At 41.8% G+C, this 288,358-nt stretch overlaps 2 protein-coding genes across 10 annotated transcripts; one reads left to right on the top strand and one right to left on the bottom strand.

The window, feature by feature from the left end:
- Positions 1–70,289: 70,289 nt before the first annotated feature.
- KLF7 (KLF transcription factor 7) lies at positions 70,290–220,664 on the top strand. 7 transcript variants are annotated; one of them, XR_007478253.1, is made up of 6 exons: positions 96,923–97,021; positions 107,176–107,415; positions 147,643–148,273; positions 200,762–200,885; positions 214,412–214,867; positions 215,966–220,664. XR_007478253.1 is itself a non-coding variant. In XM_033429117.2 (5 exons), exons 3-5 carry the CDS (start codon positions 107,314–107,316, stop codon positions 171,387–171,389), a joined length of 744 nt encoding a protein of 247 aa, XP_033285008.1. In that variant the 5' UTR covers positions 70,290–70,407; positions 96,923–97,021; positions 107,176–107,313; the 3' UTR covers positions 171,390–171,640. The 7 variants fall into 7 exon arrangements, 4 of the variants coding, with proteins under 4 accessions (XP_033285008.1, XP_049567886.1, XP_049567887.1 ...); XR_007478252.1 differs by having other exon boundaries at positions 214,412–214,877; XR_007478251.1 differs by having other exon boundaries at positions 214,412–215,610.
- On the bottom strand, positions 102,698–106,779 carry LOC125964935 (uncharacterized protein C11orf96-like). Of its 3 annotated transcripts, none has more exons than XM_049711931.1 (2): positions 105,892–106,779; positions 102,698–105,449 (listed from the first exon to the last, which is right to left on the bottom strand). In XM_049711931.1, exons 1-2 carry the CDS (start codon positions 106,641–106,643, stop codon positions 105,431–105,433), a joined length of 771 nt encoding a protein of 256 aa, XP_049567888.1. In that variant the 5' UTR covers positions 106,644–106,779; the 3' UTR covers positions 102,698–105,430. The 3 variants fall into 3 exon arrangements, with proteins under 3 accessions (XP_049567888.1, XP_049567890.1, XP_049567889.1); XM_049711933.1 differs by having other exon boundaries at positions 102,698–106,033; positions 106,283–106,779; XM_049711932.1 differs by having other exon boundaries at positions 102,698–106,033; positions 106,432–106,779.
- Positions 220,665–288,358: the final 67,694 nt, after the last annotated feature.

Below are 288,358 nucleotides of genomic sequence, written 5' to 3'. Positions count from 1 at the left end.
GTAAACCCAAGGCTGGTCCCAACGCTGGAAAAGAGGCTTCGTTCCTGGTTATTTATTCCATTAATTGCTAGGTTGTTTTTGTCTATCTCACTGACTTCATTTCTCTTTCTCGCTCCATATTCTACTTGATATTAAATAACTGTAGACTTTTCACACAATAAGGCTCTTAAAATGGGTGTGTGAGTGTTCCTCTAAACATATTTTAATTTCTCACTCTGTCTTAGTCTGCTTAGATTGCCATAACAATAATATCATTGGCTGGGTGGCTTGAACACGGGAATACATTTTCTCACAGTTCTGGAGGCTAGAATCTGGGATCAGGGTGCCAGCCTGGTTGGGTTCTGGTGAGGCTTCTCTCCCTGGCTTGCAGATGGCCGTCTTCTTGCTGTGTCCTCATGTGGCCTTTCCTCAGCGCATGCAGTTGGGAAGAAAGATCTTTCTCCCTTCCTCTTCCTATAAGACTACCAGTCCTATTGGATTACGACCCCTCTTATGACCTCATTTCACCTTAATTACCACCATAAAGGTTCTTTTTCTAAATATATCATTGCATTGTGAGTTAGGATTTCAACATAGGAACTTGAAGTGAGGGACACAATTCAGTCCGTAGCACGGCCCTTCTTCAGATACACAATGTCAAGTATCAATGGGGTTAAATTTGTTGTAACTTTAATTTGATCATAACTTCAAGCTGTGTTTATGCCCAGTTTTTATATTTTCTTCCTCACTTAGCATGCATTTCTGTTCACCACTTAAATCAACTTCAGGGAATGTGATTTATAGATTAGTCTTGCTTTGCTCCCATTGTCAAGTTTTTACTTTACTCTGAATCTGGTTCCTTTTATTTTTGTTAAAAAGACAGGTCAGTATGGAATCCTCCGTCCCCATTAAACACTTGGTACTCGTTGTCCCATCTAGCCCTCATCTCCTCTATCTTATCTGTAGTTGCACAGACATAAACACACACACACACACACACACACACACACACACACACACTCTTCTCATGGTTGCTTTCTTCTTTTTTTTTCCCCTCCTTGGTACTAGTATCTTTTATTTTTGTGAATAAAGCCATAATGTTAGAAGATTTATCAGTGAAATTTTCCTTTGTCTATCTTTTTTTTAATATTTTAATTTTATCAGAGTATAGTTGATGTACAATGTTGTGTTAGTTTCAGGTGTACAGCAAAGTGATTCAGTTATACATATACATGTATTCATTCTTTTTTAGGTTCTTTTCTCATGTAGGTTATCACGGAATACTGAGTAGAGTTCCCTGTGCTATACAGTATGTCTCCATTAGTCATCATTCTTGTTTATAATAGTGTGTGTATGTTCATCCAAAGCTCCTGATTTATCCCTCCCCACTACGTTTCCCCTTTCGTAACTGCAAGTTTGTTTTCAATGTCTGTAAGTCTGTTTCTGTTTTGTAAATAACTTCATTTGTATCATTTTTAATATTAGATTCCACATATGAGTGATATATGATATTTGTCTTTCTCTGTCTGACTTACTTCACTTAGTGTGACAATCTCTAGATCCATCCATGTTGCTGCAGATGGCATTATTTCATTCTTTCTTATGGCTGAGTAATATTCCATTGTATATATGTGCCATATCTTCTTTATCCTTTCATCTGTTGATGGACACTTAGGTTGCTTCCATGTCCTGGCTATTGTAAATAGAGCTGCAATGAACATTGTGGTACATGACTCTTTTTGAATTATGGTTTTCCCAGGGTAAATGCCCAGTAGTGGGATTGCTGGGTCATATGGTAGTTCTGTTTTTAGTTTTTTAATGAACCTCCATACTGTTCTCCACAGTGGCTGTATCAATTTACATTCCCACCAACAGTGCAAGAGGGTTCCCTTTTCTCCACACCCTCTCCAGCATTTATCGTTTATAGACTTTTTGTTGATGGCCATTCTGACTGGTGTGAGGTGATACCTCATTGTAGTTTTGATTTTCATTTCTCTGATAGTTAGTGATGTTGAGCATCTTTTCATGTTCTTTGGGCCATCTGTATTGTGTCTTCTTTGGAGAACATGGCTGCTCCCTTCTAATTATTCGAGTTTCTGTTAAAAAACTTCACTGAGATCTTGCCCAACTATCATATCTACAGAAGTTAGTCCCATCACATCACCTATTTTCTTTTCTCTCTAACACCTAAGACTACCGTCATTTTGTGGATGGGTAAAATGAGGCTAGAGAACATAAGGGATTTGTCCACAGTTGCTCAGTTTCTGAGCAGCAGAGAGAAGGCCTGAGAAGCAGAGGGTGGTGCTCAAAGGGGTCTGGAGGTAAACCTAAACTATTACAAAACTTATCTCCTAGCAGTCCCAGGCCTTCCCTCATAAAAAGCAAGACAGCAGTCATTGGCTCTAATTGCTTCAAAGTCTTTTCATAGTGGCCCTTGCTTCTTTCCTTTTTCTGTTGCCTTGATAAAACTGTCTGGCAGAGTGGAGGGACAAGCATGGAAGGACACATTTGCCACATATAGGGTTGACAGATTTAGCAAATAAAAATGTAGAAGCACAGCTGTCTTTGAATTTCAGATAAACAATGAATATTTTTTGAGAATAAGTATGTCCCATGCAATGTTTGGGACATACTTAGGCTAAAACATTATTTGTGTTTCATCTGCAGTTCAGTTTAACTGGACATCCTGTATTTTATCTGGCACCCCTAACCAGATGGCTGCTCTACAACTACATGCGTCCTATGGGTAATGGTTGTAAGCCTCAGGTGAGTGTGCTGGGGAAAGAAAACAAGCAATAAAGTCCCTTTGAGCTCTGTTGTTTTATTTACTTAGGTGAAACTCTGATGTTCTTTGACAATAGAAACAACACCACAAATATTCCGAAAAGAATATATATTTTACTTTGGAAGCTTTGACTTATATCTTTATCAGCTCAGTTGCTTTGGTTTTCTGTGAATTCACAGCATTTAATATCTAAGCACCAAAGGAACTAGAAAACTGCATGAGTTCATCACCGCTGGACTCGTGTTTGGGTAAACTTGGACAAGCTGATTTACCTCTCTTCATTTGCAAAATGAAGATAATAATAGCCTGTGTCTTATAAGATTGTGAGGGGTAAAGGAGAAATTGTATATGAAAGTGGCTAGTCCAGTGCTTGCCATATAGTAGACACTCAATACATAACAGCTTCGCTTTTCTTGCCTCACCACTCCATTTCTGAGAGTGAACAACATCACATTCCCAGACCATGGCAAAATATTAGGCTGAAGAAATTACTGTTATGTCTCAAAGAAATTATTACCCTTACTTACCAATAACCAGATAACCAGCAGAGCCAAACCAATCGATTTGTTCATTCAGGCATTTATTCAGCAAGTATTTATCGAAGACCTAACATGTGCCAGGGGCAGTGTTCTAGGAGCTGGGGACACACGGTAAACGGAGCGAAGTTGCTATTTTCCCATGAGAATTGTTTATATTACAGTGTGTGTGTGTGGCGTGGGGATGCAGATGATGACTGGATAAGCAGGAAAACGTATTATATCACATTTTACATGGAGCAACCAATTAGGGCAAATGTTGTGAAACGGAGTCCTTGAATTTGGTTGTGTGGAGATCACTGGTAGCCTTGATAACAACAATTGTTCCCTGAGGTTGTTTAAGGGAACGAGGGGAGCAGCAGGAAGTAGAGAAAGGAACTTTGCTAAAAAGCAAGGAGAAAAAAAAATGGGTGGCAATTCAAAGGGGATATGGGGTTAAAAGACTGGATTTTTTAATGGGAGTCATGATAGCATGTTTAAGCCGAAAGGAATGACCAATAGAGAGGAACGGATAATGCAGAAGGCAAAGGACAACTCTGGGAGTGAGTGCTTGACAAGGCGATAAGGCAAGAGACTCCAATGGACAAGAAGATTTGTGCTTAGAGCGCTACCGGGACCTTTTACTCGCTGCAGAAAGATGGGAGGTCGAATATATGAGGTTGAGGGTACAGGGGCTTAGTCAACTCTGCAATGGCAACATGTGGAAGTTCTATTCTACCTCCTCAGAGAAGTAAGACATAAAATATTTTCACTTCTCTTATCAATAATTATCAATTATTAAGTTGAAAATAATTACTGATGTTAGAAATGACAGCTTCCTCTTGCCAAGCACCCACTCATATTTGGGATATGTATCCTTGTCCCCCCACCCCTCCTGTGCACAGCGGATTGATACTTACTTTATTCGCAGTCAGCTCTTTTCAGCCCCCTGTGCTGTTCCCAGGCGGAGGTGCTGGTATTTCGATGCTTTTCAGCCATCACATGTTTCTCTCCACTGAGATAAACTTCTTCCAGAAGAAGCTGCCCATCTTGACAAGTCTGTTTTGCGTCTGTGCTCCACTGCACAGCCAGACCTGAAGGTGACAGGAACTGACAAACTCTCTGAACTTGTCCCATTGGATTTGTCTAATGGGCCTTTCCCTGACATAGATGAAAAAGTCATTGACAGAAACAGACCATTTACCAGGAACCTGAGCAGAGGTATAAACAGCGACAGATGAAATAGGTCTCGAAATAAAGCTGGGAAATGCAGGACATATGTGATGGGCTCAAGGAGATCTCTGCTTTCAAATGTCAAGATGAAATGGACGGTGTTGGGTTTTGCAGCCTCGAGTCATTCAGCTGGTTAGTAAGAAAGCCAGTCCCCCACTCCCCATCTCTCTATCTACACCAGAGACAGAAACAGCTAAGTGGTGACGTGAGGGTCAGGGGTGGCTTTCAACAGGACACTCCAGACCCGAAGGGTGAGTTCTCTTTCCAAGGGCAGAGAGACCAAAAAGGAAAAAAAACAAAAACAAACAAAAGAAAAAAAACAAACAACAACAAAACCCCACCATTTAAAACTTTGCAGCCATTTAGAAATTCTAGTTGGAAGGCAGAATTCCTTCTTTCTTTCTTTCTTTCTCTCTTTCTGCGTTGGGTCTTTGTTGCTGCATGTGGGCTTTTTCACTAGTTGTGGCGAGCGGGGGCTACTCTTCATTTTGGTGCGCGGGCTTCTCACTGTGGTGGCTTCTTTTGTTGCGGAGCACGGGCTCTAGGCACACAGGCTTCAGGAGTTGTGGCATGTGGGCTCAGTAGTTGTGGCTCGTGGGCTCTAGAGTGCAGGCTCAGTAGTTGTGGTGCACGGGCTTAGCTGCTCCACGGCATGTGGGATCCTCCCGGACCGGGGCACGAACCCGCGTCCCCTGCATCGGCAGGCGGACCCTCAACCACTGCACCACCAGGGAAGCCCGGCAGGCGGATTCTTAACCACTGTGCCACCAGGGAAGTCCCTGAAGGCAGAATTCTCGTTGAAGGAAGCTTTCCAAACAGAAGAGTCACATCTTAGGAGTGATATTTTTAGGTTCTGTAATCAACACCTAACGTGAACATCATATAAACTTAGTATTATCTTTGAAAAGCCCTTATATCACCCATAGAACATACAACCTTGTGTTCTAATTTCTATCCACACTGAAATTTGAAAATTATTGCAGTTGATTAAAGGAGAAAACAGAAGGGAAATCCGTGTGTAGATGTCTGGTCTTCAGACCATTCTGCCTCTAAGGCAGCTATCCAACCCCTAGCTTTGAATGAGCATTGGGTGGAGAATGCCATGCGCTCTTTTTGGGCCATAGGTTTTACTTTATTTCCTTTTAATATTAAACCTTGACAGCCTTTATAAGTGGTATAGCATGTTTGGCATTGTGAGGGTTAAATGGAATAGTGACAGTGCATCAACTCCAGGTTGGGGTGAATGTCTGAGTGTTGATTCATGCTGAAGTAATACCACCTCACTCTGTTTTCTTTAAGAAAAATCTTCAGATAGTCCAGTGGATATGTAAAGTCTGAGTCTCCTTTAAAAGGAGTACGTTGGCTCAATGAAGAGTTAAAATTGCTTTATTAAGGCAATTTAATTTATTAAAGTATTAAGGCAATTTCTTAAATGAAAAACTTAAAAAAAAAATAAAACATGCAACCCAGGTAAGAGTGTCCTCTACCAAAAGATGGTTGGTTGGTTTTCAAAAGGAAAGAGAAGGACATCTCGGTAGCAGCCCAACATTGGAGTCTGGAGAGAGAGGAGAGAGTGTGAGGAGAGAGAGGGAGATGGCGGGGCAGGAAAGGCGCCGAGGAGGAATAGAGCCTGAGCAGCATGGGCGAGCAGAGAGGCCCAGCAAGTGCTGACGTGCTCAGGGAATAGAGACATCAGGCCTCCACTTTCAGTTTTCTATTCTGGCTTTTGAAATGCCCTGTGATCTTCTCAGTGCTTCAGTAGGGTCAGTGACCTGCTGCAGCTAATGTGGCTGGGAATTGTGCAGTGGGTTAGAGTCCAAGCTGGGATGGGAGAACGGGGAGTGCTACCTAACCTTCCCAGGACCACCCTTACCCCAAGGGTGGAAGCGTCACTATTAAAGACAGATGGTTTTTGCAGGTCCGGGGGGAGGTGAACGGCAGCAAGAGCATCAGAGAAGTCCAAGGTGGAACAGAGATACTCAGGAGCTAGGCAGTGGACAGGACACAGCTGCAGGACCCCACACAGGAGTGGACTGAGACAAAAGCCCCTTCTCCCGAATATGCTAGCATTGGCGTTGCTGACTCAGATGCCTGTGGGACCAGCCAGCAGCACACAGAGGACGGAAGGTGCTTAGTGTAAACTTAGTGCTGAGCTCCTTCTACTGCAATTAAGCTTCACATCTGCTAAGTTACCTTGGTTTTTAAAACATTGTGGGGATGAGTCAGACAGTGAAACAAAACACTTTCTTGGGTTTCCTACTGCTGCAGGCTTCCGGACTGTGGCTCCCGTCCTGGGGAAGGTAACCCTCTGAGGGGGAAGTGCCCTTCTCTACGATGTGGGCGGGACCCACACCTGTTTGTGTTTTCAACAAAGAGTCCTGAGAAGTAGCACTGCCTGTTCACCCTCTCAAGAGAGAATTTACGAACGAGGGCCCGCGGATCATACCCAAAGTAGCATCTCTGCCTGCCCCACGGGACGCAGCTCAGCCTTCCGTTGTTACAGAGATGAGCAGAAATCTGTGCTATTTGTTTAGCGTTCGGGGGCTTTAAAGGAAACATGCACTCGTGTTTCTGCCCGCATTTCTTAGTCTGCCACCACAAGGCTGACTCATCCATCTTGGTCTGGGTTCTCCTGAAAGTAGAGTCTCAAAGACTGAGTGTAGATAATTATTTGGGATCCAGTCCCAGAAAACGGGAGGGAGGTCGTGGGGAGACTGAGGCAGGGTATCACCATAGTGCATCATTGAGGTATCCACTGTCTGTATACAGAAAGGGGCTGGGGCACTGATCCACGGACTCTTGTCTCTCAGTAGTTGCAGGTTGGGGGAAGGGAGCATTAACTCTTCTGTCTGAGCTTTCCTTGTGCGAAGCTCCTACGGCTTCAGAAAAGGCCCTAAGGCTGAAAAGCAGAGAGAGCTGGCTGAAGGAGAGAGCTTGAGGTAGGCATGAATTTAGGCGAGGGGGTGTGATGCAGGGCATGCAAAGTGTCTGCTGCCACCTCTAATATGCAAGAGATTGGGACCCGTCATTCTCGGGCTGTGCCGAGGTCTGGGTGCTGCTGAGCTGACCAGGACTTGGCTTGACAACCCCTCTTTTGCCCCCTCCCCACTGCTCCATTACATAAGCCCAGGATGCCTCTCCTAGACTGTGCTTTTCCTCCTTGCTTCTATAATACTCAGTCTCAAGGTTTTCCATGCATCGGAATATGTGAAGAACCCAGCGTGTAGCAGCAACTCAGGGGAACTTTGTTCCCTTTTCTGCTTCCTCCTTTACCTTCTACTGACTTTTCCTTTTCCTCTTTCTTTTCCTCAAAAAATATGGTTGCCTGTCAGGTTTAAGTCCTGCAGACTCTTATCTCTTTTCTCTCCACTGTCCCCAGTTATTTGGTCCCAGGTTCAGCTCTCCCCTCTATGTCACTACCTCCACTGGAATATCTCCTGGTAGGGTCTCTCTTTCCAGGTCTGTCCCTGTTTAAACCCTCAGCCAGCTCAGAATCTCCTGGCTATTTTTATGCTCAAGTTTAGGAACCTCGCCTCTAGCGTGGACTCTCCTATAGTTAGTTGAATGCTCCTTTTTGGCAGTCTCCCACTCACCCCAGTTCCATATGCCGAAAAGTGACCTGGCTTTCTACTCCCACCCCATGTCCCCCTCACTCTTCCCAGTATCCTCCCTGTCCCCACAGAAAAAGAAAACACAGACTCTCGATTTCGGTTCATGCTACTGTCGATTCATATCTACATGTTTTCAACACCCTGGAACCACCTTTGACCCCTTAGCCTCTCTGGAAGAGGCAGTCTGCCTGGTGCTCATAGACCACAGTGTGGGGTCAAACAGAGGCAGTGGCAAGACTGTCTGGGAGGACAGATCAGGAGGTGAACAGCCGAGTTTGCTAGGGCTTCAGCAACACACTGGGGGCTGTAGAATCTGAACGTCAAAGCCAGAAGAATTGTTAGAGAGTAGCTTGTACAACCCCTCATGCTACTGATGAAGAAACTGAAACCCAGAGAGATGAAGGACATTGAAAAAGGTCACGTGGCCAATTCAGTCAAGAGGGACGGAGCCCTTCCTTCCCAGAGCCCTTTCTGCAATGACACCATTCAACAAGGAGCCTGTGTCAGGGACGTTTTAAGAGCAAGGAGCAGAATACAGAGCTCAAACAATAAAGTTATTTCATATAAAGGAAATTTTAGTTTAGAGGTGTCTGACTTCAGGGGACATTCGAACCAGGAGCTTAAGTATTCCGACAAGGACAGGTGGATGGAGGGCCCTGATGAGCTGAATCCAGACCCTGTGACCCCCGGGATCATGTGTGAGACTCACATAGAAATAAGGGCTGTTGGAGACAGGGAAAGAAGACACTAGATGCTTACAGAGCCAACAAAAAGTCACTACAAAATCAAAAAAAGGACAGAGGTATGTGATCTGACGTCTGAATGGTCTAAGGTCATAGCCAGACTATGTTCATTTCAGGACAATCCGGGTGGAGGACTGGGTTTGGGGTTGAAGCCAGAGGGAGCTCTGGGACTTCTTGTTTGACAACAGACCTTACGTAATTAATCCCTGTGCCCTGAACATTCTTCCTGTCTGTTCAGAGGACAAGGCTACATTCTTGGGATGACCTAAGACTCCCACTGGAGAGCCTGGTGAGGTGGATGGTTTTGCTGTTTCTAGCGGATGGGGAAAGGGAGGGAGTCTGGGAGAGCTGCCTGGCCAGGACCTAGACCTTCTCTCTGGACAGTTGTCTTCCTTGGTGAGCTGGTCAGGGGTCAGGACCCTGTACCCTGTCTCTCATAGTCAGTAGGACTCGAGGCTCTACTTCTTCTTCACAGACATCAATCTCTTCCTCTTCTCCCCACTGCCAACCCTCAGCTCAGGTGTGAGTCTCCTGGTGTCTGGGCCACCGCTACAGTTTGCAAGCTGGTCGTCCAGCCTTGCTTCTTACCTGTTCCAGCGCATCACATGCCCTGTGCCAGGGTACTCTCCTCCAATACCAATTTTGTCATATTTCATTCTCCTGCTCGAAAGCCTTCAGTGAGCCCATACTCACTAAAAGCAGGAGCAGGTCCAGGCTGCTAACCTGGGTTCAAATATCACCTCCTCTGAGACCCCTTCATGGGGTGATCATTCTTGCTTCCAAACCCTAATAGCACTGAGTATCTGTCACACTTAGTTGGAACTGACCATTTTTCCTGCTTTCCATTGTGAATTTTGGTTTTATATTTCGTTGTCTCCTTACTCTGATTCCATGATCGTGGAAGACAGTGGTGTACATATCTAACTATCACTCAGTATACAGCTCTGTGCCCTGTACGCAGTGGATAAACAAATAGTATTAATTCACTGGGGTTAGACTCTTGGGCTTGGAATCTTGGTCACTTAAGACTTTCTTCTTACCATATTTTTAAATCTCTAGAAATATAGGTTCAAATTATGAGATAGGAAGAAGATAAATGGGAGACATTTTCCTCCCCCTTTCTTACAATTAATTTTCCTTGTCTGTTTGAGTACATATCGGCATCAATATCTAGCTCTGACTTAATTTACTACAAGATGACTTTAAAACCTAACCAGTGTGCATTCCTAGAACTCAAATGGGCGTATGGATTGAAATACCAAATTTGTCATGTCTCCAGCATGCAGGCTCAGAGGAGGATCTCAAAAAACAAAACACACACACAAAACATGGGTTTAAGGCCCAAACAACTTTAAATGGCAGTTTTTGAAGCATTAAAAAATTTCACAGGAGTGTCCTTTGTTGACTCTCATCCATTTAACTATTCTGTAGTTAATGAGGCCAAAATTCACTGTTTGAAAGGTCTCAGCATCCTTGTCTTGAAATGGGCTGGGTGCATGTTTGGGGCTTCCCTAGCAGGGATAGATTTCAAATGGTACAGACTTCGGCCTTGGACAGTAGGAAATGAGGCTCCTTCAGTGACTTTTGGCTCGGTAATGTGACACGGCCACTTGATGGGAATTGGAGGTACCCTGGTGGAGGAAAAACACAAAATGGAGAGAGTCAGGTATAAACCTGCCACTTGGAGTTTTCCTGTAACAGGTTGGTCAAATGCTGAATCCCAGTTTATGTTCAAAACAAATGGAACCTCATTCTGTGACCAAAATAGATTGCTTGTTTTTCTTGTTGATAAAGAGGCAGCCAGGCAGAAGCTGCCTTCACTCAAAGGGACCAAAATGAGGGAGTCCCTTGGCAGGAGTGGAGAAATAAAAGGCAAAGCACTGATAGGCCCCCTCCCCCCCGCATCCCACCGTAATTATTCTTGCTGTCCTTCCTCCTTCTGCAGTGGAACAATTGACTAAAAGATTAATACATAAAGAACCCCTTCCTGGGCTTCCCTGGTGGCGCAGTGGTTGAGAATCTGCCTGCTAATGCAGGGGACACGGGTTCGAGCCCTGGTCCGGGAAGATCCCACATGCCGCGGAGCAACTGGGCCCGTGAGCCACAATTACTGAGCCTGCGCGTCTGGAGCCTGTGCTCCGCAACAAGAGAGGCCACGATGGTGAGAGGCCCATGCACCGCGATGAAGAGTGGCCCCTGCTTGCCACAGCTGGAGAAAGCCCTCGCACAGAAACAAAGATGCAACACAGCCAAATTAAGCCACATTAGAGAATGGCTGAAAACACTTAAAAAAAAAAAAAAAGAACCCCTTCCTTTCTGTTATTACAGAGAGGCTGTGGAATTATTTTGTCTTCACCTGGGTGGGTGGGTGGGCTGGAAGGAGTGGTGGTGACTGCGGGGAAGTGGACACAGCAGGGGCAGAGCCTGAGTCTTCCTGTGTCAAAGGCAGAACATGTGTTTACTGAAACGTTTATGCACACAGAGACTCACATATTTGGTCCTGTGACACAAAAAAATCCTAATTGTTTTTATGGGCTGAATGGTGTCCTCCCCAAATTCACATGTTGAAGCTCTAACCCTCAGGACCTCGGCATGTTACAGCGTTTGGAAATAGGGCCTTTAAAAGAGTAAATAATGTACAATGATAAGAGTAAATAAGGGTCATATGGGTGAGCCCTAATCCACTGTGACTGGTGTCTGTATAGAAAGAGGAGATTAGGACACAGACACGCACTGAGGAAAGACCACGTGAACACCTTCATCTAGGACTTTCGGCCTCCAGAACTGTGAGAAAATAAGTTTCTGTTTAGGCTTCCCAGTGTTCGGTACTTCGTTATGGCCACACGAGCAGGCTGATACAACTGTCAAGAAAGAGCAGAGGGAGAGAGAGAAACAGACTTAAAATGGAAAAGCACAGCTTCGGGGCAGCCCTGAGTTTTATTATGAATGAATAAAAGAAGTAATCCGTTCATCCATTCAGTATACACTTTTATTTCAGACCCTTAGAGGGTGGCACGTAGCAGCTGGAAGAAGCCCTCCCTTTCCTCATTCCCAGTAGAGAAAATGAAGCATACCAGGGAGGTTTAATAACCTGTGCCCTGTCTCTGGGAGGCAAGGATGAATCTGGGGATCCACCGATCACTGCACATATAACCATGACCACTGGAATTAAATAACTATTATCTTTTCATATTTTCACTGAACCTAATCTCGCAGAACCAGTGTTATCCCCGAACTTTATGTCCTCACTTGGTATATAGCCCTGGCTTGAATTGTGAGTGTTCAAAATAGATAAAATATTTAATATCTTTTTATTGCCCCTCTCAGCGACGCGCAAGGGCCTGGCTGGCCTCGCGCATGCAGTATGGACGTGCGGCTCGCTCACTTAGCTGCTCTTACCAGCTGCTTTGCAAATGGCTCTAGCAGGTGGTGCAATGTGGGGGTGGGGGAGGACTTGCAGTCTGTCCCTGGAGACTTGGCGAGCGTCTCTGGGTAAATGGGTAAAGTACCATCTTGTCGGCTGGAGAAGCTGAAGCTCCCCACGCCCCCCTTCTTGAGCTTATTTCTCCCTTCTGACTCATGTCTGCTGCCTCATTTGAGTTACTGTGCAAACGTTTAGCCAAGAAGCCATACCAGGCCTTGCGCTTATTTACGACCCCCCCAGGGAGTCACAGGGAGGCACTGAGGAGGATTCCATGCCGAGCTTTCTGGTCAAATAAGGACAAAGTGAACCACGCCTTCCATTCTTAGCCAGTGAAGTGTGTGCTTCAGCGTGCCGTGTGCTGGGCGCAGAAGCCTCCCCCAGTGCAGGTTGATCCTTTCCTGGCTCCCCAGTGACCCCAAAGTCGTAGAGCCGTGAATTAGAAGAGAGAAGGGCGGAATATTGTGCCGGGACAGACAGTGCTGGGGGAGAAGAGGGCCCCCTGTTTGCTCCCCTTTCTGAGTTTCCTACAGGAAGTTGATTGTTCATTCTAAGGCAAAAGTGCTTTTGCCATTGTATATGTCCTATTTGGCAGCAGGAAGCCATTTAGAAAAAAACCCTCAAAGAGGGGCATGAAACAATGCAGTCAGTCTAAGACATATATGTGTGTACGTGCACACACATGCACGTACATCCAAAACAGAGCCCAAAGGAGTGGAGCTGCCAAACTGGAGGAAGGACCACAGGAGAAATCAACCTCAGTGGGGCGATTTGAAAATCAGGGTGGCCCTGGCAGGGTTCCGCACTTGAAAAGCCTTCAGGTGTGCTTGCCACCAGCCAGAAAATTTGCATTTGCTCTCTGTGACTCAGGCCTGCTTCTTCACCTTGTGAGGGACACAAAAACTCCACACACCTGGCCAGGAGGACTTTAGGAGCCAGTGAGGTGGATGGGTACTAATTAAACAAAAAACAGCTCTTCTGTAGTTCAAGACCAAAAGCACAAATGGTCAACACTGGGGGTGGGGTTTGATGACCAGGGGAGCAGACCCTTCCAGAAGTTCTGATGCTGTGCTATTATCCCATTTGCTTAGTAAACGATAAGCCTAACATCTAAGCAGTAAGACCTACTGTGTGCAAACCCCCAGGTAGCAGGCTGTCTAGTGGAAATAGTGTCAGCTAGGACTGTTCCACCTATCAGCCCTTGCATGGAGACTTGCCTGTCTGTAGAAGGGACCTAATGCTACCAGCTGTGTACTTTTCAGGGTGGTCAGGAGGAGAAAGCAGACAAAATAGTGCATGCTGGTGCTTGGAACACTGTAAGCGCTTTACGAGGCATCTGAAGACAAGAGGGTAAGTGAGCTTCCATTTCCTCCTTATATATTGGTGCGCAGCACATACTTGGATAATCATGATGGGGAGGGTTTTAAAGGAATCCCTCTGGGGTAGAGACGGAGAATGCTTCTTTATAAGCTTTTATAAACATTTATAGCTAAAATAAAAGAGCAAAAGGAAAAGGAAATAGACCCTAGGCTTCCCATAAATATTTTCCCATCTCTTGGTCCTTTTTTTTAGAAGCATCTCTTTCTGTCCCATCCTCTCCAGCCCCAGCCCCTTTACCTGCTGCTCCTGGCTTGTCTCCAGGGAAATTCCTCCCCTCCACCCTCCATTACAGCTGTCCGCAGGGGAAGGATTCCCCACTCTGCTGGCTTGGAGAGGTAAAAAGGGCCCACTGATGGGAGCTGTTTCTCCATCTCTTTAATCAGCTTCCATCCCCGTGCATGGTTTTATCAAGGAGCCTCTCTGACACACATGCTTTCACAGCTTGGATAACGAGGGCTGGCTCTGCCTCACTCCCCTTCCCACCCTTCTTCTCAGTCCCCCCCCCCCCCCACCGCCTTCCCTTCCCCTGCCACATGCTTTATCTAGAGAACAGCCTTCAGGAGCACTGGGGACATCCCCATCCCCGTCATCAGGGTCAGGTGGCTGTGCAACTTGCAGGGAGCGCAGACCCTTGCAGGCAGCGTGGCTGAGATGTGAATTCCCTGCATGTACATCACGGATACACTGTGAAGAATCCTCTTTGGGGGAGGGGGGAGGGATAGGAGGAAACAAAGGAGGACAAAAGAAGAAAGGTGGGCAGCTCAGGACTGCACCTCTTTATTGTTCATTTCCAAATGAGATGGCAAACCTCCGTGAAGTCCATAGGGGATGTGTCTGGCATGAGTCAGCAACCAGTACAATTTACTGCCAGTTGATTAAATTAGCATTTGTTATAAGCCAGAAAGGAAAGGAGGAGGGTGTTGTGTGCAGGGATAGATGTAGAATGAAGAAAATCTTCTTCATGCCTTTTGAATTATTTATGGCCTGGAACATTACATGCTAAAACCTAACCAGACTTGATAGAGAGAGCCTGAGAAGGATTCTCTCTTCCCTTAAAGCCACAGAGCACAAGCTTTTGGTCCCTTGGAGGACTAGGAGAGTGCTAACAATGACAGGCTAACAGTGAGAAAGTGGAATTCCTAATTTTATTGTGACCTTGAAAACAGAAATGCTGCATAGAAATGCTGCTTCCACCAGGCACAGGAAGACTTAGGTTTCTCAGTAACCTTGTGAGCTATGGACATGAATGTGTGACTGCATTTCACTTTGATTTTGCGGACTGGGAACTGGGATGACTGTCAGATCAGTGGACAAAGGATAGGTCTCTTCGATCTTTGCCTCTGGCTTCCAGCCAGATGGGAGAGAAACAAAGACTCTGGAGCCTCTGCCTTCGCCCCCGACTCCTCTGCCCGCTCCCTCCTTTTCTCTCCTCTCAGAGCCGATCATTTGGATAGAGTCTGCTGACTGCTCTTACATTTTGGGAAATCTTGTCTAATTGTTTAGGGTGTAAAATGAAGTGATACAGTCTCAGAGAGGGGCCCTCCTTTTGGACGATGTGTAACGCAGAAGAGAGAACTCCATGCTGGGTGTGGGTGCAGGGAGCTGGGCAGGGGGGCGGTGAGTGTGTGCTCAGGGGAGAAGCATGTGTCAGACACCCAGCGGCTCCAGCTGGGTACCGAGGTGGCCTGGTGAGCATCTTTTGTTCTTGGCTCTCTGACTGCTGGAAGCAGCAGGACAGCCCACTGTTCGTCCTTAAGGTCTGAAGCTTTTGTCTACGAGCCCCAGTAAAAAGACGAACTGTTGGGATCCCCCTGTAGATTCATGGCCTGCCCCCAGAATAGCTTGCAGGATAGGACTCCTTCTTTTCACCTGAACTGTTGCCCATGAACCACACCGTAATCAAAGGTTTTCACTGAAGTAAAGCATCCAGGGGCATGTGACTCTTCCCGAGAGATACTAGAAGACAGGAGTAAGGGAAGAGTGGCTGAATGAGGGAAAGACAAAAGCAGCGTGGCAGATAACAGGGACTAGAGTCAGACAAAGAAGACATGTGCTTTGGCAAAAAAACCCACAAAAACAAAAAAAAACAGGGAATGCAGTCATTTCCATGCTTTATCACTGCTAGCTCAATTTACCCATCAGATAAATACATTAAAAAATAAATTGAGTCCAAGGCTGACCCTTTAGTAAGAACTAAATCATTTCTTCCAATTCTTAGTCTAAGTCCTATATTTTCACCTGCATACAAATGAAACAAAGCAGGTGGTGTCTATTGCAGTCTGAGTAAATGAGGAACACCCACATTTTTCTCATGGAAAACAGAAAGAATCATAGTGTTGAATGGGAGCGTGGGGTTTTCCCTCCATCCCCATTTCAGCACCGAAGGGGATCCATGTACCCCTGGCCACAGCTGAAGGGCTTGGACCCTATGGCATACATACCATGCAGGGCCCACCTCTCCCATAGCTACACCAAGAAGTAAATCGAGGTCATTTTCATAACTGAGGCAAAACCTCCCTTTCCACTAGAATTACTGAGATATTTTAGGCAAATGCAGTTTTCCAAAAAATTAAATGGCAGAATTTGCGTTTGGGAACTCATTAAAAAGCAGCGAGACTTCCTGTATTGCATCAATTATAAATAATTTGGAGGAAAGAGGGTTTGCTTTTTTCTTTTAAAGAAATTATCTGGAAAATTACCCAGGTCTTCGCTTCCTCTTTTCAGATGAGATCTGGACAGATCTGTGTTAAATTCTATAACCTAATTAAGGATGGGTCTAGATGATTAAAGCAGGGGAAGAAACCAAGAAGCCCAAAGTCTGCCCTCAGGGTTGTCTCCAACCAGCCTTACCTCTGATAAGTCAGTTCATCTCTCCAGGCACTAGTGTCTTTTTTTCTCCCCCCACTGAAATGAAGCCAACCCCTTTTGCCACTTGTCTACTTTATAGGAATGCTCTAAAAATTAATATTCACTGTGAAACCAGGAGAGCCTCCGAGGAACGATCCTATCTCAGTACGAAGCATTATCAGTTTTGTTTTGCCTGCCACTCTGAGTTGGCAATGATATATTGTTCAGAATCTTTCTAAAAATCTCCCTTCTTTTTCTGAACCCCATGACCAATAATGATGGGAAACAGTGTACTGGAATAAATCCAAGAAAGAAATAATTTTGCCTGTTTATCAACTCAGCCAATAGGTTTTTTGTTTTTTTTTTTGCGGGACGCGGGCCTCTCACTGTTGTGGCCTCTCCCGTCGCGGAGCACAGGCTCCGGACACGCAGGCTCAGCGGCCATGGCTCACAGGCCCAGCCGCTCCGCGGCATGTGGGATCTTCCCAGACCGGGGCACGAACCCGCGTTTCCTACATCGGCAGGCGGACTCTCAACCACTGCGCCACCAGGGAAGCCCCAACCAGTAGGTTTTAAAGCGACTACGATCATTTTAAGTGGTTCAGTGATGGTATAAGCTATGTACTATTGAAGGAGCTTCAGTTGCTGACAATCTTATCCTTCCTTGCCCAGGTTTTTCTTAGTGTTAAAATTGGTATAGAGAGGAGAATGAAGATTTGAGTCTCAGGGATTTGGGGAGGCGACTCATGCTGAGGAGCTATGTGATTTTGGTTACTAAATGTTTGTAGAATCTGTCCTCACCCTTTCCATCCCTAACACCCCATTTTGATTCAGGATCTTATTGTTTCTTGCCTGGATGTCTGGAGCAGCCTTGGAAGTTGTCCTCTTGACTCTAGTGTTATCTGTTAAGCAATTCTCTATACTGCTGCTGAGAGTAATTCCAGAAAGAAGGCTTTGGCTTCTTGGAGCCTCCACTGCCCAGTAGATACAGTCCAGGTCCTCCCGGGGAGGGACTTCCATGCTGTGTTCACACCGTAGCCGCCTGTATCTCCAGCTTCAGCTCCCATCATTCCCTGCCTTACAAATTCTTGTTCAGCAAAAGCAAACTGCATGTCCTTTCCCGCCATGGACAGTGCTGCTATTTACCTTTGAACTTTTACCCTTGCTGCCCTCTCTGCCAGGACTATCTCAAAGCAAGCAGACAAAAACAGACACACAGACAAGGAGCGCCCATAACTCCTTATTCACCCTTCAGAACTCAGATTGTGTGGCACACACCCTGTCCCCCTTTTCCCCCTGCCCCTCTTTCTCCTCTGGGGTGTGCCTGTCTTCTGGATTCTTCCCCTCTGAGAATCTGGGCAAGGCTATAGCATTAAGTTGACATGTAATGTTATATGGATCTTGATATATGCTTGTCTACGCCCTGAATAGTGAGCTCTCTGAGGAGAAGGAACTTGTCTTTTTCATATCTGTGTCCTAAGCAATACCTGCTTCAAGAAGGGATCCAGTACATAGCTAAGCACACACTTCTTAAGTAGCTCCTATGTGTAAGGCACTATGCTAGGTGTTTGGAGAAAGTTTCTAATACTAGGCTGTTCAAAGAGAAAAACTGTTTGATAAGTATATCAATGCATACTTGTAAAGTCTTTATTTTCCTGAATGAAAGATCCAGAGTTATGCAAATAATTAGCAGTTGGGGGAACTCTGTGTCAACCGCGGGCCATCTGGCCGTGTGAAGTCATAGCAAGTTGCTTCTCTTTGCTGCCACCACTCTGGGGCCCAGGGTTTTCTTGTAGCTGTGGCCTTGGGTATAGAGACCTCCCCCTTCTCTGAAGTTCTCTGCCTTGTATTCTGTTGCCATGGCAACAACCCACTTTCATTCTGGAACTTCACGCATGGGAGAGGGGAACCCTTTACTAACATGACATACACGATGAAGGTTATTTAAAAAATAAGTTGACAAGGTTAGTCATCCACGTATCATGCTAGTTCCACAAATTCCGATTTAGTGGTAGGATTGTTTGTTAGGTATTTCTGAAAATATTGAAAAATGGATTAGTGTCAGCATATGAGATTTGGTGTATCCTTTGTTTAAATATCGGTCTATGTGTCTGTTGTGATTCTTTTTTTTTTTTTTTTTTTTTTTTTTTTTTTGCGGTACGCGGGCCTCTCACTGTCGTGTCCTCTCCCGTTGCGGAGCACAGGCTCCGGATGCGCAGGCTCAGCGGCCATGGCTCACGGGCCCAGCCGCTCCGCGGCATGTGGGATCTTCCCGGACCGGGGCACGAAACTGCGTTCCCTGCATCAGCAGGCGGACTCTCAACCACTGCGCCCCAGGGAAGCCCGTGATTCTATTTTTAATGCAAAATATATTTTTATTCTCTAAGTATATGGAAAACCTGTTTTCAGTCAATCTACTGTATCAAAGAAGAGAGCAACATTTCTAGAAGGAAGGCTGAGTGATCTTGAAAGGCTGGGAACACTAGGATACTAACACTTGTCCAGCACTGTAACAAATCTGCTGTTAAAAGATATGTGGAAACATAGTAACGTATCATTTAAAGTACTTTTCTGGAATAGAGTCAGAAAAAAAAATTGCTAGCAGACTTGCTTTTTAAACTCCTTTATATATTCAGGTGAGCAAGTGCAGATAAATATTGCAGAGCCTATTTCATTGTTCAGTGACTGCACAAGCCTGATAGATTCCACGTGCTCTAATGACTCTAAGATGTCTTAGTCTGGTTCCGTGAGCCCAGCCTCCTTGTAGCTCAGCATCTCTTCTCTTTTCTCCCAGAGAAATCAGGATTCTCTTCCTAGTTCAAATAGGGGCTTACCCCTGGCTTAGACTGAGTTCCTTTTGTCTCTTTACCCAGCCAGCTTCTCTCTTCTAGTTTCCAGCTTTTACCCCCAACACAGACGGAGAACTCTGGTTTATTGAAGAGGCTGGTCTCTGCTGAGTTTCCGCATGAAATGATATGGTTCACTGTCTCTTGCCTCCAGATGCCTGGGTTCCCCCTTTGATCACATATGCCTTGCAACTCCAGCCCATTTGTCTTCTCTTGGAGGAGCCAGACAAGGTTCTCATTTATTCCCTGGCAATCAGCTATTGCCGTCACACAGAGACACACAGCGCATGGGCATTATTACACCAGGGACATCAGTGCTCAGGCACGGGCCAGGGCGGGGTAGAGGTCGGACTGGCAGGCTTATCTGTGACAGAATTCATCAGTAGGCGGTTTTTCTGACAAAAACAAAGGTGACAGTCTTCTTAGCAGGCATCATTCTCAGTGGCTGCCCTGGGCCTGGCCCTACGTGGCCGCCATGATTAGTTCCTTATGACTCAACACATAGTTGCAGCCGATGAGATTGGGGGGCGCCTAACGGAGTGACCCAATTGGATTTTGTCCACTGAGATTCTGAACTCAAGAAATCTCAGTGATAGAGTGAGCAGCGGGAGGTTGGTATAGCCACAATGGGCCATGTCCAGGCTGAAGGTGTACGGAAGCAGAAACTAGGAGTAAGTAGAATCTATTGGGTAGAGAAAGGAGACACAGAGCATACAGTAAAAGTACGATAGTCAGGGGCCAAAAGAGAATGGAGTAGACACACGGAGGGGGAACAGAAATGCTGAAACAGAGAGAGGTGGAGGGAGAAGAGTGGAAAGAGAAGGGTGAGGAAGAGCAGGACCGGGAGAAGGAGAATACAAGAAAGGTGGAGAGAAGGACGACAAGAGGGAGAATCCCTAATCTACTTCAGTTCCACTCAGGTTCCCATGGGATAGCATAGACTAGTCCTCAAAGGAGCCAGCTCATCTTGGTTCAAATCCTGGCTCATCACTTACTAGCTTCGTAACTTTGGGCAAGGTACTTAATCTCCTTGTACCTTAGTTTCTTCATCTGTAAAGTGGGTATAAGTGCAGTATCTACCTGATAGGGCTATAGTGAGAAACAAATAAGTTAACACATGTAAAGTACTTATCAGGGTGCCTGGAACACTATGTAAGTGTGATCTATTTTTACTATCAAAGTTCTTGGTTTCTACTGAAGGTCTCTCGTACTGCCTCACGTGGGTCCTGACAGCAGTCACCATCCCCCCAGACTCCATCTGAGTTGAACACATTTGTGAATATCTGCTCCTTATGATCAAAAACAGCTTAACTGTAACACCTTAAGGGTACTTTCCAAATTTTAAATGTAAAAACGAGTCACGTTTTCTTTTGAACTTTATAAATTTAGGATAAAAATAGAAACCAAGTGTGTGCCTTGTGGGAACAGAAATAGGCAGAGTGAAAGAGGAGCTTTTCAAAGAGTGTACATTGTCAAAACAAGCCATCTCTAATTTGGGCAAATGGGGAGGAGAGCAGCCTGCACCTTCCCTCCCTTAGGATTACTTCTGGGTCTGAATGCCACATGGGCCATGCTTTCCTTTATGGAAAGCTCTCCTTACTACTTTATATTGAATAAACATGCTTGTTTTTTGTTTCATTCCATCATATTATTTCATTTATTCCCTGAATATTGCAGCCTTCTCTCCTTTACTTCTTGGCAAAAGTGGGATTCCTGTACCATCAACCCACTATCTGACAGCGCTCACCGTGGGTGATTTTGTTCCAAGAGTTTTTACAAGTGTTGGCAGCAAAGTTTCATTTTCAAACACTGAGAACAAAGGCCATGGATGTGTCCCACAGTAGCTAACACTGTCCCAAAGTCTATTTTGTTCTTTGCATATGGGGAAAGGAGACCTCAGCTACGAGAGTATTGCAGACCTATGGTTGCCCTTCTGGCATAATGACAGTATTAGTTTGCTAGGGCCATCTAACGAAAGTACCACAAACTGGGTGGCTTAACAGAAATTTATTGTCCCAGAGTTCTGGAGACTAAAAGTCTGAAGTCAAGATGTTGGTTCCTTCTGAAGGCTGTGAAGGAGAATCTGTCCATGCCTCTCTCCTAGCTTCTGGTGCTTTGCTGGCCAGCTTTGGTGTTCCTTGGATTCTGCTCCATCACCCCAATCTCTGTCTTCATTTTCACATGGCATCCTCCCTGTGTGTGGTGTGTGTGTGTGTGTGTGTGTGTGTGTGTCTGTACTCTCTTTTTGTAAGGACACTGGTCATATTAGGATCCACCTTAACGGCCTCATTTTCACTCTGTTATCTCAGTAAAGATCCTATATCGAAATTAGGTCACATTCTGAGATGCTGGGGGTTAAGGCTGCAACATAACTTACTGTGTTGACACAATTCAACCCATAACACTGAGATATTTGAGAAGTGAACACTGAAATGGCTCTTGGGGTTGACGGGGTGGTGACTGGGCTTAATGTCGTTTGCTGTTAATGGAGTATTTGTAAAGCAAGCCCAGTGGCTATAAAAATTGTGAATCATACCCTCATTGCTTAATACTTTCTTGGCTTTTGTAATTTTATACTCTCTTGTTTTTTCTATACTGGCCTTTCCCCCTTAAAATCCTCTGCTTGTTTGCACTTTCACCCCTTTTCTTCCCCATCTACACCCTCTCTTCTGGGAATCTCATCCAGTTCTGTGGTTTTAAGTAGCATTATTAGGCTGATGTCTCTCAAATTTATCTCTCTGTATCTTCAGCCCTGATCCCGCCCCTGAAATCCATGCTCATATATTTAATTATATGTTGTCTTCTTGTCATATTCACTTAGATGTTTAATGGGCATCTCAAACTTTTACTCTCTAGAACTGAAATCCTGATTTTCTCCCAGAAGTATGCTCCTTCCTTTGTTTTTTCTCAGGAAATGACACCTCTGTGGTTCAAGTCAAATCCTTGTAGTCCTCCCTGAAATCACTTGCTTTTCCTCACTTCCCACCTTTTGTCAATACAGCTGCAAGTCCTGTTGACTCTTCTTTTTTTTTATTGAAGTATAGTTGACTTACAATATTAGTTTCAGGTGTACAACCAAGTGATTTTTTTTTTTATAGTGAGTTATATAGATTATACTTCATATAAAGTTGTTATAAAATATTGGCTGTATTCCCTGTGTTGTACATTACCTCCTTGTCACTTATTTATTTTATACCTAGTAGTTTGTACCTCCTTCACCTATCTTGCCAAGTTGACTCTTCCTCTAAGATCTCTCCAGCATCTGTTTAGTTCTCACCAACCTGTGGCCCCCATGGCAGTCCAGGCCATCAGCATCTCTCACCTGGATTACTATAATAGCCTTCTAAATGATCTCTCTCCCTCTACTCTTTCTGTCACAACTATCCTTCCTGTTGGTGTTCAGAGTCAGCTAAGTCAGATCTTGCTCCCCCCCTTTGCTTTAAATTCTCCACAGCTCCACGTGGCACTGAAGAAAAAAAAAAGCTCTTTATTCTGACCAAATGGCCTACAATGGATGGGCGTCTGCCCACCATGCTCCCGCTCCTTGTATAAAGCCCTCTAACTCCGTTCCTGCTTTAGGGCTCTCCTAGCTATTCCCTCTTTCTAGAAAGCTCTTCTTTCAGATGTTCAGTTGGCTTAACTCCTTCTTGTCATTTAGGTCTCAGCTCAGATTTTACTTCCCCAGAGAGGCCCTCTGACTACTCAAAATAAATTATTATTGTTTATATATTTTTATATATTATAATTATTTTCTATCGATCCTATCCTTATCCAGTTACGTCCTATTATATTTTTCTGATTGATTTTAATCCTAGCACTTATCACTGCCTGCTCTCTTTTTATCTATTCACTGTCTGTCTACATAGAATAGAACCTGCATACCACCAGGTACATTGTCCTGCTTATTCAGTTTGTATCCTTAGGGCCTGAAGCAGTGCCTTGCCCAATTTAAGCATCAGTGTGTATCTGTCAAGTGAACGAACAAAGACTTTCTGAGCGTGAAAAGTGAGAGGAACCCGCAGTTAGAATGTGTCAGGCGAGGTTCAAGCCTTTACCACCAGTATTCATTTTGATCCTCATAAAATTCTTTAAGTTAGGTATTGTCCCCATTTGACAGGTGGGGAGACTGAGGCTCTGAGAGACTAAATAAGGAGACCAATCCAACAGCTCATGAATTACAGAGCTGAAGTTCTAACTGGTTTCCACATACTTTCTACTGTGACACAAACTGGAGATGATATGTACGTAATATAGCCAATATTTTAGAAATAAGGGTGCAAGCAAGCTATTGAAAAGTATTAAGAACAATGTTTAGTTCTGGGTCAACTAAGGAAGATACCCTTTTTGACCTAATCTTTCTATAGCCGGAAAAATTAATAGAAGGAGTAAAGATTTCCACAATAGAAGGTATGCTCAGAGCAGATGACTTAAAATAGAAGTTTTAAATTTTAATGAAAGGAACGTTTTTAAAAGGGAAAAAAACAGTGGAATATTTTTACTATCCTGTTTTGAGATTCAATACCAAAAGGAATAATGTAAGTCATGATTGGTGGTGGTGGAGGGGACACAAATGGTTTTCCAAGATGCTCTTTGCCTAGTACAGTCCTACCCAGGTATAGCACCATAGTAGGTGTTCAAAAATATTTGTTGAATGACTGAATGAGAGAATTAGAGTATGCAAGTCTATGTAGGACTCTTTCCCTCTCCCATGTGCCCTTTACTATGAGCAGAGGTGAGAACAGGGAGACTTCACGTGGCTAGGTGGCTGGAAATCAGTCAGCAGACTTCCCCAGGATGCATAGGTCAGCCCCAGTGCTACAAGTGTGTGAACATTCTCCTCCTGCTTCTGGGTCCCCATCCTATCACCTCCATGCACATTTATCCCTCTTACGCCTGTAAGGGAGTGAAGACTTGATGGGTTACTTTACAAAGATTACCAACTCTCTCTCCTGTTATATCTTAATAACCCAGCATCCATCTTTTGCTATTGTAGTTATGTGTTGGGAGAGCACGATTTAATCCATGATATATTGCATTCTTGGTGATAACAAGCTATAAAGAATGGGGTCCCATTGTAACTTATTTCAATAAATTTCAAATTACTATATAGAAGTGCTAGGAATAATCTCATGAATAAAAGAAATAAAGGGGGAATTTATGACATCTTTACATTCTCTAAGGAAATAATTCACGTACCAAAATAAGAAACTAAATGTAGGTAATCAAAACTCAAGGTGTTTAAAGACGAGCTATTATTTTACAAGATCTGAAATAACCACTTGGAATGCAATGAAAAGCGGGAAGGGTGCCAGCTTACAGACAACCAGTGTCGTGAACCAATGCAACCATTTATGGATAAAATTATCCAGGTCAAAACAAACGATGTGATTCAATTTACAAAGGACATAAAAGACAATAGGAAAAGATCCTTTGTATACCCAACAGAAAAGCAGAGGGGAAGCTCTATCTCTTGATTAGATGTGGAGATGCCAGGATAGATAATGCCAAAGACGCGTTTTAATGGAAAGTTGTGCTAACATTGGAATTGTGTGTCAGGTTACCCAGGCAATAGGCTCTGTAGCGCATATTTGTATACAGGTGATTTCGGGGGGGAGTGGTCTGGGAAACAACCCCTGTGGAGGTGTGAAGGAAGCAGGATGGGGTGTAGAAGAAATTGAATTGTGATGCAGCTGCAACAGAGGCCTAGAGCTGGGATGGCCCTTCAGAGATATCCTAAATTGACGCAAGGGGATGGGGCCTTTGTACCCCCATATTGACCAATTAGAGAGATGTGTTCTGCCCCAGGGAAGGGGTGCATCTTTGAGCAAGGCAGCTCCCTTCAGCAATCCCTGGGGAGGCATTCAGCTGTGAACCACCTACAGCTACCACTTTTGGCAGCTGGGGGACTGAGTGGCTCAGTTCTAAAGGGGTGGGGAGTCTCCACAGAGCACCACAGTGTCTAATCTACTGGAGGCAATAGCAGGGGCTTGAAAAGAGAGAAGATGATAGAATGTTGCTTAACATAAAATATTTTCTAAATGTGATGCTCTGTTGACCATCTGCTTTTCCTGGGCCCCTATAATAAATAGCCTTAGTATAGTTCACTTCCACAGCTGGCCCCCTTCAGACTCAAGGTGGAACAATCTGGAAACATAAATCCAGTCGTATTATACTTCTGCTTAATACCCTTCAATGATTTCATATCTTACATATTATAAAGTCCCAACTCTTTGACATGCCTTTAGGTAGGGTGACCATAGAATTTATTGTGCAAACCAGGACACTTTGGAGAGGCAAAGGAGGCCTTATAAATAATAACACAGGGGCAAAGGTCTAAACCAGGACTGTTCTTGGCAAACTGGGATGTATGTTTGCCCTACCTGTAAGGCTCCTGATGCTGTCACAGCCCCTCTCCCTCCTGTCACCCTCTTCCCAAAGTTCACTCCCCTTTGCCCTCCATTAGGTCCTGGACCAAATGATACTCTCACCCTGGGACCTTTGCGTTCATCACTTCCTTCCACCTACTTTTTAAGGCTACCCTTTCCCATTTTATTTAAATCTCAGCTTAAATTTTTCCTATTCAGTGGCCTTCCCATTTATTCTCCATCGTAGTACCTGTTTATTTTATCCACAGTCTTAACTATGATATGAAATTACAATCACTCGATTTTAAGCTCCATGAGGACATGAATCTACACTGTCTTGCATCCCAGTGTATCCCTAGCCATTAATTAGCCCAATGCTATTCCATACATGTTCAGTACTCAATAGCTACAAAGAAGGGAATAAATGAAGAGCTTGGGAAACTGTTCTGAAACAAAACTTTGTGTGTGTGTGTGTGTGTGTGTGTGTATTCAGTGAAATGCCCAAAGACCAGCCAAGGACAAACACATCACCTACACTGGGAATCGCAGATGTGGCTGCTGACCCTGGAAATGTGGACATAGAGGAATGCAAACCATTAAACAATCAATTTGCAAACACCCAGAGGATCACAGGCTGCTGGATAATAACCGACAGTTTAGTGATGGGGAGATAGTGTCAGAACAATCTAATTTCCTTTTAAGACAGAAGGACCTTCATCAAAAGCATTTATTAAGTGTCTGCCCAACAGGAGAAGCCTGTTGGAGGTAGAGGGGCTTGTATTCAGCTGTGAAGCATCAGATTTAATATGTGTCTTGACTTCAGCTAAAATCTGATTTTGCTTCTCTGGTAATTTCCTCTCACGGGGCCAAAGAAATATGAGCTCCTTACAGTAGAAGGTGGTAGTAGAAGAGTTACAGGGTTAAGCCCCAAATAATTACTAAAGCCTTTGAACATTGAAAAAACCCCTCATGATTAAAGGTGAAATTATTTTAAAGGTGAAAAGGATGACCTTTTGCTCAGGTCACAGGAGGTTAACTTTTTAGTGCTCTGCCTCCTAACACCTGACCGTCCCAGAAACCAGAATTGCACTGGAATTAGCAGGTAAGTTGTTCTAGGTTCGGTTGGAATGTTTACTGAATGCTCTCCTTTGAGAGAGGGTCCAAACGAACTACTGGAAGTGTAAACTTTGATACTAATTCACACACAAGCATCCAGGTCAGAGTTGGAGGCAAAAAGTAATGCACTTTCAGGGGTCAAGAGGTCATGTGGATGTTCCCAGATATCAGTGCCAGGTATTTTAACCTTGACTTTTAGACAACATTTTGGGTCAAGCTGACACAGACTCATCTTAGCATCCAGCCCTACAGACCTTGCATGTGTGTGAATTGACTACAAAGCAGCTGAAAAATTACACAACAAAAAAACAGTTAACAAATCTTAAAGGCAAGGTCCTGGGGAGATGAGACCCTTAAACATATTGATAGTTAAGGGTATGACTTGTCCCAGCTATGGGGATGGGCAGGCCACCAGGAAAGTCCCACCAGCCAATGAGAAGTCCACATCAGAGAAGTCAGCAATGGTACTGGGGACCTGGCCTCAGCTGCAACATCCTACCCTATAAAGACCGAAAAGCAAGATAGGATCCCAGACTTTAGAAACCTCTTTGGGGAATGTTGAAAAAAAGCCTTATATCTGTCCACAGGGGGATATGGTAGGGACAGCATGGTTACCAGAAGAAGCCAAGTGCAGCAGCAGTGATGGTAGGAGACCAAATGGCATTTGACATTCCTTCATGTACTCAACGTTTGAATTTATTTGTGGATGGGTACAGTACTAGGCTGGGATATAGTGTGAACAAGACAGATGCCAACTTTGTTCGCATGAAGCTTAGAGTTTCCAGAGAATCTATATGAACTAACCTGCTGGGCCATTATATTTCCAGGCCTATGGAGAGTGGTGGAGTTTGGGGAATAACTGAATGTAGGAGCACAGGGGTTAGGAAAAATGGGGGTAATTGGTTTTAAGTAATCTCAGTTATCCAGTAGCAGAAGCCTGCAGAGACAGAGAGCCCAGAAAATAATTTTACAATCCATTTTATGTTCTGGGATGTGTTATTGTCCTGAAAGGGGGAAAAGGTATTTGAATGTTTGCCACATTCAAGGTTGCAGGAAGGTGTCTGCTCTCTGCATCAGTCAGGAGCATTCAACACTATTGACCACAATCTCTTCTTGCCCATACTACCCTCTTGGTTTTGGTGATACTATATGTACCTTCTCATCTGCCCCTGCCTTTGCTGGTTGTTCCTTCTCATCTTCCTTTGTTGGCTTCTTCTCAATTGCTCAACCCGTAAATGTTGGCCTGTCCCAGGTCTCTGTCCTGGGCTCCTATCTCTTCTAATCACTGTCCTCAGGTGAACTCATGCAACCCAAGGCTTATATCATCTTCATGCTAGTGACCCTCAACCTACTTCTCCAGTGCTGACCCCTCCCCAGGACTCCAGGCCCACGTGGCCCTCACATGCTTGGTCTCTCTCCTGTCCTAGTAGACGTCTCAGACTCGAGTTGCCTGACCCTCAAGCCTGCCCTCCCCTAGCCTCTTGCATTTCAGCTCATTTAATTACCGAACAAAGATCTAGACGTTGCCCTTGATTCCTCTCTCTCCTTTATCTCCCACATCCAGTTCATCCCAAGTCCTGTCACTTCTTCCCCTAAAACATACTTCTCTTAATCTCCATTACTATAACTCTGGCTCAGGCTAAATTACTGCAGGAACTTCTTAACCGATTCCCTTCTTCCACTTCTGCTCCTTAATAACCACTCTATGCCCATCAGCCAGAGGGATTCATTTAAACATTAATCAAATTGTGTTGCTCTCTCTTGATTTAAAAAACGATGATGGCTTGCTTCGTGCATTTAGCATAAAATCCAAATTCTTTTTCCTGGCTTAAAAGCCCTACATGCTCTGTTCTTTGCCCCCACCCACCCGCCTTCCCTTTCCCATTGTGCTCTAGATACACAGTCTTCTCGCTGTTCTCGAGACACCCCATATTCCAGCCTCAGGGCTTTTGCACTTGCTCTTCCCTCTGCTTAGAGTGCTGTTCCCCCCATCTTCACATGGCTCACTCCATACTGGTGTTCAGATCTCAATCTAAATGTTTCTGCAATGAGACTTCCCTGGCCATAAACCTAAGGTAACCACATAGTTACTCTTTATCATATACCCTTTCAAATAGTCTGTATGTTGCTTACTACTGGCTGATATTTTTATTTATTTGCTCATTTATTTATTTATTTGTAGTTGGTCTTCACCCATTGGAATGCAGACTCTAAGAGAGCAGGGACATTGTGTCCCCAGAACTTGGAATGGTACCTGATTTCTGTAGGAGTTTAACCAATATCTGTAGAATAAATGACTATGTGAATGCATGAAGGGTAGAGTTGAACCACCCTGTCATGCACATGCCCTCTCCCTTAGATGAATAAGTACATCAGCTGACTATTGCTGTATAACAAGTCACCCCAAAACTTAGTGACTTAAAACTACAAGCATTTATTATTGCTCACAAGTCTACAGGTCAGCTGGGCAGTTCTGCTGACTAGGGCCAAGTTTGGCTGATCTTGGTTTGGCTCACTCATGCATCTGCGGTCAGCCAGCAGGTTGGCCGAGGGCCGCTTGGTCTAGGAAGGCCTCACTTTCTCACAAGTCTGGCAGTTGTTTGTCTGTCAGCAAGGGTGACCGTGGGACTGGGCTGTGCGTCTCTTTCATTCAGCAGTCCCAGCTTGTTCATGTAGTCATAGAGTTCAGGAGAGTGTGCAAGTGCTCAATGCCTCTCCACGCTGAGGCTTAGAACTGGCACATCATCACTTACCACATTCTGTTGGTCAAAGTGAGTCATAGAGCCAGCCCAGGTTGAAAGGGTGGGGAAATTAACTTCACTTATCAACAGGAGGAAATGCAAATTCACGTTGCAAGGGTGTGGCCACAGGGAGAGGGCAAGGACTGGGGGCATTTTTGTAGTCCCTCTACCGCATTAAGGATGACAACAGAAGTGGTCACTGCTCGTGAGCCCCTTTCCAGAGGAGATCATAAAGAGCCTGTATGAGTCCTTTCCATCTGTCTACAAACATAGAGTTGGTCACAAGATCCAACGTGTCCTCGGTTGCACAGTGTCAGTGACTGAGGGGTGGCAGAAATTGGCCCCTGGGTACACTGCTGTCCACACAGCTGTGCAGACTCATCTGTGGCCAGTGGATCTCCAACCCTTCACTCTCCCTGGGATAGCACCTACTTCCATGTTGCACTCAGGGCAGGGCCTAATGAGGTGGTAACACCTCTGTGAACCCACCTCAGAAGGTGGCAAGCATCAGGAGTACTTTTAGCACCAGACAGCTCCCAACTTGCAGGCATCTGGTGAAAAACAATGTTAAATCAAAGGGCTCTTTTTTGTTTTTGGAATAGAACTCAAATGACTCAGAATGAAAAGGGCTTGACACAGGTGTCTTAAGGGAACGCCTTAAAAAGTGAGGAAAACAGCATGCTCGGCCTTGTCCATTCCTTCTGTGCAGAGTAGTACGTCTGCATCCTGAGAAATTCAAGGTTAAGCAAAAAGAGAAAGCATTTGTTCTAACAGACACGTTCTTACATTTTTCCCAAAAATGCATACACTGTCATCAGTATTTAACCGTTTTTCATGATGTCTCGATGAACCAAAGCTTGCCATTGGATCACAGAATTTAAAAGCTAACTCTAGGGGGATTAACAACTTGTTTTAGGTGTCTCACTGAGGGGAAAAAGCTTCCCTGTCCTGCCTCTCTGTCCGATTCTTCTCTCCCTTCCCAGCTGCCAGTTCAGGTTTCACTTCTTTCTCCACACTCAGATGCAGACGACTGTGTTTGACTTGAACATATCGATTTCAAGCAGGTGAGAGTGGATGTAGTGAGTCAGCTTGACAAATATTTAGATCACTTAAATGTCCTTTGCTATCACTTGAACTGAATGTTTCTTTTCCCCAACCATTTCACTCAACCATCTATCCCTCCAGCATAAAATACTCAAATTCTTTCTAAATTTCATGTATTAAAAAAATACTTCTAGGGCTTCCCTGGTGGCACAGTGGTTGAGAGTTCGCCTGCCGATGCAGGGGACACGGGTTCGTGCTCCGGTCTGGGAGGATCCCACATGCCGCGGAGCGGCTGGGCCTGTGAGCCGTGGCCGCTGAGCCTGCGCGTCAGGAGCCTGTGCTCCACAACAGTGAGAGGCCCGTGTACCACCAAAAAAAAAAAAAAAGAGTACTTCTAGACCTTGTCTACATGATAGCTCCACTGGGAGCCTTGTTCCTTTCCATATCCTGAGCAAACCAGATCTAAAACAGATTAAAATGGCTCAGCAGTTGGACTCAGGTCTCTCTCTGTGCCTACTTAATTGGGGAGTCAACCAGCCTTTGGGACTCTCTTGCAGTCCGGCACAGAAAGAAAAAAACGTCAATGACTCTGTTCCACTGTATTTGAAACTTCTCTTGCTTCCCACAGACATATTCCTGAAGGCACCAGTTGTGGATGAAGAACACTGGGGGGTAGGGCGGTCAGAGTTGTATCCCACTGGGCTGTTTGGGACTTACGGGCGAAGCAGCAGAGACTCATGACTCACGGCTCTCCACACCAGGCCGCGGGATTTACCCAACTTCACCACAGAAGGAAACAGATCGTAAGCTTGGAGGGCCAGGGAGGAAAACCAGAGGCATGGCTGGGATGATTAGAAACATGAAAAGCTCCCCATGGTAGGCTGTGCTTGTCATCCTCTCTGGCTGGAGGAGGGCAGAGTACAGTAAAGACAGCATTTGAATGCGGATGCCAAGGCTCACACTGGATATACAAATAGAGTAAAGGCTTCCTGTCATCTTTGCTAGAGCAAGGGATGGCTTTGGATAGCAGACATGGCTCTCATGATGGGGTGAAGGACCTGAGCGGACATGGTGGTTATGAACTGCTTCCTATGCCTCTGCACAGGGAGAGCCCACTTCTCTGTAACCATGGAGGCTCCGAAGCTTGATGGTACCACATTTCTGGCCTCTGATCGCTGGGCCAGAGAAAGGGTAGCAGGACTGGTTCTGGCAGATCAGATATCTCCTGACAGCCTTAAAAGGAAACTAGGATATTTGGTGCTGTTGTAAACGATAGATTCCCACGCTTTACTAGCTGGTGAGTAAGAATAAAGTCCCATTCCCTCTGATACTCACCTCCCCACCAACTCCATAAAAGTTTGTTTGCAAAGTTTTCCTCCATCCCCTCCCCCTTTCAATGAAATACATTCCAGAGCTGAGATGGGAGCATTCAGATATCTGCCACCAGCTTCAGCCAGAACCATGACTTCCCTTGGATTTCAGGGCCTGATGCTGGGTCCGGTTCACACTCCAGGCTCTTTCCCTCATGGTGAGGACTTTCTCAGGTGGCCTGCCTTCCCTCCATGCAAACTGACTCAGGTTGCCTCCCCTTCTCCCTTCCCTTTCCATTAGATGTGTTCATGTGTCTGAACCCCAGTGGTGCCCAGGAATTGTGCATTCTCTCAGGGTCCCCACAAGCCCCAAGTAAATGAGTTGAAGTAGATAACAGCAGAGGGGGGAGTTTGGCCTACCTTTATCAGCCAGCCTAATTCAGACCTCATTACGGCCCAAATGCGACTTTGATAAGTGATGCCATTTCTGTTAGGTGGCTTGTACATGGCTCCCAGTGTCTGAGTCCCTGAACTCACAGGGCCACTAGGGTTGGCTCATTCAGGATACCAGCCCCATGGCATGTCCCACGGGACAAGGGCTGTGTTGCCCAGGGAAAGCCGGGGGGTGGGGGGAGCAAACTGAGTATCCGGGATCAGTGAGACCTTGTCAAAACAGGCGGCTAAAGAGGTTGCCCTAAAAAGGGATGTAGATGCAGTGTTCTGGAGGTGGTGCCTAGGTAGGATCAAGATCCAGGCGTGCTGAGATCAAGCAAATGGTGTTTGAGGGCGATTGTCCTAAACAACTGTAATTGTTTATAATTCACCTGCACAGGCCAGATTGTGTTTGTTCTGCCAGTGGGCCGGGCTGGCTTACAGGACCCAGGGCAGGCTCTCACGCCCCAGATAAGTGGTGTGCAGTGGTTAAACCCCCTCCTTGGGCTTAGAGGACTACTTATAAACATAAAGATACCCAACGACTAGAACTCCTTTGTAGTGTTGGAATTAACATCTCAACAATATTCTAACTGGATTAGAAATTGGGAATTTTCTATGGAAATTGCCTTCTTTTGAATTTCAGCTACATGCACAGTAGATTCCCACTCCCCTCAATAAGTGGAGATATATGGCAATCTGGGCGGTTTTTTTTTTTAATTAATTAATTACTAATTTATTTTTAGCTGTGTTGGGTCTTCGTTTCTGTGCGAGGGCTTTGTCTAGTTGCGGCGAGCGGGGGCCACTCTTCATCGCGGTGCGCGGGCCTCTCACTATTGTGGCCTCTCGTTGCAGAGCACAGGCTCCAGACGCGCAGGCTCAGTAGTTGTGGCTCACGGGCCTAGTTGCTCCGCGGCATGTGGGATCTTCCTGGACCAGGGCCCGAACCCATGTCCCCTGCATTGGCAGGAAGATTCTCAACCACTGCGCCACCAGGGAAGCCCCTGGGCGTTCTTTTATTGAGGCAAAGATAGTAGTTTTTCAGTTTTCTCAAGTTTCATTCTCTTTCCACAAAGAGAGTTGCTTTATATCCCACTTGTCTTTTTCCGTTGCCGCCCACTGGGGCCTCTGACCCCTCCTTAATATCACCCTCAGCTCTCTTCTCACAACACCTGTTGTGTGTGACAATGTGGTTGCTTAGGGGACACGTGATAGTGGCAACTCTTTGTACTTCAGGGGGTGAGGTGTGATTTGGGCAGCCTATGAAATATGAGCTGAAGGTCATTATCTCTCTTTCTAGCTCTACAGCTGAGCAGCAACATCATAACTAACCAACCAATCGCTTATTCATTTAGTCACTTAATTGGAACCTACTGTGTGTCCATCACTTTCCTTGGCCTTGTGGACTATTAAACATGGTGCCTGTCCTCAAACTGCTCACACGCCAGTTGGAGATGCAGAAGTATCACGACACAATTAGGAAGTGCTCAACAGCTCAACAAACCTGAACAGAGAAGAGTTAGGCCGAGTCCTGGAACAAGAGAGCAGCTTCAGGAAGGAGGTGGGACAAGAGGTAGAAAGAACTGGAGTCCCAGCAGTTCTTCTGCCCCTACCTCCAGGAGGGGTAAACTAAAGATGGTATTGCATGTGTACAGGCCAGTGTTAGGTACCAGTGGCACTGATGTGGCTACTAAAGGGCTCTGGGAGCCGGTGCTGGGATTGGGGAGGGAAAGCAAGAGGTCTAGGCACTTGCAAGACTCTGAGAGTGACCTCCTTCAACTTAGTGCTCTAGGTGCCTCTGTGACCTCAACCTAGTCCCATTACCCAGACACACCTGTGTTCTCTCTATTTCATTCTCTGGCTCCATCTTCTCTCTCTTTCTCTTTTTATTAGTATTATTTTACTCCCTCCTGGCTGTTTCTATTTTTTCTCTCCTTTTATTTTCTTTTCCCTTTTTAACCAGTCTGTCTCTAATCTCCTTCCCCTCAGGGATGGGTTCCAGGCATTGCTAGATTCTAATGTAGGCTGGTGTCCAGGGGTCATGGGGTGGGTGCAAGCAGTGACAGTGATCTATTTTAGCATTATTATTATATTTTTATCTTTTTTTATGCGGTATGCGGGCCTGTCACTATTGTGGCCTCTCCCGTTGCGGAGCACAGGCTCCGGACGCGCAGGCTCAGCGGCCATGGCTCACAGGCCCAGCCGCTCTGCGGCATGTGGGATTCTCCCGGACCGGGGCACAAACCCGTGTCCCCTGCATCGGCAGGCGGACTCTCAACCACTGCGCCACCAGGGAAGCCCTAGCATTATTATTTTTAATACTGTGATAACAATAATACTGATACATATTAGAACTCATGAGTCTGGATTTGGTTTCTAAGAAAGCCTTAATTATTTTTATATAAGAACTCCTATGTAAAGAAATAAGATAATTTAAGTTCCATGGAAAAATTAACTTCAGGCTTCCCTGGTGGCGCAGTGGTTGAGAGTCCGCCTGCCGATGCAGGGGACACGGGTTCGTGGCCCGGTCTGGGAAGATCTCACATGCTGCGGAGCTGCTGGGCCCGTGAGCCATGGCCGCTGAGCCTGCGCGTCCAGAGCCTGTGCTTCGCAACGGGAGAGGCCACAACAGTGAGAGGCCTGCGTATGGCAAAAAAAAGAAGAAAGAAAAATTAACTTCAATGAAAGGATATTAATAAATTTGATATTCTTGGCCAACTAATGTTACCAAACATCTTCCTTTTGGAACATACATTCCTGGTTTATCTGCCTTGTTCTCCACTGACCCTTCTCCACTTTATCTCCAGCACCTAGAATAGGGCTGGGTGCACATTAAGTGCTCAGTACATCTTTGTGAAATAAATCAATGTAGAGTTTTAGGAGTTGAAGGGGTCTTTTAAAATGAGGGAGAGGCTGAGGCATAAATAATCTCAGAAATGAGGCAAAATTATGTAATGAATTGGAGGTGAAGTTTGAAATAGAAGCTGCGATATAGCTTAGTGTCCTCAGCAGATAATCGGCATGTAAACTTGGTCTTATCATGTAACCACGGCAGGCCTCAGTGACTTTGTCTGTAAAGTGAATGGGAAACAATCTGGAAGATCTTTCTGCTTTAAAAATAACCCTCCATTCTTTTCCAGTGTGAGGTAAGGGTGGTCCCATTGCAATGGCTCCATTGGCTTTGATTTTGAATTTGTTGCCTCTCCTCCCACTTCCATCTCCATTTGGTGCCCGGATGGCCCTTTGATCACAGCCTCAGAGAACTGAGCAGTGTACGGCATCAGTCAAACAAGGCCTTGCTTAGAAGTAAATTTCTCAACCAGGTTTTCAGTTTCACTTTATGTTTTCTTCATTTTATTCTGTATTATTATTAGTTACAAACATTTAATGTATGGATTCTTCCTTCGGTTCCTGCATTCCTGCTTTCAAGAGCATGATGACTTGTAAAATAACAAAAATCAGCTGGGCAGCTAAGATTACGTGGCCTGAGAATCAGAGTCTGCATGGCCCACAGGAAAAATTATGGTCCCATCCCCACCCTACTTTCTTCTGGTTCCTTCTAGGAAAGGTAGCTGGAATTTGCTTGGCACCGTCCAGGTATTCAACAGATGTCCATGCCTTCCTTTTCTTCAAGAAGGAGAAAGTGATTTTAGATGCTGAGGTCTGATTCTATATAAAGAGCTGGGGTATTACATCTATCTGAACAGTCTTGGAGGTCTTCACTGTGCCTTTCACTTTTTCTGCTTAATGTTATTCAACATTCTTCTTTTTCCACTTGGTCAATTTCTCCCCCTCCATCTTGGCGGTTGCACTGACTTATTTTAATTAGCTAGAAATGGTGATAGGAATGGTGGCAGCAACGACACAGAAAGGGGTACGTGGGAGGTTGTTCTCTGACGTGGAATACAACATAAACCTAATTGTGAGACCACCAATTCAGTTGTGAGTGGGCGCAATAGCAGCAGCAGGGAATTGCCTGAGATAATCTGGGAAGGTCTTCATCTTTCACAATGGGGGTTGCACATTCGCAGCCTGGGAGTCAAATTCAGCCATAAACACAATATTTTAGACAGCAAATTGTTTGAAAATGCTCCTGCTAGGTAAAGCGTAAGAGAGGTCCATGGTGCTCATCACTCCCTATTGTCTTGTCCTGGACATGTGTCGCACTTATACAAATTGCCTGTCCCCTTTTTGGAGTTTACTTGAACAATCCATACATTCTCTGATGTCACCTGAAATTCCTGTATGGAGGTTCTCCCACCAGAAGAAGACCTACACCAACTCATCACCAGCTCCCTTACCCTTCATCTTGGCTTTGCCCAGAGTAATTTAGACCATCATCATGAAGTTTGATGACCATGTCTGCCGACAGTAACTGCAAAAATTACCATCCTGATTGACTACTAGAAATCGGCTGACTGCATGTTTCAGAGGCTCTCCTTCTACTTTTCCCTGCCATGCTAGATATGTGACAGTCCAAGCTTTCTTTGTGTCAGTCTTCTCCATACTGAGCTCTGTTGGAAGCCTCTGGGAGCTCAGTGTGCAAAGGAGATAAACCAGGAACATGTTGCTTGTTTTAACGGTTCTCTCTGTAGTGTCCTTGTATTCTTAACTCCTTTTCACTTGCCCATTTCCTTGGCCTTTTATCATAAATTCTCTGTGTTGTCTCTATACCACTCTTGGCAGGATGGCCCACTATATTCCTTTATTAGCTTGACTCTGCAAGGAAAATGATGCCATACCATCCGGTGGTTTTTTCCTGCTAGCTCTTGGACACTAATATTTACTGGACTATCACATTTTAATACATTTCCATACCATCCTTTTGTCCTTCCAAGAAGCTGTACTCTTTTTCTGACCCACGATTCATCACCTTACCGAGTTCCATGGCTACCCTGATGTCAGAGATTGGCCTCCCTGATGTGGCACCACCACCTCCTCTTAACTCCTGTGTGAGTTAATGTGGAACCCCAAACATTGAGAAGTTTCAACAAAAGCCCACTTGATTCTCTCTTAAGGATATCACTGAGGGGATTTCTAAAGTGACTGGGTAGGAGGTTGGATTTCAAGACCCCTTCAGTCTATTACCTTTCTAAAAAAACCTTAATGCAATAAGTTGATCGGGGGAGTACTCTCAGGATAATATTGTTGAGGGAGTGAATAAAACAGGATTGAGCAGAGGGAAATGTTGAACTGCAGTGCAATTACAGTATTTTTCTACCATTTTTTAATAGGGCACTCTGGAGCTGGAATAGATTTTCCAGAGATGTCTCAAATCAAAGCAAGGGGGCCAGGTTTTTATACTCCACATCAACCAGTAAAGTGATGCAGAGTGCCCTCGGGAATGTGGCATGACCTTGGTCATATTCCAGCCTTTAGATTCAGAAGATGTGTTAAAGGATGCATTTGGCCACTTATGCAGAGGGGTCTGCATATATAGCCACAGGTGCACACACAAAACCCTCAGGATCTGATACCTCACTAAGATTTTCTATGATTATTGCCTTGAAAATACTGTCTGGAAATCTGGGAGAGACCTTCAAGATGGCGGAAGAGTAAGACGCGGAGATCACCTTCCTCCCCACAAAAACATCAGAAATACATTTACAGGTGGAACAACTCCTACAGAACACCTACTGAACGCAGGCAGAAGACCTCAGACCTCCCAAAAGGCAAGAAACTCCCCACGTACCTGGGTAGGGCAAAAGAAAAAAGAATAAACAGAGACAAAAGAATAGGGACGGGACCTGTACCAGTAGGAGGGAGCTGTGAAGGAGGAAAGGTTTCCACACACTAGGAAGGCCCTTCGCGGGCAGAGACTGCGGGTGGCGGAGTGGGGGAGCTTCGGAGCTGCGGAGGAGAGCGCAGCAACCGGGGTGTGGAGGGCAAAGTGGAGAGATTCCCGCACAGAGGATCGGTCCGACCAGCACTCACCAGCCCGAGAGGCTTGTCTGCTCACCCGCCGGGTCGGGCGCGGGCTGGGAGCTGAGGCTCGGGCTTTGGTCGGAGTGCAGGGAGACGACTGGGGTTGGTGGCGTGAACACAGCCTGAAGGGGGCTAGTGCACGACGGCTAGCCGGGAGGGAGTCCGGGAAAAGGTCTGGACCTGCCGAAGAGGCAAGAGACTTTTTCTTGCCTCTTTGTTTCCTGGTGCGCGAGGAGAGGGGATTAAGAGCGATGCTTAAAGGAGCTCCAGAGACAGGCGCGAGCCGCGGCTAAAAGCGCGGACACCAGAGACGGGCATGAGACGCTAAGGCTGCTTCTGCCGCCACCAAGAAGCCTGTGTGTGAGCACAGGTCACTGTCCACACCCCCCTCCCGGGAGCCTGTGCAGCCTGTCACTGCCAGGGTCCAGTGATTCAGGGACAACTTCCCCGGGAGAATGCACGGCGCGCCGCAGGCTGCTGCAACGTCACTCTGGCCTCTGCCGCCGCAGACCCGCGCTGCACTCCGTGCCCCACCCCCCACGCCTGAGTGAGCCAGAGCCCCCGAGTCAGCTGCTCCTTTAACCCTGTCCTGTCTGAGCGAAGAACAGATGCCCTCCGGCGACCTACACACAGAGACGAGGCCAAATCCAAAGCTGAACCCCGGGAGCTGTGCGAACAAAGAAGAAAAAGGGAGAATTCTCCCAGCAGCCTCAGGAGCAGTAGATTAAATCTCCACAATCAACGTGATGTACCCAGCATCTCTGGAATATCAGAAGAGACAATGAATCATCCCAAAATTGAGGCAGTAGACTTTGGGAGCAACTGTAGACTTGGGGTTAACTTTCTGCAAATAATTTGTTTCTGGTTTATGTTTATCTTACTTTAGTATTTAGAGTTTCTTATCATTGGTAGATTCATTTATTGATTTGGTTGATCTCTTCCCTTTTTTTTAATATATAGATATATATATATATATTTTCCTTTTTCTCTTTTTGTGAATGTGTATGTGTATGCTTCTTTGCGTGATTTTGTCTGTACAGCTTTGCTTTTACCATTTGTCCTAGAGTTCTGTCAGTCCAGTTTTTTTTACTTTTTAATAATTTAAAAATTTTTTATTTTAATAATGTTATTTTATTTATTTATTTATTTCATTTTTTTCTCCCTTTTCTTCTGAGCTGTGTGGCTAACAGGATCTTGTTGCTCTGGCTTGTTGTCAGGCCTCTGCCTCTGAGGTGGGAGAGCCGAGTTCAGGACATTGGTCCACCAGAGACCTCTCGGCTCCACACATAATATCAAACAGCGAAAGGTCTCCCAGAGATCTCCATCTCAATGCTAAGACCCAGTTCCACTCAATGACCAGCAAGTTACAGTGCTGGACACCCTATGCCAAACAACTAGCAAGACAGGAACACAACTCCACCCATTAGCAGAGAGGCTGCCTAAAATCATAATAAGGTCACAGACACCCCAAAACGACCACCGTATGTGGTCCTCCCCACCAGAAAGACAAGATCCAGCCTCAACCACCAGAACACAGGCAACAGTCCCCTCCACCAGGAAGTCTACACAACCCACTAAACCAACCTTATCCACTGGGGGCGGACACCAAAAACAACGGGAACTATGAACCTGTAGCCAGGAAAAAGGAGACCCCAAACACAGTAAGTTAAGCAAAATGAGAAGACAGAGAAACACAGAGCAGATGAAGCAGCAAGGTAAAAACCCACCAGACCAAACAAATGAAGAGGAAATAGGCAGTCTACCTGAAAAAGAATTCACAGTAATGATAGTAAAGATAATCCAAAATCTTGGAAATAGAATGGAGAAAATAAAAGAAACGTTTAACAAGGACCCAGAAGTACTAAAGAGCAAACAAACAATGATGAACAACACAATAAATGAAATTAAAAATTCTCTAGAAGGAATCAATAGCAGAATAACTGAGGCAGAAGAACGGGTAAGTGACATGGAAGATAAAATAGTGGAAATAACTACCGCAGAGCAGAATAAAGAAAAAAGAATGAAAAGAATTGAGGACAGTTTCAGAGACCTCTGGGACAATATTAAATGCACCAACTTTTGAATTATAGGGGTCCCAGAAGAAGAAGAGGAAAAGAAAGGGACTGGGAAAATATTTGAAGAGATTATACTTGAAAACGTCTCTAATATGGGAAAGGAAATAGTCAATCAAGTCCAGGAAGCACAGAGGGTCCTATACAGGATAAATCCAAGGAGAAACATGCCAAAACACATATTAATCAAACTATCAAAAATTAAATGCAAAGAAAAAAATATTAAAAGCAGCAAGGGAAAAACAACAAATAACATCTAAGGGAATACCCATAAAGTTAACAGCTGATCTTTCAGAGAAACTCTGCAAGCCAGAAGGGAGTGGCAGGACATATTTAAAGTGATGAAAGGGAAAAACCTACAACCAACATTACTCTACCCAGCAAGGAACTCATTCAGATTAGACAGAGAAATTAAAACCTTTACAGACAAGCAAAAGCTAAGAGAACTCAGAACTACCAAACTAGCTTTACAACAAATGCTAAAGGAACTTCTCTAGGCAGGAAACACAAGAGAAGAAAAAGACCTAAAATAAAAAACCCCAAACAATTAAGAAAATTGGAATAGGAACATACATATCGATAATTACCTTAAATGTAAATGGATTAAATGCTCCAACCAAAAGACATAGACTGGCTGAATGGATACAAAAACAAGACCCGTACATATGCTGTCTACAAGAGACCCACTTCAGACCTAGGGACACATACAGACTGAAAGTGAGTGGATGGAAAAAGATATTCCATGCAAATGGAAATCAAAAGAAAGCTGGAGTAGCAATTCTCATATCAGACAAAATAGACTTTACAATAAAGACTATTGCAAGAGACAAAGAAGGGCACTACTTAATGATCAAGGGACTGTTCCAAGAAGTAGATATAACAATTGTAAATATTTATGCACCCAACATAGGAGCACCTCAGTACATAAGGCAAATGCTAACAGCCTTAAAAGGGGAAGTCGACAGTAATACAATAATAGTAGGGGACTTTAACACCCCACTTTCACCAATGGACAGATCATCCAAAATGAAAATAAATAAGGAAACACAAGCTTTAAATGATACATTAAACAAGATGGACTTAATTGACATTTATAGGACATTCCATGCAAAAACAACAGAATACACTGTCTTCTCAAGTGCTCATGGAACATTCTCCAGGATAGATCATATCTTGGGTCACAAATCAAGCCTTGGTAAATTTAAGAAAATTGAAATTGTATCAAGTTTCTTTTCCAACCACAGCACTATAAGACTATATATCAATTACAAGAAAAAAACTGTAAAAAATACAAACACATGGAGGCTAAAGAATACACTACTAAATAAACAAGAGATCACTGAAGACATCAAAGAGGAAATCAAAAAATACCTAGAAACAATGAAAACACGAAAACTCAAAACCTATGGGATGCAGCAAAAGCAGTTCTAAGAGGGACGTTTATAGCAATACAATCCTACCTCGAGGAACAAGAAACATCTCAAATAAACAACCTAACCTTACACGTAAAGCCATTAGAGAAAGAAGAACAAAAACCTCCTAAAGTTAGCAGAGGAAAGAAATCATAAAGATCAGACCAGAAATAAATAAAAAATAAATGAAGGAAACAGTAGCAAAGATCAATAAAACTAAAAGCTGGTTCTTTGAGAAGATAAACATAATTGGTAAACCATTAGCCAGACTCATCAAGAAAAAAAGGGAGAAGACTCAATTCAGTAGAATTAGAAATGAAAAAGGAGAAGTAACAACTGACACTGTAGAAGTACGGAGGATCATGAGAGATTACTACAAGCAACTATATGCTAATAAAATGGACAACCTGGAATAAATGGACAAATTCTTATAAAAGCACAACCTTCCGAGACTGAACCAGGAAGAAATAGAAAATATAAACATACCAATCATAAGCACTGAAATTGAGACTGTGATTAAAAATCTACCAACAATCAAAGCCCAGGACCAGATGGCTTCACAGGTGAAGTCTATCAAACATTTCGAGAAGAGCTAACAAACACCTATCCTTCTCAAACTCTTCCAAAATATAGCAGAGGGAGGAATACTCCAAAACTCATTCTACGAGGCCACCATCACCCTGATACCAAAACCAGACAGAGATGTCACAAAGAAAGAAAACTACAGGCCAATATCACTGATGAACATAGATGCAAAAATCCTCAACAAAATACTAGCAAAATGCAAGGATTCTTCAATATACTCAAACCAATCAATGCGATAAACTATATTAACAAATTGAAGGAGAAAAACCATATGATCATCTCAATAGATGCAGAGAAAGCTTTCGACAAAATTCAACACCCATTTATGATAAAAAACCTCCAGTAGGCATAGAGGGAACTTACCTCAACATATAAAGGCCATATATGACAAACCCAGAACCAACATCATTCTGAATAGTGAACAACTGAAACCATTTCCTCTAAGATCAGGAAAAAGACAAGGTTGTCCACTCTCACCACTATCATTCAACATAGTTTTGGAAGTTTTAGCCACAGCAATCAGAGAAGAAAAAGAAATAAAAGAATCCAAATCAGAAAAGAAATAAAGCTGTCACTTTTTGCAGATGATATGATACTATATATAGAGAATCCTAAAGATGCTACCCCAAAACTACTAGAGCTAATCAATGAATTTGGTAAAGTAGTAGGATACAAAATTAATGTACAGAAATCTCTGGCATTCTTATACACTAATGATGAAAAATCTGAAAGAGAAATTAAGGAAACACTCTCATTTACCATTGCAACAACAGCAAGAAAATACCTAGGAATAAACCTACCTAAAGAGACAAAAGACCTGTATGCAGAAAACTATAAGACACTGATGAAAGAAATTAAAGATGATGCAAACAGATGGAGAGATATACCATGTTCTTGGATTGGAAGAATCAACATTGTGAAAATGACTATACTACCCAAAACAATCTACACATTCAATGCAATCCCTATCAAACTACCAATAGCATTTTTCACAGAACTAGAACAAAAAATTTAACAATTTGTATGGAAATACAAAAGACCCCAAATAGCCAAAGCAACCTTGAGAAAGAAGAACGGAGATGGAGGAATCAGGCTCCCAGACTTCAGACTATACTGCAAAGCTACAGCAATCAAGACAGTATGGTACTGGCACAAAAACAGAAATATAGATCAATGGAACAGGATAGAAAGCCCAGAGATAAACCCATGCACATATGGTCACCTTATTTTTGATAAAGGAGGCAAGAATATACAATGGAGAAAAGACAGCCTCTTCAATAAATGGTGCTGGGAAAACTGGACAACTACATGTAAAAGAATGAAATTAGAACACTCATTAACACCATACACAAAAAAACCTCAAATTGGATTAAAGACCTAAATGTAAGGCCAGATGCTAAAAACTCTTAGAGGAAAACACAGGCAGAATTCTCTATGACATACATCACAGCAAGGTCCTTTTTGACCCACCTCCTAGAGAAATGGAAATAAAAACAAAAATAAACAAATGGGACTTAATGAAAGTTTAAAACTTTTGCATAGCAAGGAAATAGTAAACAAGACGAAAAGACAACCCTCAGAATGGGAGAAAATATTTGCAAATGAAGCAACTGACAAAGGATTAATCTCCAAAATTTACAAGCAGCTCATGTAGCTCCATATCAAAAAAACAAGCAACCCAATCCAAAACTGGGCTGAAGACCTAAATAGACATTTCTCCAAAGAAGATATACAGACTGCCAACAAACACATGAAAGAATGCTCAACATCACTAATCATTAGAGAAATGCAAATCAAAACTACAATGAGATATCATCTCACACCAGTCAGAATGGCCATCATCAAAAAATCTAGAAACAATAAATTCTGGAGACGGTGTGGAGAAAAGGGAACTGTCTTGCACTGTTGGTGGGAATGTAAATTGATACAGCCACTATGGAGAACAGTATGGAGGTTCCTTAAAAAACTAAAAAGAGATTGTAAAGCAATTATACCCCAATAAAGATGTTAAAAAAAAAAAAAAACTAAAAAGAGAACTACCATATGACCCAGCAATCGCACTACTGAGCATCTCCCCTGAGAAAACAATAATTCAAAAAGAGTCACGTACCACAGTGTTCATTGAAGCTCTATTTACAATAGCCAGGACATGGAAGCAACCTAAGTGTCCATCAACAGATGAATGGATAAAGAAGATGTGGCACATATATACAATGGAATATTACTTAGCCATAAAAAGAAACAAAATTGAGTTATTTGTAGTGATGTGGATGGACTGAGAGTCTGTCATCCAGAGTGAAGTAAGTCAGAAAGAGAAAAACAAATACAGTATGCTAACACATATATATGGAATCTAAAAAAAAAGAAAAAAAGGTTGAAGAACCCCAGGGGTAGGACAGGAATAAAGACGCAGAGGTAGAGAATGGACTTGAGGACACAGGGAGGGGGAAGGGTAAGCTGGGACGAAGTGAGAGAGTGGCATGGATATATACACTACGAAATGTAAAATAGATAGCTAGTGGGAAGCAGCCGCATAGCACAGGGAGGCCAGCTTGGTGCTTTGTGACCACCTAGAGGTGTGGGAGAGGGAGGGTGAGAGGGAGATGCAAGAGTGGGGAGATATGGGGATATATGTATATGTATAGCTGATTCGCTTTGTTATAAAGCAGAAACTAACACACCATTGTAAAGCAATTATACTCCAAGAAAGATGTTAAAAAAGAAAAAATAAAATATTGCCTGTTGACGACACTGGTGACCCCACTTACTAGTAATAGGGCATTTTTCTCAGCTAGAAGTGAGGGAATAAAGAAAACACAGCATGCCAGCTGGTAAGACTGGACTCCAGAGAGGATGACAGGGGCTGGGGGTGGGGTAGGAAGGAGACCTCACCTCACAATATACCTCCCAGAATAGAACCTGCTCAATTTTTAATTTTCTGCCTTGGGCATGAAACATGCCTCATTTTATCTTTAGCTTCTGCTGTGGGAGTCTGAGTATTTTTTCAGCTTACCTTTTCCAATCTTTCAGGCTCTTCACTCTGGGGTGCCTTCCTTGTGGTTTTAACCTTTTATCTTTCTTTGTGATGGTTGTTTTGAGTTTACAACTAATCAAATATTCCACAGGCACCCTGAGGCTTGACTGGTCAGTGAGGAGCCAGAGACAATGCAAAGCTGATTTCCCACTTTCCAGACTCACTGAGTGACTTAAGGAAAGGAGGGAACTGCTAACACAGTGAATTGTGTGCATAAGCAACTTGAAACCCAGGCAACCTTCAACTCAGGGTTTCCTGGTAATCAGCTGGGCTTTCTGGCATAGCAATGAGCAAGTGGCATTAATGAGGTAGGCAAAGATGATGCCACGGGGGCTTGGACAGTAAGAAGGAGGCAGGCATAGCAATGGAAGCAATAGATGAGGGGTTTATTTTATCCCCTCCTCACTTTTTTTTACAGTAGCAACTTTTTGGCTGATTAAAGTACTTTTCGGTGTTCCAGGAGGGAAGTGTCTTTTGTACTACACACTAGAATGTCAGTTCTCATTATGAAGCCCTGGCTGTTCAAATGGTATCTGAATCTCCCCAAGGCCTCCTTGGGGAGGCTGTAGGCAGAAATTTCAAGGAGCTTATGCCAATTATTTTCTTTCTATCTACATATTGATGGCTGACCCACGGTAATCATGTGAGTCAGGTGCGTTGAACAGTTTCCTTGATTTCACTCATGGCTTTTAAGACAGATAAGATTTTTTTAAGACTCTTTTATCCTTAGCCTCTGGAATTGCTGCTTTTGTTCTCTACTTGACAATGACATGGCAGACCAGAGAGATAGTGACCCAGGGTTTTTGTTTTCCAATTATTTGGGCCTTTTTCACACGGATTACCAGAGTTGGAAGAGGACATATAACAGAAACACATTCGGAGGCCTCAGTGATGGCAGCACGTGTAGAGCTCTGGGCTTCATTGTTTAAAAAGTCTATAATTTAGGGTCCCTTTATTGTAAGCTACACATATTAACCTGGCAACTCACAAGGGAAAAAAGCAATTAATTGAAGGATATGTAGTAGTCATTTAGTAAAAGCCAAAGCTGAAGACCAAGTAAGAATATACTAGAACCAGAGAATTTAGGTAGCACGAAGTAATGGACAGTCTCTCTGGGGAAGTACCAGTGTTCTGAGTCGTCTTCAATTTACGTCCTTGTTCTGTTCAAGATTAAAATTCCCAAGAGAATCTGCTTGATCCCGGCTTGGGCCTCGTGTCAACCTCGTGGTTAGATAAGGGTGAGGAGACTTAACTGATAGTCCTTCTAAGCTGTTCACGACAAGGGAAGAGCGCAAAGTGTAGCAGAAGAAGGGCGACTAAGCTCTGGACAGGCTAAATCAGCAGATGCCCATCAAAAGCTGAAAGGTTCCAGATTGCTCTAGAAAGGGATGTCCAATGTCCTAACCTTATACTGATTCTTGTCATCATTACAAAGTGGCAGGAGAGCCCGGTATGGACTGCATGTTCATGCTCTTCCCAAATTCGTACGTAGAAGCCCTAATCCCCAATGTGATGGTTTTTGGAGGTGAGGCCTCTGGGAAGTAATTAGGGTTAGATTATGTCATGAGAGTAGGGCCCTCATGATGGGATTAATGCCCTTATAAAACGAGGATCTGAAATGAGATCTCTCTTTCTCCCCATGTGTACACATCAAAGAAAGGCCATGTGAGGACATAATGAGAAGATGGCCATCTGAAAACCAGGAAGAGGGGTCACAACAGACACCAAATCTGCCAGCACCTTTATCTTGGACTCCCCAGCCTCCTTGGAAGAGTCTTTGGACTCTCCCAAAACTGTGAGAAATAAATGTTAGTTGTTTAAGCCACCCAGGTTTTGGTATTTTGTTATAGCCTCTGGGACTCACTGCGGCAGAGGTTCTTTCACCTTTTCTCAAAGCAGCCACATGGACTCCATGTTGCCACCTCGGAGGGAAGGAATGAACCACACTTATCCTTTTGCAGAGAAAACTGATCACCAGGAAGAATCAGATTTAGCAGATTCCATCCCAGCTGAGGACAGACTAGGGTACAGGGTTGGCAAAAACTCTGTCTTCCCAGGCTTCGAAGACTTTTCTTGAGTGGGCTAGAAATGCCAGAGAGGAAGGTGATGACTCTCTAACAACCCCTGTTTCTCAGGCCCTCTGATCACAGTCATTCCCTTCAGCTGATCGTACAGGCTTCTATCAAGTCTTAGCAGGCCTCATGTGTATTATTTATTTGATTAAAAAAATTGTGTCATTTGCTTTTAAGGAGCCTCTGGGAATGAGCATAATTAAGCATAGATTAAAATGTCTAAAAGGCTGAAAACCACCATAATGATATAGTGAAATGAACACAAGAAACTTAAAAACATCCTCACATTGTCATTCCATCAAAGCACCCCAACTTGCAATGAGAGCGTAAAAACTGAGCCTCACTGGAAATGATCAAATTGAGATTTCAGCTGTTGAACACGGGCAGTGATTCTAAAAATCTGAGAAGATTAACTTGGAAGAGAGTTCATCTGTCTCATCAAAGGAGGCATAAATGGCATCAGTCAGATTTGACCAAGGAGAAGGAAGAGAAGCAGATAAAAAATGAAACAGGAAAAGGAAGAAGAGAAGGAGGAGAAGAAGAGGAGGACGGAGGAACAGGAGGCGGAGGACAAAGAGGAGAAGGACCCACTGCGACACCTTAGCAAACACACAGCAGAATTAGCTGGGGATTGCACACCAATGTCTGAACACTTGCTATGAGCCAGGAGATGTTCTAGGTAAGACAGACAAACTGTCAAGTGCAGAGAGATTTTAAACAAACAATTACATAGCATGAGATGTTTCATGAAGGAAACACACAGTGTATAGGACAGAGAGTTGGGTGAAGAGAAAAACGCAGCCCTGTGAAGATCTGGGGAGAGGTTTTCCCTGCAGAAGGAGTAGTGAGGGCCAAAGCCAGGAAGTGAGGCAGGATGATGGCCAGGTTATCTTTCCCGGAGTGTCCTGGGGAGGGGAACAGATGTGTGAGTCTGGGTGGGGCACACAGTGACCAGCACTGAGAACAGAAAGTCATTCACACCCTTTCTAGAGGGCTGCTTCTAGGTACCTCTATTAGTTAGGTGCTTTGGGCTGCAAGTAACAGAATACCTAACTAGTGGTAGATTAATAATATGAACTTTAAAGTTTTTTTTAAATCAAACCATATATCAGAAAGCTGTCAGTTCCCGGGTTGGTACAGTAGTTCAATGGTATTATCAAGTTCCTAGCACTTTTCTTCCCTCGTTTTTATCCTCAGTATATTAGAGGTGAACTCCCTCATGGCTGCAAGAAAAGATGCCACAGCTCTGAGCTCTGTGTCCTCACGTAGCAGCAGACCCAGCAGGAAAGGGGATGCAACCAAGAGCATTTTCCTTGTGGAGCGCTCTCTCTCTTTTTCTCTGAGAGGAAATCCTTCCTCCAGAATCCACCGGGAGATTTCCGCGCACACTTCCCTGAACAGGACTGACTAGGTGTGCAGCCTAGACTCGGAGGGTGAGGAGGGACTAGAGGGCTGCTGGGGTGCTAGAGAGGACACTGCAGACCAAGTTGTCCTGAGTGTAAGATGAGGGGGGCGGGTAGGAGCTAGATGGGAGGATGGTGTTAGCTGGGCAGAGTCCAGGCTGGATGGAACAGGCGCAGACCCCGTGGGTGCATATCCTAGCCTGACCGCTGACTAGCCATGCACCACCCTCTACCTCACCATCTGTAAAGTGGGGGTGATAATAGTACCTGCCTTATAGGATCTTGGGACAAACAGACACTTAGTACACTTAGTAACAATCCCGCACACAGCATGCAGTCCCTAAGGATGGCTGTGATTTTATTGTTACTCTCTACCTCTCACCTCTTCCTGTGTCAGATTATCCTGCGTTCGTCGCAGATCTTCGCATTTCCTTTACACATCACAAAGAATCTTCACTTGTGCTGCCTCCCTGGCTGCTGGGTCACACCGCTCTCTTTATAGCCCCTCGTGGCCGGAAGCCTGAGAAAACTTCGCGTGGTGCTTGCCCCATAGACAGTACTGGAGGGCTTTGTGAGAGGAGCCCTGGGCTCCTTGCAGGAACGGCTCACAGAGGGCGTGCTGTGCAAGTGCTGCTGAGAGCCGTCTTGGTTGGAGCCTCAGTCAGAGCCAGCAAATGCAGCAGCCGCCTCTTTGATACTCACGGGGTCAGGAGTGTTCTTGGCATTGCCTCAGTTGCTTCTCACTGCGCCTGGGAGCTTGGGGTGAAGGGGAGAGGGGTGAATGGAGAAGCCTGACCTTTTGCTTTCTTTCCTTACCAACAAGAGCATTTACTCCCGCTGGAATTGGGGTATCTGTGGGAGAGCCGAACTCTGTTTTGTAGTGAGGATTTTTTTTTTCCTTCTCTTTTTTTTTTTTTTTTTCTTTTCCCATCAACACTTGTCAGGGATTCAAGGCAAAAAGCCTGGCAAAGGCCCGGGCTTCTGCACCAGCTCAGGCAAAAGATGGGTCTAAACAGGGAACAGAGCAAGGCATTGTTCCAACACTGCAGAGTGGGAAAAGTAGGTCAGGGAAGAAAATGCAGGTTTGACAGAACTGGGAATTGAACTTGTCACCTCAGAGCCTATTGGTGCAGAAAGTGAACAGCCAGCAAGGGACCGGAGAGTAACTGAAGCCCACTGCCCTGCTGGGGGTAGGCACACCGTGTGAGAAATCGCTTGCACAGGGGTCACTGGCTTCTTCCAAGGCGAATCACCGCCATCCCCTTCCCCTGACATACTCACCCCCTACCCTGGGAAACTAAACCAAGTGATGATTCTAGGCGGCAAGAGCAGCTGAGACTCTCTCTGGAGAGAATGCCAGGCGGCAGCTTCCCAGCCACCAGCTGCATTTGCAGGACTGGGAATTGAGACAACTCCCCCTCTCAGAGAGGAGGCTCTAATCACAACCAACATCACCTTCTAGGAAACTTCTTGGGTGAATGGCTACCAGCAGAGAAGAGCTTTTTGCTCACCACCCTCCTGGTTAGTACTGTAGCCAGGGATTCCAGCTGTAGCCCGGGAAGAGAAAAAACACCTCTTTCAACAGGACTTGCCCAAACCTTGGTAATTCTCCTACTTTCTCCCGCAGTCAAGGCACTGATTTCTTTTGGATGGAGGGTGCTTTCTCCCTGACTCTTAGGACCTTTTATTTTGGACATATTCCAAATTTCTTGATCTGGTTTTGCCTAATACACACCTCCTCTTCCTTGCAGTTCTCAAAAATCTTTCAGTAGCAATAAGAGCGACTTTGGTCATTTCAGACCACACCATTGGCACCAAGAAGTGCAAGTTCATTGTACGCTCCTTCATTGAATACTTTCAATGTGTACTTGGATCTGAATGAAACTTGTAGCTAAAGACCACAAATCTCCATGCCTACCAGTCATAGAGCAATTACTTGGACTTTCTTCTGTAATTAATGACTTTTTCCCCCTCTCTGTGAAATGGGAATAGCATTGAGAATAACACCACTTATTTATAATGGAACCAGTACTGGACTGGATCCAAAGACTCAAATTCCAGTTCTGCAAGCTATTTGTCTTGTGATTGGAGCCATTTACCGAAATTCATCACCTTTAGATTCCTCAGCTGTGAAATGGGGATAGTTATCATTCAGAACAGAGTTGTAAAGTTTCAACCAAACATATATGAGGTTCATGTGTGAAAGCACCTTTCCCAGGTCTGGGCCTGGAGGAGCCTGATCCAGAGTTTGCTTCCTTCCTTCCTCATTTCTGATAATACTGAAAGAATTTCTGAAAGAAGTGTTTGGAGTTAGATATACTTAAGGCTGGCTAAACAACAACAACAAAAAATGGAACAGAGAATAGGATATGTCTTGACATCTAGTCCTGCACTGTCCAATACAGTAGCCACTAGCCACACGTGGCTATTTAATTAAAATAAAATTTAAAAATGCAGTTCCTCATGGTGTTAATATTCTGTTGCTTGACCTGGTTACTAGTTATATGGGTGTGTTTTCTTTGAAAACTCATGGAGCTGCACACTTAGGATCTGCACACTTTTCTGTATGCATGTTATACCTTAATTTTTTTAAAGCTTATTTAAAAAATGAAATACTATCCACTCAAAAAAAAAAAAGAAAATTGGGATGATATTTGAAAAAAAATACCATATTCACATATTTAAAAAAAAAATGCAGTTCCTCAGTCACAATTCAAGTATTCAATGGCCCCGCGTGGCTGGTGACCGTCATACTGCACAACACAGATAAAGAACATTTCCATCATCGCAGAAAGTTCTACTGGACAATGTTGAAAGAATTCTTATGGAACTTACCATAATGACAAGAACAAGTTTCTTAAGGTAAAACTCAGATCTCCTTTTGCCTTGGAGCATGCCATCTTCTCTCAATAGCATTACATTTAAGACACACAGTATTTATTTTTTTACATCTTTATTGGAGTATAATTGCTTTACAATGGTGTGTTAGTTTCTGCTTTATAACAAAGTGAATCAGTTATACATATACATATGTTCCCATATCTCTTCCCTCTTGAGTCTCCCTCCCTCCCACCCTCCCTATCCCACCCCTCCAGGCGGTCACAAAGCACCGAGCTGATCTCCCTGTGCTATGCAGCTGCTTCCCACTAGCTATCTACCTTACGTTTGGTAGTGTATATATGTCCATGCCTGTCTCTCGCTTTGTCACAGCTTACCCTTCCCGCTCCCCATATCCTCAATAAGACACACAGTATTTATTTCAAACCATAACCAAGAAAGCACACTCTATGCACAGGCGTGCTCACATCTTCCTCTTAGCCCTGCACATGTGAACATGTGTCTCTTAACCAGCTTCCACTCTTCCTGCCAAGCTTATCAGGGAAAAAGGCCTGCAAGTACAATTTAGGTGAAAATTGAGCTTTCATAGACCTTGCTGCCCTGTATGGCTTTGTGGCTGGAAAACGATGGGAAGATAATGCCACACTCTGTAATGGACTGGGGGATGGGAGAGGTGACATTAAAGCAGGTAGGAGTGCCTGCTTCTGCCTGCTTTCCAGAGCTGAGTGAGAAAAGAGGATTTTAATTGTTTTGGGTGGAGTGAAGGAGGTCGTTGCTCCTGTTGTTGGTAATGTGAGTGAGGAAGTTGCGGGAAAAAACAATCTTTGAAGAAAAGTGAGCGTTGTGAAATTAGAAAGAGGGACATTTTCTAAACCCCAAGTTGCTTTAGCCTCTGGTTATCAGTATTAGTGGAAGGACATTTGGTGGTCATTTTCCACGGGTGTGGTGGACGCCCCAAGGGCCCCGTCTCTCTCTGCAAGCTTCCACATGACACCCCTTCTCGCAGGGCGAGAAGCGTATCCAACTGCTCTCACTTCCTGTGATCCAAATAGAGCAGAAGAAGTTTCCTAGAGGGATTAAATTGCACACCTGAATGACTCCAGCCAACTCCAGCCTGGAAGGAAGCAGAAGTCAGGGGATGGGGGTGGGGAAGCATGAAATAAGGTTAATTCAGCATGTGAGGAAAGTTTGAATTATTCATTTTCTGACCCTGTACCAGGTACTTTTTACTGCAGTCTGTTACAGTCTCTTCTGGGGCATTACAGTCACATGCATTTTTCAGCCATCTTTTTAAAACATGCTTGTCCTCTAGTTTTAAGCAAAGGGATTGCTGACATAGACTCTTGTGTCAACAGCAGTCTGCAAGATGCCTTTTAGAAGCACCAAAACGTGTCCCAGCTGAGAGGAGGGAGGGGGCAGCCACTTAGCACTTCATTCCCACTGGGGCTAAGTGACTGTGAGGGAAGAGAAAAGAGATTAAAAGCAAGAAGTGAGAAAAGCATCTGAAGGTTTGGAGGAGAGTGGGAAGGAGGCAGAAATTTCAGAGAAGATGCATGATTTGGTTTCCTTAAGTCATTGGAGCTCTTTCTTTTGTCTTTAAGTGACGTTTCCAAATGGAAGCTCATGTGAACAAGGAAAAATGTAGACAAAGCTGTATTGACTTAAGGAAGCAGGGAACATCATGGCAAGAGGCTAGTGCCTGTTCAGCACTGTGGACCTTGGCTAGGGGGTTCTTACCTGTTAGGAGCTATTTCTTACATCTCGCTGCTCTGTGATGTGAGTGTCACAAAACATGCCAAGCGGTTTCTGGATCTCTGAGGCTGTTCTTGGCTGGCATTTTATTTAGCTTGTGACATTTTTGACTGTTCAGATTTTGGTGGGCATGGAAACTGCCCAAACCTGTGACTGTCACTGAATTTAAAATCGTATTCAGATGCCCTTTTGTTCTAATTGCCACTTCACGGCCACCATCCCTGACCAGGCTGAAATAGCTGAGTGTGTGTATTCCAAAGCTGCAGCTCTGCATCTGGGAGCATGGCAGCCTTATGAACGGTTTAGGCTCCCATGCAAGGCTAGAGGTAACCCTTCCAGGAGCAGGGACTGAGGAGTGTCCATGTGCAAACTGTGCTTAGGAGCTCTAGAATTTAACCTTTTATTTCTGGTTGAGTCTAACTCAGAAGCCATTTCAAGTAGTGGTGACAGCTCAACACCCTGCAGGGCCCAGGTAGATGTAAATGAATCAGGTAAATGAGTGAAGTGGATTGAGAGTAAGGTCATAGGGAGCGGTGAGGACTGTGGTGAACTGGAGAGCACGTGGCTGGTATAAGAGGAAAGCTGGTACCGAGCTTCAGCAAATTATAGTGTCAAACAGGAACACTGGCACATCCATTCTAGACTTGCTGGGTTTTTTTGTGAAATCTCTTCACTTTTTAATATTGGCCTAAAATGAACGGTCTGGCCAAGCAAAAAGCATCCATGCAACAGATTCAACCACTGGCGTGCCAGTTTGCAAACCATGATTTAGAATCATCTGTGACAAGGCTACCAATTTGTCACTACAGTTGTCTCTACCAATTTGCAAAAGTAATTAGTTTCATAGCTCCCATGATCCTGAAATCCCCCCTAAATGGCTCTGGTATCAAACAAGGCCAAGGGAGCAAACCCCACACTCCTTTCATGCGTAGCCATTTTGCTAAGTGGCTCTTACCAGCCCTCGGCTGTAAAGCCCCTCACCCTGGTCCAAGCACGGCCTGGGCCTTCTTGGGGATTGGAAATTGTGCTCACTCCTCTTCCAGCTAATTGCTTTAATGCATCCTGAATGTATCTAGGCTGCCGCCCCTAACCACTGGGTCATCATTTATTCACAGGCCTGAAGTCCCTTAAGCAGCCTCCTGCTGGCCCTCACGCTGCAGGGGATTAATGTAGTCTGGTTGGTGAGTCAAAAAGAAAGATGACATCATTTTCAGGTCAAGAATGAGATTGTGTGTTTGTGTGTGTAAAGGTTATAGAGTGCAAAGAGAGGAAAACCGAGGCTGCTGCTTGTATAAGGAGGCTCAGTGTTCCCCCTCCTCCCATCTTTTGCTTTCAATCCAATCTGGCTTCTCCCAAGTGAGTTATTAATATGGGACACAGCTTGGCTTCTTCCCTTCTGTCTCCTCATATAAATCCAACTAATTAATTTACTTTAACAAGAGGAATCTTTTTCTATCTCTTTCAATCTTTGTCCTTTCAGTTTAGATTCTCTTAATTCAAACCCAAGACACACAATTACTTGAATAATCGCATGTAGAACCTTATCAGGGAGACTCAGCGTATCTCTTATTTTGCATCATGAAATCCGCTGTCATAAACTGGGGAGGAAAAGGAGTTTTAAGTAAAGCGGCCATCAAATGAGAAGACAGTTTGGAAAGTCTGGTCCAATTAATGAAAAGAAAGAATCCTGCCTGTGCTGGAAATTTGGCAAGCTGAAGAGCTTTACAAACGTTTTTTCTAAAGCTCCACCACATTGAGTCGATGTCACAGAATGGTGGTGTAGGAAGGCCTACTCTTGAACTATTACTTAGTTAAGTCTTGTGTCTCCTTTCAGTATACAAATGGAAAACCCCACCGAAAGATGCTGTTTGTTGCCAGTTTAGAAAATTGCCCCTCCCTCAAAAAAAAAAAAAAAAAAAAAAGGAGCTGAAGCAATCGGGGCCGTGTTGGTGTCGGTGTGGCCTGTTTTCTATTAACAGTGTCAGCATGCCACAAGCTGAATAAGGTTGATTTTGCAGGGGAAATTCAGGTCAGATGACAAAGGTGAGGCATGGGCAAACCAAGAGTAAATTGGAGGCCGCCTTCTGTGCTTATCAGCTGCAGGAAGGTGTAGGGCTGGTTTCCCACGTGAATGAGGACTGGTAAGACTTCCCAGATCATTCCTTAGAGCTCCTTTAATTCTTTCCTTAGTGCTGCAAGGGATTTTCTTTCTTTGTGGGAAGTGTCAACGCTTGTCTTTCAAAAGCCAAAAAAAAAAAAAAAAAACGAAAAAAGAGGGTTTGCAAAAACAAGTGCCATGCTGCCCATTTGCACCCTTGTGTAGAAAGAGGAATCGGGAGCTGCTCATGAATGTACCAGCTGTGTGTGGAAAATCAGCCAGGCTCAGTCTTTGGGCTTTCATCTCTCTGCTGAGATCCTTATTCTAGACTGTGTGAGAAACGAGCATGGCTTCAACCACCACATGAATAAAGAGCAATGGTGACAAAGGTGAACTATTAAAGAAGAGCCCTGTCTTGAGGCAAAGCAGCTATAATCCCATTATTACTTTCAGACTTGGTCTGATAACATCTTAAAATACAGGCAAAACACCTCCCTCCTTCTCAGGACCAGAGAGCTTTTAAACTCTGCTTTCCAGGATTTGAGGAATGGAAAGTTTGGTTACTTCTTTTAGCATTCTCTCTCTCTCTCTCTCTCTTCCCCTCCCTCTCCCCTCCCTTATTTTTCTGCAGATTAATTGATGAATAATTGATAAATAAAATTGTAATATATTTAAAGTACACAACATCATGATGATTTGTGTACATTGTGAAAGGATTCTCACCATCAAGTTAATTAACACATCCATTATCTCACATGTTTACCTTTTTTTTTTCTTTTTGGTGAGAATCTTTAAATTCCACTCTCTTAGCAAATTTCAAATATACAATACAGTATTATCAACTACAGTCACCATGTTATACTTAAAATCTTCAGACCTTATTCATCTTGTAACAGAAAGTTTATACACTTTTATCAGCCTCTCCCTAATCCTCCCTGGCAACCAACATTCTACTCTCTCTGTTTCTGTGAGTTCAACTTTGCTTTTTAGATTCCACATATAAGTGATATGCAGTATTTGTTTTTCTCCATCTGGCTTATTTCACTTAGCATAATGCCCTCCAGTTTAACCCATGTTGTCACAAATGAGAGGATTTCCTTTTTTAAGGCTGAATAATATTCCATTGTGTGTGCGTGTGATATATGTATGTGTATATCTCACATTTTCTTTATCCATTCATACACTGACTGACATGTGTTGTTTCCACACTGTGGCTATTGTGAATAATGCTGCAATTAACATGGGAATACAGATATCTCTTTGAGATAGTGATTTTGTTTTGTTTGGATATATACCCAGAAGTGGCATTGGTGGCTCTTACAGTAGTTCTATTTTTTTTGGCCGCACCGTGGGGAATGCAGAACTTCACTAACCAGGGATCAAACCAGTGACCCCTGCAGTGGTAGCGCAGAGTCTTAACCACTGGACCACCGTGGGAGTCCTAGTAGTTCTACTTTTAGCTTCTCGAGGAGCCTCCACACTGTTTTCCATAGTGCTTCTAAAAATTTACGTTCCCACCAACAGTATGCAAGAGTTCCCTTTTCTCCATAACCTCACCAGCATTTGTTATCTGTTGTCTTTTTTTTTTTTTTTTTTCGCGGTACGCGGGCCTCTCACTGTTGTGGCCTCTCCCGTTGCGGAGCACAGGCTCCGGACGCGCAGGCTCAGCGGCCATGGCTCACGGGCCCAGCCGCTCCGCGGCACGTGGGATCCTCCCAGACCGGAGCACGAACCCGCGTCCCCTGCATCGGCAGACGGACTCCCAACCACTGCGCCACCAGGGAAGCCCCCTGTTGTCTTTTTGATGATGTACTTTCTGACAGGAGTGAGGTGATATCTCATTTTGGTTTTGATTTGCATTTCACTGATGATTAGTGATGTTGAATGTCTTTCCATGTGCCTGTTGGCCATTTATACATCTTCTTTGGAGAAATTTCTATTTAGGTCCTTTGCTTATTTTTTAATTGGGTTATTTGTGCATTTTTTGCTATTGTGTTGCATGAGTTCCTCATATATTTTGGATACTCACATTTTATCTATTCGATATGTGATTTGCAAATATCCTCCCATTCCATAGGTTGCTTTTCCATTTTGCTGATGGTTTCCTTTGCTGTGCGGAAGCTTTTTAGTTGATGTAGTCCCACTTGTTTTGTTTGCTTTTGTTGCCTTTGCATTTGGCTTCAAACCCAAAAAGATCATTGCCAAGACCAATATCAAGGAGCTTGTCACTTGTTTTCTTCTAGGAGTTTTATGGTTTCAGGTCTTAAATTCAAATCTTTAATCCATTTTGAGTTGATTTTCACAGATGGTGTAAGATAGGGGTCCAGTTTTATTCCTTCATCCTTTTAAATGCTACAAGCAATCTAGCTACTGTTTGACTGAAATGGATCAAAATCCCACCATGTATGAACTTAGGGCTAACTGCAGTCTTGAGTAAGTCCACATTCATGTGCATATGTGAAGTGAAAAATATGGTTCACCCTTTGTGCAGCTCTTCTGCACATTCACTTCTATCCTAATAGTAACTACTGTTTACTGAGTACTTAGTATGCACAAAGCACCACACTAAGAGCTTTGCATATATTCCCTTATTTGGTGCAATTGCTAAAACTGGGGAGAATTGGAACATCTCCTTTCTGCATTCCAGTAATTCTTTATTAATGGATTCCTTCATAGATAGGATTATGCCACTACACCTAGCCGAAGCCCACGTGATGACTGTTGCCAAAGATAAAGCTGTTTCGGTACATAAATATTATTCTTACTCTAAAGGAAAGAGGGAGAATGAGTTTTTCAAAGTGGCGAGTCCATGCTCATTTGGGGGAAGTTTGCTCATAAGGGACTTAGATGCCTCACAGTGAATTAAATTATTTGCTCCCAAAGCTTGGTCTTAGGCAAGCTACTAAATCTCTTGTGCTCTAATTTTCTCATCTGTAAAATGGGATTTAAGGGATCTATGTAAGGAGTTTAAAACAGTGCATGCTATTGTAAACGTTCAGTGAATGTTCACAGTTATCATCACTGTCATTACTAAATTACCACAAAAACACTCCAAAGAAGGTATTTTCATCCCCGTTTTAGGATGGGGATACTGAGGCAAAAGGATTTACCAACTTGTCCAAGTTGATACAACCAGTCAGTAACGGAGAAAATGGTTCTAACCCTAGGTCACTCTTACTCCAGAGCTTACAACTAGAATTCAACGTTGCTGCACATTATAGGAAGTAATATCTGGTCATGGCTGTTTAGAACACAATTTCTTTCTCCTATAGGAAACCTGAGTCCTAAAGCAAACGTAAAATATCTTGATGACTTGGACACGTGTCACACAAGAAGCATTTTCTATCCCTCTGGTAGAGAGAGAGTGCTTAATTACCATGTGCCACTGCTGTTAACCTCTGCAAATAAGTCTAATTATCACAGATTAATGAACATAGCTTAGGCACATCTAAAGGGGCTTTGCTGAGGGGTTTTCATTTCTGCATTTCATTATCTCCATCAATGCTGTTGTTCCCCATGCATAAGGTTATGGGACTTTTATTATTTTTTTAGCTGCGCTCTGTGAAATATCAACAACAGTGCCTGTGAAATAGTTCAGGGCAAGGATCACTTTCCAGGGAATGTTTAGGAAGCCTGTAAGTTGGGTGGATGCTGCTTCACTGTTTACTGATGAATCATGCCGCATTGGTTCATAGGGAATAAAGCTTAGACAGTTGCCAAGGAAACAGGCTGAGATTTTGGAAATATCTGAAACCACGGTGAAATTTCCAGGAAAAATCAATGTCTTAGTCAAGAGTCAGGTTAAGCCTTCTCTGCATCAGAGTGAGTAGCAACAATGCAAATACAGCTTGGAAGATTCATTCCTGTCTGCACCATGACTTAAAACCACACACACTGTGTTGTGACTCTCGGAGAAGGTTTTCTATGAATAGATGAAACCAGGTTTCCTATACTCATACTGGATAATGGCCATCGTGCTGGTCCTCAGAGCAGGGCTGTGCAGGCAGCCACCTTTGAGTATGCCTGTGAGCTCAGAGAGGAAGTCCCTGGTGAAGACCTTGGAAATCCCAATGTCATATTGTAGCAAGAGAGCAAGCTGGTAGCTAGCAAAGGGCTTCAGCCACTCAGAGGCTGGGACCTAAGGAAGATCTTGGGCACAATCCACCAGACACGTTTCATTAATAAATGATTAGATTTGCAAATCTTGTCAGTAGAGATTGCTATCACAGAATTAATGAAATAAATAATGAAACATTTCCAGTGTTTCTGGCTGGCTTTCAGAGCAGAGTAGATCTCTGCCTTTGTTGCAATTTATGGCTGTCTCTTTGATCAACTCCTGGGGAGTTCAAGGAATGATTTTCCTGCTTCCAACATCTGCCTTCGGCTTTTAGGTTTGCTTTTTTTTTTTTTCTTAACTCGACTTTTCATATCATTTTGTGCTTCAAACACAAAGATTCCCCAGGATAATTTCAGATAAAGAAACCCTACAGGGTGAATAATCTGCAGTGAAGAAAATCTGAATCGTATTTGGAGAAACAACCCATTTGACACTGGGTTAGGAAAGGGGTAGGGGAGGGATTTTGCTTACAAATGAACACAAAAAATGTTCACACTTTTATTTGAACGTCTCCATTCTGCACAGGCTAAAGCTGAGAGCATTTCCTAATCCAGAAGCAAGCCAAGAAGCAATTCCACCCAGTGTGGATTACCCAGCAGAGAGACAAAGCATATGTGCAGGACATTAGCAGTGCAGGGGTGGCTCATATTTCTTTTGTTGAGAAATAAAAAAAAAAAAAACAGACTTTTCATATCTCAAAAAATGTATCAAGATAGTCATGGAGAAATCAGAATATTTTTGAGTTTCTTTACACTTATTTTCTGATTCAGTATTATTTTAATTTGAGTTCCTATCAGATCTGGAAGGACATGGAGCCCATTCACTCTATGGGATCTCCAAAGAGCTTCATGGGCCCCTTGGTAATATATAAGATTTCTTTCTTGACCCCTTCCAGTCATAAGGTGATGTGGCTGTTATCTGTGAGCCGGACACTTCGGGTAATCTTTCAGAGGAAAATATAATATTGACATTAGAAATGGATTTTCAGTTCTCTCCCTCTGCACCCCCATCCAGCATATGAACAGGAACACACAGACACATACTCACTGTTTCTTGGAAATCACAGTGAGGCCAAAGGTCAGGGTCCCGATGGATTGTTTGCTCCTGGACTTATCTTCTTGGGAGCTGTCATTGTGCTCATTTTTAGTTTTTGCCATTGGGAAAGTTACAGTGGAAGGAAGTTCAAATCCACCCAGTTTTTAAAAATCCAATTAAAAACATACCGTTGAGGGAATTCTGTGGCGGTCCAGTGGTTAGGACTCCGTGCTTCCACTGCAGGGGGCCTGGGTTTGATCCCTGGTCCAGGAACTAAGATCTCATGGCGAAAAACAAACAATCAAACAAACAAAAACATACCTTTGGGTATCTATATCTCTTCTAGTTTCATTCTATGGCACAACGATTCTATAGGCAAGACACTTCGGACTTTCCTCTCTACATGATTTAGATTATTTCTTCTGTGATCAGATACTTTCTCACTAGAAAAAGATTTGAAAAATTAGTGAACTGTTAAATTGAGGAAACAAAATTAATGCTAAAATGATAAGGATCAGAACAAAACAAACAATAAAAACTCCCTTTTAGCCTCATTGAGGGGGTAGAAGGGCTTATCTACAGGGACAAGCATTCTTGTCCTGTAATTTTATGATAGATCTTTTCACTTATCTCTCGTAAGTGGCTAGTCCTCTAATGGGAACATAAATGTATAGTTGGTTCTCCTCTCCAAGATGAGAATTAGATTTTATTGTCATCAAATTGTTACTGTATTTCATTGATTCTAAGACACACATTTTTTCATATTCTGTCAATTCTGAAATCAGGCGGCATATCAACGTCACCGTCAGCAGGGCAGCCATTTCGACGATGTGGCTGTCAACACCATACACGGGCATCGAAACTTTCACAACAGGTGCCAGCTACTGCAAAGGAAATCCTGGAGGCAGAAAGAAGCACTGCATCGCCGACAGTCTTAAGGGTACAGAGCATGATGTTGGGTGGAAAAATGTGGACATTGATGACAAAGCGTCAAAAATAAAACAGAAACCACAGCTGGCATGACTGTAGTATGATTAGCAAAGCAGATAAACTATACAAACCATGATATGCACAGCAAACTCAAGTGTTTTAACATCAGCTTGTTCAGACCCATTCATTCCAAGATAAGACCACTGACTTCTGGCAACTCATCTCATTACAAATTCTGACCTATCTCTGCCCAGCCCTCGCTTACGGTCTTCTGCTCCAAACCACCCGATGACTACTCGCAGACTTCCCTAAATCCTACAGCTACCCTAACTCCTCTGTAGAAAATGCTGCTGAGACTCAATGAAGGTGGTGCTTTCTCTTGTTCAGCAGTTTGATAAACCCAGTTTTGTGTGATCAGCAATTTTCCCTGGTGGTCTTGGTACAGAGCTTTGATAATTCAAAAAGAAATTCAGTAGAATCAGCTTCAGTGCTAAAAAACTTCAGGAATACAAAGGTATTTATTTAATGTACATTTCCCTTTTAATGTAGGCACAAGAGTGATATGTGATCAAATACATATCTAATAATTTTAAAAGAACTTTTGCAAAAGGATAAAATAAAAAGCTAAGAAAGCATTGTGTTGCAGTTTATTGGCATCAATTGTTTTTCATAGTGGCCCATAAACTAATGGGGTGTCATACGATGATGGCATTTTGCACTTGATAAAATATGGTAACAATAGCTAGCTCACTTTTACTGGACATTAATCATGAGCCATGCACTGTGTGAGTGCTGTACCGGCCTTAACTCACTTAATTCTCATAGCATTGCTGTGATTACCCTGATTTTGTAGATGTACAAACTGAGGTGTGGAAAGAGTCCATGCTGCCTTGAATTAGAGAACTAATAACTGCTGGAGGACTTAGAGCTCAGGTCCAGGTAGCGTGCCTCTGCTAGGCTAGGATAGGATGGGAGAGACAGCCCTTGCAGCACTGTTTTCTTAAGACCACAGAAAGCATTAATTAGAATGATAGTATTTGCACAAGGCATTTTTGGGATTTGGCCTTTTAAGGGTAATATATTAACCAGTTCCTTGGTGCTCCTGCAAGTAAAATTGTTTCCCTTGGGTATTTAAGAAAACGTACATTCTCAACCTAAAATATTTACCAGCTTATTTCTTCCAAAAAAGAGAGTCTCTCAGTGTTCAAAGCCATATATCAGGGTTAAAAAATAAGCAACCAACTAAAAACAAACGCAGCACTTGGGTCATCCACTTAAGTCACTGCTTGACAGCTGTTCTGGGAATGGCTGTTGCCATGGGTTACTGCAGGGCACTCAGCATCTCAGCCTTACCCATCACTTCCAGGCTAAGCCCCATCTCTCCAGAGAGATGACTCTTCTTTCCTTTCCCTGTCACACCCCACCTTCGTGGTTCATATTAAAGATTTTTTTTTCTTTGAAAGAAAAATGAAATAATAATATGCTGAAAATTCCCTAGATGTCACCTAGGGTATCTCTGTCTTTGATGCTTTTGTTGCCCTCTGTTTTTCCTTGTAGATCACAGCATCAATACCGCTTTTTCTATAAACCTCAACTCAGGGTTCCAATAGCTGCCTTCCACAGGTGGGGCCACAACTGGTCATTATCCGTCAATAAATGTATCAATCTAGAGCCAAGCAATTAATGTCTTCTTAATTGGATTCATCACATAGTTGGCTATGACAGTGTAGTTTCAGGACTTCTGTTGTCTCTGTTCTTGTTTTCCTTTCTTCCTCTTTTAAACTCTCCTCTCTTATCTTTTCCATGCATTCACGTATTTCTTTTGACTAAGAGGAACCAATTTTCCTTCTACCACCTACTTCCCACACTTCCCACACTGAAGGGTTTAGAAATCCATTAAATGCCATGTCACCCTTACTTTTACGCTGTAGGAAAGGGCGGATTAAGGTAAAACATCTTACTTAGATAGTCCTGTTTATTGGAAGCAAACATGCAAAATACCAGCATTGCATATAATCTTCTAGGCTAATTGTATTTAAAGTTGATGATTACCAAAGCCTTCAAATCATGAAACATATTTGTCACCTATGATACAAAAAAGAAAATCTGTAGGAAGCACTTTGAGATTCTTTAAGAAATTAGCATGTTAATATTCCTTTGTTTCAGGTATTGGGTAATTTTAAGAATCACAGCTTCTACTGATGCTCTGGGTCAAATCAAGTCTTGTCAAATATGCTGTTGTTTTCTCTGACATTTTATAAAAAGGAGTTTATGGCCCATTACGCTTCTTTTTCCTTTGCCTTTTCTTCCCATCACCTGCTCCACCACCATTACTTTCTATAGCACATGCCCCTTTTCTATGGTTTGCTTATAGATTATTAAGAAAAAAAATGTAAACTCACAGGAGGACTAAGGTAGACACAGCTGGTGTCAACAAAAACAGAGAGAGATGAAAGAGTATTGAGCACATCTGAATGGGGCTTTCCTGTGACTCATCCTTGACCTTTACCCTCCCAAATCATGCCCAAGGCAAGTAAACAGCTTTTCAAAGCAGGCTATCTTCTGGGACTCTTCATACATTTTCATTTTAATCTCTTTGCAAAGTGGTCAGAAATAAATGTCTCTATGAGGAGAAGTACTACTGACAAAAGTTGAATTTAAAATGACACAGAATCACTCCATAACCTATGACACAGAGGGTCCTAAACTGCTTATGGCCGTGTTCCAATAAAAAGGAAAGGCCACAGTCTTCAGAGAGTATTTTAAACATCTTTGCACCATTCAGATGGTTACATGGGTCTTTGAAAATATTGCATTGAGGCACTATGGGTGATTTAATTTTTTCTTTGTATTTTGTAGATTATCTATAATGAGCATGCATTACTTCTGTAATCCACAAAAAGACTTTCAAACAGAATGGAATTATGGTACAAATTTTTAAAATATAAAAATACCACCCGGTGAGTTATTTTTGTAAATGACTAAATAAAGAAAGCGGCTTCTTACACATTGAACTATTTAATAATGTAGGTAAATTGTCATATGCCTAAAAAATATTTTCTGGTGTAAAAGATGAGTTAAAGGTAGACTGAAATGTTTCTTCATTATAAGGTAAATGTTACATCCAAAACCAAACTATTCTCCCTTTGTGTATTACTCAGCCAAAAGAAAACAAGACTTTTTTAAACCTGTACCCGTGGTTTGCAGGACGTAAGTGATTTTTGTAATTAGATACACTCAGTCGTATGAAAAGAAACATGAGACCCCAAAATCACTTAACCTATAGAATCTCAGTCACTATTTGATAAGAAATGAGGCTTTTGGAACAGTGCACACCAGAATGATGTGTGGGCAGAGATGTGCAATCATCCCGCTACTCTCCATGAATTATTTTCATCTGACAGTATCACTTACTTTATTTAAGGTCCCAGTCTGTTAAATCTTGCAAATATGGAGAAGGTAGGTAACTAGTTCTCAGGGTCAATTCAAAGAGATGGGAAAACAGTCCTGTTCTTATGTTGTGTGAAAATGACTTCAAACAATCATTTTATCCAATAAAGTACTCATCAAAGGGAAAACCTACCCGAACAAAACAATAAAACTTACTTCAGTTAAAGCAGACTGTTGAGAAGTCTAACAGAGAAATGTGTTCCATGTGCTAGTCCCACTAAATCCTAAACATCCAGCTTTTCACAGACTTGCAAATCAAATTGCTTTATGGGTAAAGGAGCACTTAATACAGTGTGACCAGTTTAAAGTTAACATTTTGTATTCAGGATGATTAATGACACCATATTGTATTTCAATTACTACAAGATAACATGTCTGTAATAAACGATGGCAATAATATTCACATTAAGTCAATAAAAAGCATTTTCCAAGTGTGATGTATAAGTGCCATTATTATAGTACACGTTGATCACCTCATACAGTGAATTATAAACAGTGTAACAGGAAATCTCTATACCGAAGCACGTATTTCCATTTCAGCGCACAGGGATTTTGGCAGATCACCCTCATTAATGTTAACAGTAGTCAAATGAAGATCTTCACACACGTTAGCAGGAGGACTGCTTCTCGTTCTCCTAGCCTCGCTACACTCTACTCTCTCCAAACTGCATTTTTGTAGGTTCAAGTGTAAGAAATCAACTTACTTCTCAGAACACTTAAGTCCGAAGGGAAATAGATGTGGCAAGTGACTAGGTTTATATTCTGGAAAATCAATACTTGGAGAAAACAAGTCTCAAATAATAGGTATTTATTTTCCAAAAGGATCTGTCCACTTGAAGGAGAGAGTTTGGGTACCATGAAACTTGGAGAAGCTTCTGGATGATACATCCCTCGGGGATCATGGCTTTTTAAATTGTTCTGAATGTTGCCTGGTTACAGAGTAAGGTTGTCGAGAAGACCCAGGAGCTCAAGAAGGTAGGCAGAGGGGAGAAGGTAGGGAAGGTGGGTGGTTTCTGCCCCCTCCCCCTTGGTGTGCTCTACTGTCCCTCCCATTGTGGTTTCAGTTGAGCTGATCATGATGCAAGTGTGACTAAAGGAGAGGCATCCTTAGAGTGGTGCTGGGAGTGGGCACCACTGACCTAACGGAGCATCTAATTTGAAGCCGCTCTCTACCTAAAGGAGAGGCTGCAGGATGGAATGAGTATCAGATGAAGGAGCAAGGTGCCAACGTGCAGGGACAGAGATGTTTTATCAGTGAAGCTGTCCCTGCATGCTCGGGTGGACGCGTAATTGTCTGTTGCGCTTCCATAATAGTTATGCACAAATATGATCTGCAGACTGTAGGGAGGACAACGTGATATCCTTTCCTTTTTGTACCATTTTAAAAATTAGTTTTTTGAACAAAATTCTCTCTTGCAGACCTCATGCTATCAGATAATTGCTGGTGATATTGTGGAATCAAATGAGTTTTTAAATAACCTTAGATATATTCCCCACAAATTGTCTTTAGCAGAAAATGGAGTCACCGATATCAATGATCAGCGTCAGAATAAGTGACCCTCTTTACTCCAATACAACCCAAAGTCATCAAGGAAGAATTCCAAAATAGCGAGAGACATTTGAAAGCAATTGTAATGCCAATAAAGTGGCAGTATGAGATGAATACAGACCCCAGAATATAGTTAAATAGATCTACAGCAAATCAAAATTTTCTTAGAAATCTGGGTTCACTGCACATGAATGGCTTTGACTGTGACTATGTACACAGTCAGAAAAGTGGGATTTCTATCTCTAAATCGGATACCTATCTATAGCTGTGTTTTCAAATTGTAAGCGAGTTTTCAGATGACTGTGAGTATGTTGTTAATCTCCTGGGGCCTCAGCTTCCTCCTTTTGCAGTGGAGATGATGCCCTCATCCAAGATTCAATCCAGCGAGTATGTGGAAGTCCTCATACCCTTCATCACTTCACACTTCACAAGTGTTCTCTCAGTCCATGGTCTCATTTGTAATTCTGAACCCCCTGGATTCTAAAAAACAAAAGTTGTTTTGTGTGTTTGTAAATTGGAGTCAAAACTCATTTGATGGCAAAGTCTGACCTGAACTGACATGAGGATTTACTGGCTCTGTTTAATCCCACTTAGTGTGATTTGCTGCAGAAATATGGATGCATTTACATTAATATAGTCAATGGATCTAAAGCCCAAAAATTCTGAATTCCAAACCACACCTAGGGCTAAAGGGGTCCAGAGAGGCAACTGTGATGATGATGATGAAGATTATCATAGTCCAAACACTTTTACCTTCCGTTAGCTTGCTTCTTTCTTCTGGTTATACTATTTGGTTCTTAAATTTTGGCAATCTTATCTCCCATTGACCTCCCTGTATGGCTCCTTTGCTGCCATGGTGACACAGTTTCTGAGAAGAACCTACCACCACTTTCTCCTTGTTCCTGGTTCTGCTCTGTCCATTCCTGGTTTTTTTTCCTTTTTTTTTCGGTACGCGGGCTTCTCACTGCTGTGGCCTCTCCCATTGCAGAGCACAGGCTCCGGACGCGCAGGCTCAGCGGCCATGGCTCACGGGCCCAGCCGCTCCGCGGCATGTGGGATCCTCCCGGACCGGGGCATGAACCCGTGTCCCCTGCATCGGCAGGTGGACTCTCAACCACTGCGCCACCAGGGAAGCCCCATTCCTGGTTTTGATTTGGCTCACTTTCTGGTGCTCTGGGTCCAACTGTCAGTGACTTCTGGGAATGCAGAACTTGGCTTTATAACTTGTCAAATGGATCGGGACAAAGCTCTGTTGTTGAACTTGGCTGGGAAAAACAGATGGCTTGCTTAGTAAGGATGGAGGAAGGATATGGAGGGTGAAGACAATTCATCTTCTTATGAAATAGAATTCATTCACACTGATACCTTATTTAGTTCTTATTCATTATGATTCATTGTATGCAAAAAGGCTCCATTCAAACAACACGATTTGTGGTATGAATTCCATTATCAGAAACAGGAATACTATGGATGTCACCTAGGATGGAGTTCCCCTATTTGCTCCCTCAACATGTGAGGTGGGCTATGGCTCCTTGGTCTCTGCCCCATAAGATAAGGATTCTATCTCTGTCCATTGACATATGGCCATAGCCCAAAGAGCCCTTTCCCTGTTTCCAGGGACCCGCCTTAGGCATCTGCCTTGAAGAAGGACCTCAGCCTGAGATAGTCACCATTGGCTTCACCTTGGCTACTACCAAGCCAACATAGAGGACACTGATATCTTCTTAGTCCTTTCTGGGTCCAAGTTCACATTGTTTAAAGGCATTTTCTTCTGAAATTTATCAGACAAGGTGTCATGTGAGATGTGTACATTTTGGACTGCAACCAAATAAATCAGTTACTATAGAATCAAAAGGCTTTGTTCTAAGACAATTTCACTTGTAAGGTGGTCTCCTGGGTTGCAACTGAAAAACATCCTCATTTAATTACAAAAATAAGATGTAAATACATGAAAGAAGGAGTTCAAGCTTGGCAATATGTACCCTGCAACATAAATGACATGGAAAATAGGTGTCAACTACAGGGTTTGGTGGAGAAAGGAGACTAGCTTGGGTTGAAGTATCAAGAAGACATTTATGAAGGATGCTGGATCGAAAGTAGACTCTAAGTTTGTGTACATTTGGATGATGGAGATGGTATGGAGATGAAAGGGAAAAGAATGGTATGACCTGTGAACAGTAATGAAATGGAGGTAGGATGGGAAGATAACTTCTGATAGAAAAAGGCCTTGAATGAGAGGCCAAGATATTTGGTATTTGTCTTATGTGCTGGGAGTAGAGTTTAGGTTTTGCAACAGAAGATGACCTGTTACTGCTTTATTTTAGTAAGACAAACTTAAAATAGGCATGTAGAGTGAAGTACAGAGGGAGGAAATTGATTATGCAAAATAATTAAAAGATAACGTAAGCACATTGGATGTATTATCTTGATAATTTTTAACAACTCTAGAGGTAGTCACTCACTGTTATCTCTGTTCTTTGGATGAGACTTGAAAATACTAAGTAACTTGTCCAAGGTCACCCAGCTAGCAAGTGGCTGGTCCAGAATTTGAATCCAGATTTGTTTGCATCCAGAGTTGAATTCTTATCCACTTTACAATAAACTGACAATTGCAATGATTCAGTTGTTAGGTTATAATTACCGCTATTACAGTGATGGCAGTGGGAATGGAAACAATGGTTGGAGGTGAGAGATATTGTAAAGGAAGTATCCACAGACTTAGTGACTAGGTGTGAGTGGCAAAGTGAGGACAAGGCAAAGATTTGGTTTCATTGCTTCAAGCCTGGATGTTTAGGAGAATATTGGTAACATCAGTTGAGAAAAAGAGTTAAGGGGAAGCCTGGGTTTGGAGAGACAGATTATGAGTTATTAATGAAGCAGCAATCAACACTGGCCTCCAGTTCTTTCTTCTTCTATCCTTCTCCTCTATCTTATCTCCACTATCTCTACCCTTTATTACCAGCATCTGTGGAAGGCAGTAAGACACTTGTTTTAGTCCTATGCTGAGTCCTATACAATAAGGCTTATATAATGTGTGAGAGGGTGAGGTGAGGGCAGGGGGGAGAAGGGGGAATTCGTAGTTAATGAGGATCTTCAACAAAATTTATTCTCAATTCTCAGGATTTATTTTAAGTAGATTTCACCATAAAAATAATATTATACTTACTTTGCCCCATTCTCTCTGTAATGGCATCAGGCCCATGGTGGAGTTATAGGACCAAATCACAGTAGGCATTTAAAATTCATGATCTTGCTGCTGCATGGCAGAACAATATAAATTGAAAGGCACAGCCTGGATACCATCTTGTGGTCTTTATAAGAGGAAAATTAGTGGCACTTTGGTTCACGAAAGGCTTATGACAGGCCTGGGCCTGTGGTGGCACTAATGTAGCCATCACTGGAATGCCAAGAGATGGCCTGCTGGGTTAACAGCTGTCATTTTGTGCCAAACTCACGTAACTGAAAGCTTCTGGGCCAATAAAAAAAAAACAAGATGCTGCTCTTCTCCTTTGGTTATGAGATGCAAGAGCAAGCACTTTGGAAAGCAAGCTACTTTGTTTCCTGCTAAAATATGCCTGTCAAAGTGGCCAGTTTCTATGGTGAAAGACATTTTGAAACAGGTTCATGTTGGTGTGTCTTTGTCTGGTAGGCGAGCCTCGCTGGAGCATCACCCTTCGAGCTGAGTACTGGGCTGACAGTGGAAACTGACTTAGGATGGGAATTACTTCAACATTTCAGTCAGGATGGTGGTTTGCATGGGGACCAAGGTAACTCTGAGAGACAGAATGCCTCATGTGAAACACCTGAGCTCTGGGGTCAGAAAGACCTGGTTCTGACACTTCGCAGCTATTTAATTTGGTGCAAGTCACATGACTGGTCTTAACCTGCATTGCCATATCTATACAAGGGGGTTAACACCACCTTTTTTGAAGGGCTGTTTAAAGATCAGAAACAATGTATAGGGACTTCCCTGGCGGCGCAGTGGTTAAGAATCCACCTGCCAATGCAGGGGACACAGGTTCGAGCCCTGGTCTGGGAAGATCCCACATGCCGTGGAGCAACTAAGCCTGGGCGCCACGACTACTGAGCCCACACACTGCAACTACTGAAGCCCGTGAGCCTAGAGCCCATGCTCCACAACAAGAGAAGCCACCGCAGGCCCTTGTACTGCAAGAGTAGCCCCCGCTCGCCACAACTAGAGAAAGCTCACATGCAGAAAAGAAGACCCAATGCAGCCAAAAATAAATAAAATTTTAAAATAATAATAATAAAAAAATGTGTTGGGCTTCCCTGGTGGCACAGTGGTTGAGAGTCCGTCTGCCATTGCAGGGGACACAGGTTCGTGCCCCGATCCGGGAAGATCCCACATGCCGCAGAGCGGCTAGGCCTGTGAGCCATGACCGCTGAGCCTGCGCGTCCGGAGCCTGTGCTCCGCAACAGGAGAGGCCACAACAGTGAGAGGCCCGCGTACCACACACACACACACACACACACACACACACACAAAGTGTCAAAAAAAAAGTGAATAAAAGACATTTGTATATGGTATGTATATGGTATGATGTATTGCATAGAATACATTAAATGTATATAAAATAATAATAGGAACAAATCTGAGTTTTTATCTGCCAGGCCCCATGCTAAGCAGTTTACATGCATTATATCATTTGATTCTCATAATTGGCCAAGGCAGTAAGTAGCATTTTTATTCCCTATTTGACAGATAAGAAAACTGAGTCTTGGAGAAGTGATTTCCGCAGCTAGTGAGTTGGAAACTCAGGATTTGTACCCTGGTCTGTTGGCTCTGGATCTTGTATTACTGAAGACTGTTATAAGGGTTAGGCAAGTAGCAGTCATGTTTGTGATTTAGATTCTGCCTTGTATTGTATTATTCTATCATGGGGAGTTTTGAGTATATCTCATCCATTACAGGTAGCTTTAGTTGAATTTTTGTCATACTCTGAAATTGTATTTCCATGGGACTGCCTATTTATTTATTTATATAGGCAGTTACTGGGAAGAGAAAGTGGTTTAGCATTTGGAGAAATGGGACTAAGTGTTGTGATTCCTCTTTGTTTTTACTTTACATGGCCACAAACTTATTGTGTGTCACATCCCAACCATTAGAAGCTCTACATTTGGATTGGCCATTAGGAAAATGCAAATAATGGCCTCATCTAGGAAATGTTTCAAGGAATCAATTCAAGTGCAAAATAGTCCTGCTAATCTCCCTTATGGGGCTGTTCTGGTGCTAACACAATGATCCTGAGGGGCTGAAGATCATTATACAATCAATGGTACCCAAAACACAAGGCATCTTTAATATTCAGCAGCCCCCATCAGAGAGGAAACTTAACCTCCCTTCAGTGTGGATAGTTCTAGAATGTTCCATGGCTTTGCATATTTCCATATAACCTAGAATTGCATATAACCCAGAATTTAGGTTATTTTGCTTCTTAAGCACTTCATAAGCTTGAGTGGAACTATCCCAGAAATGATTTGAACTCAGTCATTTTTTTTTAGGAAACTATCTTTTCATAGTTTTTCTTGGAAGGAGGGAAACACTCTAGAAAATAAAGGACCATCTCCTTTATTGAAGCTATGAGTTAATATGGAATGGAATCTCCATAATGTTTGTGATGTAAATCTGCATTTCAGCTCTGGTTCCTGGTTTTGGATATGGAAATGGATTGGGATCCCAGCTCTGTAATTTGTAATCTCTGTGACCTTGGGCAAGTCATTTCACCTCTCTGAGTCTTAGCGTATCTTATCTGTGAGGTTAGTTATCATATAGACTCAAAGGGCCATCATGAGGAGTATTAAATGAGATGATGAGCACTTAACACAGGGCCTGGCACAGAGTAAGTTCTAATTAAGCAGTAACCACTATTGTGGATCATGTTGATTTTTCCTGTGGAATGTCTCACTTACTAACCCTTTTTATTTGTGGGGTTACTACCCTAGTGTAGGCCCTGGATCTACCACTGTTTCAATACGTCACTTTCTTTCCTCTTCAAGCCCTACTTCCTATGGCTGTCAGCTTTGTTAAATACTCTCCCAAACTGACCATTGGTCCTTATTTCTTCTTTCTACAGCAAATCCAGACCTTCTGATCTGTTTTTCAAAATCCTCATCATGAAGCCTCACTTTGCCTCTTGCCTCTTCTCACAGCTCCTCTCAAACTGTACACTTCCATTGGCCCATCTTTGCTCTGTCCGTGGTCCTGACTTCTCAGGTTCATATTCTCACCTGCCCCTTCTTAGGCTCTCCAAATCCTCCTTATGTTTCAAGGCAGATGAGGGTCCAGCTCTTCCAAGAAGCCTTCTATGATTATTCCAGTCCTCGCTGAGTTACTATTCTGAGTTCTGACAGTGTTTCTGAAACCTGTTAAGATAGTGCCTGATTTTCACTGCTTTGGGTACCCATTGACTGTAACTGAAAGAAAATTGCTGTTAATTATAAGTGCAATATTATATTCGGTGATGTATCTGATCAAGAACACATCTCATATATTATCCTAACACGAATTTATCATATTGGCATAATAATATGTCAGTGAATTATACACAGTCATACTAAATATATGTATGTATTTCTATAAAATAGGCACAGATGAATATCTGACATTAATTTGCTAAAAGGAGATCAGGGTATTTAAAAGAGTGTGTTTTTCTTATTAAAGTATTCATGTAAGTGGGAAAAATGCACAAAGATATTTTTGGTAGCATTGTTTATCAAAACATTGAAAACACTCTAAATATATGTCAGTAAGGCTTGAGAAGTTATGACACATCCATACACAGGCAGACTATGTACTTACTGAAAAGAACAAAATGGATCTCTATATATTGACAAGGAATGATGTCCTTGGTACATTATGTACAAAAAACAAGCTGCAGAGTAGTAATTATGACTAAATTTTTGTAAAGCAAACACATATTTCAAATATATTTTCTGTTCCTCTATGGATAGAAAACACCTAGATATACATTAAACTGTTAAAAGTGCTTATCTCTGAGAAGTTAGATATTTGAAATGGATTGGGGTAGCTAGAAGAATAGTTATGTTTTTTAAGAATCTATACAACAAATAAAAATCTGAGTCCTCTATGTCATAAGTTTAGACCAATTATAATATGTATTTAAAATTTTATATACAAATGTTATGATTGTTTTCTAATAATTTTAAGGGTATTTAAAAATATATAAAGTACATGACTGAAATAATGATTTTTTTCTCAGTATAAAGTTTCTCCCAGCAATAAGTGTTATTTGTATTGCCTTCCTTTAACCTTAGAGCTGCATTCAAATTTGACATTATTCCTCTCAAAAACCAATATTCAGTGCCTCCAAATTCAGAAACCCATTAAGGAGTTGGGGAGGATGATATTTTAAAAATATGTCATATCCTCAATAACTTCTGCATTGACCAGTTAGAATGGATGCTGGCTAGTATGCCAGACTAGGCATCCTGGTGGAACACCAGCCCTGGCCTTAACTTTGTGAACTGGCAGAAGGTAGTCTCTGAAATCTGTTCTTCACCTTGGTTTTCTTGTGCTCCATCCCTCCCTTTTTCCACCCAACACAGAATCAGGGGCCCAGAATTATTTTGAAGAATACTATTCACATAGTAAGGTGGAAGAGACAGCAGTTATACAGTTGCTTTGGTCAAGATGATAGAAGGTGTGAAAGGGATTTTGAGGGAGTGGAAAGGGTGTGGGCTTTGGAGCAGACAGATCTCGATTTGAGTCCTGGTTTGCTCATTTTCTCGTTGTGTCACATGGGACAAGACAGGTAATCTCCCTGTGCTGCTATTTCTTCATGTGTAAAATGATGTTAATCTCTACCTCATGGGGCACTTGTTAAGGGAAAATGAGGCAACCTGTTAAGTGTCTGGGGTGTAATTCGTGTTTGTAAATGTTAGTAATTCCCCCTCTTCCCTTCTCCCCAATCCTACTTCCCATATGCCCTTGATTTACTCTAAGAATGTATGATTCAGGTCTTTTAAGCACCCGCTGGTGAATCCACTCTTTCCTTTGCCATGTACTACCTATCTGAGTTACTGCTCAGTGCCAGGTCATGTGCCCATTGCGTCACTGTATTAAAGCATTGACGAGTGAAGTACAGGTGTTTATTAGGCAGCTTTGAGTGCATAATTGTCAAAACAGTCCAGATCAAAGAATACACCAACCTAGCAATTTGGCTATAATTACACATGGGTTCACATGGGTCAGTTTCACCTCTTCTAACTCAATCAGAAGCTCCTTCAGGGCAGAAGTCAATTATTCTCTACGTGTTGTAGAACAATGCCTTGCACAATTATGAACATGCATATTTACCAAACATTTGTTGACTGATTGACCAACTGGCCTATGGGTAACAAGTTCTCTTTAGGTGTGGACAAAGCAGTTTTCAAACTGGTTAACAGGGCTTGAAAAGATATAAAGCCCAAATCTGACTGTTGGAGCTTAATTACACTTTATAAGCAAGCACATCTACACCTACATCATTGCAAATTGGAGAAAATCTTCCATCTGTAGCTATTCTTCATATTCTCATTGGCTTTTCAGCGGCTCATTAGTGTAATGGAGATGCCTTGAGGCAAGCTTCGGTAGCCTTAGAGCACAGGCAGACATCCCTGAGCTCCGGAAAGAACATGGACAGGCCCTGAAAGCATGAGGGAAAGCTTTGGAGAAGGCAATTGAGAAACCTCCTGGCGAGACATTGTCTGCAGATCACTGGCCCGATATAGCATAAAGGCCCCATCTGAGCCATTACAGCCTATTGTGTCAATGTGTTTTCTGGGAGGCTGTCATCCATAGATCACAGTCGGCAGCGAAAGTAATGCCTCCATGGGAACTGTTACTATTTCCCATCGGTGAATTCTATTAAAGGTCCGTGGGTTACTGCCACTGGAGTTCATATTAACTCGGTCAAAGGGATGGTGATTGATTCTGTGGAATTTTGTGAATACACACAAAATACATTTCATACTGTCATCTGGGTTTTGTATTGCACTTCCATGATCCCTGCTACATGGTTAATCCAATATCATCTACTCGAATTGCTACAGAGAAAAACCCAAATTTCCCATGCCATTTTAAAGCTGAGATACCTGCCCATTTCCTTTCTTCTCCAGTCACAAAAGATTTAGACCTAACTATAAACCATTGACTTCTCTTCTGATTTAACAACTTGATCTGATGGGAAAGGCATTTATTGAATGCCCACTGTGTACCAAGAAATAACAGTGGGAACTACAAATGATACCAAAAAATTAATACAGTAGGTTTGTGCCCCCATGGAATTTATAATATAATCAGAAAGAAGGCATTCATAAAATGATCAAAGGATATAATTACAAAACTAGTAACAGGAAGTGTCTAAATAAGACATAGCTGCGTCACAAACAGTGCCAATAGCTATATTCTTGAAAAGATGAATGGGTACTAAATCTTGCGAAGCGCTGAAAAAAACAGCTATTTATAGGAGTCCTTTACGGTAAAGTGATTTTTTTCATAGCCTAACTTATTGATACTAAAATTTCTAAAGTGTGTGAAAGGGTTCCTTGATGTGGGTTATATACTTTGGGCTCCTGGGCCAGGAAAAACACCAAGTTTAGGAGTAACCTTAGAAAGGTTCCTCAATTAATTGAATTTTAAATGAGATGTTGAAAATGAAGGACATGAGTTGGTAGTGATTTTAGAGAAGGCCAACTCTCCTACATGCTCAAAGTAGAAAAACGTAGCATCAAGTCTCTATTTCCTTCCTGAGTGGATATTGCACAGCAGAGGGAGAGCGGGTGCTAAGATGCTGATGTTATCTGCAGTGGAGTTTTATAACTGGTATGGGAGTACTTTCTTGAACATCCCTTCCTGAAGTGCATTCTGATATATTCTGTATTCAGCACATCAATGGCTCGAGATCGTGTGTGTACATATAGACACTTAGGGGTCCTCGGACCCCACATCTGGACTCCTAGAGGAGAAGCTGGTACTCTCAGGGCATCCCAGGTTATTGTGGTCAATGGGACACTGAGTGCAAGGACCAGAGAGTCTCATTCATTATGGAAATTCTTTTGTTCCCATGACTCCTCTCTCTGAAGGTCTTAAAAACTGGCAGAAATGCAGGGAATTTCACTTTATTGAGATCTCCATTTTGAAAAGCGATGATCTGGGTGGACAAAGTTCCTCCTAATTCCTTCCTAAAAACTCTTAAAATGTCCCTTGAGTTTGTACCTCCCCCCCTTTATTTTTTGCGGTACGCGGGCCTCTCACTGCTGTGGCCTCTCCCCTCATGGAGCACAGGCTCCGGATGCACAGGCTCAGCGGCCATGGCTCACGGGCCCAGCCGCTCTGCGGCATGTGGGATCTTCCTGGATCGGGGCACGAACCCATGTCCCCTGCATCGGCAGGCGGACTCTCAACCACTGCGCCACCAGGGAAGCCCTGTACCTCCCTTTAATTCTCAAACTCCCCTGGCTGTTTGGATTCTCTTTGCCAGATAGATAGATAGATAGATAGCAACAACCTCTTAGATGTTTATTCTAATTTTTGCCTCTCTTTGGTCCAACCCATTCTAAAACCTGCTGGAATGCAACTGTCCTCAAGTGCAGAAACCATCATGTTACTCCTCTGATCAAGAATTTCCTATTGCTAAAAAAAAAAAAAAAAAAAAAAAAGAATTTCCTATTGCTTACAATAAAGGTCCACATTCTTCACTTTAATATCAAGGTCCCTAACAAATGCCCTCTCACTGCAAGTAAACCCCTAGATCTACCCCTCTCTTTAATCATAACATTTCTCCTTCCTCTCTACTCTCTGCTATCTCCTAAGTAAAGTTCGTTTCTTTGTCTTCTGTGGTTTTCCATGAGATATCCCACTGCTCAAAAGTGGATATCCCCCTTCCAAGCCACACCTTTCAAAGCGTAGGGATTTTTAGATTATAAATTTAATGTGGTTGAAAGAACTAGCTATGAACTTAGACACCTTGTTTCCCTGGGACAATGGCTTCAGAGCCTGACAAGGAGGGATCATGGAGGACTGAGAAATGCTTGTGTAGGAGCCCCAGACATGGCAACAATGGAGCCCAATGTCCAACCCTCGCCCACACCACCCCCTCCTTGGCAGGGAGCCGGTGTTGGCCAAATGCAGACATTCTGCAGGGCTGAGAAGGAATAGGGGATACTTGCCTCAGGCAAGACCAAAAGCTGAGAACCATGAGCAGGGGAGCAATTTAAGCTAAAAAGGTACAGGGAAAGCCTATGCTCAAGCCCCAGAAACACTGTATCCCAACAACCAGTTCTGAGGTCAGAGGGCAAGGGTCACACAGCTGAGAGGTGTGAGGCGAAAGTCAGTCAGCAACAAAGAGTCCCTGGGAGCTGATGGTGTCTTTTAATGGTGGTGGTGGGGGTGAAAGGTATGTGGTGTGGGACAACCCCCAGCCCCTTCCCAAGGGCAGTGACAGGGAACACAGTGACGGGAGGCTTCCTTCATGCTCTTGGCCTCTGGGGACTAGAGTGCTCCCTTGACATAGACTACCCTTTAGTCGGCCAGGTAAGCATTTATAACAGGGACTATTCCATCTACCTGATAAGGGAGCTTAGCTCTGTGAGACTACAGGCCAGATCTGTCTTATTCACCACCATGTCCCCAGAGGAGCAGGCTGCCTGGTACCACTTCTAATCAGTTTGTAGCTGCTGAGAGGGTAAGGTAGTTGAGAAAATTAAATGAAATCATATAGGGAAAGGTGCTATGGGCTGAATGTTTATGTCCCCTCAAAATTCATGAAGCTCTAATTCCCAATGTGATGGTATTTGAAGATGGGGTCTTTGGGAGGTGATTAGGTTTGGATGAGGTCATGGGGGTGGAGTTCCCATGATGGGATTAGTGCCCTTATAAAGGGAAGAAGAGACCAGATGCCTGTCAGTCTCTTTCTCCTCGGCCATGTGAGGATACAGTAAGAATGCAGCTGTTTACAAACCAGGAAGCAGGCTCTCACCAGATGCCAGACCTGCTGGTAGCTTGATCTTGAACTTCCGAGCCTCCAGAACTATGAGACATAAATGTTGTTGTTTTAAGCCACCCAGTCCATGGTGTTTATGTTATAGCAGTGTAAACCGATTAAGAACAAAGGGCTTAGCCAAAAGTGAATCACGTATTTTGAAAGGCTAGTTTAATGACATTAATTAGTGAACAGATCTAACTTGAAATCCCACATCCATATGTCAACAATGGGTAATATTTTTGCTATAATGTGATATATGTACTCCTAAGAGAGAACTTGTGTTCTGTAGAAGCCCATACCCAAAATAGCAGCACTTTTGGGAAAAATAAGATTGAGGCTGACCGACTGAACACTGAGGTAACATTGTAAACGAAGTATTAATAAAACAGTAACTTCAATCAAATTTTAGTATTTTATAAATCAGTCATACTGTTTTCTTAATAAATATACACTACAGCAAATATAAGACTTTAAAAATGAAGGTGGCTTGACGAAAGGGATGTTCAAGGAAGTATTGAGTCTGTAGATAATGGTACAAGGCCAAAATACAAAAAGATTGGGGAAAACTGTGTAAATAATTTTTTTTTTGCTCTGTCTTAGAAGTCAATAATCACTTCTAAGACAGAGCAGGGTGGATGGACCAATACTGTATTCCTCTGTGACTTGTTGCATTGAGCTAGGCTAATATACTTTGCATCCAGCTGCCATTACTGTGTGACACAAAACATTAATGTGCTGGCAGAAAACTGTGAAAAACAAGTGTGTCATTTTTTTTTTTTAAGAAGATGTTGGGGGTAGGATTTTATTAATTAATTAATTAATTTTTGCTGTGTTGGGTCTTCGTTTCTGTGCGAGGGCTTTCTCCAGTTGCGGTGAGCGGGGGCCACTCTTCATCGCGGTGCGCGGGCCTCTCACTATCGCGGCCTCTCTTGTTGCGGAGCGCAGGCTCCAGACGGGCAGTCTCAGTAGTTGTGGCTCACAGGCCTAGTTGCTCCGTGGCATGTGGGATCCTCCCAGACCAGGGCTCAAACCCATGTCCCCTGCATTAGCAGGCAGATTCTCAACCACTGCGCCACCAGGGAAGCCACAGTGTGTCATTTATGTTCTATTAACACAGTTCCCTTATTCACCACTCTTTTACATTCTGAAAACATGTTTTAAAGCAGAACAGACAAGATTTTCACATTTTGAATAAACGTAGACTGGAGAATTATTTCTCTTGACCATCATGAGTTTTACATTGAAGAAGGTTCATAATGGCTTATAGAAGTCTTTTGTGTGGCCTACAAAATATTTTTAAAAGTTTTGAATTGGTATGTCCAATATTCAAACATTTAGAGATTTTAGGTAAGAAAGTGGATTTGCTGCCCCTTATTCCTATGTAGCAATAATTTGGCAGCCTGAATAGAGGCTGCCTCCATGTAAAGAGTGGCTCTATTCATGTATTTTATTTTACCTGCATGAGGCTGTAGGCATTGGGGTTGGCAAGACTGGTTATACCTTTTATTCCCCAGGTCTCTGCTCATATGCATGTGTGTTCATAAATTGGATATTTGTAATTTAGGGAATGCCCGCATTTTATTTATATCCGCAGTCCTTTCGTAGATTTTTCGTTACACTGAGATGTATACTCTTTAATTTAAAAGTGACCCAGATCCATACTAAACAGGTCACAGGTAAGTGAGATAAATGAATCCCAGAAATAGAAAAGAAATAATGAGTTTTATGGGCAAATCAAACATTATCCTCCTAATTATCACAGTTAGATGCTTAAGAAAGATCTGTTGATCACCTTTGAGCAGTGAGTATTTTAGTGTATTCTTTTAAATTTAATTTGACTTGATTGCTGTTATTCTTGTGGAAAGACAAGTGTATATGATGGCAATGTAATTTTTTTAGCTGCCTCCCACACAATTGCTTTAAAATAAGCTAATTCTTCATTGCTACACCTTAAGATTCTGTTATTATTATTATAAACACACACAGAGCATAAAGCCTTTAATTTTTGTGTGACAGCTGTCTAATACTTATTTTTACTGTTGATCTTGTTATTGAGATGAAATCAATACACATTTACATAATAAGTTTTTATTTTTCAAACAAGACGATGAACACCTCTCTATATTAATCTACAAGATAAAAACTGGCACTGGGCTACTTCTCAATATAATTCTTGTGTTTAAAAAGTTTTGCCTTGGAGTTTGGCATTTCTTTATATGTGATTCTTATGGTATGTAAACCGCCCCCCCTCTCCGCCACCAAATAGAGTGAATAATCAAGAGCCCTATTTCTGTGTTTGACCATGGAAGGGTTTGTATTATGTTTAAGCCTTATTTAAAACAGCTCCTATTCCTTGACTTGAATTTAATGGATGTGTGTTCACTGCATTAAATTCACTTTGTTCTGTTCCAACAATGATTGACAGCCTTGATTTAAGACCAGTAAGTTAAAGGCAGGTTGTTCAAAGATGGCCACTATTCCCTATCAGGATGTCAATAGTCTATAGAAGATATACAATCCATAACCTTGGTTGTACCTTTTCAAACGAAGAGAGGAAATAAAGAGGGCATAAAAATATAAATATATTAAAATATTAATGTAGCAGGTTCTTCTGATTTTCTTTGGTTAAAAGATTATTGACACCAATTTGAGCAGTCATCTAGCATGAGATAATTAAGTGGATTATAACTGAATTTTTGCAAGTCATTATTAATTTAATACCTACCAGACCTGGAAGCTCAACTTACTGGTCCTTTTGGTGTTATTGCTAATTAGTTGTGTTTTCAGGGTCAGAAATAGTCAATGCAGTTTTTTTCTGTCCTTCCACCACTGAAGTGTTATATAGATAAATATTTTTATAGAGTTTAGTTGTTGATTCTATAGGATAGTTGATTTACAATGTTGTGTTAATTTCTACTGTACAGCAAAATGATTCAGTTCAGTCTTATATATATATATATTTTTTATAATCTTTTCCATTATGGCTTATCACAGATATTGAATATAGTTTCCTGTGCTATACAGTAGCACCTTGTTGTTTATCCATTCTATATATAATAGTTGACATCTATTAATCCTAAACTCCCAATCGATCCCTCCTCCAACCTGCCCCCTCCACACACACACACACACACACACACACACACACACACACACACACCCCCTTGGTAACCACAAGTCTATTCTCTCTGTCTGTGAGTCTGTTCTAACAAGAATTTCTACTCTCACCTTTGGTAATTTTATTCATGATTATTAAATAAGTTCTTGAATAGATACATGACTTGCCAGTAAAACATTAAAAGAAATCACTTTCAAGGAATTTCCAGCTGGAAAGGAAGCCTGTAAGTGTGCACAGTATGCTTATCACTACTGCAAGTCTTCATGACCCCAGGGACACAGCAGATACTGTCAGTGACCATGAAGTAACAGTGGACCCCAGGCTTCTGACACGCTAGCCTCTTTGGAGAGAACACTTGCACTGGGGGTTAGGAGAGCTGTCCTGTCCTTTACAGTGTAAATATTTAGTCCCCCACCTCTTACCACAGATGGTTTGGGACAACTGACAACAATATTGCAACAATAATATAGCCATAAATAGAAATAGTAAGGACAAATGAAAAGAGAACCAGAAATGTGCCACTCTGGGGTTAGCAGAGTGGCTGTTGTTGAACTTGAAGTCAGAAGGACAAGGTTACCATCTAGGGTCCAGCCACATCCTGGTGGCCTTGAGCAAGATGCTGCATCTCTTTGCACTGTGACTTCAACTAGAAAGTATAGAGATTACAATTCTTAGGTGATTTGTGAATTATCATCCAGCTTTAAAATTCCAGGTTTCTAGGATTTAGGGCTTTCATGAATCATTCAGCTAAATATAAAGAAAAAAAATGATTTTAGGACTGAGGGTGTATCTTGTAAGTCTAGCCAGTTATCTTGCAGATGAAGGTACTGTTGTTTGTGGTGTAGACAGCGCAGGAGAATGCGGAAGTGTGGACCCTGTCTCCCTTGGTTGGGGGAGGGCCTCGAAGCTGACCATGCTTTCATTTCCACAGGGATAGCCTGTGCAGTTAACCCCAAAAGAACAATGTCCTCTGCTTGGCTCTGATCTGCAAAGTCTCCTTTCAATTTTAGATGCAACTGATTTTTCAGATTTATTTATTCATTGACTGAGACATGAATATCTGACATTTCTTTTAAAGGAAAATTCCTTTATAGTTTTTATACAATATACATAATGTTTTTATATTACAAAGATATTGTAAGTAATACGGAAGAGTAAAGGCAGAAAGTAAAAAGAAAAAAAGGAAAGAAGCAAAGAAAAACCACACTAAATCTCACAACCCAGAAATCAGAATCATCGATTGCTCAGGTAAAGCTACTCTGAGAATAGATAAGTAGGAATGTTTTTATAACACTGGGTCATATTATACTTACTATTTTAAACAGGAAGAATCGATTTTAATTTAATTCAAATTTAATACAAATGAAAAGAAACTGAAGTGAAACAAAGGGAATTACTGAACTTAAAAATGAATGCTTACTCCCAAATATTTGTTGTGGAGAGGAGACCTCTGCCCTAGCTTATCCCACACATCTACGTTCACTTATAAGGAGGTACAGAGACCAAAACATTTAATGCTGAACTTGTTCCCATTACTTGATTATTTTCTTCTACTGTGATATTTCAGTGCAACCATGACTATACCTTAGAGTGTAATTCCAGTTAAACTTGTGTATTTGGACCACTGGTACCATGGGGAAAGCTACCACCGAGCCAAAAGGAAAGAAAGCCCATGTGTTTCTGTTTAATGTCTGACCCTCAGGGAGTTTCTAGAGAGATGATATGGTGACCCTGAGTATAAGCAGTGCCTGGCACGTGCTCCTTTGCACAAACAAAGTTATTTACTTCCGAAAACTGGTGAGAGGCAGTGTGATCAAACAGATGTGCTGAAGGGAGCCCGAGGATCAGCCCCCTGTGGGGCTCTGCCCGATCTGCCCCACTCAATAATTCAGTGGTTTCCAAGGCAGAGAGGACACAGGAAAATCTGTGACAAGAAGACGAATGTTGAAGTCATTCTTACAAAATCTCTATTTTTAGTGCGTGCTTTACAACGTACGTAATATATTACTGCAGTGAAACAAGTATATATCACTTACAAAGAAATGAATAAAAAGATATACTTCGAGGGTGCAGGCTTAAAACTTTCTTTGAGGTAGGTGTGCCCAGTCAAGCCCCCTGCATTAAATGGTGGGAGCAGTGCCAGTCTTTCTTTGCACCTCTGTCTCCTGACTTGTAAACTGAAGCTCTTCTCCCTTTTCTTTCTGCCCCCTCCCTTCCAGAGAAGTTGGGAGAGCCAAGGAGAACACTGTTGCCCTAAAGAGCAAAAATTCCATAAACATTCTGCATTAACTGGGGTAATTTAATTCAGATTAAAAAATTGTTTTATAGCACTTATTTTAGTTCATATGTTAATGATATCCATTTCCTATGTTTAATTCATGTTTGTGGGCGTTATCCCAAATATATATTCTGAGTTCAATTAAGAAGCCAAGAAAAATGTCTAGGAGAGGCTTTTCACTGTACCCGACAGATTCGTATTAAATCCCTGTGTCTTAATATATGATTTAAGGGGAATAACATAAATGGACTCTGAATTTCTCCCATGTAGCTCATTTACAAAAGTACCTCAGCTTGCTAAGAATTTGCCTCTTGTTGGCCATTAGAACACTTACTAGAATATTTATTAGTTATTAACACAGAAAGTACGTTTGCATGTGTGTGTGTGTGTGTGTGTGTGCGTGCGCGCACATACTGAGAGAAACATAGCTCTCTAGGCACTTATTGGTGGAGCTAGCTTAGATTGTAATAGGTAATAGATGAATTTTTAAAAATAACTAAATTCAGGAGTGAATTGATGTGAGAGTCCAGAGTAGAGCTGATTGGTTGACTGGGGCAAAAGCGGAGAGAACCACCATGCCTAACATATCCTGTGTTCCTGGCATTCAGAGATGCAATCCCCCAGTAAATCCAAACTGTAGAACTATTTATGCCTGACACCATGGCTGTATCAGTTTGCTTGGGCCCCACACAATGCACAACACACTGGTGGCTTAAACAACAGAAATCATTTTCTCATAGTTCTGGAGCCTGGAGGTCTGAGATCAAGGTGTCAATAATATTGTTTTCCTCTGATGTCTCTCTCCTTATCTTGTAGATGACTACCTTCTCCCTGTGTCTTCACATGATCTTCCCTGTGTGTGTGTCTATAGCCTAATCTCCTCTTCTTTTAAGGACATATTATAAGAACATATACAATGTAAGGACATACAAGTCATATTGGAATAGGGGCCATCCTAGTGATTTCATTTCAACTCTCATTTTACCTCTTTAAAGACCCTATCTCCAAACATAGTAATTCTCAGATACTGGGAGTTAGCACTTCAACATATAAATTTTGAGGGGACACAATTCAACTCATAAATAGTGGCCAAGGTCAGCTCAACAGCATTCCAGATAAGTGACAGATAAATTCACACTGAACAGTAGCGTTTTTGGCCTGGACTATCTTTATACACTATTGTGAAATGCTTTATTGTGTGCTGTTAAATCAAGTTTGTTGCTCACCATGCCAGAAGTGGCCCTACTCCAGAAATGAATGAAATGTTTCCTGTGTCTTTTCTGTAATGAGAGATTGAGAGAAAAGAAAATTGGGGATAGTGCTGTCAGGTGCTATTATGAAGTATTTAGGAGTGCCAGTTTTAATTTATTTGTAGGTTTCATTTTCATGGAAAGAATTTGATTTCTACTTTAATATAAATTTGGTTTATTTTCCTCCTGAACTTGAGCTCTTTAGAATACAGAGAAGAGGGTCAAAATACAATTGGTTTGCTAAGCTGTCACACAGATTCTCTTGCTAACATTTGCAATATTTTCCTTGACTGACCAAGCACTTTTCTCCCTGGAAAGTAAACAGCAAACAGCTATCTATGAAATGGGTCAGAGCAAATATATTTGGTCAGGTGCAGGATAAATAGATCATAGATTGACTAAAATAGCCCTAAACAAAACAGAACAAATCTCTAAGCCACACACATCCAACCTGAAGACTTTCAAAGGCAAAACAAACAAACAAAACAAAAATATCTAGTGTCTTCATGACTAGTTCATATTTCTACTTAAAGTATCTTTCCTAAAGTTTTTTTTCTCACAACTGTAGATGACCAGAGCAGCAACCTACCAACCCAAAACCGTGAGCCTGACAGAATTCTTGCAAACTCTGATATCCCATGATGTCACAGACCAGAGCGGTGGTCTAGAGATTCTGGAACCCTCAAAATCACAGAGAACGAAATGGAGTGATTGCTGCCTCAAGAGATAGGAGGAGAATAGGAGAGGTTGATAACTGAGTCTGGCATTTCAGATAATGATGAGTACTCTTTTAATAACCAGGAAAGAATTTGAGGAAATATATGGACAGAATGTATAGAGAAAGAAAATACTAACTTGTAAAGCAAAACAAACAAAATCTGTCACCTCCACCAAAGATGAAACAAAAAAATTCTTTATTTTGTGCTTGCAAAGACAATTAGAAATTTAACAATCTGTTAGGTATCAACTTCCAAAAACCTTTGGATTTTTACGATTCTATTTCAATTGTATCAGTTTCTTAGCAAAACCTGATATCATTACAACTGTCAACTGGGATCATAGAATTCTAGAATTCAGTGGGAAGTTAGCAATTATCCTTCCTTGAAACTCCCTTGGTTTTGATGGTATCAGTCTATCTTGGCTTTTCTTCCACCTTTCTGGTTGACTTTTCTCAGTCTTCTGTGCAGCCTCTTCCTTCTCTGTCCATCCTCAGATATCAGTGGTTCAGTCCTTCTACCTTTCTCTGGGTGAGCTTATTCACTCTCATGTCTTCTGCTATCATCTTTTTGCTGATGACTCATTGTGCACATCTCTCTTCTGATTCACGACCCAGAAGTCCAGCTCTCTACTGCCCATCCCCACCTTGATAGTGCTTGATAAGTACTTTATATTCAAAACTGAACATCCCAGACTGAAGTTTTCAGTGGTAGCCAAGCCACAAGATGACCCCTCATGATTCCCACCTCTTGATTTTTGTGCCCTTGTACCCCTTTCCACACTGGTTAGGGCTGACCTGTGTAACCAAAAGAACATTGTGGAAATGATGAAGAGTGCCTTCTGAGGCTTAGTCATAAAAGACATTGTGGCTTCTTTCTTGCTTTTTCTTGATTATTTGCTCTAGAGGGAGCTTCCTACTGTGTCATGAGGACGCTCTGAGACAGGCTGGGACCTGGGACCCTTTGCTGCGGTGCTGTAATGTTTGTACCTGGACAAACCTTTCCTCCAGCAACAAAATACAAAGAAACTATATGGGACTAAAAATAACTGTGTGCATGCCCAGTTGGGGCAAATTCTGGACAAAAGATACAAAAAGACCAAAAAAACCCTACTACCACTTCTGAAGAGCCAGGAGCAAAAACAGGGTGTTGGGAGCAAAAACAGGGTACTGAGCATGCCCCCTGCACTCAACACCACCAGAGGGGTGGGCAAAACATCTAAGCCACCCCTCTGGCCGGACCCCTGGACACACCCCTACCCTCACTCCATATAAGGAACAAGCTTGTCCTCCCACCCACCCCCAAGAGAGCAAGCAAGGCAAACTGTTATTTGTTCTCACTACCCCCTGCTGCAGCAGGGGTCCCAGTAAAGGCTTGCCTGAATTTCTTGTCTGGCCTCTAGTTAATTACTATTGATTGGGGAAGGCCAAGAACCCCGGTCAGTATCAACTCAACCTCCCCATGGAGAGGACTGTGTGGTATGGAAGATGCGCCCTACCAACAACCAGCAGCAGCTTGCCAGGTATGTGAGGGAGCCAAGCTGGAAGCAGATCTCCAGTCCCAGTCAAGCCTTCAGATGACTGCAGCCCCAACCAACATTTTGACTGTAATCGCATGAGAGAACCTGAATCAGAACCATCTAGCAAAGCCACTCTCAAACCTTGTGTCACAGAAACCATGTGAAATAATGTTTATTGTTGTTTTGGGACACTAAGTTTGGGGTCATGCAGCAAGTATATAACCAATATTCTAACAAAGCCTAAAACTCCTCCAGTGTCCCCTTCTTCAGACATGTACACCACATTCTAATTTCAATAACTCACATAAGAAATAATGAGGACCCTGTTTAAAATAGTGGCAATAGATGTGGCAGAAAATGAACAGACTAAACAGAAATTAAGGTAGTATATTACAGACTTGGTGATAGGAGGTGAGGAGTTAGAGAGTGACAGGAGTTTAGGATGAGAGGCTTGTTCATCGGTTCGTGTTTTACTACGCTCAATTCCAAAAGGAATGAGAGAAAAATACAGCCAAATAACCTTTAATGAGCTAGGTCTTCATACATCACTTTGCACAAGTTCTTCACAGGAATCAGATTTTAAATATCATGATTGAAGAGGGAGAATAGCAAGAGGGCTTACCTTTATGGTAGATCAACAATAATCTTTCATGCTTTCATAGTTCTGTTCCTATGCTTGAAATTTCCCTTATACGCATTATCTCATGTGCTGCTTACAACAGTATTGTGTATTAACTCAATCAGTCTTTATGCAAATATGCAAAATATTGTGACAGAAGACCCAAATCAAGCTGGCTTAAGCTGAAAAGGAATTTTATTACTAAAAGTGTAGGAATAGGTACAGCTTCGGGTCAGTAGGATTCAGTCCTCAACAAAGCTGCCATACGGATCCAATATGAAATTGTTAGCCTCTATGTGATATGGCTCAGTGGCCTTTGGCTCCTAGTATGACAACACTCAACACTCAGATTGATAAAACTAGAGCAAGTCTCTTCAGGTAGCTTCTAGGGAAGTCCTGAGATTCAGTTCACATAATCCAGGGAAATATGAAATTCTGATGGGCCATGCTTAATTCACATGCTTCAGCTCTGGAGCTGAGAATGCATGAAGTCCATCCTGAAGCTCATGGGCTATGACTGGAAAAGAGGTAGCTCTCAGAGGAAAATCAGAGTAGGATTACCTATGCAGACAACTCAGGATGCTAGAGGACCAAAAATCAATAGCTGGCCACTAGAACCATTATATGTAAAAGCAGGGAGCATATACCTGACGTGCATAGTCATTATCAAGAAAAAATGTTGTTAGGTCTAAATGTGAAAACCGCAGCAGAAAAAGCACCTAAGCTAGAGTTAAAACCCAGAGAGCCTGTGTGTTAGATTGATTCGTGCTGCTGCTACCCTGCCCCTGCTAAGATGGGAAGTTAACAGTCTCACGGGTTGCAGACAGTGGATGCTTGCCCTCCCATCTCCACCCCATCTACCTTCTCGTTTCATGGCTGGGTTGAATCATCCTGTATTCTAAATGCTGACAGTGGAGGTCATGGCCATGCCCATATACTGTTATCTCTGAGCCTCCTCTGACTGCAAAGATCCCTGAGACTTGCAGAATAGAAGCAAGGTTGAAGGTGGAGAGTGGGCTCCAATGAATCAGGCAGCAACCTGGAGAGAAGAGACCCCTCCACCCGAGCGCAGGGATCAGAACGGATGGCTGAGCAATGGACATATTGCGCATCCTTCATTAGTGCTGAGACTACTTCTAGCTTTGAGTCCCAGGGAAGGGAAACTTCCCTCTAATCCCACAGCGGGGAGCACAGTGTCAAGTGGGGATACTGCAGCGGAGTTGCAGCAAAAACTCTGAAGTAGTGTGGGAAAGTATGTTTCCAAGGAGGGGCCAAAGTGATTCCTCATAAGCGAGTGCTGGGAAAATATGATAAGAGGTGGATGAAGCCGGCAGGGCATGATCACTTAGTCATAGCATCACAAGAACTCTACTCAGATTCCTTACAGGATTATCCAGTAAATGCCCTGGCTCAGGTGGGTCAGCCTTGAACCCATCCAAAATACCCAGTCTTCCATGCTATGGTTAAAGGAATTTGGAAAGGAAGATCCCTAATTTGGAAACGTGTTCTAATGCTGAAGGACTCTTTCAATTGAAAATTCTTTCTTACTTATTACTGTACTCCATTTTCTGTCTTTAAAGAGAGCTAAATAATTTGAATTCAGGAAGTGAATTGGAGGATCAATTTTTCATGGCTGTTTGACCTCACATTTTGTCACCTGGCTTTTTAGTGCCCTGACTTTTACATCTATACATCAGAAATCATAAGTCACCTCCTATGGGAAGATAATAATGAGAAGATATGCTATAAAAAAAATATTGAGCCTGAAAGACAAAAAGTACTATTTAAACAAGTGTATTATTAAAATCTCCATTATTACTAATAATCACAGTTGTAGTGATACTCCTATATGCAGGAAGAAGAGAGTAATTTCTAGTTTGAGCAAAAATGTACATACACACAAATTAAGAAAAGATGAGTAGCAACACTTAGCTGTCACTGAATTTTGCCTTTGTTATAAGGAAACAATTGAGAATTTCTGTCTTTTGGAGTGTGTATTTGTGTGTGTTGGGGGGGACTGTACAAAGAATTTGAAAAAGAATAGATACATGTATACGTATAACTAAATCACTTGGCAGTACACCTGAAGCTATCACAACATTGTTAATCAACTATACTCCAACATAAAATAAAAAGTTAAAAAAAACAATAAGCAATATTTTGTATTCAAGACCAAAGCTGGAAACTGGGATGACTTCAAGTTTTGTTTATTAATTTTCATACGTTTCTAACAATAGCCCCCAGGTTATTATGAGAGGTTAAAACTAATCTTTTACTGTCTAATGTGGGAGCACTGTCTGGTGTGGATGACCATAAATCTCTCAAAAGGAGTATTGCTCACTTCTTTTAAGAATTAATGGTGATTCCTAGGTGGGACCAGATAGTCATGCATCATACCCACAAGCATTAGGTTTTTCCCAGCAGAGACGCTCAAAACAAGTCTGGCAACTTTTGTAGTTGCCAACAATTTCACGGTTACTGTCTGAAGCAGAAAGGGCACATCATCAGATTCTTCCTTCTAATGCAATCTTGTCTTCCTGAGATTTGTAATATTTTTCTAATATGGATAGGGAATATTTTTTTGAGAGTGCACAGTCATGTTAAAGTAAATACCCTGGAGAAATACTTTCAATTAAAATTCAGAAGGTTTAAAAATCCAGGCTAGAAAGGATTTCCCTGACCTACAAAGCCTAATAAGATTTTTCCTTTCCATTTCTCCCTCCTCATCCTCTCTAAGTGTGCGGAGCCGTCCTGCTTTCTTACCTGGTGGCCCCATTTAGCTCTGCCCTCTAGACATTTAAGTCAGAAAATGGCTTTAAAGAATGTTTTGAGAAAACCTGACATACTGATCTACTCTGAAACTCAATGATTTTTTTTTTTAAAGCTGGAAAAGAGTAAGAAACCACAAAAGCAAAGCAATAGTAAAATCTTTTAGACAAGGAAGAAAAATCTGACCAGGAGATGAAGAGGTAGAACTTGTGGTGATTAAGGGGATTAAAACAAGAAAAGCTTGGAAAGCATGGATTTTGAGGCCTGAAGAGAGCGCAGGTGGCAGGTGCAGCTGTGGCACTCCTGTTGGAGTGACCCTATCTTCTGTGGGGCTGGGGGCAAGTCATTTACTGTCTCTGGGACTCATCTACCAGGTGGGATATGGATGCCTAGACTGTAGAATTTCTTAGTGTGTATTACACATAATACACTACACAGCTTGGGTACATAGGTACTCACTTATTTGGAGTTATCATTGTAAAAAATTAAATGCCTGGGCTTCCCTGGTGGTGCAGTGGTTGAGAGTCTGCCTGCCGATGCAGGGGACACGGGTTCGTGCCCCGGTCCGGGAAGATACCACATGCCGCGGAGCGGCTGCGCCCGTGAGCCATGGCTGCTGAGCCTGTGTGCTCGGAGCCTGTGCTCTTCAACGGGAGAGGCCACAACAGTGAGAGGCCCGCGTACTGCAAAAAAAAAAAAAAAAATTAAATGCCTGGGTAGGAAGAAAAGAAAATATCTTTTTCTGTAATGGTGTTCTTATCAGGATTATGGTGAAAAATACAACTATTCAACTGAAATTAATAAAACATACAGTTTAGAAGCAAAAAGCAGACGTAGAAACTGAAATGAATTTAAGGGGGTAATAGTCCATTAGAGATCATTCTTGCTCGGAGGTAAGGCTGGGACGAGGGTGAGGCAGGAGAAAAGTCAGGCCAAAAATTAAGAGGTGCTGACCCTGCACTGCCTGGTGCTGAGTGTAAGCGCCTCCTTAAATTGTTCCCCCCGAGGTTCCCCTCCTGCCTTATTCTAGTCCTTGTCTTTCGGAGGCATCCCGCCTGGCTTGTTGGTAACTGCACCTTGCCCTCTCCCCAGCGCTTTCTTGCACACTTTCAGTATCTGGAGAAACAACAGTCACTGCTGTCAGACTTCTTTAACTTCCCCAAGAATTCCAAAAGAGATCATTACAGGATGTGGCGTGTGAAAGGGAACAGAGGTGCAGTTAAGACTATAAATTTTAACTGCAGAGATGATCTCATGTTCAGTCATCAAAGAAGTACATGGAGGGACTTGCTAAAATTTCCACTGTTGAGGGTTACAAGTCATGACCTCATTTCTCACCCTAGAGCCTTAGTATAAGTGCTAAGAATAGCAAGCAGGATCTTTTTTCTTGGCTTGTCAAGAACACCACTCGGGGCTGGAAGACCCAGTCACCTTCAAGAACAAGCAACAAAAGGGAGTTGGGTGGCAGTTGGTGGACAGCCTCCAACATACGCATTTTTCTTAGACATTGTTTTCCAGAATGTCTGCAAAGTTATGGTACTTTCATTATTCAATTCAGTCAACCCTGTTTTCAATCTAATCATTCGTAAACATTGCTTGATAATAACTAACAGTTTTATTCTGGATTAATTGGTGTTATTTGATAAAATCACATAAAGCCAGTTCTTTGAAAACGTGATATAATAGGATGTGTTTAGCTATAAATAACAGAAAACCTGCTACGAGGACTTTTGGCGTAGGGGTTAATTTGTCTCATGTAACAAGATGAAGAGTCAAGCAGTTCCTAATGTTGGTTCAACTCCTTAGTTCTCTTGGTTTTTCACTCTTAATCCCAATAAGGCTGGGCAGCTCCAGCCACTGAGACAGTATATAAGGCAGAAAGAAGGAAGGACAGTGGAAAGTTGGCACACTGTGGTGTCCCCTTTTATGGGGAAAGCAAAGTCTTCTCCAGAAGCCCATACTCTCCCCATGTTAGGGTTGAATTGTGTCCCCTTAAACAAGGTATGTTGAAGTACTAACCCCAAGTACCTCAGAATGTGACCTTATTTAGAGATAGGGTCTTTACAGAGGTAACCAAGTTAAAATGGGTCATTAGGGTGGGCTCTAGCCCAATGTGACTGATGTCTTTATGAAAAGAGGAAATTTGAACACAAAGATGCGCATACAGGGAGAACACCATGTGAACAGGAAGGCAGCCAATGCCAAACCGAGGAGAGATACCTGGAACTGATACTTCCTTCATAGCCCTTGGGAGGAACCAACCTTGCCAACACCTTGATATCAGATTTCTAGCCTCCAAAACAGTGAGATAATATATTTCTGTTGTTTAAGCCACCCAGTTTGTAGTGTTTTGTTATGGCAGCCCCAGCAAACTAATACATTCTACAAGACTTCTATTTACATCCTATTGGCCAGAAGTGTGCCCCTGGCCACCCCTAACTACAAGGGAGGCTGGGAAAATACGTATGTAGCTGAACATAGTCCACCCAAAGCATTAGGATTCTGGCAGCAAATTTAAAAAGGAAGTTGGGCATTGGGTAGATAAGCCAGAGCATTTTCCATAGGGGAGAGAGTATTTGCTTGGTGGTGCTAAGACGGGTAGCTCTCCCTCCAACACAGCTCAGAGATTTGAATTAATGCTTTGGCGTGCTGACTGAGCAGTGGCAAGAATACAAGGGGTCTGCACACTAGCACTGACATTGCCACTACTTGTTAAATGGTTTCAAGTTGCTTTAGCAACTAAGCTTCAGCTTTTTTATCTCACAAATGGGAATAATAACTTATACTCTGAGCATTTTAATGCTAGATAGAACTGTTGTGAGGACCAAGTAAAGTAGCAGATATGAAAGTACCTTTGAACTTACATATAGTATGTTGTAAATAGTCTGTTCAGATATAAAAGGATAATTAAGGAGGAGGTAGTTCAGCTTCTATGTCTTGGAAATGAAGGAAAGTTGAAACAAAACAGACTTCTCTTAGAAGTTAGAGGAAGTGAAAGGGGAATGGTGGTTCCTCTAAATCTAATTCTTACCAACAAGAAAGCACCAATTGTGAAGTGGCAGTGACACCACAGGGAACAACCCCATTATCTCAGAGTAAATAGAAGTCAGGCGGGTGGGTGTAGCCAGATGGTACTGGCTCTAGGCTTCAGGAAGCCATTTTTAACAAGTTCAGAAAAAGAGAGGTGATGAGTCCTTGGCCTATAACAGTGCTTCTCAAACTTTACATGCACACAAATCACCTGGGGATTTTGTTAAAATGCAGATTGCAATTCAGTAGGTCTGGGGTATGGCTTGCCCTTCTGCAAGTCTCAGGTGTTGTCAGTGCTGGTGGTCCAAGGATCACACTTTGAATAGCAAGATCTACATCGCTGAAAAGGAAGCTGAACCCCAAAAGGATAGGAATCTTTCAGAACTGAAATTCTGACAACATATTGATGAATGACTCTTCTAAGGAAAAAATTGTAAGGAATCTAGAGATACTGCCTTGACTGTCTTAGGGTAGCTTCAATAAGCTCAGATTCTAAAAGAATGTGTAGAAGTTGGAAGGAGAGACATATAATCAAGGAAAATTGTAAACAAATGGTATAGACTTGTCTAGAAGGCATTAGAACGGAGTGAGCGGTTATTTAAAAGTTATTTTAATGTTATTTTAAAATTAGTTAAATTTTAAAAAGCAATGCTAGGGTACCCAGGAGATAGACGCATAGCCAAGAATCCTGTTTTCCTTAGTACCATGTGTATCCTTATAACAATCTATTTTGGGGTTTACCAAGATCCCCTCCTGGGTCAGATTGTATGTTGAATCTTGACACCATTTCTTAGCAAAATTCTTGAATTAATTATTAAACTAATAATTTGTATGGATCCAAAAGGAGAAGCCACAATACCCTGGAACCAGAGTCTATGCCCCAAGATGCAGTCAGGCCAAATAGCCCAGTGTCCTTGTTTAAGTGATGACCTAGCCAGAGGTGCCATATCTTCATCTGGCACCATTATCTTTCTGCCTTCAGAACTCTCCTTAGTAATATTTTAGGGTGGGTCTGCCCCCAGCAATTTTTGAAGGACATTTTCACGGGGTATAGAAATCTAAATTGACAGTTATTTTCTTTCAGTACTTTGAATATGTCATTCCATTGCCTTCTATTTACAATGTTTCTGTTGAGAATAAAGAGTTCAATCTTATTTTTGTACTCTTGAAAGTAAAATACCGCTTACTTAAATGCTTTTCAGATTTTTCTTTGGTTGCCAGCAGTTTTTCTATGAATTGCTTAGAAATAGTTTTGCTGTATTTATCCATCTTGGAGTCTATACCTCTTTGTAGTCCGTGGCTTTTGATGTCTTTTGTTTAATTTTGGAAAATTCTCAGTCATTATCCCCTTCTCTCCTGTTCTCTCTTTCCTCTTTTACAGAATCCTGTTATACATATGAGAGAATGTTTCATGTTGTCCCCTTGCCACTTGTGCTCTTCTTCCTTTTCACCATCTTTTGCATCCCCAGGCTTTTGCCTGAATATTTTCTTCTAACCAACTTCCAATTCTCTCTTTATCCGTGTCTAATCTGTTGTTAAACTGTGGATTAGGGTTTTGTACAGAAACAGAACCAACAGGAGATATATATATAGAGATATCTATCTATCTATCTATATCTATATATCTTGTCATTTAATTTCATGATTATATTAATGACAGTTATTTTAAAGTGTCAAAGGAAACCATGAATAAATTAAAAAGACAACCCATAGAATGGGAGAAAATATTTGCAAACGAAGTGACTGACAGGGATTAATCTCCAAAATATACAAACAGCTCATGCAGCTCTATGTCAAAAAACAAAAACAAAATGAAACAAAAAAAACAAACAACCCAATAAAAAATTGGGCAGAAAATCTAAACAGACATTTCTCCAAAGAAGACATACAGATGGCCAAGAGACACATGAAAAGATGCTCAACATCACTAATTCTCAGAGAAATGCAAATCAAAACTACAATGAGGTATCAACTCACAGTGGTCAGAATGGCCATCATCAAAAAGTCTGCAAACAATCAATGCTGGAGAGGGTGTGGAGAAAAGGGAACCCTCCTACACTATTCATGGGAATGTAAATTGGTATAACCACTATGGAGAACAGTATGGAGGTTCCTTAAAAAACTTAAAATAGACCTACCATATGATCCAGCAAGCCCACTCCTGGGCATATATCTGGAGAAAACTGTAATTTGAAATGATACATGCACCCCAATGTTCACTGCAGCACTATTTACAATAGCCAAGACATGGAAGTAACCGATATGTCCATCAACAGAGGAATGGATAAAGAAGATGTGGTACATATATATAATGGAATATTACTCAGCCATAAGAAAGAATGAAATAATGCCATTTGCAGCAACATGAATGGACCTAGAGATTATCATACTAAGTGAAGTCAGACAGAGAAAGACAAATATCCTATGATATCACTCATATGTGGAATCTAATATTAAAAATGATACAAATGAAGTTATTTACAAAACAGAAACAGACTTACAGATTTTGAAAACAAACTTAACGGTTACCAAAGGGGAAATGAGGGGTGGGAGGGATAAATTAGGAGCTTGGGATTAACATACACACACTACTGTATATAAAATAGATAATCAATAAGGACCTACTGTATAGAACAGGGAACCCTACTCAAAATTCTGTAATAACCTATATGGGTAAAGAATCTGAAAAAGAATGAATATATGTATATGTATAACTGAATCACTTTGCTGTACACCTGAAACTAACACAACACTGTAAATCAACTACACTCCAATAAAATTAAAAAAAAATTAAATTGTATGTCTGATAATGACAATGTCTGGATTTCTTATGGGTCAATTTCTACTATCTGATTTTTTAAATCCTGGTATTGGGGAAGTTTTACCTTTTTATGCCTCTTTCTTTTTAATTGAGTGCTGGACATTAAGTATAAAAAAATTTGTAGATTAGTTCAAGGTTCTGAATTATCTTTTTGCAGAGAGGATTTACTCTTTTCTTCTGAATGGAGCTTGACTAGGGGCAGACTACTTTACTCCAATCAAGTATTGTGATATGTCAAAGCCAGACTTCAGTCCTGGTAAGGTATAGCCTGTTTCTGTCCTCCACATCTTTCCTCCCTCAACCTCCTGGTCAACTCTAAACTCTAATATTTATACTTCCAGCCTTTTGAATTTACTGAATCCTTTGCTCAGCTTCCTTTTCAGTTGTGTTTTCTGCTCAGCTTCATAGCCTCTCAGCTTTCTCTTAGGTAATTACTTCCAGTGGGATAAAACCATGCTGATTTATTTTTTTATTTTTTTGCGGTACGCGGGCCTCTCACTGTTGTGGCCTCTCCCGCTGTGGAGTACAGGCTCCGGACGCGCAAGCCCAGCGGCCATGGCTCACGGGCCCAGCCGCTCTGCGGCATGCGGGATCCTCCCGGACCGGGGCACGAACCCGTGTCCCCCGCACTGGCAGGCGGACTCCCAACCACTGCGCCACCAGGGAAGCCCCATGCTGATTTTTTAGTTTATCTCTTTGGTCTCCTTTCTTTCCAGGATCTAGGCTTGATGAGTTATTGCTGCATTGTTACTTCATAATATAATTTTTATATTTTGTCCAGATTTTCCAGTTGTTCTTTGGCATAGGGGAGGGCAGGGTTTATCCAATACCAGCTAGTCGACCTTTGCTGGAAGCACACATGATAATTTTTAAGCTCTTTCTAATATACAGCTAGTGCTGAGAATATTGAATTTAAGAGTGCTCACTACCAGAAGTGATGTTGAATCTCACTTTGGCTTAGATTTTAGCTCAATAATTCCTTATTATCTTGTCAGCTCATCAAGACTTATATCCTAGCATTTTGGTTGTTTTTACATAGAGGGAGTCTGACCCAATAATCTAGTCTGCCATATTACTCATGTTACTTTTTTTTTTTTTTTTGCGGTACGCGGGCCTCTCACTGTCGTGGCTTCTCCCGTTGCGGAGCACAGGCTCCGGACGCACAGGCTCAGCGGCCATGGCTCACGGGCCCAGCCGCTCCGCGGCATGTGGGATCTTCCCGGACCGGGGCACGAACCCATGTCCCCTGCATTGGCAGGCGGACCCTCAACCACTGTGCCACTAGGGAAGCCCTCATGTTACTTTTTATTTAAATCTCTCTTCACTTAACATGTTAGTTCCAGAAGGACAAGAATCATATCTCACTCATCCTTATAGTCCCATTCCCCAGCCTAGTGCTTGACAAAATAGGTACTCAATAATTGTTGAGTAAATGAAATGATGTGGCTTTAAATGAGACCACCTGGGCACATCTCAGTGGGTCCACCAGAACTGAAAAATATGAAGCTCAGTTTTGCCAGTTTAAAAACCAAATGACTACATTCACAGAAAGAAGATTCTCCACATTGGTTCACGCTAGGCAAATTTACAAGGAAGTAGTTTATAAATAGCAACATACCTTGATCAGTGCTTAATGGGAGACATAGCTGGAATGATAATGGATACCTTCTATATTTCTTCTTCCCTTATTCTTTGGTACTTCTGTCTTTTCTTTAAGGCTAATAGTTTTCTGTATTACGTTTCCTGTATTTTAATGTCTTTATTCATACTTCTCCTCTGGAAGTAGAAGAAATAATAAACAAGTAAGTAAATAAATAGAATCGATACTACGTGTTTACAAAGGGCAATCTTGTATAAGTCAGTCCACTCAGAAGACCAAATGATAGATCAGAAGATTGCCATGGTAAAGACAAGTCAGAAAGGGGAAATTCAAGGTTGCCAAATAACTTACTTTCAAGCTACTAAAGTAGATCTTTTTCTAGTCTGTCTAAGTGATCTTTAAAGGTCATTTAGCATCAGGACATCCTCTACCCCAGGTCATTATAAAAGAAACTCAAATTTAAAAAATTCTATTCTCCAGCTTCCTTTTTGCTAACCTTCCCAGAAAAGTCTGTTATTACAACACTTTGTGAAATGTTACAATATTCAAGATTACAGTCTCTCTTAACATGTAACAGTGGCTGTTTCCTGATAGACTATGTAGTACCTTATTTAAAAATTACATTATCTCTGAATCACTCAGTAAAGTGGGTTCTTTGATAACATATCTCATATACTTTATGTAGATTTTGGTATTAAAAATTTTTTTTAAATTAATTTTAGTTAATTTATTTATTTATTGGCTGCATTGGGTCTTTGTCGCTGGGCATGGGCTTTCTCTAGTTGCAGCAAGCTGGGGCTACTCTTTGTTGTGGTGCAAGGGCTTCTCATTGCAGTGACTTCTCTTGTTGTAGAGCACAGGCTCTAGGCATGCAGGCTTCAGTAGTTGTGGCACGTGGGCTCAGTAGTTGTGGTGCACAGGCTTAGTTGCTCCGTGGCATGTGGGATCTTCCCGGACCAGGGCTCGAACTCATGTCCCCTGCATTGGCAGGCAGATTCTTAACCACTGTATCACCAGGGAAGCCCAGATTTTGGTATTTTAATTACAGAGAATTTTGCCAGGAGCCTTAGATCTTTTTTCTTTCAACCATATTTGACATCATTTAAGGTAATGCCACTTCCTCCTGCTTAGGTCAACCTAACAGAAGCCAGCACAAACAATAGTGTCCTAACAATACTGGAGAAGGAGTAATATTGTTTTTAAATTTTACTAAAAATATTTTGTATGATCTTTTTAAAGTTAGTTTTAAAAAAAGTTTGTGCTTATCATAACAGATATTAGATTCTCTATAGGGTGATCAGACAAATGTTCCCTAAGAATTTATAATCTCAAAAGGGCAATGATGCACATGAACATGTGGAAAGGACAATAACACTTAAGAGGGGTTTAACAAGAACATCCTCAAAGATCAAGAATCGATATTGCAGAAAATCAAAGGATAGGTTAATGTATGGCACAGAGGAGTTGGGTTGAATCTCACATCTGGGCAAATTGGGTGGAAGGAGTGAGCCTCTCTGAGTTATACTCACTGTTGGTCTTCATCAAATGGGATTTCCCTAGCTTCCTAGCAAAGCAGAGGAGCATGTCATACATGGGAACCAGCTTGGGCATGACCAAAATGTGATGATGCTGATGATTGCTTAGAACAATTTTTGAGCGTTGCAAAGCAGTAGGGGGAGATGATGAGAGCTAGGAGAGGGCTGTGAAGCATTCTGAGGTGGACACTGAGGCATTTCCTCTGGCCCCTCCCGTTTGGACTGCATAAATGGAAGTTTAGGGCATTTGCCTTGCTTACGCCTGAGAAAAGCAGTAACCAGTATTAAAAACTATGACTCAGCTGACTCTTCTAACCATTCAGATAAGCATCCTTCTGGTAAAGCAAAGTCGGTGAAATGCAAATGAGCAACCAGTCAGCAAAAAACTGCTGCTGACATTATTAATCTTCCAAACTACCCAGATCTATCATCCACATAAAAACTTATCATTGGGCACTTGTGGAATAGGTATCCCTCACTTAAAGGAATGGTCACTGTCAGCAAAGTTAGCGGTCCAGACTTTCTATCAAATCAATCTTATCCTCTCATTGATTTCCATTACCAAATCTGAGATGCATTCTGCTGTTAAATCCCATTAAATGTGTACCAAACCCTTTGGAAATGGCATATGTAAAAGAAAAATGATAATATCCTGATAAAACATTGACAGTGATATTTATACATTAATAGTAATGCTGTGCTGTATTCACCATGTCACAATAAAAATTGTTCCGGATGAAACATAACACAATCCTACAAACTGCCTCACACACTGCAAAGGACAATAATCCCTAAAACATTAGCAACTTAAATTCTCACTAGCTTCACAACTGTCTTGGCATTTCTATCATTACATAGTCAAAGGAATTCTTCTTTTTATTATTTAAAATCTTTTCTCATCTTCTACCAGTCTCTTTTCCAAAATCCTTGTCCAGAAACCCCTGAATAGCTTGTGATGCTATTCTCAGATGGGAAAAATTAGCCAGCCAGACTCAGTCATAGTGGTTTATCCCAGTGCCTGCTGGGATTTCCCCATCATTGGAGCAACGGGGCATCTCCTGGAAGGAATATTGTTGAGGGAAGCAGTGGACCTGTGAAAGTAGGACTAGATACTTCAAATGCTTTTTCTAACTTCTGAGATACAGCTCTACTATCTGACATTGTTTACAGTGGTAAACATGTCTGTGTTTACCATTCTATTTTCAACCTATGCACTTTGCATAATATATGTTAAATGACCAAATGTTTTGCATAATATATGCCGAATGACTGAATGTTTTGCATAATATATGTTGAATGACTGGTTGAATTCAGATGATGATTTTGTTTTTCATTGGAGAATATTGACACTTCTAAGTGCTCATAGCTCAGGCTGGAAATGTGGCTACCGTCATTAATCTCCATAGGAATTATGCGTCATAGGTCATAATGGCATTAAATGTCCAACGTTCTAAGGTCTGGACAGGACGTTCCTGACAGTGAACTTTTGCTGAATTCTTGAGTTCCTTCTCTTTATCATTGCGGTGAGTCAATTTTTTATTAAGCAATAAATAGCCTGCCTTCTTGCATCAGAACAACATGCCCATCACTGGTGATGCACCCCAGGTATTCCCCTTAATCATTTTAGCATAGCCCACTGCAATGCAAAGTCAACATTCAGGGTTGACTTTACCATCTGATTAAAAAAATAAATGTTTTTATTAAACTATTACATACCCACAGAATTCTGAAGAGTCAGTGGCAAGATTGGGATGTTTTCTGGAGATCAGCAGGCTATGTGCCAAGAGTTTTTGGTTAATTCACTGAGAAAAGGGTTTTGTTGTTGGTGGTGTTTGTTTTTTACCCATCATGTCCAGAAACCTCAACATGGAAGAGTCTCAAAATTGAACACACCCAGGGAGTCAGACCCATGCTCACCGAACTCACGAGGGACACACGTACAACTAAAAGGACTTTGTGTGGACAAAAACAACCAGAACTGTCACAATGACCACCAGGCTCCTGTGGTTGTAACCAGCACATTCTTTCCCTGCAGGCAGAACAAGTGGGAAGCCAAATTATGAGCTGAAAGTAAGTAGAGAATGAAAACAAGAAGAGATGTGTATCCTCAAGGAATATTTTGTCCAGGACATGAGAGGCCTGAGGAAGCTGCCATTTTTTTTTCAATCATGAAATAACTCTCTGGTTGTATGTATGTATGTATGCATGTCATTGTATGTATGGCCACATACATTTCCTTTCAGATTCAAACTGTCTCTCAGAGAGTCTTTGGCATTCTTTGGCATCTCCATCTCCATCTCCTTGTCACTCTTATTTTCTCTGATACAAACAAAGCCTGCTGCCTAAGCTCACACTTTGTTCCACTATAGTAAGATTGTAAAGAGAAGCAAAAGTCAATGGTATATGAAAGTATTATTAATGATATGGCCACTTATAAATTAATACTCCATTCAAACACCTCTTTTAAACACCTCCCCCCCACACACACACACACAATGATGGTGAACATTTACAGCACAATGCAAACACATTCAGTTCTATTGCAAATCTTGCAAAAGGTGTAAGGTCAGTGAAAGTGAGGTTGGTAAAACTGGCACATGAGGATCCATGGAGTTAAACACATGAAGGTAAAATCAACTGGGCTGACGACTATATTGATACTTCAGAAGAGAATAGTTTGAACATCAAAGAACTAATTGAGACCCTTGGGAAAACTGAAGAAACTCTGAAACATTTTTACAAAAAGTGACCCTCTTTTTTATTATTCTCTGAAAGTCAAATATGAAATAAAGCATGTTGTAAGGTGCTTCACAATGCTTAGGAAAAATTTAAGCCAACAATAATCATCTTGATTTATTATTTATTCATTCTATAATTAGCACATGGTTGTACTTATCAATTTTGTTCAATGTAGGATAGAATAAATGTGTTTTAAAAATGTTGAGTTTTATTTTCAAGACAAGTCCCCAGCAAACCTTTTTTCACTAACTGCTCTGAAATTTGGTCCGTGTTTTAAGTAGATTTACTTTGAGGCTTTCCCAGTGCTAATCACAATAGGATATTAAGGACTTTCTGTACTAATGACACAGAACTTTTCTAGTAGTAACAGTCTGATGTCTTGATTGTTTCTATTTGCATATTGAATTTTTACTATTTTGTCTATAAAATATCCTCATTTCTCAGTTCTTGGTGGGTAACTTGTTATTTACTCTTAGGTGTTTCCTACAGGATCACTTCCAAAGGGTGATACTTTAAAAAGTATCATCAGTATCTTCTAAGGCAACCCATGTAGAGGACATAGACTTTGGAGTCAACCTGGAGCCAGACCTATATTTGAATCTGCTTTTGCCACTTAAGAGACATATGACAATGGGCAAATTATGTGCCCACTCTGAACTTTGGTATCTTCATCTGTGAAAATGGAGCAGTAATAGCTCCCTCACAAGATTGTGGTAAAGATTAGATGTGAACATGTGTAAAATGCCAGGTACAGAGAAAGCATTCGGTATGCAGTAGTTGTAGCAGTGCTCTTTATTTTTGGTTTGCTTGGCTGCCAAATTTCCCTTGTGATCTTAATTTGTTGATTATTTTGTACATTCGGATTCTTTCCATGTGCTTTGCAATGTGAACCTAGGGTCTCTAGGCTATTAAAAGTAGCTAAATATGACTAATACTGAAAATATGCCTTTAGGAGCGCCTTGTTACATAAATCTCTTAGATCTCTAATCTATAAAGCTTTGAAAAAACTCATAATGAGGTTTTTAGGATTTACATTGTAAAATTTTGGTTGAGTTCTTCTATAAGTTGGATGGCTGATATTTACATGTGAAAAACCTCAATGGAAGTCTCCCTCTCCACACCCAAGCAATTTTTATAAACAAGTCTTGACTTAAAGCCAAGAAACTCAAGTCTTTCACCTTGCAGAGAGCCCCATGCAGAGCACAGTCTTGGAAGTCAGGTGGTCCTGGATTTGAACCTCTGTTTGGCTGCTTCCTGGTTGTGTGACCTTGACCAACTTAGTATTTCCAAGCCTGGGTATATTTATCCATAAAGTTGGGGATAATAAAAATACCTACGCTGGGGCTGCCATGAGGATGAAATAAGACACAGCATAGAAAATGCTTATGTGCCCATACAGCTTGGCACATTGTGCTTAAAATCCTCAAAGTTAACAGGTATGTCATAATTTGTTGAAAATGGTAATAGTGTAACACAAAGAAAACAAAAAACAAGTTCAGTTGAGTCTCAAACAAATTATGTTCTTTGGTCTTGCCTTGCTTTTTGCCTCTTGCGTTTCCTACGTTTAAGATCCTTTCCCTCCCCTAGGTGGTGGTGAGATGATTTGGGAGACTGGGATTGACATATATACACTAACATGTATAAAATAGATAACTAATAAGAACCTGCTGTATAACAGAATAAATAAAATAAAATTCAAAAAAAAAAAAAGATCCAGGCTTCCCTGGTGGCGCAGTGGTTGAGAGTCCGCCTGCCGATGCAGGGGACACGGGCTCGTGCCCCGGTCCGGGAAGATCCCACATGCCGCGGAGCGGCTGGGCCCGTGAGCCATGGCCGCTGAGCCAAAGATCCTTTCCCTCCCCTATTACTCCTGAACATGTCTTCTGCCCCAGTACTTGTCAGTGATCTCTTCCCCATCCCCACACACAATCAGGATAGCATGTTGGGTTGCAGGGGCAGACCTTATTCCAAACTGGCAAGAGGTTTCTACGTTCTTCTTCTCTAAGACTGGTATATCCCCCTACAAGTCTGATGGGTTCAGATATTATTTAATTTACTCAGCTAAAGTCAGGAGATAATGATGGCTAACATTTAGTATTCACCTATTAGCACCAGATACACTATGCTAGGTGAGTTAACAAACATTATAACATTTTGATTGTTCATAACAATCAGGCAAGGCAGATACCACTTTTCCTGTGTCTGAGAAGGGTAGCCAGAGGGTTTGAGCCAGTAATTTGCTCAAAGTCACACAGTAGTAAGTGGCAGTATCAATGGCCATCAAGATCAAGTTAATGCATTAATTGGTATGTGATGGCTCTAAATGGTTTTCTACTTCTGGGAAAGGCCCACGCAGACTTCTCATACTGGCACTTATATGTGTGCTATCATAATATCACTTTATTCGTGTAGGACTTTTACCCTTTTCATACCATTTATCCCCTAGCACCACGAATGTGTATAATACATAATGCTAAATGTACCAAGATCCTTGTACATTCCATGCACACACACTTACAGTACATTCACCAATTATACACTGGATGCTGGAGATCTGACCAACAGAATTCCAGACATCAAAAAGCAAATAAACTAGACTTTCCTCAACTCAATAATTCCCGTTTAATTTCCCCTGGCAAATACTGAACTTCAAACTGTGTTTGTTCTATAAAGTAGAACTTTCGAAATATTGTGATATGGAGTCCCACATAGTCAGAAGGAGAGACAGCTGAGAAGGGCGATTAAGGTGGATGTGTTTCTTCCATTATGAGTTGAATTTAAGTTTCTCATTTCAGAATAAGTACCAAATTCTGCAATCATTCCAAAAGTGGAAGTTCAGCTCACACTGCATTTTGGGGAAGCTTTAACCACACTAACCATTTAAGGTCAAGCAAACAACCGGTCAACCCTCACAACGTGCGTAGTTCAGCTAAGAGATAATAGGCTATCTATACATCTCTATATGTCAGCGCCATAGCGCAATTCAGGTCCTCCTCTCACCACCGCAGCTAGGCAGACGGACACCCTCTCTCCAAGCCGCATGGGAAGTCTCACGTTTAAGCCCCCAAGCAAGTTGCCGGCTCCTGCCTGCACCCCACGTCTACAAGGATTCCCTCTATTGTCTTTAACACACTCCCCAGCAAAACGTCCAGTTCCAATCAACTCTAACTGCGAGGCTGACCCCCGCCCGGTCCCCGGCGTCGGCTCAGAAGGCTGGGCGGGCGGGGTGGGGCGGGGCGCGGCGGCACGCACTGGGGCGCCGGCGGGGCTGGGGGCGGGGCCTGCGCGAGGCGCGCAAGGCGGGCCCCCGCCGCTGTTTTCGCGCATTCCCCTTTGTTCTGCTCCATTGTGTGGCGCTTCCTCCTCTGGCGCTTCTTCTCGGCACCCTGGCAGCCTGTGGGGAATTCGTGAAGGGGCTTTTGGTGACTTTTTCTTTCTTCCGCCCTCCTCCCAACCCCCTGGTTTATTTCTGAGGAAGTGAGGAACTCGTTTGCGCTGCCCCGCCCTCGCGGTTCCCTGCCCTCGGGCCTAGAAGGGAGGCGGAGTGGGAAGTGACCTGCCCTCCTCCCCATGCCGGCTTCCTCGTCCTCCCGCCTCGCTCTTCCTCCGGGAGGCATCCTGACCCCGCATTCTGGACTTTCACCTCCTAACCGGCCGCGTCCACGCCAGAACGGCGATACGCGACCCTCTCCCCTCTGAGGGGCGCAGGCTCCGGCCGCCTGGGGCTCCACCTGGCACCCAAGCGAAGGTCGGAGGCCGGTGTGCGGCCCGAGCCCAGTCGCCTCAGCGTACCGGGAGCCGGTGCAAGTGTCGCCGCGACCCTCCCAATCCCTCGCGCTCGCGCTCCCCGGGCGCCGCACGGCCTCTTCAGCCCCCTTATATAGCCCTCTAAAAATAGCTCGCCTCGCACCGCCTTGTAAGGCTGCAGGGAGATTCGCAGCGTGCCAATCCGCGCCCGCCGCCAGGGCCAAGCCCCGCCCCAGGCCCTGCTCCACGCTTCCCATTGGTCCTCAGTGACTTCATGAGCCCCCTGTTTACCATACATGGTCACACGCGGCCTAATGGACGCCCTCCTCCGAGATCCCACGGCTGCGCGGAGAGCCGGGCGGAGGGAGGGAGTTTGGGGAGGGGGAAGAGCAGGAGGAGGAGAAAAGGAGGAGGGGGGGGAGAGACTACAAACTAGCAAGGATGGGGGTGGGGGTGGGGAGGGAAGGAAAGAGGGGGAGAGAAGCGATCGCGAGAAAAAAAAAATGCCACCTCCCAAAATAAAGAGCAAAGATTGCATTAGGAGCGAACAGCGCTGCAGAAATAGATGGCAGCTTCGTGTCAGTGAGTTTGCATCCCCCTTCCTGATCCACGAGCTGGAGTGATTAGAGCCCTGGAAGGGAATTGTTACTCCCGTGAAGTCCCCTTTTCCTGGCAGCCGTCTGCACTGTACACGCTGGATGCCTCTCTCCATCCACCCCACTCAGTCTCTCCTCTCTCACCTCCTCTCTCCCTCTCTTCTGCATTGATTTTTTTTTTTTTCCTTTTTAGTTGACTGAAACAAAACAAAACAAAAGGGCCACTGGATGTCTGCCTCCTTGGGGGGTGAGCCAGACAGACTGACAAACAAACAGACCCAACTGTGTTCGGGGGAGGGTTTCTCCTCCCGTTTTGCCCGGCAGCAGCAGCATGGACGTGTTGGCTAGTTATAGTATATTCCAGGAGCTACAACTTGTCCACGACACCGGCTACTTCTCAGCTTTGCCATCCCTGGAGGAGACCTGGCAGCAGGTGAATGATTTAAATTACTTGTGTAAATCGTGTGGTGGCGGCGGAGGCGCAGGGGCTGCGTTGGTGTGGGCTTGGGGTTGAATTTTGTTTGTTCGTTTGTTTAATTCCCCCCCCCCCCCCTTTTTGGCTGTCTGTTGTTTAAAATGTTTTCGGAAACAGTCATCTGCTTACCTCTCCACCCACCCCCTAACCCCTTAGTGTGCTGAGCTGAGCGGCCGGTCGGAGCTGCCTGCGTTTCAGTCACCAACACACATCCTTGCGCACACGTTGTGCGGCTCACTGCCCCCCAGCAGAGACCTGCCTAACTTCTGGGGTTCGGAGGAGCCGGGTGGGAAGGTGGTTTGGGGCTTTACGAGCCATCACAGACAGGTACCGCGTCCCTACATGCACGAGCTCTACCTCCTTGGTACCTTAAATCAGGTTCATCTCTTTCAACTGGTGCTAACGACCGTCAGATGGGGGGGAGGGGGTAGGAGCAAAGCGGAGTGTTTTCCTAGTAATTAGCGAGTATCAGTAAAGAATAGGAACTTGATTTTGAGATTAGAAGCTGGGCAGAAGGAAGAGGAGCCCAGTGATAAAGGATACTCAAAGATATCTCGGAAGAGGATGGGAAGATGTGTCTATCTCATGCTGACCGTGCATTGTAGGTTTCCCCAGTGCGGTGTCTTCGGAAGGAGAACACCGTCTGTGGGTGTCCTTGCTTCTCTTTCGTTTGGTGTGCCTCTCCACTTAGCACAACCTCCGACAAAGGGTGGTGTGTGCTTCCATGCCTCTGACTTTGTTTTAGAGGACTAGTCAAGAAACTCCTAAGATGCTGAAGGGCACCGATGCCAAGTTGGCTAGGCGTCCCAGTGAGGGGGAAGCGGGGCTGGTGACAAGTTCACTGGGCTTTGTGAAGTGGAATAAAGAAAGTGCTGGTTAGTGGAAAGTGCGAGATCTGCTGCGGAAACAGTGGTTTTCTCAGTAAGGATTAGGAGCTGCTGAGGGGACATTCTGCAGGAAAGATGGTGGGTGGGGATGGAGGGACACGAACATTCTTTCAGAATTCTACAGTGTGCATCACGGAACGTGCAAGAAGACAGTTCGGATTTGCACATTGGAAGTGTGAACGTGCACAATCCGTCTGCGAGAAACGTGCTTGCCCTTGGGGCGGGCGGCAGGAGGCTTGGTGTGTGGCTGCTCATGTAACTTCTCTGCTCCGTGACAGCAGCTTGTTAAGGCTAATGAACGGCTGAATTTCCTCCGACAGGATACAAAGCGGGATTTGCCAGTTTGAGCCTGGGATGTAACAGTTGCTGCTTTAGCGAGTGAGGTTTGGCTTGTGGTATAAGGAGCCTATCCTGTGTACCATTGTTGCTAGTTGCTGTTCTCCCCTGATTTCGAGGCTGGAGTTTCTCCAGGTACTGGCCTCTGGTGTCTGTGCTTCCACACATACATTCCTGCCCAAGGATGCTGGCAGATGTGTTTGACTTTGTCTTTCCCTAAATGCACGCACAGCTCACATGTTTCTAGCAGAAGGCATTTCTCCAGTGCATCCTTTCCCCCATCCTTGATGAGACTATCTCACGAAGGGTCTCACTAGAGCTTTTTCCTGCTTTTATTTCACATGCTAATTAAACCAAAAGGTTGCCAGAATTTCATTTTCTGAAATAGTCTTCATTTCACACTGTCAGCCCACTGGTGTTGAATCGGTTGCCTATTAACAACTGTCTAGACAGGTTAGGGAAGAGAATCTGTTGATTTAGTCAGCCTGCCCAAGGCAGCCCTTGTTTGTGACTAACTGTTAAGCAGGGTTGGAGGGAAGAAAGTTGGCTTTATTTGTTACAACGTTCCCTCCTGATGAATCACACAACTTTGTTTGGTTCAAGATTTCACAGTAGTAAAGCCTGCTTTGGGGGAAGGCCTCTCCAGAGGAAACCTGCTTTTCTAGATCTGGTTAGAGCATCCTTGAGAAGGTCTAGATCTGTAAAGAAACATCATTGGTTTGATAATTAGAGGATGTACTGGATCTTTTGTTTCCTTAGAAGCCTTCTCCGCTTCCCACCCACCTCATCCTTCATCTCACCTCCTTCAGGGCATCTCTAGCTTAGTTTGTATCTGTGGGCAAATAAATATTCACCCCCCTGTTTCTTGCGTTAATCCTCTCCTACTGCCAACTGCCCTCAGCTTAAAACCCTTTGCCAAGCTCTTTCAGAGGCATGCTCGTAATCCATACTGAAACATAACTTGTGAGGACGCGGTCCTAAATGAGATATCGTTCCAAGGAGCTTTCTTCTGTGGGCTCTGTAGTCACAAATGCTTTCTGTAAAGGTGACTGTGCCTCCCAGTTCATGCTGATGACATAACCTCCAACCTCTGTCTCTTCCTTCCTCCCTCTACCTGCCCCCTCCCTCTTGCCTCTTCTGAGTATAAAGGAGGGGAGTGTGGTTATATGCAACTGTTGGTTCTAAATCAACCATCACATGGTGAAATTTTAAGGCTCCTGTGCTCAAATCAGCTCAAGAAGGTTGCTACAAAGAACCCCAGGCAGGAGGAAGTTTCCTGATGCTCTGGGGTAATCAGATTTTAGAGGTCAAATGAGGAGCAGTTATTAGATGTACTCCTGAAAGTGAACAGTGTACCTTGAGGAGACGAGCGAAGTCCAGAGATTCCAGTAGTCTTGATTTGATTCGTAAGAAACAGAGTGGCTTGGATGATAAACTCAAGACCATCTGTGCATTTGAAAATTAAGGATGGACTCTTTGGAGTTTTTATTTTAAACTCAAGTCTGGGATAATAGTTCTGCTTAATAGTCAGTGAGCTTGTCATGGCCCTCCTGTCACAGGGGTCGTCATTTTGACATTGGGTTTTTGGGCAATATTGTCTGAGCCTCATACAGCTCCAACTATGAAAACCATTGTTGGTGTAATTTTTAAATCCAGATGGACATCCTACATTAACAGCTCTCCATTCCTGGGCTCTGACTGCATACTTAAGCATTTGGCCCAAGTAACATCATCCCTGCCTGTCATATAACTGTAAATTACACTGTGCTTATGTGGTCTGTTATTTTATGGAATTCAGCTGACGCACAACTCTTAAGGCTACCAGCCTTAAGCTCTTTGGAAACTTGAAGGAAAATTTCCAAGAGCTGTCTGAGGAAAAGTAGGAAAAAGTCAAAGGTAGGACAGAAACTAAGAGTAGCGTATAGGGTACCACTTGATGATGGATAAAGGGGGACCCATTCATGAGTTTTGTTGCCATTAGAAATCATGATTTTTCTGGACCCACTGCTGACTTGGGAAATAAAAGAGGATTTGGTACAATACTGATGGTTATTTTTCTTTGGGAAGCTACAAAGACTTTTAGAATTTGGATATATTCTTTATACCTAGACTGCTATTTCATGAGTGCAGGTCAAGTAATGATGTTCTATTTGCACTTAGCTTTGCTTCATGCCATTGAGGAGCATGGTATGTTTACTTGAAAACTCTTATGGAATTATGCTTGTTGTTAATGCTGATTCATAATTGGCAGATGGGGTCAGTTTCAGGCCTCCTTTTTGCTCAGAGAAAATTTTCCACTGCTACTGGAAACAAATAAATCATAGAACATTCCTCCCTCCTCCCCCATTCCCCCATTGTTTTAAACTAATGGCATACTTGGCTACTGTAAGAACTACAGCGTCCCCATAACACTGCAATTTCATCTTGGTTTCAGGCACCCTGAAACACTTTTTACAAGGGCCTTTGGTATGAAGCATCTCTAGGGGACAACTTACAAAAATGGTTGCCTGCCAAGAACAGCCTCATGGTGCAAGGGATGGGATTTGATCTGTGAGCTACATCGCTTCTCCTATGTTGGGATCTTGCCTTTGCACTGCCTTCTACAGGCCCGAGCAGCCTGGTGCTGTCTCAGCCAGAAAGACAAAGCAAACTGTAGGGTCCCTGCATCCGCAGGTTTGCCTCTGTCCCCAATTTGCAGAAAACCTTGTCATGAATTAGAATTTCTTGGCAACAGCACCACCCAGGGAAATTTGTAGACACAAAGGAGCCTTGCTAACCACACTGAAAGGATAAAATAGCTGGCTTTTTTTTTTTCTTTTTTGTATGTGATTTGTGTGCTCTTTAGTTACCATAACTCTATTTTTTTTTTAAATTTGAAACAGTGACTTGATAGATGAAAAAAAAATCAGAACTGCCCCTGTTCTCCAGATTTTCTAAATAAGGATGCAGTCACTCAATAAATGTAGCTTTACAAATGAAAGCACATGTGAATGCCATCTATCACACAGTTGGCCTTTCCATGTTCTTTTTAATTTTAATTTCCATGTTCTTTTTAATAGATACATCTTTGTGTAGATTTAGGGATTCTCAAACATTATCACTCAGTCTACCTGTTTGCAGTTTGGTATTTTGAAGTGAGTGAATGTTACAACGCAGATGTTTTTACTACATCTGTCTTTAGTTGGGGGGATAAAGGAAGTGGTGACTTCTTTGTTCTCCATGAAACTCCCACCCCCACTCCCTACCCTGAGGAGGATATGATGTTGGGGTCCAATCCATTTAAAGGGCAGAGCAGAAGATGTGACACCTCACCCTGAAATGATTTATGTATGGGTATGTCAGAGACCTTCAGCGTTCAAAATGTGCTCTTCCTCTCTCCCAGCCCATTCTAAATATAAATGCCAGTGGGGGCTATTTGCCTCTCCACTTGAACGGGAATAGTTTAGAGAAGGTCCTAATGGAGCTTTCAGTAGCCATTCTCTTATAAATCTTCAGATTCTTCTCCCTTCAGAGAATTCCTGTATTTTAACTTTTTGAGTACGAGAAGGCAATGCAGTCTTCTTTAATCACTGTGTGATTAAAGCACTGTGTGCTTATTTGGGAGAGAAGACAGTTTCCTCTGGCCAGTCCGAACTGGCTCATGTTGATGGGATAGCTGGCCAGATCGGGTGGTAGACACCCGCTATCTCTGCAGTTTGTCAGTAGCGTGCAAGGGGTTTTAAATCACCTTTGCTGGACTCCATGATTGGTGAATGCAGAGAACGCCTCTGTGATTCCGGTTCACTCAATCTATCAGTTAGCATGTATGTTTGGAATTGGGATTTGCTGAAAGTTTAGGACAGCTCCCCAACGTAACCTGAGCGGTGCCAGAAGGGTGAGGGGTGGAGATTTATCTCTCTACAAATAAACCCCTTTGTTTCCCCAAATTAGCTGAGTGCTTGCTTAGCATAAACAGGTGGAAATATTTTAACCCAAATTGCCAAATCTTACCTAGTACAGTGATTAGGAAGCTCTATAAGTACTAATGGTGTTAAAGTCGGTGGAGCAAGATGCAGCATCTAATCATTAATGTTACATGCAACATCCACAAGTTAAGAAACACTCCTCCTCCCAGTTACATTGTGTGCTCATTTTAGAGCACCCGCGTGAGAAGCTATCCTTACTTAGTTTAATTTAAGTGTTCCCCAAATCAAATATCGCATTACTGGAGCAGGCTTTTACCTAAGATCGGTCATGATCTTGTTCCTCTCCCTTCTTGTTCCTTGGCCTTCATTTTCTGCTGCTAATTTGGAGAATCATTTCTCCTGCCTTGAATCCTTTTTGTTTTCCTCACTTGGCATTTTGCTGTGACCCTGAGAACTTGGTCCTGCTAAGTGTATTGTGTCCGTTGCACTCTCCATTAGAGCAGCTTCCAGCTGCCCCATCCACCACATGCGTGACATAGAGATGGACAGCGGGGGGTCGGCAGCAGCTTTGTGATCAGTCCGGAATCAGCCTGCTTGAGGTGGGAGTGACTTCTGATTTCATAGTGATACCATTCCTGACTGAGCATTACTGGAACAGGCTTTTACCTAAGATTGGTCATGCCTCTGAGCTGGTAGAGGCAGTCAGTCACACCTTGTGGGCTTTTCTCTGTTTATATTAAAATATGGAAAATATTTCACCGCCAGTACTTCATTCCTTTGCTCTGGTTATGTGCAAAATACTGTTTGGGTGATGCGAATTTGAATTGGATATAGTTCTGCCCTCTATGAGCTTGACTTCAGTAGGGGAGAGTGAGCATGTTCAGAATTAAGTAACACAGTATTAGAACACAGTTGCCAAAAAAAAAAGAGATTTTAAGTCCAGTATTTGAACACTGACCCATGCCTCTCTGTACTTACCCACCTCGTTACAACCTTGTTTATAAAACATACTTGAGATTTACTAAATTTTCTTAGGCTTTTTTAGCTAATGGTGTAATGGGGCTGGTGGCCCTTTTAGGGCAGATGAGTCGACAGTGTGAATGAATACGCATGTCCATAATGACCAGGAAACAGCATCCATGTCTGTGTCATTCGGAAATGATTATAGGTAATTAAAATAATTAATGTAGAGCCATATGCAATATCTATTTCTGAATATGGGTTTATTGACATTTCCTGAGGTCATATTGAAAGTCAAGCCCCAGGCCTTGTACCAAAGCTAGACCCAGAGAATTTTAGAATTTCAAATCCTGAAAGGGTCTTGGTTTCTTTAACTCTAAAACACTAGGCTAGGACCAAATGATTGTTGAAGCCAGATGAAGCATTGAACCTTCCAAGGTCACCCAGCTGTTGTTAACATGGATGGTGGTCCCAGGCCCAGTACTCTTTCAGATGCCCAAATCAGTTTGCTTGCTTTTCATCACACTGTTCTGAATATACTTTGAGTCACTTCTCATCTTTCCTCCTCTCTCTTTCCCCCTCTCCCCTTAAAGGGAAGCAAGAAAACCCCCATTTTACTTTGAACAATACTAGTACATGGAATTTTTGAATTGTCTGGGCCCTAAACCAAGATATTGAATATCTTGGAGAAAGCTTATGTGTGTAATTTAATCTCTTTTCCATTTTTAATAATGTGTGGTAACCTGGAAAATGTACACTGTACTGAAAAAACAAAATAAAAGCCCCCAATTGCAACTCCAGCCTTATGAAAAAAAGTGCTGTCACTTAAATGATAACAAACGGAGCGAGAGTAAGAAGGGTGCATTGAGATGTATGTGGTAGGGAGTTGGATGGATGATAGAACTGGGGTTTTATGTGGAAAGCGTCAAATGCGAAGTTTTGAAATGCTTTGTCTCTGACAACTTGCCAACAAAGGGACTGCATGAAACTGTAGCAGTTATCATGTGCCAATTCAGAAAAATCTCTTTTGAAGTATTTTAAAATTTCTTGAGAGGGTTGGATGGGCAGTGAGGTTGTAATGTTTTACAAATTTAAACAAAAAACATTGCACATTGTGATAAGCAGTTGGGAAGAGAGACAACTTCTGTGCGGTTTTTAAAAAGTCCTTATGGGGTGGGAGGGTGAAGCCAAGGCTCAATTTTCAGTGTCCCTAGTGAGGAAAGGAAACGCAGGGTGCTCTTCACTCTGCTCAGTGACTTTTGGCCCTTCTCCACCCAATCTCTAGTATAGTTATGATGGTAAAAATTCTCTCTTGAAACTTGGCTCACAGATTGGTTTCACCTCTAAGATCTTAGAAACTGAAGATTTTTTCCTAAATGGAGACTTCTTTATTTCTTCAAAGCTGTAATCTACAGCTCCAACTCCAATATTTTCCTGAGTTTCAGGCCCACATTTTTGAACTGGAAACCTGGGGCTGACACTTAAGGCTTTTGGGGTTGTCCCATGAAGACCTCAGCTGAATATGTCCCAAAGCTTGAACACGTCAACTTCTTTATTTCTTCAAAGCTGTAATCTACAGCTCCAACTCCAATATTTTCCTGAGTTTCAGGCCCACATTTTTGAACTGGAAACCTGGGGCTGACACTTAAGGCTTTTGGGGTTGTCCCATGAAGACCTCAGCTGAATATGTCCCAAAGCTTGAACTCGTCAACTTCTTTCCTCCCTTTCCTGGCTTCCCTGTTTCTTTTATTGAGTTGACCTTTCTTCTGTGATCCAGGTTTGAAGGTCCAGCCATCTTTGGCTCCTCTCTTTCCCTTCACTCTGATTGGTTGAAAAATCCCATTGATTTGGTTCTTACAGTACGTCACCATGGTCTACCACTTTCTTCTTGCTCTGCCATTGCCCCAGGGCAGCCCCATCACCTCAGCTGGACTGACTTTCTGCCTCCATCACCATGCTCCAAACTGTCAATGGGGCCCTCTTTTACATACGATGAGGCCAAATGTCTAAGAGTCACGATGTTCCAAGACTGGGTCTAGGTAGTAGTCACAAGTTTCCCCCTTTGTTACCATGTGCGGTAACCGCCATCCAAATTGAATGACTGTACTTTTCCTGCTTCTCTCTTCATTTATGTCATTTCCTTCAGCCTTTTCCTTCTTCTTCCTCTTTGAGTCTCTTTGTCCAAATTCTACCCATCCTTTAACTTTCAGATGGTTGCCACATCTTCCAGGAAACTCCCTCGCTTTCCCTTGGCCAACAGTAATTGCTGCTGTTTCTATACTCTTGTGTAGAACTTTTTACTTCCTCATGATGCTTTTCAGTTTTGTCCTGTAGTATAGTTTTTCTTTTCTTTTTTTTCCCCCATTGCCTTATTTTTCCAGTTAGGTTGCATGATTTAGAGCAGAGTCCATGCCTTGGTTATAATTTTGATAATAAACTTTTAATACATAACCCTTCAGGTTCTTAGAAAGCCTTGCACGTGGTAGATACTCAATAGATATTTAGGGCTTAATGATGTGACTTAAGATTTGACTATGTCTGTAGTAATGGTTCACAACTGTGGCTGCACCCCAGACCAATTAAATCAGTATTCCTTTGGGTGGAACCCAGGTATCAGTGTCGTTTTGTTTTTGTTTTTTTATAAATTTATTTTATTTATTTATTTGTTTATTTATTTATTTATTTTTGGCTGCTTTGGGTCTTCGTTGCTGTGCATGGGCTTTCTCTAGTTGCAGTGAGCAGGGGCTACTCTTCGTTGCAGTGTGTGGCCTTCTCATTGCGGTGGCTTCTCTTCTTGCGGAGCACGGGCTCTAGGCGTGCAGGCTTCAATAGTTGTGGCATGTGGGCTCAGTAATTGTGGCCCGTGGGCTCTAGATCGTAGGCTCAGTAATTGTGGCGCCCAGGCTTAGTTGCTCCACGGCATGTGGGATCTTCCTGGAACCCACGTCCTCTGCATTGGCAGGTGGATTCTTAACCACTGCACCACCAGGGAACTCCCTCAGTGTTTTTATAAAGCTTCTGGGTGATTCCAATATGCAGCCAAGGCTTTGAGCCATTAATCTATAGAGGGTTAATATCAGAGATACCAGAGTTGCAGGTGGCTACTACTTATATGGAAATATTTCATTTCTTGTATAACTTGGAATCTAAGTGTAATAGAGGTTTATAATAAAGCAGGACAGTGGATGTACTTCATCCAGCTCCTCGGTTAATAGCAACTGTCCAAGTGTTGTTTCATCTTCCTTGTTTTACTTTCCCTTACCCTAAAGTGTTTCTCATTTAGCTCACATTTCCTATGACCCACTAGAGGTTTGCTTAACCTGGTCAAATTCCATTTCTGGTACCTTTGTGGTGGTGGGCATTAAACTCCAACCATGCCGTGCTTCAAATAATTCATTCTCAGCAAGCTCTCGACCATGATTTTCCACTTACCTCAGCCTGCTCTGTGGTTTTAAAGGGATGGATGCATGCACAAACATTTGTTGGATGATGCCAGATAGGCATTAGGTAGCAGCTCTACATATTTCTTTCTGACCTCACTGTTTGCAAGTAGACTCTGTTTATAAAGAATTTCAAAGGACCCATGTTTCTAGTAAGAGGAGCAAAAATAAACTGTGGAAGAATTGCCGCTGAGGACATTCAGGCAAGGAGGCTGCCTCCTCATCCATAGAAGGCTTTAGCTCTTGTGGTAATGACTGTGGGCATGTGGCGATGTTCACAAAGAAGCCTTAGAAATGCCTCTATTTCAAACTGTGATGTTTGCAAAAATGTATGTACTGTAGCTACATCCTTTCATCTATAAACTGTCTTTGATGGGGGTACGGTTGGCAAGAGAGAACATCATGAGAGGAGCTCAGAGCTTAGGGTTGAAGGATATCTTTTGGAAAGCTCAACCCGGCCGTGAAAATGGCAATTAGCTGTGGAGCAATTGCTCTGCAAGGAAGTGTCCGCCTGCTCCTGACCCCGCTTTCACACTCACCTTGCAGAGCCGAGGTAGCAGGAATTCAATGGCGTGGTCACAGTGCTGGCTCTTATTTTTGGAGAGGCGGCAAATTCGCTCATCACACAAAGGAGTGGAAATAGATTGCCCCAGCCCTACCTTTTGAGCTCTTAGTGTTTGTTCATATGGCCACTGTAGAGCCTGTTAATAGAGCACAGTTCCTGCCTAAGGGGTGAAGGATGTCTTCTGTGAGGAGGCCTCCGTGCAGGACTGATTCTCCAGTGAGCTCCCTGAGATGCTGCTCAATGACAGACTGCGTCTCTGGCTTTGCGTTCTGCGTTCCAAGATGGCTCAGCCCTCCCCTGTGCATTTGCCTCCCTATATCAAGGTCCTTGCTTTCTTTGATATGGACCAAGATATGATTTCCTCTGTGACGGAGATGTTCATGTTGGCTTGTGAGAGTCTAACAAACATCTGTATTGAACTTTTTTTCTTAAGGGCTCAGGGTGTTTTGCTCAGGACCTCTTGTCATCGGCACATTCTTTTTGTAACTAAGGAACGGACAGGTATTACAGAATTTCCCGTTCAGAGGTGAGAAAATTGGGGCAGAGGAAGATTAAGCAAGTTGTCTTAATGTGGCCGCAAAGCAAATGAGTTGCAAAACCAGTGGTGGAACACACTTCCCTCTTCCTTTTTTCCACTTGGCTATTCTGCCTCTTATCATAATAAGCATCATAATAATATCTAATATCTGTCAAATACTTCCTAGAGATGATCTCATCTGAGCACTTTATGTGCATCATTTCATTTAATCCTCACACCAACCCTGTGAGATACATATTCTTCTTATCCCCACTTTACAGATGGAGACATTGAGGTTCGAGTTATTAAATGACTTTGCCTAAAGTCACACAACTTGTAAGTGGTTGAGCCAGAATGCAAACCCAGGCAGTATGCTCAGGACTCCAAATTTTTACATTTATACTGACTCCTAGTTAGGCAGGAGACACCAGGGCAAGAGCCAAAGGTCATGGCCTGGGACTCAGTGGAACTGTTTGGGTTTGAACAGCTTTCTGGTCTGTCTTCTTTCTGGGCCTTGGTTTTCTCATCTGAAAAAGAACTGGGTTGTGCTAGGGCTCCTTAATGTCGTAGTGTTTGTAGTAGTCAAATTACACGAGGCCTTGAAATCAGACAGAGCTGGAACCTTGAGAAAGTCACCTAACGTCTCTGAGTCTCATTCTGTCATGAGTGGAATGGAGTTAATAATGCCTAGGTAAGGGCAGGCATGTTGGCTCTCTGGCCCAGTGTCTGGTACATGGCATCCACTCAACAAATGCTCTTTCCTTCCCCGTTTTCAACCATCCTTCCTCCTGTTGAAAACAGTGCAGAGTGACACAATGCTCTCTTTCTAAATAGTATCACTGGTCTCTCTAAGATCCCAGTGATTCTGGAATGTCTAAGAGAAGGTGAATGATGAAAGGCCAGGCCAGGGAGAATGCTGGGCATTGGACATGGTGTTCCTTTATCCATCCCACAAGAGAGCTCTCATGAAGTCACTGGTGCGTAGAAGTGGGGAAATACTAGCAATACCCATTGTCCCCAAAACTCAGCCCCCTTTGATATCCTTGGAATTTGCTTAACTTGCTCACACAAATGTCCAACTCGTTCCCTTTCTTTCCAGTCTTACTTCTGACTTACTTCCCTTAAGTTTTTCCAGCATGCGGTTATTTTTCTTTACGAGCCAGAATTAGGCACATATACTATAATACAGTGCTGGTTACTACACCTGCCTTTTCTGCCTTACCTGATGACTGAGCTTACAGCAGCTTATGAGAGTGAATCAGGTTTTATGAGATCTATAAATATCTCCGATAGGATTTTTATTTCATTTCCCCCCTTCAAATAAGACATAATGGAAGCAATCACATACACAAGGAATATTCTTTCTGTGGTAAAGTGGGTGTTTTTGAATTGGCCTCTGAAAAGCAATAATTTGATGTGGTTGTTCCATGTTGCGAGTTTTATGGGGGAGGGGGAAGAATCATGCCTATGCTGCTATAAAACTCGAATATTATTTCCTCATGTTGAAGGTTTAGCCCAGCACCTATGGGGAGATTTATGTTAGAGATGCCAGCCCTGTGTGCAGACTGCATTTCCTCCTTCTGAGGAGTGTGTATTTGTGTTTTCTTAGACACACAGAATCCAGGGAAGGAAGGTCCCATTGGCTGGCAGGAGGGAGGGCTCCCAGAAAGAAGGTTTCCAGTTCTTTGTCTCATCTGTTTCCAGCTGCCCCAAGGGAGGATGTTCTCATCCTTCTCTGCACTTCATGGATTTCCTAGGAAGATTTCACACCACTTAATATATCTCAATGAGATTTTTTTCCCTTGGAATTTCACTTTTTAAAAAAAGAGTCTTAAACTTATCCAATTTTTAAAAATGTACTCTTCCCCAGTACCAAGTATGGAAAGGATTTTCCTTACCTTGCTCTTTGAAGAGTGTCTAGAAGGAACCTTGAACATGTAACTTTAAAGAATCCATTAAAAAAAAAAAAAAAAAGCCGTGAGAGTTCTATGTACCTCGTTTTTCCTGTCTGGAAAATGGAAGTCAGGAGCTCCATTTGCCATCTTACTCAGGACCATTGTGACAAAGTTAATTATGGATTTAACAATTGTTTTTGAAAAATTGAATATCTGACTCTGACTACTTAGGATTTTTTAATTTATTTTTTTGGTACAACTTCTCCTTGCATACATCTTCCCCCAGTTCTCAGAAGCTTTGTGTTTAGCTAGATGATAATATAATTTGGCCTCTGAAAGAATAACCCATGTGAACTTAGTACCTGATCCAAGGACATGCAGGATTTTTACCTTAATGTCATTTTCATTTTTTCTATTTAACTTCATCTCAGTGTGTAATATAATCTTATCATTTTGGCTCTGCTACCTACAAACACTATTCCGTGCTTATCATCAAATGATGTGACTTCTCTGGTCCACAGTTTCCTCATGTGTATATAGTAGCGTAGAGTTAGGAATAGTCAGCGATCAGAGATACCAACAGGAAGCTCCTGGGCTAAACTGGCTTCAAGAGCTGTTTTATTTGGTCAGCATACATATTTCAATTTATTTTTAATTGGAATGCTTTTAGACAGATCATGCACTCTTCAATTAACCTTGTCTCCGCTATTTCTACCTCGCTTCGTTTCTGATCTCTGGCCAGGTGAGCATGCATTTGGGTTTGTGACCCCCAGACTGGCAGCTCTCTAAGTCACCTTCCCCTCCAAAACGCTGTGATTTGGGGACAACCTTTATTTCTTTATCAGTCTCAAGCTGGCTTGATTACTACTCTTACTTGGAATCCATTTTCATTTCTTTTTAGATTTCTCTACCTTGTTGAATGTCTTTGTTTGGGATTCTGTTTTATAAAGCAGATTCCAAATTGCTTCTCAATTTCTCCTAGTCATCCAGGTTCTGTTGTAGATCATCGAAATCTGGGTTGGAAAAGACCATCTGGTTTACCCCTCTCCCTGCCTGGGCTGAGCAGTGTCTGCAGAGCATGTTTATTACTTATTGGTATTTGCAACATTTTCCAATTTGGAAACTGACTCTAAGTTTCCTGAGCTTGCGGCCTCTTCTTGGTGGAAATGGGAGTGAAATGGGACAATACCAAACAAAAAGTTCTTTTGGTCTAACAGCCCTCATTAACAAATGACTGCCATTGTCACTGTTTCTTTTGTCACTCCTGAGACCCAACTGGTCAGTGGTGGGAAAAACTCCTTTTTGTGATAGAAAAACATGTAACCATTTCTGAGGTTTCTTAGTCTTGACATAGAAGCATGTTGTACAGAACCCCATTAACTGCTTTAACTGCTTATTTTGTGTGGAAGTAGATTTTATATGACTTGTTTCGCTGAGGAAGTGATGCTTTTTGTGTGAAGAACTCCAGGGAATTATAATAAGGTACTTTCCTGAGAATCAAGTAATTTGCATTTTTTCCTACGCTTGGCACTCAAATACTGCCAGCAAGGCACTTGGCCTTCATTTTCTAATGCTTTCAGGATGCTAGTCTACATTAGGGGTGTTTAAAAAAATTTATTCTTTTGTATTGGCTCCCTGATATTACTAAGGATATCATTTAGGTTGACCAGCTGGTGATTTTCAGGGTCATTCTTTTCCTGTTAAAAAAACCCCTGTCATTCCATTAAGTTACTTGATGCGGGGTATTTCTCCTTTTCTCCAATCTCCAATTACTTTTTCTTTCTTTCTTTTTTAAAAACTCTGAGTGTTAAGTAAAGGTCCAGGTTCATTATCTTGTTAATATATATATTAATTAATTTTTTAAACTAACAGCTGTTTATCTTACTGGGTGAATTGGCAGCTATTAAAATATTTCTGAAAAAATATCCCTAGAAAGAAAGAAAGAAAGAAAAGAAAGATAGAAAATAAGGAAAAGAAAAGGAAAAAGGAAAGAAAGACATTATGTGGACTTCAAATGTCCTTGCACAGTTCTTCTGTGAAAGAGAAGCGGAATGCAAACCATTTGTCTTCCTATCCAGGATGTGCCTGCCTACATTTTCCTCCTGTTTTTGCATTCATGATCTCTGTTTTTATGCTCCCTATTCATAGAGACTAGAATTTTACAAATATTAGAATTTGAGGACCATTAGACATCTCACTGCAATCTGTTTTCTTCTCCTCAATTTGCGGGTAACCTGCCTGAGCTTTAGAGAACATTATTTAAGTCCAAGCGAGTATTGGACCATCAAGAAATGTGAGCCCCCTTTCAATATTTTATTTATTTATTTTCCAAATTTTTATTGAAGTATAGTTGATTTACAATGTTGTGTTACTTTCAGGTGTACAGCAAAGTGATTCAGTTACACACACACACACACACACACACACACACACACACACACACACACGCTTTGTCAGATTCTTTTCCATTATAGGCTATTACAAGATACTGAGTATAGTTTCCTGTGCTATACAGTAGGTCCTTGTTGGTTATCTATTTTATATATAGTAGTTTGTATATGTTAATCCCAAACTCACAATTTATCCCTTTTCGGTATTTCAAATGCATTCTCATGTTAACACAATGCATGGTGTGGCATGGCTCAAGGCAGTGCTTCTCAAAGGGTGGGCTGCACTCCAAGGGCTTCGTGAGCACAGCGTTAAATAACAACAGAATCACCTTGGGAGGCCTTATTATTCCCTTTTTAGTTTTCTTTCAATCCTTCTGACTAACTCAAGGAGAAAGACTCAGCTTTGTGGTAGTATGTCTTTAAGGCTTGATAATCTTTTCTTCTCCTCCGTCTTCTTCTCTGTCCTGTCCTCCCTCCCTCCCTTTGTTCCTTCCTTCTTGCCTCTTTTTCTTTCCTCCCTCCCTCCCTTCCTTCCTTCCTACCTTTCTTTCTTTCTCTCTTTCTCTTTCTTTCTCTCCCTCCCTCCCTCCCTCCCTCCCTTCCTCCCTTCCTTCCTTCCTTCCTTCCTTCCTTCCTTCCGACAATAGATCCCAGACCCAGAGATTTTGACAGGCAAACATTCAGCTAAAAGTTAATAATATCATTTTGGCTTTATTGTTTTTAATTTTATGATTATCTTTTATTGATGAACATTTACAGGAAGAGTATTTTAAAATATATTCAGCCTTAATACATAATGCCTTAGTGAGGCAGTTAAAAATGTAGATAATAGGGAAATGATTACACAGATGGAATGCTGATTTGGTAAAAATGTATGAAGGTGGAATGAAATGAAGTTTGAGGAACGCTGGTGTGGTAGAAAATCAAGGGACTTGGAGTCAGAAAACTGGAATTAGGCCTGACTTTGTAAGTATAAACCAGGGCAAATTGCTAAGCTGCATTTTCCCATCTGCAGTATGGGGTTTATAATAATAGGATTCTTATAATCAAATGATATATGGCTGTGAAAGTGCTTTGTAAACTGTCATATGCTATATAATGTTGTTGTTTTCTATTCTGTGGTAGGGGAGACTTTAGTCTCAAACCTTAAACTAGCACTCCTTGCTGACTTGCTTCTTCCTTATGATTTCTGTGTAGTGTTCTCAGCAGGGATATAGTAGCTTCTTACTTGTTCAAATGGGGCTATTGCTTGTGCCTTAATTATGGCACTTTGAAAAATCTTCCTACTGGTTTTCTAGAAGTGGGGACATAATTTCTAATTTCTTTGTGTGTGTGTGTGTTAGCTTTTAAATAAATTTTGAAAAAGTAAACTTAGTATATAATTTATAGTATGTCAGAACTACTAGATTAAGATAATACATTTAGCTTAATTGATTTTTTAAGATAAATTTTTAAAAGTTAAAATATTTTACCACACTCATGAAACAATTGTGTGCATTTGTGTGTGTATGTGTGTTGGTGCCCAAGGATGAAGGAAGTTTGGATTTTATATAGAAAGGAGAACCCTGGGGACAGTTTGCTTCTGCAAGTGGAAGTCTGGGGTGGCTAAAATGACTCATTAACAATGTCTGTCTCATGTTGTTTGATGATAAGAAGATGGGGACTTGCCTGGATAGGAAGTCCTGGACTTACCAGGACCTTTCAGCTGACTTACAGGGAAACCCAGCTTATGCTACACAAGGATTGGAGTGACAGAGCAGCATGCGTGCTCTCTGGGACATGGACTTTTATCCTGCCCAAGACAACCCTGGTAGGAGGTAACTGTAGATAAGAAGGGAGGTTGATTTCTCTGACATGAGGACCACACTATGTTGGTCAAGCTCCATGAACTCTTCAACTCAGGATGCTCAGATCTCCATGCTGCTTAAGACAGGTGCCCTATTGACAAGAATTTGGGGGCCCAGAGTGTCAGGTCCAAAGGCCCACTCTCCTACTGCCTCATCTGGAGCACTGGTGGAAATGAGGGTGCATCTGGATCACTGTCTATGAGGCCACTAGGGTTTTAGCCCATCCCTGTTTTGGGGGGTTGAGTAACTCCGTCTGTCTACGTTCTTTCAAAGCGAAGGCTTGCAACTTCGATGGCCCTGGGAGCAGCCCATGTGGTGGCTTGCACGGGCCTCTCTTGTTCTGCCTGCCTGGGTCAGATGGCAGCCACGGCCCTCCCCTCACCCTAGGTAGAGTCGGAGGGGGTCCCTGAAGCTCGCAGCTGCCTGTTTGCCGTGGCTGCAGACTTTCAAGGGGAAGTGGAGATGGAGAGGGACAGGAATCTACTTCTGTAGGGGTTTGTCAGGACATACCTTTGGCTCAACCTCCCACATGAGAAATTTGATTCTGGGGTCAGGAATGTGACAAAACACTTAGGTATGCAGCTGGATTTTTGCCATCAATGTGATTTGCAGGGAAGTGTGGCCATAAAATGCTTGAGATCATGAATTGGATGGACTCCCCATCTGGAGAGCCATACCTTTCCCTGCAAAATTAAATATTTATGTACTTTTAAAGTTTAGTTTTGATTTTTTTTTAAAAAGAGGATAGAAACACACTCAACTATTAAGAAAAAAACATAAATTGCTTCAGACCTAGTGGTAACATTTTCAAGTTTGCAACAAACAGCTTTATTGGAAAACATTGTTTTGTTCTTTAAAGAAAATCAAACGCATCCTAAGATGTTTCAAGACCCGGCTGATGCTATAGTCCTGGCCAGTGAACACCATGGAAGCAGCAGAGGCTGGGGCTGGCACTGGCACATTATATTATCAGAGAGCTTTGTCGCCATCTGTTATTCCTTGTCCTCTCGCTTTCAGGTTCCTCCACTGTGGCTTTCCCAGTCAAGTGCTAACTTATTTCATTTTTAAAACACTTTTTATTTTGAAATAATTATAGACTCATAGTAAGTTGCAAAAACAATACAGAGTCCCGTGTTTCCCCCAGTGGCGACGTCTTATTCTATAGCTATCAGATGACTTACTTCATTTTGAGGCACTTGCTCTGAGGGAGTCGGGCATGTGTGGTAGGAGGGAACACCTTGGAAAGCAGGGTGATGTCCTTGTGGGGCAAAGGGAGCTGTGGGCAGGGGGCAGAGGGGGAATCAAGAAGGAATCCAGGCCATCCCCTCCCCAGCCTCTTTTTACCGGGGACCTCCCAGCTATCAAAATGAAAAGCCAATTACGTTCTGTGTAAATGAGAAAAAAGAAGAAATAAAGCTGTCTATTTGCTGATATGCATAACATTTCAAATAAAAGGATATACGAAAGTACTCATTGACAGTTCGAGGAGGAGGAGAGGGTGCTGGGAGATAGAAAAGGGAGATTTTACACCTTTTCTGTTCTGTTTAAATGTTTTTGACCTTCACATGTGGTCATTACTTTTAATTTTTTTAAGACAATCCTGGTGATGGAGTGATGGGCCACTTACATTTTCCTCGTGTTTTATATATATATATATATTTTAGTCTTATGTTCATTTAAAAAATACCAAGCCTCTTGAGAAGATCAATAATTATCAACAATTTGGACTGTTGACAGTTGTCTATAATTATACCATGATCGCCGTTATTTTAGTGAGGCCAATAAATTAACCCCACCTCTCCCCTCCCTAACCTATTTGAGAAAACAGATACGGGAACCAGAGAGAGAGAGGTTAAATATCAGGTGTAAAAATTGATAAAGCTGTGTTTGGACCCCGCCGGGCGGTGCGATGTCACTCTGGCTTCCCAGTATTTCCTGTCGCCCTCCCGCTGGCGGCTTGTGGGCGGGCCCATCCACGGGAAGTGTGTGCTCCACAGAACAGCAAGCAGGTTGGCAGCCTTGCCTGCCTACCTGGCCCCTCAGTGCTTCCCCCGCGGCAGGTGGCAGAACCCTCCAGGAAGAGGTCAGGGCAACAAGAGAGGAGCACAGGCTCCAGTATTTTTTCTTTTCTTAATGTTTTTTATCCCAGTATCACTGATCACTTTCTTTCTTGGGCAGGAGTGAGGGAAGGAAGTAAAAAGAAGTTTGGAAGCTTTACTTCCAGGATGTCCTGGGAGATATTTACTTCTGGAAGAGGGAGCCCTGTGCCTCTGTGGAGTTCCAGAGGAGGGCAGGGAGAAGCCCAGCACAGCAAGGGGAGGGGCTCAGGGTGACAGTTTTACATTGGTCTGACTGAGGGGCGGGGCTCAAGGGTCCATTGTCTTAGGCCCACTGGCCGGAAAGGAAGGAGGAGAAGTCAGGGAAGGGGAGCGACCCGGAGCGTGTCCGGTTCTAGTGTGTCCTGAATTCCCCCGACCTCACCGTGCAAGTGAAAATGGAAAGAATTTGAAGACTATAGGCAGGTAGCCTTAACAGAAGAGTGGTGGAGGTGGAGAGACGAGAACAGAAGAATCCTGTGTCTCCAAAACACTCTGGTTGTGGAGACTGCTTTGTCCCTTACCTATCCACCTGTCCACTTACCTCTTCTTGGCCACTTCACGTCAGAACAGAGCTCACTCCTAGTCCCTGAAGTCAGCTGGCCCTTGCTGATCAGAGTTTGTCATCCACCAACGAGGGGTGAAGGAGTTGGAACAGTCACACTCGTCTGCAATAAACCATCAGGATTCTTGAGAAAGAAGTAGGGAATGCTCAGTTTTGTAGTTGTGCTTCATTTCTCCTCTTGATTTTTGTTTGGTTCTCTTTCTTTAGGATTTTCTCAGTGATGTCTTGTCCATGAATAGCTGTTAGTTGTTCTTCTTGTGAAGTCTGGAACCACCTATATCACCATCTTAGTGATGTCACTCTTCTGGTTCTTTTTCTTTAATTTATTCATTTAATTCCTCTCTTTCTCCTTCTCTTCCTTCCTTGAGAGCTTTTGATGTGCCAAGCATTGTGCTAGGCACTGAGAATGTAGTAGTGACCCAAACAGATATTGTCCCTGCTGTCATGGAGCTTAGAGTCTAGAGGTGGACCCAGAAGGTAAATAGATACATGTGGATGTGTGCGTTGTGATTGGCATATAAGGAAAAGAATAGGGCGTCAGGAGAGAACATTTCTTCAGTGACTTTCCCAGTCACATCTGAAATAGTTAAGGAATTTTCCTATTCATCTCATAGCTTTTTTATATACTTCCCAAAATGTTCTTCTCAAACCTTTTTCCTGGAAGTGTATAGTTACCACTCAAAAAGGAAATATGAAATGGAACAGACATTTTGGGTTGAGGATACTTACAACCTTTGGACACCTGTATTTCATATATTACTAGTATCCTCCTGGGTATATAAATTCTTTTCTATGTATGTAGCTGGAGTTTTAACCTTGCTAAACAAAGAGGTTGTCATGCTCTGTATCCTATATGTATTGTTACTGTTTGAGTAAGTATATTTTTGTTTAAAGGTTTTTTTTTAACCTCAACTCTTTTTTCTAATAGATTTATTTTATTCCTTTCATAGGAAAAAAAACGAGGGAAGTAAAGAAAAGGAAAAGCTAATGGGTCTTTTCACGTCACACAGCAAATCATGGCAGGCAAGAGATTTTGACTAAGCATGTCAGTTAAGGCTTTAATGATATGTTACTGTACAGCACTTCCTTATAAAATCTGTATATGAAAAAGCAGTAGGTAACTTATGGTCATCAGTGGTGGCAGTTTTAAAAATATACAGATATGATGAACATTCTGTTCCTTAAGTTCTGCCTCAGGATTGGTGAATTGCCATTGCGTCCTGTTGAGTGATGTGAATAATATCGATAAACATATCGGGTCGTATTTGTCTGATTCTGGCTTGGTACATAGCTAAAGGGAAAAAAAACCTTTCTGGGAAGAGTAATGCTTCTTTAACAGCAAATGGATTGAATTGATGTAAGTATGATTTGCAACAGGGGATGCTTAACCTTCTATCTAGAATCAAATGCCGGAATTAGAGACGCTGAAGGCAACAGTGACTTTAACAGCAGTAAGACTTTTGCTGGATCTGCATGATTGGGAGAAGGATTTGGGGATAAAGATGTATCTGAAATCTTAACTTTGCTTACCTTTAACATCTGCCAGTTTTCAGCCTTGCAGTGACAGTTACTGGCATTACCAAGGGATGGTGGCAGGGTACTGGAGAGACCAAGGTACATTTTCATGTGAAGGGAAGCATGAAATGAACCTTGTTCATCGGGTGTGCATGAGATTTGTTGACACTGACTTGGTGATAGAGGCAGTTGAATTCGGTCATGTGACCTATGAGAGGGAAGCAGTGACTCCCAGCTGGTTGGGAGTCCTAAGCAAATCGGAAGGGACACAAGCATAGGGCTGGTGGTTTCATTTCCATGCAGGTATAACAAAAGCTCTGTATTTTCTTCTGGTGAAAACATTGGAAAATGTTCATTTTGGTACTTGTAGGTGACCCAGGAAAACAAGTTGAAAAGTTAGCAGCAATGGGATGCTGTACAACTTGTGACTCAACATTTGTATGATGTTTTTGAAACTTTTGCCTTGGGTTAGCCTCCTGGCATGACTTTTTGGAAGTCTACACTAAACAATAACTCTTTGTCATTCAGACCTAGCTTGGTCTACCTGTACTTCCTTCCACTATGACAGCTCCTTGACCAAGGGCAAGATTTTTATGGGGGTGGGGGAGGTGCTATATCAATACTGGCTTCATCTGTAGAGCTTAAACGCATTTGCCTCCTGAGAGTTAAGCCTTTAATGAGGCATCCTTTCCCTTGGAGCCAGCCTGCCTTTCTGCCGTCTTTGCTCTCCACCGAGGCAGAGAGCAAAGCCTTCTGTTATGATATTGCGGAGTTAATAATGCTGCTCTATTGATTTTATGAGGCTCTCAGTCACAGGGGAATGTATGGGGGATGGGGCCAGCACTCACAGTGCGCTTCCTCCAACTCTCTTTCCAGCCCTGGAGCTTTTGTTTTGAATCTGGAAGCTTCCAACCAGGGCTGGATTTCCAAAGGTCAAATGTGCCTGCACATTTTGTCCTTAATGAGTTAGCTTTGCCCTGGAGCCCTCTCTGAACTTGCCAGCGTTCAACCTGAGTGGTAGCAGCAGCTTGATGACCAGATCCAATTGACGTTCCACCCTTGCGAGGTGCCAAAAGGAGCCACTTAGGGTTATTGGCCAGGAGAATGTGGTCATAAATGCATGTCTACAGGAATGGGCGAGGTTTCCTCTTTGCTTAGAAAGCCAGAAAAACATCAACAGAAAGGGGCTACAAAGGAAAAAAACACATCCAGGCACTGAACCTTTGGTCCCCTCACCAACAAAACAGTTGATGGTTTTAATGAGGAAATTTCACTTTTTTTAAAAAGGGGAGATAATCATCTTCTTTTTTCCTCTTGTTCTTTCTCTTTTATTCCACATTTTCTCGTCTTCCTCCTCTTCTTGCTTTAAAGGTGGCATACACAGGTCAACTGATATCTGAGGAACTGATGTTTCTTTTACTTGATGATGAGAATTTCTTAACTCAGTATTGATCTTTTTGCCTTGGCTACCAGGAAAATCAGGGCTGAATTTAATTCTGTGCATGATCCAGTAGCACTTTTTTAAGCTAAGATTTTTGGTAATATTTATCTTCTTTTGTTCTCATTTTAAGGTTTGTTATATGTATGTCTTAAATTAGTATGAATCTGAAACGGAAAATGCCTTAGATGACTTTGTAAAACATTTGGGTTCAGGAGTATTACTTGGTAGCATTAATATGACCATTGGGCCTCACTAATATCTTTTGAGCTCTTGATCTTTCCCTGAATTATCACTGAGGATCTAGAGAAATAGCCATTGCTGTTTAGTAAGTATACTGGTAAAGCTGAACCTAGAACAAACCAGCAACGTCATTGTCAGCCAAAAACTGTTTGCATTTTCTAGGCCCTGGGGATGCATTTTTTGCTGCCGCTTTACAGATACCCCATGTATCAGACCCCCTAGACTGCTCACCCTTTTCCAAGCACACAGTGGGGCTTTCATGTGTCTACATCATTGCTCATGTTGTGTGCTCTTTCTAGAATGTTATTGTTCCCTTTCTACATTTGACAAAAGCTCACTTATTTTTCAAGGTCTAGCTCAAATGTGACTTCTTCATGTGGCCTTCACTGACCTCTCTAGGAGAGTGAGTTGGTTCCTTTGCTGTGTTGCTATAACACATTGTTTGTCCTAGCTATTGGTCACACATATACCCTGTTCTCTTTAATTGTATGTGTTTCTATCCCTCTGTCCCTACTATACCATGGGCATCTTATAGGTAGATATTGAGCCCTAGGATTCCCTGAAATCTCTAGCAAAGTGTCTGATGTAAAGTGGAGGCTCAGTAAATAATTGTTAAATTAATTTAAAAGAAGTACGAATACAGTACCTGCCCCTGAAAGGCCAACAGAAATGGGTGTAACCTACATATCGTAGCAGAGTTCTTCCTCCCTGGCTGTTATCCTGCTAGACAAAGCTACCAGTCTGATCCAGTCACCCTTGAGAAGAGCACAGAATGATAAGTAATAGTGGCTCCTAATCAAGATTTTTTTAAAAATTCATTTAGGAAGAATTTATTGAGCAGCTGTTGATTATACCGAGCACTGTGCTTAGCCCAAGGGAGGTTTAAAACTTGGTGCCAGACCTCCAGGCTCTTGTGGATTTGTTAGCGCTTACCCTCTCCTGCTTGACTTTTTGTGGTGACATCTCTGCAGATTTCCCTTTCTTGTGTCAAGATTCTTCTTGAGAGCAGGGATTCCAGCTGCGTGGTGCTGGGCAAGAGTAGCTGGTCAGGAGACGAAGGAAGGTGCTGCTCATTTGTGATTTCCTCCAGCTGGGTCTCTCCTCAAATAAGCAATTTCCTAGGAAAACTTGGTGGAAGTGTTTACCACAGTTCCCACCAGTCTCTGCTGTCATATTCTTTTCACTAATGTGTACTAGCCTCCTGGCCCCTGTAGGTGTTTTGAGTTTGTGAATCCTGACCTAGATTTATCAGGCAGGGCATTGATAACTACTAGAGGAGGGGATCCTTAGAAACAACACCTGTCTACCCCAGCATCTCAAGGACAACTATCTGGCCTTGTTTCATGGGACCTCACCTGGGAGGTTGGGCAGAAATTGCAGTCCAGAATCTGAAATTGAGATACCTGAAGACTCCTATAAGCAGAGGGATCAGAATAGTAAATTCCATCTTCATCATGCCTTGCTTCCTTCAGGCAAGCAAGATTTGGTCACAAGAAACCAAGGATCAAAGAGGAAGTGACTTCAGGAAGGCCACAAAGCTAATTACATAGGAGGAGCTGGTAAAAGTCCTCCTGACTTTGGTCTGTGTTCTCTCCATGACACCACATTGCCTTTGATTTTATATACCTATAAAAAGTCCCGAAGTTGAAAGATTTTGATATCCGAGATTGATTAGGTACCCCTTCCAATAAGATGCTAAATTACTTGATTTTTAATAAAGATGGTCTTCCACAACCACATATTTCTGAATTGCAATAATAATTCTTTCTTCTTAGTTTACTACCAAATGATTATAGATAAAACCACTTTAAAATTAAGGTTTAGGTTCCATGTAGGGAGCAGGGGTAAGTGTCAGTTTTGCCCTTGTGTTGATTTGCTGCCCAAAGTTTGATGGATCCCCTTGGTTAGAGGTATGTCACCTGATAAGAGCTGCTGGCATCCAGGATTTTTACACAGGAGTGAAATGCTTGCTGTTCATCTGTTTTCCATTACTGCTATTTTTCCTCCTCTTCTTTCTGCTTCTGTTCCTTCCGTGTTCTTTTTCAAGCTGCATTTTCTATTCGAATCTTGAACAAAAGAAATAAGTGATTGATAATACTGGTGTTGAAAATGGGCTAAGATCCAGTATTCTGAAGGGCACTGGGTTGGGGGGGAATGTTGAATCTGGTTTAGTGAAATATGCATTTTTATGTTTATTAAAACTAGGAGGGCTTCCCTGGTGGCACAGTGGTTGAGAGTCCGCCTGCCGTTGCAGGGGACGCGGGTTCGTGCCCCGGTCCGGGAAGATCCCACATGCCACGGAGCAGCTGGGCCTGTGAGCCATGGCCGCTGGGCCTGCGCGTCGGGAGCCTGTGCTCCACAATGGGAGAGGCCACAGCAGTGAGAGGCCCACGTACTGCCAAAAAAAAAAAAAAAAAAAACTAGGAAATTTTCTTTCAAATGTTGAATGGCAAATTCAAATACCCCCTTAAAAAAAGTGTGTCACTTACAGTTTTCATATATTTGGTATTAATCCAATAAACAAGTAAAATTAGGTTCTTACTAAACCGTAATTATAAATTTTCTCAGTTCAGATCTTAAAAAGTGATACTGGTTCCATTTCTTTCTATCTCAGTAATGACATTTGATGTTGACAGATTGGAATGACTAAAATACTGTTTACTTTTAACAATCCAACCAAGATTTGGAACAGAGAAAACTCAGAAATCTCCTAATAAAGGCTGTTGCCAAAACTAAGACCTCTTTTTGTTCTCACCAGGAGAAATTACATATGTAGTTGAAAAGTTTGTGAAATGAAATTTGGGATCGGGTATTATGTTTACAATTTGGGAAGATCCTGAACCTTTGTCAGGAATCCTGTTCCTTCAAGGTTACTGCAGATGGTTTGTTGAATTTTTTAGAATGTTTTGAGATCGTGGTAGAGGGTTCAGAGTTGGACCAGAAAAAAAGCCTAAGGGAAAAAGGCAAGAAACTTTTGGTTCTGTTTCTGGTCTATAGTGTGGCTATAGAAGTATGGAAAACCCAGTTTTCTTTACTAGCTTGGGTTCCCCATCAATAGGATGGGGATTTTAATCCTTGTTGTCTAGTTGGTCTCACAGGGGGACTTTGAGGTTACATGAAAATATTGACAACCATTTTCAGAAGCTTTTCACAAAAGAATTATCCGTAAAAAAAAGGTATATGTCATTTCATATGGATTGGATTGGAAAAGTCCCAGTTTCACCTGGCTGCTATAGTTATGATTTGTTCCCGATTCTGTCAGCCTGTTTTCTAGAGAAAATGGAAGGTTTCTATAGATCTCTGATTCAGTGAATCGTGGGTTCAGAGCTCAGAGTATGCTTTTAAGAACAGCACAGATAAAGCATCCCTGCCTTAGCAAAAGTGATCCTTTCATTCATATAGTTGTTTGCAAATCCTGATAGTGCGGATGGCATTTTAATTTTATTTTTCCAAAAGCACATTCAAGAACTCAATTTATATACACTAATATGTATAAAATAGATAACTAATAAGAACTGCTGTATTAAAAATAAAATAAAATTTGGAAAAAAATAACTCAATTTATTGAAGATCAAGCCAAATATAAGCAAATTTTATGGCAATTGCAGATATAGACACAACATCAAATATCTCCTAAATTAAGGCTGTGGCTCTGCTGGGGCCCACATTCCAGGATTCTCAGTAGAGAAAACATGTTTTCTTTATAGGGGAGTTTTATTAGCAGCAATGTTCCGGTATGTGGTTCAGGTTAATTAATGATGTAGTCACACTGGTGTCTTGCCATGAGTTTTATTCCAGTAAGTAGGGCACTAGGAAGTCTCATTGGCATATCCTGTCATGCCAAAATGGAATCCTTAATTTGGACCATTAAAATACATCTCAGTGAGGTCTGTCAACAAGGTAGTTTAAGAATTTTTAATGTGGATACTACCTTACACTGAGATTCACTCACCATCAACTATTAAGTAGCATGTGCGTTGGTTTCAATGAATATATGCCATTCTAAAATATTTTGTTGGCTGAGATGATTGAGACGATTGAGACCTCAAAGACCCAGACCACCCACAAGCTCTGGTGGAGTTGACCTTCAATTGTGTAAGGAGATTTGTACTAAGAACCACCTTTTCCCCATGAGAGTTTCTATTAATTTTAAATCATGGTGGCGTTTTAAAACTTAATTTTATGTTGTGCATATGTAGCAACCTTCCTTGGAGGTTGAAACAACAAAGCAACTAGATTGGAAATTAGATTTTCCCCCTTATGCTGCTAATGTAGTTCTTGTTCCATTGGGATTTCCCTTTGCATGGGCTGATGATTTCTTTGAAACTGTATGGAAATTGGTTCAAACAGGAACAAAGGGGAGAGGGGATGGCAGTGATGATTCAAATTAGTGTCTCTTCTTCAATGAGAGTCTGGTGCGCCTCAAAGTGCATGTCTTGCGGTACCAGGCGAGCCACCTAAGGTTAAATGAGATGCCAGAGCTACTGGAAACCAAACTTCAGGGCCTCAGCACTTGATTCCTCCCTGTCCAGTTGGGTTGAATTGTTAATTTGAAATCTGCAACATCAGAATGTGGTTCAGAAATGGGCCAAGCACGATTTTTCTTTTCTTTATGTGATGGAAAACCTTCTCGTTCTTTCTCCCTCATCTTTTTCCAGCCATCATGTGAAAGCTTCCTATTGCCTAACATAATAAACAAGAAAGGGAATGACTTTGTGACTCTGAGAACAATGATGGGTTTAGAGAAAGGCATCCGAAAGACGTGAAAAAGAATCTACATTTCATTGTCAGTGGCATGTGCACACACACACATACATGTGTTCATACACACACAGGGACCCTGTACAGCTTATATTCAATATTTTCACCCTCAGCTCTTGCCTAGTTTAAACGCTGTACCCTCTTAATTGGATTTTGGCTTACTTCCAGGTTCAGCGTTTGAGGGCTCTGTATCCGTGAAATAATGATACTGAAATAAATAGCACCTCTCAGTAGAGATATCTTTTTATGTAAAATTCTTAAAGGGAATGGAGAGGAACAAAATGCTTTGTGTTTAGGAATTTATGGGAAAGTCACCAGAATGGGCCAAAACAGGAATTTCCAAGGACCTCACCTATGTAAGTGAAGTGTGCAGCTATTTAGGATGACAAAAACATGCGTCCTCCCTGCCTGCGAGATTTGAATGCACTGTTTCATCGAAATATCAGTGAATGTGGGGATGCCCGTGTTGGGAACCAAATGGATGTGACCCTCAAGTGCTTCAGAGACCAGTGGCCAGAGTTGCCTTTCTCAGGGAGGTCCTTTTGGGTAATAGAAATGGGAATAAATGATGTAAGATGGTTGAGTCTCTATCTTAAATCTGTTCCCTCAGGGCACCAGTTAACAGGAACCTGGTTGTGGAGGCCAGGAGAGGGTGGGTTTGTTCATCTGAGCGACACTTGGAGCACATGATGCAATACAGACTCCTGAGAAGAAATGCCCTCTTTGCATCTGTTTGAAATGTGCAGGTGTGAGGACCCAAGGCTGATCTCTTTGTCTTGAGCAGAGTTTCCATCTTACTGAGTCTGATGAGTATGAGTCAGTGAGTGCTTTCTCGGTGCTAAAATGTGAACGGAGGAGAAACATTGATGGAGTCCTCTGACCTAATAAGGTAGACATTTTAGGATAGCTTTCCTGGCTGGTGAGACCAGCTAAAGTCCTCCCTGGAATTCAGCATTGACTAATGGCTTCATTGATTCATTTACCCATTAAACTAGTATCTTTAGATGCCTTTTCCAGGCCCTGTGCTGGGTGTGGAGATTCATTGGCACATAAGCCCAGGTCCCTACTCTGCTGGAACTTCCCTAATAGTATGGAAAGATGGACAATAAACATGAAAACAAATAATTTAGATCTTTCCAGGGCTTGGTGAGTAACTAAAAAACAAACAAAACAAGGTAGTCTGAGGGAGAATGAATAGGGTGTTTGGGTTAGTTTATCTAGGCAGATCAAAGGACTCTCTGAATAGGTGGCAATTAAACCAAAACATAACATTAAAAGAAAGCAGGTATGCCATGACCTGGGGAGTCTGGATTCGGGGGTGCAGGAATAGCAGGCACTGTGGCCCTGAGCTTGGTGTGGTTGTGTGAATGGAAGGGGGGCGGTAAGAGGTGAAGAAAACAAGACTGGTTCATGTAGGATCTGATTTGCCATGGCGAGGAAGTAAGTGTGATGGCAGGCCACTGAAGTACTGTCAGCAAGCACTTGAGCTGGAAGGGGTCTTGAGAGGGTGGTTCACTCACTTTGCAGGAAGGGAAAGAACTCCCTGCTCAGGGTTAGTAGTTCCGTGGGAAGGGAAGAGGCAGTGTTGGAAAGGGAGGTGTTGAATCTGATTCCCAGGCCAGGTTCTTTTTACCAATACAAATGAGAGTTGAACAGCACCTTGTCCACTTGTGTTTATGGCTTCTCTTCCTGGTGGTTTCTGGAGGCCAGAGGAGAAAAGATGAAGTGGCAGGAGGAAGAGGAACATTCTCTGAGATGAGGAAATGGCTTTTACTTCCTACACAGGGCTGCCCTGTGGCCTTGTAGGAATCTAAATGTGCCTCTCATTTGGGAATGCTGGGTGTATCCCAGACAGTAAGCATTTAAACTTTTTTTTTTCTTTAATGAAAAACATTGAAGAGACAAGTTAGTATCACCTGTAATTAAATATGAAAATACTGCTGAAGCCTACAAGGACTGTTGTTGGTTATATATGCATACATATTGTTTCTGGTGTTCTTTTGGTGGAGGAAGAAGAATTTTGGGCTTGTATCATACTTTCGACCCCTGCCTGACCAGAATTGTGATCAATTGTGTTGACATTTTGACTGAATTGTTTGTTTGAGAGTTGCTTCATTCATTCATTCAACAAGACAAATGCTTGAATCAGGCCATGAGTCAAAAACAAGTCCGGGTGTCTTCGAGGAGCCCATATTCTAGTGAAGATTATATTTCGATGCTGGCGAGGCTCATATCCACGGTGAACCAGAGAATTCGTTTCATAGTATCTGTAAACTTGGGTTAGTGAGTGTCTTAAGCTTCATGAGCGAGGCCATGAGGTGCCTGTGAAGAGGCCAAAGACCACCTTCTTCTGGGTTTTGCAGCCTCCTTCCTTTCACCAGCCAGTTGGGCAGGAAAACCATTGGTCTGTTCCTTCAAACCTGTTCTGAATGAGCCATTCCCATGTTTCTTTACCCTTCCACCACTATTTCATGGCCTCCTGGAACTCCAGACTAGTAGGTTCCTGAGAACCCCCATCCATTCACCTGGTAGGTGAGAAAACAGCGCAGTGAGGTAGGTCATGCAGCCGGAGTCCCCTGCTCACTTAACCTTTTCCACTCAACAGCTTTGCTTTACCTTGATAATTATTTGGTGTTTTTATCTTCCCTTTCCGTGCCCTTGATATATTTATTTTCTTCTTAGATGTGTAATGAAAAGAACACATTATATATTGGCTATAGCATCCATAGTGTGTGTTTCAGGCCCTGTTATAAGCGCTTGACACTTGAGAGTGATTGAACTCTCACACACTTCTGCAGGGTAGGTTCTTCTGTTATCTCACTTTACAGATGAGGAAACTGAGGCAGAGGGGTCAAATAACTTGCCCAGCAGTGATGTGAGCTAGTAAGTGGTGCAACCTGATTTTGGACCCAGGCAGTCTGTCTCCAGGGCCAACTCTTAACCCCCTTGCTTCTGCCTTTCAGGGTACACAGGGCCTGCTTCCTTAACTGGGGTGAGCAGCACAGTAGCACACCACACAGGCACCTTGAATATTTTGGGAAATTGATTCCAAGGACCCTAAATTAAGTAAATGTACAACCATCTATGTCAGGAAAAGCGGCTTAGGGCTTGGTTTCATTATGTCTTTGGCTGTCACTTTTCGAAGTCTGAGGAGCAAAACAAACATTCCTCTTAGTGCCGCTACGTTGTCTTCAGCATTCCACAGTGGAAGTGCTTAAACTCTCTTGGTTTTGAAAATATCCTCTGTGATCACCAGCCACTAAATTGCATCTGCCACTGAGGGCCCCGATGGGATTTGAACCTGTTGTTCTTGGGAAATTCAAGCTTCGAGTGGGTTTGTGTGTGTGTGTGTGTGTGTGTGTGTATACATTGTACACCTGGGCAGCTGTGCTTTGGGGTGAAAAACAATCATGTATGTATACGTATTTTTTATGGGAGGTAGAGGAAGGATATATTTAATTTACCCGACTGAGAAGGATATAACAATGGTCCAGAAGGGAGTCAATGAAATGAGCTTGCTTTAAAAAAAAAAACAAAAAATCCCAGTAGCCTGAGTCAGCCTGTGCAAGTGATTTGGGAGAGGAAGGGGAGATGATGTCATGGGTTCGGCATGTTCCGATCTTGGCCACTCAGTGCAGAGGGGCCCCGGGAGTTTGGGGAGGGTGTGTGCGTGTGTGTGCAAAGTTCACAGGAGCGGGTAGGGGGGTGAGTAAGAGCGGGTTGTAAAACAGGATTAATAACCCCTTGTCAGACCTTTCCCTGTTACTGTGTTTTTCAGTAATTTTGGTTTGAATGAAGGCTCTCTAGCCAATTAATGTTTATTTGTTTCCTTTGGCAAGACCCACTGGGGGAAGGGATGAGATTGGTGAATTTAAAATTTTTGTTTTGTTTTTGCATTTTGGAAGAAGAGGCAAGTAACGTGAGTGTGGGTTTTCAATGAAGGCTCCCCTGCCCACCCGCCCCCTCCCAGCCGCAATCCACCCCTTTAAGAGGCAGGAGGCAAGACATGGCCAGCTGGTGCCTTGAACTGACACAGGTGCAGAGGCAGTGGGGGGGTGGCGAGCCAAGAATAATTACAGGTTTCTGAACCATCAGGCCCCTCCTGACACAAGCGCTCATCGCAAAAACTGCTCTTTATGGAGAATTAATGGTGAAGCTGAGCAACTGTCAGGATCATTGTTCTTGCGAAGCATCACCCCTCAGGGGGGAGGCCTTCTCCCGAGTCCTTGGGCTCTCATGAGTTGCTGGAGCGGGGTGCCCTTCTTCTCGAGCAAGGACTGGTTGGCCCTCTCCCGCACAGTGATGGGCTTTTCCTTTGGGGGTGTCTCTTGTACATTTTTTTTCTTTCTTAAACCACACTCTCAGCCCAGGTCTGGGTCTTTGCTCTAGTGTAGGATGATTTTTCCTTGACTATTAAGGCATGAATTTTATTTTGTCTATGAAAGTATAATAACTGAAGCAGAGACATCTAATGAAACTTATTTTCAAGCTCTAAAGTAACAAATGGGATTTCCTCCAGTGTGTGTCAAGCTAAATGGAGACTTAGCTGGGAAGCAAGTTGATAGTGGACCCCAGCATGTTCTGTGATCTAGCTGTGATGAGCAGTGGTGTCTCTCCATGACTCAGAAGTTGAATTTAGTTATAGTTCAGTGGCCAAGTGAGAGCGAGTGACTCTCCTTAAGGGCTGATGTAGGGTAGGTGCAGTAATTGTAGGTAGAGGCCAGAGTGATAGACTTCTCATTGGTGTGTTCTGAAAAGTAACATATGGAAGAAGAACCCTGAACCAAGATAGGATGGCCTCTCGTGCATGGGCCACCTTGTCCCTAGTGGACACTGAATTTTAAGGGTCACAGACACTGTGAAGGAGGAAAGAGCTCTTCCAGGTTGTTGGAGGCCTGGGAGACAAGGAGCACAAGACGTGGGCCCCAACTCTGCGCAGGTTACATGGCTGTAAAATTCGCCTTAACTCTTAATTCGGATTTGAGTTGTTTGGTGGTTGTTGGTTTGTTTGTTTTTAATGCGCTGCAACTAAGGAATCCTTGGGAGATGAAAGGGGTATTTGAGGCTGTCTGTTTCAGAGACGTCACGCTCTCCCCAGGCCTTTAATTTTGTCTCCTTTCTCCCCAGCCTCCCCAAAGGAAAAATATACAACAAATATTTTCTTTGTATGTTGAAAATAGTTGGGGGAGGAGAAACACTGAAGGGGTTTTGGTAGAGATTTCCCAACTTTCATGTTTGTTTAGAATTCAGTTAATTTTCTTAGCACTGTCTCTCAGAATTTACAGATTACTAGAGGGAAATACTTAATTTGGTTTCAGTTCCAGCAACCAGTCGATGTGAGAGACAGTGGGAAGGAATGGCATCTTACACTGGTTACAGTGCTGTGGTGGTTTTGCGGAGTTCAGCAGTTCTGACAGTGATGGGTAATACTGTTGTACCTCTGGGGTGTGCTGTTGATGTGGGTTCTTTTTTTTTAACCTAATAGCTAAAAAACGCAGTAAGAGATTTTCACTTATACCATATACTTGCTCACCCACAATTTCTAGACAGAATTTATTCTCTCCTAACTTTCCACCCAAATATTTTCTGGCAGTGAAAGTCAAGAAAAAGTGAATGTTTGTTTAAAATCTATCTCTAGGTCTTACAAGTTTGATTCTTGTCACTGGTTCATACCTCCTCTCTGCTACGAGTTAGGTTCACTGTTACATTCTCCTCCTCAGAACTGCTTTGAAATGTCGAAACCCAGGAAGATGGGCAAAAAGTTGAGGTGCCTGTTATGTGAGGTTCTCCCACAGGCTTACTGAGTTTATCAATTATGGTGCTTCCTTTCCCTCCCCCAATCCCTCAGAAAAATTGGTACCAGAACTCTGGCCATGCTTTCAACTTCCTTTCCCATCTTTCAACTCTGACCTAATTTAAAAAGACTAGAAATGTGTCAGAACCATTACATCATACCATCCTTTGAAGGGGAAAAAAAAAAAATCACAAAGTTCCCATAAATATCAATCTTTGCAATCCTATAGAGTTTTCAAGTTGGCTTGGAGTTAGAAGAATAAAGATTTTGCCAAAAAGTGTGAAGTGTGAACTTAGTTAATAATATGTTAGAAAGAATGAGTATTTTAGAAGATTGCTTTACAAAAGAAGCACAAATTACCCTACTGTCAGTAGCTTGTTTTGTGTCACTTTGAATTTCCATTCTGGGTTGTGTGTGAATTTCAGAGCACAGAAAAGTAATTAAGCTTTGGGACACTCCCAGGAGAAAGGTAAGAGGTTCGTCTCCCTGTTTCTATACTTCAGACTCTTTGGGGACTGTGGCACCATGGTTAATAGCACGTGACAAAACCACACATAATAGATGTCAGGAAGGGGCTCCCATGGGCAGCCAAGTGCAGTTCACCTGCGTGTGCAGTTACCTGGGTGACCATTCTTTCTGGAGCCAAAATTCACCCCTTCCTTGCTGGAAGCATCCGCATTATCATTATCAGCAACATCAGTAGGTCAAGGTCTGATCTCAGAAGAAGCATGACTTTGCAAGTTTCCATGAAGGAGATTGCTGTTATCTCCCCATATTTTTGCCTCTATGTTCTTTCCCCAATTTGTTTGATCTCTTTGTTCTTCTAACTCTTGGATCTTTTAAGTGAATGAAATAGGTGGAATACTTAGAATGAAGGGCAGCTGGCTAAAGGGAACACAAATGACTGATAATTGATTATGAACACAGGTAGTAGTGTAGGTGGCACTTTATTTCAATGACTATATTATTCCAGAAAGAAATCATTAGCAAAATGCCATTTCTTTTATTTCTTCTATTTCTTTTTTGACTCACTAACTCAAGTATATGTGGATCCAAAGACTACAAATAACTACTCCTAGTGACACAGTTATTGAGTGGTGGCAAGAATATTGGACCAATGGCTTTGTCTTATGTTCTAATTAAAAGACAGAAAAAAAACCTAGAACTTTTTGTGTTTTAAAAACATTTGGCTTTAAAGGGATGGCATTGAGGAGGCCGGACTAGAGTCTGCCCCAACCAAACATGGGTATAGTTTCAGTGGTGGTGATGGATGGGGGTTGTGAGGCAAGCTTATGTTTTAGAAAGTTCTTACAGTGCTCCACCACTTCAAATACTTAGACATATCTCCCATCTGAGATACCAAAGGTAGAATTTAGCTCTAAAAGATTATTTTTATTGTTTGAGACCTATGTGATTTAAACAATATGGTCATTGCTTTTAAGGAGATCATAATCTTAATAAATCAGACATGCTACCAATTTATGGACCCTTAGATTCATTTTGGAGACACAGTTTAATTGTCCAGGATTGAGGAGGGTTGTCTTTCAACACTTGACAGCCAGCATATTTTCTTAACTCTGTGTTTCCTAAACCAGGCTTCCTGAAAGAGATAGACTTTATGCTGAACTTTGGATGAAAGAATGATTAGTGGGAGAGAAAATAAAAGATTGTGTCAAGCATATGGGCATGAGGGGAAGTTAAGCAGAGGAAAAATAGGTGAGGGAAACCCTTTAGGGGGAGGGTTTTAGGGGAAATGGCAAAAGCACCTGGAGATATTTGCAATCTTGACTGGCAATTTTCATGTAAATTATGATGAGATAAGGACAGGTTGAACAAGAGCCATTTGGTAACCTTGGCATCGTCATGCCCACATATGACCAAGTTTCTTACATATTTCTTGATCCTGTGAAAGTAACTACCTCTTGCCAACAGCAGGGAGATTTTGGTGAACTTAATTTGTCCTGCAAGACTTGGATTATCCTGTTTTCTGTCAAATTCTGCCTGTGCATCCTATCATAGAAGTAGTAGGTATGGCAGTTAACAGGTTTGAATTTTTTTCTTTTTTTAAAACTAGGTCTTGGATTATCATTTTAATAAGCATGTTTCAACAAGAAGGCTATGAAGAGAATGGAGAGTATTTTAAAATATTTCAGGGTGATCATTTCAAAACCAAATTCAGGTGATGTTTGTTAGGAAACTAGAAGAAGCCATGCATTTCGAAATTGAGATATTGGACAGCCTTCACAAAACTCATCTGTGACTCATAAATAATAAGAAAGTCACTTTGCAGTTGGGTGCGTTTCCTCCCCATTGCTGACGGTAGTGGATTTTTGAGAAGGTGAAGGCTGATCCAGTGGCTCAAGCCCTAAGTTGTATTGTTAGGTCAGGCTGAGGAAAGCCTCATTTCTCCAAGGTGAGGTACCAGACAGCCATGATTTATGTCATTAAATTGACATCTGCTGACTCCAATTTGGAGTTTGCTGGCTAGTGTCATTGGGACAGAGTAAATCTCTGGTTCTGGTGGACAAACAAACATTTGAACTCTGTATCGAAATTTGCAATCTGGAGACACTCCTAGTGTGCCGATGGGCATTTCTTCTCTCTCTCTCTCTCTCTCTCTCTCTCTTTTGAAAGTATTTAGACTTATATTAAGTCGCAAAAATTGTACATAGAGTTCCTGTATACACTCTTTGCAGCTTCCCTTAATGTTACATAATCATAATACAAGTATCAGAACAAGAGATTAACCTTGATAAAATACCATTAACTAATTTATACACTTTATTTGAATTACGTTATTTTTCCCACCAGTGTCCTTTTTCTCATCCAGGATCCAGGCAGGGATCCATTGCATTTAGTTGTCTTATCTCCTTAGTTTCCTGCAATCTGTGACAGCTTCTCCTTTGTTCCTTATGACCTTCATACTTTTAAAGAATACCGGCCAGTTATTTTGTAGAATGGCCCTCAATTTGTATTGGTCTCATGTTTTCTCATGATTAGATTGAAGTTAGGTACTTTTGGCAAGAATGGCACAGAATAATGTTGCACGCTTTTCAGCCTATCATGTCTGGGGAGCATGATATCAATATGCTGCAAATTTCATCATATGGTGAAGGTGGTGCATGCCAGGTTTCTCTACTGTAAAATTATTATTTTTGTCTTTGTAATTAATAAATGTCTTGTTGGGGGGGTGCTTTGAGACTAGGCAAATATCTTGTTTCTCATTATACCTTCATCTGTTAATTTTAACATCCATTGGTGATTCTTGCCTGTACTCATTACTACTTTGTTGTTTGACTAATAGCGATTTTCTATTTCAATACTTCTATTTTCAATACTTCTCTGTTTATTAATTGTAATTTTACTATAAGTAGGATCTGATCTATCTCCTCCATTTATTTATTTATTCAACTGTTTATTTATATCACTATGGATTCATGGATATTAATCGTATTCCATGGGTTAGAATCTGTTATCATTATTCATTTTTGTTGCTCACGTTGCCTAGATTTGGACTTTGAGAACTCCTTCAGGTTGGCTCATGAGTCTTTTTGACATGCCTCCATCACTTTATGAGCACTTCCTTACCTTCTGGTACGACAGTATATTCTAGTCTCATCTTTATTTTCTTTGCCTCAGCCTTTCAATCAACTATTTCTCCAAGGCACTCTGGTTCCCTTTATTGGATAGTGATATTTAGAAACCAAGATCTTCATGCCAGGTGTGCTCACTGCTACTGGGGTGTCTTTGCTTGTAGACTCTTCTCATTGACGGAGCTAGGAAATACATGTATATATACACATACATGCATATACACATTTATTTCTATACATACCTCTGTGTGTATATGTATTAAAATCTCTGAGTAAATACTGATACCTTAAATTCCAATTAAACATCATAGGCGTTTCTTAAGGGAGTTCTTATAATTATTTTTCAAAAACATTGGTGATAAACTGTCTCTTTTGCTTGGAAATAATCTAACATTGAAATCCTCCTAATTAACATTTTAATCTCCAACACTCCTGATGAGTTTCTGGTTGACAAAGTCTTCTTTTCTATCTAAGCTTCATCGCCAGCAAATATTACAAGAAGTAGATTTCTCAAGACAAAAATATTCCATAATGATTTCAGAGGGCTACTCAGCACATTCTGATGGATACTCATGCTTCTCTAACTCTCAGATGGAATAATAATGCCTTGTATTAGGATTGCAAGTGATAACCTCTCTTAAGTGGTCCAGATTTTCCCACATTTAATGATGGGAAGTATCTCCATCCTTAGATAATTAGTGTGATCCATGTGTTCTGGGATTCAATCTGGGATTCAAACTAGGGCATACTGGGTAGGTTATTTTTGTTTGTTTGTTTGTTTTTGGTACGCGGGCCTCTCACTGTTGTGGCCTCTCCCGTTGCGGAGCACAGGCTCCGGACGCGCAGGCTCAGCAGCCATGGCTCACGGGCCCAGCCGTTCTGCGGCATGTGGGATCTTCCCGGACCGGGGCACGAACCTGTGTCCGCTGCATCGGCCGGCGGACTCTCAACCACTGCGCCACCAGGGAAGCCCTGGGTAGGTTATTTTTTTATCCTCCCTGAAGAGTGTGTAAATGCATTTAGAATATCTCAGTTCCTTAGAATTCCTTAGAGTATGAAGAGATCTGAGCTTCCTAATAATCACAATTTCTTAGTGACTTTTGATTCTGTGAGCTAAAAATATATAAGATGACATGACATCCAAAAGCTCTATCCACAGACACTGGTGACTGTGAGTGTGAAATCGTCCTTGTGTGTGAGGCCGGGAAGGACCTCTTATAACCCATGATTCAGCTGATTTCTACCTGAAACATATCTGTGTCTCTATGGTCTGGTTCTGCTCTTTGGGCAAAGCTAAAGGAGTATTACAATTATGTTCTAGAAGACATGTATTAGTGGTCATTTCTAGGATTGCTAGCCTCAGCCTAGTCCAGGTTAGGGTCAGCAGGTGGCTTTTGTAGAGTGGAGTCGAATAGAATGATCAAAATAATAGTATAAAGTTGATTTTATCTTTGTTTGATAGACATTATGTACCTGATGGGTACCAGACACTGTACTTGGCAGATGATGGTTTAAAAAGGGAAGGGGAGGTTTCAGGGGTAATATCTTATAATTCAGAAGTGAATTGACTGGACCTAACGCTGAGGGTTTCAATATTGGAAAGAAGTAAATGATAATTTTTAGCAATGAGATGGAAAAATGAAAGGGAAAATCTCTGAAACATAGAATTCAGAAAAGGGGCAAATAAGGATAAGACAAATTCCTAGACCTGAGAAGGTGGTAGTACTTGTTTCGGATATAAAGTGGTGGGAAGCTACACAGCAAGAGCTATTATTTAATCAATAAGCAAAATAGAATCAAACTTACTTTTCCAATAAGCTTTACCTGATTAATACCTCCATAATATAGAGTACAGAATTCATTGTCCACTCATCCCCTAAGAACTTATCAACATACTTTATTATTATGTTATTTGGTACCACTTTGCTTATAAATTCATGTAATTTTTAGCTTGTAATTGTTTATTCTGCACCTACATCACATGGATCTATCACTGTCTTCTTCTTCTAACATACAGAAAGCCTTGCACCTTGCTGTGAACACAGTAGTTGAGTGAACACTTGTGACATGAGGGTTGAATGAAGATTGGAACCATTCATTAGTTTATCCTATTAAAAATCAATAGTGAGACCCAAAGGTGATTCATTGTTAAAAATCTGCTTTTCTTATTCAGTAATGCAGAGTTTTACCAGAAGGCTGATTAAAAACCAATCTTTTGAAATGTCACCAAAATAAAATCCTTGACAGATACAACACAACTAGGTATATCATTAAAATAGATTCTTAACAGAATAAAAACCTAGAATCAGAACATTGGTTGAAAACATAGAAGCTCTACAGAGGCAGTAAATTAGGAGCTAGTCACATTTTAAATTTGCCATCAGTGTTTTCTTTGTTGAAGCCCCAGAAGTTAGAGCAAATTGAACTGATAGTATAAGTTAGCACCATGGTTTTCTGCCAGATTCTGGAAGAGTAGGATTAAGTAAGGAGAGCTTTTAGATTATAAACTTAAAATCCGCTTTGGCCATAATAGCGCTTCCCCCATCTTACAAAGACTTACATGCACCATGGATGAAGATTTGTTGAAACTCTGAACCTTTCTGTTTGTTTGGTTTCTTTTTCCTCACTTCTTTACCGGGTGAAAACTTTATATTGAAATAGATTGTGTCTTATCTGTACCAATTCAAATAGCTATGATTGAATTTATTTTTATCGTGGAGTCAGAGATGTCAAACTATTGTAATGGGACTCATGCTCCTTGCCACACAGTATGTAGCAATTGTATTTTGAATAACTTGCTGTAAACAATGGGGGTTTTGTCATGTGCATCAAAGGTTTTATACAAGGCGTTCTTTAGAACAGTGTCCATTCCTGCTGGTTAGGGAATCCATTCCCAAGGCAGGGCTTGCTGTTGGTTCAGCTCATGACTTAGTTTGGGTGGGCATGGTTTATTCTAAAGGGCAAGTTGGAAAATTGGCCTATTTTTGTGACTTGCTAAAGTCTATTTGAAAAATTAAGTTGGACTGTGGGGAGTCTTGATATGAAAATCTTGTCTGATTCTATTTGCTTCTTGCTTGCGTGGGAACTCCTAGGGAGGCTTAGAGCATCTCACCTGCTGAATTGGATTGTGGAGCATGAGACCATTTTAACATTAAATGTTCTCAGGGAACTTGATGGTGTGAGATAGTCCTTCTGGGCTTCTAGTTCCCCATTAACTATAGTAGTTGAACTCATATCATGTGACCCTTGTGAACCCTTCAGAAGTGTCCAGGGAGAAAATAACAAGGTCAGACCTTTCAACAAGAGAATTTCAGATACGAGCCATGAAACATTCTCTGTTCCTTCCTGTATCTTCTTCCTCAGCCTGTCAACATGTGGTCTCGTGGTGTTCTTTGCTTCTGATGGCTGTTTCTCTCCCTCCCTCCTTCCCCTCTGCAGACATGCCTTGAATTGGAACGCTACCTGCAGACGGAGCCTAGGAGGATCTCGGAGACCTTTGGTGAGGACTTAGACTGTTTCCTCCGTGCTTCTCCTCCCCCGTGCATTGAGGAAAGTTTCCGGCGCTTAGACCCCCTGCTGCTCCCTGTGGAAGCGACCATCTGTGAGAAGAGTTCGGCAGTGGACATTTTGCTCTCTCGGGACAAGTTGCTATCTGAGACCTGCCTCAGCCTCCAGCCAACCAGCTCTTCTCTAGACAGCTACACAGCCGTCAACCAGGCCCAGCTCAACGCAGTGACCTCATTAACGCCCCCCTCGTCCCCTGAGCTCAGCCGCCATCTGGTCAAAACCTCACAGACTCTCTCAGCCGTGGATGGCACAGTGACGTTGAAACTGGTGGCCAAGAAGGCTGCACTCAGCTCAGTAAAGGTGGGAGGGGTGGCAACAGCAGCGGCAGCCGTGGCGGCAGCTGGGACAGTTAAGAGTGGACAGAGCGACAGTGAACAAGGAGGGGTAGGGGCTGAGGCATGCCCCGAAAACAAGAAGAGGGTTCACCGCTGTCAGTTTAACGGGTGCCGGAAAGTTTATACAAAAAGCTCCCACTTAAAGGCCCACCAGAGGACTCACACAGGTAGTGGTACAAGTTGGCCGCACGTGGTTTCTTCTTTTTCCTCCTTTAGCCTCATGGTGGGAAGGGCTTCTCTCTGTTCCGAGAAGTGGCATCCATGCCAACTAGGAGGTGCAGAGAGGCAGGTGGGCCTGGGTGGGGAAGCAGGCGACTCACTCGTTACCTTAGGATCTCCAGGTGTCCTGAGCACAGGACATGGGTTTGTCACTCACTGGCTCGGAGACACTTTCAGAGGCAATAATTCTACAACCATGGTGTAGAATCAGACACTACTGAGGATGCCTGAACAGGGGCTCTGGTGGTGTGACTCACAACCGTACGTGATATGTGCACCTGTCACTTTCCTGGTACTTTTCATTGTTTTATCAGTGTAATTTTGCAGTTTGGATCAACAGTGGAATCCTAGGAGGTACATTTGAAATTCACAATTGAGCAAGGTAGCCAAGGTGTCCCTATTCACTCTTTTTCCAGCATCCCTGATTTTTCATCAGTCACCAACAGCAGGAGGGTTTCAGAGTTCATTAGAGGTGATCATTCTATAATTAATTGGCATCTCCTCTTTTGCATTGTTCTCTGGCGCATGCTTTATGGAGAGATGGCAGAATTGCTTTTTAATGAGCTTGTTACTGAGAAGTTGCTAAAGTGATTACATTGCTGTGTGTGTGGTAAGGGCGCTGGGGACCGGTGGGGACTGTATATTTTCCTCAGGACTTCTGTGGTGACTCCCAGGAATCATGTTGATCTTGGGAGCAATGGGATAATTTGGTAGAGGGGGGTTTGCAGAGAAAAGAGTGAGATTAGCATATTCCTTGAATCTGGTCTTTGTTCTCTGGTTTGAGTTGGAAGCTTAGGGCTGGTGGCTCTTCTTGGGGTTAGCATCGTAGGAGCAATTACTATCATTGGGTTTTTTTTAATGAGTCCCTGACAGTGTATTGCTGGTATGGTTTTTGCATACTGCGTGCACAGTACAAGCTGAACAGGGAAAACCTCCGAAAGTATAAACAGCAGAATCAGAGTGTTGTCAGGGAGAAATAGGGGATTGGATCTAGGCTAGGAGATGTGTTGGTGAGAGTTCTTTTCGGGCTCACTGCCTGTCTTCCAGGTACTCTGTGGTGGTTTGTGGGCTGTGTCACCAAGGAAGAGTACAGTGCAAAGTTCATTGGCTGGAAAATCAGGAAAACCTGGGTTCTACTCCAGTGCTATTACTAACTAGCTTTGTGACCTTGAGCACATCGCTTTACCTCACTGGCGGCCTCATTTTCCACATCTGCCAAACAATCTGGATCTTAAGGCCCCTCTCAGCTTTAATCTTCTGGGGGGAGGGGGTCTGTGAAATGTCTTTGTGCAGGACAGAGAAGCTTCCCTGAGGTAGGAGTACATAATGTGTGACTAGAAGCCATCACCACCGCGAACCTGGAAGGTACTCCCACGGGGGGATGAGCGTGGACGTTGCTTCTTCACACCACAGGACTTAGGCATGCTGTCCTCTAACTCCGAACTGACTTTCCCTTCTGCCCTTGCTTGGTTCATGGGAAGGTCCCCTAAGGTAACTTTTGAACCTGTGGCTCAGGTTCAGGTGCCACTCAGGGTTCCCATTGGAGATTGGGTTCAAGTCCTCCAGTCCACATACATCAAGGCGAAAACTTCCTGCAATTTTCAGCTTTTTTTTTCCCTCTCTCTGATATTGTCCTGGAGGTCGTTTTTATTTATATGTCTTTCTTTCTCAAGTCAATGAGTAAAGTACCGAGAAGACATTGCAGTGCTCCCAGGCTTCAGCCATGACTCATCTCCTGTTCCCCACAGGAAACCAGAGAAGGCAGGATGAGGCAAGAAGGTTGAGCATTGTTGGGGGTGTGGAATTCATGCTTATGAGCACATTTTTTCATTACTGACGTGAGACAGGCCATGTCCTGCCTAGTGTGAGACTGGACGGCTCTGGGGAAGCAGAGAGTCTTTTTTGGGGGTGAGTCCAGAGCATTTTCTTCTTTTCCCTATCCCCTCTTTCCAATGGATGTGTTAGAAGGATAACTCTGAGGAGTGATGCATATTTTGTGCTTTGTTTTTTGGGCATTTTCTGTTCAGAGTGATTATCAAGGTGGAGCTCATTATGTTTCCCAGCACCTGCAACCTCTTGCCTTATAGCGAATTAAAGTGGAAAGACTCCTCCCCGTGGGGAGTTTACCCAAGAAGGCACCATGCATTATTAGAAAGGCAGTACCGCAGAGTGGTTAAGAGCAGGGCTTTGCAGTCAGGGAGACTTGGGTTTGAATTCTGGCTCTACAACTTCCTAGATTTATGACCTGGATACATGATGTATCTTCCCTGAGCCTCAATTTCCTCATCTGTAAAAGAGGGATAATTTACCTCCTAGATTGTTTTGAAGATTAAATGAGTAAACATATGTAAAATACTTGGCAGATGGTAAGAGCTCGTTAAGGATAGTCATAGGGTTGGTTATAGTTGTGACTATTGCCGATGATCTTGATTAGCAGTGATTTTGTGCAAAAACAGCTTTATGTAAACTAGAAATAAACCACTTAAAGTTAAATGCCACCAAAGAACAAGAAGCTTTTCTTTCCTCACTTCCATAATTTCAGTGTAGGGGTGATGATACAAGGACATTACTCATGGAGGGTGAAATTGGACATGCAGGCCTTGGCCCATTGAAGTTGGCAGTAATGTAGAGCATGACTTTCCTAAAACAACACAGGAAGCAATGGCCTTGCACCCTCCAGAAGCATTTTGCCAGTAAAACCTTCTGCAAAGACAAGCATGGAGGGAAAAGTAGGTGCTTTGAGAAAGAGAAAGGATAGGAGGGGAGGTAGAAAGGATAGGAAGGATAGGAAGGATAGGAGGGGAGGTAGAAAGGATAGGAAGGATAGGAGGGGAGGTAGAAAGGATAGGAAGGATAGGAGGGGAGGTAGAAAGGATAGGAAGGATAGGAGGGGAGGCAGAAAGGATAGGAAGGATAGGAGGGGAGGTAGAAAGGATAGGAAGGATAGGAGGGGAGGCAGAAAGGATAGGAAGGATAGGAGGGGAGGCAGAAGTGGAGATGGGGGATTAGGAGAGGGAATCTGAATTAATTTGGATGAAATGGATGAGAATCGGAAGTATTTATTTGGAATTGGTGTGAAGGGGGCACATGGGGAACTGAAAAAAACAAAAGTGATAATTTATGTGGTGTGGATGAACTAAGAATAATGAAAAAAGCATGAAGGATGGAATCAAATTAAGTGCAAACATATCAAGGAAGTAGACTAGTAAAAAGCTTGAGGGCAAAGGTATACAGTGATGGGAATTCAGGTTGGAGACGAGTCTGCTGCTAGAAGTGAATGGAGTAGGAAGAGCCGCTGACCAAGTGTTGAAATGAAGTTTAAAAAAATTGGCTCTGGGGCTTCCCTGGTGGTGAAGTGGTTGAGAGTCCGCCTGCCAATGCAGGGGATGCGGGTTCGTGCCCCGGTCCGGGAAGATCCCACATGCCGTGGAGCGGCTGGGCCCGTGAGCCATGGCTGAAGGGCTCTGGTTGGATTCAGGCAAGCTGTTTTAACACAGGGCTCACTTTAATTCAGTGAAAATATTTTCTTATCCTTCAGCTGGGGAAGTGTTCTGGGACATAAAGAGAGAGAGAGAGAGAGAGAGAGAGAAAACCATCCAGGAGAAAGAGGGAAAATATTGGCATTTTGTTCTCTAGAGTTATATATATGATCTATCTCTTCTATATGGTAATATGTTGAAAAAGAGACACTTGCAAATGTGAAATAAAATGTGTGGGTCTCTGTCTATACATAAAGAAAGACAATACGTTGTTGGTAACATGGACTTCCTTGCATTGAAGAATTTTTAAAAGTGTTATCCATTTAATCTTTATACAGATAGGATTTACTGAGCTGGAAAAGATATGCTGCTGCTTCTTTTTTTTTCCCTTCTGTGTCTGTTTTTTGAGGATGCTGAATCCTTCAAACTTTTTGCCCTGGAGGATGTTAGGCAGTGAGGTGGTCTTTCTTTTTTTCAGGTAGCAGATGTTCAAGTTGGTAGCTAGGGCACAAATACTGGTTGCCCAAGGAGGTGAAGTGAGGGATGGGGGAGCCAGGCTGGGGGTTGCAGAAGATGAGGCAGGGACTGGGACAAAAGGAATATTGTGAAGTAGCAGAATCTTAGTGAAAGGAAGCATATAAAAATGGACATATGGTTTATTCATTGGGAAGAGCACTTAGTGCTGGCATGAGCGTAAAAATGTCCTTTAGCAGCCAAGCCATTACAGACCTTTCTCTCCCACTCTGTTTTCTGGTCTTTGTATAATATATTTTTCTTTCTCAATAAGTCAACCATTATGTTCATAGTTTTATTCATCTTCTTGGAGACAGCTAAATAATTCTTATATTTTGACACAGGGGAATCTCTCACTTTCAATTTAAAAAAACCACTTTATTATGCTTATTTTCAGCAAAAATCAATTTGTTAAAATGTTAGTAGTTTCTATTCAAAATGAGAAAGAATAATATTCCACATTTCTTCTTGATCACTGCTGAGTAGGAAAGGAAGAAAGTCTGTGATTGAAATGGTGCTTTGTGTTAAGTGAGCAGACTTTTCTAATATGGAAATTCATATAAAAGCATGTCCACATTTACACTATTAAGATGAGTCAGGTTGGTAAATTCTGGACAAAGGCCAGCAATGAAGTCTTTGGTTGTTGGTCACAGAAGAGGAAGAAAAGAGGCCACGTCCTCTCTTGTGCTACTTGGAGAGCTCTCTATAGACTGGGGTTGCTTTAGCCTAATCCATGGGTGGTGATAGGACATTCTAGATTTTGCACTGAAAAATATAAAAGTATGCTTTCTAAGTGAAAAGATAAAAAGAACGTGCAATTTACTTAGCATTCTATATCTGCTTTGGGGTGGTCATAATGAATCAAGATGTGGCACAATCTCTAAGTTTAATTAGGATTTAGGGAAATTGTTTTTAAATGGAAAGGTGAGTAAAAACATTACAAACAAAAAGATGAGTGTAGTATTTAAGAGGCAAACAAAAGTGCTTATTTTATACATATAATGAAAGTTCTTTAAAGTTTGAAATATAATTTATTTTACTTTTCAACAAATACTTATAAACACTTGCTATATGCCAGGTATTGTTCAGAGTATTAAGAAACAAAATTTGATTGAGTAAATTTTAAAGATCTTACTGGCTTTATTTAGTGATTCATGAATTGGGCAGCATCTCATCTAACAAATAGAAAGGAATTCTGAAGCACTATGCAAAACAAAAGACTTTTATAGACAGAAGGGGCTGGACAAGGAAGTTGTACCAGCAAAGAGTCTGATTGTTTGTGGCAAGGTCACCTTACTTTAGGGGATGACAGGGATCTATCACGAAAATTACCTTTCTAGTGCTGATCAGGTAATTCCAGATTGACTGGTTTAAGATTCCACTCTTGCGGCCGGTGAACCTATATTAAAATTGTAAGTTTCAGTTTGGTGAAGTGGGGCTTAGCACAAGTGACTCCATTTTGGGCCAGTTGTCTCTTTTTTTTAACAATTCTCCCTTTCTGATCAAACTCAGCCTTAGAGATGTGATCAAAATTTAACACATTAATGCCACTCCCAGCTACTGCTCTGAAGATCTCACAGTTTTTGCTGATTCTGTGTGCTATTCACAGGTCATGACTTAAGTTTCACACTTTTTAAGTTGGTCATTCTCTTCATCCCTTTTCTGACATTTCAGTCTTAGGGTGTTACTTGCTTGGTGGTTAGTGACCATGAACATGCACTTAAACGTGCATTTAAAGTGCACCAGGAAGACTACTATGATTATTGTAAGCAAGACAAATTCCCAGTGTCTGGAGTGCACTTCAGAGCCATGCTCCCCAAGACCCAAACCAATCAAAATCAAATACGTCAAGGAAGACCTCATTGAAGGAGTCGCTTTTTAAAGCCAACTGACTTATTCAGTGATTTTATGTAGCTGAGTTTCAGCTTCCCCAGAAGTGTTAATCCAAGTGCAGCAAGTGGTATTGGATGCAGCACAGACACCTTATTGTTCAGCTAAAAGATAATCAAGGGCTATCCCATTATCAAGAACAACCTTGGTCAGAGTCTAAGGAATTTTCTTGGGCAGCTATTGCTTTAGCAGTGGATTTTGCAATACTTTCAAGAGTTAAGGAAGGTTCCTGATCATAGTCTCATTTGTACTCACTTCTAACCAGGGAAGTAAGTGCCTGCCAAAGGAAGCGAATCCTGAGTCCTGAAGCCTTCTGATAGGTCCCTTCTAACTTGACAATGTAAATCAGGGGAATTGACCAATGAGGTGCCTCAGTTTGATTGTGGATGGTTAGGGGCACAGTTAGGTAACCTAAGAGGCATTGCCTGGTTATGTACCAGCCATCTAGGTATGCATAAGCCCAAGGAGAATGATAATCACCACAGACAAAGATTAATCATGTCAGGGCACAAATCATTCCCATGAAGGTGGCACTGTTAACGGATTCATTTGCAGGGATCGTTGCACTTGCCCATTCAAGCCAGGGGTCAGTTAGTTTTTCAGTGCATTTGGAAAGTAAATCTCCTAGCCCCAAATAAAAAGTTGTTCTAAATTCCTTGCAAAAATGGGTGCAGCTGGTAAGATCTTTTCACGATTGGGGTAAGATCTGATTTAGATAATCATAAGAACGTCGAGGTGCAAATGTACTATGGTTTGTCTAGGTATTGTGTCTAGTTGGGCAAGTACAGCTATAATCAGAGAAAAGTAAAAACAAGGCACTGAATGTCCTGGCCATAAAAGTTAGACCCTCTAAGTGACTTCTAAGGGGGGTTCAATTGTAGTTTACAGGACATTAGGAATAGAAGAAAAATTGGTCGCAGGAAGGACCAGGGGGTCTCTAGCATTATGGACAGGTTGGAGTTTTTAATGGCAAATCCAGCAGTCTAAAAGGTTATCCCCCTTAGTAATGGCCTGGGAGATATGATGGTGTTGTCGTTCCAGGCCAACGCCACAGTAAAGGAAACAAAGAGAAGAAGAAAGGGTTTTTAAATGTTTCGTTAAAGTATGAAGTCTTGATTCAGCATCTTGGGTGGAAGCAGTCTATACTGATGTCAGCTACTTCTCTTCCTAGTCAGTTTAATTTGCAGGTCTCCAGAGTTTGCCCAGGAGCAGATGTCAGGTGGAACCTTCTTCAGCTGTGAGATATGTACCCAAGGTTCAGTGCCTTCTATTTTTGCAGCAGTGTCAGTGGTCAGAAGCACTTGGTAAGGTCCTTTCCATGAGTCTCACTTTTGCAAAAATATCAGAGTAAAACAATAACTGCCTGTAAATTATAAAAGACTTTAAAATGCCCACTGTTAAGATCTGATGAGAACTCATTTGCCGAGGAAGTGTATTTATTTCTGTGATATACATTTTAAGATAGTAACTGGAATTACGACTGATAACATTTTACCAGAACATTTAACATTTAAGAATTTCATACGATTTCTGGAACACTTATAACATATACAAATACAAAATAGAGAAGACTTATTGTTACCTATTTGGCAATGCTTCTTATTTAATTTAACATATCAAATAAGCCTATTTAGTTTAACATCTTTCTTTTTATGAGGAGACAGAATAAATCTCTTGAGATGTTCCAGGGGCCCTCTGGAAAATCCCAAAGAAAGTTTGAAGTCAAAAAACTTCACTTAGAATTTGATTTGGGGGGAAGTGTGTCAAAAATATCCATTTAATAGTGACAGTAGATACTGTTAAAGGCAAATACAGAAGGTTACATAGTTGTAAGCAAAACTTAGCTCTTTTAATATTGAGAAGATTGGGTTTTCTCAAGCAGTCAAAGACCTGATAAAGACAGTGTGAAGCACAGTAAGTTGCTGGTAAGACACAAAATCTTCACTGTCCAGGCAGATTACTTAAAAAATAAAGAAAATTTCACAATCCATTATCAAAAGCAGACTAAAAGTACAATAAAACCTTGTAATTTTAACAGAGAAAACCAATTCTAATTTTATACTAGTGTACTTTTGATATTAAAACTCATTTTTTTAAACGTAAATAAATTCATTCTAATCTTAGCCAGCCTGACTACACATAAAATTTGTTTCCAAGGTTCCTTTTCCACAAACTTTCTACAATTTTGTCCTATTTTTTTTTTTCTCTTTCTCATTTTGGAACAATCAGTCATTTTACTTTCCTTACCTACTTTTCATACACAATTGTTTTCCTTCACCCTTATTTTTTCTAAGTAGTTTTAATTACATATATTGATAATATTGAAAATAAGGAATGCATCCTTAATTCATAGTGAAAACTAAGATGTAAGAAATTGTGGACTGTCTCTTATATGGGCATTCTGTGGATTGGCAAATTTATAAATACATTTCATAATTTCTAGAAGTATATTCTTTCTCATAATAAATTTTCCAATGTAGCAAAAAAAAAAAACCCATGTCTACTAATAAACCCAAGTTTCTCAGTAATAAGAAGCTAAAAGATAAACCTGTGTTCAGGACTAATGTTCCAGTATTTATATGGAAATGATCTAGATAGTCAGTGACTATTCATCATTTAATTTAACTTAGCAAAACTTTAAGGTTTCAAGTTACCAAAAAGATTTGGGGAAACTATTTAAGTAGATATACCATAAACCATAGTTATTGCTGGAAAGTGGAAACGCTTACCCACTTACATCTATTTAAATCACTTGTTCTTAACAGTTATGTTTAGATTACTCATGAAAATTTTATCATACCAAGTTATTTTTCTTGCTGAAAAATTTTGTAATGGAGATAACATGAACTTATTTGACTAGTAAACCCAGGTAGAATAAAATTGTATGTCTGCATTATTTTCAATGTTGATAACTCTAAAGACATATCTATTTTAATTAAGCCAACAAACTTAAACTAGCTTTTATTTACTGAAGATTATCCTAGGTCACGTGAACTTGAAAAACATTTGAGTTTTCATATTTCTGAGACTATGTTTAATTTATATAGCATTTGTTTTTAAACCAATTAAATGGAGCCCTTTACAAATTAATCTTAGCAATACCATCCAGAGGTAGAAAATACCACACATCTACAACACATATACAGTTGACCCTTGAACAATGTGGGGTTCAGGGGTGCCAACCCTCTGCATAGTGGAAAATCTGTGTGTAACTCATCATCCGCCCTCTGTATACATGGTTCCTCTATATCTGCGGATTCAACCAACTGCAGATCATATAGCACTGAAATACTTACTCTTGGAAAAAACCTGCAAACAAGTGGATCCAAACAGTTCAAATCTTTGTGGTTCAAGTGTCAACTGTGTATATAGACACACATAAACATACAGACTGACTCAGAGACCTTAGAGCTTCCATCCTCAAATTTTAGCCATGAATTAGGTACAATAATACAAAACTCACTAGTTATATAAAATAAGTTGGATCAAAATTGTGTGTTTGGCAGATGGAATAAGTTAAGGCTCAGATGGCTAAAGCTTTTCACTAATATTGGTGAAGAAGACACTTAAGATTTTTCATTTGTCTAAGTTCCAAATAACTCCCTACCCCCTTTTTTCCCTTTGGTAAGAATTACCTCCCTGGAGTTTGCATTTCAAAGAGATATGGCCTAGATACGATTTCCTGGAGAAGACCTGGTAGAACATTTACATCTCAAAGGCACAGGAAAAGAATGTAAGTTCGTCCAAGAAGGACTCTTGTTTCATAAGGCCAGAATTTTTACAATACCTACAAGTCTTTTGAGATGAATAAGGGAGGTGTGGGGATTGGACTTCGAATTGTTTCTAGAGCTGCATTTCTGGTTTTGCAAAAATTTGTAAGATAGGGGCAGTTGCTTTTAATTTCTCAAAGAAGTGGGTTGTAGCCTAAATGATTATCAAGGGGTTGATTTGCTTATTCAACCACATTATCTTCAATTTGCTTTTTTATATTGGGGAGAGGATTTCCAATTAAGATGGAAATGAAAATTTATATTCTGGATTTAGAGCTGTTTGTCTTTGGAATGTTTTAGTAAATCCTTCCACAAAGGCATCAGAATAGTTTTTGTTATTTTATTTTTTTCCTCCTGGGTACATAGTTTCATTTATCTTAGGGGAGGTTTAAAAATTTTTTTCTGTCAGGCTCTGAATATCAGCTTCCAATTTGGCCAACTTCTGCTCACAGAACTACTTAAAAAATGCTTTCAAATATCTTGTCAGTTTTCAGCTGACACATGCAATAAATATAAATAAATAAAATGAAATAAAAAATACTGGCAGTATTGAACAATCCTATGGACTCGAGATGTCCCCAAAGAGGGTGCAAAAGTTATTACCCTCCCAAGATTCAGAGCCACTCCCAAAGATAGCCAAAAGGAGAAAGAAAGAAAAAAAAAAGACAATTCCCCTGAGGGCTGGCTGTATACCCAAGCTGCAAATGGGGTTTAACCCACATTTCTGTCCAGCCATATCTAGCTGCAAATGGGATGTAACCTACATTTCTGCCCAGTCATATCTTGAGGCCCTCAAATTGACAAGCCAAGTTCTCAGGACGTAAAACAAGACAAACAAGAAGGTAACAGCTGTCCTTGGGAGAGAAAGGATCAATAACCAATGGATCTGGATTTAGAAAGGAAGGAACAATGTCAAATTTTATTTTCCTCTCCCAACTGGGCATAACAGACAGAAATTCAGGAGAGCTCCCTCTGGTAAGAACTCTCACTCTTTGCTGGCTTCTGCCAGTTTCCCAGGATCCCATCTGCAGGCTATAGTATTTACCAGAATTTGACAAGATTTTTCCATTAATTTTAATTTTATTTTTCCTTGGCTGTTTAAGGGAATAATGTAGCAGTTTACCAGAAAATCTCTCAGAGTCCTGTCAACTCTGGGAGGGGTGCATATGGGGACCTTCCTTTGAGGGTAGATATGGGGGTGTCTGTATGGCCACTAACTTGGCAGACTTGTTCAGTCCTGTAGTCTCTTCAGAATTGAAAGACAATTCAAACAGAAGACAGTAGAAGGAATGTTACAGCAAAGGGGGGTAAAGGGGAGCAGTAGGAACTGTGTCCCTCCTGTGGTCTTTGGTTTTAGGTACCTCTTGAGTCTTTTCATTAGCCTTTTATAACACATCTTTCAGTGAAGGTAGTTTGGAACTTTGGAGCCTCTGCCTGCCAATTACAGTAGGTATCCCATTCTATTTGTTTGATTTGGGAACCCTTGTTTTAAGGCACGCTTTCTTAAATGATCATGTCTAAATGGAACGTTCCCTATAATGGCCGTTGTAATTCTAGGTTGTCGTTAGTAAGGTTTTGCCATTGTTGTTAAGATATTTATAGCTTCCGGGACCATGGTTCTTAGACATAAAATAAGCAGGTGTGCCAGAGGTAGTGTACTCAGTTCTTTGAAACGTAAGGATCCTAATTTTTTTAGCTAAGCCTTGGGTCTCTCGGAGCCAGAATTAATACCCAAGAGGGATGTGGCACTGGGTTGGGGATTGTGTAGTGTTTTACAGCACACCTTGTTGTGTGGAAATTTTCTTGGGATCGGCAGGTGACCTGGTGTCAGTCTAACCTGTTTTGTGACCAGTTTATCCTAACACAGGAGTCTTTTGAGTTAGGTGACAAGCGCTCTAACAGCTTTTAAGTGCTCGACGATACCCATCAATTTTGTGACTTTTGTCTTCTGAGATTCCCATTAGCAATAGTCTTTACCTCATATGCACACTAACATACCAGCAGTAACCAAAGACATGTTACTGCATACTGGCCAAGAGAAGGTGCTAGGTGGACACCACCAGCTGTTCCCAATGAGGAACTACAGACTAAACAGTCTCTAATAAATGGGGACTGTGGACTAACCAAGGGCTAGGGACTTGGGTTCCAGGTGGGACCGTCTGCCAGCTCACGCTGACCCACTAAGCCCTGGACTGGGGCTGTGGTCTAACCAAGGGCTAAGGATTGGCACTCTGTTAGAGCCTCCTGCCATACTAGGCTGGCCCGTTAACCTTGCACTGGAAAGCCAATTGGATCAGGAGCTCAATGCAAAGAGAGCAGAACTCAGAGCTGAGAGGAACTTACCCACAGCCCTTGAAAATGATGAGACAGAGAACGCAAAGGTTTACAGGTACCAGTGCCTGTGTTTCTCGTTATCTCTGAAGCCATCAGAAGTTTCCTTTGGATCCCACCACTGCCTCCAAATCTGTTAAAAAACAAAATTCAACTGAGTAAATTTTAACGATCTTATTGGCTTTATTCAGTGATTCAATAATTGGGCAGCTTCCCATCTGGCAAATAGCAAGGAGCTCTGAAGAGCTCTACAAAATGTAAGACTTTTATAGGCAGAAGGTAGCAGGACAAGGAAGTTATACCAGCAAACAGCTGTTTGTGGCAAGATCATCTTCCTTTAGCGGGGATGGCAGGGGTCTCTCAGGCAGATTACCTCACTAGTGCTGACCAGGTAATTCCAGATTGACTTGTTTAAGATTTCATTCTTGGGGGAGGCTAAAACTATAGTTAAGTTAGGTATTAAGTCTTGATTTGATGATGTGGGGCTTAGCACAAATGACTCCATTTTGGGCCTTTTGTCTTTTTTTTTTTTTAACAGAAATCTTTTACAAATATAACCCTTTAAGGGTTTATTTAATCATTTAATCTAATGACACAGGTGCTATTCTTATTTCAAAGAGGAGAAAAATGAGACCAGGAGAGGTCAAGTAACTCGTCCAGTGTCACAGAGGTCCTAGATGGCTGGTCCAAGATTCAAATCAGACAGTATTGCTGCAGTCCGAGCTCTTAACTTCTGTGCTAACTCATGAGGGGAAAAGAAGCCATACAGATATTTTTCTTCATAACCCATTCAGAGGAAATGAGAAACTTATCATTTAAATACAAATTGACAATGAAAACTACTTTAAGTATCTTCTAAATAGGTAAGAACCGGCAGGATCCTTAAACATACTGCCTCATCAAGTGACTGAGAGCCAGAGCAAGGAAATTACAAAGGGATGATCTTCCGTTTCCAGGCCCATTACTGTTACTGCAATAGTTACTATTATTATGGTCATTACTATTAAACCGTTATTTTTTAAATTAAAGAGAGACTTTCTTATAACATTCCCAATTCACTCATTAAAATGACAAATGTTAATAGTCTATCCATATGAAGTAATAAAAACAAGCATTATCACATATAGTGGAAACTGAGGACCAAAACTATAAATATGCCTTAGTCCAGTGTATACGACCTGCCACTGGCAGAATTAAAATTTGTACCATGTCCCTTAGGCTTGCATTCTATTTAGTAGAATTTAGTAGTATTCTTATTTACTTTGTTCATTCAGTCATTCTACAAACAGGTATTAAGTGCCCGTAGATGTCAGGTGCTGTGCCACAGAAATGACCAGCAGTTAAGAAGGGAAGAGCCAGTCAGATAAGGAGTTCTAAAGGAAGACAGGGCATTAAATGAGATTAGGGCTCCTGTCCGTGGTCAGAAGCAGCATGGATGATTCAGAGATACGAAGCCACTCTTCTCTTTCTGGAAAGGGTGTTTTTTACTGATGCTGTTCATCTTTTAAAATGATGCCAATGTGATAATACACTAATGTATATAAAATTAGAAACCCTAATTCGAGGTCAGGCGTACCAGCAGGATAAAATTAAATACCTCAGTCTGGAACTGTAGGGGGCCCATCGACCACTTTCAACCTCCTCAGCGCCATAGATAAGAATTCTTTGAATTTATACAATAGCAACTGAAATAGGGCAATTTTAAGACATTAAAGGGCCTTTAATATGCTGAGACACATGGCTGCTAATGAAGTTTATCCATGTGTTGAGGCAGAAACTCATTAAACCCCTATTATGGGATGGAAACTAGCATAAGGGTTAACTGTTCAGTTCACAAGGTGGAGAGAGTTTAATGGGAGGGTTTGATAGTTTGGATTTAGCATATTCAGGGGCTTAAGAGAAAGAGTTTGAAAGAAGGGGCGTGAATGAGGTGGTGAAAAACAATTGATGGGAGAATTTTATGATTCAGGAAAATCTTAGAGCTTCACCACGTGATAATTTAGCAATATGCTAGCTCTTAACATTTATGAAGATAAATTTAGGTAAACATATATTGAGTAGAATGGCTTAAACTCAGCATATACACAGCAAACACATTTATTTTATTATTATAATATGGTAATAACTGCAGGCTTTGTGGGATGCCTATTCCAGGTGTCCTTTTAATGGATAATTGGTAGTCACAAAGTAAATAAATATGTTAAAATAAGAATTGAGAAGAAAAAATCATGAAATTAAAAAGTATTTCACCATAAACAATACTTATTGAACACCCACTATACTACTGTTCCTTCCCCCATCTCTGAGAACCTCATTTTTTGATACAAAAGCCTGAAATATGGTTTCATAAAGCCATTATATTTAGAACCTGATTTCAGAAGAGAATAGAGCATGGATTGGGGATGGGAGGTAGGAAGAAGGAAGAGAAAAGAGGAATCTCATTTCAGAAAAGGCAATGGAAGTAATCGAATTTTATAAATTCTAAGATTTAAAGGTTAGGCCAGCTCTGTTTGCTAAAGAGGAAAAGAGGTTCATGAGAAGTCTGTGCAAATGAAGGAATGGCATTGGGAAGGCCAAGTGTGAACCTGAAAAAAACTGTTCCCTTTAATAAATAATGTATAGACGCTGTTTCTAATACAGTAAGAATATTAATAACCATGATCATTATGGTTATCCTGTATATATTATATTGGGAGGTTGGAGGAAAGTTAAACGGAGCTTTGTAAAGAGTGCAGGCAAAGATAATATTGTAAGAATTAATTGGTGGTAGGCAATAGTTTTTTGTTGTTGTTTTTTTTTTTTTGCGGTACGCAGGCCTCTCACTGTTGTGGCCTCTCCCGTTGCGGAGCACAGGCTCCGGATGCGCATGCTCAGCGGCCATGGCTCATGGGCCCAGCCACTCCGCGGCATGTGGGATCTTCCCGGACTGGGGCACGAACCCGCGTCCCCTGCATCGGCAGGCGGACTCTCAACCACTGCGCCACCAGGGAAGACCCCGGCAATAGTTTTTTTATGTCTCCTGAAGTTGAAATAGTAATGGAGTGATTCTGTTTGAATCAGGAAACAAAGGGGAGTTCAAGAAAGTCATGTGTAATAAAACCAAAACCAAAAGCTTTTTTTTTTTTCAGCTTTGGAATAATTCTTTTGAAAAAATTAGTTGAAATACAAGGACAGATGAAAAAGTATTTGTAAAATGATGTGCCTTTCTTTGAAAAATATTCAGTTTGAATTTTGTAGAAATTGTAGTTGAAACCTTGAATATGGATCATGAGGAAACAAACTTTTCATAGAAAGAAGTTAATTCTGGTAAGCAAATGGAACTCTTTGGGAATCCAGCCTACTATGGATATATGTGTAATGGGACTCAAAGCCAGGCCATCAGCTACCAAATGGAGAGAGCGTGGCCCTTTAAACCAGGCAGTTTCAATTTGTCCCCAGTCTAATGGAGGCGAACTGGATGGCAGCAAATTTGTTTTCTAAAAATCTCAGTTCCTTCCTTCTTCATGCCCCACCAAAGAATCTTATACTTGATGCTTTCCTATATTGAGTCACTTCCTGCCTTTTTAGCCTTCCTTTACCCTTCATTACCTCAGAAAGGATCTGGACACTATTGATTGGTGGATTACATGTTCATCAACCAGTATAAAACACTGAAATCTTTTATTATGTTTTGAATCTTCAGTTATAGGAGACTCAATGGAATTTCAGGAATCTGCAAGCAAGTAGGGAGTCAAGATGGGGGCGTGTTGGAAGCTGGAGCAGCATTCTCCACCTCCCACTCTTTCCCATTTCCCTGCTGATGGATTTTCTACATTTTCTAAGAGTAACCTCTTTTCAGCCATTTTTTAAAGTAATATATTGACAGGACAGTTATTAAGCTAAATGTTAATAGAAGGAAGACCATTCAAAATAAACAAAAGTTAGTGACTTTTTAATGTGCCGGCTATTTGGCCAGCCAGTGACAGAGTCACCCCCCATTCCTGCAGTGTCTCCATATTTGGTTGCCAGTGTTAGGACCTGACTAGCTTATATAATGGAAGTCAACCTACTTAAATTATTTAAGGGTGTCTGCAGAGAGAATATGCTTTCTGTGGTCTGTCCCATATTTATGTTCACCTTGCCTCCTCCTCTATTATCTGTGCTTATTGAGGTAGGTGAGTTGGAGACTGACCCAGGATGGAAGCCAATAAGTTTTGGGGGATGGAAGACCAGGGTGCCCCATGACTAATTCCTTATGGATCCTAGGTCCAGCTTTGTCTTAAACCAGGTCTACTTGGCAGACTTTCTTCCTTTTTGGACTTTGCATCTTTTCCTTTTCTTCCCTTCAAAAGTTACCTGCAGTCAGGTTAGAATCCTTTTATTTTATTTGCAAAATAAAAATGCACTTACAATTTAAAACTCATTTTATATGATAAGCCACTCATCTGGTGTCAGCAAGCATATACTTTAGACTTCTTTTGTTGTTTTTGTCTTCAGAATGTATCCTCTTTCCATTACTGTAATTGACATTTAATTTATGGAACTCAGTAAAGTAAAACAGTATCATGCATACTGTTTTCAAGCAAACAATGTAAAACTTTTTAAAATCCCAAATCTGTTGGGATACAATAGTTTCAACCATTCCACTAGGTGAGCTAAAGTTGACAAAAGCCATCAGTCCTTTTGTTGTGGGCAGGAAGCCAGAAGCCATCCTCAATGGAGAAGGTCCTTTTCCTTCGTGGAAGAGTATTGCCCAGTGAAGTGTGTTATGGTGTCTAATGTCTTCTTCTGGAGCTCTTGGTGTTTTCATAGCAGGGGAATTTTGTAAGAAGGATGATAAATTGTTCCAATATTGAAGGTACTGTTAAAATGAGAAGGTTCTAGGAGTCTAAAGGATGCCCTAAAAATGTGAAATTATATAATCTGTGCCCTGATGACTAGAACCTAGGAAAAAGGTTGACGCCAGTACATATTCTAGTATAATGGGCAGTGTGCAACTGAATAGCTGCACGATAGTCATGTTTAAATGTTTTCTGTCTTCATTTTGTATGTTCATGAGGTTTAATATCACCTCACTGGAATTCATTACTGTGATTGTGAACTTACAACATGGCGTTTGAATCCCCTTACTGCAGTATTCACACACTCTTCACCTGTACTCAACTTCTATTGTAGAAAGGAAATAATGATTTCTCATACAGAATTCTCAATTGGTCATGAGCCTATTGGACATAGTATCAGTATTTTAAAAAGAGCAACAAAAAATACATCTCCCTTCTCTGATATAGGTAATAAGAGATTTTATGTTCCCAGTGTTCAGGAGAGAGTGTCAGAAAATCAATATGAATAAATTCAAGTACACAGAGGATTCAGCCTATTTGAAAATGTAGTGTATGGAAGAATGACGGTATGCACTATTAAATGTTTCTTGTTTCACTCACATGTGAATATTAGCACGAAGAAAAGGTACCATAGGCTACTTATAAACTTAGGCAGAAGGCGATTTGCTGGCTTTTTTGTTTTTTTCGTTCTTTGTTGTTGTTGTTTAGTGTCTCAAGGCTTACAGCTAATCTGAATTTGAAACTAAATACTGTCATTACAGAAGATTTTTTTCTGAGTTCTTCCAATTTCTCTGGGGACAAAATAATGGCTGCTTGAAGCAGTGGAGAAACAGTAATTAGGGCAAATAGTAATACTGTGCATGATTGAGGAAAATGTGAGGAAGGGAGGGAGAAAATGCAACAGACAGACTTGTACAGCCTGTTACTAGGAAACCACATCAGCATTAAATACAGTGTGCTAATTGGCTATCCTGTTTCTGCCTGGGTACCAGCCTGGGCCTGCTACACAGCTGTTTCTGCTCTTTCTGGTTGCTAGGTAACTGCATCAATTTTTTTCCCCCTCTTTGTATTCTGGAGGCTAATTGGCTACTTCTGCTCCTGGTGTTGCTGCTGGGTACCAGTCTGGGCCTGCTGCTCTGCTGTTTTCCAAAGGGATTTAATGGGGGGAGGGGAGGAAAAAGGGAAAGGAAGATATGCTGGCAATTAATGGAGCATAAGTGCAAATTCTACACAATGTCTGGCACCTGCGTCCCTTCAGCCTGCTTTCTCAACTAAATCCTTTAGCTATGAAAACACATTAGAATCTTGAAGTCTTTCTTCTCTCTGCTTACCTTTTGAGTATAGTTTAAAAGAAACAAGACATTTGAAGACTTATTACTTCAATGATGGATCTGATCTTAAGAAAGAATGGGCAAATTATTACACATCTATAGTTGATATGGGCACTAATAGAATTTGTGCAAACATGAACATTTCTAACTTAATAACAAAGCAGCATCTTTAACATCTTAAGGAGAGTACCACTTTATCTCTTAACTGGACCAAATTCCTTTGTAGTCATTCTTCTTGATATCATACAGAGTATAAAGTAAGAAATCAAATGGACTAAAAGCAACTATAGGATTTTCCCAACTGTTTTATTCATTAAGAAAGGGTAAAGGGAAGCTTCTAGACCCATGCCTTTCCATTATGGATTTCATTCCTCTGATGTGCACAGCGCATGTCCTAAGTACTCTTTGGTGATACATTGCATTTACATAGAAATAAGCATGTTTGCACACCTTATTTTTCTTTCCTTATAGCAAACAAACAAATGTGGTGCAAAGTAAACCTAAAATCAGTTTTGTGATTTTTTTTTAAAAGTGTAATTACTTTCCATATCATTTTTATTTCCTATCTAAGTAGAGGTTTCCATTTCATCATTATTGAAATTCTCCCTGGAAGTATGGGGAGGAAGATTCTTCAGAAGTGAAATGATGCTTCAAGGAGGTTTCACTTTAAATGGTTGAGAAAGTATATGTAAATTGAGGCCCCTTGAAGAGGCAACTTCATCCCCCTGGGAAGGAGCTGTTTTATTGAGAAAACTCAGAGCATGTTGTGTGACTGTGCACAGAAATAGTTAGCAGAGGCAACTCTTACTCAACGCTAATGGCTAGTGCTGGCTTCCCATACTAATGAGATCTACCCTCCTCTATTGAAAGTGAAGAAGGAGAAGCTCTATTCTGAGCAACAGCCCTGCCGCTAGTAGATCAGATCAGGCTCTATGGAATCATTTCTGTTTAAAGTATCCTTAAAATAGGTAGAAGGCCTCAAACTAGGCTAGGATGATGGAGAGAATAGTGCAGTGTTCCATAGATCTTAAGGAAACCAGCTAGCTGTTAGTAGCGATCGAACTGCAAAAGAAAACCTTATTATCAGAGGATAACTACAGAGCAGGTACAGTATTATTTCTGCTGTCTCTATTAAAAGGACCATTGTTAATCACTCCGAAATATTATGGGTCATCTGCAGTCAACGGAAGCAGGATATGGAGGAAAAGTCCAAGGAAGTCCTGGCTGTTTTTGTCCGCTCCTCTTCACCTGTGGATTGGATGTATCTGCTTTCTGGCTCTGGTAAGACCTGAGAAACCAAGACAGAGGTCTTGGAAGACTGAAGCAGTCATGATTAGCCCTAGCCGTAAACAAACACCGGGACCCACTTCCTAGCTTCCTCTCTTCCTGCTCTTCGGGCAGGCAGGTCTTTATTCTTCGCATGGCTCCATATTGAAAGCAATAGTGGGAGTGCAAGCATGCTTTGGGGGTTGAGGAAAGGAGATGTTCCATGTAGCTGCTTCAAACTTTCGATTCTCCTCAGTCACAAAAAAACCTGCTTTGCTAATTCTCATCTGCACGCAGTGTTGCTACCCCTTGTATGAGGTACATCAGTTGATGAACCTGGAAAAGAGGAATCTGATGGCTGCTAGCTGCCCAGTAGGGCTGCTGCTAACCCACATCATGCTTTTGTGTGAATCAGAAAAGGGTGCACCTTCCGTGGGCAGACATGGCCTGTGCTTGAGCAGCAGAGCTGGATTCAGCCCTCCTCCGCCCTTCAGCTGGCCACCCTGTGTGCACAGCCTCACATGGCTACCTGCTCACCACGGGAGCTGATCCACTCGGCGGGCCTTCCCTGACCCTCCAAGAGCTTGAGAAGCTAATGAGGTTCCGGCAGGAACATGAAAGTCGCATGACTGTTGGGGTGGGGGTGGGTATTGGGACCTCCTCTCAGTGGCTGAAGAGGCTGCCCATTATGTGTGAGAGTAAACCTTTTAGCCCAGCTGCACTCCCCAAATGCGAGATCATTAGTTGCCTAATGCTCTGATTCTCAACTTGGGCCCATTTTCCCCCTCGGGGCATTTGGCAATGTCTGGAGACACTTCGGGTTGTCACATCTTGGAGGGGGATTGCTACTGGCATCTGGTACGTGGAGGGCAGGAATGCTGGTAAACGCACTGCAGTGCTCAGGACGGCCTCCACAAAGAAGACTCATGGGGCCCAAGCGTCCACAGGACCGAGATTGAGAAACCCTGGCCTAACGCAACCTTAGCCGTCCTTTGCTCCTTCTCTTTGGGTTCCTCTGCACCGCTTGCAAAATATTTCCTCATCCTTTTAAGACTACAGCCAGGTCTTGCCTTCCCTTTTGTGCTCTTTTAAAAATTGACAGAATATAACTACTGTATAATGTATTATTTCTTTTGGGTCTCAGAAGACGTGCTGTTCCCCCCCTCATGATATAGGGAAATCTCTTCACCTCTACCCGATGCCTAGCTTTCTAGAATTAACATTCATGATTGTAGCTCCTCACAAGCGACATCCCCTCCCCTCTTGCTGAAGGCTCCTGACCTGTAATAATTTGAGATTTTGCTGAGGCAGGGATTTAAATCACATGGGCTGCCAGGCTGGTAGGTGGTAGAGAGGCTTTTAGCCAGGAAATGGGTCCAGCTGACCAGGCACTAACGATCATTTTCTACCCGTCCTCTCATGTACAGCAGTCTCGCCAAATTGTAACAATTGTTTCCTTATTATCAACGAGAAAGTTGACTGTTAGGGCAGAAATAAGGCTGAGAATAAATATTTTCAGTCAGAAAATGGACCTTTTATTGGGAAAACTGTATTATACTGGTATGTGCTACCTCAGCGCATTTGCTATCGTTCACTGTCTGGTTCACACCAGCATCGTGAGGAAAAAGTACCGTGAAGTATTTTGAGTTCCCAGGGAGAAAGGTGCTACCTCACGTAAAAGGATTTTAAGTGGCATTATCTAATGGACACATACTTCATGCTTGCATTTTGTCAGGAGATGTGAATTATGCATTGGCCCTTTCAGCTGCATTCACATGCATAGAAAATAACATTGTCAGACATGTCATCCCCCAGATACAATGGACAATATGCTATTATAATTGTGTGGCATTGTCCTTGCTGTTTGGAGATAATACTGCTGACATTATTCCTCTCATACATGTGAATGTGGCTATAGGGAGGACGTGACATCTGTGTCTTTCACACAGATTAGCTTATCCCTTGCCACTTGGAGAGATTGCGATTAGTGGGCTGGCCTCCTGGGGTCATGGTAAGGGCCATGTTTTGGATCACAGTTGTTATCGGACCTTAGTTTTAGGTACAGTAGGGAATTAGTAATATTTATCTTGATGACCTGAAGAGGCAATGGTTATTTAGTCAGCTCCCCAGAGCAGATGTACTAAAGAAAGGGTAGGCTGAGGCAGTCCTACTCAGATTGGCTTTGGAAATGAGAAGGCAGTTGGGGACCAAGCCTGGATGGCTGCTTAACACATTATTGCTTTATCCAAGGAAGTAAGCAATAAGATATCACTTGTATAGGTTGTCATAGCTCACCAAGTGCTTTTACGTACCTCATTTTATTTAACCCTCACTTACCTGTCAGGTAAATGTTCTCATTATTCCCATTTTATAGATGAGGAGACTAACGCTCTGAGAATGATTTTTCTGTGATGAACTCTAAAGCATACCCCATTCTGTTTGTCCTTTGGAAATCACTTATTTTTGCGGGGATGGGGCTAAATTCAAACAGAATATAAATGAGTTTAGTTGTGTTTATGGTTCAGCAAAATAAATGGCTTAACTTTTGCCATCCGTATCTCACACATATGCTAAGTAACAGGTGAGTTGTTATATATCCAGTATGACAAGTTTAGAATAGCTAAGAGAACTGAAAGTTTGTCTTATCTATTCCTATATTCTATTTAGATTGAATTTAAGAATCTTTAATCTTGGGTTTTTTTTTTCTATTTTAAGAAAGAAAGCTTTGAAGATGCCAACAAGTGCAAGGCATTGATTCTTGAAGTGATAGCTCAGTACTAGCGCATTTGCATGTTTTAGAAAATGTATGGAGAGAAATAATAAATGAAAACTTCTCCTGACCCCTTACAAGAATGCACCTGAGTCCTCTTTCCTTACTAAACTGGAAAATCCAAATGGAGTGCCTTAGAGAAGAGGTGGGAGAAGCTGTGGATGGATGGATCTTGGTGTGTAGGTTACTCGTTGCTGTCTTAGGTATACCAGAGCTTTGCTTGGGGAGTTTGAACAAATAATTTGTGCTTTTATTTTTATTTGTATGATAATTACAGAGTTAAAAAGTAATCCTGTTTATCCCTCTTTTGCCCCACTTTTTGGAGGATGTTTATGGACGTGTTAAACGTCTTAAGGAGAAAAACACTTGATCAATACAGTAATTATAAATCCCCTAGTGGGCAAAGATCCCAAACTCAGGTGAAGATTCTGCTGCTGTGTGCAGCCATCTTCCCTCTGTATTCACAAAAGGACGTGGTGAAGAATAGCTGCTTTCTAGCATTCTGCCAAAAGGATCTATATGAACCTCTGAGTGACAAGACACTTGCATTGTCTTCCGGAGAGCTGAAGAAAGAAAAGGTTTTAACACCAAAAGCCACATTTCTGGAAGGTGGAAGGAACAGCACACATGACCCCTGAGGGCTCTGCTTTTTGAGGATTGTTTGCCTGTAGATTTAATTTCGTCTGATCTTGGGTTCCTGTGCGTCCTCATATTTACTTCCCCCTTTTATTTATTCTACCTGCCAAAGAAATGATCATAACAAACCATTAGAACTGGCAGGGCCCTCATCCTCATTTGATATGAGCTTCTTGCTTGCTTAGAATTTGCTGCTAAGCATTAGAACGCTTTCTAACCGATGTGTGTCTTTTCCCCCCTCCCACAGTCAGATCTTGAAGTTTTTCCTGTGGTTTTCCTTGGTGTCCATCTTTTCCACAAAGAATGTTAAATAAGCAATGGCAGGGACTGGAAATAATCCTTTCAACTAAGGAAAACCTTTCATGCATCTTTCCCACTAGTGTCATCGCACGAGTTAGAAGGACCAGAGGCACAAAGTTTATGGGATCAATTACAACGAGTTCACTATTAAACATTTTTTTAAAAAATCTGTTGTGAGAAGAATAAAGCAATAATTAAAATTAACTGAACAGCTTTTGCTCTATTGAGGCGTTAAATCTTTGTGTAAACACAATCATATTGTGCAAACATGGGTCTTTTCACTTGGCTGATTCAGACAGTGAAACCGCTGAAATTTTGAGGTCTCGGGGTCAAGGGCCCATTTTGACGCGGCTTGAAAGGTCACCTGCTCATTTGTGTCTCCGCTGTGCAGCACACTGGGCCGTGAGCAGGTATGATTCCTTGCCCACCACGGCACAGAGAGGAGCCGGCAGATCGCAGGTCTGAGGCTGGCACGTGAAGCCAGCGCGCTGCCCACGGGACGGGTGTGGGTGCCTGCCGGCCGCTGGGGTCCGAGCAGTGAGCCGGCTTGAGTGTGGAGAAAACAGCAGTTATGAAATATAAATGTGTTTATTATTACACTGGGCCCCATGCTATATAATTTCACACACACTCATATTTGTGATTTATGGCCACAGCTTTATATGGAGGAGAAGCTTGCTAATTAACCCAAATTGATAGGCAGGCCTCTGAAGATGATCAAATTGGAAGGAGCGGGGTAACTGAGAAAAAACGGTCTCCTAAAAGAACCAAAAAAAAGTGGCTGCCGTGTCGGAGGCATCCTTTGTTCATTTATTTTGATAAGCAGAGCTTTGCCTTAATTATTCATGATAATGCTTGCCCTGCAAGGAGTGTCTGTCCCCTGTCCTGGCAGCCCCGGCTCGGTGCTGGGTTCTCCGTGAGGTTAATGCCGAAAACACCCAGCCCAGCTTCTCTTGAGATGGTGTCATGCTTTCACCTGTGAGAGCTGAGACAGGTGAAGATTAGGAGGTTCACGCACACCTGCCGCCTGTCCCTTTCTGGAAGACGGATGTTGAATGGGTTGAAGGAGGGGAGGCCTCAGCCCTGGTTTGAGGCACTGCTGTGCTAATCAGGCTGCTTGCTGGTGCTGTACCTGTGTCCCTGCCCTGAATCCTCCCAAGGTGGGTGGTGATTTTCCCATCACAGGGAGGAAAAATAGAGGCCTAGAAGAGCCCAGGGATACCCAGCTAATAAGGAGCTAAGCTGACTTTAAGTCAAGATCTGATTCCAAAGTCGGTTCTCGTGCAGTATTCTGCTGGAATTTTCTAGGAGAGAAGCCAGGAAGGGGCATAGGAGCAAAGACCCCACCCAGCTTCCACCACAGCCCATCCCATTGGCTGTGCTTTCAGCTCATTTCCTGATCGTAGCAGCAATAAACATCATCGTTTCCAACAGCTTTCCAAAGTGATTCTTGTCTTGGCAGAATCTTGAGTTACTTGTTCTGGGAGCTCTTCAGAAGGAAAGCACTTTGGAATAGCATATGCTAGTTCCAGAGTACTCAGAGCATCCATGATTCATGACTCTTGCAGAAGAACTTAATGCAGGCAGGATACTGCGACCCCGGGATAACTTGATGGGCTATTTTTACTTGGATGTATAATTACTAGAGAGTGGATACTGAATGGCCCACCCACTCTATTCATAGCAGAACCTTGGGAGTCATCCCTGTACACAACCTTTTGTTTCCCCCTTATTCATTCATTTTCTATAACTTTTGGGCATTACTTTCTAACTATGTTTTGTATTTTGTTCACTTCTCTCCTTCTCTGCTGCTAGGAGCAATGCCGTCCATGTTCCAGCCACAGTCTTCTCTCTCCCAGATGGTTGTAGAGCCTCCTAGAGAGTCTGCCACATCAGCTTATTTCCCTCTGCAGCCCATTCTCCGTTTTGTAGCCAGGGTGATATTTTAAAGATTCAAATCTGATCGTGGTATGCCTCCGCTTAAAAGCTCACAGTAGCTGCCATTGTTTTTAGGATAATGTCCAAATCCTTACGTGTGGTGTGTAAGATGACTGTCCAATAGAAATATGTAATACAAGCCACATGTGTGTTTATATATACATATCCTGGCAGCTTTATTTTAAAAGTAATTAGTTATACTAATTAATTAATTTTAATACTAGACTTTAAAATAATTTCAACATGTAATCAATATTAACATTTATTAATGAACTACTTTACATTTTTTTCCATAGTAAGTCTTTGATATCCAGCATGTATTTTACACTTAGAGCACAGCTATATTCAGATTGCTCACATTTCAAATGCTCGGGAGGCACATGGGACTAGTGGCTTCCAGATTGGACCCAGCAGTCTGGCCCCTTACCGATTTCTCCAGTCCCATTGTGTTTCTCCCCTCCCTGCAGGACACACCAGATCCTCCTCTTTGGGCTTCTGGGCTAGGTGTGGGAGAGGATGTGGCAGAGAGGTAGGAGTTTGAGGAAACAGCCCAACACAGAGCCATCTTCAGTCTACCTTTGGACCTGCAGAGCTTTCAGGCAGTCGGAGGTATGGGTAAAGAATGAAGCCATTGCTTTTCTGTTGGCCTCGGGGGTCACCATTTTGGTTTATCTAGGGCTGTGTCAGGCTAAACTGATGCTTTTTTGAGAAAGTGAAGGGAATTAAATGGAAAACCACTGGTAAAGTTGATATGTGGTATCACTTTGCCTGCCTACCCCACACAGAGGTCCTGTAGTGGGTAGTACCATTATATGAGCTAAAGATGAGACTGTGGGACCTGACAGGGGTGAGTGAGGGGTAGTTCACATCCCTGGCTTCTAGTCTCTGTGGATAATATTCCTTCACATATTCATTTTTTAAAAGTTACAACAGCTACTGTGTGCATGCCTCTAAAGAGTTCTGGTATTCTTTCCAGTTGAAAGATTTATTTTATCAGAAAATATCTCCAAAAGGAATATGAACATTAATTTTTATTGTTAGCATTTAAATAAGAGGCAGAGTGAGATAAGGGTTAATTATGTGGACTCTGAAGGTGAGCCTTCCTAAATCTTCTAAATCTTGGTTGTACCACTCGTAAGCTGGTGAACTTGGGGAGTGGCTTAATTTCTCTGACCCTCAGTTTCTCATCTATAAAATGCGGGAGGATGATAGCATGTATCTCATAGGGCTGTTGAGAGGATTAAAGGAGAGAATAACCTTGAAGCCCCTAGAGTGCTGCAGTGCTAGCCCATAATGACTGCTGGATAAATATTAGCCAGTACCCTGTTTCCCCAGGATTTATAAAATATCATCATCAATTGAGGATTGATGGAACTGAGCCACAAGTCTTGGCTCAGGATGATCATGCAGGATGTTTTCTCAGGAAAGATGCATTTATTGTCTGTCTGTGTATAATGTTTTGTGTTTCTCTCTCTCACTTGGTTTCTGCTGTATGTATATCTATGTGAGGAAGGAAAATAGAGACATCTTATCAGGATTTGATTCTGCCATCCGTGTATCCAACAGAAAAAGCAGACATATTTTAGTGGATGAGATGTGTGGCATGGTGAGATGTATACCATATTTAGTGGTACATGGACTATGAGCTATTTTTCTATTTAAAAAGTTGCGCTGGGGCTTCCCTGGTGGCGCAGTGGTTAAGAGTCCGCCTGCAGATGCAGGGGTCACGGGTTCGTGCCCCGGTCCAGGAAGATCCCACATGCCATGGAACGGCTAGGCCCGTGAGCCATGGCCGCTGAGCCTGCGCGTCCAGAGCCTGTGCTCTGCAGCGGGAGAGGCCACAACAGTGAGAGGCCGGCTTACCGCAAAAAAAAAAAAAAAAAAGTTGCGCTGTTTGGTTCAAACCCTTTGTGTTTCTAATCAGTGACACAGTGCAAGTTGAGAAGTTGGGGCTTAGGGTGACATCTCTGATCATTCATTGAAAGACTAGCACCAGGAGGTGGTCTGCTCCTAACACCATACACTGATCTCTAACCACATTAGCTAGAAACAGGTGATTGCAGACCTTTTGTTCACCAAGAAGGTACATCCAGCCACTGGGTGTTGATATGAGCCACCTTGCATAAAGAAGGATGTTTGTTGGGAATATTTTAATAATAAGTTTGCTTACATAATAAAAAGCACTTGCCCAGCCATCATCTCTCTTCATACTTCATAAGAGTCCTGTGAGGCCAACATCAAAGAAGAGATTAGCCCCATTTGTTTCTGGTTTTATGTTTATCTTAGTATGGTATTTAGTACTTATTATCATTGGTGGATTTGTTTATTGGATTGGTTGCTCTCTTCCTTTTATATATATATATATGTTTGTTCTTTTTTTTCCTTTTTCTCTTTTTGTAAGTGTATGTTTATGCTTCTTTTTGTGATTTTATCTGTATAGGTTTGCTTTTACCATTTGTCCTAGGGTTCTGTCTGTTTGCTTTTTTCTTTCTTTTTTTTTGTTTTTTCTCTCTTCCTTTTCTTCTGAGCTGTGTGGCTGTCAGGGACTTGGTGCTCCGGCCAGGTGTCAGCCCTGAGCCTCTGAGGAGAGAGGGCTGAGTCCAGGACATGGACCACCAGAAAACTCCTGGCCCCACATAATATCAATCAGTGAGAGCTCTCCCAGAGATCTTTGTCTCAACACTAAGACCCAGTTCCACCCAACGACCAGCAAGTTCCAGTGCTGGACACCCCATGCCAAACAACTAGCAAGATGGGAACACAACCCCACCTATCAGCAGAGAGGCTGCCTAAAATCATAATAAGGTCACAGACACCCCAAAACACACCTCCAGACACGGCCCTGCCCACCAGAAGGACAAGATACAGCCCCACCCACCAGAACACAGGCACCAGTCCCCACTACCAGGAAGCCTACACAAGCCACTGAACCAACCTCACCCACTGGGGACACACACGAAAAAGAACAGGCACTATGAACCTGCAGCCTGCAAAAAGGAGACCCCAAACATAGTAAGTTAAACAGAATGAGGAAACAGAGAAATATGCAGCATATGAAGGAGCAAGGTAAAAATCCACCAGACCAAACAAAGGAAGAGGAAATAGGCAGTCTACCTGAAAAAGAATTCAGAGTAATGATAGTAAAGATGATCCAAAATCTCGGAAACAGAATGGAGAAAATACAAGAAACATTTAACAAGGACCTAGAAGAGCTAAAGAGCAAACAATGATGAAAAACACAATAAATGAAATTTAAAATACTCTAGAAGAAATCAATAGCAGAATAACTGAAGCAGAAGAACGGATAAGTGACCTGGAAGATAAACTAGTGGAAATAATTGCCACAGAGCAGAATAAAGAAAAAAGAATGAAAAGAATTGAGGACAGTCTCAGAGACCTCTGCGACAACATTAAACACACCAACATTTGAATTATAGGGGTCCCAGAAGAAGAAGAGAAACAGAAAGGGTCTGAGAAAATATTTGAAGAGATTATAGTTGAAAACTTCCCTAACATGGGAAAGGAAATAGTCAAGTCCAGGACATGCAGGGGGTCCCACACAGGATAAATCCAAGGAGAAACACGCCAAGACACATATTAATCAAACTATCAAAAATTAAATTCAAAGAAAAAATATTAAAAGAAGAAAGGGAAAAGCAACAAGTAACATACAAGGGAAACACCATAAGGTTAACAGCTGATCTTTCAGCAGAAACTCTGCAAGTCAGAAGGCAGTGGTAGAACATATTTAAAGTGATGAACGGGAAAAACCTACAACTGAGATTACTCTACCCGGGAAGGATTTCATTCAGATTCGATGGAGAAATTAAAACCTTTATAGACAAGCAAAAGTTAAGAGAATTCAGCAACACAAAATCAGCTTTACAACAAATGATAAAGGAACGTCTCTAGGCAGGAAACACAAGAGAAGAAAAAGACCTACAATAACAAACCCAAAACAGTTAAGACAATGGTAATACAAACATAGATATTGATAATTACCTTAAATGTAAATGGAGTAAATGCTCCAACCAAATGACACAGACTGGCTGAATGGATGCAAAAACAGACCCATATATTTGCTGTTTACAAGAGACCAACTTCAGACCTAGAGACACATACAGACTGAAAGTGAGGGGATGGAAAAAGATATTCCATGCAAATGGAAATCAAAAGAAAGCTGGAGTAGCAACTCTCCTATCAGGCAAAATAGACTTTAAAATAAAGACTATTACAAGAGACAAAGAAGGACACTACATAATGATCAAGGGATCGATCCAAGAAGAAGATATAACAATTGTAAATATTTATGCACCCAACTTAGGAGCACCTCAATACATAAGGCAAATGCTAACAGCCATAAAAGGGGAAATCGATAGTAACACAATCAGAGTAGGGAACTTGAACACCCCATTTTCACCAGTGGACAGATCATCCAAAATGAAAATAAATAAGGAAACACAAGCTTTAAATGACACTTTAAACAAAATGGGCTTAATTGATATTTATAGGACATTCCAAGTAAAAAGAACAGAATACACTTTCTTCTCAAGTGTTCATGGAACATTCTCCAAGATAGAGCATACCTTGGGTCACAAATCAAGCCTTCATAAATTTAAGAAAATTGAAATCATATCAAGTATCTTTTCCGACAACAATGCCATGAGACTAGATTTCAATTACAGGAAAAAATCTGTAAAAAAATACAAAGACATGGAGGCTAAACAATACACTACTAAATAACCAAGAGATCACTGAAGAAATCAAAGAGGAAATCAAAAAATACCTAGAAACAAATGACAATGAAAACACGACAACCCAAAACCTATGGGATGCAGCAAAAACGGTTCTAAGAGGGAAGTTTAATTAATTAATTAATTTATTTATTTTTGGCTGTGTTGGGTCTTCGTTTTGGTGCGAGGGCTTTCTCCAGTTGTGGGAAGCAGGGGCCACTCTTCATCGCAGTGTGCGGGCCTCTCACTATCGCGGCCTCTTGTTGCAGAGCACAGGCTCCAGACGCACAGGCTCAGTAGTTGTGGCTCACGGGCCCAGTTGCTCCGCGGCATGTGGGATCCTCCCAGACCAGGGCTCGAACCCACGTCCCCTGCATCAGCAAGCAGACTCTCAACCACTGCGCCACCAGGGAAGCCGTAAGAGGGAAGTTTATAGCAATTCAATCCTACCTCAAGAAACAAAAAACATCTCAAATAAACAACCTAACCTTACACCTAAAGCAATTAGAGAAAGAAGAACAAAAAAACACCAGAGTTAGCAGAAGAAATCATAAAGATCACATCAGAAATAAATGAAAAAGAAATGAAGGAAACAATAGCTATGATTAATAAAACGAAAAGCTCATACTCTGAGAAGATAAACAAAATTGATAAACCATTAGCCAAACTCATCAAGAAAAAAAGGAAGAATCAACAGGTTTAGAAATGAAAAAGAAGTAACAATTGACACTGCAGAACACAAAGGATCATGAAAGACTACTACAAGCAATGCTAGGCCAATAAAATGGACAACCTGGAAGAAATGGACAAATTCTTAGAAAGGTACAACCTTCCAAGACTGAACCAGGAAGAAATAGGAAATATCAACAGACTGAAATTTCAGACGAGCACTGAAATTGAAACTGTGATTTAAAATATTCCAACAAACAAAAGCCCAGGACCAGATGGCTTCACAGGTGAATTCTGTCAAACATTTAGAGAAGAGGTAACACCCATCCTTCCCAAACTCTTCCAAAATGTAGCAGAGGGAGGAACACTCCCAAACTCATTCTACAAGGCCACCATCACCCTGATACCAAAACCAAAGATGTCACACAAAAAAATTACAGACCAATATCACTGATGAACATAGATGCAAAAATCCTCAACAAAATACTAGCAAACAGAATCCAACAGCACATCAAAAGGATCATACACCGTGATCAAGTGGGGTTTATCCCAGGAATGCAAGGATTCTTCAATATACACAAATCAATCAATGTGATACACCATATTAAGAAACTGAAGGATAAAAACTGTATGTTCTCAATAGATGCAGAAAAAGCTTTCAACAAAATTCAACACCCATTTATGATAAAAACTCTCCAGAAAGTGAGCATAGAAGGAACCCACCTCAACATAATAAAGACCATGTATGACAAACCCACAGCCAACATCATTCTCAATGGTGAAAAACTGAAACAGTTTCCTCTGAGATCAGGAACAAGACAAGGTTGCCCACTCTCACCACTATTATTCAACATAGTTTTGGAAGTTTTAGCCATAGCAATCAGAGAAGAAAAAGAAATAAAAGAAAAAGAAATAAAGTCCAAATAGGAAAAGAAGAAGTAAAACTGTCACTGTTTGCAGATGACATGATCCTATACATAGAGAATCCTCAAGATGCTACCAGAAAACTACTAGAGCTAATCAATGAATTTGGTAAAGTAGCAGGATTCAAATTAAATCACAGAAATGTCTTGCATTCCTATACACTAACAATGAAAAATCTGAAAGAGAGATTAACAATCCCATTTACCACTGCAACAAAAAGAATAAAATATCTAGGAATAAACCTTCCTAAGGAGACAAAAGACTTGTATGCAGAAAACTATAAGACACTGATGAAAGAAATTAAAGACAATACAAAGAGATGGAGGGATATACCATGTTCTTGGATTGGAAGAATCAACATTGTGAAAATGACTCTACTACCCAAAGCAATCTGCAGATTCAGTGCAACCCCTATCAAGCTACCAATGGCATTTTTCACAGAACTAGAACAAAAAATTTTACAATGTGTATGGAAACACAAAAGACCCCAAATAGCCAAAGCAATCTTGAGAAAGGCAAATGGAGCTGGGGGAATGAGGCTCCCAAACTGCTGACTATACTACAAAGCTACAGTAATCAAGACAGTATGGTAGTAGCACAGAAACAGAAATAGAGATCAATGGAACAGGCTAGAAAGCCCAGAGATAAACCCACACACATATGGTCACCTTATCTTTGACAAAGGAGGCAAGAATATACAATGGAGAAGAGACAGCCTCTTCAATAAGTGGTGCTGGGAAAACTGGACAGCTACATGTAAAAGAATGAAATTAGGGCACTTCCTAACACCGTACACAAAAGTAAACTCAAAATGGATTAAAGACCTAAATGTAAGGCCAGACACTATAAAACTCTTAAAAGAAAACATAGGCAGAACACTCTATGACATAAATCACAGCAAGATCCTTTTTGACCCACCTCTTAGAGAAATGGAAATAAAAACAAAACAAATGGGACCTAATGAAACTTAAAAGCTTTTGCACAGCAAAGGAAACCATAAACAAGACGAAAAGACAACCCTCAGAATGGGAGAAAATATTTTCAAATGAAGCAACTGACAAAGGATTAATCTCCAAAATATACAATCAGCTCATGCAGCTCAATATAAACAACCCAATCCAGAAATGCACAGAAGACCTAAATAGACATTTCTCCAAAGAAGATATACAGATTGCCAACAAACGCATGAAAGGATGCTCAGCATCACTAATCATTACAGAAATGCAAATCAAAACTACAGTGAGGTATCACCTCTCACTGGTCAGAATGGCCATCATCAAAAAATATACAAATAATAAATGCTGGAGATGGTGTGGAGAAAAGGGAACCCTCTTGCACTGTTGGTGGGAATGTCAATTGATATAGCCACTATGGAGAACAGTATGGAGGTTCATTAAAAAACTAAAAACAGAACTACCATATGACCCAGCAATCCCACTACTGGGCATATACCCTGAGAAAACCATAATTCAAAAAGAGACATGTACCACAATGTTCATTGCAGCACTATTTACAATAGCCAGGACATGGAAGCAACCTAAGTGTCCATTGATAGATGAATGGATAAAGAAGATGTGGCACATATATACAGTAGAATATTATTCGGTCATAAAAAGAAACAAAATTGAGTTATTTGTAGTGAGGTGGATGGACCTAGAGTGTGTCGTACAGAGTGAAGTAAGTCAGAAAGAGAAAAACAAATACCTTATGCTAACACATATATATGGAATCTAAAAAAAAAAAAAAGAAAAGGTTCTGAAGAACCTAGGGGCAGGATAGGAATAAAGACGCAGAGGTAGAGAATGGACTTGAGGACATGGCAAGGGGGAAGGGTAAGCTGGGACGAAGTGAAAGAGTAGCATTGACATATATACACTACCAAATGTAAGATAGATAGCTGGTGGGAAGCAGCTGCATAACACAGGGAGATCAGCTCTGTGCTTTGTGACCACCTAGAGGGGTGGGATAGGGAGGGTGAGAGGGAGGGGATATGGGGATATATGTATACATATAACTGATTAACTTTGTTACACAGCAGAAACTAACACAACATTTTAAAGCAATTGTACTTCAATAAAGATGTTAATTAAAAAAAAAGAGAGAGAGGTTAGCCCCATTTTGCAGAGGAGGAAAGTGAGACTCAAAGAGTATGTAACTGTCTAAGACCAAATAGTTAAGTAGTAAGAGTAAAGGCTAGAACCCAGGTCACCTGTTTGTGAGTCGTGTGTGTGTGTGTGTGTGTGTGTATGTGTGTATGTGTGAGTGCGTGCGCGTATGTATTTTCCACTGAACTGTACTTGCAAACATGATACTCCATTTCCAGAAGTTCTGGCAACCTTTCTGAATAAAACAAAAAGTGAGATTGAGATGTGAAATAATGCTTTTACTGCAAGTTTTCCATTTGGGCATGCATTATTTTCATTCATTGCTTTCTGTTTACCCTTTGAATTAATAAGAACATAAATGAAGCTATTTGTGACAGAGACCCAAGCTAACAGAGGCTTAAAGAAGATGGAAGATTTTTTTTTCTCTTTCACATAAAAGTCCAGGCTCTGAGGCAGGTGTGCTCTGAGAAGTTTTCAAAAGCCCAGACTCCTGTCCTGTTGGTCCCTCCCCCATCCCAAGGGTTTCTGTCCTTACGGGATCGCCCATGTCCATGCAATTCAAGATGGCTACTCCCAGGCCTGCTTTATATCAACCTAGTTTTCATGCAACTATTTTGAAAGTGGGAAGGGGAGAGGATGTCCCAACTTTTAAAAGTACAGCTTGGAATTGCACTTGTCACTTCCACTCACATCTCATCAACCAGAAGTTAGTTATATGTCGATATGCAACTGCAAAGGAGCTGGGAAGTAGAATTCTCATTCTGGGTAGCAATGAGCATGGCTAAAATCTGGGGATTCTCTTATGATAGAAAAAGGGAGAATGACTATAGAAGGACAACTGGCTGTTGCTGCTCTGCTCTGAGTCTTAAGAATAGCCTCTTTTTAAGACATTTAAACATGAAGCACTTCAGTTCAGAAATTCTAGAAGTATAATATGGTAAGAAAAAAAATCGCAGTGCATTTTAGTTTGTGGCACATTGCACAGTCAAAATAACTGCAGGGAAACTAGCTTCCTGTGGTATGCCAGAAGTTCTGAATGGAAATTTAATTTACATTTTGCATTTTATGAGAATATTGCATTATTGGCATAATATGAAGTGACTGGGAAATGAATAACTTTGAGAAAGTAAGCCTATAGGGTCAAATTAACCACATCTTAATATTCTTGCACTTTTTTCTTTCCAAAGTATCAAATCACATTGCACTGACATTTTCACCCCACGTTGAAAATTTAGTAGAAGAATGAAGAGAAAAGTATTTTGTAGCTGTGGGTTTAGCACAGACAAAATTAAGGCTGTTTGAGGTTAGAGGGATATAGTCTGACAGATTGTGTGGGGATGTTTTTACATATGTGGGTGTCAACATGTTTGTGCTGAATTGTTTGCAGATTTGGGGGGAGGTGGTTTTGTGTGTGTGTGTGTGTGTGTGTGTGTGTGTGTGTGAATGTAGACTCCATGGGTGGCTTCAATCATTGTGTTTTCTTCCTAATTCCTATTACAAAGCAGCAGAAAGAGGTTGTAGGAGGATCTAAGCTACAGTGCTTGAAGGAGGGTTTGAACTAAGGACTAGTCATAGATGCATGTTTGTTCGATCAAGTTAATTGATGGTCTTTGAAATGTCTCCACTGTTCTAAATAAGTCTTGGAAATACTAAGGCAAGTAAACCTGGCCTCTGCCCTTGCAGGGACCAGTTGGTTTTGTGAGGCGACAGCATGTAAACAAATCACTCAAGCAGTAAGATGAGACTCTCCTGAAGAAGTTATAGGATCAGAGAGGAAGGGGCACCCAGTTCTACCAGAGTTGGTCCAGAATCGCTTCCCAGAGGATATGCTTTGTGAGGTACTGGTGCCACACATTAGGCTAGGCTCTGAGGATACAGCTATGTAAAGACATGAACTCTCACTTCAAGGAAATCCGTCTCCTGGGAGGGGGGTGGCTTGTCATCAAGACCCCTAAGGGTGTGCTTCTTACTTCTTTCCAGTCCATTCTTGAAATTCCTCTTCATATACTCCCCCTTCACCTCAGCCGCGACACCCCACTGTTCCGCATCTGTGGGCCTTTGTATCTGCTGTTCCTTCTCCCTGAAATGCCCACTTCCCTTGTCCCTGGCATCCTTCAAGTTTCAGTGAGGCTTCTCTCTTCTGGGATGCCTACCCTGAGGGTCCTACAGAGTCTAGGGATGGCCTTCTCCACACATCCACGCACATGCACTGATCAGACACATCGGGCTTTTGTTGTTTGTGTGCACACATGGGGCTTCCCCACCTGGAACCCCTCTAAAACAGAGACCCTTTACTTTTTTGCTTTAATCTCCGGCACTGTCATTGCTCGGTGCATATAAGAACCAACAAGTAATGTTGGTTGAATCTAGGTTGTCACACTGAAGAGGCTGATGGTATTTTCACCATCAGTGAGTTAGACCAGAAGTCTTGGTATCTGACTTTGCCTGCTCACTTGTGGACAGAGATGAGGTGTGTCGGAAACAATTGCATGTTAGGGTTTGTGAATCTGGAAGGCAGGATGTTACTGTTGATTTCTGATTGATCACTGACCTGTTCATTAGTAAGTGTCATTCTGAGTGAACTATATGCACTGAGAATGCCTGAGCTGGTACTCGACAGTGGGTGATGACAAAGAGGCAAGCGAGAAAGCATCTAGCTCTGTTCCTAGACACATTGGATACTCAGGCAGGGCAAAAGATCAAGGCATAAAAAGATAAATGTCTATAGGAAATAGCAAACAGTGACCAAAGAGTGAAAACTCGGACAAAACTATAGTTTTCTGAGAAGGAGAAATACTTTGGGCTGACATGTAGAAGACAGACACATCTTGAGTTGAGGACATCCCCGTAAGCAGGAAGGGCTGGGGCGGGCTGCTTGGGAATGTTGGAGAGTGAGGGGTTTGTGGAAGGAGTAGTGGATAGATAAGGGTAGGGAAAAAAGTGAGATGGTTTTGTGGACATCTTTTCCAAAGTACATAGGCAGTGGTATTTGAAAAGCATCTTGCATAAGTTATCATTTGTCAAAATAAGAGACTAATATTTTCCTTTCGAGTTTTATTTCCTTAAACTTCATACTTGGGCAGGTACGCATGTGGGATGGTTTAGCTAATGGGGAAATTTGGTCTCTGGGAAAAAAGGGGGTTAATCTTGGGAGAGTTAAGTTATATAGACAAATTGATGCTTTAAATCTTGACTCGAAATCTCTAGGGAATTGGATCCATATCTATTCAGCTTGAATGGTAGCTGGTCCAGGTGAGGGCCCATATCTCCATCGTCTGTATGTAAATGATACAATTTGGGCTTTTTGAGGATTGATAAAGTTACCTTTTTGTTTTTTAATTTAAGACAAATTACCTTATCCAGTATTGATTTGCTTAGACCACTTCTCTACCATCTGCATTTGTATAATCAGGGAATAACAATTAATGATTGCGTTAGCTGAATCAGAACAAATTCAGGATGCTGACACTAGTCATTTGATAATTTCCAAAATCAGATCTAACGTGGTTTTTGGATTATCCAGTTTTATGGTTTTCTATACCACCAGTCCATCTCTTTCCATATATATCACATATGTAGCAGAAAATTAACTCTGTACCCTAATATATGTGTTTCAAGCTTATATTATCCAGTTTTTAGTTAGCAAAAAAGGAAAATTCCGTGTATCTAAGACAATAAATTAGGCATCATCTACTAATGTGATATGTGCCAGTTGGTGACTACCATGTGTCCTGGATCCAGTGAGATTTGTTTTAGCCTACCCTCCCGACACACTGGTACTGGACCTCCATGCCCCCCTTTTTTTCATAAATCCCAGATACACAATCCTCTCCCGCTGCCCTCGGGTTCTCCCAGATCCTCACCAGTAGGTATAAGGCCTACTCTCTTTCAAAGCTCTGTGCTACCCATTATTCTTTTTCTTACTACCTGCCTTCATGCTAGAAGAATAAATTCCTGCCAGTACTCACTTGAAGTTGTACACCTGAGTTACCAGCCTCTGAAATTCGTTGGACCTTTGGGGGGAAGGGTTCCTGTTCTATGTTGGTTTGCTTCTGAAGGGCATGGCACACTCCTGCATTAGAGATATTACTACTTTCACAGTGGCTTGGTGATACTTTTTTCATATCAGCTAAGCTTGGAACATGTGATTGGGGCTAAAGTTACATTTTTTTCCTCTTCATTTTTAAAATTAAATTTTTTTAAATGATTCAAAAATTAATAGTTTGGTCATGGTTGTAATAGTAATACACTGTTCCTGCATGTATCCTTGGCAATCATGCTATATTTACATTTGAATACAAAAATCAAAGATTTTGGCAATGAGTTTGAAATTCATAGTTCTTAATCAAATTCTTACCTAAATACATCACATTGAATTGTGGAGACCTGGCTTACAGAGTAATATCTTTATTGCTAAATGGAGGAAATGCCCTACAAATTAGTTTCAAATAAATTCACATGGTGTAGTTATTGTGACAGGAAAAGAGACAAATGTTTTAACAAATTTTTTCTTCAAATTTAATTTCTATCTAGCTTTTAACTTTTATTGTAACTTTGGTAATCACCAAAATGTACTTAAATTTCCAAATTGATATTAAACTTTCCTTGAATTTATCTTTAAAAAGCTGATAAAAATAATTTTTAAAATTAATATTGGACAACAGCAACCAAAAGAAGCCAGTAAGAATCAAAGCAAAATAAGAAAAAATTAACCATGGTGCCAGAAAGACATTTAGTTCCCCGAATGGTCATACTTACCTGTTTTACAGCGTGAGATCATATAACTTCAGGTATGAGTGTTGAATTTTTAAGTGAGTTTACAGTCTTTTGAGAATTACTCTCTTAAGAGTTGTGGGATTTTGTTTTTGTTTTGCTGGGGGAAGGGAATTAATTGTAACTTACTGAAAATATTAGAATGCTGTATACATTTTGATAAAATAAGAAATCAGTTTGACTTTGAGAATATTATGATACCCCTAGCCTTATGGGACACATGCTGTGGTATCTAAAAACAAATGTATTGGACTCACAGGTTGCACATTTGCAAAAACTCTATAATTGCTGAGAGATATACTTGTTCCAGCATATGTGATGGTTGCCTGTTTTCATGACCAATCCAGTCTTCCTTCAGCATTTCAGACAAATTCACTAAGAATCTAACAGTTCACCTCCAAAGGAACGTTTAGAAAAAGTTAACAGTCATTAAAAATGGAATATGTCCCCAAAGACTTGCTTAATCCTGTGTATTTCCAGGCCGTGTTTTACAAAGCTAGGTGGGTCTGAGAAGTGATTCAGTGTGATGCTTGGGCTCCAGTTTAAGTTTCATGGAGAAGCCCTTGTGCCCTTGCCCTGCATACAGAGGTGACAGAGATCTCTGTTCCCATAGTCTTCTCTGGCCTCCTGCACACCTGCAAACTCCATTTTGATATCACCATCATTGTCAATACACCTTTTATCCATTTGGGACTTCGTAATTGACCACTTTTATGTACTAGATTCCATTGAATCTTCATAACTACAAGAGAAGAGGGAAGATGTTTTAAAATTTCTTTTCTACGCGGTTAAGAACAGTAAATCCAGAAGAAGTTAACTGACTCTGCAGGGCTGTATTGCTAGTATGTGGCAAAGCCAGAGCTAAAAGAATCTGGTTTTGGATGACTAGTCCTTTATCTCTCCACCAGACCAATGATTCAAGTTTCATCAGGGCATTGAGGGAAGCCTACCCTGAGGGTCCTACAGAGTCTAGGGATGGCCTCCTCCACACATCCATGCACACACATTGATCAGTTGCATTGGGCTTGTGTTGTTTGTGTTCACGCGTGGGGCTTCCCCACCTGGGAACTCCTTTAGTGCCGAGACCATTTGCTTTTGCTTTAATCTCTAGCACTGTCATTGCTCGGTGCATATTAGAACCAACAATTAATGTTGGCTGAACCCAGGTTGTCACACTGAAGAGGCTGATGGTATTTTCACTATCAGTGAGTTAGACCAGAAGTATCAGTATTTGACTTTGCCTCCTTACCTGCAGACAGAGATGAGTTGTTTTGGATGATGTGTGTTAGGGTTTGTGAATCTGGATAGCAGGGTGGTAACATAGCTTTTTGTGCTGGGCATTGGTAAGAGTTTAGAAAGGATGAGGCCTTACACTTGAATTAATGGTGGGAATTCTACATAGAAGCTATATTTTAAACTAGTGCTGTCTAAAATAGAAATATATGCAAGCCATATATGTGATTTAAAATTTTCTAGTAACCACATTTTGTAAAAAGTAAATAGAAATAGGTAATAGTAATTTTAATAATATATTTTATCTAAACCAATATATCCAAAATATTCTTTCAACATAAATCAATATGAAAAATTATTGAGCTATATTTTACATATTCTTTTTATTAATAAGTCCTCCATATCCGGTGTATTCTATACTTATTGCATGCCTAAATCCATATGCTAAATTTTCAATGGTTAAAGTTAAATACAGTCCTACCAAAAGAAGAGTATAAAGTATTCTTTATATTGCTTCAGTTTTCAAATTTTAATTTACATTAAATTAAATTGGAAGTTCAGTTTTTTGTTTTTGTTTTTGTTTTTTTTGCGGTACGCGGGCCTGTCACTGTTGTGGCCTCTCCCGTTGCGGAGCACAGGCTCCGGACGCGCAGGCTCAGCGGCCATGGCTCACGGGCCCAGCCGCTCCGTGGCATGTGGGATCTTCCCTGACCGGGGCACAAACCTGTGTTCCCTGCATCGGCAGGCGGACTCTCAACCACTGCGCCACCAGGGAAGCCCGGAAGTTCAGTTCTTTAGTTGCCTTAGCCACATTTCAAGTGCTCACAGCCACATGTGGTTTCTGACTACTGTATTGGACACTGCAGTTGTTGACAGCTGTGGGATTAAGTCAAAATCCTTTCTCACCTCTCTCCATATTCTGAAGTAGGAGCTATACCTCATTAAGGATATAAGGTTTAAATTTTAATTTATAAATTTTTAAACAACCATTTTAAGGTGGTGATCCAGGCAATGAGGAGTTAACCTAATCTAAGCCAGTTATTATTTTATTAGTTGTTTTAAAAATAAAAAAAAAATAGAGTAAATGTTTGTATGGTCTGTAAAGTGTCTGGTGCTTTGCATAAATTCAGAACTCAGGCCCTAGCACCTAGTTGGCTTTTGGGTGAGCAAGTAAATGGATGAATGAAAACAATCAACATGGAGCATAAATAAATGAGTACATATTTTATTTTATGTAATAGTTATAAATGCTTTTGAATTCAAGAAAATAAAGCCCTTGTCTCATTTTTCCATCGCTCCCCTAATCTAAAAACCTTGGGAAAAAAATATTTAAAATTCAGCTGGAACAATGATTATTAATAATATTTAACAATGTTAGTAATAATAATTGGAAGCCATTTCCACCTTAAAAGTGGCAATCTGGAAAACGGGGCCATGGTCGTTTTCTTTGAGTTTGAGAATTTACAAACCTGTCACAGCATCATGACCTGTATATTGCATTGCTCACTACAACTTTCCATTAAATGTTTAATTTATTGAATTCATGTAGATCAATCTCAAAGTGATTTAGTAAATAAATGTTTCAAACATTATCATTAAAAAAAAAAATTTAGCTGGAATCTAAGAGGAACTCTGAGACAGTTTTCCAAAGCAGCGTTAATAACGTGGAGTATTTTTTCGTTGTAGCACATACACCCTGAGGAGGGATTGCCAAGCTATAGAGTGAAAACACTGGTTACTCTTTTTCCAATTTTTTTTTAATGTTTATTTATTTTCTTATTAGTCATCCATTTTATACACATGAGTGTATACATGTCAATCCCAGTCTCCCAATTCATCCCAGCACCACCCCCCACCCCCCCGCCGCTTTCCCCCCTTGGTGTCTATACGTTTGTTCTCTACTTCTGTATACCAATTTCTGTTCTGCAAACCAGTTCATCTGTGCCATTTTCTAGGTTTCACATATATGCGTGAATATACGATATTTGTTTTTCTCTTTCTGACTTACTTCACTCTGGATGACAGCCTCTAGATGCATCCACATCTCTACAAATGACCCAATTTTGTTCCTTTTTATGGCTGAGTAATATTCCATTGTATATATGTACCACATCTTCTTTATCCATTCGTCTGTTGATGGGCATTTAGGTTGCTTCCATGACCTGGCTATTGTAAATAGTGCTGCAGTGAACATTGGGGTGCATGTGTCTTTTTGAATTATGCTTTTCTCTGGGTATATGCCCAGTAGTGGGATTGCTGGGTCATATAGTAATTCTATTTTTAGTTCTTTAAGGAACCTCCATACTGTTCTCCATAGTGGCTGTATCAATTTACATTCCCACCAACAGTGCAAGAGGGTTCCCTTTTCTCCACACCCTCTCCAGCATTTGTTGTTTGTAGGTTTTCTGATGATGCCCATTCTAACTGGTGTGAGGTGATACCTCGTAGTTTTGATTTGCATTTCTCTAATAATTAGTAATGTTGAGCAGCTTTATGTGTGCTTCTTGGCCATCTGTATGTCTTCTATGGAGAAATGTCTGTTTAGGTCTTCTGCCCAGTTTTTGATTGGCTTGTTTGTTTTTTTAATATTGAGCTGCATGAGCTGTTTATATATTTTGGAGATTAATCCTTTGTTAGTTGCTTCATTTGCAAATATTTTCTCCCATTCTGAGGGTTGTCTTTTCGTCTTGTTTATGGTTTCCTTTGCTGTGAAAAAGCTTTTAAGTTTCATTAGGTCCCATTTGTTTATTTTTGTTTTTATTTCCATTTCTCTAAGAGATGGGTCAAAAAAGATCTTGCTGTGATTTATGTCAAAGAGTGTTCTTCCTATGTTTTCCTCTAAGAGTTTTATAGTGCCCAGTCTTACATTTAGGTCTCTAATCCATTTTGAGTTTATTTTTGTGTATGGTGTTAGAGAGTGTTCTAATTTCATTCTTTTACATGTAACTGTCCAGTTTTCCCAGCACTACTTATAGAAGAGGCTGTCTTTTCTCCATTGAATATTCTCGCCTCCTTTATCAAAAAGTAGGTGACCATATGTGTGTGGGTTTATCTCTGGGCTTTCTATCCTGTTCCACTGATCTCTGTTTCTGTTTCTGTGCCACTACCATACTGTCTTGATTATTGTAGCTTTGTAATATAGTCTGAAATCCAGGACCCTGATTCCACCAGCTCCATTTTCCTTTCTCAAGATAGCTTTGGCTATTCGGGGTCTTTTGTGTTTCCATACGAATTGTGAAGTTTTTTACTCTAGTTCTGTGAAAAATGCCATTGGTAGTTTGATAGGGATTGCATTGAATCTATAGATTGCTTTGGGTAGTATAGTCATTTTCACAATATTGATTCTTCCAATCCAAGAACACGGTATATCTCTCCATCTGTTTGTATCATCTTTAATTTCTTTCATCAGTGTCTTATAGTTTTCTGCATACAGGTCTTTTGTCTCCCTAGGTAGGTTTATTCCTAGGTATTTTATTCTTTTGTTGCAATGGTAAACGGGAGATTACCATTCCTTAATTTAAATTCCTTAATTTCTCTTTCAGATTTTTCATCTTTTGTGTATACGAATGCAAAAGATTTCTGTGCATTAATTTTGTATCCTGCAACTTTACCAAATTCATTGATTAGCCCTAGTAGTTTTCTGGTGGCATCTTTAGGATTCTCTATGTATAGTATCATGTCATCTACAAACAGTGACAGTTTTACTTCTTTTCCAATTTGTATTCCTTTTATTTATTTTTTGTCTCTGATTGCCGTGACTAGGACTTCCAAAACTATGTTGAATAATAGTGGTAGGAGTGGACATCCTTGTCTTGTTCCTGATCTTAGAGGAAATGCTTTCAGCTTTTCACCATTAAGAATGACATTGGCTGTGGGTTTGTCATATCTGGCCTTTATTATGTTGAGGTAGGTTCCCTCTATGCCCACTTTCTGGAGAGTTTTTATCATAAATGGTGTTGAATTTTGTTGAAAGCTTTTTCTGCATCTATTGAGATAATCATATGGCTTTTATTCTTCAGTTTGTTAATATGGTGTATCAGATTGATTGATTTGCGTATAGTGAAGAATCCTTTCATCTCTGGGATAAATCCCACTTGATCATGGCGTATGATCCTTTTAATGTGTTGTTGGATTCTGTTTGCTAGTATTTTGTTGAGGATTTTTGCATCTCTAGTCATCAGTGATATTGGTCTGTAATTTTCTTTTTTTGTGGTATCTTTGTCTGGTTTTGGTATCAGGGTGATGGTGGCCTCATAGAATGAGTTTAGGAGTGTTTCTCCCTCTGCAATTTTTTGGAAGAGTTTGAGAAGTTTGGGTGTTAGCTCTTCTCTAAATGTTTGATAGACTTCACCTGTGAAGCCATGTGGTCCTGGACTTTTGTTTGTTGGAAGATTTTTAATCACAGTTTCAATTTCATTACTTGTGATCGGTCTGTTCATATTTTCTGTTTCTTCCTGGTTCAGTCTTGGAAGGTTATACCTTTCTAAGAATTTGTCCATTTCTTCCAGGTTGTCCATTTTATTGGCATAGAGTTGCTTGTAGTAGTCTCTTAGGATGCTTTGTATTTCTGCAGTGTCTGTTGTAACTTCTCCTTTTTCATTTCTAATTTTATTGATTTGAGTCCTCTCCCTCTTTTTCTTGATGAGTCTGGCTAATGGTTTATCAATTTTGTTTATCTTCTCAAAGGACCAGCTTTTAATTTTATTAATCTTTGCTATTATTTTCTTTTTTTCTATTTCATTTATTTCTGCTCTGATCTTTATGATTTCTTTCCTTCTGGTAACTTTGCATTTTGTTTGTTCTTCTTTCTCTAGTTCCTTTAGGTGTAAGGTTAGATTGTTTACGTGAGATTTTTCTAGTTTCTTGAGGTAGGCTTGTATAGCTATAAACTTCCTTCTTAGAACTGCTTTTGCTGTATCCCATAGGTTTTGGATTGTCATGTTTTCATTGTCATTTGTCTCTAGGTATTTTTTGATTTCCTCTTTGATTTCTTCCGTGATCTCTTGGTTATTTAGTAACATATTGTTTAGCCTCCATGTGTTTTGTGTTTTTTACATTTTTTTTCCCTGTAATTGATTTCTAATCTCATAGCATTGTGGTCAGAAAAGATGCTTGATATGATTTCAATTTTCTGAATTTACTGAGGCTTGATTTGTGACCCAGGATGTGATCTGTCCTGGAGAATGTTTCGTGCGCACTTGAGAAGAAAGTGTAATCTTCTGTTTTTGGATGAAATGTCCTATAAATCTCAATTAAATCTATCTGGTCTATTGTGTCATTTAAAGCTTGTGTTTCCTTATTAATTTTGTTTGGATGATCTGTCCATTGGTGTAAGTGAGGTGTTAAAGTCCCCCACTATTATTGTGTTACTGTCGATATCCTCTTTTCGAGCTGTTAGCAGTTGCCTTATGTATTGAGGTGCTCCTATGTTGGGTGCATATATATTTACAATTGTTATATCTTCTTCTTGGATTGATCCCTTGATCATTACATAGTGTCCTTCCTTGTCTCTTGTAACATTCTTTAGTTTAAAGTCTATTTTATCTGTTATGAGTATTGCTACTCCAGCTTTCTTTTGATTTCCATTTGCATGGAATATCTTTTTCCATCCCCTCACTTTCAGTCTGTATGTGTCCCTAGGTCTGAAGTGGGTCTCTTGTAGACAGCATATACATGGGTTTTGTTTTTGTATCCATTAAGCAAGCCTGTGTCTTTTGGTTGGAACATTTAATCCATTCACGTTTAAGGTAATTATCGATATGTATGTTCCTATTATCATTTTCTTAATGGTTTTGGGTTTGTCTTTGTAGGTCCTTTTCTTCTCCTGTGTTTCCCACTTAGGGAAGTTCTTTTAGCATTTGTTGTAGAGCTGGTTTGGTGGTGCTGAATTCTCTTAGCTTTTGCTTGTCTGTAAAGCTTTTGATTTCTCCATTGAATCTGAATGAGATCCTTGCTGTGTAGAGTAATCTTTGTTGTAGGTTCTTCCCTTTCATCACTTTAAGTATATCATGCCACTCCCTTCTGGCTTGTAGAGTTTCTGCTGAGAAATCAGCTGTTAACATTATGGGAGTTCCCTTGTATGTTATTTGCCGTTTTTCCCTTGCTGCTTTCAATACTTTTTCTTTGTCTTTAATTTTTGCCAGTTTGATTACTATTTGTCTCAGCATGTTTCTCCTTGGGTTTATCCTGTATGGGACTCTCTGCACTTCCTGGACTTGGCTGGTTATTTCCTTTCCCATGTTAGGGAAGTTTTCGACTATAATCTCTTCAAATATTTTCTCGGGTCCTTTCTCTCTTCTCCTTCTGGGACCCCTATAATGCGAATGTTGTTGCGTTTAATGTTGTCCCAGAGGTCTCTTAGGCTGTCTTCATTTATTTTCATTCTTTTTCTTTATTCTGTTCTGCAGTAGTGAATTCTACCATTTTGTCTTTCAGGTCACTTGCCTGTTCTTCTGCCTCAGGTATTCTGCTATTGATTCCTTCTAGTGTGGTTTTCATTTCAGTTATTGTATTGTTCATCTCTGTTTGTTTGTTCCTTAATTCTTCTAGATCTTTTAAAAACATTTCTTGCATCTTCTCAATCTTTGCCTCCATTCTTTTTCTGAGGTCCTGGATCATCTTCACTATCATTATTCTGAATTCTTTTTCTGGAAGATTGCCTATCTCCATTTCATTTAGTTGTTTTCCTGGGGTTTTAATCTTGTTCCGTCATCCAGTACATAGCCCTCTGCCTTTTCATCTCGTCTGTCTTTCTGTGAATGTGTTTTTTGTTCCACAGGCTGCAGGATTGTCGTTCGTCTTGCTTCTGCTGTCTGCCCTCTGGTGGATGAGCCTCTTTGTCCAATGTTAAGAAAGCTTTGTGACATTTTCTCTCTCAGTGTCTATTCCCCAGGTGTTTAAATTCTCTAGTGTTGCTGAGTGTGATGTGAAAGCAATTGATGGGTCTTTGCTGGTTTCCTCTAGATGTGCTAGGTGACAATATAAACCCATTACAGAGTACCCTTTCTCCTTTCCATTTTGCTTTTCCATTTCCTGATCTACAGAATTTCAAATTCCTAATCCAAGTCCTCAGGAGACTAGGACCCTAACATGCCCAGATAACAGAAATCTAGTAGCTACATTTTTTAAACAAATAAAAAGAAATAGATAGAATTAGTTTTAACAGAAACATAGGTACATCAACATCCTAGTCTCCTTAGGAAATGGATTAGGAACTTGAAATTTTGCAGATCAGGAAATGAATGCAGAAAATTTGCATTAGCAATGTTTATTTTCAAGAGACTTTTAATGCAAGATTCTGACACCTGTTCGTAGTTCATGCTACAATCTATATCTTAAAGGCAAATGTATAGTGCAATATGTTTGACGTATCACTTATGCTCTCCCAAACCCATCTTTAGTGAGAACCTCTACCAATGAGTTCTGTAGAATGATGTACTTGGTTTCCCAGAGGGGATGTTTCTCAGGAGACTGATCCCAGGGTTGAGATGAAGATTTACAGGAAGATTTTCAGGATACTCCTTTTTTAGGCTCGGGCAGATAGGGAAGAAGTGGGAAGTGATCTTTGATGATGGTGAAGGAATAGTTAATCCATTGTAGAGTTTCACATTGTAGTCCCTGTTACAGAGGCGTGGCCAGATTTAAACAAGCAAGCAAACATTTTCTACTCTTATGCCAGTTCAGTACATAGAGAGGGACTGAAATCACTCAGGCTGTCCTGCCCCTCTGCTGTACCTGGGTCTTTGTTGCAAATGAGGATGCTTTATTCATGCAGTTTCTTTTACAGGATTGAGCCAGGCCCTGCTTTAGTGCTGTTGGTATCACAATGAACAAAAGAGATGCCCGCATGAAGCTTATACTCTCCTAGGGGAAGCAGACAGTAGTACACACAAACAATATGCAGTCTAATGTCAGAGTGACTAAGTAGTATATAGATGACAGAATCTGCTGTTCAGCAGATGATGGGGAGGGTAGGTCTCTCTGAGGTGGAGACATTTGAACATTGACCTGAATGAAGTGAGGCAACAGGAGTGTTCCAGGTAGCAAGTGCAAAGGCTCTGAGGTGGGAGCAGCCAGATAGGGCGTGGGGAATCAGGTTGGCGGTGGCAGATCATGTAGACTCTATACTACAGGACCTTATAGCCTTTTGACTTTTATTCTAAAAGCAATAGGAAACCATTGGAGCATTTACACTTTAATATCTTCTCAACCATTTTTGGGTCATGAACTTCTTTGGCAGTCTGGTGAAGCCTGTGGAACCCTCTGCAGAATAATATTTTTAAATGCATAAAATAAAATCCAGGGGATTTTAAAGAAAACAATTATATGGAAATATAAAGATTGAAGTCCCCTTTAAGGGACACACATGCTCTGATTTACATTTTCAAAGGGTTGTTCTGACTGCTGCAGCGAGAATAGACTGTAGGGGCCAAGGATAGAAGCACAGAGACCAGTGAGCTTGGAGCCAAGCTGTTTTCATCTACCCTGTAGGGCAACGGTCTCGAAATAGGGTTGTGCAACACAGTCTTTTTGAGTGCAGGAAGAAAAATTTATAACTTCTATTTATATTTAATTGACCCTAATTCTTTTAAATTTCTATATTGAGTGTATGTTTTATAATATCCTAATATATTAGGACATTAGTACATTTATATAATTCATGAATAAATCTGCATGTATTGGAGGTACATGTTCAAAAGGTAATGGTAACAATATATTTTGATCAATCAAATGTGATGTTTGTGATGTAGGAAGAGTTACTCTATAAGAAACTAAAAAAAAAAAAATGCCACACTGCTTTAGACCACATTCCATTTCAGAGGCCATTTTGTGGGGAAGCATGAATTTGTGCCATGATTCAGCCTTGCTAAATGTCAGTCCTGTTTCTCAAGCATCCTTAACTCTCCTTAAGAGCCCTCACATGGCTATAAATCTATATACACCTGATTAGACCTACTATCACGTCTGACGTGACACATACTCCCCCAGGGAAATGAGTTTCCTGGGGTTAATAATTTCCAGAAAGGTAAAGCAGTTCTTGATGTTCCCCCTAAAATTCTGAAGAGCGGCTTCTACTGCGGGCCCTGTGAACCGTGCAGGCACTGTCATGCTCTCCTGTACATCCTCTTTGTCACGTGCTTGCCTTCATTCACGCACTCCTTCGGGACTTGAGTCCTGATGTTTGAAGCCTGTGTCCCATTTGCCTGTCTCACAGAGACCTCTCTTGAACATTTTTGTTCACTCTTGAGATGCAGTGAGCCAAATGCTGGGCATTCTAGGTGCCGCAAGTGTAGTGTGGGGCAGGGCTATGACATTTTCTGTTTTATACCCAGGAATAGGACCTGGAGTGGAGCAAGGACAGAAGGGAGGATGAGGCAGATGAGCTGATTTTGCATGAATCTCTTCAGTTATTACTGAACTGCCTTTTTCTTTTCTTTCTTTCTCCCTCCCTCCCTTCCTTCCTTCCTTCCTTCCTTCCTTCTTTTCTCCTACATCCCTTTCACCCCCTGTCTTTTTTTTCTAAAAGACTTTGTTTTCTTTTATAAAGAAAGCCATTCTTTTCTAAAGAAGGAAACCCAAGGCTTTCATAAAATGAGCAGAAACCCTCAGGTACGGTGTTAGGATAAAAACTAATGCATTGTGGGTGTTGTTCTGCCCCCAAGATCCAGCAGTCAGGTGTTGGTGTCTGGAGGATGTAATCTTGGCCATGCAAAGTGCTGACGGAAGAATTTCACTTACTTGAGAGTAGATATTAGTTTGTGGAAGTGGGTACAGAACCCAGAAACTAGGCCAGCCTAACCACACTATTTGTGAGCATTAGATAGGAAATTGTATTCCCAATTCTTTGTATTTTTCCTGTCCCTCTGATTTCTGAACTCTCCCTGTTTCAGGCACTACTCCTTCATTTGGCTCTGTTCTTTCTTGGTTATTTTAAATTTCTTATTAGTCAGTATTTGCGGAAATGGCAACTTGTAGGTCAATTACTCAGGAGCTAGAAAAATAACCTGATGCATCACTGTAGCATAACTTGGCTAAACTAGCAGGGCACAGAGGGTCTTGTCCGTAGTGTTATTCTGTATAGGACCTGCTGCAAGCAGGAAACAATGTTAGGTGACACGATTCAGAGCTAAGTCAAGCTGTTTTTAGTTTCTGTCTGTGCAGTGGCAAAAGGGACACAGCCACTGGAAGGACACTGAAATAGCTACTGGGAAGAGGATGGTTGGTTTGTGCCAGGAATTAACAGAGCATCTACATTATTTTCTGGGAAATAACTAAATCCTTGAAATTATTTGTCAGAATAGAACAGAACAAAACTGGTTTAAAAAAATTCAGCAAGGGGAAAAGCAAACTCCTTGAAATTTTTAAAAAATATACCCAAAGACATATACTTTAATCTCCCTCATTTTCTGTGTCCTTCCTGTGTCCTTCAGAATGTGGTTGCCTGTGATGGACGGGTCTGTTCGATTGTGGGATTGATTTTGGGGACTGGATGTCTCTGCTTGTTGCTGTAGAATGTCATGGGATTTCCAGATGCCTTGTTGTATTTGGGGTACGCTTGGTACCCAAGGTTCCAGGACCCTCCAATTTTACTCTCATTTGAAGGCCTTTGAGTGTGGAAGGTATTTTGAATTTCTGAAGTCTTTGGTGCCTCATTCTCCATTTCTTGTTGTTGTTTGTGTCAGATTTGTTTGAAGTAACAGAGCCTCGTGGGTGATCAATAACATTAAGTAAATGATGCCAACAGGCCTCTCTGAGAGGGCACTTCTCTCTCCTACTTGGGTCTCTTCCTTCCCCTTCAGCATCCCACTCATTCAGAGCAGATCTAAAGAGCACAGTTTTTCTGGTCCATTCTCCATCAGTATACTGAGAAAATACTTAAAACTTAAAAAGACTCTCTGTTTTCCAATATTTAGTTTGCCCAGAGTGACTCCAGACCCAGCTGTCTGGAGCCTGAGCCCTGGAAGTTCGTACTGACGGCCAGTTAGACCTGTCTCCTCAGCAGCCTCTGAGAATATAGACGAACGGGGAGGAAAGGGGGTTCAGATTAACTGAACATTTACCTTGTGCCAGGCTTTGGAAATGCCTTATACACAACAACTTATGTAAGCCTCACGATAAACACAGGCATCTCACCCCCACTTGACAGATAAGGACCCTGAGGCCTGGTGTCTGCAAAGAATGAATAAGATCCCAGGTGTGCTAACTCCAAAGCTGACTTGACCCCTCCACTCTTCACCTTCTCTGCAGCAAGCGCACTTTTCCAAAATTGTGGCTTTAAGTATCCAGAAGCTGAACTTTTAACACCGCTCAGTGATTCTTTTTTTTTTTTTTTTTTCTGGTTTCCAAAACTGAATGGGTTTCCTCCTGCGCTTCTGGCCCTCCTTCATGTCCTCTTGGTTCGATTGAAAAGAAATGCCTGTGTTTCTCATTCCTCTTCTCCATGGGTTTTACAGAGCAGCAGCCCACTAGGGCACCAATTTAATGAAATGAAATTTTTCAATCATGTTTGGTTCAATTCTAGGTGATACAAATAAAGAATTGTGAATGCTTTGTAGTTAGGTTCAAAGGGAAGGAAAAAGGTGGAAAGAAGAAACTGGGTCAAGTATAGTACCTGGGCAATGTCTCCTTAAGTGCTGCCTAGTGAACGTTGAGCTATTAAAAATGGAGAAATAATGGGGCAGCCGTACTACTTTGGCACTTGTGTATCTGGAGATTTCAGATTTAGCAGTTTATAATACTTACCTATGCCAGGCGTTGTTCTAATTTATATATAGTACATATGTATATTAATTTATCCTCTCCAAACCCTTTAAGGTACATATCTCTAAGAAAACAGAGGCACAGAGATGTTGATTAACTTGCCCAAGGATAGACAGTTAAGGGCGGAACCAAAAGTTGAGCCTAGGAAGGTTGGCTTCAGAGCTGTTGACTGCTATGCTAACCAGCCTCTCAGTTACAGGGCTCAGTAACTCTCATGATTTCAAAGATCATTTTTCTTCTTATTAGAACCAGCCCACCATACAGTTGGAAGGGTAAGTATTTGTCATGTTTGATGACAGACGTTGATGGGTTAAAAAAAGGTCTTAGGAAAATCATGTACTTTCTCTTCCATATTCCTCCATCTGTATTTACTGTGCGAAAAGGTCACTTGAGCACAGAGCTCGAATTTCGTGCTTCTAAGCAGCTTCACCGTGGCTGAAACCTTGCTCTACAAATTGTTTAAAAATATTTTGTAATAATGTGTATCACGCTCAAATATGAACGCTCTGGAGTCATTAAGTGATGAGCTTCTTAAATAGGACTTTTGAAACTGTATTTTACATAAATGCCGGGAATCGTTAAGTGATTTTTGTTTTACTCTCAGATTGTAGCCTTTTCTCGTGACTGTCCATCCACTCACATTTACTGGAAGGAGCGGGGGTTCTGGGAGACCTGAGCTCTTTGCCTTGTCAGTCAGCTGCCTGGCTACAGTTTGTGGTAGGAGGGAAGAGAGGGGAGAAGACTAAATAGGCTGAAATGGTAAATTACTGTAGGTTCTGGAGAAAAATAGAATTAGAAACATTTGTGGTTCAGATGAAAATAGCACATTTCCTTTCTGCTTAGAGTCGGGGGGAGGGGGTCAAAGTGCTCCAGGGAATAGAAAATAAATAAAAATTGATCCCTCACCAGTTGAAGTAAATGCTCTGACTCTGGGAACTGAAATGACAGCTCCAGATTTGAAGATCTGGTGAAACCACTTTTGAAGGTTAAAAAATAAAATAAAATAACAACAAGAAAAACACCAGGAGACAAAAAAAAAAAAACCAAATGTGACATACTGTGTTAGGAAATGCAGTCTTTCAAGAATGATTTCACAGTCCTTTTCCAAGACTGTAGAATAGGTAGCAGACCCTGATCAGGTGTGTGCCCGTTTTGTTCCTGTTGCTGACCATGGTCATTCCATCTCTTCTTGCAGGTGAGAAGCCTTATAAGTGCTCATGGGAAGGGTGTGAGTGGCGTTTTGCACGAAGCGATGAGCTCACAAGGCACTACAGGAAACACACAGGTGCAAAGCCCTTTAAATGCAACCACTGCGACAGGTAAAGAAACTTAGAAGCTGTTGGGATGGGGAAGGGAGTTGCTGAAATGGGTGGGGGGGTGCTGGTCGTGTGCTCTTGGGTTTATCACAAGCCTCTCTTGCAGAGACTCAGGCCTGGGAATGCCTTTTACTTCTCCATGGAGAAAACCAATTAGATAAGGGTGCCTCCTTGCATGTAACCAAGAGATGATATGAATTCTTGGATCAGTTACATAAGTATTTAATGAACACCAGAACTGTGATAGTCACTGGGTATCAATAAGACATAGCTCCTACCCTCAAGGGGATGATGTGACAGATAATTTTAGTATAATAGGAAAAGTGATAGGATAGAGAATGGTCACCTGTAGCTTCTGATCTTTTTATTAACATCAACACTATTTTTCCTCATCCTTAATAACGTGAAAGAATAGAAAGCCTGCTTAATGGAGGGAAGGTGAATTATAAGACTTTTCTTCGAAGCACTGTTAGAAATGAATTTGCTGAAGAGAGTTCCCATTCTTTGGGGGGCCTGGACCATCCTTTCTTCTTTGAAAATAGGTACAAAGTTCTAAAAGTTGGTGAGGCTTTGAGAACTTATCCTATAATTCAATTTCAAACCTTCAGCATTTGATAGTGGAAGAAAGAGCACGTAGCAGCAGATTCTATGCAAGTAATAGTATCTGACAGCCCTGGCATTATCAACCAATAAACCCCAAAATGGAGACTCTGCAGGCCAAGGTGAAGGCAGGATTAGGTTTAGACATAATCAAATAATGGGCTTGCATCTGAGCGTGTTAGCCTTCTAATCCTATTTCTGTGTTTAAAAGGAAGCTTAAGAAAATTAACCATCTTTTTAATGCACTACTAAAGGTCTCGGTTATGATGAGAAAAATGCTTCTAATACGATAAAAGCCCTGAAAGCCTCAGGGTTCCCCGGCTCAGCCAGCAGTTCACAGGCTGGCAGGAGGGGTGAGCAGGATGTCTGCAGAGGCCTGGCTCTCTGTCGGAGGAAATGCAATGGTTTTCCCATCCTGCCCCCCTCATCACTGTGCCGGCACCTCCCTCACCAGACCTTCCTCTGGAGTAGTGCCTGTTTGTTTGGAGAGCAGGGCAAGAGTGGCCAAATCTCATGGGTGGCCACTTGGCTTGGAGCTCCTTTAAGATGCTTATAAAGGAGTATTCAGGTTTTTCCTCCTTTTTTTTTTTTTTTCCTTTTTCCTGAAGAGGCTATTTTCCTCTTATCTTCATTCTTGAAGAACTAAATAAAGCCCCCCATGCCTCCTGGAGCCCAAAGATAACCTCCCACCCCAGGGCTGAGGAAGTACATTCCATGAAGCTATTGTCTCTCATTCCCTTGGAGCGCTCTTCTGCTACCTAAAAACACAACCTGTTTTTTCATTTCTATCCCATTACCTCAAAGTCCCCCTAAATTTATGTGAATCAGCAGCTGTTCTTCTACAGATTATATTTCAGTGATGTTTCTCCTTATTTGATATCATGTCTCGACTCCCATCTCAAGTTCATTCCTCTCTAACCCTGGCTACTAATAAAGAAGTTATATAGATGGTGACTCTTTGACCACAGCCCTTCGAGGAAGAGCCTTATATCAGTGGGGATGAAGAGGATCCTTTGTGAGTTGTCGAAGTGTGGTGGTTGTAGGTACACACGAGTCGCCTTGCCCTGAAGGGTGGTGAGGCTATTACTTGGAGGTGGTGCATTAGAGATGGCCACAATCTGGGGAAATTGCCAGAGTTAGTATTCCTCTCTTTAGGTCCACCGAGTTACTAAGCAGTATGCAACTGTCCAGCACTTGACACATTAGGATTAAACCTGACCATTTGTGTGATTTATATGGAGAAATATTTCACACCGACTGGATATTTCAGTGAAGGAGATGTCAGGGACGGGTAATTTGGTTAGTCTTTTGCTTTATTTTCCTCATTGAAATATACTCTGGTTTCTGGAGTTAGAAATTTGAGGAACAGGTGGTACAAATTCTGTGATGTGGTATTTGGGGGAGCTGGTGAGTAGCTCAGAGTCCTGTGGCATGGACCAAGAGCCAGTGCATTTCAACAGTGTCAGAAATCAGGGGGAGGAGTCTCATTCGTGTGTCCTGACAGGCAGCACCTTGTACTTCAGTTGCAGGAATTATACTAAGAATAGAGCAGGTCTGGGAGGTGACGTGGGGAGTTGGAGTGGTCCCAAAGCCGATGGAAGGAAAGCCTGGAGCGACCGGGGACTTGGCATTCCTTAGAAGACTTTACCTTCAGAAACAGAGGGCATCTGTAGCCCTTAGCAGGACACTGAAGCCTATTGGGCCCAAAGGGTGTACGAGCCCAAGAAACCTATCTCTTGCCTCGTTTAATTTAGCAATCAGACTGCCTAGAGGCCGAACTAGGATTAGGGTTTCTTGTCCTTAAAGCAGGTACCTCCTGGAGCCCAAATTATTTGATTCTGCATTTCTAGATGCAAAAAAGTATAAGTCTAACTTATACTTTTATTTTGCCTGAAGGGTAGATTAAACATACATGAGTTTTTCTTTGTCTTGCTAACATTTAAAATTGCTAAGTGCCACAAAGATCTCTATTCCTGGCTTTGTCTGAAAAACGCGGAAGATCTGGTAACAGTGGGCTCCCATTCCCACGTGGCCGTGATTTTCTGGCGCTGAAGAGTCATCACTACCTTTCAGTGATGGCCCTGTGGTCACTCATTTCTCACTGTCCCTCCTCCCCCACCACAGTCTCCCCAGTGAGAAGGCAGAGCATCCTTCGCCGTGTATCATCACACGTCTCGTTATGTCCTCTTAATCCATGCCTTATCAGAAGTGGAATCACATAGCTTAACAGTGCTGTGTGTTTCTTACACTTCACCCGTTGCACCCATTTACTTTATCTGCCTGGCCCCTGAAGACATTGGGTTTTGTGACCTCTGGCTTCAGGTTTGGGTTAGAGGAGAAAGCAGTGAGGTGACTCTGCCATTTTCTTACCGTCAAACTCAACAGTGCAGCCCACTCAGTGATCAGCTGCTTACAGCGCTGAATCTTCTTTCTCAGCCCACAGAGCATGAGGCTGCTGATGGTGGTTGTCAGGGCTGTTTCCCCAAGTGGTCATATGCAGATATAATCCAGGGAGACTGCTCCCGGGGTAGTACCTCCAAGATCCTGGGAAGTTTAGAGGAGGCATTTTGATCTTTGATCTCTAAGTCAGCTCAGTAAGAGGTGGTGACAAATACCAACCCCTATCTGGCCCTTCAGTGCCCTAGAGGATTGCTATCAGCTTAATGCCCATGTGACTTTAGTGGGCCTTTTTCATAAGCAGCTGAAACTACAATAGGGGTTTGACTAGTTCTCTGTAATGAACAAATTTCAATCATTAAGGACCTTCTTATTCAAGGTCATCTGACTGCTGTAGAGTCACAGATACCCTCTGGGGGTATATTACCCTTACAATTATTTGATTCTGCATTTCTAGATGCTGAGTTTATTACTTTTTACTTTACTATTCCTATGTGGAACTCGGTAAGTATAAATTAATAAATATAAATTAATCATGGCTAAGTATCTTGCTGGTGTACTGGATTTAAATAAAACCTCAGTGGTGAGGGACCTAGTCTAATTTTTCTTTTTTAACATCTTTTTTGGAGTGTGATTGCTTTACAATGGTTTGTTAGTTTCTGCTTCATAACAAAGTGAATCAGCTATACATATACATATATCCCCATATCTCCTCACTTGGCGTCTCCCTCCCACCCTCCGTATCCACCCCTCTAAGTGGTCACAAAGCACCGAGCTGATCTCCCTGTGCTATGTGGCTGCTTCCCACTAGCTATCTGTTTTACATTTGGTAGTGTATATATGTCCATGCCAGTCTCTCACATCGTCCCAGCTTATCCTTCCCATTCCCCGTGTCCTCAAGTCCATTCTCTACATCTGCATCTTTATTCCTGTCTTGCCCCTAGGTTCTTCAGAACCTTTTTTTTTTTTTTTTTAGATTCCATATATATATGCTGGCATATGGTATTTTTCTCTTTCTGACTTACTTCACTCTGTATGACAGACTCTAGGTCCATCCACCTCACTACAAATAACTCAATTTTGTTTCTTTTATGGCTGAGTAATATTTCATTGTATTTATGTACCACATCTTCTTTATCCATTCATCTCTCGGGGGACACTTAGGTTGCTTTCGTGTCCTGGCTATTGTAAATAGAGCTGCAATGAACATTGTGGTACATGACTCTTTTTGAATTATGGTTTTCCCAGGGTAAATGCCCAGTAGTGGGATTGCTGGGTCATATGGTAGTTCTGTTTTTAGTTTTTTAATGAACCTCCATACTGTTCTTCATAGTGGCTGTATAAATTTACATTCCCACCAACAGTGCAAGAGGGTTCCCTTTTCTTCACACCCTCTCCAGCAATTATTGTTTATAGATTTTTTGATGGTGGCCATTCTGACCAGTGTGAGGTGATACCTCATTGTAGTTTTGATTTGCATTTCTGTAATGATTAGTGATGTTGAGCATCCTTTCATGTGTTTGTTGGCAATCTGTATATCTTCTTTGGAGAAATGTCTATTTAGGTCTTCTGCCCATTTTTGGATTGGGTTGTTTGTTTCTTTGATATTGACCGCATGAGGTGCTTGTATATTTTGGAGATTAATCCTTTGTTAGTTGCTTCATTTGCAAATATTTTCTCCCATTCTGAGGGTTGTCTTTTCGTCTTGTTTATGGTTTCCTTTGCTGTGCAAAAGCTTTTGAGTTTCATTAAGTCCCATTTGTTTATTTTTGTTTTTATTTCCATTTCTCTAGGAGGTGGGTCAAAAAGGATCGCGCTGTGATTTATGTCATAGAGTGTTCTGCCTATGTTTTCCTCTAAGAGTTAGATAGTGTCTGGCCTTACATTTAGGTCTTTAATCCATTTTGAGTTTATTTTTGTGTATGGTGTTAAGGAGTGTTCTAATTTCATTCTTTTACATGTAGCTGTCCAGTTTTCCCAGCACCACTTATAGAAGAGGCTGTCTTTTCTCCATTGTATATGCTTGCCTCCTTTATCAAAAATAAGGTGACCATATGTGTGTGGGTTTATCTCTGGGCTTTCTGTCCTGTTCCATTGATCTCTATTTCTGTTTTTGTGCCAGTACCATACTGTCTTTATTACTGTAGCTTTGTAGTATAGTCTGAAATCCAGGAACCTGATCCCACCAGCTCCATTTTCCTTTCTCAAGATAGCTTTGGCTATTCGGGGTCTTTTGTGTTTCCATACAAATTGTGAAGTTTTTTACTCTAGTTCTGTGAAAAATGCCATTGGTAGTTTGATAGGGATTGCATTGAATCTGTAGATTGCTTTGGGTACTATAGTCATTTTCACAATATCGATTCTTCCAATCCAAGAACATGGTATATCTCTCCATCTGTTTGTATCATCTTTAATTTCTTTCATCAGTGTCTTATAGTTTTCTGCTTACAGGTCTTTTGTCTCCTTAGGTAGGTTTATTCCTAGATATTTTATTCTTTTTGTTGTAATGGTAAATGGGAGTGTTTTCTTAATTTCTCTTTCATATTTTTCATCATTCGTGTATAGGAATGCAAGAGATTTCTGTGCATTAATTTTGTATCCTGCTGCTTTACCAAATTCATTGATTAGCTCTAGTAGTTTTCTGGTAGCATCTTGAAGATTCTCTATGTATAGTATCATGTCATCTGCAAATAGTGACAGCTTTACTTCTTTTCCATTTTGGATTCCTTTTATTTCTTTTTATTCTCTGATGGCTGTGGCTAAAACTTCCAAAACTATGTTGAATAATAGTGGTGAGAGTGGACAACCTTGTCTTGTTCCTCTTGATCTTAGAGGAAATGGTTTCAGTTTTCACCATTGAGAACGATGTTGGCTATGGGTTTGTTCTATATGGCCTTTATTATGTTGAGGTAAGTTCCCTCTATGCCTACTGGAGGGTTTTTATCATTAATGGGTGTTGAATTTTGTTGAAAGCTTTCTCTGCATCTATTGAGATGATCATATGGTTTTTCTCCTTCAATTTGTTAATATAGTTTATCACATTGGTTGGTTTGCGTATATTGAAGAATCCTTGCATTCCTGGGATAAATCCCACTTGATCATGGTGTATGATTCTCTTAATGTGCTGTTGGATGCTGTTTGCTATTATTTTGTTGAGGATTTTTGCATCTATGTTCATCAGAGATATTGGCCTGTAGTTTTCTTTCTTTGTGACATCTTTGTCTGGTTTTGGTATCAGGGCGATGGTGTCCTCGTAGAATGTGTTTGGGAATGTTTCTCCCTCTGCTACATTTTGGAAGAGTTTGAGAAGGATAGGTGTTAGGTCTTCTCTAAATATTTGATAGACTTCACCTGTGAAACCATCTGGTCCTGGGCTTTTGTTTGTTGGAAGATTTTCAATCAGAGTCTCAATTTCAGTGCTTATGATTGGTCTGTTTATATTTTCTACTTCTTCCTGGTTCAGTCTCGGAAGGTTGTGCTTTTCTAAGAATTTGTCCATTTCTTCCAGGTTGTCCATTTTATTGGCATATAGTTGCTTGTAGTAATCTCTCATGATCCTTTGTATTTCTGCAGTGTAAATTGTTACTTCTCCTTTTTCATTTCTAATTCCATTGAACTGAGTCTTCTTCCTTTTTTTCTTGATGAGTCTGGCTAATGTTTTATCAATTTTATCTTCTCAAAGAACCAGTTTTTAGTTTTGTTGATCTTTGCTATTATTTTCTTTGTTTCTTTTTCATTTATTTCTCGTCTCATATTTATGATTTCTTTCCTTCTGCTAACTTTGGGGTTTTTTTGTTCTTCTTTCTCTAATTGTTTTAGGTTTAAGGTTAGGTTGTTTATTTGAGATGTTTCTTGTTCCTTGAGGTAGGATTGTATTGCTATAAACTTCCCTCTTAGAACTGCTTTTGCTGCATCCCATAGGTTTTGGGTCATCGTGTTTTCATTGTCATCTGTTTCTACATATTTTTTGATTTCCTCTTTGATTTCTTCAGTGATCTCTTGGTTATTTAGTAGTGTATTGTTTAGCCTCCATGTGTTTCTATTTTTTACAGATTTTTTCCTGTAATTGATATCTGGTCTCATGACGGTGTAATTGGAAACGATACTTGATACGATTTCAATTTTCTTAAATTTACCAAGGCTTGATTTGTGACCCAAGGTATGATCTATTCTGGAGAATGTTCCTTGAGCACTTGAAAAGAAAGTGTATCCTGTTGTTTTCGGTTGGAATGTCCTATAAATATCAATTAAGTCCATGTTGTTTAACGTATCATTTAAAGCTTGTGTTTCCTTATTTATTTTCATTTTGGATGATCTGTCCATTGGTGAAAGTGGGGTGTTCAAGTCCCCTACTCTGATTGTGTTACAGTAGATTTACCCTTTTATGGCTGTTAGCATTTGCCTTATGTATTGAGGTGCTCCTATGTTGGGTGCATAAATATTTACAATTGTTATATCTTCTTCTTGGATTGATCCCTTGATCATTATGTAGTGTCCTTCTTTGTCTCTTTTAATAGTCTTTATTTTACAGTCTATTTTGTCTGATATGAGAATTGCCCCTCCAGCTTTCTTTTGATTTCCATTTGCATGGAATATCTTTTTCCATCCCCTCCTTTCAGTCTGTATGTGTCCCTAGGTCTGAAGTGGGTCTCTTGTAGACAGCATATACATGGGTCTTGTTTTTGTATCCATTCAGCCAGTCTATGTCTTTTGGTTGGAGCATTTAATCCATTTACATTTAAACTAATTATCAATATGTATGTTCCTATTACCATTTTCTTAATTGTTTTGGGTTTGTTATTGTAGATCTTTTCCTTCTCTTGTGTTTCCTGCCTAGAGAATTTCCTTTAGCATTTGTTGTAAAGCTGGTTTGGTGGTGCTGAATTCTCTTAGCTTTTGCTTGTCTGAAAAGCTTTTCATTTCTCTGTCAAATCTGAATGAGATCCTTGCTGGGTAGAGTAATCTTGGTTGTCGGTTTTTCTCTTTTATCACTTTAAATGTGTCCTGCCACTCCCTTCTGGCTTGCAGAGTTTCTGCTGGAAGATCAGCTGTTAACCTATGGGGATTCCCTTGTGTGTTATTTGTTGTTTTTCACTTGTGGCTTTTAATATTTTTTCTTTGTATTTAATTTTTGACGGTTTGATTAGTAAGTGTCTTGGCGTGTTTCTCCTTGGTTTTATCCTGTATGGGACTCTCTGTTCTTCCTGGACTTGATTGACTATTTCCTTTCCCATATTAGGGAAGTTTTCAACTATAATCTCTTCAAATATTTTCTCAGTCCCTTTCTTTTTCTCTTCTTCTTCTGGGACCCCTATAATTCAAATGTTGGTGCATTTAATGTTGTCCCAGAGGTCTCTGAGACTGTCCTCAATTCTTTTCATTCTTTTTTTTTTTTTTATACTGCTCTGTGGTAGTTATTTCCACTCTTTTATCTTCTAGGTCACTTATCCGTTCTTCTGCCTCATTTATTCTGCTATTGATTCCTTCTAGAGAATTTTTAATTTCATTTATTGTATTGTTCATCATTGTTTGTTTGCTCTTTAGTTCTTCTAGGTCCTTCTTAAACATTTCTTGTATTTTCTGCCTTCTATTTCTAAGATTTTGGATCATCTTTACTATCATTACTCTGAATTCTTTTTCAGGTAGACTGCCTATTTCCTCTTCATTTGTTTGGTCTGATGGGTTTTTACCTTGCTCCTTCATCCGCTGTGTGTTTCTCTGTCTTCTGATTTTGCTTAACTTACTGTGTTTGGGGTCTCCTTTTCACAGGCTTCAGGTTCATAGTTCCCGTTGTTTTTGGTGTCTGCCCCCAGTGGCTAAGGTTGGTTCAGTGGGTTGTGTAGGCTTCCTGGTGGAGGGGACTGGTGCCTGTGTTCTAGTGGATGAGGCTAGATCTTGTCTTTCTGGTGGGCAGGACCATGTCCCGGGGTGTGTTTTGGCGTGTCTGTGACCTTATTATGATTTTAGGCAGCCTCTCTGCTGATGGCTGGGGTTGTGTTCCTGTCTTGCTAGTTGTTTGGCATAGGATGTCTAGCACTGTAGCTTGCTGGTCGTTGAGTGGAGCTGGGTCTTAGCGTTGAGATGGAGATCTCTGGGAGAGCTTTCGCCATTTTATATTATGTGGACCCAGGAGGTCTCTGGTGGGCCGGTGTCCTAAACTCGGCTCTCCCAACTCAGAGGCACAGGCCTGGCACCTGGCCGGAGCACCAAGACCCTATCAGCCATACAGCAGGGAAAATCTGCAATCTTTTCCTCTAAGATCAGGAACAAGACAAGGATGCCTCCTCTTAACTACTTCTATTCATATAGTACTGGAAGTCCTTTTTGGACAGAAAGATCTTATTCCTGGATTGTCATAATGACTTGATGATGATCAGTTCACCACAATTTGACTTATTCAGGAAGTCTGGACGGCAGTCCTGTAACAGTTATATCCTAGGGCAAGTTATTGAACTTCTCTGTATATCAATTCCTCATCTTCTTCAACTGTTTTATAAAAATGTTAGCCACCCCTCTTTAGATTTATGGTTTTTAGTAACACTGTCTTGATCTCTCAGGAATGATGGTGCTGATAAAGAGTTCAAAGACGTAATCATAAAAATGCTTGCCAGGCTTGGGAGAAGAAACGAGGAACTCAGTGAGAACTTCAACGAAGACCTCTGAATGCAAAGGCCATACTGCCTGTGGTTTATCTTCCCATATTTCTGTAGGTCAGAAATCCAGCTTGGCCTGGCTAGGTTCTCTCCTCAGAGTATCATAAGACTTCTTGCTATGGTAGGCCTGAAGTCCTATTTCCTTGTTTGCTATCAGCCAGAACCACTCTTAGCTCCTAGAGGCTGCCCACATTCCTTGCCCTGCAGTCTTCTTTATCTCCAGTTCAGAAACCACCTAGTCTAATTTTAAACATCATGTACTTCCTAGAATTTAAAAAAATAATGATGCTAGTTTGATTCAAGAGGGGTGCAGTTACATTTCATACCATGTCAAAGATTCGGTTTACTTTTTTCTGAAAGAACTTGAAGGGTAAAGATAGTTGCTTGTACATATATTGCTAGATACCCAGCATAGGCTAGGCAAGTGGTAAATGCAGAATAAAAGTATGGAACACATACATTACGGAGTGGTAATTTCAAATGAAGTCCTATCTCAAGAATACTGTTGTCCTGTATGTTCTCAGGATATGGAAAGGAAAAGAAAGAGGTTTTGTACTGCCATGACTTATACTTTGCTTCTTACTGTCTCAAATCCCCATGTGCCTCTTTTGGACAGGCAGGATTCTTAGTACCTGCTCTGTTGCTTTCTTACAGGTCCTTACTGCTCAGGCCTGACCAGATTAACTTCTGGATTAGTTTTCTAGCTGCTGCCATTACCAATTGCCACAAGTTTATATCACCCTTATTTATTTATTTATTTATTTATTTATTTATTTATTTTTTTTTTTTGCTGTACACGGGCCTCTCACTGTTGTGGCCTCTCCCGTTGCGGAGCACAGGCTCTGGACACGCAGGCTCAGCAGCCATGGCTCATGGGCCCAGCTGCTCCGCGGCATGTGGGATCTTCCCGGACCGGGGCACGAACCCACGTCCCCTGCATCGGCAGGCGGACTCTCAACCACTGCGCCACCAGGGAAGCCCACCCTTATTTATCTTTATAAATTATAAATTATTATCTTACAGCTCTGTAGGTTAGAAGTCCAACACAGGTCTCACTGGGGACAAAATCAAGATGGGGGCTGTGCTCTGTTGCTTTCTGGAGGCTCAAGGGGAGAATCCATTTCCTTGTCTTTTCCAGCTTTCAGCTTTGCCCACATTCCTTGCCTCCTGACCCCATTCCTTCATCATCAGAGCTGTTGAGTCCTTCACCTGCTGCCATCTCTCTGGTTTTCTCTTTTAATTCCCTCTTCCACTTTTGAAGACCCTTGTGGTGACATTGGGCCTACCCAGATAAATCAGAGTAATCTCCCTATCTTTAGATCAGTCGATCAGCAAATTAATTCCATCCACAACCTTAACTCCCCTTTGTCTTTGAACCTAACATATTCACAAGTCCTGGGGATGAGGTGTAGATATCTGGGGAGGGCCATCCATTATTCTGCCTACTACAGACTCTTTAAATTGACAGCTCAGCTTGACCTTCTTTTCAGCCTAAAAAGCAGATATGGCTAAGAGCCTGGGCTCTGGAGTCAGGCTACTTGGGTTCAGATTTTGGCTTTGCCTCTTTTTGATGAGTATCTCATCTGGTAGTGGGGATAAGAATGGTACTGTCTTTATATAGAGTTCTCGTGAGGATGTTAACTTTAAAAAGGAAATACCTACAAAAAGAACTTCCTGGCTTAGATCTTCTTCCTCAAAGCTGTTGAGATGAAGGACGGAGAAAAGAAAGAAGGGAGGAAGGGAGGGAGGGAGGGAAAGAAACAGAGGAGCCAGTGGGCAGTACTAAGTGTGCCTTCAGGACAGGACAGAGTCGTGCAAGTCAAATACTAAATTCCCTGCAGGCTGTATTGCTTTTTCTTGTACCAGTGACATCAAGTACTTGCTTTTAAGGAAAATTTATCACTGTTTTATAGTAAATCAAATCCCCTTTCAATGGAACTCTAAGGGATTATCCAAGTATCTTTCTCATACCAAATCAGAGCCTGAAATAAGTGGTTATAGTTAGAATTACTATTATTCAACCCATTATTGGATTAGATAATTTTCTACTGTAATTTTCCCTTTTTTTTTTCATTTTACCTTTGTTCTGTTTTGCTTCATTTCCTTGAGGTTCTATCCTGCATGTGTACCTGTTTATGAAATGAACACAAAAGGTGTGTGGAGAAATGTTGGGATCAGGGGATAGGGCTGGTTTTTGTTTGTTTGTTGTTTGTTTGTTGGTTTTGGGAATGAACAAATACAGGGAAATTCTGCACTGAACAGGAAACCTTGCTAACCCGAGCAGGACAGCTTGCTAATATCCCAACAAGAGTTTTGGACTGTGAGGGTTATCTCAGGCCTCAGGGGATCCTGGGAACATTCTCCCAGGTAGGAGGGTGGCCAGTTTCTAGAAGAGGATCTGAGGGAGGATGTACACCCAGAGCTAAGAATGACTGCTGTCTGAGGTGCTGACTTCACTGGGATTCCAGCCAGAACCTGAGATTGTATGTAGGCTTTGGGGATATGGAAATGGCCACTCTATTAGTTATAAGTACAGAACTCTAATTCAGACTGGTGTTAGCTTCCAAAGGTATTTATTAGCTCTAATAACTAAGAAGAATAGAAATGGATTTGTCTTTTGGCTTGGCTGGGTCCAGGTTCTCAGATGTATTTAACAGGACTAGAAACTCTCTCTTCCTTTCTACCCCCTGGCCCCATTTTTCTCTGTTGACTTCGTTCTCAAGCAGGCTCTTTCCCACATGGCCATATGGACACCAGCAGCTCCGGGCTTCAGTATTAGTATCTTAGCCCCAGTGGAAAGAGAGCTTCTCTCTTTCAGTAGTTTCAGCAAATGTCCCAGACCTGGCTGTCATTGACTTTTGTGGGTCACATGACTGTCAGTAAAGCAGATCGCTGTGGCCATAAAACTTCAGCCTTAGGAGGAGGGTCAGGCCCATACAATTGAAAACGCAGAAGAGTTGCTGTCCTGGGCAAGATCAAGTTGGTGGTGTCAGAAGAAGGGGGAAGGAGTGAAAACAACCACTGCATCAGCTCTGAGGCTGACAAAGGCACTCAGCGGTGGACGTCGGGTACCAAGAAACAGTTCAAAAGAGTGGGCTTATAGATCTGCCTGGGTTCTCACCCCATGGCTGCCACTCACTGGCTGTGTGACCCAAGCCTCAGTGTCCTTATTTAGCACATGCACACAAAAGGGGTGCAAAGATTTACCATGGAAGGCTGCTGAGGATATTATTGGGGTGAGATTGGGGAAATAGCTAGCACGTGCCTGCATATGATACCATCCTTAATAAACATGAGCTTTTTCTCGACTTGAATATAGACCTGCAGGTATCACAGGCAGCATTTCTGGGCTTCCATTGTAAAGCTTAGGACTGAAATCTGGGTGTTGAAATGTTAGAGTTTCATCATTCAATGGTACAGGCTAATCATTCTTTATTTACCCTATACGGGCATGACACGTCATTTCTAACACACTTTTACATTCATTTCTTCTTTAATAATGACAATTTCGATAATAATAGTTAATATTCATCGAGATCTTACCATGTGCCAGAGAATTTTCTAAGCACTTTACATAGATCATCTCATTTAATCCTCACAACCAATCTATGAAGTAAGTGCTGTAATTATCCCCATTTTATTGAGGAGGAATTAAGGTACAGAGAGGTTAAGGTGCTCAGAGTCATACAGCTATTGGAAGAGCTGGGATTTGAACCCAAGCAGTCTGACTCCTGAGCTCACCTTCTCTATACACCTTATTTCTCAACACACATGCACTGCTTCTCTTTAAGGTAGGGCTAATTGTTTTCTAAGGGATGATGGAAGTTAAGTTATTTACCCAAATCTCTCTAATATCCTTGTTATTTTTATGTTTCCTAGGTGTTTTTCCAGGTCTGACCATCTTGCCCTCCATATGAAGAGACATATCTAAAAAACCTAAAGGCCACAGTTGCCATGGCGCCGGCCATTGTCTGAAGGAAATGCCATGAGGCAGGGGGCTGGACTTCAGGCGGGGACCCATTGCCTCGCAGAAGAAAGTTCTCACTTATTAAACCTCTGTGTACACACATGCACAGACACACGCAGACACGCACACACGCACTCACACATAGACACACAACACACGCGCACATACACACTGTCATGCACTCAGCTAATATTAAAAATATATACGTCTATTCTTTATGCCTTGCCCTAGCCAGATGGTAGAAGACGAAGAAGAAGGAAACCAGGTGAACTCAGCAAGGCAGTCTGGCTGCTTACTTCAGCACTATTGGAATTATTTCCCGCTGTTGCCAATGGAAATCAAAGAAAATGGATATGACGTCTCTGCAGGTGGACGGCAGTAAGAGGGGCTTATTTAACTTGCTTCTCAGTGCAACTTGATAGGAGAATACAACGTCTTAAAGTTGCATATGTGTAGCACTAATGTTTCTTTTTAAATAGTTGGGGGAAAATGACCTAGAAAACCAAATTGCAGTTTGGTAGCCAAAATTAACTCTTGGTTTATTTGTCCTTTGTGTGTGAAAAGTCCTACTATTCCGTGCGTCCGACTTCCTCACAGAACTGTTGATCAGTTTTGGTTCTTCTTAGTACTATTGAGATCTATCCAGTTGATACCAACGGCCTTAGTGGCGGCAGACTCTGGAATAACTCCTTACACCTTTCTGGCCTGCATTTCTCTAGACTTCACTCTCCAGGGAGGAGTTTTCTTTTCTTACTTTTTGACTCTCTTGCACACCATATGCACTAGGGATTCTGGAAACTTCTAGCATGACTGCAAAGTGGCCAAGAGAATAAAGTCCTTGATGATAAATCACAGTATATCCCTTGAGCCTCACCTTATTGCCAGTGCTAGATTTTTTCTTTTTAATCTCTGTTTTTTGCTAACGAAAACTTGAAAAGCTTATTTGGAAGCTTAAATGTTTTATCTTTTCTCCATGGACTAAACCTCTCCAGGACTCTCTCTCGGCACCTGGATGTCCAGCTCTCGAAGCAGCCAATCAGATGGGACATCACACTTTTCTCATCCCCCTTGAGGCATCCTGACCTCAGCTTACAGTGATCAACCCTGTGCTGTATGTCATTGCTACCCTATAACCAGTTTCAGCATAGATGTTGCTAGTCTCAAAGGGCAGCTGCATATTTAACCTAACTCTGGGTTACGACCTGACAAAAAGCCAAAAATATCACTCTTTCCAGGAGTGGGGAGAACAGAGGATGCCTCCCAAGTCTAGTGACTTCAAAAACCATCACCCTTTCTTCCTCTCTCATACCCACTGAGTCGTATCACCCCACTTGTTAAAACACACAGTTCAAAATGCCATTGTGGGAATGAAGGGTGGACATTTAAAGAAAGGGTTGAGATATTTCTCTCATGCTCTGTCTAAAAAGAGAGACATATTTCTGATTTTTTTTTTTTTTTTTGGCTAGGCCCACCATGACTTGTGACCTAGAGCACCCGGGATCAACAGAGGCCTCACTCTTACTCTGCAAGCTGACGCCGAGGGGGTTACATGCCTCACTTTCCATCCCACACACACAATCCAATATCGGCCTCCATCTACCCGCATTCTTAGCTAGCTGGCACTGGCCTCAACTCCAAAGACTGCCTTTAGGACCATTAAATGGCCTATGCAAGCAAGCGGGGTGGTTTTAGGGCAGATTGTATATTTTGTATATTCTGGGACCATCCCTTCAAGACACGTCTAAAAAAACAAAAATGGCATTTGGTCCACCCATGGTTGCTGCTCCTTCATCCAGCTGGCTCCCCTCCTGCCCTCCTTGACTGTTTGACTCATTGACTGTTAAAATGCCACCCCATACCTATTTGGGATGCAAAAGTGAAGTCTTTGAAAGGAAATAATAATGTAAGAAACACAGATACATTTATGACAGCAACCTTCAAGATCCTTGGCATTTGGTTTCTCAGCTTTCTGCAAACTTTGATTTCACTGACATGTTGAAACTACTCGTCTGAGGGCAAAGGAGCCTCCATATCACAAATGCTGTAGCTGCCAATTGGACACTTGGGGCATTCTGAGGTCCGGCCCTTAAAGTTTTCTTTCCCTTTTTCCTTTTTTCAATTTAGACCAAAAAAAAGAAAAAAAAAGAAAAAAAAAAGAAAAATGAAACAAAAAAAAAAAAACAGCAAAAAAAAAGAAAAACCACCCTAAACACACATACACACAAAATCTGCCCATTTGCCAGAGGCAATTATGTATATGTTAGTAGGAGGGTATTTTAAAAAATCAGTTTTATTCCAAAGATTTAAAACTAGACATGACTTAGAAACCGTTTCTGGAGCACTGCTTGCTGACAATCTCATAGTTCTCGACTGCATTCGAGTGCATTTGTAGCCAGTCCATCAGGGCGGACCATGGGATTATATTTGAATGTGTGGTGCATCCTTTCTCAATGAAGGATGTGTGAGGGACCTTGTCCCTCAGCTGTATTAGACTGTAGCGCCTCCAGTCAGTGCACTAGATGAAACTTTAGACACCCCAGGTTTTGTTGGTTCGTTGATTTCCCTTTCTAGAGCAGCCTCCAGCATGACTGCACGCACACACCAGTGATGGCGTTAGCCATGGCTGCCACGATTTACAAACGTTCTCTGCCCAGCTGGAGTTGCTCTTGCCTCTCGAAATGCTATTATTATTAAGGGTTTATAATACTTAATTTAATTTTTGAACTGACCAATGCAAGGCTCTATTAAAAAAAAAGTTTAAAAAAAATGCAAAAGAGTAATCATTGCTTGCTCGCTTCCCGTTGTCATCTGTGGTCTTGAAAAGATCTCATTTGAACGTGGCAGAACGAAGGGCATTTGGTCTTCATCAGCGTCTGAAATGTTCGGCAGTTTCTCTCTCTTTTGTATCAGTGAGGTCCTTTGTAATCTGCTCCTGACCTTTCTCTGAGCAGGGTGCACTGAACCTCGATGGTGGGGCTGGCTTGCTTGCTTCAGGTATTTGTTGACTGTGAGAACTGGCCTGAGAATTTGGTGGGCGCTAAGTGTATGGCTTTGAAACTGTTCTTCTCTAGCCCGATTGACACCTCTGAATGATAACCAGTCCTGTCCGTGGTGGGTGGGGTGGGGGGCAAGTAGCCCCAATCATTTTGGAAATGGATTTGTGATCAAGTGTCCATCATCTCTGAAACGGCAGAGATGGTTGGAAAGAGCCTGCTGGCGTGAACAGGCTTTCCAAGAAATAACCTGAAGCTAGTTTGCTTCCAAGAGGACAGGTTATTTAGAACAGTGCTTTAACGGACCTTTGAAATACAGTAAACCGCTTTCTCATTTAAATTGTTACCGCCCAACATTCCAGGGGATCTCAAATTTGAAAGGAAAAACCTGGCACGGTGTTTCTTGAGGTTGTCCTCTCAAGCTCGGTTTATCCAGGGTTCAGAGTTTGACGTATAGGAAAAGAGTGTTTCGAAGCCATTGACAGTTTTCTTTATTTCAGTTTGTGCTTCTTTCTCCTACCACACGGCTGTAAGTCAAAGATGTGGAAACCTGAAATTATAATGCTGCTCCTGGCTACTGGCCTCCTGCCCCATTGATGGTTCATTGCCCAGCTTAATGCCTGGTGGTGATGAGTATTATGTCCCGAAAAAGAGATGTTTGGATTCCATGACAGAGCTGCATTTTATATAAATATCGGAGACCCCCAGAATGAACTTCATGCTGACCATTTCCCTCTCCTCTCTGTGCTCTCCCTTGCAAAGCCCTTCAAGTATCCCCTGTCCTCCTCCCCTCCTGCACCTCTTGTGCCCTTTTCACATCTTTGATTGCCTGATGATAACAGGGTAAAAAAAGACGGCCAACCTCACGCATGATTAGCAGAACTGATTCCTATGTTTTAAAAACTCTTCTTTGAATCTAGAAGCCAGAGAAGATTTTCTTTTTAAGGATCTCAGTTTGAGATAAGCTTCCAGATTAGCCATGTCTATTTGCATCAAAGGGGAAATAAATGGGACTTTCAGGGTGGCTCAGCCAGTGCGTTCAGAACATTCTGCCTATAGCTCCAACTCCTGAATTCTACGGCAAAGTCAAAAGAAATGAACTCAAATGGCAAGAACAACAAATCTTAGTGATTAGTTTTATTGGTTCAAAATGGTTTCCTCTATGGAAGTCACTTCATAAAATCTAAAATATAGTGCAAAGTGCTTTTGGCTTTTCTTTTGCATGAGTTGGTTTTAGGAGAAGGAAGAAGGTTGGGAAAGTCAGAGATGCAACATATTTAACTACAGAAATCAGGTTCATTGTTTCTTTTTGAAAAAAATCTTATGAGGGCCAGCATTTCTGGCCGCAGTTTTGCACCCAGATCTTTGCCAAAGTGAAAATTCGTTAAGTAGAACCTGGTTGAAATCTACTTGCGGAAGCGTCCTCTGGCATCTTCCGGAAGTGGCCACTGCCAAGTGTGGGGTGGAGGGAGGAGGAGAGAATTTGCATTCCGGGTCTGGATTACATTTCGGTAAACATGGTGATATCTCAGTTTGAAAAGGGGCTGGCCTGAGTATACATCGATGCCTCTTTGATGGCCTACTTTCCTCAATGAGGATCTTTGGGAAGACTTGAGACGGAACAACGAAAATGTGTCAAAGGAAGCAAAAACTGCTTGTAAATGCGAGATCCCATGACGAACTGCCTGAGGCTTCAGGGTTTTCTCTTGCTTTTAACATTGGCTTAAATCTCCTCTGTTGATTCCTAATAGATCCTGGAAAAGGGAAAAATAAAGCTGCAATTAACTTTCTTCCGTGCACCCTTCCAGTATAGTACTGTCTTCTTCAGGTGTTTTGCATTTACGTATAAGTCCTCGGGAAACAGGTATCAAAAACGGAGAGAGAAATCCTAGGCCGTCACTTCACAAATATCCCAAACTAGATACTCTTTTCGAACAGGGCTCCCTCTCAGCAGTCACGAGGGAAGGTTGATGCGTTCTTTGTTGGGGACTGTTTATACAATTTTTTTCAACTGTGAGCTTTGGAATCGTAAACTGCTTTGACTCCAGCTTCTGTCTACTGCCATAAAATGCACCCCACGTCAGAATAATGAGGGTGGTATGCGTGCACGCAGCTAGACACGTGTGCATGTGTACCTAATGTACCTTCGCAGAAGGAAAACAGTTAGGCTACTGACGTTTACGAGGAGTAGCCACCAGTGCCTAATATCTTTTGGGGGGGATGGATGCTTATAATTGCCAGTATATTGAAAACACACTGGGAGTTCCACGTAGAGGGGAGGGGCTGAGGGTGGGGAGAGGGGACATTTTAATCCTAGGCCTTTGGACCTGAGGCAGAATGATTTCTGCAAATCTAGGTCCCGAAAGGCTTTGGGGCTCACTGGCTGGTCCTCAACCTTTTTGTTTTTGTTTTTCTCCGCATGCATTTTCTATCTAAACCCAGATTTAGTTGAATTTCTTGATCTTTCACTTCTGCTTCATTCCAGGGAGGAAAAATACACCTGTTACGGCCAAGATCTCCTTGCTAACACAGAGGCAAAAATAAATGTTTAATGTTTTTGAAGCCTCCCCCTTCCTTTCCATAAATGCCCCCCAAACTCCTTCTCTCCTGTCACCCTCTCCCTCCCCCTACCATGCAACCTCCCAGCCACTGCCACTTTTCTTTCAACTCTCTATCATGCTCGTAACAGTTGCTTGAAGAACTTTATTTTTGCACTGTACGTTTTCTTTTTGCCAGACGTGTCTAACAAGTGTGTTTGGAGAGACCTACTCCCAGCCCTACCCCTCCCACACCTCCCTCGGTCACATGCTCTCTCTCAGGCCTTCTCTGGTATTTATAATATATCACAGAAGTACCCAGTCTTATAGCCCTCGGTTATGCCTTTTTTTGACATTTTATTTTTTTTAAGCTTTTTATATATATATATAAATATATTACTTTGTCAAGTTTTTTTGCTGTACAAAAGTCTTAAGATTTAAAACTATTATTTGTATTATATGATGGTGGTATGTTAATGTTACAAAATTATTAATGAAGAAAAAATTTATTTTTGTTACTGGTCTGTTTCATAATTCTTTTTTAAATTGGTATATTGTAAGATATCTATGCAAAAAATGTTATGTGACGCATTTTTATTTAAGAATGTAATATGTGTAATAAACAGTAGAATGTGTTTGGCCTTGGAATGCCTTACTGTATTTCTCCTTAGCTTATCTCACCAGGGAGAAAAAAAAATCCTCAGAGAGATCCAAACGGGTCCTTATATACCTCATGAGAATTTTCTTTCTCAGAGAGAAAAAGGGAAGGCAAGAGATTGTATTAGGTATTTTTCTTCATTTGGGAGGCTGTTGGGGGTGTGTGTGTGTGTGTGTGTGTGTATTTTATGGTTTCAGTGAGGTAGCTCAGAGCCCAGATAAGAAGGAACACTAAAGACAGTTTATTTCTTTAAGGGGAGGTAGAGAGCAAATGGTTGGAGGTTATGAAAAGCAATATTTTCGAACGAGGTGGGTTGTGGGATGTCATTTGTTCAGGGGGTTAGGAGCAGCTTATTGAAAGCAGTTTATTTGGTGAGAGAAGGGGAAGGTTTGTTCTGGGATAGCAGCTTTGGAAAGGGCAACTTGAAGCGCTTGGTGCAGGAGAGAAGAAGGCAAATGTGAGAAGGAATAATGGAGGTGAGGTGTTGAGGAATCAATTTATAGGAGTTTGGTGACAAGGTGGGGAAGAGAAGGCTAACCAGAGGCAGAGCCATGTGGGTGGCTAGGCGTAAGTACGAGAAGGTAGATGCAGATGTAAGCAGCCGCAAACACTGACAAGAGGGAGATGGAAGGCCTAGGGAGAATTCTCAGAACTGAAAAGAACACTTACTAAAATCTTCTCTTCCCCACATGACTTCCAGGAAAGAACATCCAAGTAAGCAGAAAGGTAGAGAACCTAACTGCTGTTACAATCCCAGCACCCCTTGCAGGGCGAATCTCCGAGAAAAGTGGTATCATTAACTGGGAGCAACAAACGAACACATTTGTCACCTACACTGGACACAGTGCTACTCAAGCTTTCTTTTCACGCTTTGGACTTAGGGAAACGGATGCAGTGGTGAATCACTTCTATCCCTCCTCAGACGAATGAGACGAGAAACTTTTCGATCCATTTTCACATTAAAGATTGTGACTATGGTGACCAAACTTGCTGCCTGGGCACATGCATATCTCTGAACAGGAAAACGGGTGTGAGGAGTGTTGCAGGGGGCTGGGAAGGGAGGCTGAGTGCTTGTGGCCTCACCCTAATAAAACTTAAGGGAAAGAGAACAGTAGATGCGTCAGGGGCCAGGAAAATGGTTTTGAAAGTTGTAAAGATCTGCGGCCACATCTTTCAAGTAAGCAAGTGAGCTGGGCAAAAGGGCAACCCAAAGCCAGCTGACAAGAAGCTGCAGGCTCCAGTGGGAAGAGAACCAACCCTGGAGTCCACAGCCCCACCTCCTGGTCCCTGGTCATTTAGTAGGTCCATGCCTAGCGGACTAATTTAACCATCTCATAACCAAAGTCATTGGCTTAGAAATTTCTTTGCGCGAGGAAGGATAAGATAGTTTTGCAGCGTTACTTAGAGCATGGCTTATTTTTCCGTAAGAATAAGCCTGACATGTCAAAGCATATCAAATTGAACATTTTAGGTGGGGGACAACCTACACCCCGCTGAGATGATAAGAGGGGAAGCTGGTAAGTCTAATATTTTTGCCATAAGGAAAGGAGATGGTTTACGTAAGTGAATATTCTAGATGACTGAAGCTTCCACATTTAGAGACATAACTTTTGTTTAAAATATGTCTAAAAATACATTACCCATTTCACAATTTTTCTAGCATCCGTTTTTGCCGTGTAACATAATTCAGGGATGATTCCAGCCTGTCAGGTTGTCTGACCCCCAAACTACATGACTCCAGTCTTTACCCCGAGTGACTCTACTTCCTCTGCTGTGTCCTCCCTATTTGCGAGTTGCAAGTTCTTTGTGTTGCCTTCTAGCAATATTTATCTCCTCATCAACTCACAGATCAGAGAAGCAAGATTGGCCACTTAGTAAGTGCAAAATGTAAGTATAATTCTAGTTCAACAGGCAGTAGTCAGAAAGTGTAACCTGGGTAAACCTAGGGGAGTAAAGTGCATAGGCTTTGTGACAGCTCTAATCTGAGGTTATGTATCCGACTGGAAATTCTGTGCTAATGGAAAGGAACCTTGTAAAAAGCAGAGCTCGGTGGAATTGATAAATAATTTATTATAGCTAGATCATCTTCCACTTAGGATTATAGGTTTAGAAGGGAAGATCATTAAAACTTCTAACTGAAATGAGATTTTGAGGTGACTGGTGAATGATGATAGTTTTTTGGGTTACCCTTGATAAGCCAATTTGTGATTCCTTCTTCAACATTAAACATTTTATCCCAGCTGTTCAAAACTATCAGTACTGACTGGCTTGAACGTCAATTCAACCTATTGTTTTCTTAAAATTCTGCCCTTAAAATTAACATAAGTATACATACCACCCCACTACATTTAAAAATACTGAAATGACAAAAGAGCCACAAGGGGGCTTCCCTGGTGGCGCAGTGGTTGAGAGTCCGCCTGCCGATGCTGGGGACACGGGTTTGTGCGCCGGTCGGGAAAGATCTCACAAGCCGCGGAGCGGCTGGGCCCGTGAGCCATGGCCGCTGAGCCTGCGCTTCCGGAGCCTGTGCTCCGCAACGGGAGAGGCCACAACAGTGAGAGGCCCGCGTACCGCAAAAAAAAAAAAAAAAAAAAAAAAAAAGAGCTACAAGGTTGGGGAAGAACAAGATCTGTTTGATTAGAATTTTCTCTTCGTGTACACTGCATTTGAGCCGTCCAGCAAGACTGCATAGTAATAGAATAGATATCGTTCACAACCATGACGCTTTGCCTTCACAAATAGAGAAACTAGGACTGAAAGAGGGCATGTGACTTTGTGAAGGCCCAGGGGACACAGTAAGTGACAGCACTGGCTCGTAGGTCCCCTCTGCCCCTCACTGTTCCTCAGTGACCCAGGAGCCAACTTGATGCTTATGTGTGTCTATCAATAACATCACCATTGACAACACTGACTTTATTTCCCAATTTCCTTACCTTTAGTCACAGACGGTAACCTATAATAGAGATAAAGCATCACTTGCTAGAATTGGAAGGGATCTTGGAGATCTCCTTCAATGCACCATTGTACTTGAGTATACCGGGGCTCAGAGAGGTGGCAACCTGCCCAATGTCATACAGCATGTCCTTTGCAGAACAGGAGTCAACCCAGGGTTGTGGATACACAGTAATGCTCAACCAGTCTTGACCTTGTTTCTTAAACTTTAGTCACTTGAGTATGGCCCTCAAGATTCTTGCGATATCTCTGCTCTAATACTTCCTTAATATTTTTCTTTAAATCGACCCACTTTTTAAAATCTCAAATACCTGTTTTAGCTTTGTCCTAAGCAAAAATTTCCTGAAACCACTGATTTGACTGTTTCCTCTTTAAATATAAATGAAAATAAATGTATAATTCAAAATAAACACACACATAATTGTGTTACATTGAAAGACTCAGTTACTCTTGGTGGTATTGGAGAGGCATCATTCTGTGCCATTCTGTAAAATCTTTTCTGTACCATTTCTCTTTAGCTAATTATTTAGTCCATATGATGCTCCTTGGAGCACATTTCAAATTGAATCTAAAACTAAGTGCATGTGAAAATTTAATAAAGACTGATTTGATGACTGGGAAGTTACTTAAGGACCCAGAGGTCTCTTAGGAGGAAGATAATGCAGCCGTGAGTGGAGTGAGCATGCATTCTCTGCCTTGCTTTCCCATCCTTGGAACACCCATCTTCCCTCAGGGCAAGGCACTCTCAGTGGATGGGCTCATGGCCAGGTCATGCCATTATTCTGGGAATGGAGCTCTGAACACTGGGCGTTGACTGCAGCAAGGAAATCACCCTTTCCTTGTGTCCTCCCCCAATCAACAATCAATGCCTAGAAACAAATGCATGCTATGAAACATGGCATCAAAAGATGTGTTCACCTTCACAGCATGTTTCCTGGGATCCGCAGCCCACCACCTGTACATGCACACATACACACAACTCAGCCCCCAAAATATTCTTCCAACCAGCTTCCAGGCACCTGATATTCTACTAGTAAAATTTTTTTTTTTTTGCCTAAACACTTCCCTATTTTAAAACTTCAACTAGCCAGGAAGAGGTAACTCTATACTTTATCCATGATGTGTACCTTAATGTGAATGAGTGTATTACAACCTTTCACAAGAAAAGACTTTAAGTGCAAGGAAGATGAGAGACATGGGGACTATGGATAGGAAAGTAGGTGGCTAACTTCAGGCCTCAGGAAGGGAGAGGGGTAAGGAGTCAGGCAGGCAGTTCTTTGCCCATCACTGCGGAGCCACAGTGTAGGCAAATGACTTCATAAAGGGACCGAAGCAAAGAAAAGCCCCATCTGAGTGACTTGCAAGGAGGTAGCTGATCAGGTTAAGTCCCAGGAACCTTCTCCTGAAAATGTGTTGAGATGGACCTTCTCTGGGTCTTTTCTTAGATAAGACCTCTGGTGATAACTCTTTGGGGACAGTCTGTTTTGATTTTGTTGCTTTTGACTCAATCCTCTCAGTTGGCCTTGGCAGTTCATGCCCTGTGCTAAGACGGTCCCTGGCAGAGGTCCTAACCAGGGCATAGGAATGCCAGCCTGTTACTAGGACCTAACAACTTACCTAACACTTTGGGCTTAAGACTGGGCCCTGACCTTGGCTTCTGAGACACCAATGACACCCCCTCTGGGTCAAGTCCTATTTGTTTCTTAAACCTTTGCCGCCTTTATGCCATTGAAGTGCATCCTTCAAGCACAAGTCCCCTGGGACTGAGAGCTTGGAGGGGCCCATGTGAGTCTGCTGTCTGTCAGCAAAGCCCCTTGAGCTAAGCTCAGTTTTACATCCATATTTTATCAACTGAAGGAGAGGAAAGAATTCATGTCACAGTTGGAGAATATGGGCTTTTATATATTCTGAGGAAGCTGTTCTAAAAATAGGCCTGTGGAAGACCTAGCAGGGAAATATAGCAGCAAAGAAGGAATTTTAAAAATGATTGTGAAAGCTCTTCCTGAAAATGTACAGATACAGATTCCTGCTTATCTCCTTCCTCTGACCCTCAGCACCCCAGGGATGAGGCAGGTAGCTCAGGGAACAGGAAGAGAATTGCCATAAATCTGAGCTAATTTGGAAAGGGAAGGAAGAAGCAGATACTCAGCAATCAATAGAGCGACGATTTGTTTTGTGGTAAATGTTTACGGCTCTGTTGCTGGAATGAAATCCTGCTGCATCAGAACGTGGACCATTAGAGGTGAAATGAGTTCACCTAATGCCCTCGGTGTGTAATTGGTATGCATCCCTCCTCCACGGACAGCAGCCCAGAGTCCCTGGCTTCCAACTAGAGAAAAGATTTTAGATGATTCTTGACATCCTCTTTACCTTTTTATTACTTCAGGATTCCCAAGAAGGAGATAAAAAATGACCCATGTCTCGTTCCTTAGCCCATGCTTGCAGAACGGGATGTACGAATGGCGCTTAATGTTTCCTTCCACTCCTGAAAGTGCTGTCGGGGAGCAAACGAGGAAATGAAAACAATGAGAACAGGGGCTAGTTTGTTCCTCCACTGACTAAACTCAAGAAGTGATGCCTTGCTCAGCCGCAGAGGGGAAGAGAAGCAACGCTTGTGTTTCCTTGTCATGCAAACGGGAGGGTGTGAAAAATGCTTGACTGAAAGCGGAGTGCACTAATTGATTGTTAATGACTACGCAACCCTCAATGTCTGGAATTTGGTTTAGATTCAATGTAATTTGACATTTGCCAACCATTATTAAATCCCTTTGATGCTCTCCCTGTGCAGCAGTGATGAGCAGCTGATTGGCTCTTGGGGTTGAAAATGAGGCTGGCTGGGCACGGAGTCAATGGGGTATCTGGAAGGCAGCCACCTTCACCCAACTCCCCTCAGCTTCACCAGCCTCACAAGCGCTGGCACTCCCAGTGCCTTGTCTTCTCCATCCCCTTCCTCTTTCTGCAGGCTCTCTTCTCTTCCGTTTCCCCTCATTCTCCAGGTCATATTCCCTTTCCAGCTCCTTTAAAAGCAAACCTGCCCCTTTAAAAGCAAACCATCCTCTGCTCAACTTTCTTTCTCTAACTCAAAAGCCACCCTCTCTTTGAAAAGCACAAAAACTTACTACAATTGCATCATGATGAAAGGATTAATTAAAAAGTTGCAGGAGGATTTCATGAAAACCCATTGTGGGAAAAATAGTCCCTGAGACAATCTGAGAGTCCTTGCCTCCCTCATTTTTCATTTCTGTTTTCCTTTGCCTGTTTGCTCGTCCTTCCACAAACGAGCTCCTCTGCTTCCTTACCCATTGTATACTGTCCAACGTACCTTTCACCAGAGCCACCCCCGAGTAACTCCCTTAGTTCCAGCCTCTGCAGAACCCATCTCCTGGCTCCCCACAGGAACTGACATAGTCTCAGGGTCCCAATTCTAATTTCCCATGAGAAAGAATTTCATTGGCCAGGCTCCAGTCTAGGGCTTATCACTGGCTGAATCAGCTGTTGCTTGGGGGTGGGGGTGGGGGGCGGGGAAGTGGGGAGCAAGGGGTAAGGCAAGTAAAGTTCATTTTTCCAGAGCTGAGAGGGGGAAGGAGGAAAAGATGGCAGCCCCGGTGCAGTGTCCAAGAGCCAACCTCTTCATATTGGGGTCAACTATCTTGGAACATCCAACATGGCCTTGCCAATAGTTCTATCTCTATGTTCATAATTTTTAATATACTCCAACACTTGCACTGACCCACTTACTTTACTAGAACCAATTCCCCATCCACACTTCTGCTACATCTCCTTTCAAAAGATTTAGGAGGAGGGAAAAAAATCAGAAAACATTTTAAGGCAGATCCATGAGAATCAAGAGAAGAGCTGCGGCAATAAGAGAAAAAAACATAATTCCATTACAGTAAGGACAAAGTGGAATTTCCTTATCCATCCATCTCTGAAGCAGCATGAAAGGGGTTCAGGCGGAAAGGACAGTGGAGGAGGGAGTCAGGAAACATTTTCCTAGTTCTAACTATGCCTCCTGAGGGCTGTGTGACCTGAGGCAAATCAGTTAAATTTTCTGGGCGTCTCTTTTCCTTTCTTGAAAATTAAAAAGAATAAATTAGATGAATCTTAAGTCCTTTCCTCTTCTTCAATTCTGTGATAATATAACTTCAAGAAATATTTGATACAGAAATCATAGAACAGCAAAAGAATTTGAATGGTTTCAAAGAACTATTCGTCTTTCCGTTCATTCTTGGTTTGTGGTTTTTTTTGCTGTACGCGGGCCTCTCACTGCTGTGGCCTCTCCCGTTGTGGAGCACAGGCTCCGGACGCACAGGCTCAGCGGCCACGGCTCACGGGCCCAGCCGCTCCGCGGCATGTGGGATCCTCCCGGACCGGAGCACGAACCCGTGTCCCCTGCATCGGCAGGTGGACTCTCAACCACTGCGCCACCAGGGAAGCCCTCTGTTCATTCTTTTAATTCATCAAGCAAAAATTAATGTTTTAATTCACTTAATTAATTAATGTTTTAATGCTAGCTAATATCTGGGCTAGGCTCTGGTTATGCACATGGCAATATGCAGATATGATCCCTACACTCACAAAAGGCACAGTTTAGCACATTAAGGAAAATCTTTATCATCTACATTGCAGTATTTCTGAGATAAACCTTCTTTTATGTATAATGCTGTTTTCTCCTATAGAACTCTTCATACACTGATGATCTATGGCTTCTTTCTCTTCATCTAACTGGAATGGGAGCCTTCCCTCTCTCGGGGAGACACTTCGAAACCCCAACACTTAGCTGCTACAGAAAAACATGGCCATGACCGGATAGAGAAATTGGCCTGCTTTTCCATCTCCTTCTGTGTCAGGTCTGTGTGTGTGTGTGTGTGTGTGTGTGTGTGTGTGTGTGTGTGTCAGGTCTTTCTAACAGGACTTCCTCTTCAGGTTCGGAATAAGTTGCAAAAACATCGGAAGACTTTATATTCAAAGATAAATATAAAAGCATCATGAAACACAAGCAGACACTAATTATGAATTATGCCCCAAGTTGACTGTCCCGTTCTCTCTGAGCCACTGGAAGATCGTTTCAAGAATGACACAAGTGGACCCATGGCAATGAGAGTTGGGCCTGGCACGTGTTACCTGCCCACTACGTGCTGGCTGTCACTGTTGGTGCTAATAGAAAGTTGGCACATTTCAGGGCAGAGTTTCTTAGATCTGAATCTCATCCTAGTCCTTGAGAAAGCGGACCAGGTGCTCACACTTACCACAAGTCTTGGACTGGGGACCTCAGCTTTGGGCTCAGGGAAGGAGAGACAGCACAGTAGCTACAGCCTCCCTCTTCCCTCCTCTCCTGCAGCCACCCCAAGTGCGTGCCCCCACCCCCGGTCCTTGCCAGCCCAGATTCTCCTTAACTGATGACTCACCAGACGGGCCCAGGGGAGGGGGGGGTGGTGCGTCACAGGTTCAATCCTTCTCTTCATCCCCCCAGAGCAAATCAATGTGTTCTCAGAAAACACAACCCCGGTGGAAATGTTTGCCATTTTCTTGGCTAAGTGTTATTTTTTCCATATTAGAGGTCTGATTTCCTGCCATTCTTGGAGAGTACCGGGAGGAAGAAGGGTCAGGAAGCTGGGCCCAGAGGGGAACAGTGATTAAGCGCCCACTCATTTCCGTCCTTTTCCTTCACATCGGCGGGCAAGGGCTCTGAGGTGTTTCCGCATCTGTTATTTTTGCACAGAAAAGAACAGTGTCTTTGTTAAGGGGTCCTAGATGATATGCATGGGAGAGTCAGCGTTTTCCCCTCGCTTCTGTCCCTCACAAGCGGTGTGGCTTTCCGGAGCACTGGCTCACTGGGCCGGTTTCCTCAGCCCTTAAAACGAGACAATACTTGCTTGTGAAATGACTTGGATTTCCTTCCAAATAAAATGCCAGGCAAGTCTAACGTACTATTATTATTGTAAAAGGTCTCTGTCTTGGGAAGTAGCACTCAGTGAGAGGTGAAGAAAGGAGAGGGCAATCTTGAGGAGGGAAAGGGCCCAGACAGGGTCACAAAAGAATATTCCTAGACATTCTCCCCTCCACCCCTCCCCTCTCTCTAAGAGGAACTTTAGAGTGGTTTTCACCAACCAATAACAGGTTGCAGTACTTAGAAGAGTAAAGCTGTTATGGGCTAATGGAACTGATTGACTTGATTTGACTATATGTAGGTTTATATATATTTTGTTTGTTTGTTTGTTTATTTGACCACACTTCACGGCATGTGGGATCCTAGTTCCGCAACCAGGGATTGAATTTGCACCCCTTGCATTGGAAGCACAGAGCCCTAACCACTGGTCTGCCAGGGAAGTCCCTATGTATATTTTTAATAACAGCTCTCCACAGGTACAAAATAGAGAACAGGATTTATCCAAGTGTTCACTAGTGATATAGTGGGATAATGGAGAAAGTATACTCCTTTTGATGATTGTTTTAATAGCTTGTCAATAGCTTTATTACCTCATTTAACATTCATGATAAACTTGTGCGGTCAGGAGGATAGACTTACGTAAGCCCAAATCCCTACCTCTTCTTTGTCTTTTGAATGAGGAAATTCAAACCCAGGGAGGTCAAGTGGCTGGCCCAATGTCACAAAAGTGCTAAGCAACAACGCTGAGGTGAAAACATCTCTCTTCTAGTAATGCGCTTTCCCATCTACCATGTGCTGACCAGCACCTTCATGAAGCAAATTCGGCCCTACTGTGAAGAGATGCCTGAATATTTGGTTCACTTAATAGTTGTTTATGTTTATACTGGAGCTATTATATTAATAGTATTCCAAAAGTTTGTTCAGAAGATGAGTTTTACTATATTTTTATTAAAGTAACTAGTCCATGTTTAAAGGTTAAAAACGCAACTTCATTGTTATATTTGGTCCTTTATAGGATCAGGATGTTTTATTCAGTACTATGAAAACTGTATGGCACAAGAATTGGGGTAAGGCTTATTGAATTTACTAACTTATCTAATGAGTACAGTAAGCTAAGACTGTGTTCAACATTGGAAGCAAAAATGCCCGAGGCAATATATATGAGTTAGAACTGTATGTTTGTGTTCGCTTATTCATTTTAGGTGGTGACAGAAATTCATCCTGTGGTCTGTGCACAAAGGGGAATTCATTATAAGGATTACAGTATAGTTTATTGTAGGAATACTAAAGTATCCTTGTGGAAACCCTAGAAGTGGAACATGACTTCTAGAACCACTAGAAATAGGGATTCAAGAGCTCAGAGCCCTGCATCTCAGCTCTCTTCCTCTCAGCTCATTTATTTCATTCTTCTCTTTCTCAAGACACCCATTTTGTTTGCTCTGACATCTAAAAAAGTGGCTGTCGGTAACACATGGCTTCAAAACCAAAAGAGATTGAGTTCCTTTTCTCAGTTCCAATTCCCACATTGGACCAGGAGCTCACCCTAAACCAAATGACTCTGCCCTTCAGGATGGTATGCTCTGTTTCGGTCAGGTGCTCACTCCCAACCAATCCATCCGTGCAGGTAAGGAGAGGGATTACATTGGACTAGCACGGAGGGTCCTCTGATAACCACATGGGTGTAGGGGAAATGAGCTGCCGCTAGAAGAGGGATGTGGAAAAGACAATCCCGTGAAGAAAGGACAGTCCCTACCCTCACGAAGCTCCCAATCTCATCATCTATACACAGATAACGACACTACAGTTACATGAACTGTTAGAGAAATATATCAGATGTCTAAGAACAGAAGGAAAAATGACTCTGCCTAAAAGGAATCAGGAAGTTTGTACAGAGAAAGGTTCAAGCTAAGTCTCAAAAAGATCATCAGTGAGGAAAGGGCATTCCAGACAGAGGGAACAACTTATCCAAAGCTCGGGGTGGCGGGGGGGTGGGGGGGCCTTCCCTGGTGGCGCAGTGGTTGAGAGTCCGCCTGCCCATGCAGGGGACACGGGTTCGTGCCCCGGTCCGGGAAGATCCTACATGCCGCGGAGCGGCTGGGCCCGTGAGCCATGGGCGCTGAGCCTGAGCGTCCGGAGTCTGTGCTCTGCACGGGGAGAGGCCACAACAGTGAGAGGCCCGCGTACTGCAAAAAAAAAAAAAAAAAACCAAAGTCTCGGGGGCAGGAAACCATGACACGAAGGAGTGAAAAGATGAGGCTGGAAAGGGGAAGAGCCCCCTGTGCGCCTTCGTACCTATGACCCATTTGCCTTCCCCATCCTCTAAGGAACAAATGAGGTCCTGAAATGCTAGACGCGCATTATATGGAACTTCTGGCTTTTAATTTACATAGTAGAGCACTTTTATATAAATTCTTTCATTGGGTTCACACAATTTTGCCATGATGTAGGTAAGACTCACATTTCCCCCCCAATTTTGTTGATGAGAAAAGAAATTCTTAAAGAACTGTGACTTGGCTAAGGTTAGTTTAGGGATAGAACCAGAACTGGATACCAGGTTTTCAATTCCCAATTCAGTGTTCTTTCTGCCTCTTCTTGGGGTTTTCCTTTAATGTCAACTTAAGGAATCACACCTGTGTCACTAATAATCCAGTCTACTGTGACAAACCACTCAGATGCTCCCAAATGAATTATGTATATTTTATTTTGGTCAGTTATTAGCTTGTAAAATCTCCATTCCAGAAATTATCTGAAAGAGAAGATCCTTGTCACCTGGAATGGGAGGGGAGGAGGACAAAGAAGTGACCTTTCAATAACTTGTTTATTCTTATGATTCTTCGGTTATAATCAGTACATGAAGATTTACACAAATCTCATAAGTACATAAAATGAACAGGTGATCTATTTTCACCATCCAAAAGGCCTGCTAGATTTTAAGCTACCTGAAGACAGGGAATGTATCACATTTTTCAAAAGCCAGAATTTGCCTAGCGTTGCTGTTGTGCCTGGCCCTTACGTTGTAAATTCTCAATAAATGTTTGATAAATGAATGCATAAATAAACAAATGAACGCAGGGAATTTTTAAAAATGAGAACACAACATAGATCTATGATGAAGAGCAGGACTTCAGGTGTCAGATATACTTGGGATCAAATTTTGACTGTACCACCTACTAAATGTGAAGTAATCGGCAAGTTATTATCTAAGCCTCCACCTCCTTAGTTGTGAAATGAAAATATAATGGAACTTACTTCTGAGGTTGTTTTTTTATTGAATAAAAATTTATTGAGCATCTACTATACGCCAGGCACTGTTCAAGGTTCAGGAAGCTAGCTCAGAAAACACAGGTGACAAGGGCAGTAGACAAACAAGGCAATAAATCAGTGAATGAGTTAATTTTAATTGTGATGCAGTGCCGTGAAGGAAGAAAACAGGGTAGTGCAGACTTGATCATGGACATGTGGACTGCTTTAGAAAGAATGGTAAGAAAAGGCTTCCCTACGGAGGTGACATTTGGACAAAGACCCAGGGAGAAGAGAGTAAGCATGCAAAGGGAGATCCAAGGAAGAGCTTTATGGGCAAAGGAAGCAAGAGGCAAGCAGAGGGAGGGGCAGGATTGCAGAGCTGGAAGAAAAGCAAGGAGGTCCCTGGGGCCAGGGGTACGAGGTAGGAGAGAGGCTGGAAATTGGCCAGGTCCCGAAGTGCCTTGTAGGGCAAAGTCAGGGTTGGGGCTTTGCTCTCAGAGCAATGGGGGTCCACTGAGGAATTTAAACATAAGGGTACCCTTACCCGATTCACATTTTTAGAAAAGCACTCTGCCTCAGTATCAGCATCCAACTAACAGCTTATATGAAAAACCTGAGTCCTTTCTGGCTCCTCAATTTCCCTTTCCCTCCCCATCAACAAATCCAGTGAACTGGGCCTCTAAAACGTATCCCCAGAATCTTAATTTCTCTCCGCTTCGACTAAAACTACCTTCATCTAAGTTGCCTTCCCTGGTCTAGGCTATTGCAAGGCTAAATTAGACACTGTGAGTGTGAGAACTGACCAGACTTTCAAGGGGAGAGGTGAAGTAGGTAGGTGAACATTTAAAACTAAATCTCAAGTTGGGAGTCACATGACATAACACATATAAACACTTGACACAGCACCTGGCTTCAAGAACGTCCTTAATGCACATTTTAAAACATTACTCATCCTCCTGGTGCTTTTCAACATGATGGAAAGATCAAGGGATTTGGAGCAGGAGACTTGGGTTGATGTCTTAGTTTAAAAGAATTGTGGCTTCGGACAAATCCTAATTCTCTGAGCTACTTTTCTTTCCTCTGAGGAATAAAGATGTAAACACCTGTTCTTTCTATTATGCAGGGCTGTTATGAGCGTCAAATATGGTGACGGATATGAAAGCGCTTTGTAATCTGAAAAGCATCTTTTCATGAGTGATCAACTATATGAAATTACATTTAATTCAGTTTCCCTTTGTGTGTGACCTCGCAGGTTCCTATACTGTAAGACAATATTACAAAAGAAATTTTATTATAGGACACTGGGGTCTTCAGCTTACAGGAAGACGGAGTCCCAGATTTGTGAACCTCTGCCTTGTATAGTCAAAATCAGTGCTATCCAATAGACATCTCTGCTGAAATGGAAATGTGTATCTCTGCTCTCCAACATGGTAGTCACTAGCCATTGTGGTTACTGAGCACTTGAAACATGGCCAGTGTGACAAAGGAACGCTACATTTAATTTTTTAGTTTTTAAATTTAAATTTAAATAGCCACATGTGGTTAGTGACTACTGTATTGCACAGTACAAGTCCAAAAGCTCTACTTTCTCAGGGTCCTCATCTATAAAATGAGGACCCACTAAGGTCCTTTCTAGTTCTATCAATGCTTCTACGTACATAATTCAGAAATAGGTAAGCCAATTTGGATAAAATAAAAGCTGAATCCAGAGTCACTTTTCTTATTCTTGACTCAAAGATAATCCTAGATTTTTTTTTAAACGTTCATAGCTGCTTTATTTATCAACAGGAGGAAAGACTTTGAAACAATGACAACACAGTCTCAAGTAAAAGGCAATCCTAGAAGATGAACTATTATACTCAAGGAATACATTCTCCTGGGAGCTATATTTTGGTATCAAGTAGAATGCTTGTTCCAAAGTTAACATTCTCCATCTCTCATTAAGAAAAATTGCCAGGGAAAAATGTTTGGAATTGAATAAATAAACGGATGGCTGCTGTGGGGACTGTTTATACGATGATGACAGTTGCCAGGTCATAAGGGGTTTCCATGATGAAGCTGGCACTAATTTTGTCTCTTTGTATGAGAACTGTCTTCCTATTAGGTGGAGACAGAACATAAGGTGAAATACAGAGAGAAACAGACAGAAAAGGAAGGTAACATGACTGAATTGTTTGGGGGGGAAAGTGAGAGCTCCACAGAAAAGAAACCCAAGACAACTGAAAGGACGAGCGATGAAAGATGGCAAGAAGTGAGAAAAGCATTTGAAGGGGAGAAATGAATATGGAACTGAAATCAAGAAGACAGAGAAGGAACAGATTGGGGTAGGCGGAGTGAGGATCAGAGAAGAAATTCCAGATCCATTTGTGAACGACACCAGGAGCTAAGCCTGCCTGTGGGGAAAAAAATAAGAAAGACCAGAAAAAAAAAATTACTTTGGAAAGAAAGAGAGTGACAAGGTAGTGAGGAAAAGGAGGGACAGCTGTCATCTCATTTAATTAAGAAATTATTAATGGAACAGACGGGCCAGCCACAATGAGCCTTCACTGATGAGATGCTACTAAAACTCCAGATAATAGCAGCTGAAAAGTTATTGAGAGCAAAGTGGTAAGAATGCTAATTTAATTGGTAATAACATTATACTTAGCACAGTGCTTCGGAATTTAAAAATCACACATTAAATAAATTTCAATGACTCTGGTTATCATGATTGTTTAAATAATATAATACAATAAAATGTAAAAAAGAAGTCTTAATAATTTTAAGTGATCACCCTCATGTTCTGAATTCTCCTTTTAAGCATTTACCGTTCAATCCTGCAGTCCTGGTGGAGGTAATAATACCCTGCTGGCTGCATCTTTACCAAACAGAGATAGTTGTTGGATCAGAAGAAGATAAATGGCAAACTTAGCTTCTAAATGCCTTATTTTTTTCTTCTCCATCCTTTATTTTTCCATTATCAGAATAGGTGGCTTCTTTCTTCAAACAACTACCTTGTTTCCTTCTCCTTCCTCCTCTCACCAAGCAGGTCCTCGGACAACACCTCCCTGCCTTCATTACAAGAAAATATGGCATCAATCCTGTTAGACTAAACGTATTACAGTTCACGTAGGAGCTCAGCCATACAAGGTCCCTTCACAAAATGTTGTCGAGATTGCAGCACTGAGAACCAAGAACCATAGCCCTGTGGCCATGACTATGTTGCTGACGGTTGCTGGAGAAGAGAAAGATATTTTGCTCACCTGACTCCTTCATGGGCAATCCATCCAGAAATTCTTCTCATAGTGGGTGGAAAGAAAAAGGCAAAGCAACCAATTTATTTGAAAATATCTTTATTTTTCTAATGGTACATGAATGCTGTAAATTGTTCCCTCAATACAGAGAAAGTTAAAGGTCGTGTAACCCTACCCAGACCATCACTATCAAGAATTTGATGCATGTTTCTAGAAGTCCACATACATATGAACATAAATGAGATCTTATTTAGGTAGTGTTCTGTAGGAGTCTTTTTAAACTTTATGTATGGTGGCCTTCCTTCCATGTCAATATGCCATACTTCATTGAGTGAAAGATGCTTGTGATTATAAGATTATGTACATGTAAGAAGGAAAAAAAACGCTACAGATATAATTAGCGGCTTCTGTAGACTCTGAGACACATCCTAATTTCAAAGATATTGAGGTATTAAAGAGGCATCTTATAAATAATGAAATACAGTATTAAAATTTTTACTTAATCTTTGTGAGAGCAGCATAATATTGCATTGTATGACGATATCATAAATTACCTGACAAATCCCCCATTAGTAGACATCTGTGTTGCTTCCAGTATTTTCAAATTTTCATGACTTTCCTTAATGTCTGGCTTTGCATACTTGTCCTATTACTTCCTCAGGTTGAATTCCTAGAAGTGGAATTGATGGATTAAATAAGGCTGTTAATCTTGTCTGCATCGGGTGATACTGATTCACACTCTTACCAGCTGTGTTTCAGGGTGCTTACTTCCTCAGGTCCTCAGCGACTGATATATCTGGCCTGGACCTCAAGTAAGAAAAGTCCAAAGTCTAACACCTCAATTGCTATCCATTATCATGCTTATCTTTCTTCTTGGTGTTTCCAGTATTCAAGAAACTTCAGGAACTTGAAATGGTGATGTCCATAGATGATTCCTCCGTAATGAACAAAGCCCAGATCTACTTATTGGCAAAGACCCACCCTTAGCAGCAGGGCTGTGTTCAATGATCTACTTTACTGCTCTTCATCTTTCTGCCAGAGACAAGGCCTAAGGGTCACACCTTTGGATGTGACTTAATATTATTAGCACCAGTAATTAGGAATTAAATTGGGACTACTTTCCTGAACTCTTTTGTTCATTTGATGTGAAATCAGTGAACCCAAACTGTGCACTAAGCTGTGGGGAGACAAAGATGAACAGCTTACAGTTCCTGCCTGAGGAGCCTACAATCGAACGAGGGAGATGAGATTCACTCATATAAAGTTATAGAACAACAGAAGACAAGAGCATTGATTTCATGAGACAGGACATGATTTAGTGTCAAATATGCAGACATTAAGCCCAGAATTTGAATGAAATCTGGTGACAGAATGCCCTGTCCCTTTGAGAGGCACCAGGACCAATGCTAATGTGCCGTGACCCTCTGAACGCACAAGGATGACACATGGTCGATCTTTTCTAGGCAGCATCTGTGTCCTGTACTGTCCCCCAGGAGTCTAAGGCACAGCAACAAATGCTCTGTCTTTTCCTGGAGCACCAGAGGCCAGCTGTCCCAGCTCCCTCTGTGTCCTGGAGGGGAGAAACCAGACCTTTTGACTTCAGCCCCTCTTCTGGAGGAGTGCCCTGAGGGCAACACACAGAGGTCCAGGATGGGGGTGCAGGGGAGGGTTGAAGCGCTAAGAAAGTGGAAATTTCTCTCACAGCTCTTTGCCCAGTGGCATAGGAACTAAAGTCTGTAAAGCAAGCTTCCCAGTTCATCAGCAGCTCAAGTTTGGGCACATACGCCTCCCAAACCAAATTTCAAGACAGAGAAGGAGAGAGGGAGAGAGATGGCCCTTTTCTTTGATTGTTTCTGAAATCAGATACACATGGCTTTTAGGAGGCCCCAGCTCGTGTCCTGCTTCCGGGCTCTGATTTAATAAGGGTGGCAAGAAACAAACGACTTGCTTGCTCATATTGGAAAAGCGCAAACACACCTGCCCCAGGCCCTCCAGGTCAGGGCATGTGTTTGTAACTGACACTCGGGTTGTGAGCCGGTGGGAGGAGATCTGGACAGAGACTCAGCAGAGCCAACTGGACCCCATCGGTGGATCTTAATCAAAACTGGGGGTCAGAATCCCGAAACTCTTTCAGAATAGATGCAGGTTTGGACACACCCAGACCTCCTGATTCAGACTCTTGGGGCGGGTGGGGCACTGTTTTCCCAGAAATTCCACCAGAGACTCAGATGTGCTCCTCTTGTTAAAAAATTACTAAACTAGGTAATCTCTAGCCAGGTACTCTCAGAATCATTTCTGACATTTTGGGGCATTTATGTAATTTTAAAAAAATGAAGGAAAGTCAAAATGGGGCTTTAAAATCATTTAAAAAGTTAGCACATCTTGAATCCCACAACCTGTGTTTATATTTAACCCAATAACACTTAAGTAGGATTATAATGCAATTTAATCTCACAAGATAAACATTTATGAAAAATATTCATTCTTGGGGAACCATAGGGAGTCTGATCTGAAAATAGAGCACAAGCTTAAGGTTGTTTGATGAATGGCTTCTTTTGGTCCTGTCAGGGTGACTCTGAGCCTGACGATACCACCTCATTTGATGAAATGATTGAAGTATCAGTTTGAGCCTCTTCGTTAGTGGGAAGCCCAGGCCCATGGTCATCCTGCCTCTCTCCCCCCATCCCTGCCCCCCATAGAAAGTCCTGGGCTTCAGCTGTAATGATCAATGACCCTGAGGTCTAATATTAGTCATGATGTTTCTAGGCTGAAGACTTTATCCCCGTGGGGGAAAGTTGTTAATGATAATATTAATAAGAACAGCTAACATCTGCTGAACTCTTACAAAGTTTCAGGCGCTATGCTCGGGGCAGAAAATAGATTTTCCTTTCTATGCCATGAATCCGTGTCCCTGAGAGTTGACTATTCAAGAGAAGCAGTCTGTTTTCCAGAACAGGCTCCATATTAATCGTATTACAAGAGTGAAATACCGTTCTTTTCTACTCTTTCAGCCAGTGTATTGGCTTTCACATGATTCTCATCCCTTTTTAGGATATTCAAACACCATTCAGGCCCCGAGACCTTGACATTGGACACAATCTTATGATTTGGTGACCAAGAAATACATGGAGCTGGTGGGGCAAGACTACATAAGTGAACATGAGAATCCAAATGAAATGAGAATAAGAGGGAGATGGGATAGCTCCCAAGTATGCAGCCTCAAGGGCGACTGTGATCCTTGTGGGGTTAGATCTATGCCACCTGCTCCTAGAGTGGCACCCTTCCCCTCTTCTCACATCCTCTACCTCTCTTGGAGTCAGAGTTATGTTTCCCTTCACTGAAGTCTCATAGGAAGAATCCCTCAGCCCCAAGCTGTGTCCTTCACACCAGCCCCTCCCAAATTCTCCTCCAGACATTTTCACATTCCTCATTCCTTCTCTGTCTTACAGCCCCAGTAGGGTCCTCCTCAAAACATCCACATACCCTCAAGACTCCAGGTGAGGACTGACTTCTCTTTCTTCTATGAAGCTCTCTACCCTCTCACGTAGCTTTCAACTTTTCACCTTAGCATTTTTTTGTGGGGCTAGAAAAGGATTCTGCAGTTACTGATTCCACACACTTGTCATGTCACCAGTGTGAAATCTGGTTTCTACTCCTACTGGGCTCCAAAGTGCCACATGCCTCAGCTCTGTCAGGTTCCCTGACCCAAGGCCCCTCTTCTTGGGCCTCTTCACAGGATTTGGAACACTCGGTTCCTGGTTCCACACCACCTGCCATTTTGGTTCTCACAGACGACTCCTCTGTCCCTTTTGGACTCTATTCTTCCTCCTGATCTCTAAAACTGTAGTGATTTCAAAAGATTCTGCCCATTTGTTCCCTCTCTATCCCCTCTCTTATCAATTTTATCTCCTCTCACGACTTCATTGTAAACAAGTCATCCCCAATCTGGTCCTAAGCTCTGGGGTAGCTTTTCCAACTTCCTTTGAGACACCTTCAACTGAATACATCTCTGAAACTTCACACTCTACTCTCTAATACCAAACTTATCAGTGTTCTCCATACCCAAACCTACACATTTTTTCTCCTACCTTCCCTATTTCTGTTCATTTCTTGATCGAGAAACATTTCTTAATCTAACAACAGCTCAAGGTAGAAACAACAGCCATGACCCCCACCCCACCCCGCCCCTGGCAGGACAGAGGTGGAGTAAGGGTGGGCTCTGCTCTAACTGCCATTCAGGGGCCAGATAGACAGTGGTCCTGCCATCTTCAATGCATGCATGCCTTCCAAGGAGGGGTCTCAGATGCTGACATCCAGATGCCAAGAGAAGAAACGGCACTGAGACTCTTGTGCGGGAGGTTTGTACAGACCAGGTCCAGAAGTGGCACACATCATTCTGCTCACATTCCATTGGCTAGAACTTGGCCACATGACCTAGTTGCAAAGGAGGCTGGGTAATGTTGTCTATCTGTGTGTCCAGAGGGAGATGGGTTTAAGTGAGTATTCTCCCTGTAACCTGTATTCAAAACCTCAAAGGAGGTAACCCCTACTTCTTCTGATCTCCTTCCTTTTTTCCGTCAGTCACAGGTCCTGTTGATATTTCCTCCACAATGCCATTCATCATATCCAGTACCACCATCTTAGCTAGGCCCTCATAAGCTCTAACTGGGGGGCTATAATGGCCTTCTAATGAAAATCTTTCTCCTTCTAATCTCTCATTTATTCAACAAATATTTATTAAGGACGATAGTCCATGCATGATGTTAAGTGGCTAGGGGGAAATGAGAAAATGGATAGACCTTGTCCCTGCATTTATAACCTCGTGGGGAATATAGATGAATAAATGGCTCTTACCACATTGGATTGTTATTACCTGTGATGGGGAAGTGTAGGGTACAAAAGAAATATGTGGGAGGGGGGCTTCCCTGGTGGCGCAGTGGTTAAGAATCCACCTACCAATGCAGGGGACACGGGTTCGAGAAGATCCCACATGCCGCGGAGCAACTATACCCGTGCACCACAACTACTGAGCCTGCGCTCTACAGCCCACGAGCCACAACTACTGAGCCCATGCACCTAGAGCCCGTGCTCTGCAACAAGAGAAGTCACCACAATGAGAAGCCCATGCACCACAACAAAGAGTAGCCCCCGCTCGCCTCAACTAGAGAAAGCCCGCGTGCAGCAACGAAGACCCAACGCAGCCAAAAATAAACAATTAATTAATTAATTAAAAAAAAAAAAAGAGGGGCTTCCCTGGTGGCGCAGTGGTTGAGAGTCTGCCTGCCGATGCAGGGGACGCGGGTTCGTGCCCGGGTCCGGGAAGATCCCACATGCCACGGAGCGGCTGGGCCCGTGAGCCATGGCCGCTGAGCCTGCGCGTCCGGAGCCTGTGTTCCGCAACGGGAGAGGCCACAACGGTGAGAGGCCCGCGTACCGCAAAAAAAAAAAAAAAAAAAAGAAATATGTGGAAGGGGCCCCAAACTCCCCTGAGCACTCTGCTCAAGCCGGGCACAACTCTTCCCTACTCACTGAACCCCTCATTGCCCTCATTGGTCCCTAGCCCACCATCCTGTTTTATTTTCATCACAGTCCTTAATGCCGTCTGAAATGATCGTGCATATTTATGTCTTTATTTGCTGGTTTTGTGTTTTGTCTCACCAAAATGGGAGCTCCACGAGGAGCAGGGACCATGACTAATTTGTCAGCAGCATATACACAGGGTCCAGAAAAGTGCTGAAATGTAGTAGGAAAGGACCCAGTCTAGAGGGTCATTAGGTTTCTAGAAGAAAGGATCTGGAAGAAATGGTCTGAAGGACACATAGGAGTTAATCAGTCTTCTGGTGGTAGCGGAATGGTGGGGTGGGAGGAGTTATTGTTCTAAATGGGGAGGAGAGAGCATGATTGAAGGTCAGTGTTGAGAAAGGGGAGGGTTGGGGATGGAGGTGTGAGTTTGGATCTGTATGTGTGGGTTTGGATTTTCTCCTAAAACTGTTCATTGTTTTAATGTGTGGAGTTACATTAGGATCCAATTAGAGCTTTAGATCCCTCTGCTTCTCTTTGTGGAAGAGATTGGGGGAGGGCAGGACTTAGGGCAGGACAGCTGGCGAGAACCCAGGGGAGAGATCCTGGTAGCATGAGCCAGAAGAGAACATTTCAGATTAATGTTTCAAAACTATTAGCTCAGATGATATCATTCCCTCAGAAATGTCTCCAAATGGTGAACATTGCAAAAATTTGGATAATTACTATATTTTTCTACTTCTGTTTTATCTCCCCTTCCAACTCAAGTCTTACCTCCTCCTTGAAGCACTCCATGATTTACCCCTTCCCTGAATTGTTGTAAAATTTCACATTTATCCACTTCATTTTGCACAGATGCACAGTCCTATATTTTTTGTAACCTTTACAGTCATCCCCAGCCTTCCCCCAGTCAATTCCCAGCATCTTCAAAAAGTGACCTTGGTATACTATTTCATACACATGTGCTTACAGAAATGTAATTTGAACAAGTTGATTCACACTCGGGTGTTTGCCACTGATATGACAGCTTCCCCTATGATACTGGGATCTTAAAAGAGGAAAAATAGTTCTTGGGAGAATAAGAAATGTTTAGTCTAAAGAGAAATCCTGTCTCCTTAGGATGTTCTGAAGTGCAAATATGGCCCATTGTTTACCCCAATGCGACAAACCAATCTTCATGGAATTTCTGAAACCCTTGGGGAGAGATCTTAGGTGAAGGTATCCTCTAGACGGCGCCTCCGCCGGGACCCTGAAGCCAGGCACCAGCCATTTCCCAGAGACCAGTACAACCTTCTTGCCTCAGGCACATTTTGATGCGGCCCATCAGGCGCTCCAGCAGGTCTAAATTGGTCCAGGTAACAAGGGGCCTGATGTCTAGGTCTTGTTGACAGGCTCACAGGGCTGGGGAATATGTTTTCATTTCAGGTGATGTTGGAGGGTCGCCCAGTTCTGAAAAGGAGATTTTTCTCTTAAAGGCATCCTCTCTCTTCCTATTTTCGTCCTCCAAACTCTAGATGCATCAAGGCCAAACTTGCAATTCAGAGAAAGAAGAGCACCAGAGGACCAACAGGATTTTTATTAAGTGCTTGTTCTGTGAGAGGTGGAAGCGGGTAGGGAAGAGTGTTTGGAGAAGGCAGAGTAATTGTCACCTGGGAAGCCGGTTATTCATGAACTCCAGGAAGTAAAAATGAAAAAGCCCTTTTACATCAATCCACTTCTCCTCCTGTCAGGGAAGAATGTGCCGGTGATAATCGCTGCTGAGTTGAGCATCTCAAGACATCATTTATTCCACTTTCCTTTGTCTTTCAATCCACATGTATGTTTCTTCAGCTTTCTCCATCTGCTATTTTTCTTTTTAATAATAATTAAAATAGGAGGCATCTATCTTCTGTAGGATTTATCTTTGGATTTTGTTTTTCTTTTGTTTTTGTTTTGTTTTCCTCTTTGCTTTTGTTTTTCATTTTATACCATCCTTATATTTATATGTAGATGCCCTGCTTTCATAAAAACTGCATTCTCCGTAGCTCTTATGTTTGCAGTGTTAAATCATCGTGGCATTTGTTGGCTTTGGGTGTGAAAAGATGTGGGGCTGCTCAGGCACTAACACACACGTACCATTGACCAATTTGTGCCAGAAGGTCAGCAAGATTATCTTTTTCCCCCTTTTTTCCCCTTCATACAGTCAAAATGAAAATATGGTGTCTGTTAAATGCAGAAATCTGAACAGGAATTTATGGGAAGGGTCACCTATATCTACTGATTTTTTGGTATTCGAAAACAACTTTTTGTGCACTCAAAAAAAACAAGGACAGCTAAACAAGCAACACTGCTGTTGCTTAGAAGCCAGCAAACAATAGTTGGCCAATCTGCTAGTATTTCTCAAGTCTTGCCCATTGCCCGCCTTTCTGGAAGAGGTGTTGACGCAAGCAGCTAGTGGGAGAAACAAAATCTAAAGATTTTCATCTGCCACAGACTGGGTAAGCTGCCCCCCAACAATAGAAACTTGACCGTTCTTATTTCTGGCCACACCCTTGGGCTGAAGGACCAAAACCATTTCGTACACTTCAAAGTAAGCAGGGGCTTGCAGCTTCTCACCAGTGCCCACTTCCCGGAGGCCAAGGCAGCATGTTCGTATGCTGCGTGCCCATTCTGGACTTCATACTTAGCAGGTTGTCATGGCTTTTGCTCAAAACCAGACCCTGAGAGGAACATGAACTCGATCCATGCCGTAAATCAAGTTCTAATACAGGGTGAGAACCTTAACCCCTCTCCTCCCAGGTCCCCCTGCACTCCTCCACATGCCTCCAATGCTATTGAAATGATTCAGCCAGCCGGGCTGTTATTTTTATCACTCAGTCCCAAAGGTAAAATGGTTGGCTAATTTGGTTCTTATTCCCAACCCCCGCCATATTTAGACATGGAAGGGGAAAGACTAAGAAAAGAATGCTTAGGCAAATCAGTCTGAAAACAAAGCTTAGGAAAAAATGGAAAGAGAAGAAGGGAAAAAAGCCAGCAGAGAGGAGGCAGCCTGTGTCTAGACAATCCCCCTTTGTTTTCAGAAGCCTCCCCTCCTCCTTTTATGACTGTTTCTTCCTTCACTCTTATTAATTTTTCTCTGCAGCTTATCTCTCAGCCCTGAGGTAGGGAAAGATCAGAGTCTATGCACTGGCTCCAGAGGCGGGCGGCTCTCCGGGCAGCCGGGACCTGCAGGGAGCTCAGGAAACACACTCACTTGGCAGCCATGAGGCCAGCAGGCACCGCAGCTGCCCTCCTGGAGTAGAAGGTGATTTTCTCATCCCTCACAAGCACCCTGAGGGAGATTAATAGTCATCTTCAGCTTTGGACGTTTGTTCTCTTCCCTGTGTCCTTGACACATACAAAAGATCCACTTTAATGCCTCTAAGCAGAAGGAATAACCCCAAAGGGTTAAGGCCGGGAATGGACAGGGTTGTTCAAAGACACGCTGCGTGGAACTCTTAATGAGTGCTATGCCTTCACTATGCAGCGTTGATTGTCATCGAAATGTTCAGAGGGGTTAAAAACTAGGGGCTCGAAATGAACATACTTTCAGATCAATGTTTTGATACTTGTTATCTGCACGATCTTCATCAAGTTACTTAAACTCTCTCAGCCTCAGCCTCTACATCTAGAAAATGGGGAGGATAATAATAATAACACTTAGCTCAGAAGGTTTGGAGAGAATAAGATGAGTTAATGGGAGTGACGTGCTTAGCATAGTACTGGCTGCATGTAAGCACACCACAAACTAGGGCTGAGTGGTGAGAAATGCTATTATTACTGTTGTGAATGTGTGATTAATTTTAATTATTGGCGAGGCGACCTGAAATATGATTAAGGTGTAATCTGTATCCAAGGAAGGGTCTCAGAAAAGAACAGACTGGACTGTCAAGAAAACGGTAACCATTCGAACTATTTTAAATGGAGGGAATTTAATAGAAGAACTGATTATGCAGGTGGTGGAAGAGAGGAGAAGACAAAACAGAAGATGGGGAAGCAACCCAGAGATGAACAACAGCAGGAAGCTGACGCCACCCTTAGGACGGAAGAAACACAAGAAAAAGGTGATGTGACCCCTTCTAGCCCCTGGCCAGAAGCCAGGGGCTACCTGGTGGGAGCTGGGACCTCAGAGTGAGGGGTGGTCGGGACAGCAGCTTAAACCACAGAGGAGTTCAACCACTACTGTAAACTGTCACCTGAAGCAGAAAGACAGACCCACACAGGTCCTCCCTTCCTTCTATCCTCCTGTGCATTGACTGAACCTGGCCGGAAGCCTACTGATGAGGCAGTCTGGGAAATGTAGTTTGCAGACTTATCAACAGCTATAGATTCAACAGAGATATATTCCAAGCATGGAGGAGAAAACTCTTCATACCTACGAGGTTGAATGAAAAACTGCTTGATATACTGAGGAGAAACCATCTAGATTCTGGGTTTTAGCTTTTAGCTGGAATGCCTAAAGATCCAAATGTTTAAAGCCAGGTGATGATTTTGTGATGAACGTTACCTGAGATGGAAGATATTAAGAACACAGAAAAGGAGGAAAGCTGACAAGCCCACACCTTTGGGGAAGCTCCTTTCATTCCTTTTCTTTCTTTCTTTCTTTCTTTTTCTTATCTAGAGAGCCCTTATCCACAACGATTTCAATAACTTTCACCAGAAAAGCCCCATTATTATTTATTGAGGCTGGTTGTGTAAGTTATTGATCAAACCACTATTGACCACAGTGAGAAAATGACTTTGCCATCGTAGAAGGCCAACAGGCGCATTAAAGAGTGCAAAGGGGAAGGGAAAATTGTCAGTATCTTTGCTTTCTGCAGAGTTGCTTTCAAGCGGAGGGATGCCCCTTTGAAAATGTATCAGTCTTAAAGTATGAGAGAGGGCACTAGATAAAGACTCAATCTGACACGTGCTGGAAATGTTCACCTAGCGCTTTGGCTTCAGCTCTGTGTCCTAGACCATAACACTTGTTTCTTATAAAGAGCTGGGCTCTGGCTGTCTTCCCAGCACAGAATGGCCTCCCTAGCCATTTCATTACCAGAAATTACAATGATCATCTGCCTAACTGGGAATAGCATTATCTGAAACACAATTATAAGTAAACTCACGGAAAGTCTAGGTTGCCTGGTGATGACTAATCAGAAATATTACTGCTTGGCACCTCACACCAGATCGTAACTCATGATCATCACAGGTGCTCATCATTTTCCGAAGCACCTCAATTACCACGAACGTGGCTGGAAGGAATGAAGCAGTTACTAATATGTTCAACTTCGGTGTCTAGGAATTAAAGCACGCAAAGGTCCAGGGACATTAGGATCAAAAGCCCTGGTCAAAACATGTTCTTAACTACATGAACGTGATAATGATTTGATCTGGTGTGATTCCAACTCTGGGATTCTCACCCAGTGGGGGCGGGAAGAAAGTAACCCTGAAAAATGGGACTGCTCAGGGCTAGAGCAGCACCCACTAATTTAATGAGGTAGCAGGGCACACACTTCAGGAGATGCAAGCTACAGGGATTTCCCAGAAGACAGAAAGCACTGGACTCTGGCTTTATTTGCATCTGGAAATAAATGTAGTTATAAAATCATCTCCATAGGACTTATGGGGACCTAGCCTCAAGGGCACTGATTCTGCCAAGGCCAGGTCTTTCCTTTCTAAGCCAAGACAAACTAACCAAAAAAGCAACCACTCACGTGTTTGCCACGATGGAAGAGAATATTTCAAAGTAGATTGTATGTGTTTAGCCTTACAATAATGCCTAGCCAACATGACAGCAGAATGATTCCTTGTTGTGTTTTTATTTTATTTTTTTTGCGTTACGCAGGCCTCTCCCGTTGTGGCCTCTCCCGTTGCGGAGCACAGGCTCCGGACGCGCAGGCTCAGTGGCCATGGTTCACGGGCCCAGCCGCTCCGCGGCATGTGGGATCTTCCCGGACTGGGGCACGAACCCGTGTCCCCTGCATCGGCAGGCGGACTCTCAACCACTGAGCCACCAGGGAAGCCCCCCTTGTTGTGTTTTAAGTCTGAACTTTGGGCCAAAGGTTGGCTCAGGTTAACTCTGAAGACAGAGGACCAAGAGGCCAGACAGGAAAGTCAGCTGCTATATCTAAAGCAGTCCAGAGAGTAGGATCGAGAGCCTTGACCATCTGTGGCCCAAGCCACTCTCCTTTCCCTCTTTCTAAACTGCAGGGATCATCAGAAGAGGTGGCAATAGCATCAATGGTGGTAGCAGCATCAGTGGAGCCGTTCCGGAGCCGCCTAAGGACAGTCATGGTGGTTGGTAAGTCAAGCCATCCCTGTGATCAAAGCAGGGTAAAGAATAACACAATGAAGATTTAGTTTGTATCGGCACTCCCCATGCATTAAATATAAGAGAAGTGTCCCCAAACGAATTTCAGTCTTTTTGAAAATGATGCTCTAGGAGGAAGAGCAAATATTGACACTTCAATAATGTTTGCCCAGAAATCAGCGAGCTGTATACAGCACTCAGGTATCTGTGTTACTGGAATCAATTAGGAAAATGGAGAATTGATATCCTCCAATGAGAAATATATGGTAACTGCTGACATTACAGGTAACGTCAGCTCTGCAAATCATCTCTGAAGTCATAGGCCTACCCAACACTGTCATCGATGTTTGGGGAATCTGTCTGAGAACACAGCCCTTACTTCGGTTATGCTGTCCGTTGCTCTTACCAGACACTGTCTCCCCCAATATGCAGTTTCCATACCCTGAAACTAACTCTTTCCATTCATTCATTCATTCAGTAAGTTTGTTGAGAACCTACCTTGTGGTAGCATTATTTTAGGATGGACAGAATCTCTGGTTCCAGTAGGGGAATAGAAACAATGAAAAAGCACAAAGTTAGATATTTTCACAGGAAAATGAAAATGAACGAGTCATGTGAAGACCTGAGTAAGGAGTATTCCAGCTAGAGGATCAGTGAATGCAAAGGCCCTGGGGTACATACAACTGCTTTCTCTTTACCCTCCTGGTGTGTTTAGTTGTTCTCCAGTCTCTGGTTGTTTCTGAGGCTTTTTGCTCCTTCCTTCTTTCTTTCCTTTGTCCTCACCTTCTTCCTTCCGTCCTTCCTTTCTTTTATTTTATTATTTATACTGTCAGAGGTCTTTTAAGGAGTCTTATGGCCATGAAAATCTTACATCTTAAAGCCTTCTCTTCCCAAACAGAATTTTGTTGTCATTGTTCAGATGCCTCTCTCTCTTCCCACATAGATTTTAAGTTCTTTGAAATGACACACTAAAGTGTCTTAGATCTTTATGGATTTCCCAAAATGCCTAATATAACAAGGGGCATATAGGAGAGGTTCAGAACAATGAATGTTGGCTAAACTACAATGTTTCTAGCTGGAGAAGGTTGTTGAGATTAATTTGCCCACCCAAGACATTTTTTAACTATACATTCCTGGTCTCTCTCCTTCTCTTATTTATTTGTATTCAGTTTATCTCCAGAGAACTAAAAAATTTTAAAGTACTGTGGGGAAGAAATGCTTAGATATTGCTAATGGTTTTTCTTTGGGGTATCAATTCTTATCCTGTGAAATAACTGATAAAGTCTTTATTGATAAAGGCAGTCCAGTAACAAGTAGTTTTTATGCAAGGAATACATGTGTTCAGTGTAATCGGGCTGGCCTAAGGTTGAAAGCTGAAGTTCATTAGCTTCTCTTAATAAGAGATGATTCCAAAGAGCCAACCAGTGATTTATACTGTGTTTGGGAAAAGCCCTAATCCTTAACTTTTAGAACCAGAGAACAGTTTTTTTTTTCTCACTTCTCTTCTGAAAGAGGAGAGACGTGACCCTGGTGAGATGGAGGGGTGCGTTAATGTAAATTCTCAGTCTGTGGCTTTCAGGGTCACAGCTTCAGCCTCCTAACTTCAAACTAGCACCAATGAAAAGGGCTTTTAGAGCAGCAGGCTGGTACCATAGTGATGGGATGGTTGCTAAGGATGTCATTATCACTCTGATTGCAGGAATCGGTGAGTTAATTGGCATGACCTCATTCAAGTCCTCAGGGCCTACCTGTTCACAAATTACAAAGGAGACAGAAAGTTGATCTTTTTATAGTGTCAGGAGGAAGCACCTGTTAACATTTAAAATAACATCTGAAACAAGGTATAACACGCACTATTTATCTACCTGTTACCTTTTTCTCACACTGCATCCTCCCTTCTCTTTACTACATAGAATTAAGACTTGCCCTTCTCAAAAAAAAATTTTTTTAATTGTACTATTGTTCCCATTCCCTCTAGCGTAAGGGGGAATTATTTATTTATTTATTTAGGTCTGAGAATCAGCCATTAAACTGAAGAAGAAGGCTCACGGAAATGAACTGAAATGTCTTATAGGAAGAAAAATGGCAGTGTGAAGATGAAAAAAAAAAAAATCCAGGATAATGGAGATTGATCGCTTGATCTATCTATGGCCTCAAATAAAACTGATTGAATTTAACATGTTAGGTTACAGTTAAAATGCTTAGTTGTTTCAGTCAGGGTAATATAGTTTCAGATTTTCATAGGGAGCCATTTATTTATTTTTGCATTTGTGAGTCATTTAGTCATTCCCTTGTGAGTGAGAATACATTTATTTTCCAACTCCCTGCTGTTAGGTGTTCTATTAATACCACACTAGTTGAAATAAATGGAGCAGTAGAAACTGTTTGGTGGTGAATTTGTTTTTCAGATTTTTTTTTTGATACTGCTATTTTGGTAAGTTGGTTTCCCAACCTCTCCGGCAGTTTAAATAGAGTCTTAACTTCTCACCCTTTCCCCTCTCTAGCTGCACATTTGATTGTTGCTTTTGCCTCGATATGGACAACTTCAAGGCCACCTGAAGCATTATAACCCAAGAAATGCATAAAAGAGAGGGTGTATGGTAAAATCATTCTAGTCAAGCGATAGACTTGTCAAAAATTATGGACAAAGTGACAGCTTTCTTAAACACAAGTTTTCTCTCCACCCCTTTGTACTCTACCCCGAAAACCCAACCTAATAAAGAGGAAAATTGGCTCTACAGGTTATAAGGAAGGGGCAAGGGTCACATTTCCCAGGATTCTAAAAGGGAATTTTCAACTGTGCTCGAGCCCAGTCAGGTTTGCTCATGCGCCTTTGGAGTAAAGCTGGGCAAAGATAACGTCCTTGTTATTCTGGGCAGCTAATTACTGTCAGTAATTGTTGTCTGTAGTGAACACGATGCGGCTTAAAGGGGGGATGGTGGAGAGGAGTGCTGGGAGGCGGGTCCGCTCGGCTTTGAACAACATCCAGCCCTCGGAGGCTGATTCGAACAGGAGGGCTTCTTTGGGGACAAGTTCAGAAAGGCCGCAAAGGGGCATTGGAGGGAAACACGTGGACCTCCCTACGTTCCGGCACTGGCAAAGGTCAGGCAAATAATCGAATCACTCTTCCTCGGCTTTCATTTCATCGGCTGCACTCGTGAGGATGGGGAGGGGGCTGGAGAGGGGAGGTAGTAGGTGGCCCTGCTCCTCCCGGTGAGGGGGAGGGAGGTGGTCAAGGACATTCCATTCCATGCTCTACTCTCACTGAAGCCTCGGGAAAGAACAAAGAAAGAATGACAAGGATACAGACATGCTGGGCACGTGCATTCACAAACACACACACAGGCAGCACTGACAGTAAGGAGTCAATAGGAGCAAAAGGATAATTTATGCCGAGACTGGAAACGCTGAGAGAAAACCAACACAGAAGTGTAACGTGGGGAGGGGAGAGAGGATGAAGACAATCCCTTGCATCTCTTAGGGACCACCCTCCAAGACCTAAAACTACACCCATGCCTGAGATACTTATGAACGGAGTATCACCTGAAACTGACAAAGGAGGAAACTGAGGCTCAGAGAAAGGAAGTAAATCCTTCAAGGACGCAGATCAAATATTCAAGGAAGTAAGGACTACAGCTCGGGTGTGTGAGCTGGTATCCTGACACCACAGGATCCTGAGCAGGTGGCAGCAGCTAAAAGCAGCACGGTGGAGGAAGCGATGCGAGATGGGGGGCCCACGGGGCAGGCTTCAAGCTGCTTCAGAAAGAGACTTGCATCTTGGTGAGGCTCTGGACTTTCTCCGATTTCTTTCACTTGTTTTATGAAACCAATAAAGTGAAGTCAGTGAAACATTTTACTGGCAGCTCTGGGTGTATTCTAATTGGCCTATAGTTGGAATTCCCATCATTGCCAGGGAGAAAGCAGCCGCTCGAATTCCCTGAAGATTATTTACGGGTAGATTTATGAAGGGGAAACAGGAACAGGGGTAGAGACTCAACTTCCTAAAGCCATTTCCTTTGATTGGGGTGGGGAGAGTTTTGCCACCAATCTCCTGCCTACATTCCTAAACATTTTTACCAAGGTCCCTCCTCCATTCCCATTTTCATCAACGGACTTGAAATCTCCAAATATCAGCTTACAGGGACTCCCTCAGCCAGAGGTGAACCATCACCTGAGACAGATCCCAATCACTTTCCACCTCTGTCCACCAGCCAGGCTGGCTGCTGGCTGGGAGAACTGGGTTCTAGTGTTTTCCCCAGCCCAGCCTCCCCCAGGGTTAGTGAATGAAGCTGGAAAGGAACTCCCTGCCTCTGCTGCCCAGGTCCACAGTGACTTTGCATTATGCTGAGACAATGAGGGTAGTGTTTGCGGCTGGGACTCTCTCAAGCAAATGCTACTGAATACATTTGGAAGGAGCATGCTTAGTTGGACACTGCCATGCTGTAGGAACCAAAACCAACTGGAAAAGGAAGAGTGTAGAAGAGTTTAATTTCTTCAACTTCATCGTACGGGGTCTGAACTTGGACCTAGGTTCAGATTTCAGCTAAAGTCGATTTTGAATCTTGTTCAAGTTATTTCACATCTTTGGTGCCTCAGTTTCCTTATCTGTTAAAAAACAAAGCAAACATAGCATTTGTACCCAATTTACAAGTGTATTCTGAGGATGCAATTATATTATTTGTGTGAAGCAATTAGCACAGAGTTTGAAACATAATTAGTACTTGACAAATGTTAAACAAGCCTCGCTAGCTCCGTAAGTGTTCCTCATATCAGTTACCCTTTCAGCTCTTCAGTTTGTAGAAATTAACTAATACCTTATAGGTAGAATCATCCTGAGGAAATGAAGAATAGAAAAGGATTTAATTTTTGTTTGTTTGTTTGTTTTTGGTTTTGTTTTTTTGCGGTACGGGGGCCTCTCACTGTTGTGGTCTCTCCCGTTGCGGAGCACAGGCTCCGGACGCGCAGGCTCAGTGGCCATGGCTCACGGGCCCAGCCGCTCTGCGGCACGTGGGACCCCACCCCGGACCGGGGCGTGAACCCGTGTCCCCTGCATCAGCAGGCGGACTCTCAACCACTGCGCCACCAGGGAAGACCAAGATTTAATTTTTTTTTTTTTTTTTTTTTTTTTTTTTTTTTGCGTTACACGGGCCTCTCACTATTGTGGCCTCTCCCGTTGCGGAGCACAGGCTCCGGACGCGCAGGCTCAGCGGCCATGGCTCACGGGCCCAGCCACTCCGCGGCATGTGGGATCTTCCCGGACCGGGGCACGAACCTGTGTCCCCTGCATCGGCAGGCGGACTCTCAACCACTGTGCCACCAGGGAAGCCCCTCCAGGATTTAATTTTTGACTTTGGTAGTTTGTTGTTGTTGATGTTTTTTCTAAATACCACTTATTGAAGAGTTAGAATAACTGTTGCAAAATGAGAGAAGCTTTTATAAAGCCTGACAAATGTTGACTTTCCAATTCTGCTTAATCTCATGATTTGGTTCAATCAAATGTGATGTCTTGCGTGTGATGGGTTTGTCATCACTAAATAGACATTGTCAAGTGCCTGTGTAGTCACCACATATTTTTAATGTTTAGCAGCTTTGTGGTCAAAATGAGCAGATTCCATTTTGGCAGGGTGTGGAAACATCCGGTCTGTCATTTAGACATGACTCCATTTACTGCAGGAAGTGAGAGCAAACAGGAGGCATCCAGCCTGCTTGTGGGTGTCTGGGCAGATTTTTGAAGGACACTCCAGCTACTGAGACATGGAGCAAGTCCCTTCTGGCTGTCAGGTGGCAGGTAATAGCCCAGCCGTTTGCCATCACTGGAAGTGTTAACACAGAGGATCATCATGTGACCCCATGAGAAGGTGGAGCCCAGCGGTAGAGTTCAAAGCGTTTGCACAACCTGGCAGGTGGGCAGCATCGTGGATGTCTTTGGGGAGATAGCAGGGCCACGGACACTGGCTTCCCTTCCATGACAATGGTTTGAGATTGTAGAGAGAGTCTGGTATGGGTCTTGGTTTTAAAGAAACTGAATACTAGGCAAGCTAGCAAGATAAGGGCTTCAGGCTTGAATTAGGAATCAGCTGCCAGGATTGGAGAGCGGGTGGGGACCAATCCATATGCTTTGGCTGTGTTAATTAATCCCCACAATAAGCCTGTGGGTTGGGTACTATTATCATTATGCCCATTTTTCAGAGGAAGAAACTGAGGCTTGGAGAGTAACTTGCCCAAGGATGCACAGCAAGTAGCAGAGATGGGATCAACGCAGGCAGTCTGGCTCCAGTGTTCATCGTCAACCACTTCATCCAACACCCCTCAAAGCAGATGCTCCTTTAAGTGTTATAGAGTTTGAGAAGCTTGACCAGGGCTGACCCTGCAGGTGAGTATCGAAGGCCCTAAGCTATGGGGTGGGTGGAACCCAGGGTGCAGGAGTTAGACTTGGCCTGATACTATGTCCCAGCGCCCCTTGGAGAAAAGCTTCCCAGCTCTTCCCAATAAATGGCAGTTTCTGTCCCAGTCAGGAGTTTCCTGTTTCAGTTCAGACCTAGGAATTTTGGCTAGGTTCTCAGTCCCTTCTAACTCAGAAATCCTCCCAGGAAACCAGATAATTTCTGGCACTGATCTATAGAATTTAAGGCAGCTCTCAGCAGACTCAAATATCCATCTGCCATGTGGTTAGACCATAGTGGAATTCCAGAGAGAAAGGGAGCAGTATTTGTCTGCATTCCAATGTATAAATCCTTTTCTTTGAAGAAGGGGACTTGAATATATTGAGGTCCTACTATGTACTTTACATAAGTAATTGCTTTTAATATTTACAATGAATTAATTTCCCATGGCTGCTGTACCACCAACTGGGTCACTTAGAACAAGAGAAATTCATTGTCTCACAGTTCTGGAAGTCTGAAATCAAGATTATGGGAGGGCCATGCTCCCTCAGACACCTGGAGGGGAAATATCCTTCCCTGCCTCTTCCTAGCATCTGGTGGTTCTCAGCAATCCTTGACATTCCTTGGCTTGCAGATTCATTACTCCAATCGCCCATCTTCACATGGTGTTCCTTCTGTGTCCCTTCACATGTCTTCCCTCTGCACATGTCTCCCTGTGTCCAACTTTCCTCTTTTTATAAGGACATCAGTCATGTTGCATTAGAGCCCATCTTAATGATCTCATGTTAGCTTGACTACATCTGCAAAGACCCGATTTCCAAGGAAAGTCACATTTGGAAGTTCTGGAGGTTAGGAGTTTGGGGGGCACATACAATAACCCCACTAGTACCCCCTCCTCTCTTTTGCAGACAAGGAAAGTGAGGCTGAGGTTCACTCAGCTAGTAAGTGTTGGAGAACAAGAATCAAATCAAGTCTAATTCCAAGGTTGCACTCTTCCTATCCACATCGTGCTGCCTTCTCAGGATAACAAGCAGTTTATTCCTCTCCTTAAGTGACACCTTTTAAGAACCAATGTGTTTGCTTACGACACGTCTCAGTCTTGTTAGTGACCTGGAAGGTCTGGGGCCCACTCAACACTTGTTCTTCTAATGAACCTCCTGATCTTGCTGCTGAATAAATATGATGTACACCTGTGTTATCGAGGGGAGCCGTAGATGAACACCTGCTGGGTACCCCTACAGGTAGATGTGACATCCCAAGAGGTCCACACTGCTCAGCAGATGTCATACGATGTGTTTTACCCTGGAAAGATTTATTTGTGGTACAAAGAGTCAGAAACTCACAGAGATAATCCCACATTGGCACCTGATGCCTCACAACGAAGTGTGTGTCCTGAGGCGACTCACTTAACCTCTCAGCCTCACCATCTGCGACCTGGAAGTAATGATGGCCAGCTCTTTGGAGGCATCATTTGGGGCAGCTTCAGAAATGACCTGGAAGACTGTGGCAAATGGAAATGCTATATTGACAGCAAGAACGTTAACTGAAAATAATCGGTATTTATAGAATGCCATCCTTAAGGATCCTAAATTTCTTGTGGCCGTCATTCCCAAGCCTTGGGAATTGGAAGAATTGACCTGGAATGTGGTGAAAATGTTCACTCCTCCCCCATCTTCCTTGCCGTTCTGTTTTCAGTTAGAATCACGATTTGAGTTCTCGCCGAAAACAGAACACTGGGTCAAGGGAGAGGTTTGGGATTATTAAGGACCATCCATCTTCTGAGAGTGAATGTGCTTCTGCATCAAAGTCTCCTTTCGATTTCTTTCTTTGATAAAATGTATTCAGCAACCAGGCTCTGAGGCAGACACTCCTCTCCCTTAGTCTTCCTCCCTCAGTCAAGTTATTTAATTATATTGTTTTTACTATCCCTTACTGTCTGGCTTTTGGATACCCATGTAATTATCTGATTAGTTCCTATGTAAAATCCTTGCTTTTGGTTTTCCTTCCAATATGCTAAAGATACTTCTAGTGGCAAAGAGCTGGCACTGGTACGTTAAACAGACCAGAATAGCGTGGAGCCAGATGAAAAAGGGTCTCATCTTACTTTATATTAGAGCTCCAGAGCTGGAGAGACTCTTTCCTGCTCATGTTGAAGATCTGCTTGGAAGAGATCCGCACCATAGCACTATTCTGCAGCATGGGTCCCATTTACCTTTATTAATAAACAGCACAGTTACAGGTTCCAAATAAAGAGGGCAGTGCAATCCCATTACACTAATTGTTCCCTATGATGAGTAGGAAGAGTCTAATTGAACTTATTTGAGGTGCCACCTTTATGTTCTCTCAGAACTTTCTACTTGCTTGGGGTTCATGCCATTCTCAGTGTCTCTGTTTAAAAGAAGACTGAGAGAGATTTGGAGCTGCCTAACTTGTGTCGGAACGTTTCTAGCCTGCGCATTTCCTGGTAATCAGCTATTTGGTCAGATACGTAGAGTTATTTGATCGGGTGTTTAGTCCTCAAATGATGGTCACTGCGTGGGAACAAAGCGAAAATGATTTAATTTACACAAATGCCGTTGTTTAATCACTCATTTGCTGTAAACTTGTTTCAAAACGAATGGAATATCTCTCTAGACCAGCACGGTTCCACTGCTGCATATAAATGAATAATTAGCCAAGAGAATCTATAAATGGCATTATTTTCTACCATTCTAGTTTGCTTTCTGCTGCTGGACTTCTTTAAGAACTTGAAAATATACTTTCTGATCATAGCACTTTTCCAAGTAGAGAGAATTGTTAGAGGGACCCAAATGGCTGTTTATTTGTTATCTGAGGTAGACAGAATTGAGATAATTCATGAAACACTATCATTCTTGCAAGACCCCTATTTTATTTTATTATTTTATTTCATCTTCTTTTGTTTCTGCCTTGGTCTCCATCCCTAATACCTCTAGCACTCTCATCAACACCTTTTTAAAAGAGTTGTTATATAGATTCTTCTAATTCACCTTCCATGTGTTTATTTGAAAGATTTTATTGTGTCATTTTTGTATGCATCTTAAAGTTGTATAAATGGTAATGTGCTATACATCTCATTCTCTCTCTGACTTTTCATCTGAAGGAGTGTTTTGACAACTACACATTTTTCTCTGTATAAATCCAGTTCATTGCTTCTGAGTCCTATAGATAATTTCAATACCGATGCGTACACCATTTCTGACTCTTGCATAGAGCCCATTTTACTTATTCATTTCCCTAGTGGATATCTAACAGGTACTTAGATTCTCTAGAGGGTACTTGATTGCTTTCAACTTTTTGGTACCACAAATAATGCTACAGCAATACTCTATCATCATGTTTCCTTATGGATTTCTGAGCAAGAGGTTCTCTAGAGTTTATTCCCAAGAGTGGAGCTTCTGAGTTGTAAGGGTATACACATACTTTACTTCATTAAGTACTTTCAAATTGCTATACAGAATGTTTGCACTTCACCACCAGTGAGGGTGAAATTTCCCCACATCCTTGCCAGCACTTTATAATTTTTGCCAATTTGGTAGGTAGAAAATAATATCTCATTTTTAAAATTTTGCATGTCTCTGATTACTCATGAGGCTGTATATCTTCCATATACTATAGTAGCTGTTTCCACTTCCCCATCTGTCAATTGCCTGTACATGTCCATTGCCCATTTTTTTCTTTTAAATTTGCTCTCTTTTTCTTATTTGTTTGTGAAGTTTCTTATATATTCTAGATACCAATTCCACGTCTCTTTTGTAAATACCTTTTTCACAATATTTTGCTGATTTGTCAGTAATGGAAGTCTTTAATTTAGATGTGGTCATATCTACCAAATTCTTTTCCATTAACAGATTTTCATGAGCAGCCTCTGTGTAAAATCTTTGTTTGTTTTTCATTCTGATATGCTAAGTGTATATGTAATAGCAAAGAGCTGGCTTTGGTACCTTAAGCAGCCCAGAATAGAGTGGTGTCAGAACAGGTCTCATCTCACTTTATATTGGAGGTCCAAAGCTTTAGACACTCTCCCCGCTGTTGCTGCATTGCTTAGAACAAAGCCACATCTTATTTAGTAGTGTGGATTCCACTAATTTTTGTAAATAAACAGCACATTTACATGTTCCAAATAAGGATGATAGTACATTCTCTTTGTACTGTTGTTCTCTATAATGAGTATGGAGATGACTAATTAGAATATTTTGCAGTGCCACCCTTGATGTTCAGTCTGAACTTTCTACTCACGTATTGTTGCGTTTTGCGTTGTTTGTTTTGGTTTTGCTTTGGTTTAGTTTTCTGGAACTTAGGTGTACACTGTTGATCAATCATACTCCTCAGCTTATGGATTATTTCATTACTTGTCCATACAAAACTCCTCTTCATTTCTTTGTTTTTTTAAGAATATGTGTACTTATGTATCTATGTATAGACATACGCACACACATAACAGCTATCTACCTATCACAGTAAATGGAATTATTGATTCCAAAAATTAAAATTTCCTACACTGGTATTATATGTCTACATCCTCGCCATAGCCTCCTGGTGGATGGGGCATTTTTCTTGATACTTGACTTGGGCTTGGCCGTATGACTTGCTTCAGCCAATAGGATGCTGGTCCCATTGCATTACCTGGTTAAATTCACACACTTCAGCCCCCGCTCTTCATCACAAGAAGAACATACCTTGGGTAGCCACTAGTCTAGGGAGAATGAGAAGAAACATATGGAACAGATCTGGACTCAACCTGTAGCTTTTTTTTTTTTTAAATGTGTGATACGTGGGCCTCTCACTGTTGTGGCCTCTCCCATTGCGGAGCACAGGCTCCAGATGCACAGGCTCCGCGGCCATGGCTCACGGGCCCAGCTGCTCCGCGGCACGTGGGATCTTCCCGGACCGGGGCACGAACCCGTGTCCCCTGCCTTGGCAGGCGGACTCTCAACCACTGCGCCACCAGGGAAGCCCCAACCTGTAGCTTTTAACCAAGTTCCCAGTCTAGATCAGCCAACCCCCAGCTGACCTGCACATGCATGAGAAATAAATGTTTGTTGTAAACCACTGAAATTCTAATATTTGTTATGCATTATTATTGCAAAAATAGCTAACTAATATGTCTTTCTTTCTTCCTCCATCCCTCCTTCCCTCCCTCTCTCCCTTCCATTTTCCCTTCCTTTCTCCCCTCCTCCCTCCCTCCCTCCCTCCCTTCCTTCCTTCCTTCCTTCCTTCCTCTATTTATGTATCCCATTTTATCCTCATACCACTACCATTTCCCTCCAGCAAGATTAATGTGTTTTATGTGTATCTTTATGTATTTTTGAGTGTATATAATTTTTAAATTTTTGTAAATAATACTGTATTATACATCTGCTTCTGTTTGCAACTTTTTTCACCGAGTGTGTGAACATCTAGTCCTTTAATTCTAATTGGTATATAATACTTCATGATGTGTACCAATCACATTTTTCCTATTCTCATTCACAGTGATAAATACCCAGGGCACTCCAAATCCCTTTCGTGTCCCCTTATAGACCCAAAGAATCAATTCCTTGGGATACATGCCCAAGTGGAATTACTGGCTCATAAGGCAAATGCCTACTTAGTAAGGCTAAGTACTGATAAATTGGCACCAGCCTACCATTGCTCTAGCAGTGTATGGAGGTCCCTCTGTCCCCATAGCCTCACTGATACTTGGCATTATCCAACTTTCTCTTGTTGCCAATCTAATTGTTTTAATTTGCATTTCACTGATTACCAATGGTTTTGAGCACCTTGATGAATGCTTATTAACTTCCTGGGTTTGCTCTTCTATAAATTGCCTTGCCCACTTTATAAGAGTTATTACCTTATTGATTTTTAGGAGTTATTTGTATGTTCACAAATTTATCCTTTATTGGTTTAGATGCCACAAGTATCTTTTCCCATTCTGGTAGGTGTAGGAACTTTGTGCGTAGTGCTCTCAATTGAACTAAAGTTCTTAATTTTGATGTTAAAATTTAGTTTAGATGTTTCGTTCTGACTTGTGATTTATGCTTTTGAAGTTTTGTTTAAGAAGTCATTCTCCCCTCCTACGCTGTTTGTGGGAATGTAAGTTGGTGCAGCCACTGTGGAAAACAGTATGGAAGTTCCTCAGAAAACTAAAAATAGAATTACCATATCATCCAGCAATCCACTCCTGGGCACATAAGTGGACAAAACTCTAATTCAAAAAGATACACACACCCCTATGTTCATAGCAGCACTATTCACAATAGTCAAGACGTGGAAGCAACCTAAATGTCCATCGACAGATGAATAGATAAAGAAGATGTGGTACATATATACAGTGTAATACTACTCAGTCATAAATAAGAATGAAATAATGCTATTTGCAGCAACATGGTTGCAACTAGAGATTATCACACTAAGTGAAGTAAGTCAGAAAGAGAAAGGCAAATACTACATGATATCACTTATATGTAGAATCTAAAATATGATACAAATGAACCTATTTATGAAACAGAAACAGAATCACGGACATAGAGAACAGATTGGTGGTTGCCAAGGGGAAGGGGGTTGGTGGAGGGATGGAGTGAGAGTTTGGGATTAGCAGATGTAAGTGTTTATAAATAGAATGGATAAACAGCAAGGTCCTACTGCATAGCACAGAGAACTATATTTAATATCCTATGATAAACCACAATGGAAAAGAATATTAAAAAATGTATATATATGTATAACTGAATTATTTTTCTGTACAGCAGCAATTAACACAATATTGTAAATCAACTATACGTCAATTTTAAAAAAATGTCATTCTCTGCCCTAAGTCACAAAGATGTTACATTACATTTTGTTATTTTAACCTAATTGTTTTATTTATCACATTAAGCTATTTTTCTTGTTTTTTCAAAGTTTTCTCAAATTATAAATGTAAGTACTGAACTTTATCAAACATTGTTTTGTATCTGAAATGATCAGGTGATTTTCTATTTTTTTCCATTAAAGTGGTGAACTGTATTTATAAACTGTCTGATCACTCATTCTTCTATTCCAAGGATAAACCTGACTTAATTATAAAATTTTTTGGTATGCTATTGGATTCAGTTATTTAAGATTATTACATCTCTGTTAATACATGAAATTGACCTATAAATATCTTTATTATACTGTAACAAATCAGTGCTTATTCAATTAAATTCTTATTCATTTTTGGTATCAAGGATATACTAATTCCATGAAATGTGTTGGTCAGTGTTATGGGCTGAATTGTGTCTCACCAAAATTCATATTTTGAAGTTCTAACCCTCAGAACCTCTGAATATGAACTTATTTGGAGTTAGGATCTTTACAGAGGTAATTAAGTTAAAGTAAGTTCAGTAGGGTGGGCTTAATCCAATATGCCTGGTGTCCTTCTAAAAAGGGGTGATTTGGCTACTGTATACATGGAAAATGCCACATGACCAGGAAGACAGCCATCTATAAGCTATGGAGAGATGCTTGGAAGAGATTCCTCCCTCACAGCCTTCAAAAGGAACCGACCCTGCCAACACCTTGCTTTTGGACTCCCAGCCCCCAGAACTGCGAGATAGTAAGTTTCTGTCATTTAAGCCACCCAGTTTGTGGTACTTTGTTATGGCAGCACCATCAAACTAATACAGTCAGGTTTCCCTTTTTCCATTTTGGAACACAATTTATGTAAAATGGAGATTATTCAAAACTAAGCATTGTAATCTGTTCTCATATTTTCTTTCTTGTACAAATTTTTCTTTTCCTTAGCATGAATAATTGATTTGCTTTTTACTTGCTTAGTTTTGTAGGTACTGAACACCAATTCACCCCTAAAATTTCTGCCATGATTAAGTCTCTTCTCAATACATTCAAACATACCAGATATTCTAAAATTTCATTTTCTTGGAGTCATTTCTCCCAGAGCCCTCCTCTGATCTCCATCTCTAATATTAACTGGTTGCTCCCTAGCTCTGCCACATGACAGTCATCCTGGAATCTCCTCTCCCCATTAACTCAAGAATCTCTTTTGCTTCTCTCCTGATATGAAACTCTTATTTCCTGGATCCCATGTCTTTTTCTTTCTTGGTCAACTCTTTTTAGTAGATCACATACTACAGTAGTACAGGATAAATAGTGCAAAGCACATATTTTTCCTTTAATTTTAGGAAATTCTTCACCATTACTTTTCGAATATTTTCTTTTCTCCATATGGAAGCTGATTTATCTCCATCTGTAATTCATAATTGAGGGAGCCTATTACTTCTAGTTCTATCTTCCATGTTACTTAACTTCTTCATTCTCTCCAACTTTTATCCCCTTCTGATGACTTTTAGGATAGTCTTTATATATAATTTTCTAGCTCACTAATTCTTTCTTCAGCTATGTTTATTCACTCTGTTATTCAAGCTACTCATTGAGTTCTTGATATTTTGAACTCTGTTTTTGGCTTCACACTCCCAATAGTTTACTGGGCTGCATTACTGCCCTGAGTTTATACCACCTTGGACTTACACTGGCCTGCCTTGAGGCAGCAGCGTGTGAGCAGGGATCTGACAAGACAATGTGGAGGAGAGAAAGCTCTCTTTGGCCTCTGACCTAACTTCCAAGGCTGTTCTTCTTAACACTTTTGTCCTCCCAAGGGCTACTTGCAGTTAGTTATAAATAATGAAGGCTTTGTGCTCCTTTAGCTACTTAAACTCTCATGTGGCATCTCCAAGGTTGAGTTGCATTGCGGTGGTTGGGAGAAGCCAATAATCTGTGCTAACTCACTGTCTTGTCTGGACCGTGAAACCCACATGATCATTTCTTCTTTTTTCATTCTAGGATCTTCATTAAGTAATCTTATTAAGCTTTGGGGGTTTTTTCTTTCTATGTTTTAAATGAGAGTGATATATGATTTGTTAATTGAGAGTGAATATCTGTTTTCAATTTTATAGGAATCTTGAGAATATTAAAATCATAAAATTGAGAATTATAAAATTCCTTTACTACACTGAGAAATGGTTCTAATTATGAAAATTCCCAAGAACATTGTCCTGATGTTAAAACACTGAAAAAACAGGTTCTATTCTGGTTCTTGGTCTCATTTTCATGTCAGGAAAAGTGATCCTGACCTAGGCAATGTTCCATGGGAGGCATATTAGCTATGGTGTAGGCTTCAGGAGCAGATGGACCTGGGTTTAATTCATGTACCTGCCGTTTATTCCTACATCTTAGTCATCTTTTTATCTCCAGGGCCCAGCACAACTCCTGGCACATGGTAACTCTCCAATAAATGTGTATTAAACAAAAATATTTAGCATTTCTAAGCCTCAGTTTTCTTCACTTAAAAAATGGGGATAATAACTTTCTAACATAATATTTGGCAAAGAATATGTATTCAATAAATATTTGTTTTCTTTCCTACTATCCCCTCCTTGTGGTCTCAGCCACTATATTACCCAAGTAGCTTATCTCAGTGCCCAGGGAAACCTGTGCTAACTTGTTATTACCTCAATTCTTTGAACAGAGCAGGGAGGATGATTTTCTCCAGCTGTTATTCATACAATAATTTCCTAAAGAGTAAATTATGAATGACCCCAAATGACAAAATGCATCCTAAAGTCTGAATCAGGTTAGAAGATACATTAAAGCTAATGAAATACCTAATTTGGAAACAGATTTTGGAATCTACAAAGCTAAGGAATTGGCATGGTCTGATATAGAGTTCAAAATTAATTTCATTCATAAATCTCCAATGTTGCCTTTTGAAGGGACACTGATGAAAAATGTCAGATGGAAATCTAACCTAGTCTTGTTTATTTGTTAAGTGATATATTTTGTTTACTTTTTAAAAATTATTATTAATTTATTTTTGCTGTGTTGGTTCTAAGTTTCTGTGCGAGGGCTTTCTCTAGTTGTGGCAAGCGGGGGCCACTCTTCATCGCGGTGCGCGGGCCTCTCACTATCGCGGCCTCTTTTGTTGCAGAGCACAGGCTCCAGACGCTCAGGCTCAGTAGTCGTGGCTCACGGGCCCTGTTGCTCCGCGGCATGTGGGATCCTCCCAGACCAGGGCTCGAACGCGTGTGCCCTGCATTAGCAGGCAGATTCTCAACCACTGCGCCACCAGGGAAGCCCTTGTTTACTTTTTTTGTTGTTTTTTGCGGTACGCGGGCCTCTCACTGTTGTGGCCTCTCCTGTTGCGGAGCACAGGCTCCGGACGCGCAGGCTCAGCGACCATGGCTCACGGGCCCAGCCGCTCCTCAGCATGTGGGATCTTCCCGGACCGGGGCACGAACCTGTGTCCCCTGCATCGGCAGGCGGACTCTCAACAACTGCGCCACCAGGGAAGCCCCCTTGTTTACTTTTTATAACAGAATTGGCTTGGATACAGAGCATACCGTCCAAGTTACAGAATACAAAAAGGCATATACTAGAAAATGTTTGCCTTGACTCCTTCAAGAAATTCGGTAGCTAATGAAAAGATTCCGTTGTAATGTTTTTTTCTCGCCTAAATGTTTTTAAAACAATATAAGGGAGAAATGAGATCAAAGCCAGAACTATTTAAAACAAGTCATCCACATCCCTGGCCCAGTTAGACCCTGGTCTTGACATCATAACTTCCAGTTGACTTTAGCATCTTGAGACCTTGTATTAGAGTATGTAGTTACAACAAAGGGAATGGATTCTGGCCAACTTACACAAAATGGGAATTTACAAGGGGGCAGAGGGGAGTTCCACTGAGGGAGGCTCACAGAATGGAAGGCAAAACTCAGAAATTGGACTGATTAAGTGTAAGAAAAAGGAACGGAATTGCTTTAGAATTCTGCTTCAAGATTTACTTGACCATCTCCCCAGGCCCTGCTGCCAAGATGGGTGAGTGCCACTCACAAGAAACTTAGAAGAGAGGCTCTGATCGATAAATTTTTTCTTTTCTTTTCTTTCCTGTCACTCTTCTAGAGGAGGGCAGAGAGGCTTCCTTTACAGTCCCACCCACGATATACATTTTGGGGGAAGTATTCTTTCCCTAAAAGGAATTGGGTTTCTCTTACCAAAAGACAAGGGGATGGATTCTGAATAATCAAATAAAGAAAAATTGTCCACTGTATATCATTCCAAAATGCAATTTAAAAGAAGAATCTTTTAAATCAGAAAGCTTCTTCAGTCTATTAATGAATTTAAAATTCAAAGTCATGCCTTAAATTTAGTGTTCTCTTATTTGAATTATTGGGAATGATTTGAGAATATGCCATAGTCTTTATAGATTGGATTAAAGATGGGAATGATTTCCTCAAAGAATAATTTTGGGTGGGGAGAAAGGATAGTAGTTGTAGTGGTAAACAAGTTGACCTTCTGGGTTGCCTACTAACCCACTTTATAATCAACAGTGAGTAATTCAATTTACCCAGCCTTGCAAATCATTAAAACATAAATAAATAAAGAGGCCTGCAAAAATTCTGCCTGGCCTGCAAAATGTGCTTGGCTGTCATCCATATCGCCAATACTTCTGATCGCTATGGCTTCTCTCATGGACAGCTAAGAACATACAAGCTTTGATACACTCAAGCATACTCAAACATCTTCCCTGCATCACTTCCTGGGAACTAACTCCCCTACCAACCCACATCCAAAAAAGAACAGAAATGGGGGGAGGAGTGTGGAGGGAGGGAGATGATTATTTTCTCATGAGGTTTCACATAATTTCTTTTCCACCCAGAGCATGTGACAGGAGGTGATTTTTGCAAATAAATTAACCTCTGTGCTCTTCAGGGTCAATAATACTTTCCCATTTTACGGGGGAATTTGAATTATTGACTGTCTTGTGTCTTCATTCCCTAGAAGGTGAATTGAAGGGAATAGGTTTTTGAAGTTGTTTTGATTTTTTTAATTGTTTATATCTTTTTAATAATTAATATTTGGCTAGTATTATTTTATTCATCTTTGACTGCTTTACAAAATGAGCTAGTAACTAAAATCACTAATCCCACTTTCTAGGGAGGCACAGAGAAGGTACACTGGGACTTTGAGAAACAAACTGGTTTCAAAATATTCATAGAACCCTCTAGCGCAAACTGGTCCAGCATGGGACATATTAAGTTCATATTAAGTTCTATATCCATATATATCTATATCCATATTAAGATTTACATTCCCCTGGCAGCTAATTTCTAGGACTTTAAGGGAGAGGCTATCTTCCAAACTGATCACATGCCGATTTTCTAAGACCCATTTGGACTAGTCATGCCTTTAAAATCCAACTTAAATATTTGGAGCATACTGGAAAGGACAGAATAAATGATCAGACATCTCAGTACTTATCTGAGAGCCTAGATACCTATTTAACAACAACAACAACAGAAACATATTTTAGAATGCTATGTTTGAACTCTTTATTAAAACAGACAGCAACAATAAAGTATCTTTACAAGTTGTTGAAAAAAGACTGGTGATGCAGAATAGAAATTGGGGGGCTTGGAATTCCAGATGAAACTTCCAGCTCTGCCTCTTGCTAGCTGTGGGCAAATCTTCCGTTTCCTCTTAAAGCTTCAGTTTCCTCATTTATAAAATGAAGAAAATAGTGCAGGTTTTGCAGTGAAAATTAAATAAGGCTAATGTCTTCAAAGAACTTGTGAACTCCCTGCATACAATATAAATTCAGTAAATGCTACCTATCAGAAAAGAGACTCCAAACCTATTATGCAAGCTAAAGTGACTTGGGATTTAATATCTATTTTATCTTTTACAGGAAGTAGATCACCAGGTTATTTTTCTCTTGGTGAAGAGTGAATGGGGTCAAAATAAATCACTGGCTCATCACTCACCCTAAGACAACGCTCTAGGAAAGGGAGGTTTTTGCCCTCTTTGCAAGGTCAGTTTCTTTTCATTTTTTCCTCAAGTTTCTCCCCACCCCAATACCCACGTCTCCTTGAGATGTTTATTTATTTCACAGCGCTTCTCTATAGTCTGTGTTTTATGCCTCTTCCCCTCCGTGTAAGAAAGAAAGCTTACTTGATATTTCTCATTCACTAAAGAAAGTGGTAAGTCAAACAGCGATAGGGTCTGAAGAGGTGACTTTCCCCCTATCAGAAGAGCCAATGGTTAATAGGCATCATGCAAACTTCACATATAGATTATTATTATTATTGAGCGTATAGCACCTTGGCTGTTTGCCCAGCATGTCCTTGCTAACTCAGGGTCACCAAAAAAAGAGTAATTCTCTGCCATAACTCAGTAAGACATGGGATCTGCATGATTAAAATGGCCTTAGTGTTTGGAATCCTGAAATAATGCACTCCAAATTAAATTAAAAATGGGTTAGGGCTTCCCTGGTGGCACAGTGGTTGAGAGTCCACCTGCCGATGCAGGGGACACAGGTTCGTGCCCCAGTCCGGGAAGATCCCACATGCCGCGGAGCGGCTGGGCCCGTGAGCCATGGCCGCTGAGCCTGCGCGTCCGGAGCCTGTGCTCCGCAACGGGAGAGGCCACAACAGTTAGAGGCCCACGTAATGCAAAAAAAAACAAAAGAAAAAAACAAAAAAAACCCCGGTTAGATAGCTTTCAGTGAAGAACTGCTATTACCCTGTTACCTTTCTTCTTGCTCCCCTCCAAAGTCTATTGATTTCATTGTTGCTCAGATCTGATAACATCTGTCCTATTGTTCGGAGGAATTGAAGATGCTTACAAAGTCTTAATCAAATTAATGAATTAATGGAGGGAGTTTGGAGAAACAAAGAAAATGAGGTGATTCAAATATGTATACAGACACACATCCTTAACAGAGGTTGCTGCTGTGGTAGACACTTTTTTGATAAAACCAGAGCAGAATTCTTTGCTCAGTAGTCACTTTCTGGGTAAATGTGTTTAGTCAGGACGTGAGACCACAGGCCCTTGGACAACTCCAGCTCATTTGCCCCACAGTGATCACAGTGCCCACACAGACCATTTTGCTAATTAAATTCCCAGAAAACCTGTTCTGGATCACCCAATAATTGACTAAATTTGTATTTGGATGCCATTGCTGATGAGAATAAAGCACCACGCGATAATGCTTTCCCTTTCACCGTAATTTTATTACTTTATTGGACCACCAAGGACCTGGTACATCCCAGAGGGAATACTTTTCAATTTAATTAAACTGCAGACATTTAGCTTAAAGAATAATAAATAATAGACAAATACTCCTGTTTCCCCTATTTGTCTCTTATGGAGAATTAACTGCTAATAATATAATAATTGAAATCCAAAATAAAACTACACAGCCAGGGAGGTGATCAGACCACGTGGCGGGTGGAGAGTCCAGCTGCAGAGGGTGAGTGGGGATGTCTGGACACTAGATATGGTGAAATAAGGGTCTCCTTTGCTTTAAGCTGCTAACTCGGAGGCAGGGAAGAGAGAATTATTTACTTTCACGGGTAAGATTTCAGGAGTCTCACCAAGGGGCCCCTGCTTGCACAGCCTACTTCCTTCCCAGCACACTGAGCCTTTAACCAGAAACAAAGCCGTTCTTCCTATTGTTACATAAAAGGCTTGGAATGCGAAGTCTTCCTGGTGAGGGAGGGGATGATGTAAGCTCATTAACAATGAGAGGCAAATGACTGATGTCACATCCTCTCCTGAGAGCTGATTTCCATGATGAAAAGAGGAGAGAAGGTTTGGGCCTTGGAGAGGGATGGGGAGGGAAACAGGGTCTGGGGTTTGTCATACTTCACACTTTCACCTAGGGCTGTTTCGTTGGTGAAACATCATCTGAAAGGAACGTTACTGGTATGTGGATCTGGATTAAGAATTTACTGGGTGCCAGGTTCTGTGAGAGGTATTTTCCCACACACTATCATAATTATCACAACACAGCTGCAAAATAGGATTTCTAGTCCCCTTTTGCTGGATAAGAAACTGAGGCTGGTATACATAAACTTCTTCTTTTCTTTTTTTTTGGCTGCACGGCATGTGGGATCCTAGTTCCCCGACCAGGGTTGGATCCCGGGCCCGCTGCCTTGGAAGCAGAGTCTTATCCACTGGACCACCAGGGAAGTCCTCATCTGGCTTCTTAATAGCAGAACAAGGATTAGCATCAAGGTCAGCTTGAGTCCAAACATATGCTTTTCACTTGCACCATGATAGCTCAGAGCCTGATCTAAAATTTGGGGATGATTTTTTTTGCTGTTTTCAAAATACACATCAAGTCAAATTTTTGCCATTAACTTTGGAATATTTTGGTGAAAGAAATCAGAAGGATTAAATTCACTTTACAGATGAGACTGAAAAAGAATATGCAGGAAACAAGCCAAGTTTCTACAGCAAAGAATGAAGTAATTAGGATTCTGTGTTCTGATGTTATACCCAATTGCCTATTTGGTCTCTCCTATTGGGTAACTCAATTCCTTAGGTACCTCAACTCAGTCTGTGCAAAACTAAACCCAAGGTCTTGTATCTGCCCATTATCCATACCCCTTTTCTGCCCTAACCTAACTGTAAGAGGGAATTCTTTTTTTTTTTTTTGCGGTACGCGGGCCTCTCACTGTTGTGGCCTCTCCTGTTGCGGAGCACAGGCTCCGGACGCGCAGGCTCAGTGGCCATGGCTCACGGGCCTAGCCGCTTCGCAGCATGTGGGATCCTCCCGGACCGGGGCGCGAACCTGCGTCCCCTGCATCAGCAGGCGGACTCTCAACCACTGTGCCACCAGGGAAGCCCAAGAGAGAACTTTTAATAGTTCCTCTCTTGATTACTGGACATCATCATTCATCTTTAGTCACTTAAGACAGGAATCTAAAAGTACATCCACATTTCTCCCTCTGCTGTACTTCCCTGTTCTGCGCCCCACATCTAACCAGTCTTATTGAGTATACTTCCCAAATTTCTCTCAAATCAGTTTCCTTTTTCCTTTTCTTCATCTCCAGTGTCAACACCTTTGTCATGCCCCAGTCATTTCTCCTCTGTCTTAAAGCTAGAATCTCCTAAGTGAATTGGCCACACTGCATTCTACGTTCCAATAAGTCCTCGATTATACTCAAATTGATGACAGATTGGTTCCCTTAAAACCCAAAGTCTGGTACATAGAGAATGCTGAATGAATGAATGAATGAATAAAATAAAAAAACAAAAAGAGATCTACTCTCAAGTACAAATACTAGAATAGCAACAAATCAAATAGAAGAAATACAAGCTGTTTATACTCCTTTAAATTGAGGTAAGATATACGCGGTGAGATATAAATCTTAAGTGTAAAGTTCAATCAGTTTTGTCAAAATATATACCTATATAAACAACACTTCAATCAAGATATAGAACATTTCCATCACACTAGAAATTTCCTTCATGGCTTTCCTTGATGATTAATGAGACTGAGGATTTTCTCATAGGCTTATTGGCCATCCATATACCTGCTTTTGTGGAATATCTATTTGTGTTTTTCACCTGTGTTTAAATTTGGTTGTTTATAATTACAGCTTTGTAGGAGTTCTTCATAAATATGGATGAGACCTTTGTCCGATAAAACGAAGGTGAATATTTTTTCTCAGGGTTACCTTTTCACTTACTGCAGTTTTTGAGGAGAAAAATTTGAAATTTGATCAAGTCTATGTGATCAATTCTTTTCTTTTATAGTTAGTGCTTTTTGTGTCTTCTCTAAGAAATCTTTGCCAACCCCAGGATTCAATGATACTCTTTTTTTCCCCTAGAAATTTGAAACTTTCAGCAGTTATGTTTAGGTCTGGAAGCCATTTAAAATCAATTCTGTGTATGGTGAGAGGTTATTTTTTTTCACACATAGATATCCAGCCCCATTTGTTGAAAAGATTTCCTTTCCCCATTGAATTGCCTTGGTGCCTTTGTTGAAAATCAGCTGACTTTCTATGTGTCTATTTCTGGATTCTGTTATGTTCTACTATCCTGATACCACTTTCACAGTGTAGGTTAATATACCTTTATAGTAAGTTTTAAAACTGATAGTGCAAGTACTCCAACTTTCTCAAAATTGTTTCGGCTATTCTAAGTCCTTTGGCTTTTCCTATATATTTAAAGTAATTATCCTGTAAATTTTCACAAAGAAACATCAATTGAGATTTTGACTGAGAGTGTGTAGAAAACTTTAGATCTGTTTGAGGGAGAATTAACATCTTTAGCAGTAGTGATTTTTCCAGTCCATGAGCAATGGTATATTTCTCTATTAGCTTTAATTTATTTTCTCATAGGTATAGGTCTTGCACATCTTTCATCAGATTTATTCTTAGCCATTTGGTGTTCTTTACGCTATTTTAAATATTGTTTTTAAAATTTCATTTTCCAATTGTTTGTTACTGGCATATAGAAATATTTTAGAATATTCTACATAAATAATAAATGTAAATAGATGAATAAACTGAGTTTTGATTTTTTTTCCAACCTTTATGCTCTTTATTGCTTTCTCTTTCTTTAAGACAATTTTCATAGATGCGATGAAATTTGCATTCTCTCAATGTTAGAGAGAAGAGATCCAGTGATTCACCATTGAACATGGTGTTAGCTTTAGGCTTTTTGTGGATGTAGATGTAGATCAGGCTAAGAGAATTCCCTATTTTCAGTTTACTGGAAGTTCTTTACCATAAATGAGTGTTGAATTATGTCAAATATTTTCCTGCCTCTAATAAGATGATCATGTCATTACTCTTTTTTTACCTGTTGACATGGTGAATTATATTGAATGATTTTTTAATATTAAACCAGCCTCACGTTCCTGGGATAAACCTCACTTGGTCATTATGTGTCACTCTTTTTATATTTCACTGAAATCAATTTGCTAATATTTTATTAAGGACTTTTTGCATCCATGCTCATGAGAGATATTGGTCTGTAATTTTCTTTATTTGTAAGGTCTTCATCAGGTTTTCATTATCAGGGATAGAGGGATAAAATGAGTTAAGGAGTATTTACTTCTATATTCTTTTCTATTGATCTCTGTTGCCTTAGAAACACATCTTTATAATTTTTGGTTTGCTTTTTGTTGCTCTAAGGCAGTAATTCTCAAACCACCTAGAGATTTTGTTAAAACAAAAATTGATAGGCCCCTTACCCCAGAGTTTCTGATTCAGTAATTCTGGGTAGAGACCAATAATTTGCATTTCTAGCAAATTCCTAAGTGATGCTGATATGGTTAGTCTGCAAACCAAACTGTCAAGACTACTTTTCTAGGGATTAAAATGTGCATCTTTAATTTATCATAATTTACTTAGAGTTAATATTGTAACGCTTCAAATAAAAAGTATGAAGGTTTCAAAAAAATGTTCTATTTAGTCACTATCTTTTGTGCTGTTGTTGTCATGTGTTTTATATGTACCTCAGTAAGAAAAAGAAAATATGATTTTATTATTACGTAAAGAATAAACTGTTTTTCAGCAAAATTAAGAGAGGGAAAATATATCTTTTATATTTATCCCTTATTTACCATTTTAGATTCTCTTCATTCCTTCTTGTAGATCCATATTTTTAACTGGTATTTTTTTATTCAGATTGAGAAACTTCCTTTAGTATATCTTGTAGTGCCCACACACTGGAGTTCTCTCAACTTTCATTTATCTGCAAGTATCTATATTTCACTCTCATTTTTAAAGGTTATTTTTATTGCATATAGCCTTCTGGTAGAAAATCGTTGCTGTTGCTGTTTCCACCACATTAACAATGTCATTTCATTGTCTTTTTACCTCAGTTGTTTCTGGGGAGAAATCATACATTTTCACATCATTATTCTCTTGAATGTAAGACACCTCCTTGTTTGGCTGATTTTAAAATTTTCTCTTTATCTTTGTTTTCAGTAGTTTGCTATGATGTGCCTATATGATCTATTTAAAAAATTATTTTTCTTGGGTTTGTCAAGATTCTTGGATTTATAAATTGACATTTTTACACAAATTGAGGAACATTTTGGCATTAACTATTTATATATTTTCCCCCATTCTCTCTCCTTCCCTTTGTATCTCCAATTATACATATATTAGCCTGTGTGACATTGTCCTACAAATCAATAAATCTTTGTTAATTTTTCCCCTCTGTTTTTCAGATTGGATAATTTTTCTTCATCTATCTTCGTATTCACTCACTCTGTAGTTTCCAATATTCCAACTGTTAAGCCTATCCAGTGAATTTTTCATTACAGGATTTGTATTTTTCAGTTCTAGAATTTTATTCATTCTTTTTATGGTTTCCATTTCTCTGTTGAGATTTCCCATATTTTCCATTAAGCCTCTGAACACATTTATAGTAGCTGCTTTCATGGGCTCATTTGTCTTGTCTAGGCTATCTAGGGGTCTTTTTCTTTTTATTGCTTTTGCTCCTTATTATGGGTCACATTTTCCTGCCTCTTCCCATATTTCTTAATTTTGTACTATATGATGAACCTTGTGGATGATTTGTTTTTGGGGCCTAAATTATGTCATCTTCTTTTAAAGAATATTGAGTTTTGTTTAGGGAAGCTGTTAAATAACTAGAAGCTCTTTTAGGTTCTGTTAGGCTTTGTTTAATTCCTTTATAAGGAAAAGTCTTTTGTGGTTTTGACCTTAAACTTGTGGATAGCCTTACTCTCAGATATGATTCTTATTCCAGAAATGTGGTCTTTTGGGGTTCTCAACTGAATGCCCAAGGTACTCGCTGAGGTCTCCCCACTCTGCATGCACTAGAGTTTTAATGTTTCTTAGAACTACACAACTTCCTGTTTCTCCAGTCAGCTCTCAGCCCTGTAGCAGCTGGTCTCTACAAGACTTTGTTGAGTCTTGTCCTGCAAAGTCCCAGCCCAGCCTTCAGCCAAGGACATATGGTGAATCCCACACAGAGTTTTGGAACACCCACTTTTGGAGCTCCCTCCTTCCTAGTACCATAAAAAATTCCAAGGACTTCCACAGTCTAGAATTCTGATCTCTGCTTTTTCAACCCAGCAAAAGTGCCCCTCCAGTTGGGCTCCAATTTCCTACCTTGCAGCAGGAAAATGCCCCCAGAAGAAAACCATAAAGGTTCACCTCATGTGTTTCTCTTCTCTCAGGTACCACAATCCTTTACTGCATGTTAATGCTTAAAAACAGATACTTCATAAACTTTGACCATCTTTATACTTGTTTATGGTGGCAGGGCAAATCTGGTATCAGTTACTGCCTTATAGTTGGGAGCAGAAGTTTGAAAGCTGTTTGTATCCTTAAGTAAAGATTTTATGACTAACCACAAATGTGTTTGGTGAAAACAATGCTGTAGAAACTGAAGTCTTTCTCACTGCCCCGACCCCTCATACCCTTAGACACATACACATATACCAATCATCTGCAAATTCTGAGCTCTGATTACCACTGGATGTTCCAGTGTGACTAAGGTCTGTACTCCAGTGGTGTTTTAAATATTTTCATGAGTTGCCATTAATTAAAAACTTGAGAAAACCAATATAAAAATCCACAGTGTCTACTTCTGTTTTAAGATGGAAAGATCTGGTGGCACTAAATGAGCATGGCAACAATAGCCTGGAACAGAGTGGTGGTTGCCTTCTTTAGAGAGGATATGTGTTTTCTGGTCTGCCACAGTCTCAAGCTAGTCCATTTTACTCAGTTATGTAGTCTGCCTGATCCCTGTAGTTATTTATATATATGATCCTGGCATGTGGGCAGATAATCTTACACATAAGTAGCATGCCCGTGATATCCAATGTGATCCGCCCCATCACTGCCACATTCCCCATGATAGCTTTACTCCATGAATATACCCAGTTTTCCCAAGCTCCTTCTGGGGATGTAAATATCTCAATAGAGAAGAGAAATAAAGAGACAGGGAGCAGAGATATGGAATGAAGTTAAATTTGGCCAGTGTACCTTGGTCTTCATGCAGGTAAGAAGTTCATCAATAAGCGATCAGGGGCCAGCCATGCTGTCTGCTCCCATTCTGATTCCATGATTAAGATGTGTTTATGCCTTTCAGCCAGCAAACGTCTCTCTTGCTTAAAAGCTTCTCAGATATTACTTTCCTGGAAATTCAATTTGGCCCTGCTCTGAATTTTATACCCATGGTTTTGCTTGAAACTCAAAGAAATGAAAAACCATAATTGTTTTCCTTATGCAATAGGGAAATTGTCTTTGTGTTTCATAATCAAAACATTGTTTTTTCTTGAATTCATTGTTCGTGTGTGTATGTGTTTTGAGGGATAATAATATTAACCAACATGTTTTGGATACTTACTATGTACTAGAAACTCTGCTAAGCATTTCCTGTGAAAGATGAAATTTTATCTTCAACCACAATCTGGTGAGGTAAGAAGGAATGTTCTCTTCATTTTACAGATGAGAAAGTGAGGCACAGAGAGGTTAAATACCTTGCCTGAGATCAAATGGCAAGTAAGTGGTGACATTGGAATTTGAAATCTCTGAATTGAAAATGAAATATGTGAACCAAGTGCTAACCAGGTTGTGTCCTTTGACTTCCTGAGTGTGACGGTCACCAGCAAATGTGTCGAAGTCACTTTTACAGTGCAGATTCCCCACCCATCATCACTCTAGCAAGCTCCTGGTTTGCACAATACAGAGGGGTCTTTCATATCTTTTATACTCTTATATTCAAGTATTCACTATGAAGAGGAAACCCTGCAAGTGCATTCTTTTTTTGCATAGAAGTCAGCAAAACCTGCAGAATGAACCACAAAGTGTCACAATGAAATGTGCAAATCCCACAGGAAGTGAATTTCACCTGCTCTGCTCTACACTGACTGTGCAGCTCATCCCTGTGTATTGACCTCACAGCTCTTAGACTCAGAAAGCAGGCAGGACAGAGGCATAAAGAAAATCCCTTTAGTCTCAGGGCCAAAAAACCTGCAAAGACTTGGCTGAGGGGACCAGGTAAACCTTGAGGAGTATTCTTTCTTCTTACTCAGGGTCATAAAACATGAAAGCTAGAAGGGCCCAGGGAGATATTTTCCTCCAGTCCTCTCATTTTACAGATGGGGCAACTGAAGTCCAGAGATGGGGTCTGATTCCCCAGCTACTAAGTCAGTGATGGCAGAATAGAACCCAGTACCCAGACCTCGTGGCTCCCTAGCACACACAGTGCCTCTGCTGGGCAGGACTTAAGGGTATGCTCAGAAGGTGACTCTACTCCACCTTCTGGCTGCAGGAGCAGAGGGAAAGCAATGCATCCACGAAGAAGGAGCTGGCAGTGGAAGAACAATGACGATTCAATCAAGAGCCAAAATACCAGGTTATTAAAAATAGAGCTAACTTTTCCCCTTCTACTACCACTCAAACTTTCATATACATTTCCAAGCTTTCTCCCAAGAGATTTGAAGTAATAGGAAACAGAGGATATTGTTTTATTTTATTAGTTCCTTCTCTGATGGTTAGTGCCAATAAGCAGAGAAATTACAATTGTGAGGGTCCTGAGGAGGACGCACTGACATAGAACACCGCAATTGTTCTGTACTTTGACATGGTACTTGCTGCTTGACCTCTTTTATGTGTAGTGCAGTGTCCTGTTGTCATAAATGAAGAATATGGGCTGGCAGAAGTCAACAGATTTTCTGAAGTTTGCTTATCTACTAAGTTCAAAGGCAGGACCTAGAACCGCTGCATTTCCAGTCGCTCCTTCTGTTAGATGGGCCACCATCAAATGAAACACATTGAACCGTAAAGGAGACATCAGTCTGGGGAAGCAAACTTTGAGTAGTGGACAGAGCTGGGATATATTCTACCCAGGGACAAATGTCGACTCACTAGCTGCATGACTATGGCCAGCCACTCAACTTCTCTAAGCTTTCATTTTCTCATCTGCAAAATAACAATAACAGCTGCCTTGTGGGACTAATGTAAGGATCCCATGGTTATCCTTATATTACATAAAGTGGTTGTCATGTAGTAAATGTTCAAGAAATGTTAGAGTGTGTTCTCTCCAATATCCTCTGTCAACACTCAAAATATTCAAAAGTAACCAGAGCAAAAGATCTATAACTAGTTAGGAATAATCAAGGTATCAACAGAAATACCAAATCATGACTGCAGTATGGCCTCTGACCAGACTTTTCCATAGCACAGATTTGTTCCCCTCTTTTGTTGACTTTTCAGATATTCTTATTGGCATGCAATAAGGCAGAATATGGCTTTTTAATCTTTTCCAAACCTCCCTATTTAAATCCTTCATATAAAACTTTGCCTCTCCTAACTTTGTTATGCTGATTTAGTGTGTGTATGGGTTTTAAAGAAAGAATAGTTGAAAAGAATAAAGATTATAGATAGGCCCTCTTCTGAGGCTATAGACTTTGACACATACTATGTCAGTCATGCTCTCAGATTTTGGAAATGGGAAACAGAATTCCGTGAGGTTAGTTCTACATGTCAGTGGTAAATCATAAACTCTAGTTAAGGATAAGGTTATCTTTTATGAGCTTGTAACCACAGAAATGATCCTAAATAAAAGTATTTAGTAAACTAACAAAATTAATATAACAAATTGTATCCAGATTTTGTAATAGAAGACCTTTTGGTGTGTCTGCCTAGCCTCCATTTCACCATTTTTCTAAGAATTATTCACCCACCCAAATGGATGGGCTTTTGTAGCTGTATGTATACTGACTGACACTTCTTTCACTGGTCATAGCTGATTGGTTCAGAGATGGACAGTGGGCCCAATCTGAGCTAACGAGATTCTCCCCTAGGATTTTAGATCTAGGGTAGTAATCAATTAGTTGGAAGCCTTGATGCGGGGAGGTGATGTGGTTCTAGGGCTGGGCATGTGATGTTCCACTACCTACAAAAGGGGCTGGTGTAAAGAGAGAAAAAAATAAAATAGGCACTTGGAAAGTAGAGGCAAATGACCTCACAATCACAGAAAGCTTGGTAATAGCTCTCTTGGTTCTAATAGATTGTCCAGTCCCTATTTCCTTTTTTCCTGGAGCCTAAGGGTTGTTGAGTTCTATGAGATACACAGGGATCTTTCCAACAAAGTCTAACTTTCACACACCTGAGTCTGTTTGTTACTTGTACTAAAAATCTCTTAACTGAGGTAGTGTGGATGATGATTAAGCGGTCAATGTTATTACCCATCTATATATCCATTACCCATCTATATATACCCATCTAAGATATCTTGCTGGGAAGGATGAGTTTCTCATGATCCCTCCAAGAGAGCAGGGCCTCTGCCAGAACATAGCTACAACAATCTCTTTGTTCAAGCTCACTTGTCGTGTAGTTCTATTTTCCCTTCCATGTATGTGTATTCTCTCCAACGAGACTGGAACTTTCTTTAGGGAGATGACTGTCCGTATTCATCTTTTCATCCCCTATAGCACCTGGACTGTGATGCTATGGTGTTCACGTAAAAAGAAAAAGAAAAAATAAACCTTCTACTTCAATAATTTTCCATTTGGGCAAATGTTACCTCGATTTAGGAAATAATCACATTTCTTTCTCTTTTTTTTTTTTTTGTCATAACCGATCTCTCTTCTCAGCTTTGTGTCAATGAGGAGATAGGTTTATTTAGCCAGTAATTTCCACTGCAGAAAATCTTGGTCCCAGATTGCCCTGCAAAAGCAATATGTTCTGTTTTATTTTTATATTACATTATATTTATTTTAATTGCATTCTCCATCTGGTCAAAGATAGCATTAGGCACTATAGATGGAGAAAAGAAACAAAGAGATATCTAACCATGATAATAACTGGAATTATTATTTTTAAAAACTATCCAGGGGTACTATAACCTCCAGGAATGAGGCAAAAAACAATAGCCCTCTTGTTAGAGAGCTCTAGAAGCATTCTGGAGAGGAAGAGAGATGAGGAGAAATGGACCAAATCAGGACTCCTGATGTCCCCCTGAGTGGCCCAGAGTGGATTGTTACAATGAGCCCACACTTGGAACCAGTTCCAGGACAGTGTGGACCACAGTGTGAAATGACACACACAAGCCCTAAGCTATCTTGAGCACTTTTACTATTTCCCAAGTAGTTTCAGCGGGACATTAATGCACAGTTTCAATAACATGTTTTATTAATAAACTTTAGAAGAGACCTCCCAAGGGGGAGGTCATTTTCTTCTCATTTCAGAAGACGTTTCTGCAAAACTCTGCTAGCAATTGGAGGTCTTCCAAATGAAGCTAATATTATGTCAATGGTTTAGTATTCTAGAAACCAAATCCTAAAATTGGATGCCTACAGTGGATGGCTAAGCACTCGGGTTCCAGGTTAGGATGCTGGGTGAGAGGTTATCAGGGATGCTGAATCATCTATTTCTGCTTTTAAATCTGAAAATGATGGGGCTTGAGGGGAGGGTTGACACATGAAAGTTTGCCAGAAAACAGTGAGTGGTGACACTCCCTGACGAGAATCCATTCCCGCAGCCACTCCCTGGAGTCTACCACTTAGGACAGTTTATGTTTCAGAAAACAAAAACCCATTTGAAACTGGCTTGGGTAAATAATGGCATTTGTTGGTTCACAGACTGACAATTTGGGGGCATATAGCTTCTGGTGTCGTTTGACACAGAGATTCACCATATACTCAGGGACTCCATTGATCTGAAAGTCTTTTGTTCACCTTTAGTGTCAGATCTTTTCTTCAGGCTGATCCCAGGCTCAGGTACCAGAAATGGTTTCACGGCTTGAACATGACTACCTTTCCCCATGACAGAAGAAGAGAAAGCATCTTTCCTAATCTTTAATAAGAGCAGGGAAGCATTTTCCTCTGAAACCTCAAGGTAAAGGCTCTTTGCATTTTATTGGTCCAACTGGGTTATGTGCTCATCTCTAAGGCAATCCTTGTGCCTGGGAAGGAATGGTGGATGGGTTTTGCAGATTGGCTTAAGCTTATCAGAACTCATCCTTGGGTCACTTCCACTAGGAGTGGGACTTTTACCCAATGAAAATCTGGGATGCTATCATCGTGACAGAGGAGGAAATGGATACAGGAACAAAATCCCAGGTACCTCCTACAATATTCAGAGCCATGATGAGTACCACTGCCCACCCCCTGCACTAAATGGTCCACTTTCACCTAACTGTTACTACTCTTGATGCCAATGTCAGTATATTTCACAGAAAAATGAAAGAATGAATATAACAACAAAAGGCAGAAAAGGACATCTGGTATTCATCAGGTGGGGTACTTTGTGTCCTGTGAGGTCTGATGGGAGCTATCCTTGAAAGCACGTGCGACAACAAGAAAGATGAGTTTAATAATTAGAATATTTAGAAGGCTGTCATAGGCACAATCGGTGCCCTACCCATATACTTGTCACCAGGCTCAGGGGTCCTTCCCCAGCTGCTATGGGAAGTGGCTGCTAACAGCTAGCAGTCATCCTGTTCGTCAGGGAATTGCTGTTGGCTGATGGGAGCTTCCTTGCTCAGGAAGTTAACCCCTGCTCCCTCCCTGACCCCCAGCCAATCGGTGACTAATGGGATACAAGAGTCTTGCCCCCGGGCTTCCCTGGTGTCGCAGTGGATGAGAGTCCGCCTGCCGATGCAGGGGACACGGGTTCTTGCCCCGGTCCGGGAAGATCCCACATGCCGCGGAGCGGCTGGGCCCGTGAGCCATGGCCGCTGAGCCTGGGCTTCCGGAGCCTGTGCTCCGCAACGGGAGAGGCCACAACAGTGAGAGGCCCGTGTACCGCAAAAAAAAAAAAAAAAAAAAAAAAAAAAAAAAGTCTTGCCCCCTTTCCTCAAGCTGAGACAAATCCATGGAGCAGTTTATCTCCCGAGCCCCCTGGGCCTGTGGCCAAGGCTAGGTGTTAGCTGAGACCACCTCTGTCCTCAGCTCTTTCCCCTTCTTCTGATCTCCGCACTCCCCTTACGACTTCTTTCTAAAGAGCAGTCCCTCAGATCACACCACCCAGATCTCTGTCTCAGGCTCTGGTTCTAGAGAACCTGACTTAAGAGAGGCCACTTGGCGTAGAGGGGGAAAAACACAAAACACAGATGAACAAACAAATGGAAGTCAGGGGCTGTGGTTCCAGGTGAGTTTGATGAGCTAATGGGTTACAAGAATTAGAAGGTGCTTGGAATAATTTAAGACTTTGCTGTTTCCAAGTAACAGCCCCCACCCCAAAGTGTGTCAAATGTAAAAGGGAGGATGGCTTACAGAGAATGGAGGTGGCACAGAGGCGCTCAGGGCTGCAGGCCAGACTCAGTAGAGGCCGTTCGCATTATCGGCCTCAGCTGCCCCTCTCCTCCTCTCTCTCATCTCTTCATCTGCTTCATTGTTTCCTTCTCTACTCCCCAGGCCACATGGGGGGATATCACAGTCATGCCAGAGCTCTGAATAGTTCTCTTTTGCACCTAAGATTGGACAGGACTCCACTGTCCCAATGTTTTTCTTCAAGAGAAGGAACTTTAATTGGCTCACTTGTATCATGTAAGCCCTGGACCAATCAAGGACTGGGGCCAGTGGAGGCTTGACCTGTCCCGTGCTGGTGTGATCACAGTGGCAGTGGGCAGAAAGTGTGGCAAATTGCGCACTGGCTCTTGGAACTTCTGCCTAGAAATGACACAGGTTCCTTCCACTCACATTTCTTTGGCCAACACATGGTCGTACCCTACTTCAAAGAAAGTGATGAAATGCAATCACATAACAAGACCAGAGGTGGAAAGCCATACAGATTTGGGATTACACTAATGAGTTCCACAATAGGATTTTGATAAAAGTAAATATTAACGGTTGATATTAAGTTGACATGAAGTAACTATGGTAATGAAGAATTCATCAAGGAAACTGTGAAAAGATAGTGTAGAATTTATTCCCCCCAAATTTGGGGGATAATAAATTAAGTCTAATCATCTGAGATTGCCAGAAGATGAACCAAGTTGGTTGTTTTCATCGTGTGCCATGGATGGAATGCCTCTGCCTCTGATGCCTCCATGAGAGGTTAGGGATGGGGTTTTGGGTACCCCTCCCTTTCTCTCCTTAACTAGTTTCATCTGTTTTGTTTGGTGCGTGAGTGTGTGTGTGTGTGAGGGGGGTGTTTGATGGATTTTGCTTCTTAGCATCCAGCACTCCAATTTCCATTTGGAAAATTACTTCCTCCATGCTGTATGCAACCTCAAAATGTCCTGCCCATCAGCCACAGAGGCTACTGGCTCCTACCGGAAGCTCTCACCGCTTGGTACAGCCAAGCATGTTACCCAAGCTTAGTCAGACTCTCTCCTGGATTTTGACCCTTAGACCAGTAACTACAAAGGCAAAAGTAATGGTGAGAGTTTATCCAGCACCACTCCTGTTCCTGCTATTTTGTATATTCTCAGCCTCACTCTTCCATCCTCCCTTTAATCACATGAAAGCATCAATACCTTTCCAGTACATTTCCTTATGCTTTATTTAGCTCATTAGTTTCTGTTGCCTACAACAAAATAACCCTAGGTGGATAAAGTTTCATTGAGATTTGTTTTGGTTTGTTTATTTTTTTACAGAGTTCCACCGCTAAAATATTAGAGTTTGGACCAGATAATTTTCAATGTTGTTCCTAGTCCTGTGCGTTCAAGCTTGAAAAACAACAACAGAAGAAAATGCTTATTGTAGATCTGGCAGCTGACTCAATGCAAATGTTACCACCAACAGGAGCCACAAAGAAACCTAGGTCAGTAATAGCTGGTGTAAAACATTTCTCAATAGCTTTCCCACCAGTCTTCCTGTGCTGGCCTCTGAAATTTAACCCCTGCTAACATCTAAATATTCAAAAGCTGCAGACTCGCACATCTGGAACTGTGTCATCTCAGTGTTGATTGTGAACCTCACTCTAAACTTCTCTGTGTGACGGAGGACCAAGAACATTGTCTCACGCACTTGCTGAATTTGAATGAGGTTTGCGCCATTTCTGTAAAATAGAGACACCATTTTTGGTGAATGATTTGTATAATCCTGGCACCATCTCCTCAGTCTTCCTGGCTGATATTTACGAGTTTAAATATGGCTAATGATACAACATTCCTGCCAGATGGTCAATAGGAGCTACATGGATTCAGATATTTGAGCATCAGACAAATGCTTGATACGTTTGATTGAGACTCAAACACAAAGTCTTTTTTTGGAAAATAATTTAAGTCTGAGAGTTCATAATCATTAGGAGAAGTAGACAGAAGTAGCCAGCCCAGATAAATGTAACAGGAATGAGTCTAGCATGGACCATGCATTTCTTTTCACCAGGGTTGGTAATGGATGTCTCATCAGGGCTGGTCCACGTCTTAGGACTCTATTTGTGTGTTCTGTCTAGAACACCTGTTATTACATAGATTGCAGGCAGTTAACATGCATTGCCTCTGTGATCTGCTCAGTGTTCACTGATTTTGTTTATAGGACTTTGCTGCCTCCCACTATAAACATTTATGGGTTTTCCCAATCATTTTCATTGCCTGCACGGCCTCCACCGCCTTCCTCCCGTAAAGCATTCTCTGGCTATAGTCTGAGCGCTCTGTCTCATGCTGGCCAGGGGAGTCTCCACCTCACTCCATCCCTCTGCTGAGTCTCCACCCTGCATGTTGGCCTGTTCTGTAGCACTCCCAGCCTCCTTCTCCCTACCTCCCTCGCTTGATTATTGCTAATGCTCCTTGAACAGCCACCACCCATGCTAAACAGCCTGGCTGTGCACTCTGTGAACTTTTTCTCACTCTCTGCAAAATGAGCACTTCTTCCTCCTTACCCAGAAACCAGCCTGATTTCCCCCAGGAAAGACCGGCCTCTTGGAAGGACATCGCCTCAGCACTCAAAATGAAATTTTATCTGGGGATTTTTGTTTGTTTGTTTGCTTTGTTCTCTAACTTTTAAAGCATCACTGGGCTGTGGCGAAGGCAGACACATTTCAAGTGCTAGCAGCAAAGAGTAGAAGCACTACTGTGTATTTAGCATCTACTCTTCACAGGCTCTAAGTGAGGATGACTCTTAGAATTAGGTAAGAGGGTGGAGTTTCATGGAGGAGAGGATCTGCAGAAAATATAGAACAGAGCTCCAGTGGAAGAGGGTTAAGGAAAACAGAAAGCAACTAGTTTTGTACAAAAATTAAAAGGAAGCCCCACACAGACTCTGGAGGTCGAAGCCGTTTAAAGACTGGCCTCTTTTTCTTTGTCAATTTCCTTCACACAGATTACCCAAGCAGTCCACCTGGCTGACCTCACTGCTCTATCCTCCACATGGAGGTCCCCGGCACAGTCCTAGGAGCGATAAACAAAAATACAAATAAGAGCCCTGGAAATAGAGATTCACCCCTTAAGCTATGAACACAGTTAGTAAATTATGTGACGTTACTGAAGAGTCACTGCAGTCCTTGTGGCCCTGATCTTATCGGGCCCATTCATTCCTATAGACGTGCCTGCGTAAGCCAGCACCTCAGCCAACAGCCTCTTGCAGAGGAAAGCTCTTTGCCTGCTCTGTCTTTCATTCCTCTGTCCCTAGGTCTGTCCTGAGATGTCATTGCCAGGTCCTGGGAATTACAGGATCTGCCTTATCAGTAATGCAGTCGGCTGTGAGTGCATTTCTTATGTGTGCGTCACACAGGGCAATTCTGTCAATGGCCAGTATTCTCCATTCGTTCCCCTGCCCGCCATCACCCCCGCATTGCCATTCCCCTAACTGTCTGGAATCTGGGCCAGCCTCGGGAACAGCCCTGCCTCTCCGGGGAGAGACTGATTTGCTATGCTCTTCACCCTGAACAAGGAGATCTTTCACTTCCAAAGGGAAGATGTTTTATTTCCACCCCCCAGAATTAGAATAATGAAACATTTCTTGTAAACCTGGAAATTAAAATGCAGACAGTACATGTCCTTCAATTTCCTTTTATCGGTCTTCAGAGGTGAACCCAGGAAGAATTGTAAATATGTATCAGGGTAGCTCCTGGCCTGGAGGTATTGAAACTCCACTGACAGCAATGCCAAGTGTCGCTGTCTGGCGTCTCCAGGGCTCCCCTCCCATTTCTCCCCACCCTCCATCTCCCTTCCAACTCTCTACCCTGTTTACAGTGACTTTGAGGCTGGTAAGAAGCATTTTGAGGTGACACTCGAGCAGCTGTGTGGCCCAGAATGCATTATCATGTTATGTCTCAATTACAATATTCTTCGGTTGATGCGGAAGACAGGCACAGCCAGGATCCAGCCTTAGAGAGCACTGCCATCTCCTGGAAAACCCTCTATACTCGGGGCCTGCTCTCAAGGCTCCTTCAATGCCACCAGTAGGAAAACAAAGCCTTAGTCGTGGGCTTCTATCTTTAGAACCCAAGATCTGGGTGCACGGAGCTATCTTCTCCTGCCCCTTCCAACTGGAACGCTCCAGTTCCCTGAAGGACACAAAAAGGTGTTGTATTGTCATCTTAATTAAAAACAAGTAACTAGGCTGGGGAGGCCACTGGTGCTGAGACTGTGATCATTACTCCCACCTTCTGCTCCTGAGGCTGGTAACAGACGCTGCTTCCTGTAAATGAGTGCCTGGCACCAGTACAATCCTGCCCTTGGGATCTTCGGAAGAAGCTCTAGCCTTATTTACACCGTTAAGGACAGCTCTGAGGACTTGGGACAGAAGTCACCTGCTCGGGCAGAGCTTCGGAGAGGAGACAGCCCCAAGTTCCGTGGCAACTGCTTATTGAGATTCCACCTTATAGGCATGTTGGGATAACTAATGAGATACTTTCAGGAAGCACTGAGGACACAGAAAAGCCCCTATGAGTTTCCATTTAAACTCACAGCATATGAAAGCCAGCACACATGACTGTGTCTTACAGGATCTTCTGAAACACAGCTTTATTGATTACAGCTGGCTCGTTGTCAGTTTTGAGCTAGAAGATCAAAATACATTTGGAAAGATATCAGCCTCATCACCACGAACAAGAATGGGGTAACGGATTCCTCCACAAACAGCTTTGCTTTGAAATAACAAGGAAACGATGATCTGCATAAAGACAAATAAGAAAATAGTCTCATTAACTGAATTAATTGATTTCAGATAATTAACAGAATTCTTTAAATTCAACTACTGTCCCTCGGAATCAGTAGTTCTTATCTTTGGGAAGACCCTTTGAAACATGTGAAAATATTGGTATCCTTTCCCCAGAAAAATGCATACACATTCTGCATATGATTTAATAAACGTCATCACCACCTGGACAAAGCCAGAGTGATCTTAACAGCACTCAATTGAAAAATGCCCTTTGTAGCCAGACTTCTTTGCAAGCCCAGGTTTAAGTTTTGGGCTTCCTGATTATTTGGGGGAGAAATGGGGGCCACAGGAATGTTTGCAAATGAGCTGACCCGCGGGTTGCCACCTACAAGGAACGGCAAAGGGTATTCCCTTCTCTTCCATTGTCTGGCCTCATATTGAAAGTGGGTTTAAATGTTCATCCTTTGAAAATCCTGGGCTTGCAGAGGCACACATCTGAAAAGCTCCGATAATGACTTGCTTCAGCCTGGCTCCAGGAAAACAAAGCTCAATCAAGGGTTCTGCCATGGTACCTGTTTAGACATGTCCTGGGTCCCCACCCCTGGAGAGAAACCCTAATGAAAGTGATTTGGGAACACAGCCTTCCACGTGGCAAGAAGGTACGACACCACCTCCTCTGACAAAATCATGGCTGTAGACCCGTGACCTACCAGGGGACTGTCGTGTATGAAACAAAGGGCAAATTTCACAGCACAAAGGTGAAATGAATTGTAAGAACTCTGTTGAAATAGCAATAAAATACGGACATACAGGATTTATTCCAGGGATCCAGGCTTCTAACCCAAGGCTTGTGTCCTTGACTCCTTGTTTTCATCTTTATCATCAGTTTCTGGAAGGAAGCCTTTTCTCTTCTCTTTCTGATCTGTTGGCAGAAGCTGTGTGGTCACATGGGTAGTTTCTGGATTGAGCTTCCAAAGAAGTTTCACCCTCCGGCTTCTCTTGGGCCTGGGCCACTTCAGCAGGTCACTGGGAACTCACTGTTTTTTCTGTCCCTGAAATTGATGGCAATGGCAGAGTCTCATACTTGTAGAGCACTTTCAAGTTTTTTGGAATTTCACCAATTTAAACCTGATCTCTCTCTACTTAGCAGATGGGAAAACTGAAGCACGCATAGATGAGGATAATGAATATAAACTCCTGGCACATAGTAACGGTAATAACAGACAAGTACTGATTGGTTCTTGTGTATCAGACAGTTTATTTAGCACCTCATATGCATTCTCTCGTTTACTCTCCCCAGCAACCCTATAAAAAGTACAATTATGATCCCTTCTTTTCAAATTATTTGAGAAAAAACTCAAGACAATGAGAGAAGATTCAGTTAGCTATTATTGCAATAATGCTGTGTAACAAACAACTACAAATTCTCCATGTCAGACAGCAGTTAAGCACGTAGTTAGGCCATGCATCTCTGGGTTTATAGGAGGTTAGCTGCGCTAAGCTGGATTCAGCTGGGGTGGTTCTGTTTCTTGTGATTTTCATCCTTTCTGGACCAGTGGGCTGGCTGGGGCATGTTCTTCTCATAGTGATGGTAGAGATAAAAACAGCAGTGGGAGGCCACTGAAGTCTTAGTCTCAGAACTAACGCAGGGACACCTCTACCCACATAAAAATTAGCCAAAGCAAGTCATGTGGGTGAGTCTAAAGTCTAGCAATGGGAACTACACCCTGCCTAAGGTGAAACCATGGCAAAGTAGATGTAGAAGAAGGTAAAGAACTGGAATCCAAACTAGCTAAGGGGCAGGGTTGGAATTTGAACCGAGGTAGCCTGGCTTTAAAACCTAAGTTCTGAAACTAACACAACATTGTTAATCAACTATACTCCGATATAAAATAAAAAGTTAAAAATAAATAAAAGAGAAAAAACCCAAAGTCTAATTTCTTAACTACTGTGCTATATCATGGGGACTTAACAAAAGGCCACTATTGCTTTCTTAAAAACTCAGATTGTCCCTCCACAGACTGGTGGGATTCATGTAGACAAACAAGTGAGAATAGCAGAGGAAAGCTATTCATAAGAAGAAATGATGGAAGAATATGAAATGGGACAGAGAGAGAGGTTGTAACTATCGCGTTAAATCACAATTACCAATATTCACTATTTACTGAACACTCGCTCATATTTCACATCATCATTTCAGAGCAAACAAACAAACAAAATGTCCCGTTTTGTCTCCTGAGTGTCTATACTGGCATGTGTCAAATGTTTTGAGACCCAAAGCCACTTTTCAGTAGTAATTTGGGAGATGTATCCCTTTGTAGTGTAGTAAA

The sequence above is a fragment of the Orcinus orca genome, chromosome 7, assembly GCF_937001465.1.
Source record: "Orcinus orca chromosome 7, mOrcOrc1.1, whole genome shotgun sequence".
Classification (NCBI taxonomy): domain Eukaryota; kingdom Metazoa; phylum Chordata; class Mammalia; order Artiodactyla; family Delphinidae; genus Orcinus; species Orcinus orca.
This window is presented reverse-complemented; position numbering and strand designations above follow the sequence as displayed.

Bases quoted from the DNA above. Each gene is read 5' to 3' on its own strand.
- KLF7 (XM_049711929.1), top strand. From the start codon at position 107,314: ATGGACGTGTTGGCTAGTTATAGTATATTCCAGGAGCTACAACTTGTC. The intron at 148,274-200,761 runs GTAGTGGTACAA...CTCTTCTTGCAG, and splicing joins CCACCAGAGGACTCACACAG to GTGAGAAGCCTTATAAGTGC. The intron at 200,886-214,411 runs GTAAAGAAACTT...TATGTTTCCTAG, and splicing joins AAATGCAACCACTGCGACAG to GTGTTTTTCCAGGTCTGACC.
- LOC125964935 (XM_049711931.1), bottom strand. From the start codon at position 106,643: ATGGGAAGCGTGGAGCAGGGCCTGGGGCGGGGCTTGGCCCTGGCGGCG.